Source organism: Gadus macrocephalus, chromosome 4 (assembly GCF_031168955.1).
Source record: "Gadus macrocephalus chromosome 4, ASM3116895v1".
Taxonomy (NCBI): Eukaryota; Metazoa; Chordata; class Actinopteri; order Gadiformes; family Gadidae; genus Gadus; species Gadus macrocephalus.
The window spans coordinates 18,203,020-18,441,465 of record NC_082385.1 but is presented as its reverse complement, the minus strand read 5'-3'; the positions used below and the strand labels follow the sequence as shown (position 1 = coordinate 18,441,465).

Sequence of the window (238,446 nt, the reverse complement as noted above, 5' to 3'; positions counted from 1 at the left end):
GATGCATTTCGCATTCCTGTTTTAAAATATCAGTGTGTAAGCTATAAAACAGGCTATAGGAACATTTTAAAAGTATAACAAAGATGGAGACCTATTCAACATATTTACACACTATTATTTTAAAATGAAAGAGTTTTTTTTTTTTAATATTATTTGTTTATATTGTATAAGTCGCTGATGGAGGAAACCCATCGCAACGGAAACCCCGGTCGGATCCATCTGATCGTGTGTGTGTGTGGGTGTGTGTGTTTCTATTCTATTCTCCCTCGTTCGTAATTATATCAATAGCCTACTCTCCAATAATATAATAATAGGCTATATAGGAAAATTTCGAAACGGCTATCTCATACAATCTTTTTCAAGCCACTGATTGTTTATATGTGGGGTACAGCTGCCTTTCTGTGTGAATACGCATAACGTTTCATTTATATTCATTAAAAATATTAATATAGCCTACTATTTTAAAACTAAAGAAGCTGGTTTTTTGTTTTATATAATTTGTTTATATTGTTCAGTAGTTATATGCCTACATGAGGCCGGAGTACAGTTAACAGACGAGCTGAGCTGAGTCCACTGCTGTTCCAATTGCAGGTGCGTACTCCCGTCCTCGGAAGTGTTTACTTGAAGTCCGGACTTGCCAAGTACGAACTTCCAAGTCCGCGAGTCTGTAGTTCGCGTACTTGGAATTGAGAAACGGCCATGGCGATCTCTCTGCTCCACTTCACCGCTTCTTTCCAAGGGGAGGATAACAGCATCGAAAGAGGTGAAAACCATTATAAGTCAGGGCATGTGGAGAGTTTCAGTTATGCCGATGGGGAGATTGTCGATCTTGCCCACGCCAGTCGCAGGGAGCGTGACGGCACATACGAGACATGTAGTCTTTCCCATTGTGTTTCCTCTACAGCCTTTAACAGAACAATTGCGCAATAAACGGTCAAACTCTTGACATTAAAAATGATCATTTAAATCCACAAACAACATATGTGTAATCCAGGGCACATAAAGTCTGGGACCAGAAAATAATTACTTTCTCTCCATTGAAACCCATTCATATTTTTCGATCTCATAGTTCCTATGGGCTCCACCGGAAAGGGCGGAACTTCGCCGCTCTAACATAACGCACCGGAAGCCTGCACGCGCCCCGAAGCCCCGCCCACACCAGCTACCAACATGGCAGCCCCCACAGACAGCGCTATGGACATTTCTTCTTTCTTCTCCGGACTATTAAATGAAAAGTTGTGCCCTAACCATTTAAATGTCTTAAAATCATTTACATCTATGCTGCGGAGACAGGAATACAGGTTTGATTTGGTTTTACTAGGCCTACTAGGATATGTCTTCTTTTAACGGCCTTTATCATTAGTCATTCTGACTTGTGTCTTGTAATGATATTGGCTGTTGCCATTTTTATGTGGCCAGTTAATTTGACTGTTTCATAGATGGTATTGAATTGTATGGTTTTTATTAAAGTAATTCTTAGATGTAGTTATATTAGTAATTTATTTCAAATTTGTTCTTACCTTAAAAATGCCCTGCGCCTTTTCAGGTTTTCATGAAGGTTCATTATTAGAAGAGAATATCAATTCATGCTAAGATGCACACAATAAAAGCAGAATATTATCAAAGAACTATTATACCCCGTCACTGGTACCGTTACCATTCCGTATTATCCCTGTTATTATTAGGGTCTTATGGTGCGTTCAAATCGCTGGAAATTATGGGGAAAACATTTGGTTAGGGTTAGGGTTAACTGGGGCCTGGTTTTGATAACAGAGTTGCCCAGTTGGTGACATGGTTTACTAGTGACGCGCATGTACATGGCGGAGCGTGGACGTTTGACTCAATATAAAAGTATCAACCATGATATCACATACTTTACTATTGATTGACGTTGTAACCCTCTGTTGGCATCGACTTTGCTCAGTTTAAAACGTTGTGCACTGGTAAACCAGCTCTAGATAAGGGCAAGTGTAGCCTTCCATACAGTGGCAATACAATGAGTTTCTCATGAATAAAAGCAAATGGATAGTTGGTGATTGGCTAAAAGGAAATAAAGGAGTTCGAACTTGGAACTGATCCTAAGTTCTGTTTAGTTCTGACTTTTTTTATCGGACAAAAAAGCCCTGCTGTGAAGAACTTTTAGATTCCCAACGCAGTGCACATGAACGGTAGCTGTCGGGAACACTCGTAAACGTGAGCGTCATTACTGGGGAGCCGTCTCGTTATCACCAGGACCGTGAACTCGCCTTTATGGTGTGTTCCCGATGCCTCGGACACTAGCCTTCCGAGTTGCACTTGTGACGTGATTTCCTGTCCCGTAGCGCTTATAGCTTTCCCGTTTGTCTTTGTGATTGTGTGATGTCATTGGCTAGTCGTTGTTTAATGTTAGCTATATAAGCCTCTTTGGCAAACTAGCTTGAAAACAAACAACACAACTTTACATTGTATTGCACGCACAGCAAGACCGTGCAATGCATAAATTGGTGACCCTGTGTGTCAGAGCCTTTCAAATCAACATTAAAATGACCAACTGGTAGCCTACAAATACAAAGAAAATAAATCGCTTTACTGGCGCAAACATTTTTGTTGAGAGCGTCATCACTGAACTCGGTATACTCTCAGAATTCCGAGGGGAACCAACCGAAAGGGGGTGTTCCTTCGTGAAATGCCGCATGGAAGCCTTGAGATTTCCCCACTTGCAGCTCGGAAGGCTGGTGTCCGAGGCATCTGGAACACGCATGTTCCGTTCATTTTTCTTGGTAATAACGAGATACATCTTCAGTGATGACGCTCAAGCTTAAGGGTTCTTTATGGTTCCGTTGACGCGTTACAAACCCATTACCTCCTTGTGGCCCCTCTTTGCCTCCCCCGTAATGGCCTGATGTGCGCCTCCCAAAAATCCTAACCTTGCGTCGAGGCGACGCAGCCGCAAGAGCTATGATTATGATTGGTCCGCTTACTACATCATTTCCGGCAATACGCTTTTGCTGCTATCCATTTGGATGGTAGGCTGGTACGAACGACCAGCTTCAGCGAGAACGTGACGTACTTCCCTTGCTCCAGCCTTCCCGTTTGCTATTTGTGTCCGACGAGTTTGAGAAGAAAACTATTTTGGAAAAAAGAAATAATCCAGTGTATAATGGTTGCCAGTCTTTTCAGAAACATTAACATTGCAATAATATTTTGCCATTTTCGCCAATTTTAATTGTGCTGTCGTGTTTCTGTCGAGCCACGAGGTGTAGTAGCGGGCTAGTCGTCATTAGCAACATAGCCTCTTTAGCAATCCAGCTTGAAAACACAACTTTACATTGAATTTCACGCAAAGCAAGACCATAAATTGGTGACCGGATTAAAGCAGCAATGAAATCAAGTGTGTAAGAGGATTTAAAATCGAAGAAAATACAGCTCAATCTCCATTGACTACGGGCGCAGCCATCTTCTTTGCTAGTTGTACAGATCTGCTCGCTCTACTTTGAAAGCGACGAGATACTACGACCAAAAGGGGGCGTGCCTCAGTGAAATGCCGCAAGAAAGCTGGGAGATTTGCGACTTTACCACTTCGTACATCCAAATGGATAGCAGCATTAGTATGTAAAAAATCAAAGGCAAAACATGTAACTTTTTGCCTTCATAGCGGTAACCTTTTTCTTTTACTCGCTAGTAAAAAAGCAGTCAGAAGTAAACAGTTTCAAGTTGACAAGCCTTTATTTCCTTGTAAACTATCACCTACTATCCTTTTGCTTTTATATATGAGAAGCACATTGTATATTGCCGCTGTAGGGAACGCTACACTTGTCCTTATCTTAAGCTGGTTTACCAGTACAACGTTTAAAACTGAGCAAAGTCGCTGCCAACAGACGGGTACAACGTCATCTGGCCCCAGTGTCCGAACGGAAGTAGAATCATCTGAGCGTCATCTGAACGATCTATTACTCAAATTGGGATACATCAAGACACATCCATAGACATTTCGTAAACCTCTCGCAGGCCTGGACAATAAAATGGCTTTGCGTGCAATCGAGGTAGCAGCAAAATCTTATTATGCAGTAATTATAGATTTAAAAACTTAGGAAACGCATTGTTTATCTGACTCTAGCTGACTGTGTGACAAACCGCAAACACATTGACTGTTGTCAAGATAAATATTAATCGGCCAAAATGAATAATATAAAAAGCAATTTACGTTTTTCACTGACTAGGAGTTGCCATGTGACAGAGATTATGAGTTATTATCCATTGAAATCAGTAAAATAAATAATTGAAATCATTTTTGCTATAATCTTTAATCATGTTATTTCGTCCATGATTTGTAAATCCAGAGTTAGAATTTTCGAAACAGTTGGCTGCCATTATTCTGGCATTATCGTATGTTTCCGGGCTGAAATCAGTAACAATTACACCCTAAAAGCACAAATTTTGTGTTGCAATATGAACAATGATTATTCAGCTACACTACGGAGACACTTCCGTCGTTGGCACGCAAAGACATTTTATTGTCCAGGCCTGTGAAATGTCTTCAGGAATATCTCCGAAATGTCTGCGGATGTGTCGTAAGACCCGTATTATCATACTCTTGGCAAAATCACCACGGTCAACAATTCGGTAATGTTTTAAGGTGATTATTTTTTATTTTTTTATTGCTTCTTGGGGCCCGCTTTTGAAAATATGCTGAAGATCTGCTTATGTATAAACGTATTTTACTGGGCGTACTGGTTTGTTTATCTGAGCCTGTCCTGCCACTCCCATAAACAAAAGTAGTAGTGCTGAGGTTGCTCATTTTGTGAAGTAATTGTAATTGACTGTTTCACATACTCTGTAGGGACACAACGTGCATTGATTCCATAAGGTAATGTTGCTATATTGCTATTGTTTAATATTTGCGCACACTGTACAAGAAAGTCATTTTGACAAATTATACAGTTTACAGATGTTTCAGCTTAGAGGGGCGGTTACAATTTATTGTTCACCCATACGGTATCCTTTATGGGTCCTTTTCTAAGGCTTATTATAACCGATCAAACTTTTCTTAGTCTCTTTACACATTGTTCCACATCATCTCTGACGTGTTCTCTGATTAGGGAGGAGGTGGAGAAGGATGTATTCTGCTCTCTCTGGAGCCTTCTGTCCCGTCTCAGAGAGGAGCTAGAGGCCTCTGGAGAAGGCGAGGAGGAGGGGGATGAACTGAACCTTCAGTTGATGGCTGAGTGCTTCAGGGCTCAGAGGAACGCATGCGTCCAGAGCCCCCGGAACCAGGCACTGCTCAGGTATTACCCACTGAGCAATTTTGAGGGACGTTTCAAACGGCAAATTATCTTTAGGCGTTACTCAGTAAAAAACATTAAAATCTGCATTCCTCAAAAGAAAGGCGACATTGAAAAAAAAAGTGTTGCATTAGATGTGATAGGTGTTAGTAATATTTCGAGTGGTGATGTATCCACTAGTTCTATAGAGTGTTTATCCAGATGTACGACCTGGTCGGCAACTGGCAGGCTTGAGTTTTATCTGTCTACTATCGTAAAGTTGGGCTGACATTTCCACTTTGGAATCATATCTGGATTGATTTGTAAATGGTTTCAACCTCGACCTGGTGGCAGAAAAGAGGCCTTCAATTAATTGTCGCAGAATTCCACATCATGTCTGTTTTTGTTCAGCGATCTGAGCTTCATCGATGAGTCGCTGAAGGTAATCAGTGTGCTGCAGCGTCTATATCTGCAGTGCGGGGGAGTTGCGCTGGACCGTAAGTCTTTAGTCTGTCCTTTCCTCACTTGCAAGCAAATTTCCGAGGCCAATCCCAAGCTAATTATAAGCTAATAAATATCACTTAGCTAATACTAAGTCAGTGCCAAGCAGATTAATAAGACAATACTACTAACTCATATTTGTATTATTAACAGTCTTCTTATATTGGTATTCTATTGTATCGTATGTTTCTGTGAAAAATGATCTATCATGTATGGTTCAACATGCTGTCATGTATTGTTTAGTAACGTCCTGGTGTGTCTGTCTGCCAGCCCTGCGTTGTGGGCTCCAGTTCCTGGGGAACATTGCCGTTGGGAACCAGCTCTGTAAGGACAGCCTCTGGACGCTCAGCCTCCCACACCTGATGCTGTGAGTCTCAGCGTAGAAACACTTTTGCATGTGATGCGTATTTAATTTCTGCTTTCATTCAGGGATGATTTTGTATTTTCCTAGCTAAGATATTATACTTAACTAAGGGATTTTGAATATATATATATATATATATATATATATATATATATATATATATATATATATATATTAGGGCTGCAACAACGAATCGATAAAAATCGATTACTAAATGCGTTGGCAACGAATTTGGTCGTCGATTCGTTGTGTCGCGCAATTAATAAGTTACTCATAGGCGCAGCACTGTTTACAGCCAGCCGCCGACAGGTTGGTTCATGGTTCATGCACGCCCACAGCGAGCTTTAGTGTGAGCGACCACAGCTTGTATTTTGGTCATATCTTAAAACTGGACTGTAGGCCTACATAAAAGTGTTGTACCTTCACTGTCTTTGGGTTAAAAAAACTCCTTCAACTCAGTATCAGTCTAGTCCAACCGAAAACACGACGCTGAAGTTGGCATCCGATTCGCAGCATCCGATTCGGCAATTGCTGGTCCACCTTAAAACGGTCGTGATTGAAAACCACCTAGAATCTTCAAATCGGTCCTGATTGAAAACCACTACACCTAGACTCTTCAAATCTGGACTACATTATCACAGTGAGGCTATACATTATGTAAAACATAGTTTCCGATTTTTTAAACCTTTACCCTATTTGTGAAAATGCAATGCTGTCTGGACCCCTAAAAAGCATTAAAATGAGCCTGTATTGCATTTTCACAAATAGGGTAAAGGTTTCACAAATCTGAAACTATGTTTTACATAATGTATAGCCTCACTGTGATAATTTAGTCCAGATTTGAAGAGTCTAGGTGTAGTGGTTTTCAATCAGGATCAGTTCTAATGCGGTCTGGACCCCTAAAAAGCATTAAAATGTGCCTTTATTGCATTTTCACAAATAGGGTAAAGGTTTCACAAATCTGAAACTATGTTTTACATAATGTATAGCCTCACTGTGATAATTTAGTCCAGATTTGAAGAATCTAGGTGTAGTGGTTTTCAATCAGGACCGATTTAAGGACCAGCAACTGCCGAATCGGATGCTCCGAATCGGATGCCAACTTCAGCGTCGTACCGAAATCTCTGTCAGCTGTTGCTGCTGCAGACGTTGTGCAGACGGGCTCGGAGTCGGCACCGCGTGCATCAACAGTCATTCAAAGCAGCGGTAGTAATCACACAACCGGACGGTGTAGAAAGTCCCGTCAGTTAAAAATAGCAGGATATAGAGCTAGTTAGCTTAAAAAAAACAACTAACCAATGGCCACAAACAGTGTCAAATGTGATTCGTTCAGGTCGGCTCAGTAATATGATTGATGCGTTCAAAAAAAAAATTACAATCATTGAGATTTTGGTGGAAACTTGTTTTCCCAGTAATATAAAATAGATAGTAAAGATAGAATTATGACCTGTTTAATGTCCTATCTTGAACTATCATCATCTTATCAGCAATTAAAGCAATATTACAAGTTCTATTTCAAGGAGTCTCGAAAATGGTATCAATAGGTTTGACCGGTTAACCATGGACATCCCTTAAATACATATAAAAGTATATCATACATTGTATGTTTTTTTTTGTGTTATCCCAGTTATGTTTTTTTAATTTTTTTATTATTTAATATTACTTTTAATAGTTTCGAGACGTTGGAGCAATAACCTGGTGTTTTTACACTTCAGTCTGCACTGTGAATTTGAAGTAATGTTCAGTTTTTGAATAAAGATGCGGCAATTCCAAATGTTTCTTTTTTTTAATCCGATTCATCGATTAATCGAAAAAATAATCGACAGATTAATCGATTATTAAAATAAACGTTAGTTGCAGCCCTAATATATATAAGGAGTTAAAGTTTCATCCTGTAGATTTATCTCTAAAGCAAGTGCAACAGTTTTGATAAAGGTTTGTTCGAAACTTTACAATGTAATGACAAAACACTGTCTGTAGACCAGGGGTTCTCAAAGTTTTGACCACTGCGGGCCAATTTAGGAACCCAAAATTTGACTGAGGGCCGCCAAAGGAAAAAAAAAACATTGCACCGTGGACCTGAGGTCAAGTGAGCTCTAAATCCCGAAACTGAGGTTCAGCCTTTCAAAGTAATGTACAGTCGGATTAAAGCTAACAAATGTAAAAGGATTTAATTGAAAGCTAGAGAGAGTCGACTTTTCTCTTTATATTTATTTATTTTTGTTTAAATTAATATTGATATGATAAAAAAAATATATATATATATTTTTTTTTTTATAACTTACATAATTATGTATGTCATTGCGGGCCTCCAGGAATGATTCCGCGGGCCGCCATTGGCCCGTGGGCCGCACTTTCAGAACCAATGCTGTAGACCCTTCAAAACCCTTCAATGCTGTAGACCCTACGTAACCCCTAACACTGAACTTTTGTCCACTGACCTTATCTCCAGTCAATGTTATAAGCAATCTCTCGTGATATCGAAGCATCTGTTCTAGAATAAATTGGTTTTAATTAGTTCAGTTTTGGTCTATTTATTGTAATTGGTTCTAATTTGTTCTATGGATGGTCATAACACTGGCTAGTAAGATGTTCCAAATGATTCTTAGAAGTAATTAATGGTTAACTGGTAAAGAGTTTTTCTGGTTATATTTGGTTATACATTGTTTTAATGGGTTCAAGGAGTGTCCAAGTGGTTGTACTTGTTGTACTCTAAGTGGTTCATAATGATACCAAGATGTTCTCCTTTTGTGTGGGAGCAGAGATCTGCTGAGTGGAAAGGATGAGAAGGTGGTGAGCTATGCCTCCATGGTGCTGCACACCTGTCTGGATGAAGAAAAGGTGGAGGAGTTGGCCAAGCCCGACAATATCCCTCTAGCCCTCCGTGTCATGGAGCTCTGCCGAACTCACCCCGACCTCGACTGGACGTACGTGTGTGTGTGTGTGTGTGTGTGTGTGTGTGTGTGTGTGTGTGTGTGTGTGTGTGTGTGTGTGTGTGTGTGTGTGTGTGTGTGTGTGTGTGTGTGTGTGTGTGTGTGTGTGTGTGTGTGTGTGTGTGTGTGTGTGCTGTATTAATGATTGACCAGGTTTGCGTCATTGATTGACCAGGAGTGTGTGTTTGCAGGGTTCTGATCGCCACCCAACACTTCCTCAAGTCCTCAGCTTTGGTGGTCAGCATGTACTCTGGGATTTCTCACCTGGAGAGGTGATTCTACACCTAGTTCACAGTCTGAATTTAACTTGGCTAATTCCTTTTTCTCAAATTACATTACACTGTTATCATAAACATTTACATTAAGTCCTTTTAGATTAGTTTTTTTATCCAAGTTATTGACAATTGAGGCTGAGAACAACCAAAGCGTACAATCACAATTGGAGTAACTACAAAATGTAATTTGTGTTAGTAATATGATGATATGAAAAGCGATATATTGATATGTAATTTTATCCTGGGACACAGGCAACACAAGGTCAAAGGGTCATCTCAATCGGGATAGAAATGTTCAGACTGAAACCACTTCGCTGTCATGGATGATAACAACTACACAGTACTATATTTTTATCCTTCGTTTTTCATACAAATAATGACATTTTAGTGATCATGAGCATCTGAATTACAATGTGTTGTTTCAATCGATGTATGAAAATATGAAACTACGAAAAGTACCAAAGGAAGATTGTTGTCCCCACTCAGATATATCATAGTTGAATCTCTTTTGCTGTTATCTTTGTGCTGCAGCTCATGCGGTCAAGGTAGTCAACTGAAATATTTTTTCTTTTTTTTTTTATGATAGAGTGAGATAGACGGGAAGGTATGGGAGATAGAGGGGAAGACAGGCAGCAAAGGACCACAGTGTTTCCCACAGACCAGGTAGCAATATGTGGTGCCCCCCTGGCGGTGGGGGGGGGGGGGGCTAGGACGTAGAGTCTTGGCGGGGGGGGAATACGCGTTTGCTCATTTGCGTTTGGGCAATCACGCACAATAAAAAATCGCGGTTTGGTAAAGGGACTAGATTTAAACTAATTCAGAGTAGAGTTGGTTGATTAGTGGTCTGTGTGTCCCCAAGGGAATAAGAGAGCTGCAGCAGTCAAGTATATGAGTTCACGCAAAGCTTGGACAAAGATTGAAGTCGCCTCTGCAGGACATAATTTACCCTTTGCGTCAGTCCTGACCATTGCATTGTGCCCGCCGGACCTCGCCCAATTAGAATTTTCTAATGTGATACGTCTGGCGGGCAAAACACATAATTTGATATAAACTGTATATACATTAATGTAATATAGGATGACCCTGTTGGAGTTGCTGGCGGCCCAGCTGGGGGAAGGGGGTGGTGGGGACAGTGGGATCCCAGGGGGCGTGGCGGCCCACCTGGCCTCTTCTTTCCAGACAGGCTGCAGAGCTGTCCTGGCGCTTGCCTCAGGGTCTGCTGACGGAGACGAGGTATGACCACCACCAAACGATGACACTTATTTGGTGCAGAGCTGACTCACATTCACAGTCCACATTAGACCATAAGGTACCCCCTTCCCCCTCGTGTGTGTATGTTTCTGTTATATGTGCTGAAAAAGTGATAGCCTACTTTTAGTTATCTGACAGGGAAACTGACGTCCCCAAAACATGGATGTATTAAAGTATGTGCAACCAATCCCCATCACCGCAAACTGCCGTACTTCGCTACAAACTTTCTAACTTTTGGTGGAAACGCAGCTACAGGCAGCTAGGTCCAATAGGGACATCAAAGTCTGTTGTAGATCCCTGTGTATCCTGTAAGAACATCATAGTGAGGCAAAGATCCCTGTGTGTCCTGTAGGGATATCGGAGGGAGGTATAGATCCCTGTGTGTCTTATAAAGATATCAAAGTGAGTTGTAATTCCCAGTGTGTTGTGTTTAGACATCATAGTGATGTGTAGTTCCCCGTTTGACCTTTAGGAGGCGCTGACAGTCATCAGCTTGCTGGATGTGCTGTGTGAGATGACCTCTGACCTCGAGCAGTTCATGTTTCTGCAAGACCACGCCGGCCTGCTGCAGGCCACTGTTGGTAAGCTCACTGCGACCCAGGGTGCGGTTGCGCTCCTGTTAATGTTAGGATTCTGAAAAATATTGGGGCTTCCGACCTCAGAACATTATTTGAATACCTTTCTGACGAACACCTTACGTCCAGTGTTGGAATCAGCAAGATTGACAGTTGTTCTCATGATCCCAAAGACATCAGCACTATGGGAGCCCCTTAAATGTATTATGTGTAACATTTAAAGATCCCATGGCATGAAAATATCACTTTCTGAGGTTTCTAACATTAATATGAGTTCCCCTAGCCTACCTATGCTCCCCCAGTAGCTAGAAATTTAGTTGGGTGTAAAACGAGCACTAGGCATTCTGCTCCGACTTTGAAAGATCAAAGCTCAGACGCGCCGTTTTGGAATTTTCCCTGTATGTCGTCATAAGGGGAGATGCCACCTCCCCTTTCTCTGCCTTGCCATCCCAGAGAATTTGGCCCGCCAATGAGCTGTCTGTTCGTCCATCTGTGTGTGTGTGTGTGTGTGTGTGTGTGTGTGTGAGATTACACACACTGTAACGCAAGTGTTGTACACTTCTTTGCTTTTGGATAACCGTTCTGCTGTTGGTTATGGCGCATAACACGTCAGACTCTCGTCTCTGGTATTTCCACAACGAGACTCGTAGTGGGGGTTATCTCAACCATGGTTGAGAAGGAATTGGGGGAAAGGAACTTTGGCTTTGACTCCCTGAAGTTCATGAACCACGACATGGAGGAGAAAGGGATTTTTGCCTGCGAATGTCTCCCGCTTGAGCCCCGCTTCCCGCTTCCGAGGGACCATCGCCTCTGCGCTGCCCGCTGCAGGAGGCGGTGGTGCCTCAGCAGTGAGGCTCCGGCGGGAGACAACCGCGGTCAACAATCCCTTTCTCCTCCATGTCGTGTTTCAGCCTACTTCAGATTGATGTGGACGTGGAAGAACCAGAGACGTCGGAGAACCCGACGCAGTCGTTTCTGATCCATAATATCGTCTGGAGGCGCACACAGCTTTTGGCCGTGGAAATATGTATCATATGATATAGATATCTATGTATTATATGATAGAATTTAGGAATAGAGCTCCTGGACTGTAACGCAAGTGTTGTACACTTCTTTGTTATTTGGATAACCGTTCTGCTGTTGGTTTTATGGCGCATAACATGTCAGACTCTCGTCTCTGGTATTTCCACAATGAGACTCGTAGTGGGGGTTATCTCAGCCATGGTTGAGAAGGAATTATGGGAAAGGAACTTTGGCTTTGGCTCCCTGAATTACATGCACCACGACATGGAGGGGAAAGGGATTGTGCCCCGCAAATATAGTATCGGTCTGCGTCCTGCAAGACGGAGGCGTGACTTGTAGTAGCGTAACTTGTAGGAGGCGTGTTTTGTACTTTTCTAAATCGCGGAAGTAGGAGGCGTGACTAGTACTTTTCTAAATTGCGGAAGTGATCTGTATGTAGCAGTGGAGCACGGGAACATAAATGACAGCAACTCGGACCTCAAATATTAGTCCTTATATGAAAAGAATGCACCCGACCCGCTCATTTAAAAATATGCTCTTGATTAGCTTAATCATAGCCTTACTGGCTTACGTGAAACTGACATCCCTGAGTCATATGCATTTAAGAAAAGAAGCCTATTGCAATTTTACAATGACATGTAGCCTAATGCATATAGAAGTTTAACATGGGGAACCTGCTTAAGTTTAGCCTACTTTATCCCTTTATACCTTTGAACGAAAAGACGGCAGATAATTATTCAAAGAATTTTATTGAATACATTTCAGTAAAAACAATCCACAATGGACTTTAATTGTCGTTTTATTTTTTAAGTTTTCCAAAAAAACAATTGCATGTCCTCATAATGCTCAAACATGAATAGAAAAGGATCCATAACTTCATGCTTTTCTTTAGCAATTAAGGTGTCACCATTTTCGATGTAATTCTCTAGGGATTGTACAGCCTCGCTGTCTCCCATGCCAAGGAAGCGCGGCACCTGGAATACACCTTTTGAAGAGGTTCTGTTCCTTCATCTGTTTTAGCCACTTGCTCGCTTCCTGCATGTTTTCAAGATCCTGCATGAGATAGAAAACAATGAATTAAAATAAATATTACTGATGGAAACAAGACAAGAACAATTTCACTAACAGGAGGATAGTTATGAGAAAGCCTTCATATTATAGCGTTCACATTACAAGCCTTCATTTATATATATTTGCCGGTCTTCAATACATTTCAATTTCTCAGCTACGTCATCACTGTTGCACTGTGCAAACTCGGGGCAGAAAGAAGCAAGCAACATCTACTAGCCTTCACAGTATAGAGTATTTTGTGACTGTTCAGTGTGCATCTCAACCGTGGCTGGTCGTAAAGTAATGTAAACATAGCTAGCACCTTAGAAAGCAGCTTTCATCCTAAAGTCAAAATAATTAGATAGACAAAGGCTCAAATATGCAAAAGGTACATTTGGGAATATGTGGAGGGTGTGTCTGCAAGCCTTCCTGGCTACAGATGGGGGATTAGTAATCCACTTATTTTTACTTACCGACATGATCTTAACTTCAGACTTCGACTTCAAGGAAGAGCTTGCATAATGTGTGAACCGTGATTTACAAGACTTTTTTTAAGACAGTTTATAAGAGGAAGATCTCGCGTGTACCGCGATTTAGGAAAGCACAAGACACGCCTCCTACTACAAGTTACGCCTACTACATGTTACGCCTCCGTCTTGCAGGACGCAAACAGACCCTACTCGCTTGAGCCCCGCTTCCCTGCCCGCTTCCCTGCCCGCTGCAGGTGGCAGTGGTGCCTAAGCGCTGACCCCTGCCGAGGCGATGGTTCCTCTGCAGCGAGGCTCCGGCGGGAGACAACCGCGGTCAACTATCCCTTTCTGGTTCAGACTACTTCAGATTGATGTGGTACAACGACGCAGTCGTCTGAGATTCATAATATCATCTGGAGGCTCACACAGCTTTTTGCTGTGATAATATATATTATATGATATAGATATCTGTATAATATGATATTATTTAGATATAGAGCTCCAGGACTTCCATGTGTTCTAGAATATTTACAGAACACGGCCAAAGGCTGTGTGCTCCTCGCCATTGCGATAACTTCCACTGTAAACAGAGCGCATGGTAACGTGGTCGCAAGCTGCTCAGGGCCACACCCCCACCCTCCTCCTTGACCCGCATCTCTCCTCCTCATTTGCATTAAAGCTACAGATACCGAAACGGCGCATTTGGGGAAAGCTCAATGTGCGACTGGCTCGTAGTGGCTGTAATTCTGCACCAACGCTGAATTTCGGGAACGTCTTCAATTACTGTGTTTGGGGCCCACTAATATCTTTATTAAAGCGTCCATAAAGTAGCATGCCATGGGACCTTTTAAGCATTCAAATATTAAAACAAATAAAATATTTTGTTGAATTGTGTAATTTCATCATTCAAATTGTTTCCAATAATATTCAAACTCAGAAATCCATAGTTTTATTCTTGGTAACGGTCAGTCGCATGTCAATGGCATCATATGCACTCTACCGCCTACTGTAACTTCCGGGGAAACACGATATGATATTTCCATATCAATCAAGCTTACTTAAGATGTGCTACTTTGACAAGTGGCTCATTCCAGCCACTAATCTTATGCAGTGTTTCCCACACAAAGACGTGCTGTGACCTCGAGCGAGCAGGTCATGATCATGCAACTTGGGTGGGTAATCTTTTATTCTTATGTTTTTATCCATCCAAGAGAACATCATCATCCAAAGTAGAAACTGATTCACATGCATCAATCTCGTCCGCTTGCTCACCAAACCACGACAATGGACCTTCTGTGAAAGGCCCCCTTCTCTGTGCACTCTCTGAATCAACACCTGATCATGGCCGGGATGAAGGATTGGTGTCGGTTTTTCCCTGCGGAGAAAGCTGCGGGCCGAATTCATGAATCAGAATCATTGAGTTGAAAAAAAATCTGTATTGAGGGACTCCAGAAATCTCTGGAATGCTTGTTTTGTCGTAGTAGGTGGGACACTTTAGGGAGGGTTTTGGTCCTGTCTCCTGGTAGATGTTTATCTCCCTGTGTGCTGATGGTGTCAGGGTCCTGTCCAGACCTGGTGTTGAGGTCACCATCATAGTATAGAGATTTCCTCATTGTAGTGTGTGGATTCTTATTGGTGGGATATATGCGTACACAGTTCTCTCACTCACTCACATACACGTACACACACATGCACTGCAACCATGAACTCATCTAGACAATACCTGGAGGAAATATATACGTTAAAGCGGCATAAGCAGCACACACTATTGCTGTCTGTGTGCATGACATTCATCTCCAGTACCCTGAGGCGCCGGGAATTGTTCGAAGTAACGAATTGCTTTACGGCACAGACCCCCAAACACGGAACCGGCTCGATATAAACACAAGTAACTAAGGGATTGTTACATACATCATAGATCAGCCGACTAAAAAGAGACAGAGAAACCCAATGTCGGATGAACAGAAGAAGAGAAAAGGGAGACTGACCGATAGAGAGGCCAGACACGAGTAAACGTTGAGAAAGTTTTTCAGGAATAGCGTGAACTGAAAGAAAAAGAAGACTGCAAATCAGATGCTGACTTGGCCGTGTTGCTTTTGAAATTGAAAGTACCCTTGGGTCAGTGGTGTAGTGGTCCCTGGAGAAGTGGGTATACTCTAAATGTTTACCCTCTTTTAACGAAGCCCAGAAAAACGCCCTGTTTTAGAAACAGTGACATGTGAGACTACTCTATTTAGTTTACCCAAAAATCCTTCAGTAATATTTTCTCATTGTCACATAATTTCTGCTGCTTGTTCTCAGGGAGGAAGGATTATGAAATTACTAAACCAATACTGGCCCACAGACTAGTGACAGACAACTATGCATTTTGAGTGATCTATTCCTTATTCCTGGAATGACACCTATTCTCTCACTTGGCAAGTCAGTAATTTATTTTGTAAACTCTTTGAACAGCTGATTTGCAACACATAGCGTGGGCCACTATTATAAAATTAACATGACTTGATCAGGAGCAGTTTTTAGGTATTACTGGTCACACAGGCAGCCTGCATGAATGTAAAATGAGGCAAACATGGTGTTTCAGTCATTTTTGGAACATTTATTTAAATAAAATACTTGAATTTGACAATGCATCCTTGTTCATATTGCACCTTAGAAATAAAAAAACGCACATCATTCTCTTCCACATCAATCATCTCGTTAGATATAAATAATATCAATATATATATATAAATATCATATGATGATTAAACATCATCATTCAAATTATTCAACAATCGAATCAGTAAAGGCAGTGAGTATTAGCCAATAAGAGGCAGATTAGCGTGGGTCATGGCGCACAGAGCTTTTGGCCGTGATATTATATATTCAATTATATTATATTATATACTATTATACTGTGTATAGAGCTCCGGGAGTCGCAAACGGCAACGATCACTTTCTCCTCCATGCTGCAGTTCACCCCGGACTGCAATGCACTGAGTTTGACAGTTGAATGCTGATTGGCTGTTACGTTACATATGTCACTCAGTGGCCACGCTGTTGAACGCAGATTGGCTGTCATCACGCGAAATTTGCGTCAAAGATGAAATATTTAAACTCAAGCTATATGATGTAAGAAAAACTTTTCAATACACAAACCCAAAGAAAGCAGCAGGGCTGGATGAATGCAGTGCTTTTCTTTTTTCTTTTTGCCTCAACTGGCCCCATTCTGGGGGGGGGGCAGTTTTCCAGGCATCCATTGACACACACATTGTTCTTTCACTTTGGAAAACTTCCCATATCAATCTGATACCAAAAAACCCATGTCCAAAAGAACATAGTGACTTCAGGCCAATAGCTTTGACCTCAGTAATTATGAAGTCTCTTGAAAGAATTGTACTCTGCCACCTGGTCAACACTATGAAAGAGTTGATCCATACCAATTTGCTTACAAGAACGGCTGTGGAACAGAACATGCCGTCACTACACCTGTCCATCTCATAGCAAAACACCTGGATAAACCTAAGACCTATGCTAGAGCGCTCTTCCTAGACTTCTCATCAGCGTTTAACACAATACAAACATATTTTAGTGAACAAGATGATCCAGCAGAAAATCAGAATCAGAAATACTTTATTGATCCCCGGGGGGTAATTGTTGTTCCATTGTTGTTCCAGGTGCTCCATACAATATAAATATAAATACCCTACAAGCTAACCCTACAAGCATAGAAGATAAGATAAGATTATAAATAAATAAATAAATAAAATAAAAGTAAGAAGTGGACATCTCTTAGTGGGTTATATTTACAATTCAATATTTACATTGCAAATAGCAATGAAAATTAAGAGTGAAAGAAGGAAGAAACCCATTCCTAATCCATTGGTACGCATCATTTCTTACCAACAGAATCCAGATAGTTAAGGTTTACAGATCCCTCTCATCTGCCACCATAACCAATGTACGACCCCCACAGGGCTGTGTGAGCTCAGCAGTGCTTTTTACCATATTATGTTTGGGTCACCACCTGACTCACACAGAACCCCTATTCTAATCCACAATGAAACAATCAAGCAGGTTTCCTCCTACAAATATTTGGGAGTATGGATAGATTACCTGTTATCCTGGAAAGACCATGTAGACTTTGTCTGCAAGAGAACAAAACCAATGATATAGGGACTTTTATGTTTTATGTTTGTGTCTTCTATGTGTTTGTGTTTTTCTGTTTTCTGTTTGTGGTGTGTGATGAAAACTGCAACGTACACTATGGACAATTAATGTTACATGTAGTATGTGTTAAGACACAATGGAGCAAATAAATTTACACAAAACAAATTGCAGACCTGTCTGACAAATAAAGTATACATTATTATTATTATGTTACAATGCAAGTATCCCAATCAGTTCATTCAGTATCAACCAAATCAGAACCCAGAAGAGAATTATATTGTGGATACATCCAAATAAATGTTGTTTATCAACGCAAAAACAGCTTTACATTACACATTATTGATGAGTCAGTACTCTCGTCAGCCATTTACAATGTACTGTAAACAAAACATTAGGATTTCCACAGCGTACTTTCTGCATCATGTCCTGCCTACTGCCAGCTCTAACCAGGTGCCACCCCTTGCCTCACTCTCCCCCTCCTCTGCAGCTCTCCTACAGGAGGTTCATGCTCTGGGTAAGGCCAGTAAGAACGTCTTCAGCTCCTCCCAGAACTTCTCCTCCTCTGGAGGAGGTGACCCTTCCTCCCCTTCCGTCAGCTTCAAGGCCCATCTCATCCGACTCATTGGGAACCTCTGCCATCGTCACCCCTTCAACCAAAACCAGGTCCGTGGGGGGATGTGGATGGGTAGATGGATATAAGATAATAACTCATGTAGAAGTCAATATGTTGTCATCATACGTTGTTGTATATATTTGTGTATTACATTAAAACAAAAGCAGACTCAAAGCAGATGCAAGTCTTCTTCTGCTATCTATCTATGCAGGGTACGAGCCAGTTTACGTAGTATACTATGTTAGGCAATTCTGGTGGTTTGGTCATTTTGTTTGTAGTAGGTTATGATCGGTATATATTAATTAAAGTAAATTAGGCAGTGTTAAGATTTGACAATCGATTTTAAGGTTTTGTGATTACAATCGTTCAAGTACAAAACATCCATGCCAGCATGGCAAGACCGCTGGCCCAAGAATCATTTATTTGGGCAGACAACAACATGGGACTTCAGTAGCTATAGCTGGATGGGTTGACTAAATACATGGATACATGTACCTAACCTGCAGCTTGGTCACATCAGGGTAGTAGGAGGCTGACCGTCCATATCATCAACTCACAGTGGGGCTCCTCCTAGAGGCACTGTGGTGCAGAACACTTGCGGATCAGCGCCCCATACCCTGCACTCGACACCTACTCCGAGGTCAACTTGTGGTCAGAAATCCACCTGTATCTGGTTTCACAACAGATCCTACTAAACCAATTGAATCCATTTTGTAACCCATGATCCCTACACCTTGAAGGTTGTTCCTGAAGAAACGCACACAAGCGATATCAAACAAGGCATAACAAACATATATGTTCCCACCGCTGTCCAGTCTTCAGTAATCCAAAAACTATTTCAATTTTATTTTAGACGAGGTCATTTGTCGTATATGAATGTCAACATAGTAATCAATGCCATTCTATCACGGTTACTGATATAAGTCCCCAATTTAGACATATTTTGGCATTATTCCAAAAACACAGCGTGAACGTTCCAATACAAACGCAGGTTGCGTTCTGTTCGTGTCGTCTGAGTGCCTTTTCCGACTTAGTGCCTTTTCCGAGACCCTCAGATGTTAAGACAGAGGGTGCACCGGCTGCATGGTTTGTGTGGACGTGTGGAGCTCTTGGCAGTGGTTGGCTGCGGCATGTGAGAGAAAGTTTAGCTATACTATAAAGCCACAGTGTGTGTGGATGTTGAAGCTCTGTCTGAGCGGCTATTTATTTAATGTCTTTGTAAGGGTTAGGCTTCCCGGACACGTATAGTAGGTGTGCGGCAAAATTTCTTACAACGGTACTAAATAAGTTTCAAAAAGTTAAAAATATACTGCTAAAATAGAAAATGTATGATAATGTAGGTGTTAGCTTATGAATGGCTTTATAAGCATAAAGAGAAAAAGTCAATTAATAATAGAAAGTACCTTAGCAAACAAGGTGGAATGGCCACAAATAGCTGAATTATTTCTTTATGTGCGCTGGCATTAAAGGATCTGTCCGGTTTGCATATCCCAGGTTAATAGTTATCAATAAATGCCATGACAATGACATTGTAATGACAAGTAAATCAGCCATGATTTTTGTTCAACTTGCCGCCTCACGGTTTGGACACAGTGAATGACATCCATTATAATTGTAACAATTGTTAACAGCTGTATCTTGGTTTGTCCAACAAAAGTGAAGGCATACAAACTGCCCTGGTTAGGTAGCTTTCTCCAATATGCCTACTGAAGAACAAATCCACAAGTTTCTACTGTGTTTATTCGCCACTAGCATCACATACAACGATACTAAATAAGTTTCAAATAGTTGCCGTGGTTTGTAACCATAGGGATAATAAGCCCATCTCTTTCCTAACACTCAAACCAAAACACGTTATTTTCAATCTCCGTCAGCTCGTACTGCTGCGAGTATGCTGCCGCTGACTGCTATTCTTGAAGTTTGATTTCTTCTTCATCCATCTTAAACTATGGCGTCTATAGCGATTAGCGTCTAGCTTTTCTTCAAATCTTTGCAGTAGACTATGTTGACGAATTTTTGCAGTCGACGCACCGTCGCCGGCCATAGATTATCAGATTAGAAAAACAAAGCACACACAGTATTGGCTCATTATTTGTATTTATCCAAAATATGGATATCATTCATAATATCCCAAAAATGCTGTTTAAGTGGTTTGTTTAGCAACGTCACTTCCCCCCATCCCACACACCGCATTGATTTGCTAGCACACAACCAATCAGAGTATCCAATGGCTCCAATCCTCAGATGCCAATGCTCTCAGACTTTGCAAGTTCAATCAGACAAGACACCGCCTGAGCGGTTCCAAAAGCTTCCAACATAGCTGAACACACAAAACAGATTTGTTCCAAAACTCATCCAAGTCTCCCAAAACGTTTCAGAATGTCCCGTAGACTCAACTGTGGGTCTCTGTGAGCAGCACTGGCAGTGCAGTGTCTATGATAACTGAGTACCATAGCGTGCTAGCATGTTAGCAATAGCTTGATGATGGCAAACTGTACAATCAGGATCTTCGTCATGGGGAGGTTGCTCACACCTATTTGGTGAACCTCCCTGGGCCATGAATCTTAAGGTTTGGATATGTTACTGAAGGGGGCTCTTCAAGGCGCTGGCCTTGGCAGAGGTCTGTGCTCTACTGTGCACATGTTCTAGTCTAGGCTGCCTTCCATAGTTTAGGCTACCTTCCACGCTGAAATGGCATCACTGTGATCTTCATTCCTTTTAGGTCAGAGAACTTGACGGCATCCCTCTGATATTGGACAACTGCAGCATAGACAGCAACAACCCCTGTATCCTTTACCTTAGAGTATAAGATATTTCATAGATTCATATAAATATATTATTTACTGCTACTTTTAACTAATAGTAAAGATATTTAACATAGCAAGCTTGTTTCTAAATGTATTATCTCTGGACATTTCAAGTCTTTCATGCACCTTGAAATGTCTGATTTTCCGCTTGTTTTCCTTTACGAAGTGTGCAGTCATTAGCCAATGGGCCATCTTCGCCATCAGGAACATTCTGGAACAAAACCAAGAGAACCAGGCACTGGTGGCCGCCATGGATCGCCGTGGCAATGCTGACTACTCGGCACTCAGTGAGCTGGGCCTTGACGTAGAGAAGAGAGATGGAGCACTGCTGCTCAAAACAACAAAGAAACACTGACAGGGATAGAGGGAGAGGGTGGGAGGAAAGGAGCTAGTGAGAGACATGGAGAGAGACAAACGGGATGAGGGGGAGTAAGATGGAGAAAGAGAGGCAAAGAGAGGAAGAACAGAGATGGAGGTGAATAAATAGAGAGCTAGCCCGAGGTATGGAGAGAGGGAGTGCCAGTCAGTGTGCCATCCAAACATCAATAACATGGTGCCAACATAGCCCCTAGGTGTAGTGGCTATGTTATTTAGGCTATGTGATTTGTTCTGCGGTTCTGAGCTAATGACTCGAGGAGGGTCATGTGCAAAGCTGTCAGAACCCCACAACAGCAGTCTGATCTGGGCCAGGTTGTGTTTGGTAAGCAGCTGACCCATGGGTCGCCCAATGGTCTCGAAGCAGCTTCTACCAGAGGTTAAGCACCCTCTCTACTCTGTGGTGAAGAATATTCTTTCTCTGGAATAAGGGCCTAATCCAGAGACAACACTTCCTTTTGCATTTTCTTAATTGATTATACTTTAACGTTCATTATTACTGTTTTAGGACTCTGACTTGAATAATATAATTCCATACTGTCAGCTATGCAACCAACATACGAACCTGCTCACATTACATTACCTATTTATTATTATTATTGACCTGTATTTTAAGTCTGATCCTGGACCCATTCTCTAAACAGGCTATTCTGAATCATTGCACTTAACTAGGACTAGGATATTTACCTTAACTAGAATGTATTACCAGGTTATAAAGCCTGTATGGCATGCAATGTAGATAAGGAGCAAAAACATTAGACATTTAGAAAGTGTTAATACTAACAATGTCATATTTATTTCTAAAGTCTCATATTTGCTCTCAATAAGCTCCATTCCATACGTACTGAATACTAAACACAACATATTATTCCAGCCTTACCTTTTCTATTATATGGCAGCTCTTCTCATGCTTATTGTGCATTTGGACATGGCCATGCCACCATGTACACTCCTGTCTCCTCACCAGTTGCTGTGGTTTGGGATCGGTATGGAGTGGTGGACAGTCGTTCCTACCTAGGGGAGTGGAGCCATTAAACTGCAGAATAAAATTGTCATCATACCCAACACATCCACACACGCCCCGTACTAACCTGTTTTCACTGGATCCCATCATTAATGACTATACGTGTTAACACTATGGGCCGGCTGTAGGGAGCGTCAGTAGTTCCGGCGGCCAGTATGGCAGACGGCTAACAGAACACCTGCCTGGTTCCCGGCTGTGCTTTTTAGTGAGTGGCATGTTAACCTAACAAGCTCGCTACCACCGTTCACTTTCCCACTGCATTCTTCAGCTGTACGCCAGTGTTAGTTCATCGGCGGGCCTCGGCTTTAATGTATGTGTGCCTTAACCGTTGGAAAGCTACATTTACGTGATGTGTGTATCTGATGCCATTTGAGAACATACTTGGTGCATTCAAATAAATTGTAAACAAGCAATACGTTTCGATTTGTTTGTTGCTTTGTTTTGGTGTGAAATTGAAAAAGATGAGACAAGACGCTCTGAAAGGATGATCACTCTGCCTAGTAGGAGCTCGGATTATGGTAGAGCAGTGGTTCTCAAACATTTTATACTGCGTACCACCTCAGAAAATATTTGTCTCCCAAAGTAACGACCGATATAAAATGTAACAAAATACAGTAGTATAGGCCGGCCCAATTCAGCTCACGTAGGAGGCATATTTATTCTTAAAAATAATATTTATTGTTGTATGTTATCAACTGCACAAAGTGGTAGCACTAGAACTGACACACACACATGTATACAGGCTACAGCAAGTGAGCACATTAAGAACTAGAACATTTGGTGAGTGCTGTAGTACAAAGTTTTTAATAAAGCCACATAGATTAAGTCATAAAGAAACGTTAAATGGCTTCAATCAAGTGAAGGGATTTGAACAGAGTTCAAAAGTGTAAATGGAGTAAACAATGTAAACATGCATACCATTTAAAAAAAAAATGTAATGGTTGACAAATAAATTGACAGCTGAATGAAAAGCGCAAAGCATTGCTAAAAATGCAGAAATGTAAAATGAATTGAACTGAAGTATCTGAAATAGCCGAAATTGTATGTACTCGCCTTATGCTCATTTTCCAGCCTAACGTTATTAAAAGTTGTCCAATTGGGCGAGGAAATCGCCCAATCTGGCAACGCTGCCCGAACGTCGTAAAAGTTGTCAAATTGAGGGAGAAAAACTGCCCAATCTGGCAGCACTGCCTGCACGTCCTCGCGCTCTAACCATGTGCCATTCGTTCTCAGCATCTCATCCAGAATGCAGCAACTCGGCTGGTCTCTTCGACTTACCCAAGTTCTCCATTTTTACACAACTCCTCTGCACCCTGCACTGGCTACTGTTGTTGGCTGCTCGAATCCAATTCAAGTCACTGGTGCTTGCCTACCATGCTTTGAACTGCCCTGGGCCATTCTACATCCAGGCCATTATCAAACCATACGCCCCAGCCAGTCCACTTTGCTCTGTGACTACTACTTGCTCACTATGAGGGGACCCTAGCCGCCGCTCAACAAAATCTTGATTATTTACTTATTTAGCTTCCCACTGACATCAGGAAAGCCTAAACCCTACATACCCTAACAAATATGTTCAAGTACATCATATGCAGTTTAAAAGTAAATGTATGATAATAACAATATTATTAGAAAAAAAAAGTTGTCTTTATATTTGCATGCTTCTTGCAATTTCTTTGCTGTATCTTTATTGCTAAAGGCACTAATTGTAAGCTGCTTTGAACAAAAGTGTCAGCTAAATAAATGAAATAGGATACAGCATATTACATTATATTACTGCTCCATAGTGAACATATTCACTTATTTAAGGGCAAATGTGACAAAGTTAAGTGTGTGTGTGTGTGTGTGTGTGTGTGTGTGTGTCGCATACAGCCAATGGCTCTGCCTTCTTCTCGATCTCTTCACCCAACTGATAGCAGGCAATTAACCCAATTAGCAATCTCATTTCCCTTTGTTTGGACCAGGGATACAAGGGGGGCTGTGATTGGCCCGGGAGGGCGATCCAATCTAGAATAACTTCTTGAAATGACAGACAATAAAACTACATTAAAATATTTAACACACTACATTTAAATATCTGAAATATAACTACTTACTGCATTTATACCTCATTAGGGGTCCAAGCCAACAGGTTGGATCCCTATTGTTTTTGTAAGGATTTTTCTTATTAGGGGTCCAAGCCAACAGGTTGGATCCCTATTGTTTTTGTAAGGATTTTTCTTATTATTATTCCCCCCTAGAAGTGGGCCCACAGCCCAAACCGTAAATGGTGCCGACACGCCAATTGCATGACTAGATCCAGGTCCCTGAGTTCTAGGCAGACGACAAAATCCAGACACGCCGGCCACTAGGTGGCGCTATACCAAGGAAAGACGCGTTTGGGGCTATAACTCCCACACCGAACCTCCCACATTCAAAAACTTGTACCCACATATCCACTGGAGTCTGCTGCATCTTTTGGCATAGGCCACGCCCATTTGCGTCTATGAATATTTTTCGCAAAATCGCGAAAACCGCAAAACTGTTTTTTCGCTACTCCTCCCACATTTCTTGACCAATCAACACCAAACTTTGCACACAACATCTTCAGACGCACACGCAAAGAAATCCTCGGAGACTTTTTTGATCCGACCTTCGACGACGAAACGGTAGCGTTTTGAATATTGGTTTATTAGCTAAATTAGACGTGAAAAATCCAAAATCCAGAAAAAATCCAAAACTACACATCGGATCGAGTCCAAATGTTACACAGATGTTGGTGCTAACCATAAAGACGTTCGATAAAAAATTTGGAAAATTTCGCCATTAGGGGGCGCAATAAACGAGGAAATTGTATATCTTCTAATTGGCCTAAGGAATGTTGTTCAAACTCGAGGGAAACCATCAAGGGGCAATCTCGAGTCTATATAGAAAATATGGCCAAGAATTATTAATGTGGGCGGGAGTTATTTGGCAAAGGAAAATTGTCTTCGGAAATTTCGCCACAAGGCGGCGCCAAAAAACTAAGACATTGTATGTCTCTTAATTTGCCAATGGAATGTTCTGAAAACGCGTTTTGGGCTATAACTCCCACACCGAACCTCCCAGAGTCCAAAAACTTGTACACACAGATGCACTGGAGTCTGCTGCATCTTTTGGCCTAGGCCACGCCCATTTGCGTCTATGAATATTTTTCGCTAAATCGCGAAAACCGCAAAACAGTTTTTTCCCTACTCCTCCCACATTTCTCGCCCAATCAACACCAAACTTTGCACACGACATCTTCAGACACACACGAAAAGGAATCGTATACAGTTTTTTGATCCGACCTTCGACGACGAAACGGTAGCGTTTTGAATATTGGTTTATGAGCTAAATTAGACGTGGAAAATCAAAAATCCAAAGAAATCCAAAATTAGACATCGGAACGAGTCCAAATTGTACACACATGTTGTAGATAACCTTATTGTCGTACGATAAAAAAATCGGAAAATTTCGCCATTAGGGGGCGCAATAAACGAGGAAATTGTATTTCTTCTACAAAATCTCGCCGCGAAAACGCTACACTGACTTCTCGCTACTCCTACCACAGTCAAATCCTTTGTATCCACAGGTTCAGGGTAGCGTTTTCAACACATGCTTCGCGTTGTGCCGGCGAAATGCACATTTCTTGTCGCGTTGTGCCGGCGAAATGCACACTTCTTGGACCCCTGCATAACTGCTTGCAGTTCTAGTTAGGGGTCCAAGCCAACAGGTTGGAACCCTATTGTTTTTGTAGTGTTTATTTTTAGGGGTCCAAGCCAACAGGTTGGAACCCTATTGTTTTTGTAAGGATTTTTATACTTCCTTCGTTTGAAGTGGTACTACAGCCCAAACCGTAAATGGTGCACACAAGCCAATTACATGACTAGATCCAGGTCCGTGAGCTGACGGCAGACGACAAAATCCAGACATGCCGGCCACTAGGTGGCGCTATACCAAGGAATACGCGTTTGGGGCTATAACTCCCACACCGAACCTCCCAGAGTCCAAAAACTTGTACACACAGATGCACTGGAGTCTGCTGCATCTTTTGGCCTAGGCCACGCCCATTTGCGTCTATGAATATTTTTCACAAAATCGCGAAAACCGCAAAACTGTTTTTTCGCTACTCCTCCCACATTTCTTGCCCAATCGACACAAAACTTTGCACACGGTATCTTCAGACGCACACGCAAAGAAATCATAGACAGTTTTTTGATCCGACCTTCGACGACGAAACGGAAGAGTTTTGAATATTTGTTTATTAGCTAAATTAGACGTGGAAAATCAAAAATCCAAAAAAATCAAAAATTAGACATCGGATCGAGTCCAAACTTTACACACATGTTGGTGCTAACCATAATGACGTTAGATAAACATTTTGGAAAATGTCGCCATTAGGGGCCGCAATAAACGACGAAATTGTATATCTTCTAATTGGCCAAAGGAATGTTCTTCAAACTATGAGGGAACCATCAAGGGGCAAACCCGAGTCTATATAAAAATTATGGCCAAGAATTATTAATGTGGGCGGGAGTTATTTGGAAAAGGAAAATTGTCTTTGGAAAATTTCGCCACAAGAGGGCGCAAAAAAACGACGAAATAATACATCTCCTAATTGGCCAATGGAATGTTCTGAAAACGCGTTTTGGGCTATAACTCCCACACCGAACCTCCCACAGTCAAAACCTTTATATCCACATATTCACTGGAGTCAGTTGCATCTTTTGGCATACGCAGTTTCTCAATTTCGAACACATGCTTCGCGTTGTGCCGGCGAAATGCACACTTCTTGTTAGGGGTCCAAGCCAACAGGTTGGAACCCTATTGTTTTTGTAAGGATTATTAGGGGTCCAAGCCAACAGGTTGGATCCCTATTGTTTTTGTAAGGATTATTAGGGGTCCAAGCCAACAGGTTGGATCCCTATTGTTTTTGTACGGATTATTATTAGGGGTCCAAGCCAACAGGTTGGATCCCTATTGTTTTTGTAAGGATTTTTCTTTTTATTATACTTCACGCCTTGAAAGTGGTACCACAGCCCAAACCGTAAATGGTGCCGACACGCCAATTGCATGACTAGATCCAGGTACGGCACCGCTACTCAGATAACCAAATCCAGACACGCCGGTCACTAGGTGGCGCTATACCAAGGAATACGCGTTTGGGGCTATAACTCCCACACCGAACCTCCCACAGTCAAAAACTTGTACCCACATATTCACTGGAGTCTGCTGCATCTTTTGGCCTAGGCCACGCCCATTTGCGTCTATGAATATTTTTCGCAAAATCGCGAAAACCGCAAAACTGTATTTTCGCTACTCCTCCCACATTTCTTGACAAATTGACACAAAACTTTGCACACGGCATCTTCAGACGCACACGCAAAGAAATCATAGACACTTTTTTGATCCGACCTTTTCCGACGAAACGGTAGCGTTTTGAATATTGGTTTATTAGCTAAATTAGACGTGAAAAATAATAATAAATAAAAATCAAAAATTAGACATCGGCACGAGTCCAAATTTTACACACATGTCGGTGCTAACCTTATCGGCGTTTGCTAAAGAATTCGGAAAATTAAGCCCTAAGGGGGCGCAATAAACGAGGAAATTGTATATCTTCTAATTTGCCAGAGGAATGTTCTTCAAACTCAAGGGAAACCATCAAGGGGCAAACCCGAGTCTATATAAAAATTATGGCCAAGAATTATTAATGTGGGCGGGAGTTATTTGGAAAAGGAAAATTGTCTTTGCAAAATTTCGCCACAAGAGGGCGCAAAAAAACGACGAAATAATACATCTCCTAATTGGCCAATGGAATGTTCTGAAAACGCGTTTTGGGCTATAACTCCCACACCGAACCTCCCACAGTCAAAACCTTTATATCCACAGATTCACTGGAGTCAGCTGCATCTTTTGGCATGCGCTGTTTCTCAATTTCGAACACATGCTTCGCGTTGTGCCGGCGAAATGCACACTTCTTGGACCCCTGCATAACTGCTTGCAGTTCTAGTTATTATACTTACCTGCCTTAAAGTGTGCCCACAGCCCAAACCGTAAATGGTGCAGACTTGCCAAATGCATGACTAGATCCAGATCCGTGGCGACTACGCAGACGACAAAATCCAGACATGCCGGCCACTAGGTGGCGCTATACCAAGGAATACGCGTTTGGGGCTATAACTCCCACACCGAACCTCCCACATTCAAAACCTTATACACACATATTCCCTGGAGTCTGCTGCATCTTTTGGCATAGGCCACGCCCATTTGCGTCTATAATTTTTTTTCGCAAAATCGCGAAAAACGCAAAACTGCCTTTTCCCTTCTCCTCCCACATTTCTTGACCAATCGACACCAAACTTTGCACACGGCATCTTCAGACGCACACGCAAAGAAATAATAGACAGTTTTTTGATCCGACCTTCGACGACGAAACGGTAGCGTTTTGAATATTTGTCGCTTAGCTACGTTTTAAGTCGAAAATCTAAAATCCAGAAAAAAAAGATATTAGACTTCGGATCGAGTCCAAATCTTAGACACATGTTAGCGCTACCCTTTATGGCGTTCGATAAAAAATTCGGAATATTTCGCCATTAGGGGGCGCAATAAACGAGGAAATTGTATATCTTCTAATTGGCCTAAGGAATGTTCTTCAAACTCAAGGGAAACCATCAAGGGGCAATCCCGAGTCTATATAGAAAATATGGCCAAGAATTATTAATGTGGGCGGGAGTTATTTGGAAAAGGAAAATTGTCTTCGGAAATTTCGCCACAAGGCGGCGCCAAAAAACTAAGACATTGTATGTCTCTTAATTTGCCAATGGAATGTTCTGAAAACGCGTTTTGGGCTATAACTCCCACACCGAACCTCCCACAGTCAAAACCTTTATATCGACAGATTCACTGGAGTCAGCTGCAACTTTTGGCACACGTCGTGCCCATTTGTTTTGAACACATGCTTCGCGTTGTGCCGGCGAAATGCACACTTCTTGGACCCCTGCATAACTGCTTGCAGTTCTAGTTAGGGGTCCAAGCCAACAGGTTGGAACCCTATTGTTTTTGTAAGGATTATTAGGGGTCCAAGCCAACAGATTGGATCCCTATTGTTTTTGTAAGGATTTTTTTTATTATTATTATACTACCTCCCCCTAGAAGTGGTACCACAGCCCAAACCGTAAATGTTGCCGACACGCCAATTGCATGACTAGATCCAGGTACGGCACCGCTACTCAGATAACCAAATCCAGACACGGCGGTCACTAGGTGGCGCTATACCAGGGAAAACGCGTTTGGGGCTATAACTCCCACACCGAACCTCCCACAGTCAAAAACTTGTACCCACTTATTCACTGGAGTCTGCTGCATCTTTTGGCATAGGCCACGCCCATTTGCGTCCATAATTTTTTTTCGCTAAATCGCGAAAACCGCACAACAGTTTTTTAGCTACTCCTGCCACATTTCTTGACCAATCGACACCAAACTTTGCACACGGCATCTTCAGACGCACACGCAAAGAAACAATAGACAGTTTTTTGATCCGACCTTCGACGACGAAATGGTAGCATTTTGAATATTTGTTTATTAGCTAAATTAGACGTGAAAAATCAAAAATCCAAAAATATCAAAGATTAGACATCGGATCAAGTCCAAATTTTACACACATGTTGGGGCTATCCTTACTGTCGTTCGATAAAAAATTCGGAAAATGTCGCCATTAGGGGGCGCAAGAAACGAGGAAATTGTATATCTTCTAATTGGCCAAAGGAATGTTCTTCAAACTATAAGGGAACCATCAAGGGGAAAACCCGAGTCTATATAAAAAATATGGCCAACAATTATTAATGTGGGCAGGAGTTATTTGGAAAAGGAAAATTGTCTTCGGAAATTTCGCCACAAGGCGGCGCCAAAAAACTAAGACATTGTATGTCTCTTAATTTGCCAATGGAATGTTCTGAAAACGCGTTTTGGGCTATAACTCCCACACCGAACCTCCCACAGTCAAAACCTTTATATCCACAGATTCACTGGAGTCAGCTGCAACTTTTGGCACACGCCGTGCCCATTTGTTTTGAACACATGCTTCGCGTTGTGCCGGCGAAATGCACATTTCTTGTCGCGTTGTGCCGGCGAAATGCACACTTCTTGTTATACTTACCGCCTTGAAAGTGGGTCCACAGCCCAAACCGTAAATGGTGCCGACATGCCAATTGCATGACTAGATCCAGGTACGGCACCGCTACTCAGGTAACCAAATCCAGACACGCCGGTCACTAGGTGGTGCTATACCAAGGAAAGACGCGTTTGGGGCTATAACTCCAAACCGAACCTCCGACAGTCAAAAACGTTATACGCACAGATTTTACTCGTTACATCTTAAATTCCTGCAGCTAAGCTTGAAACATAGCCTACTAGCTGCAGTATGTTACAATAAAGGCTTTTGATTGTTACAATAAAGGCTTTTGATAACATGCCTCTGAAGTTTGACTTTTTGCACCATTCCAATACTTACAGGGAACTAGTCATCATATCTTCCGCTCCATGAAACACATGTTAATGCTCTGTAGTACACACAGTGCTTAATTTGTCAAGTGGGAGCTCCCGGAGCGCTGAGGACGAGTAGAAAAAAAGCGGCGGGGGGGGGGGCGGGGGCTCTGGTGGGCGCTTTCGAAGAACCCACACTTATTTAGTCAACATCGCAAGAAATTAGCCTACTAAAGCCTCGTGAATGGGGATGTACCCAGAAAAAATAGTAAACATATGTTAGGTTGGAGAGACACACAGCCACACGTTATAAAGTTTGAAAATGGATCTCTACATAGTTTAACTGTTTTTAACATGTTCTTGGTAATATCTACACACTTTGAATTGGAAATGTCAAGAAGGTTGGCTGATTAACTTGTTGTGCTCATTTTAACTATTTAAGCTGAACTGAAATAAAAGTTTTCTTTGTCCTTAATTCTCTTCACCACAATACACCAAATGTCCCATTTTTTTTTATGGCTTATGAGTTTGCATGTAGGGGTAAACCTCAATCTTTTCAAATTCTTAATGCTTGTGATTGCAGATGACACACATTGAGGACCATGAGCGGGTTGAACCAGCACCTGAGGTCACTGCGAGCAGTCAGCAGGTATGTAATTACTAGTGGAAAAATTGTATACCAACGGGAAAAGCCACAGCTTAAGAGACCCATTTTTTTTTTATTCTTTTAGAACATTGATAAATATGCCTAAACTATGTGCATTTTCAAATTACTTACTGGGAAACAACATGCTTTTAAAAACACTTATATGAATTGTCATTTCAGCAGAGCCCGCCTGAGGACAATGGCCAGCTTGAAGATCCTCATCTAACACTTGGCAATCAGAAGGTACTTATTTTTAACATGTTATTCCCTGTTCCTTGTGAGTTTTCCTGCCATTTATTAGATCTTGGAAATTAGTTAAAGTAATGTTAATATCATGTACAATTCCGTTTTCCCATTATACACAGCCATGAACTACAGCTGATTGATTCCTAGCCTTTTTATGAATTCCTTGTTAATTTCGATATCAACTATTGGTTACACTCCTTTTTGATTGAACTACTGTTGTGTTTTTAGGCACCCTGTGATTTTGCACCTGCCAGAGCTGCTACATCAAGTCATGTGACTTATGAGAACCCTGGGTGTCTTCAAGGATCGTTTGACCAGAGCAGCCACATATTCGGGGAAAATGCAGGTAAGCAGTGTGCTACAAATGGCATAGCGGCGATTATGACCCACACCACCCATAGCGTTCTCAAATGGAAAAAAAATAACATTCATCATATTCTAAAACAAGGTAATGGCTTGTACACATCTATGCTAGAAAATAAGGAAATCAGTGCAGCCAAAACCAGTGGGCATATTTTCATTTCCGAGTTACCCAGACACTGCAAATTCAACAATAAATTATTTAGTTTGGAATATTTTGATACACTCACTGGAAGTCTTGATCAAAAAGATGATTATGACGCTTCTTTGCAAAACATAGCCATGCCTTTAGAAGAGGCTATTCAGAAGACACTGCTGCAGACAGACACATGCTTGCTCAACATCCAAGGAAGTGTCTGTGCCGTTTTCAAGGTCGAAACTGCTTTTGCAGTTTTCGATCCTCATTCTCGTAGTACTTGGGGTTCAGTTGCACCGGATGGAACCAGCATAGTAGCGCACTATGCTACTGTGTATGAGTTATATGACCATATTAAGAACCTTGTCAATTCCTTATATCAAAATCATCCACATGCTTTTGATATCCCAAACAAGGTGTTTGAAGTCACTGGTGTGAAAGCTGTTGAGGTAAACTCACCATTTACTGCTTTAACTGCACAGCCTGAAGCCAGCACTTTGGCACATGACGGTACTTTGGACACAGACAGTGACTCTGATCTCTGTGTCCTTTTGGTAACAGATAGAAATTCCCTTGCAGTAAACGCGTCTTTTTCCCTTGAAACTGTGCAGCCTGTAGCAAACACTTCTACATGTGACACAACTGTAAACATTGACAGTGATCCTCCAATTCACACAGTGGGTGCATCAGATGTCTGTTTAATTTCTGTAACAGATAGCCCCAATATAATTTTTACTGGATTGACATTAAGGGAAAAAAACAGGATCTGCAACAAACTGAATATCGTACCAAGTTTAGATCAAAATATTGTTGTACAAACCTTCGATATGGCACAGCCTGAACCATGCCAAACAACATCCATTGAAGGTGACGGTAATTGTTTCTTTCGTTCTCTTTCGTCTGTATTGAGTGGTTGCGAGTCACATCACAAGGCCTTTCGAAAGGCTGTAGTGAATCACATCTCAAATAATACACTTCATTACATTACTCGTCTAAGACGGGAATTTGCTTCCGTGGAGCAATATCTCATGGACTCAAAAATGAAATATGTTGGATCTTGGGCAACAGAGTTGGAAATACAAGCTTCTGCAGATTTGCTCTGTGTTGATATTTACACATACAGTCAACAGAAATGGATTACGTTTACGGCGAACATTGAGCCGATTTCAAGAAAAGCTATATATCTGAATCACTGCAATGAATGCCATTATGAACCAATTGCATGTGTCAAAGAAAAAACCTCTCATACATGCTTCTGTTTAACTAGTTTCTGTGAAATGTCTCACAAAAGGTCCAATGCAGAGCTTGTTTCACCACGTAAAAAATGTACTGATAAAGCAAAACATCTGAGAAATAAGAAAACGTATGCTGAAGACGCAGAATATAGGCAAGTTCAAAAGCTAAAAACACAACAAAGATACAATTGTGATGAACAGTATCAAGCTAATCGGAAAACTAGCAGTATTAAAAGATATGCTGATAATGAATCGTTCAAAGAAGAAGTAAAAAACAGCAGTATTGAAAAATATGGTAATAATGAATTGTTCAAAGAAGAAGTAAAAAACCGCAGTATAGAAAAATATGCCAATAATGAACCATTCAAACAACAAGTAAAAAAACGAAGTATTGAAAAGTATGCTAATAATGAACCGTTCAAACAACAAGTGATAAACAGCGGTATCGAAAAATACGCAAACAATCCTGCCTATCGTAACCAGGTAATACAAAGTATTGTAATCAAATACAGAGAAGATCCGGCTTATAAACCCTCTGTAATTGAAAGAAACTGTCAAAAGAGACTTAATCTTACCCTCTTGAAACACAATATTGACTTTGTAATTGAGCTTTTCCAAGAAGAGGTCAAACATGGACCAGAACATGTTTGTTGTGTATGTCACAGATTATTGTTCCGTAAGCAAGTTCGATTATGTGACATAACTTCATATGAATCCAAGGTGTGTGTGTCACGAATTGCAAAACAATGCATTACTACAACATATCTCCATCAATGTGATATTGCATGTTTAACGCCATGCACACTAAAACAGACAGTTGCTGGGAAATTGTGGATATGTTTCAGTTGCAACTCCAAGATACTCAGTGGTAAGGTTCCCCAGGAGAGCGCTATGAACAATATGGCATTGGATCCAATTCCTGACGAATTAGGCACACTGAACTCATTAGAACAACACCTGTGCGCATTGAATATTCCCTTTATGCGACTTGTGGCATTGCCACGAGGTTCTCAGAATTCTGTCCATGGGCCGGTGACTTGCGTTCCATCAAACAGCGATGTAGTCACTTCGGTTCTCCCTAGGCTAGAAAATCAAGATTTAATGATCCGAATAAAACTGAAAAGAAAACTTACTTATAAGGGGCATTATCAGTATCAATATGTGCACACTCAAAAAATCCAAAATGCGATAGCATGTTTAAAGGACATGAATAAATGGTATAAGGACATAGACTTTAACGCAGAATGGGAAAATCCCTTGCCAGAAGATGCATGTTCTGTTTTGAAAGAATGCAACCCAGTTAATGACACTCCATCTGCACCTGAAAGCAGTGACATTACAACTCAATCAGACCAGGTGTCGGATGATGAAGAAGCTGACCACATATATGAAACTCAAACACACGGGTTACTCTTGGACACATGTTTGCAACCTATTGATATCGCACAAGAAATATTTGATCAGCATTTCGAAAGTGTTTTATCAATAGCTCCAGCTGAAGGCAACAGTCCTGTTAGGCTGCTGACAGATAAGGGTAATGAAGCAAAATGTTTCCCAACTCTTTTCCCCAAAGGGACGGGTACATTCCATGATGCACGGCCCCACAGGCTCACTCTCAGTAGATACATCAACACACGCATCCTAAATGCTGATGGGAGGTTTAGCAGCAACTTGGACTACATTTTCTATGCTCAATATTTATCTGAGGTCAATCAGGTTGTTTCCAAGGTGTCCATAGCATTGAGAAAAGGTTACCATGCAGGGGAATCATTGGCTATAACTTCCGCCATGCTTTCAAACAAGGACTATGTACAAAATGTCTTAAAAACCGATCTCGGTTACAAGTTCCTTCAACCGATCCGAGGGACTCCAGTTTTTTGGCAAGGTGTACAGAAAAATCTATTTGCTATGGTTCGTCAGCTTGGTGTCCCTACTTGGTTCTGTTCATTTTCATGTGCTGATTTACGCTGGACTGAACTCATCGATGTTTTCATGAGACTACAGAAAATACAGGGAAATGTCAACGACCTGGACTGGTCACAGAGGTGCAATTTACTCAAAACGAATCCGGTTACTGCGGCAAGAATGTTCCAACACAGGTTTCAGACTTTCCTAAATGACGTCATCAAGTCACCAGCTAACCCCATTGGTAAAGTTATCGAGACATTTTTCAGAGTTGAATTCCAACAACGCGGCTCACCCCATACTCATTGTCTGTTCTGGGTGGAAAATGCACCGAAAATAGGCAAAAACACGGACCAAGAAGTCACACAATTTATTGATAAATACATCAGTTGTGAACTCCCGCCAGCAACCGACGCATTGCATGAAGTTGTTTCCAGCGTTCAAAAACACAGCTCCAAGCATTCAAAGAGTTGTAGGAAAAAAGGCACAGCATGCAGATTTAACTTTCCACGTCCTCCAAGCAACCACACCTTTCTTTGTAGAAGTAAAACAGACGAGAACCAGGATGTAACAGACGCTAATCCGATAGACGTCTCTATATTAGAAATGCGAAAAGAAAAAGAGGTGGCTAAAAGTGTCATGACAAGGGTCAAACATGCTCTTTCAAGTCCAGACCTAACCTTCGACACTGTGGATCAGCTGTTTGCTTCCATTAACATCACCCAGGAAATGTTTGAAGATGCCTACCGATTGACAACCAATAAAAACGCGGTTGTACACAAACGCAACCCATCAGATGTTTACGTTAATCAATACAACAAAGACCTTTTGCGTTGCTGGGATGCCAACATGGACATACAATATGTCTGTGATGCTTTTGCTTGTGTAGTATACATAATATCCTACATCTCAAAAGCAGAACAAGACATGGGCTTATTGTTACAACATACTCAAAATGAAATGAAAAAACATGGAAATTTAGATGCAAAACAAACACTCAATAAGTTGGGAAGTGTCTTTCTCCACAATCGCGAGGTCTCAGCTCAAGAAAGTGTTTATCGAGTCACAAACATGCATCTCAACGAATGCTCAAGACTGGTCACATTTATCCCTACTGGTGAAAATACCGTCAGAATGAGTTATCCTCTCAGTGTCATTCAAAGCAAAGCAGAACAGGGTGACACATCAACAGACTCGATATGGATGACGAGCATAACGGACCGCTACAAAAACCGCCCCCAGGGCGCAATTTTCCGTGATATTTGTATAGCCACATTTGCTTCAAAATACAGAGTTCTGTACGGGAAAGAGCAGCACAGCCAGGGCTCTGTTAAACTGGAAAATAACACTGGCTTTGTTAAGATGAGAACTAGGGGACCTGATGCTGTTGCTAGATACGCTCGTTTCTCACAAACCAAATATCCAGAAAAACACTACCACAGTTTGCTACAATTGTTTTTGCCTCATTATTCAACAGATGAGTTAAAACCTCCACCGTGCAACAGTTATGAGCAGTTTTACAGGACCGGTTCCATCACTAACAGCAGCAATACAACGCAAAGTGTTAAGGAAGTTGTAGATTTCAACAGATCCCTGTTTGAAGTAGATGCAGATGAGCTCGACAGATGCCAAGAGGTTGCAGGGCACCGCGGGGCTCACGACGAGGCATGGGCAGACCTTTGCCCTGAATCTGAGTTGGAGCGATTAGAATGTCAGGAGGAGATGTCTAACAACAACGACACAAATCCAAATGAAAGAGAAGCCATACCGGACTTGCAGTCGGACGCAAAGGCAACGCTGTCTAAAGAATTTCCCACACACTCGATACAAAGAGCTGAAGGTCTGTCCATTATGCGCACGTTAAACGAACAACAGACTCACATTTTTTACAAAATCCGCGCATGGTGCCTTGACAAAATCAATGGCAAAAACCCAGACCCGTTTCGCGTATTCATTTCAGGGGGAGCAGGCACGGGAAAGTCCCACCTGATTAAAGCTGTGTACTACGAGTCATGCAGACTCTTTGCAAGAATGTCCATTAATCCAGACGACACTCATGTTTTGCTAGCTGCTCCTACAGGAGTAGCAGCATATAACATCAACGGAAGCACCATACACAGCACCTTTGCTATTACTACCACTGCCAAACTGCCATATCAACCTCTAGGAGATGAAAGAATCAATTCGTTAAGAGCCACCATGAAAGACTTACAAATACTCATTTTGGACGAGGTGAGTATGGTTGATCATAAAATCCTGACGTATGTCCATGGCAGACTACGACAAATAAAGCAACAAGGAGATTATGCATTGTTTGGGAATGTATCAATCATGGCAGTTGGTGACTTCTTCCAGCTCGGCCCTGTAAAGGGAACACCTCTTTACCACGAGCAATTGGTGACCGATCTGTGGAACAATCATTTCACTCACATTGAGTTGACCAAGATAATGCGACAAAAAAACAAAGAGTTTGCTGAAACCTTGAATCGTCTTAGAAAACACCGAAAAGGAGACAATCTTTACCAGCGAGATGAAGTCTTGCTAAGACAACGCGAGACCGGCGAGGGGGAACTGACACAGGACCTTCACATTTTCGCCACAAACGATGAAGTGGCAGCCCATAACATCGCCATGTTACACAAGACGTGTACGGATTTGGTGCAAATTAAAGCTCAAGATAGTCAGAGAAACCCTACCACAGGACAAGTAACAAGAAAAAATAATCCAAAATTTGATAGTCAGACATGTTTAAGCAGAACGTTAATCGTTGGTCCATCAGCTCGCGTAATGCTCATCAAAAATATAGATCTGTCAGATGGATTGGTCAATGGTGTATTCGGTACCGTTTGCAAAATCACCTTTGAAGGGAACGTTCAGTTTCCCAAAACCATTTTGGTTAAGTTTGACAATGACACAATCGGCAGGAAACTGAGGAGTAGGTCTATATGCTTTGAGCCTCAATTTCAACAAGCAACACCCATAGATGCTGTGGAAGACAAAGTAATGACTGGTGGATCTAGACGCCAATTCCCGTTACGCCTAGCATGGGCCTGTACCATACACAAAGTTCAAGGTTTAACTTTAGAAAGAGCTGTAGTGTCCCTTAAAAGGATATTTGCAGCTGGCCAAGCATATGTAGCATTAAGCCGAGTAACGTGTGAGGAAAACCTTATCATTCAAGACTACGCAGCCAAAGCCTTCTATTCGAAACCAGACATCGACATTTCCCTGCAAAAAATGGAACCATTCATTGCAACTCCACCAGCAGAAAGAACTTCAACCCTCAAAATATGCCTCCACAACATTCAAGGTCTATGTCAACACATGGAAGACCTTAAACATGACCAGAGAATCTTGAGTGCTGACATCATTTGCGTGACAGAAACATGGCTGGAACAAAGCACATCAGTCAGTTCCATTGAAATGCCAGGTTGGACTTTTAATCACAAACTCCGGTCCCAATCCTACCATAACATGACCCAATTCCAAGACTTGGTCAACAAACGGCACGGTGGTGTGGGCTACTATCACAAAGACCACATCACTTGTAACATTATACACATGCCGTGCAGTGACTTGGAAGCCATCATGTTTAATGTTCAGCCTTTGAATTACAATTTCATTGTGCTGTACAAACCGCCATCATATCAACTCGCCTTATTCAAACAAAATCTCGCTTTGGTAATGCAACAATTTAACCAACTTTCAGGAGGAAAGGTAATTATGGGTGACTTCAACGACAATGCCCTTGTTTCTAAATCTGCAGAAAATTTCATGCAACAACAAGGTTACACCCAAATTGTCTCTTCGCCAACAACAGAAAACGACACAACAATTGATCACGTTTACATTCGTGACATTAGTCCCACTGATATCAAAGTGCAAATTCTGTCCACCTACTACTCCGATCATGAGTGCCTCTGTTTAGATTTCCTTCGGTAACTGGTTAGCTCGTTTAGCTCGCAGGTTTTAGCACTACCCAATATTTTAAATGTTTTGTCTGTCTTTTCTATTAATTCAAATAAATAATAAATATTAAATATTATATATATATTTTTTTTTTACATTTTCTATTTTTTCTTATAAATCATGAATTTTCTCCCCATTATTTTTTTATGGATTTGCCCCTCTAATGAAAGCCATAGATATGTTTTTATTTTTTAGCACTACCCAATGATTTAAATGTTTTGTCTTTGTCTTTTCTATTTTTTCTAATCAATAATAAATATTATCAATTTTTACCTTTTTTTTTCAATTTTTTCTAATAAATAATACATATTATCCATTTTTTACTTTTTGGATTTTAACTTTACATTTTCTCCCCATTTTTATTTTTTATTTTTTTTTATTTGCCCCTCTAATAAAAGCCATAGCTATTTTGGCCCTTTTCAGCATTTTTTCCCTATTAATCTATAACTTACAATTTACAATAAGGGTACATAGATAAGCTATTTGTTAATGCTTAGTTAATAACTCATAGCTAACTAACCATTTCTAAATACTTGTGTAATGCTTGATTAGCATTAACTAAGTCAAACTAACTGTTATCCTTAGTTAATGCTAATCTAAGCATCAACCAAGTGAAACTAACTGTAATGCTTAGTTAATACTTATCTTAGCATTAACTAAGCATTACAGTTACTTTTACTTAGTTAATACTTATCTTAGCATTAACTAAGTAAAACTAACTGTTAGGCTTAGTTAATACTATGGTAAGTATAGTTAACTAAGCATACTTAATGCCTAACCAATCATTACTTCACATTAAATAGTGTTAAATACGCATTAACAAACCATTGATAACATTACGTAAGTATTAGTCCACATATATATGATGTACCCTCATTGTAGTATGTTAACCATGGATTTAGGTTTCCTTTTTATTCAATCTTTAAAATACCATTTGAATTTTTTTGATTTTTCCAAATTTATTTGCCTCTCAAAACCCAACCCCTCGTCCACGTCGTGAGAGGCGGAAACAGTGTGTCTGTATTCCAGGTCCATCCAAGACGCTGTCTGGATGGACCTGGAAACATGCTGGCCAACGGGGCTCTGGTAATGCAAACCAATCAAAACGGTAGCGGACAAGGCGTTTGGGGCTACAACTCCCACACCGAACCTCTCACAGTCAAAACCTTTATATCCACAGGTTCACGGTAGCGTTTTGAACACATGCTTCGCGTTGTGCCGGCGAAACGCACATTTCTTGTCGCGTTGTGCCGGCGAAATGCACACTTCTTGGACCCCTGCATAACTGCTTGCAGTTCTAGTTATTATTATGATTCCTACCAAGAAAGTGGTACCACAGCCCAGACCGTAAATGGTGCCGACATGCCAATTGCATGACTAGATCCAGGTCCGTGAAGACTATTCAGACGACAAAATCCAGACACGCCGGCCACTAGGTGGCGCTATACCAAGGAATACGCGTTTGGGGCTATAACTCCCACACCGAACCTCCCACAGTCAAAAACTTGTACCCACATATTCACTGGAGTCTGCTGCATCTTTTGGCCTAGGCCACGCCCATTTGCGTCAATAATTTTTTTTCGCAAAATCGCGAAAACCGCAAAACTGTCTTTTCGCTACTCCTCCCACATTTCTTGACCAATTGACACGGAATTTTGCACACGGCATCTTCAGACGCACACGCAAAGATATGATAGACACTTTTTTGATCCGACCTTCGACGACGAAACGGTAGCGTTTTGAATATTGGTTTATGAGCAAAATTAGACGTGGAAAATCAAAAATCAAAAAAGATCCAAAATTAAACATCGGATCGAGTCCAAATTGTACACGCATGTTGGTGCTACCCTTAATGGCGTTCAATAAAAATATCGGAAAATTACGCCCTAAGGGGGCGCAATAAACGAGGAAATTGTATATCTTCTAATTGGCCAGAGGAATGTTCTTCAAACTATAAGGGAACCATCAAGGGGCAAACCCGAGTCTATATAAAAAATATGGCCAAGAATTATGAATGTGGGCGGGAGTTATTTGGCAAAGGAAAATTGTCTTTGGAAAATTTCGCCACAAGGGGGCGCAAAAAAACGACGAAATAATATATCTCCTAATTGGCCAATGGAATGTTCTGACGGGTTTTGGGCTATAACTCCCACACCGAACCTCCCACAGTCAAAACCTTTATATCCACAGATTCACTGGAGTCAGCTGCATCTTTTGGCACACGCCGTGCCCATTTGTTTTGAACACATGCTTCGCGTTGTGCCGGCGAAATGCACACTTCTTGGACCCCTGCATAACTGCTTGCAGTTCTAGTTAGGGGTCCAAGCCAACAGGTTGGATCCCTATTGTTTTTGTAAGGATTTTTTTTATTAGGGGTCCAAGCCAACAGGTTGGATCCCTATTGTTTTTGTAAGGATTTTTAGGGGTCCAAGCCAACAGGTTGGATCCCTATTGTTTTTGTAAGGATTATTATTTTTATACTTCCTACCAAGAAAGTGGTACCACAGCCCAAACCGTAAATGGTGCCGACACGCGAATTGCATGACTAGATCCAGGTACGTGAAGACTATGCAGACGACAAAATCCAGACCTGCCGGTCACTAGGTGGCGCTATACCAAGAAATACGCGTTTGGGGCTATAACTCCCACACCGAACCTGCCACATTCAAAAACTTGTACCCACATATTCACTGGAGTCTGCTGCATCTTTTGGCATAGGCCACGCCCATTTGCGTCTATAATTTTTTTTCGCAAAATCGCGAAAACCGCAAAACTGTTTTATCCCTACTCCTCCCGCATTTCTTGACCAATTGACACAAAACTTTGCACACGGCATCTTCAGACGCACACGCAGAGAAATCAAGGGACACTTTTTTGATCCGACCTTCGACGACGAAACGGTAGCATTTTCAATATTGGTTTATTAGCTACGTTTTACGTCGAAAATCATAAATCCAAAAAATACAAAAATTAGAGATCGGATCAAGTCCAAATTTTAGACACATGTCGGTGTTACCCTTAATGGCGTTCAATAAAGAATTCGGAATATTTCGCAATTAGGGGGCGCAATAAACGAGGAAATTGTATATCTTCTAATTGGCCAAAAGAATGTTCTTCAAACTATAACGGAACCATCAAGGGGCAAACCCGAGTCTATATAAAAAATATGGCCAAGAATTATTAATGTGGGCGGGAGTTATTTGGCAAAGGAAAATTGTCTTTGGAAAATTTCGCCACAAGGGGGCGCAAATAAACGACGAAATAATATATCTCCTAACTGGCCAATGGAATGTTCTGAAAACACGTTTTGGGCTATAACTCCCACAACGAACCTCCCACAGTCAAAACCTTTATATCCACAGATTCACTGGAGTCAGTTGCATCTTTTGGCATAGGCCAAGCCGATTTGTTTTGAACACATGCTTCGCGTTGTGCCGGCGAAATGCACATTTCTTGGACCCCTGCATAATTTTTTATACTTACCCCCCTAAAAGTGGTACCACAGCCCAAACCGTAAATGGTGCACACACGCCAATTGCATGACTAGATCTAGGTGCGTGTAGACTACGCAGACGACAAAATCCAGACATTTCGGTCACTAGGTGGCGCTATACCTAGGAAAACATGTTTGGGGCTATAACTCCCACACCGAACCTCCCAGAGTCCAAAAACTTGTACACACAGATGCACTGGAGTCTGCTGCATCTTTTGGCCTAGGCCACGCCCATTTGCGTCCATGAATATTTTTCGCTAAATCGCGAAAACCGCAAAACAGTCTTTTCCCTACTCCTCCCACATTTCTTGACCAATCAACACCAAACTTTGCACACGACATCGTCAGACGCACACAAAAAATAAAATTCGAACACTTTTTTGATCCGACTTTCGACGACGAAACGGTAGCGTTTGGAATATTGGTATATTAGCTAAATTAGACGTGGAAAATCAAAAATCCAAAAAAATCCAAAAGTAGACATCGGATCGAGTCCAAATTTTACACACATGTTGGTGCTAACCTTATTGTCGTTCGATAAAAAATTCGGAAAATTTCGCCATTAGGGGGCGCAATAAACGAGGAAATTGTATATCTTCTACAAAATTTCGCCGCGAAAACGCTACACTGACTTCTCGCTACTCCTACCACAGTCAAATCCTTTGTATCCACAGGTTCAGGGTAGCGTTTTAAACACATGCTTCGCGTTGTGCCGGCGAAATGCACATTTCTTGTCGCGTTGTGCCGGCGAAATGCACACTTCTTGGACCCCTGCATAACTGCTTGCAGTTCTAGTTCTTATTCTTACCTCCTTAAAAGTGGTACCACAGCCCAAACCGTAAAAGGTGCACACACGCCAATTGCATGACTACATCCAGGTCTGTTCGGACTACGCAGACGACAAAATCCAGACCTGCCGGCCACTAGGTGGCGCTATACCTAGGAAAACTTGTTTGGGGCTATAACTCCCACACCGAACCTCCCACAGTCAAAAGCGATATACCCACAGATGCACTGGAGTCTGCTGCATCTTTTGGCCCAGGCCACGCCCATTTGCGTCTATGAATATTTTTCGCTAAATCGCGAAAACCGCAAAACTGTCTTTTCCCTACTCCTCCCACATTTCTTGACCAATTGACACAAAACTTTGCCCACGGCATCGTCAGACGCACACAAAAAATAAAATTCGAACACTTTTTTGATCCGACCTTCGACGACGAAACGGTAGCGTTTGGAATATTGGTTTATGAGCTAAATTAGACGTGGAAAATCAAAAATCCAAAGAAATCCAAAATTAGACATCGGAACGAGTCCAAATTGTACACACATGTTGTAGATAACCTTAATGTCGTACGATAAAAAAATCGGAAAATTTCGCCATTAGGGGGCGCAATAAACGAGGAAATTGTATTTCTTCTACAAAATCTCGCCGCGAAAACGCTACACTGACTTCTCGCTACTCCTACCACAGTCAAATCCTTTGTATCCACAGGTTCAGGGTAGCGTTTTCAACACATGCTTCGCGTTGTGCCGGCGAAATGCACATTTCTTGTCGCGTTGTGCCGGCGAAATGCACACTTCTTGTTATTATTATTTCCCCCTAGAAGTGGTACCACAGCCCAAACCGTAAATGGTGCCGACACGCGAATTGCATGACTAGATCCAGGTCCGTGAGTTCTAGGCAGACGACAAAATCCAGACATGCCGGCCACTAGGTGGCGCTATACCAAGGAATACGCGTTTGGGGCTATAACTCCCACACCGAACCTCCCAGAGTCCAATAACTTGTACACACAGATGCACTGGAGTCTGCTGCATCTTTTGGCCTAGGCCACGCCCATTTGCGTCTATGAATATTTTTCGCTAAATCGCGAAAACCGCAAAACTGTATTTTCGCTACTCCTCCCACATTTCTTGACCAATCAACACCAAACTTTGCACACGGCATCTTCAGACGCACACGCAAAGAAATCTTAGACAGTTTTTTGATCCGACCTTTGACGACGAAACGGTACAGTTTTGAATATTTGTTTATTAGCTAAATTAGACGTGAAAAATAATAATAAAAAAAAATCTAAAATTAGACATCGGATCGAGTCCAAATTTTACACACATGTCGGTGCTAACCTTAACAGCGTTTGCTAAAGAAATCGGAAAATTACGCCCTAAGGGGGCGCAATAAACGAGGAAATTGTATATCTTCTAATTTGCCAGAGGAATGTTCTTCAAACTCAAGGGAAACCATCAAGGGGCAATCCCGAGTCTATAGAGAAAATATGGCCAAGAATTATTAATGTGGGCGGGAGTTATTTGGAAAAGGAAAAATGTCTTTGGAAAAATTCGCCACAAGGGGGTGCAAAAAAACGACGAAATAATATATCTCCTAATTGGCCAATGGAATGTTCTGAAAACGCGTTTTGGGCTATAACTCCCACACCGAACCTCCCACAGTCAAAACCTTAATATCCACAGATTCACTGGAGTCAGCTGCATCTTTTGCCATACGCCGTTTCTCAATTTCGAACACATGCTTCGCGTTGTGCCGGCGAAATGCACACTTCTTGGACCCCTGCATAACTGCTTGCAGTTCTAGTTATTATTATTCCCCCCTAGAAGTGGGCCCACAGCCCAAACCGTAAATGGTGCCGACACGCCAATTGCATGACTAGATCCAGGTCCCTGAGTTCTAGGCAGACGACAAAATCCAGACACGCCGGCCACTAGGTGGCGCTATACCAAGGAAAGACGCGTTTGGGGCTATAACTCCCACACCGAACCTCCCACATTCAAAAACTTGTACCCACATATCCACTGGAGTCTGCTGCATCTTTTGGCATAGGCCACGCCCATTTGCGTCTATGAATATTTTTCGCAAAATCGCGAAAACCGCAAAACTGTTTTTTCGCTACTCCTCCCACATTTCTTGACCAATCAACACCAAACTTTGCACACAACATCTTCAGACGCACACGCAAAGAAATCCTCGGAGACTTTTTTGATCCGACCTTCGACGACGAAACGGTAGCGTTTTGAATATTGGTTTATTAGCTAAATTAGACGTGAAAAATCCAAAATCCAGGAAAAATCCAAAACTACACATCGGATCGAGTCCAAATGTTACACAGATGTTGGTGCTAACCATAAAGACGTTCGATAAAAAATTTGGAAAATTTCGCCATTAGGGGGCGCAATAAACGAGGAAATTGTATATCTTCTAATTGGCCTAAGGAATGTTGTTCAAACTCGAGGGAAACCATCAAGGGGCAATCTCGAGTCTATATAGAAAATATGGCCAAGAATTATTAATGTGGGCGGGAGTTATTTGGCAAAGGAAAATTGTCTTCGGAAATTTCGCCACAAGGCGGCGCCAAAAAACTAAGACATTGTATGTCTCTTAATTTGCCAATGGAATGTTCTGAAAACGCGTTTTGGGCTATAACTCCCACACCGAACCTCCCAGAGTCCAAAAACTTGTACACACAGATGCACTGGAGTCTGCTGCATCTTTTGGCCTAGGCCACGCCCATTTGCGTCTATGAATATTTTTCGCTAAATCGCGAAAACCGCAAAACAGTTTTTTCCCTACTCCTCCCACATTTCTCGCCCAATCAACACCAAACTTTGCACACGACATCTTCAGACACACACGAAAAGGAATCGTATACAGTTTTTTGATCCGACCTTCGACGACGAAACGGTAGCGTTTTGAATATTGGTTTATGAGCTAAATTAGACGTGGAAAATCAAAAATCCAAAGAAATCCAAAATTAGACATCGGAACGAGTCCAAATTGTACACACATGTTGTAGATAACCTTATTGTCGTACGATAAAAAAATCGGAAAATTTCGCCATTAGGGGGCGCAATAAACGAGGAAATTGTATTTCTTCTACAAAATCTCGCCGCGAAAACGCTACACTGACTTCTCGCTACTCCTACCACAGTCAAATCCTTTGTATCCACAGGTTCAGGGTAGCGTTTTCAACACATGCTTCGCGTTGTGCCGGCGAAATGCACATTTCTTGTCGCGTTGTGCCGGCGAAATGCACACTTCTTGGACCCCTGCATAACTGCTTGCAGTTCTAGTTATAATTGTTCTTGAATTGTTATGTGAGAGGTTCAGACCATTGAATGAAATGAGGATGATGAAGATTTGTGATATATTAATGATATGCAGTATGTTGTAAGTAAACAAATGAATGATGTTGAAATTTGTATTCTCCAGCATGTTATGAATAATTTAGGATGAGTAAAATTGTGGCTATTATTAAAACCTAATTTCAGTCAACTTTCCTCCTATAGGTTCTTGGGGTCCTTGCACCTTGAAGAGGTGCCCCTCAGGGTGTCTGAGGAGAACAGTCCTTTGGGGTGAGGTAGTAGGTTGTAAAGTTTGAGGGTCACTTCCCAGATATTGGATGACTATACTACTTACGTCTTTCCTAAAGTGACTGCCCTATCATCTGGCAGGAGAGATTACCTTTTCTGTTTGGTGTTACATGAGTAAGTTTGCCCCAGGGTTAAGATTTAAATGTGTTTTTTCCGTAAAAAAAAAGAAGATCTCTAAATTGTATTTACCTTAAGCTCATTGCTTTAAATATTTTACCACCAGGTGTGATTGTGATTACAAGCCATCTTAAAATCGACCCTTTAAGGACCTCAAAAGGTAGGGGTGATAGGTTGAGAAGGGTCCAGTTGCAGGCTTGGGCGTTTCGGTTATGACACAAGAACGCCCATTAGGCGTTCCTGGTAGCGTTTCATCAACCAATCATCAAGTGTCTCGAAAAGCATACTGGGTTTCGCAAGGCATACTGCGAAGCATAGTCGCAAGGCATACTATGCTTCCTTCCTTAATGGCAATTTTACCTCATTGGGGGTCAAGCAGCGAAGCTGCGAGACAACCTATTGTTTTCGTACATTTTCTTATTATTTTCCTGCCATGGGAGTCTATGGCAGTCCCATTAGCCCATGAAGCAAATTTGAGGTCGCTAGCTCATCAGCTCTAGCGCCACCATCAGGTCAAAGTTGGACATGCATTCATGTTCATAACTTTCGACCCATTCGTCCAATATTCACAAACAAGGGATCATTGGAAGCCTTGGTCCAAGCCGAGTTCAAAGCACCCTATGACGTCATTTTGTGCCATGATGGATTTTCCGCCATCTTGGTTTATGTCAAAAACCTTCAAAATGCATCTCCTATCACAAATGTTCTCCAATCATCTCGAAACTTGGCACACATGATATTCAGGCCATGCTTGATAAAAAAACATTGAATAGATTTTTTCAAATTCAAAACCATTTGCCCGCTACAGCCAATCAAATTTGACCGCCAAGTCGCCAAACAGGAAGTAAGCCGATATCTCAGCAGCCCTTTGACATATCATAACCAACCTTGGTACATAGACCCATGACATCATCATGGGGACACCCAATGAATCTGGTGACCTTTGGCCTCTGACCTTCCTCTCTCTTCACATATATTTCAAACTTATTTTCAATGTCTGGTGATACTATCAGACCTCCCCATATAGCTAGTATATTATTTCTTGCAGAAATATCCGTGACAGCCAATCATATTCGACCGCAAAGCTGGCAAATAGGAAGTAAGCCAATTTCTCAGCAACCCTTTGACATGTCATAACCAAACTTGATACATAGACCCATAACGTCATCATGGGGACACTCAATGAATTTGGTGACCATTGACCTCTAGGGGGTGCTATAATTAATGAAGACGTGTTTTAACTCCTCTCTCTTCACATGAGTACATTTCAAACTTATTTTCAATGTCTGATGATACTGTCAGACCTCCCCATATAGCTTATAAATTATTTCTCATGGCAACATCAGAACTTGGCCGCCATGTTGAAAGTTGTCAAAATCAGTTGTACATTTCCACAGGCCACAAATTATGTCCAATCTTCATAAACTTGGCATATATGATATTCAGACCAAGCTGAACAAATGTGTCAAACAGCTTTCTCAAATTCAAAAAACCGCCGTGACAGCCAATCTAACTTGACGGCAAAGCAGCCAAACAGGAAGTAAGCCTTTTCTCAGCACTTCTTTAACATATCATAGCCAAACTTGGTACATAGACTCATGACATCATTCTGGGGACATCCAAACTATTTGGTGACCTTTGACCTCAGGGGCACATCAAACAGGAAGTGAGCTCATATCTCTGCAAGGCCTTCATGCATCCAAACCAAACTTGGATCATAGACTTATGACCCTATCCCGATGATGCCCAAATAATTTGGTGTGATTTGACTTTTAGGGGTGCGTTGTTAGCAGAAAGTCTATTCCAGCCCTTTGGAAGCAACTTCAATGTATTTTCATTGCGATAAACATTTGCCAATAACTTTCATTGTCAGTAAAATCTAATCATATGTATTTTTTCATGGTCATATCATATACTGTGTTATATATGATACATAACCTTGGTTATGTATCATATCATGTACCCAAGGAAACCCATGACCTTGGGTGTCTTGAAAGGCGCCTCTAAATGAAATGTATTATTATTATTATTATAAAACTGATAACATATCAATCATATTCAATCATCATGTAAATCTGACATACAGCATACAATCAGAACACTACTTCATTTATATCAATGTCAGTTGCGCTGAACAGAGCTCAAGCGGTGCACAAGCGGTACTTAATGTATAATGCAACAATGACTATATTTACCATTCCGCCCACTTACAATATAAACTGCAATTCCCACTGGATTAGATGCTTCACGAACCACCTCCAGAATGGATGCTTGTTTACATTGTGTCTCTTTTAGGGATATTGTTCCGAATACCCCTATGTATTTGTGACATTTGTTGTCAGGCAGACTGTATTGCGCCCTTACCTCTAGGTGGGGTCATTTTCCCATTTGGTAAACATTGACGCATACTCGAATAATGCTCATCCCACCGGCTGTCGGTATTACGATTACCGAGACGGTCGTCATGTAGCCACCTAGCCGATTACGTCCGTCCAGCAAAATTAATTTATCAAGTCCCAATATGCTTGACCCCCATATTGCCGCTCGCAGCTATATTTTGATTTAGAAACATGGAGCCTCCCTTGGCTAACGTTAGTTCTATGCTACCCGTACTTACTACTAGATGTTGTTTTGTAACTTCTGTTTGAGAAAATCTAATTAGCGAATGTTCCGGATGTTGACAGCCGTGCGAAGAAGAGGGCCGGTGTTGATGGTGAAAGTTAGGCCGGTTTACAGTCCTCCGTAGAGTTCTGTAGACAATGAGAGCCCTCTCCATAGCCGGAGAGCCTGTCGGAGACGCTCTCCGTCGACGCAACGGAGATGGCAAGCGCTGTGATTGGTCCTCCGGTTTGACTTTGCACCTTATTTACTTTGTACATTGTTTACTTTCCACATTAAAGACCAATAAACACCAAATAAGATTTGAAAAGCTTTGGAAGTTTATTTACAACACTTTTTACATGGTTTGCAGTCAACATATAAGGGCGGCGAATTGCATTGCTTATCCGACATCCCGACGGAGAACTTTTAATGGTCGGAGTCGGAGATGAAGAAAATCAAGCAGTGGCGTGCACAGACTTTTTGAAGGGCAGGGGCGGAAAGAGAAAAAAAGGGCACAGATAGCGCGTTCTCACCACTGAAGAGGGCAGTTTAGCACGCATTTTGGCTCCTGAGAGGGCACTTGAGAGCACTCTAGCAAGCGTTTTGGCTTCAAAGGGGGCAGTTTAGCACACGTTTTGGTTCCCGAAAGGATACTTGAGGGCAGTTTAGCACGCGTTTTTTTAGCACGCGTTTTTTTAGCACGCGAGCCCCCCCCCTGTGCACGCCACTGAAATCAAGTCAATCAGAGTCGGATTAAGGAGTCGGAGTAGTATACTTTGACATTTTAATACATTTCAGCAAGAAAGGCGATGAAGAAGAAGAAGAAGGGGGCGTACCAGCCTGCATAAAAGAGAACCCCCCTCCCCCACCACATGAGAATGCCCATTTGTGTCTGCAGTGGGATGATATTGGACAGGTTGGGTGACAAAGTATCCTGCTTTATAATAATAATAATAATTGATCTGTTTTTTATAGCACTTTTCTAAATACTCAAATACGCTTTACAAATAAGAAAGGAATACAGACAGTACAGACACTCAAACAAAAGGGAAAAAATAAACAACACCACAACAATAGGCAACACATTAAGAGAGCGGGAGAGAGTGGAAGATGGCGGAGGATGATTTGTCAAATGTTGTAGGTGGTCCTGAAGAGATAGGTTTTAAGGTGACTTTTGAATGAACAGAGTGTATCAGTGTTTCGTATGGCCAGAGGGAGGGAGTTCCAGCGGGTAGGGGCGGCGATGGCGAAGGCTCTGTCCCCCAGGGTGCGATACTTGGTCTTGGTGATGGAGGTGAGAAGGTTGGCATCAGCGGAGCGTAGGTGGCGAGTGGGGGAGTGGCGATGGAGGAGATCTGTTATGTACGAGGGTGCAAAGTTGTTTAGTGCTTTGTAGGTTTTGAGGAGGATCTTGAAATTGATGCGTTGTTTTATTGGAAGCCAATGAAGTTGACGGAGGATGGGAGTAATTTGTTCTCTGGAGGGGGAGTTAGTAAGCAGTCGGGCAGCAGAGTTTTGTACATATTGCAACTTTTGAAGAATAGTGAAGGGGAGGCCATACAGAAAGGTCTTGCAATAGTCGAGTCTGCAAGTAATGAAGGCGTGGATTATTGTTTCAGAGGATGAAAGAGTGGGTCGAAGGTGTGCAATGTTGCGGAGGTGGAAGAAGGATGTTTTTCTGACTCTGTTCATGTGTGACTTGAAGGAGAACGTGGGGTCCATGATGATGCCGAGGTTTCAGGTGGTCAGAGATGGAGCGGTTGGTGCTGGAGACATTGTAGATGTGGAGGCCAGTGGATCAAACCAGGTCTAGGATGTGCCCATGGTTGTGGGTGGGAAAGCTGATGTGTTGGGTGAAGCTAAAGCAGTTGAGTAGGTCCAGGAAGTCCGTAGCGTTTTTACATTCCGTGGAGTCAATGTAGAGGTTGAAATCGCAGAGGAATAAAACAGATGGCGACATTGAAGATTGTGCAGTGATGAATTCAGAGAGATCTGGTAGGAATGATGGGTTGAGTTTTGGGGGGCGATAGATGATTGAAATGATGAGAGGTTTGGGGCCGGGCAGTTTGGAAATGAGGTGTTCAAATGATGGGGCAGCAGGGATGGAGAGTGGTTGGGGTTGGAGGTCTTGATGGTAAACAGCAGCAATACCCCCTCCTCTGCCCGCAGAGCGTGGGTTGTCCAGGTAAGAATATCCAACAGGGGTAGTTTGGTTGAGTTCAAAGTAGTCCTGGGGTTTTTGCCAAGTTTCATTTAGACAGAGGAGGTGAAGTTGCTTGTCAGTGATAAATTCATTGAGAATGAGGCTTTTATGTTGAGGGATCGTGTGGGCAAGTGGGCAAGTTTTAGGTACTTTCGTTTTGAAATTGATTGAGCGGAAGTAGGGATTGGGCGGAGGTTGAAAGTGTTAACACTGGAGTCATTCTGATGACTTGTGTTGTTGTGATGATGCGATGAGGAAGTGCGGGAGCCGGTTTGTGAACTGCGATCAGACCACAGCGATGGAATACTGTTTATGGCAGTGGAACTGTACATACATTTACGACGAGAACCTCGGAGAAGAAGCCGAGAATTCTTCAGTGTGGTGATGAGTTCAGTGGAAGGAGGCATTTGGGGAAAAAGCTGGCAGAGCTGCATGGTTGAGTAGCGAAGTGCCATGGCCGAGGTTGTGAGGAAGCAAACGTTGCTGGAGGTGGATGGTGGCCTCAACTGAGCGGTGATGAAAGACGTCCGCCAGATGGGAGCTGGGTTGGCTCGAAAGGAAGGCAGCGGTCCGGCCAGAGCGAGGGCCAACGCAACCGTACTTGTACAGGTGGAGGCCCGCCTGGGTTTACCTTCGACCAGATTAGGGCGATGGATCCTGAAGCAGAAGTCAAAGTGTCCAAGACGGCTGGTTGAAAAAGGAGGCAGCTAGCTTGTTAAAAATAGTAAAGCAGCACCAAAGAACTTAAAAATAATGTTCAAAATAATGTTCAGAATGAACACGCTTGGCTGGCAGCCAAGCGTGCCAGCGTTTGGTGAGCAGTGGTGGCCAAAACGCACCAGCGTCCACCACCTGTCAAGCAACTGTACGACTCCACGCATTAAACACGTAAAAAATAACTAGTAAACTAGTAAACCTACTATAGACAAAAAAAAATCAACAAAATGTTCAAAACTACTTCTAAAAATATTTTTTTCTCAATGTGACAGAGAGTAACAAAACATTAAGTTAAGAGATATATACGGTATACTAATTTAAGGCTACCTCTGAGCATTGATAACCTGTCCCACATTGTCAGACATAAACATATTCTTTGTCCCACATTTGTTTTTTGGGGATCTGGTCATACCAACGTGGTGTATGATGGATGGATCAGTCCCTTGGTAAAATCCACTGGGTGGGATGGTAGCAGGGGCGGACTGGCCATCGGGAGGTTCGGGAGATTTCCCGAACGGCCGGACGATTTCAGGCCGAGCCGGCCGGCCGTAATTCTTTTAGATTTATTTTTTATTTTTTATTATTATTATATATTTATATATTTTTGTAAAAGATGTAAAAAAAAAAAGAAAAAGTTAAGTAAGCCGTGATTTGGGGTGGCCTGCTGCCGGATATTTACTTACAGCGCGAAACAGAGCTCTTGCCTGACGGTGAAACAGGGCCGATGTATTACTGTCAATTTAGAGGGGGGAGCACCCCCACAGTGTATGGGGGCAAAGCGAGCGGCCAAAGCGAGCGGCCGAACGGCCCCTCCCAACTTGGACTGCTCCGCGGTCTGTCATTTCTGATTGGCTCAGCCTGACACACGGCCGGGTCACTTACCTCTCGTTGATCTCACTGAAGTTACACAGAAATACGAAAATGTCAAAAAGGAAAAAAGGTGGTGGAGAGGAAAAAGAATTGGGTGGCGCTCAGAAGTTGAGGTTGAAAAGGAAAAAAATGTTAGAGCAAGACGCAGCCAAATGTGCTAAATTAATCAACCTTTTCCGTGGAAAAGCCAAGGTTGACGGCAGGCGCGTCGTTAGCAATTGAAAACATCCGGGGCTTTAGCCCGGGGCGGAGCACCGTCCTGACTCCTGCGTGCTACGGTATCTTAATTAATTAATTAATTAAGGGCGCCCCCAACACATAGGTCGCCTATGCCGAGTGCATAGGCGAGGCGCTATTAGAATAGCCTATATAGCCTGCGTGCACCTACCCGATGTCAGGAAGCCATCGCTGCTCCTTTCTCACCTTTCTCCCCCAGCCAGGCAACGGCAAGTAAGTAGTGGTCTGCTTTTATGTTTCATTTTTAAGTTATTACTTGTTGTCAGTGTAGGTTTAATGTTACGGATAAAAACATGCTTTATATTTAGTCAGTATTGCAGAGTTCTAATGTTTTCCCGGAATATGCATTCCTAAACTGTTCACGTCATGTTCTCTTTAAGATCGCATGAGATGATATGTGCTATCGCGCGACCTGTGACCAGGAAGTAAACACTCGCTTGCATGAAATGATATGCGCTATCGCGCGACCTGTAACCAGGACGTAGAATTAAATAATGAAAAAATTATCTTCCCAGACTGTTTCTGTTACTTGCTTATGCTGTATGCAAGTTGTGTAAGAAGCTTATCTCCATATAAATCTGAGCTGTACATGAATCTGTTAATGAAGTCTCATTTCGACTCCTTCCTCCACTTCACTATTCATGTTCTGTTGCTTGCAGTTAACTACAGCCGCCCTTCCTGGGTAACGCCACCACCAATCCCTGGTCATCCATTGAAGCCATCTCTCTCACTCTGTACAGTCACACTGTTGCCGCTTCATTCTCATTGTCTCATAATCTCATTATTAAGACTGCTGTGGATGCTTAAAAAAAAAAAAAAAATTCTCTTAGGTAAAATCAAACCAGTGGGATGTTAGATTGAAAACCTCCAAAGCAATGTATTAAAAATTGAAAGAACAGTCCTATGCGTAGTTTCTTTTTTGGGGATTTTCAAAATGAGGTACCAAGCTAGAATGGATTGTCAACCTACTGTTTCTCAACCCTCTCCGATTATTACTATGAGTAGTAGTATTGCATGCATACAGTACTCACATCAGCGCCACAGTAAGCCTATAGAGGCTGCAACCATTTGCTTCTCAAAAGATTGTAGTGTTTTAGAACGAACGACCACTAGAGAGACAAGACAGGCGCCGCTACTATGCTAGCTACTAGGTAGTAACACCAGACCAGCATTAATCAATCAAAATTAAGCTATCGACTGGCTGCTTTTCACAAACCAGAGCTGATCGAAGTGTTCTCATCAGGGGTTGGTGGAGATGATGCCACACTCTCCACCGCTTGTTCTTGCTCTGCCCTTTTCTTCCTAAGAATTTTCTTATATCCATCTCTTATCAACGATATTTTATAACTGTACTTGACCTGAGAAGACCTCTGAGAAGTGGCGGGCGCCAGGGTGTTGCCATGGCAACACCAGAATTTGTTTAGCGACACCATGTTGGCTAGATTTATATATGTATTTTTATTATTTTTTTATTTATAAGAATGAAAGAAATTGTGTAATGAAAGAATAAAACAATGATTGATGCATTTTTGTTTGAATAACTGGCCGCTCCCGCAGTGCCAGCGCCGGCATTGCAAGGGGAGGGATATTATGTAAATTCGCAGGAGGCGGGATAAGTGCGGCCGCTGTCACTCAGGTTTGTTTTGGTTTGACGCAGACAGCATGGAGGCAGAACAGACCGCAGAAGTCAACGCGATCGTCTTCAATGTTGCTGCAACGATGCAGCATATATTCAGAAGAGCAGCCAGTACTTACGTGTATGAAAGCAGCTATTATTATATATATATATATACACGTTTCTTTTTTTCACGGCAGAGATCCGGGGCTGATCCCAAAAGATCCGGGGCTATAGCCCCGAATGCCCAGGTCTAACAACGCGCCTGGTTGACGGCGACGCCCCTGTCAGCGAGACCAATGGTTAGGCGGGAACAGGACACAACAGCATAGCTATGATGGTGCACTAGCGAGCATGTTTGGCAATATAATAATGACTTAAACTAATTATGGAAGTACCAGAGACGTCGGAGAACAATTCATAATCTTGTAATGCCCACGGGAGAGGCAGTGAATGAAGTATTGATTAGAGAGCGATTTATTAGATACCACCGCTAATAATCCATTGGAACACTTCAACACCGGTAACCACAGCAACGCACAACAAACCCCGGCCCGCCCCCATCTCCCAAACCCTGTGTATGTGTATGACCAATTTTTTCCACTAAAATAATTGTATCTTGCACTATTTAGATAATTTTCAGCCTTGATTTACCTTTCTAGGCACATGCAATTTCTAATATTTTGTACATGGACAAGATTGCTTATAAAATATTTCCCAGTGATCTTCACAATATTCTAAACACATGCACATCCCAACATTGACATGCCGTTGCAATGCACATATCCACGGATAAGGACTAGTTTTTATTATTTTACACCGTGGCAAAATTCTACGCGCGCTATTCCCGCGGTCTCATTAAAAGGCCCCTCCATCCCAAAGTCCCGGGCCAAATTTTTGGGCCAGTCCATCCCTGGATGGTAGACTGATCGATGAACCCTACTTCTGGTTTCAAACTCATTGTAATGATGGTTGTTTTTGTCATTTCTAATCAACATCGCATCTGGTGGGATAACAGGGACCCTTTCATTGAGTAACTGAGGGAGTGTCGCTAACAGAGACAATGGCATTTGATGCGGGCTGAGAAGATTGTGATTTGACCCTATTATGAGATAACTATACAACCTACTGCCTTCCCTGATGAATTGCAGCAACCATCCAAGCTAAAAACATTTTGCAAATTGCAACTTTAATTTGTATTTGCATAGATATTAAGGCCCTTTCTCATTGGATAAAACCCCCAATAACATCCCCTAACATCTGGCTCTTGGCTTTAGTTGGAAAGGTCAAAATCAGCATTCACTAAACACATTTAATATCCATGTAAATCGTTTTGAAAGTAAAAGATGAACCGTGTCGTTAAATTCACCACATTTTTCAAATAAGAATTAATTGATTGACTTGATTTTCTTCATTTCAATTCCAAATAAGGTATTTTGATGGTGAAAAATGTAGTATATAAAATGCTATGCAGAATCATGCAGGTAAAATATCAAATAATATAAAGGGTATTTAAATGATTCTCTCACACACACACACGCACACGCACACGCACACAACTCGGCAGCCGCGCGCCGTGGATACTGATGGTAATACGCCAATGAGATCCCAGTAGTGCCAGGCATGTCTTGGGTAAGTATAATAATATAACAAGAGTTAAGTTGTCAGACCCCGTGTCGCGGGGCTCCTCTGTTTCTTTGCCTCAATGCACCACTGAAATCGAATCAAACGTATGGGCCGCCGCTGTTGTCTGTATTACTTGTGAGTATAACATGTGTCCTAAAACACGTCACTTCCGATCAACAGCCACACTGGAAAAGTTAGGCATTAGCGCAACAAGTCGCAGGACATGACCGACAACCTACTGGCTAAATAACGACACACCGTGAACGCTGTTCTCATTTTGGGATTCGAACATGTAGCCTTCTCGACACCGACCCGAGGTAGGCCTCTTGAATCACTTCGAATTACCAATGTGGGGATTTATTGTTGATTTTCTGACTAAATCTGGGATGTAATATAAGGTCCACACCGTTTACCTACGTTTCATATCCCAATAGATATTAATCGTAATATAAGGCTATATAGTTAAACACGATCAGCTCTAGAGTGTATCAAGTATTTTGAAATGATTGTAGAGAATCAAATTTATGATTTAAAAAACGGTTTGTTGAAGTCCGCCCACTGCGTGACATCAGAGTCCTCGGACACCGACTCAATCTGCAACAGCAATGTAAGCTAGATGTTATGAATGTCATTAACATTTCATAACTTGTGGAATCGAGGAGTGAAATCATGTCCCATGCACATGTTACTTCTCTTCTTCGCTTAAAACGTCACTTGCGGAATATCATGATCGAGAGAGGGCTTTTTTCTCATTCTCGGGCAAGTCCAAATGAACTGACATATGCTTCACTGGATGGCGTAATGTGACCCCCCCTCCATAATATGACCCCTCTCCATAGTTGACCCCCCTCCGTAATTGACCCCCCCTCCATAATGTGACCAACCCCCCCCTCCATAATGTGACCACCCCCCCCTCCATAATGTGACCACCCCCCCCCCTCCATAATGTGACCACCCCCCCCCTCCATAATGTGACCGCCCCCTCCATAATGTCCCCCCCCCCCCCGCCTCCATAATGTGCCCCCCTCCATAATATGACCCCCCTCCATAATATGACGCCCCTCCGGAGGTCATGAGCCCAACCAGTGGAGACGGTATTGGTGTATCATTGTATGTCTAGTTTGATGTATTTGTTGTGGTTCGACATCAACCAAATGATGGATTGTTAATTATAGCCTACGTTAACTACATCACACTGTTATTATTTATCGGCGCCAATAATTAATCAATAAGTCCAGCTAATCCTCCGTCTAAACACGTTTCCTGCTAGTCTTAGAGGTGGGGATGAAAAATAGTTATTATGATTTAGATAATAGCCTCATGCCATTTCTCCACTGCTGTATATTTCAGGGTAAAAACAACTGATGGAAATAATATTATTTATATCTTATACATCATATATTTAGAGATCTTGCATAAGTCAGTTTTGTGAATGGCACTTTCATCCTCAAAGGCACACAGACAATTTCCTCACTTACTTCTTCATTCTTCATATCCTAGACCTTGGGGTGAACCGCTAAATGTTTTGAGTGAGTCTGGACTCAGGACTTGCTAGTAGAGGAGGATATAGAAACAAAAAAAAACAATTGTCATTTGTTTAAAACGTCTACAGTTTCAACAAATGCAAAAGTACCTTGAGAATTTTTTCTTTTCTGTAAATTGGTCAAATTAACTTTTTCCAGCAGCTGTTTGAGTTCAGACATGCATGACGTGCCTCAATCCTAGGGATTAAATCAATGAGTGATCTCAGATTGCACTAACACTGGTTTGTTTAATTGGAAATACTCCAATGCACAACCACATTTGACTAGCAACAAAGTTAAAAAAAGATTTGCGTTGCAACCACATACTTTGAAATCCAACATTTTGTATGCTTGTCGTTTTTGCACGTTTTTCTCATTAGCTTCATTGTACTTGCTTGTTATGACATGTTGAATCTGGGTATTTAAATCACATATTCCCTGGAATTTCGGGCTTCTGCAAAAACAGCTAGAGGTTTAACACAAGTTAACATTCTCCCTACTTCGTTATTCAGCTTGATAAAACACAAATCTCAGTATTTTAGAAGAAGTCCTTACTGTCATCCTAGATGACAGTGCTAGAACTTGCATATTTTGTCATAAATTTACTGCTGTCCACAAAAGCTTCTTTGTGAGCTTTTCACATATCTGATGTCACAAATGTAGGAGCTGTTGTATTGCTATCTCAACCTGTCAATATTTTGACAAAATGATGAGCATAACGTCATTGCCGGTGTGCAACACCGAGTAATCGGTGTTGGCCTCAACACCAGTAATACCGTATACCGCAGCAACCCTAGTTCACACCCATCCTTTGTATATGAACATGTTTACAATAAAGAAAGTAAGGGGGAAAATATCTAGGGATGCACGATATATCGGCAGTGATATCGTTATCGGCCGATGTTAGTAATTTTTTAACATATCGGCATCGGCCCGATAAGTAAAACTGGTCCGATATTAACAGCCGATATTTATTTCCGTAAAAGAACGAAAAGAGACGAAAAGAGAGCTGAGCCGCAAGGCAAAGCTCTCGATCTACCGGTCGATCTTCGTTCCTATCCTCACCTATGGTCATGAGGGCTGGGTGATGACCGAAAGGACGAGATCGCGGGTACAAGCGGCCGAGATGAGTTTTCTCAGAAGGGTGGCTGGCGTCTCCCTTAGGGATAGGGTGAGAAGCTCAGCCATCCGTGAGGAACTCGGATTAGAGCCGCTGCTCCTTTACTTAGAAAGGAGTCAGCTGAGGTGGTTCGGGCATCTGGTAAGGATGCCCACTGGGCGCCTTCCTTGGGAGGTGTTTCAGGCACGTCCAGTGGGGAGGAGACCTCGGGGAAGACCCAGGACTAGGTGGAGAGATTATATCTCAACACTGGCCTGGGAACGCCTCGGGATCCCCCCGTCAGAGCTGGTCAATGTGGCCCGGGAAAGGGAAGTCTGGGGCCCCCTGCTTGAGCTGCTCCCCCCGCGACCCGACCCCGGATAAGCGGATGAGGATGAGGATGAGGATTTATTTCCGTCTAGTTGCCGTTGTGTGTTTTTTGCCCATGCGCAGCTTGTTTGGTCATGTGACATTGTCAGTGACGCAGCCAGAGACGCACGGAGAGGCAGTACAGGAGTGTTTTGTCACCTTAACTGAAAAGAATCAATGTCGGCGGTTTGGATGTTTTTTTGGATGTCTCAAATGAAGGTACTCGAATTGCAATATGCAGTTCTTGCAAAGCCGAAGTAATGTGCGGAGGATGCCGTGTCAAATCATTATATACATAATCGTAGCGAAATACAGTTTCTGTTGTGTTTTATTTGGCGTTTCGTAATCCCATTAAAACGGGAACCGGAACCGGATATGTTTATATTTGGTTGTAGTCTTTTCGCTCGGTTGTCCGGATCAACAATAGGGCTAGAACCGAGTGAAAAGACTACAACCAACCTCCCTTGATATATTTGATTTAGCCTATTTCACAGATTTGAGTTGAAATTGACTTAAACTTGAAACACTTTTTGTAATTCATTAGACAAGTGTCTGGTTACCTAGCCTGGTTCTACCAGACTCTCGTACTTCACTTCATTTAATTTCATTTGTACAGAGAGTCTGGACCTAATCAATTGACAAACGTTAACTCACTTGAAGGCGGGTGTCTGTTGAAGTTTAAAATGATTGGATCTGCCCAGTGCCACTCTGGATCTGCCATAACCAATCGCTAACGTTTGGTTGTGATGTATGTCATGCGCCGGGAATCGCGTGCAGGTTGTACACAAACCAAACACCTTGCGCGTCTGCACGAAAATGTCCGTCAACGACAGCTGCAGGTGTTGTTCGTCGAATTTAATTTATCAGGGAAAAATTGCACATTGTAAATCAACTACCGACCTACAACAACAACTCAAACTGGCGCACGACTTTATCGTCATTGTTCTCAGACACGCCCTCTGTTCGCTGATTGGGCGCCGCTGTGGCGGCGCCAAAAAACCAAATTACATACAGCAGGTCCAGACCTAGTACTGAAGGGAAATTCAAATTGAGCGGAAGTACTTAGGCGGGCGGAGCCAGGCTACTGGTTACCATGAATATTGGCAAATTTGATTTAAGTTATAAAACCTTGTCAAGATATTTTGATTTGTGATCGTTATTGTGATTTATGATCCAAACTTTTTCATAGATGCAAGTTGTAAAAGTAGCCTAAAACTAACACTGTTAGTAACTTGTGTTTGTTATGGATGCCCTGTAACTTGTTGAAGAAACAATGTATTTCGAAGTTTTGGTAAATAAAGAAAGAAATAACTTTTTCATATTCACAGTGTTTACATGTTCTTCAGTATACAAAATCATCATAGAAACTTGTTTTTATACCAATATCGATGTCGGTAAATATCGGTTATCGGCCGTAACAGCAATTTTAATATCGGATATCGGTATCGGTCAAAATTTTCACATCGGTGCATCCCTAAAAATATGGTCTTGTACCCATGTTTGCTGGCAAACATCGCATAAAATAGTGCTGAATGCATCTAGTTGAGAAAAATGGATCCATCATTTATTTTACAGACTCAGGATGGAATACATGTCAGGGGTTGACTTTAAGGTTTCAAAAGCACTTGCCCATCGGGCAAGTACAGGTCAGGTTCAACTTGCCCGAATGTGATGTTCACTTGCCCAAATTATAATCAGAATCGTGAACAGGCCTCTTTTTGCCAGGCACGCGGCCTGGTTTTGGGGGGGCTCAGAAAAATCATCCTAGCTCAGACTGAAGCTAAATGTTGGCTTCCACACATGTTGTGTTTAAAAAATAACAAACTTCTCTTTGTTTACTTATTTATCGAGCGGTCAAATTGTGCCATGAAGTGATTTCAGTCCACCGTTGCAACCTATTAAATAGTGGTGGGGGAAAAAATCGATTCACTTCAGTATCGCGATATTTTGCGTTCGCAATTATATCGATACAGTAGCGCAAAGTATTGCGATATTTAATTATATAATTATGTGTTTTACTTTCGGGTTTTCTCTGACTTTACTCTGATAATATTACATTTCCATATTACAACCACAAGGTGGCGCTTGTTGCGGTGCTTTGATGACGTGCATTAAACAACAAATTAGGTGGTGCTTTGTTACCTTGCATTCAACAAATTTAAATGAAAATGGCTTCACCATCTCAACCGATTGTACACGAAGCTCCGTCTTCTTTTAAGTCGAAAGTGTGGCTACATTTCGGTTTTTATCGAAAATGTAATACTAGTAAAGACCTTGACATGCAGTTTGCCATCTGCAAAGAGTGCCGGATAAAAATTAAGTATTGTGGTTAATACGACGAATTTGAGAGTGCATCTCACAAGGTACCATTTAGAGTTAGCGATAGCGACCCCTGAGGAACGACCCAAAGTTGTCCTACCCGCAAATCAACGCACCTTGGACCAAACTAAAGTGATAAAGTTACCTCAAAACTCCGAAAGGGCAAAGAAAATCACTGAGGCAATAGCCTACTTCATCCCCAAAGACTTACAGCCTTACAGTGTGGTGGAGAATGAAGGTTTCCAGAATCTGCTAGGCATACTGGAGCCCAGGTATGTGATCCCCTCACGTAAATATTTTACCGACACTGCCATCCCCAAACTCTACAGCGAAGTCAAAGAGGAGGTAAATGGAACTTTAAGTTTAGCCGAAGGAGTTGCTATAACTTGTGACGGTTGGTCATCAAGAGCTACTGAATCCTACATGACCATAATGGCGCATCACATCACGGATGAATGGCAGCTTTTAGCTCATGTTCTTCAAACCAGGGCGATGCATGAGAGTCATACCGGGGCTAATGTGGCTGAGGTGCTGAAAACGGCAACCGAAGAGTGGGGCATCTCTAACAGGCCGATTGTTTTGGTAACGGACAATGCGTCCAACATGGTAGTGGCAGCGCAGGTCGGGGGCTACCTTCACGTGAAATGTTTTGCCCATACCCTCAACCTTGCCTCACAGCGCACACTTAAGCTGCCTGCTGTCGCTAGTTTACTGGGAAGAGTCCGGAGAATAACCACTTTTTCGCAGTACAATCGCCAACTCCATGTTGGAACAAAAACAAAAGCTCCTGGACCTCCCCACTCACAAGCTTAAGACCGATGTTGTGACCCGTTGGAACAGTGGCTACGAAATGCTTCAGCGTTTCTTGGAACAACAACCAGCGATCTGTGCTGCTCTGTTGTCCTCTGACGTCAGGCGGTCAGGAAGTGATATTTGCACCCTCAACGAAAATGACATTACAGACGCTGAGGACATAATGCAGGCACTTCGACCGATGTTTGTAGCCACGAAAATAGTTTAATTAATAACATTTTGGTTCATGACCTTGCAGCCAACTAGACTGGACTCTAGCAGTTCACATTTTTGTTTATTTTTCTCAAGTTGATTGAAGCACTGAGTTACTCTTATTTATAAGGTTTATGTTACTCTATTAAGTCTGCTTTGTGTTACTCTATTGTATTTAAATAATTTAAATTTATGTGCTGGGAGCTCAGCGTTCATGTGAGAGGTCACCTATTCCGAAATAATTACAACGGTCCTGTGTCCTGAATGTTCAAGGACAAAGTTTTGCACTACCCTCGTTTTTGCACTGTTGTTCACATAATTAAATGTGCCATTTGAAGTGAGTTGAGCAGTCTTTTTTTCCTCTTTTTTTGTAATGTCTTTGAATAATATGGGGAACATGAATCGCAATATATCGCAGAATGGAATCGCAATACTTGCTGTATCGCAATATATTGAGAATCGCAATAATATTGAATCGTGGCCCAAATATCGCAATAATATCGAATCGTCAAATTTTTGCCAATTCCCACCCCTAGTCACCATTTGTGGGTGTTCCCGTGGACCTCGGCGCACTTATCGTACAGGCGTCTCTCCGGAGACGGAGGGTTTTTCGGGACAGAACCAATCCCTTGGCATTGTCTGACGATATTCTTTATGAGAGATACAGATTCTCCTCAGAGGGTATTCGTTATTTGATCGTCCTTGTTGGACCGTATGTAGGCAATGCTACACAAAAAAGCCGTGCACTTGCTGTTGCGCAGTGTGTCTGTGTTTCAAGTTCAAAGGTAGCCCCACGTTCAACGTACATTAACCTTGGATAGTCAAGTGCTGTGTCCATTATCCCTTACATAACCGCTATGTCAGTGACACAATTAGGCCTAGGCATTTTTTATTCTACAAATTCAAATAGCTGTGAGAATTGTTAAGAAAAATCACCTCCATAGTTGCCCTGGAGCCTAGGCCATTGCAAATCATAGGCTAGATTCACCTGAAATTATTCAAATGGATGATTGCAACTTATCACATTGAATAATATTTTTATATTTATTATTGACTTGGCCCCATGTTCGTAGGAGCGTGCCGGCACCACATCTATGGGGGTAAAAGGCATGATGATACATGATATTTTTTAGACAATATGCAGAATCTTTTCACTTACGAATTAACACGGTCGGCTATTTTTTGCCAGCACGCCACCCTAGCCATATTATGGGCAACCGTGTTCCCCTTGGCTGTGATTTGGACTTTGAATTCCTCATAGGAATTCATAATAATACACTGCTCGTCTTGGGTGAAATAAACCGCTCTCGCTCGATTCATTTTGCATAAGGGTGAGTCAAATGACGCGATAAACGCCCCTTTTATATTGTAAACCCGCATTGAACCTAAAGCGGAAAACCTGGTTTGACTAATTGAATCTAAAGTTAGCGTCGTGGTACCATTTAACTGATTGCGAGTTGCGTCTCTGTCAAACCCAAGGTTTTCCCAAGAAAGCCAGGGTATGTTCAGCGAGGTTCGTGGTATACCCCCCTGTTCTGCTCTCGTTTCTACCGTGCCTCCAACCCCATCTCCGAAATCATCAACTGGGACAGCAGCAACAAATCTCCGGACAATGTTAGGTTGCACGCCAACGATGAAAGCAGAGTTACTGTGGTGTCTGAACACCGTGACAAGACGCCAATCATACAAGTCAAATAAGGGAATTGGAGACTTATTCCGTGCGATGTTCCCAGACTCTGATAGTGCCCACTCCTTTGCATGCGGTTCCGACAAGTTTTAATGTTAATGCTTTCTTGCATTTAATCTCCTTACAGTGTTCAGATGATATAGGATATAGCAATCAGATGATAGGTCTTACTGTTGAGTTTTATCGGTTTTATCTTCCCTGTACTCTACTGCACAATGTGCGCAAGAGGGCATTTTTGTTTCTGTCCAAAAAGCCTACTGATAGTGGAATATGTTCAAATATTTTTTTCCATTAGTGTTGATTATGTCGTTGGTCTTAAATTTCCTTTCAAGTGGCATTAAAAAAGTCTTAAATTTAACTTTCATTAAGCTGTAGGAACCATGTTACCGGCGTTGCTATGGTTACCGGTCTTGCGTGTTCCAACGCTTTATTAGGTTGCCTATCTATTAGGGTTGTATATATATATTTTTTAATGAAAAAAACACATCAAAAATAAAATGGTGCAAAGACAAACTGCCGAAGTTTTAACCTTTTTGACCTAATACCGAATACCGCAGCAACCCTAAATGGTACTAATAATTGTCATAATAATTTCTTTCGGTGTTTCGGTTTTCTGTTTTCGGCCTTGGTTTCCTCATTTTCGGTTTCGGCCAAGAATTTTCATTTCGGTGCATCCCTAATATTTTTAATTGTGTTTCTGTAGATGTTCAGTGTGGATGACGCGTGTGTTGGGGGGGATGTCAGGTTTTGGATGGTATTGGATGGAAAATTATAAATACAATTGTATCCAAACAGGACTTTTTTTAAAGAAAGAAAACAGGCATTTTATTAATATGCAGACATTTTATATCTCACCTTGCTATCATCATTGGAACGTTAACTTAAAGTGAAAAATACCAAACTGGTTTATTCCTTTTGTTGCAAGGTAAAACTTTCACAACAGAGTCCAGGTATGGGGATGATGACATGTTTGCACAATGACAATAAAGTCTGAAATCTGATGAGAGCTTATGTGATATGATTTTTACATATATTGCCTCCCTTGAAATTGCAATACTTGCAACAACGGATACACGCTACCTGACAGGGACACCCATTCTTGTGTGCCCACTTGCCACATGAGCAGGTATCTGGCAAACCTTCAGGTTTTGAGATTACAATCTCAGGGACTAATGAACTGCCTTTTTCTTACAAAACCATAAGCATCTGCTATTAAGATCGAGGTGGCGTCTGTAAATTGTGCTTGGACCCAAAGCTGCTGTTGATAATAGGCTCTTTGTATATGTTTTCTTGCATTAGTTGAGATGCAAGCGGTCCTCTCAAAGTCTTAAGGGCATTACTATTGAACGCAGCAATGCACAGGTCATCAAATATCTCCATGTCCGTTGTTGGTTTGAGACATTTGACCATGATTGTTTCCGACATTTGTATTGCACTCTCTGTTCACTTGAGATTAAGAATCAGAGAAGAATTGTCTGGTTTTCGGACAGTGTTCAGAGCTGCAAGTTTGGCTGATATTTTGCTGGTTGTATTGTACCCAGTCAGCGCATGTATTGCTGGGAGACAGTGTGACCTCATCATACAGCGCTATGCAGATATCATGAAGGGGTAATATTGATATTTTTACTCCTGAATTGATTGTTAGGTGGTATAATAGGCACACAAAGACATCTGTGTCACCTGATGACAGTGTCAGTGATGTAGATCCTGTACGTTGACCGGTGAAATGCCCTGCACATGGAACATCCTCATGCGTCATCAGCTTGTGTGTACAGTTGAGCCGTGGGAATGGAGTAGCCCCCGCAGCTGACACAATCCATGCCTGTGGTGATATACCAAAGTATAGTAGCTTGGTGCCTTTGTAATTGGTGGTCAGCCACTCAACATAAAATGTCAGAAAAGCAGTTTTGCTAATGGAAGATGACAAAAAGTTCTCTAATACTACTGGAAATCTTTGGTTTGGTGATATCACATCAAGGACAACCATGTTTTTTAATTTTCCTCTTCTCTCCCTCTCTCCATGTTTGATGCCGTTAAAGTGTCAAACGATGCGGATCTCATCACAGTTGCTTCCAGCTTTGGTGACAATAAATGTCAAAACAATAGTAAAGTCGTGGAATGTCTTGACGGATGGATCAAGTTTCTTTAAGGAGACCTTTCTCACCAATGCCATGAAGTCGATAATGATGGTGTTTTTTTGCGGGGGTTATCTGGACCTTTTTTATCTATTTTTTTATATCTATTTGTGGATACAACTTCAGCAGCTCATTCCCAAGTTGTGATTTGGCACTCTTCCTCAAGTAACCGTCTTTGTCAACCAAGAAGAATGCAGAGTTGGCGATCTCATGCTGGAGTAGCTCCTCAACTCTGAACCCCAGGTGATACCCATACTCAATAATCATGAGAGCTTTGATTATCTCATCTTTGATATCTACTTTGGAAGCCAAATTCAAGGTGGACTTTGGCAAAGTAAACTTTCCTAATATTCGAGTGTATCGATATTGACTCATTATTTCTGGAAATGTAAGCTTTAAAAGTTTAGGTTCATAAATAACTGGCAAATCCTGTATGTTGCTGTATGTTAACTGTTTTTTAGCCATTTTCTTTACATCTAATCAGATTGCTTAGACTCTTCTATGACCTTATAATCATGGTCATTGTAAACATTGTGTTCACATCGGAAAATCTGTAGTTTCAAGGGTTTATATGTATCTGAATGAGATATTGCCTCATCTGCATATTGTATTTTATTTTTTTAGAAAAATATAATTTCTCTTAATATGAAAATTAATCGGGTAGAACATTATGAGGATATATATAAAGGGATGAAAAAGTCCCATTCACCTGTAGTTTGATAATAGTGTCACCTGTTTCAGGACTTTGTCCCGGTAGAGACACATCCAACGTTGTTCAATGGGGTCATATTAGTCTATAATAGTTGAGTTATTCTCCGCTAAATGAAGTGCATACAAATCTTACCCAGGACCTAGACTAAGTATGTATACTCTATCTGTCCAAAAACAAATATTTGGAAACAGAAGGCAACCTATATGATGACCTTATTGATGGATACAAGTAATATTAAGGGCCCTAATGGTCTGAAACGCAAGCGAGAAGTGAGAAGCGCAAAGCGCAAGTAGCTTTGAGGGCGGTTCTATGGCGATGTCGCTTGTTTATCGGCGCGAAAAATTACTCTTGCGCCCAGTGCAAATCTAAAAAGGGTTGGTCTGAAGTTGCCTAATTACCCGTAGGTGTGGTTTGGGCGTAACGTGCAATAAACCAATGAGAGTGCCAGCTCCCATCCTCTTTAAGAGCCATGAGCGCATTTGAATCTGACAAGTTGATATTTTGACAGCGCGTCTGCAGTCTCCGATGAGACAGATGCACATGAATTTCAAACTTCAAATGGCTGTTAATGGACAAATAATATGGCCTAATTCACACATGGAATAAGGTTTACTTCCACAACTTCAAATACTGAGTCCTATTTAATTTGGTTCTATTTAATGATATTTAATGATGTACGCAATACATTATAAACATCGTTTCTTATCAGTATTGTATGCATTATCGTTCGACTTGTGTTCCTATATATGCATGTGTCCCCCCGTTAATACACATTGCCATGGACTGTATTATGCGTCACGTGTTTAGTTTGCGTGTGTTTAAACAGAATATTTGAATACTCGTTCCAGAAAAACACACCATCAAAAACAACATTAATAACCCCTATATACTCTCTGGAACCGATTTTGACAGTATCTGCATATTTTGTTGAAGATTTAATAGCTTTTGAACGTTAATTAGTAGTGCTACTCCTAAGTAGGTTGAAGTTCCTTAGTTTTTCCCTGTGGTAGCGAACAGCTGTTGTTCCGTACCGAATCAGCTGTCCTCTGCCATCTCAGCCCTTGCGGGAGCTTTTCAATTCATCCTGGAACGTGCATCTTTTCAGGGAATTTGTACAATAAATCCATAACAAATACCGAATATTGATTGTCTTATGTGTCCATATTATATCCATTATATTGACCGGGTATATAACGTTAGGAGTATGCAAATTATTTGTATACTTTGTGCCTACATACTTTCAGTGCGTAGTCCCAAGGTCTCTTGAGTAGTCCCGCCTGCTCCAATGAACCAAGAAAGCCGGCTCCTCTACGAAGGGGGAATATACCCCCTCGGTTTTACACAGGCAAGACAGTGAAATTGTAACCTCTGCTAAGCAGCGACCGTACCTGCTTTAAAAATGCCTACTGTGAAACATTTATTAAAGAGAAGCTTTTAAAAAAGCAGGAATTGCTTGGACTGGCTAAGCTGAATATGCTTTTTAAAGACACTGTACAAGAGAGTTAGGAAGTTAGTGTTGAAACATACATGGCTCACTCACTAAAGTCTTTCTGTTTTAGACATTTTAATAACATTAATGCATACCGTCCGTCACACGCCAAGTGGTGCTTCATGTTATTTTTACAGTTTTGTCTAGGGATGCAACGATGCCACTTTATTTCAAAACAAGTACAAGTACTAAATTGTGGGTACTTGCCGATACCGAGTACCAATTGGATTGGAGAAAAGTGATCTTTATACCTAAGACAGATTTTTTATTTTATTTAACTGGTTGTTGACAAGCTTGTCTGAAATGTCAGTGTCAGTATTTTACTTCCAACTCACTTAAAGTAAATAGTATGTAAAATGTAATTGTTAAACGTTTTGTATTGTTCTTAATGACAAGTAATACCTCACATGCTCAGCACAGACAGACGGACCACAGGCAGATGGACATACACACACACACAGACAAACAGACACACTCCCACAATAAAAACACATAGACACACAGAGACACACTCCCTCAATTAAAACACACACACACACACACACACACACACACACACACACACACACACACACACACACACACACACACACACACACACACACACACACAGCTGAGTTCTTCCAAGAAAGGGTTCCAATTCAGGATAGCTTTTAAGACACTTTATTTGTAAAGTATTTCGGTATGGTAAACTACGGAGCAAAAGGAGGTGGAAGCGTGTCTAGCACGTGCTGAGCGTCTTCCAGCTGATCAAAAACATTAACCCCTTGTCTGCTCGCTGCCGGGAGATTCTGAAGAGCTTTGGCTCGATGTTGACTGTTATGGTAGGATCCGCATGGCCTGGAAGGAGTGGGCGGAGCCAGTGTGACGTATTACCCTCGGCTTCCTCACTTGTCTGTGGTGCTGCCTTCTGTGGATAGAGCAGCTATTGCAGCCTTCAGTAAGGCCCTGCTCCCCTTGTGGCTATGTATAGTATTTACTGCTTATATGTTTGGTCCTGCTTCCTAGGGGCTATGTGTGGGTAGCTCAGGTTCTTAAAATACATAACAATCCCTCCTTGGTCATCTCAGATGACCATACAATAATATTTTAATATTTTAATAATATTTTAAATCATAAATACCATTTACCACACCGAAAACATAGTCAAAGTAGGATAAATCATCAACACCACCAACCGAGTGTAAAAACTCCATATTAGAGATAAACCACCACGGATTACCACAATACTGAAACGGCATTTGCCTTGATGGGTCTCATAGGTAATACAAGTCATATTAACAATACAACAATGAACATATATCCTGGTTATCATACAATCATATGGTCAAACAGCACACAAACAAAAGTATCCATAGAAATCCTAAGCTAATACTTATTGGTTATGTGTAACAAGGTCATACAATTTTCAACATGTGCAAAAGTAAAGTACAAAATTAGTAGTCATAACATTTTTAAAAATTCAAGATTATTGATAGGCTAGCATGGATTTGGGTGGTTCAGGTGATCTTCGTGTATTGGTGCGCTGTTGCATGTGGGTGGTTTTGGACATTGTTATAATGGCAGACATTGTTTCTTCTGTCGCCGTCGGGCCCGGTAATTCATGAACCCAAGACTCGTCCCTCCTTGTCAAGGGCTCAGCTCACAGAGAGGTTACTTTTACATCATGGGAGCCTCCAAACAGGTTCTCCGTCGTCGTCGTGTCAGCAACAGGTGGCCTGTAAACAACCGTCTCAAAGAAGATCAACAGTACCATTATCAATGCAGCGATTCAGAAATAACGGTTTGCACTCGCAACCAAGCAACACTACACAATAACAAACATAGTCTGGTATGGTTGTTTTAAAATTTGTTATTCAAGTAAATCCGGGATATTGATTATCTTATATACAGGCGATTCTACTAGAATAGTATAGGTGTTGACTATTCTACATATTACAGCTGGATAGGGTCGGGCCCCTCAGGTGATGTATCGTTCACTTTCATCGGATCATATCTGATCCCCATGTAAGCCTGAATGGCACTTGGCGCTTCTGTAGCACCCACTGCTGTGGTGATCAGCAGATGCAGTAGCCCTCGTGCACAGGGAATACAACGGCAGCCGGTGACAATTAACACGGTCTCTGCATTTATTCCCGCGACGGGCACTTACTGGATCATGCCTTTCCACCTCCCAAACATATTCTCCATCCATCCTGTGAAAGGGTCATTAATGCCGGAGTTCTCTGCTAATTCGAACCTGAGGGATTGTAATCATGCCAGCGCCCTGGCCACCAACCCAACCGGAGCTGTGTTATTGGGAATAAAAGTACAACATGTTCATGTTGTGCCTTATCATCGCATACATCCCTCCTTGCTCTGTCAATAACATATCCATACCTTATATATTCCTTTAACCTTATTCGTGGAAAACTGTACGAACTGTTGCTGATTATGATATGTTATTTATACAAACAATATTTTTCTAATGGTGGACAACCAAAACAGAACCGATTCAAATCCTGCTGTTATTTGATCTCCTCATGTGACTGTTAGTCCTTGCTCGGCGGTGGTAGTTTGTATGCTCCGGGTGTGTCTGCATCTGGTTCTGGAACTTTTGTTTCTATTGCAGAAATACAAACTCATGTACAGCAGTTAGTTGTTCAAAAACATATTTCCATTAGTTCTAATTTTAATTGTTTTACAGTATCTACTTTGATTTAATTTCACACTACATCCCTCCTTGCGCATTGCTTCAGCCATGCGCATTGAATGACAACCAAACCTAGCAACGCCGTAGTGCAACCAAGTTGCTATAACCAAAAAGATGTAAAAGGGAAATAACAATGTTAAAATTTGCATTTTCAATATCACTTCTGTGTTAACCGTATCTCATAAGGCCTAAAAAAAAAAAAAAGTTTGGTTCCTGTTGGTTGTCAGTTGAGGTCATGGGTAGGTAGGGAATTTTTTTTATTTTATTTTTTTATTTTTTCCAGCGGCAGCGAATGATAGGTAGGTTGTTTTCATTTAAAAACGAGAAAATTCGCTCATCCTTGTACAGAATGAAGAGGTGCTGTACCAAAACGTGATTATAGTTTGCATCAAAAAAATTTTTTTTTTTTTTTTTTATAAAGCTCATAAAATAATTTGGGTCGCACATAAATTGACAGGGTCGGTCGGAAACCGGAACCAAACAAATTTTTTTTTTAGGCCTAATAACAGTTACCTTCATCATACTACCCGATTGTCCTACACTAACTATGTATATTGGATGACCTAATCTTCATTTATTCTACCTATTGCTCGCATTTGATGTTGTCCACACTTTGATTCACTCCTATGTACATTGCATACCACATCAAACGTGCATACGCCTTATTCTCTGCACAACATCCTATTGCGCCACCTTTTGCATACCACATCAAACGTGCATATGTCTTAGCAAAGTGAAGTAAAGTAAAACCCAGTTTTATCTTTACTTATTTTATAGCTATACATGTCCCGGACACGTTCATTACTATTTCCAAAACAGTTTTTTTAGCTACGCAGGTCCCAGACCTAACTATACCATTACATGAACAGTATTTATTATTATAATTATCTAGTTTTTTGTTGGTCAACATCAAATCGATACATTAATTCAACCTTCTGACCTACTGACTTACTTGATTTCTCCCCGTGTGAGCCCGTGATTGACAACTCTCCCGGGGCCTCCCCATGAGCCCCACCGCCACCACTCCCCGTGTGAGCCTGCGATTGTTAACTCTCCCGGAGCCTCCCATCGAGCTCCACCGTTACCACCTCAGAACACTGCAGGAACGATTAGTCGATTAACGCGTGGCTCGGAGGCTCCCAAGGAGGGCCACAATCCTACGTCTTGACACCTGGTGCAGTCGACGTGTGGCTCGGGGGCTCCCAGGAAGTGCCACAATCCTACATCTGACACCTGGTGAATTTTGAGCTAGGTCAATCAAAACCGTCCAAAGGGAGGTAGAATAAAGAGTCATCCAAACTTACAACAATTATGCACATCTTGGTATTAAATATATGGTGATATTCTATAAACAAAACAAAAACTGAACCTAAAAGAAAATTTCAGAAGTTATTGTTATTGTAATTGAACTACAGCAGTTGAGCTAACTCCCGCCTTGTGCACCGGTTAAAACCATGAATGCCGGGCATCCATCACTGCTTGGGTTGCAAAGGCCTGAAGAGGAAGAACAAATTTAGTACAAATGTGAACATTTACAGATCGTTTAAACTATTAATGTTGGTGAATCAAAAAACATTGATTACAACCTACACAAATATTTGCGTGTTTTGCCGATATCAACTAGGGACTGGCTCCCTGTATTTCAGCACCCAGACACACAGACCCTCAAATATACAAACACTTAACTAAATTTACATTCTGGTTCCAACTGCACATGTCTAGGTGGGAGGGAGCAAGGGGAAGAAAGAACAATAAGAAAAGAACTTCAATTTAACTAATTATAGGGAGGCGAGTGGCCTTCTTTAAGCAATATGAATAAGGGTAGAGGAAGAGAGTGTTTGAAAGTAAATTCACGAAGGGGGTGCGGGGGAGGGGAGTGGGGTGTTGGACGGGATCTTTAGAGGGGCATGAAAAGGTTTCAAGGGGAGGGAGGCGTTAGAATGGTGGGGTGGGGGGGGTACTCGTGTGTAGGGGGCCTGCAGGGGGGGCGGTGGGGACTTTTACGAGTGTAGGGGGTCAGGGGGTCTTTTACCTTAATAATTCATCGTCTTTAATAACAAAATACCAACAGACTTGAATGTAAAATGTAAGCATGCCGTTTAGGGTAACATTTAGCGGATCGGCAGATAAGATAGTATACACTCCGAACGTCCGCTATGGTGCTACTGCTTAGGAACACAGACCGTGCCGGCCTCAGCGGAGAAGTGAAAGATAACTCGTTAATATACTATTTTGGCCCGATCTATACAGAGACGGATAGTGGAGGTTTACCTCTCAACCAGTACCAAGAACGATTGTTAACGACGAGCACTCAAAACAACTCAAGCGTAAAGAAGGGGGGAGGGAGGGCCTTCAGTGTTCCTTGCAACCGTTGATCTACACGTGTTGTTATGCTGTTTAAGTCGAGGTCTAGGCCTCTGGAGCAGCACGACCGGACGGTGGCTAAAACAAACTTACACCTAAATGTTCTTATAACCAATCCTATTTCAGATTTGAGTTCTACTTACCTCAGACGTGTGTGACCTGTTGAAGTTGTTTTAGCGTCGCGCCCGCCGGGATTCTCTGGACTTTCTTCCAAACGTCGTGGGTCACCAAATATGTTGCATATTCTTGAAGAAAGTTGTCCAATCCCGGGTTGCTTTTAACTCACTTTATTCGTTATAAAGTCTGCATGTTTCGGTATGGTAACTGAAGCTTAAGGGAGGGAATTGTATCTAACGCGTGTGAGAGGAAAATACCGTGATCTACTTCAAGCCCCCGGGCTTAGGCCCGGGGGCTCTCTGCGCCGTCTACCTATTGATCTCTCCTCTGGAGTTCGAAATCACCCGCTAGAGAGGACGTCAAGTGGGCGTGGCCGGGGTGACGTAATGGCTTCGGCTTCTTCACCTAACTAAAGGTGATGCCTTCTGTGGTGGAGCAGCCTTCAATAAGGTCTTGCTCCCCTTGTGGCAATGTGAGGGTAATGCATCTTCTTAAAATACTTAACAGTACTCATCTTGCTTCTGGAAACATTGGACCTGAAAATTGTATGCGTTATAAATGTGTTTGTATTATAATTGATAATGCCTCATTTGCATTCCTTCATCTAACCCAGTGGTTTTCAAACTGTGGGGCGCGCCCCCCCTGGGGGGCGCCAGAGTTCTTCAGGGGGGGCGCGACGTGAGAAAAAAATAAACCCGAAGAAAAACCTGAAAGTCGATGATTCAAATCATCAATCGTACTTCAACTGTAGAAGTAACCTAACTAAATCGATTTTCAACCGTTTATCTTCGTGCAAACCATTTAACAAATCTACACACTTGTATCTTCAATAATATCTAAACAGAATTTCGATATCATTTAAAATTTCTTCAGAATCACAGTTTTTGTTTCATACCGCTTCGTTTTCAGCTGTTTTCATTGAAGACGTCAGCCCATTCTGATACACCTACTTCTAGACATCATAACTCATTCATTTTTCGACCGTTTACCATAGTTCAAACCATTGAACAAATCTACACACTTGTATCTTCAATACTATCGAAACGGAATTTTGATAGCATTTATACTTTTTTCAGAATCAGTTTTAGTTTCAAACCGGCATCGTTTTCAGTTGCTTATAATAATTTAGGTCACCATAGCAACGCCGGTAAACAAACCCCGCCGAATAGTCGAATCTCTGGACTGAAAAAGCAGATCTGATTCGACTCTGAAAATTCAGAGTCGGGGACCCTGAATGAATCTGTGTAAACTGGCAGTTTACACAGATTAAGATGTTCAAATGTATTTAAAAAAGGTTAAGCTAAAACATGCTTAGATAAAGTTCATAAATTGTGTTAAGAAATGTGTTTAAAAACGCACAAAGATGTTTCAAATGTTTAAAAAATATGTTTCAAATGTTTTAAAATTATGATCAGAGATGTTTAAAATGTGTAAAATAATTAGGATAGCTTTCAAAACACAGGTCTTTAGAAAAAAAAAAATTGGGGGGGGGGCTCAGCTGAATTTTTTTCTCTGAGGGGGGGCTCACTCTCTCACACTTTGAAAACCCCTGATCTAACCAATTCTATTTAGTGCTTGTACAGATTTAAAATTTTTGTTTTGAGTGTCCCATTCCTTATTCTGAGCTGATTTCAACCTTGGCATGACAGTTCTATTTTAAAAATTTTGATTTACGGTATCCACCTTGATTTAATATTCACACTACATCCCTCCTTGCGCATGCTTCAGCCATGCACATTAAATGACAACCAATCCTAACAACGGTGTAGTGCAATTAAGCTGAAGTTCCTTTCCTTAATCATCTGTACATAAACCAATCTATTGTGAAGAGAAATGAAGACCAGTACATACAAAACCAAAGGTCGATAGTAGTGGGTCTATGCAGCCGTCTTGAGACCACGCTGTTGTCAAATGCAGTAAACCGTAAATGTTTCATGAGTCAGTATACCTGTGTGCCGTAACTTATCAGAGTAAAAAAATATCAGACTATGAAACGCTGACGTTGTATCAAAGCGTTACAGCAGTAGCAGTGGCATTTGAAAGGTGAACCCACTACTTTTGAATCTAAATTGAGAACCATAGCCTAGGGCTGGGCAATAAAACGATACCGATATGTATCGCGATAGATACGTAATCAATATCAATAGAAAATGTGTTCGATAGAACGTTTCGATATTATTTTTTATTATTTTTATTCCTCGTAAGAAACCGGAGCAAAAAGTCTACTTCTAGCTCCGCTTTGAACCAGAGGTTGCGAAGCAACGTTGGTTGAACTATTCAAGATGGCTGCGCCCAGTGTGACTTGAAGCATGAACTGTTTTCATAGTGCTTGGACCGCTTTGGTGGTTTAAATGGCCATTTCAATCACTCGTATTACTGCAATACCTTACTGCGTCCGTATCTCTGCCTATGGCCTATAGCCTACCTATTTTGGAGCGCCTGGTACTCTGCCAATGCTACCGTGACAACAGCTTCGACCGAGCGAAATAATAAGCTTGAAGTGTGGGCATGGCGTCAGATCCGAGATCCGAGTCGGTTCGCAACGCACCAGCAACGTATCTGACATGCTAATAGCCAATCATGTAACAGTATCAAGTTTGGTTGCGCCATCTCATTGTCTCGTGTTCACAGAAACAGCGTGCTGTGGGATGTGAAAGATGAGTACCGCAACGAGCGAGGAAATAGTCGATAAAAATGGAAATGTCAGCTCGCCAGTATGGCAGTTCTTTTGGATTTTACAAGTCAGACCGTAGTCAGACTAATGTCTGTAAATTATGCAAGACCATAGTCCCCGGCAAGGCTGGGAGTACAACAAAAGTATTTTACCACCGTAGCCGCTCTCACCCTTTGGAGCACAGCCGTATAAAAAAAACGGCCAACAACATCTGCAAATACAACGCCGCAAAAGCAGCAGCAGACCACCATGGAGAGGTTATGCTGCCCTCGTAATGTGTTCCAGTTAAAACTAGACAGCTAGTTAACAGTATTTACAAAGAAGTGGAATCCGGTACACAAGGCTTGCTTTTCTTGTTTCTTTATCGGATGTTAGTTTCTTCATAACTTTGTTTTTGTAGAACTGTAACAAATACAGAAATAAAAACATATATACGTTTAGATGTCTTGCATCATTACTAACACACGGGAATCCGAGAGCTAGTATTGCTAACAGATACAGATTACATTTTACACTTTAACTCGATCAGAATCTTAACATAAAATCTGAACACAAACTCGTATGAAGTGATCTGATTTTAACTTACAGACAAATCATTTATATAGTTCAAACGTATTTGATAGTTTGCGGGATTGATAGTACGGCGTGGTCTTTCTTTGTCGAGTGAATCAAGAAGAGAACCGGAAGTAGGTTCGCGGTTGTTTATAGCGTCGTCAATATCACAATTTGACCACAGGGTGGCAGTATTTAACAAACTAAGGAAAGAATACATTTCTTACGGAAGGCAGAACAGAGGTACTCGGCATCAGTGCCTTATGACAAAACATCCAAAGGCTACAAAGACATAACCCAGGCAGTGGCATATCACATAGATATGGATAAGGATATGCTTCCGCTCTACCGGTGAGAAGCCCGGTGTTTCAGTTCAACTCGTGACCGTGTTAACTGGTGACCAGCCGAATGCGTCGCTTGTTGTCGTGGCTACGCCAGCTGTTGGAAAACGGGACCAGACACGTAGCTGTCCTTGCGAATGCCTCTTTGATTTGTTTTTCAATAAAATGAATAGTTTAGATGTTACAGATGTAAAGGTTAAGTCTACCTCAGTTTTACTTGAATTTCTTCTATGTTTACTAAACACTGCATATATTTAAAAAAATAAATGTTATTCACCAGAGGGTGAACTTTTTTGCACTGAACTTGCAGTAAAAAATATATAGTCGATAGTTATTCTCGGGTCTAGGGTTTCTATATGTTTACATTTTACACTTTGCACATGTTTTTGTAACACTTAATTTTTGTTAAGCACTTTATTATTGATAATTGTTAAGTTTTCATCGGGATGGTATTTATTTGAGTGTTTTCCATGGCTGTGTTGTTGACATTCATTTCCATTGTCTGCCTACAACCAAAAAACGATGTAGATTTTCGGGAAACTCTTCCTCTCATCTGGGCGCTTTCAGCATTCTCTGTCAACGCTCGGTTTCGTCCTTCGCCCCCTCGCCCCCCTCCTGCCAAACCAACTCCGTTGTGATTGGTTACCTTCCTTGAAGCGCGCGCCCAGGCAGATTTGGCATATGGGGGCGCGGCAGGAGTGCCTCTACGTAGATGATTTCCCGGAAATGTGAAGAAGTGAAACGCAAACGTTGTCCCGAGTGTTTAGCGCTCTGCACAGCCACCCCAGACTGTCAGCAGGGAATACGTCGAAATGCATGTACGTCATTATTTGAAACTTTGGTATGGTTAAACATGACTATCAATCATTATAACAACGTTTATAGGTCATAAAAGTCGAAAAAGCATAATAGTAAAAAAAAAAAAGGATATTTATCTCCTGGTCCTTATTTTAAATAGGTCATACAAATTATCGATAATTATCGATATCGACCGATATGAAACACTCATATCGTGATACAGTTTTCAGCCATATCGCCCAGCACTACCATAGCCTATATTGTCCCTTCCCAGCAGATGTATCACTAATCCATTTCTTATCTATAACCCAAAAAGATGTAAAAGGGAAATAACAATGTTAAAATTTGCATGTTCAATATGACTTCTGTGTTAACCGCATCTGGTTCTAACAGTTACCTTCATTATACTACCCGATTGTCCTACACTAACTGTATATTGGATGACCTAATCTTCATTTATTCTACGTATTGCTCGCATTTGATGTTGTCCACACTTTGATTCACTCCTATGTACATCGCATACCACATCAAACGTGCATACGCCTTATTCTCTGCACAACATCCTATTGCGCTACCTTTTGCATACCACATCAAACGTGCATATGCCTTAGCAAAGTGAAGTAAAGTAAAACCCAGTTTTATCTTTACTTATTTATAGCTATACATGTCCCGGACACGTCCATTACTATTTCCAAAACAGTTTTTTTAGCTACGCAGGTCCCAGACCTAACTATACCATGACATGAACAGTATTTATTATTATAATTATCAAGTTTTTTGTTGGTCAACATCAAATCGATATATTAATTCAACTTTCTGATCCTGACTTACTCGATTCTTCACGTGTGAGCCCGTGATTGCCAACTCTCCCGGAGCCTCCCCATTAGCTCCACCGTCACCACTCCAGAACCCGCAGGAACGATTAGTCAGTTGACGCGTGGCTCGGGGGCTCCCAAGGAGTTCCACAATCCTACGTCTGTGACACCTGGTGAATCTTGAGCTCGGTCAATCAAAACTGTCTAAACTAGGTAGAATAAGAGTCATCCGAACTCACAACAATTATGCACATCTGGGTATTAAATATAGGGTGATATTCTATAAACAAAGCAAAAACTGAACCTAAAAGAAAAATTCAGAAGTTATCGGTTGAAACAAATGTTATTGTAAGTTAATTATAATGAACCATTTTCTAATTATCTTATCATTTTATCTGTGGTATGCTTTCAATATCCCCTCGTGTATGTAACAGTCGAGTAACCTCCATTATCTTGGTGGCTCTGACACACACGAGAGGACATTCAGCCATGGTATATGTATCCACCATTTGTTTTCATTTTATATTTTGATAAATATATTGCCAATTATTAACCATAGATGACGTGAAGTTTTACTGAAATGTTGTTATTTTCATAATTTGTAAGGAAATATATATTTTATTCTTTCTTATTTTTGTACACGGACCTCGTCAGGTCTGTTGAACTATGCATTTCTACCGCTTGTCCTCAGGATCCTCTATTGGGGGGGACTCTTCCACTCTAGGGAGGTTATCCCAGAACTCTTCTAATAAGAATCCCCAGGCCCGGATAATCCACAGACTTCTGTGGACGAGCGGTATGCATGCTATGGACAACTTTAAAGGCTAACCGTTCATGATGTGGAGTTTAGATTATTATCCCTATCTTAAGATCACCGTGTAACTCTTGTACAGGGATCTGCTTTGATGTAAGACCCCTGGGTCGGTTTCTTTTGGTAGGTCCTCTTTTGGTTCTGGAATTCGGCTTCCCTAATTATTGAAAACAAGATAATGCGTGCATATTGGTGGTACGATATTATATCTATTGCAATCGCTCCAATGGAAGCAATAGTTGACCTTTGAACATCTCACGCAGTGTTATACAGTTTATTCGTATGTAGTAGCTGATTAGTGCAGAATTTTACCCATTTAGATTTAATATTTGCAAAAAATGTATTGTAATTGTTGCTACAGCAGTTGAGCTAACTCCCTCCTTGTGCACCGTTTAAAACCATGTGCACCATTTATTAATTAGACATATTATTTTAGCAGTTGAACCCTGTGTCTATTTGAACCATCCTGGTTCTCTAATGACACAACCAGTGACTATTTTACTCCTGTCTTGCCACACAAAACGCATGAAAATAGACAGAAGGGCTCAGCAACCTGGATAAACATCTTGACTGTGAGTGTTAGGCATTCGTTCCTGCTTATACTGCCATTTCCTGAAGAGAGAGAGAATTAAGATCAATGCACAGAAGTAAAATGATGTGTGTTGGGCAACCTGTAATGAGAGAATATTTGTAGTGATGTAAACAATTAAAATGATGAATGCTGGGCATCCATCACTGCTCGTGTTGGAAAGGCCTGAAGAGAAAGAACAAATTTAGTACAAATGTAAACATTTACAGTTTGTTTAAACTATTAATGTTGGTGAATCAAAAAACAGTGATTACAACCTACACAAATACTTGCGTGTTCTGCCGATATTAACAAGGGACTGGCTCCCCGTATTTCAGCACCCAGACACACACACAGACAAATACACTAAATGTACTTTTTGGTCCCAACACATGGCCAAGTGTTTGGAGGAAGGGGGCAAGGGGGAGAAAGAACAATAAGAAAATACTTCAATTTAACTGACAATAGGAAGGGGTTTAGCCTCCTTCTTTCAGCAATATGAATAAGGGAGTCTGTGGAAGAGAGCGTTTGAAGGTACAGACTAGGTTCCTCTTTAAGTTGCAGGTCTGTGTGATCTGCAGGGAAATCAACAGGTCTTTGTCTATCAAGTTGATGTGGCATAGGGGGTGTATAGAAATGTATGAGATCCCTCTGTTCCTGTATGAATGTTAAAGTCCAGAGGGGTTTTGAACGGCTGTTCAATGGGTTACCCTATTGTTGCAAGGCAAACTTGGTCTCGCCTGGTGGGGGCAGACAATTAAGGGGATTCTTGAGCTGGATGGGTGGAAAACAGTAGTAGTCGGCTTCTTGGAAAGCAGGGGGTCGTCCAGTTGGGACTTATAATAGTTATATTCTTGTGGTACAGTTGGAGATGCTGAGATGGAATTGGGAATACTCTCGTGTTAACGAGTAGGGGGCACTACCAAGAACTACAAATATGGTGGCGGGGCAAACTACACACGTATCAGCCGATAAAATAAACTTCTCTGAGTTCTATCTGTCCGGCTGAAATCTGTGGTACCTTATGGCATAAGGCTACCACTTAACCGCAATTTGCGCTCTCAGTACACTCTTTCTCCGCGCTGTGTGTACATTTATATATACACAGATAGTCCTATGAGATCCTCGGATGAAAAGGGGAACTACAAACAGAAGTTATCGTTGGTAAAAACAGCCACAGAGAGAGAGAGAGAGGTGTCGTGGGGGGGGGTGTTTACGAGGAGGGTTTGGCGGGAGGAAGAGTGGTGGTCGGGGGTTCACTAAGATGGATGTAGAGGAGACGAGGAAGAGATCCACGAAGGGGGTTCGGAGGGAGGGGAGAGGGGGGCGTTGGATTCACTACCAAGAACTACAAATATGGCGGCGGGGCAAACTACATACGTATCAGCCGACAACAGAAACTTCTCTGAGTTCTATCTGTCCGGCTGAAATCTGTGGTATCTTATGGCATAAGGCTACCACTTAACCGCAATTTGTGTTCTCAGTACACTGTCTCTGCACTGTGTGTACATTTATATGTACACAGATAGCCCTATGAGATCCTTGGATGATAAAGGGAACTACAAATAGAAGTTATCGTTGGTAAAAATAGCGACAGAGAGAGAGATGTGTCGTGGGAAGGGTGGGGTTTACTAGGATAGATGAAGAGGAGAGGAGGAGGAGATCCACGAAGGGGGATCGGAGGGAGGGGAGAGGGGTGTTAGACTGGGCCTGGAGGGGGGTGGTGGGTACTTTACGAGCGTAAGGGGTTAGGAGGGACTCGTACATTAATAATTCATCGTCTTTAATAACAAAATACCAACAGACTTGAATGTAAAATGTAAGCATGCAGTCTAGGGATCAGCAGATAAGATGGTTTATTTACTCTGAACGTCCGCTATGGAGCTACTGCTTAGGAACACAGACCGCCTCAGGAAAGTTCAGAAGGATGGGAGAAGTGAAAAGATAGTAAGGATTGGAACTCTCGTTGATGTTCTGTTGTGGCCCGATCTACAGAGACCGATAGTGGAGGACTTCACCTCATCCAGTACCAAGAACCATCGTTAACAACGAGTAAACCACTCAGGAGTGGGGCATGAAATACAAAGCCACTCTGTGTGGGGTGGGGGGGGGGGCTACCTTCAGACAGGCAGGCAGGCAGACAGACAGAGAGAGAGAAAGAGAGAGGAAGAGGAAGAGAGGAAGTAAGAGGAAGAGAGTTACTAGATTGTATAACGTTAATTACTTTTCAATATTAATATTTCATCTTGAAATTGTGGCACAACATTCTCGTATGATGCCCAAAAGTAATATGTCTGTTCATACACAAAGTGGATTTACAGATATTTCCACATGTATACATAAATATTATTCTCCCAAAGATGTTGAATGCTTTATTTGTAAAAATATAGCCAAAACATTATGTGCTCAGAAACTAGTGTCATTACCGATGGTTTCCAACTTATTTCTATGGATTTAATGAGACGTAGAGGATGAGGGCACTCAATGCGCGTGCAGAAACTGTAGTTATGATCTAAATATTGATATTTAATCAAAGTCAAACTAAATACCTCAAATATTGGAATGAAATATACAATATAATACCTCCAAATATTGGAATGAAATATACAATATACCTCCAGCTATTGACTAGTGAAATGTGACAATTATACTTGCGCCATTGGCTGAATAAGTAGCTGCCATCACATCATTATCATTTGAATCTTTAAGGGAAGAGAGAGAGAGAGAGAGAGAGAGAGAGAGAGAGAGAGAGAGAGAGAGAGAGAGAGAGAAGAGAGAGAGAGAGAGAGAGAGAGAGAGAGAGAGAGAGAGAGAAGAGGAGAGAGAGAGAGAGAGAGAGAGAGAGAGAGAGAGAGAGAGAGAGAGAGAGAGGAGAGAGAGAGAGAGAGAGAGAGAGAGAGAGAGAGAGAGAGAGAGAGAGAGAGAGAGAGAGAGGCGAGCGAGCACACCCCGGGGGTCCCGCTGTGCAGGCGACCACTGCCTTACCGAACAGTCAGGAGCACCCAGGCCACAAGACGGCACTAGATGCCTTCCAAAAAGTGTGTGCGTGGAGAGAGAGAGCGAGAGAGAGAGCTACTGTCCAGTTCAGAGACCATGCAGTCTTAACAAAAGACAAGATGGCCTCTACCGATTTGCAGAATAGAATTATAGGAAATCAAAACCACAAGATGGAACGGTGGTATGAACAAAAGGGAATAACTAAATGCGTCAATCACCTTTTCAGAGAAAGAGAAAGAGAGAGAGAGAGAGAGAGAGAGAGAGAGAGAGAGAGAGAGAAAGAGAGGTAGAGAGAGAGAGAGGGAGAGAGAATGTAACACTTTAGCTGGGCCCCCCCGCTGCTCTTGTTCCATGCCAGACCAAGCGGTCCTACACAAAGCAAGATGGCGTTATTGTCTTAACAAAAAGGCCTGACTACAAAGATGGCGCAGGCGTTTTGTAACAAAAGAAAACCCACGTCATCAAGACCAAAGCTGCAAACTTGTCGCTTTTCGGCGACAATCGCCGTTTTCTTGGTCAATTTGGTCATTCCACGTGAATCGTGTAGAACCGGAGAGTTTTGTTTTGGGGAGGGGGGGGGGGGGGTCCAGAATTGCGAAAAATTATTGGATCATTCTTATAATTGACATTTCTCTGGGCAATCGGAATCTCAGCACTTGCTCTCAGAATCTTTCTTATAGTTGTCATTTCTCTGGGCCATTCGGATCTTGAAGCACACAGCGCCCAACTGAGCTCGCCATTGGATGAGACGGTCGCCTGGCTACCGCGCATGCGCATCCGCATGCGCATGCATGCGGCCAAACAACGCAAGAGAGCTTGCGAAACACTCGTCCCAGAGGGGTGTTCCACGAACGGAGGTTTAACAAACACTGAGTTAACGCTGACTCTAGGGTTGATTTACCCTGTGCCGACTAACCCAGAGTTTTCGGTTCCACAGCAGCGGTTATGCATTAGTTCAATCAACTCGGGGTTGGTTAACACAGGGTTGTGCGCGTCCACGCCAAACCTAAAAAGACGTGATGTATGGATCATGGAAACCCTGATCGAAATGGCGAAACGGGCCGCTTATTTCAATGAAATGGAACTTCAGGTTCCCCTGGAGAGCTATGACGAGGAGAAGGACATTATCACAAGAAAAGGGAACGCTAAAGCCTCTGCAACCCGGAGAACGAAAGCCTGGCAGCGGATCGCAGGCCGCGTAAATGCGTTAGTTACACGTCAAAAGCATGATCCTTAATATTTCAGCCATGAATATATAAATATCCCAGTTAAGCATTCTTAAAGATCCTTCCACATAACCCCTTTATTCTAAAAAAATATGTACTCCGATGGCTTCCAAGCGGTCATCGGATCAAGTATAAAAATGAAGTATACAAAACATACAAACTGGTAAGCTTTTCCCACCATCGTATTGGTATAAATTTAAATAAGCCATTTTTTTAAGCCAATCGTGAAAAGGCCGACAGTCGGCAGACTGGATCTGGCCCTCAAATTGTCTTGACCCCGGTGGAGGAGCTGTTAATAAACATAAATTCGGGGCGCCCTGGCATGGAGGGGGTACCTGGAGGTATACCTCCTCAGAGAGTCAGGGGCCATACCCCACTGGTTGAATGTAGGTTTTTGTGTTTTCTTGTATTTTCTATATTTTTTGCCTTCGAAGTAACACATGCAAACCATGTGCTTGCCACAGCGCATACTATTCCAAATGTTTATTTTTTTGGTAACTGGGTAGAAAACCTAAAAGTGACAATTCATCAACTTCACAGATCAAGATGGATTAGTGCGTGTAACGATCAAACATTCTCCAGTGGATGCAAGTCCACTGGAGACTATAGTATCAAAGAGAGACTATAGTATAAAATAGTCCTCCACTGAGGACTATTTTATACTTTGTGTTGTAAGTGCCTCTCGGCATAGTACTCGACAATATTGCTCTTTGTATGATAGGAGGCCGATACAAATCTTGGATGGGTCATCTGAAAGGACTGAGATGTGCTCAGCTTCTCCAACATTATAGCCTAGATAAAACTACCTTTTGCAAAAAACGGAGGGCTACGCAAATAGTCTGGAGTGAACTGAGGCCAGGTCCTCGATTGGTAGTGTTGGCTATGTAAGGCTATTTAAATATATTAAAGATTTGCGCGAGAATCTATAGGCCTATCTCTCCACTCCAGCAAAAAGTCCTTTGATATGCCAAGATGTCGAGCCGTGGTCTTATCAATCGCTCCCGGTGGATTGCACGTATAATTTGCGCTCCGATATCAGCAGTTCTCTCATCAAAAGGGCATGCCATTGAGAACACATGAAATCTGCGGTGAACGCGGGTTTAAATACCCAAAACCGGGTTATGTTTCAAACTTAACCTGCGCAAAACCTGCTCCGACCAGGTTTGATTCAGAGCATATGTTTCTATAGCAACTAACATACCGTGATCCTTTTGGAACGGAAAACCTAGGGTTACAGCAAATCCGGGGTTAACTTACCCGGTTATGTGATAAAACCGGCTTTGTGGAACACCCCACAGGCTAAGAGACAAAAAAAAGAATTGTGACAGTTGTAAATAAAATATTTTTTATAAGCCTCAAGGATGTTTAGACATTGATTTTTGATAAAGTATGCCGAGTTTTGTTAAGTCACGCTCAGACTAGTGTCATTTGCATATTACAATAAACCCCCCCCCCCCCCCCCCCCCCCCCCCCCTGACACTGTCACCTTTTTTCCTCTGAGGAGTTTGCAGGTCTGCAAGACGTGCCGTCTCTTTAAGCCCTGACACCACGTGTCACACTCAATATTCGCAGAACAAGCAAAGTGCGTCGCAATTTGACCCAGATAGTATTGGTCAAACGCACTGTATTGGATCTCTGTAAGAAGTATGAGATTCCGGCAAGTTTGTTTCCACGGCGGGTTAGCGAAGCATGCAAAGCAGTTGGGTTAAAACTGCGCAAGTTTGCCTCTACGGATGGGTCATTACTCTAAACAAAATTGCACAATGTGATTATCACATGAACCTTGCCGGGAGGAACCAATCCCATTCGAACTCCAGGGCAAACAAAGCCCAAGCCACTGGTAGAATATGCAACTAAGCTAGAGTAAAGTCTATACCTGACCTGTCCTCACCGCTCCGTGACTGTTTTAAACGTTTGTGGTCAGTTATAAATAATACCTATGGCGAGTACCGGCTTAACTTCAGTACATTCTCCATTTAACAATTAAACCGCATGTAATACGTCTCTAACACGGTACAAACATTAGATCTAGACGGGAGTGGATACTTCTATCTACAGTCCCATAAAAACACACTCCTGGCCCTTTGCTCCTTGAATATAATTATTTAATTTAATCTGTTAGCGTATCCGCGGCCGTCCAACTAACCGGCTGTTATGAATTTCAACCCGAGGGCCGAGACCACGGAGCTCCGCAACCAGACGGAGGCACCACAAGCAATTCACCTAAATGTTTCTATTCTAACTATTACAGAGTTTAGTCATCGACAACAGGTTCTGTTTACCTTTCAGTGGCGCCTGCAAATAGCTTGTATTGCGTCCCGATGGCTGCGTGCTTCGAGTCTCGGTCCTGGTGCTTTCCAAGAACGGCAGGGTCACCAATTTTGCTGAGTTCTTCCAAGAAAGGGTTCCAATTCAGGATAGCTTTTAAGACACTTTATTTGTAAAGTATTTCGGTATGGTAAACTACGGAGCAAAAGGAGGTGGAAGCGTGTCTAGCACGTGCTGAGCGTCTCCCAGCTGATCAAAAACATTAACCCCTTGTCTGCTCGCTGCCAGGAGATTCTGAAGAGCTTTGGCTCGATGTTGACTGTTATGGTAGGATCCGCATGGCCTGGAAGGAGTGGGCGGAGCCGGTGTGACGTATTACCCTCGGCTTCCTCACTTGTCTGTGGTGCTGCCTTCTGTGGATAGAGCAGCTATTGCAGCCTTCAGTAAGGCCCTGCTCCCCTTGTGGCTATGTATAGTATTTACGGCTTATATGTTTGGTCCTGCTTCCTAGGGGCTATGTGTGGGTAGCTCAGGTTCTTAAAATACGTAACAGCACGCACACACGCACACACACACTCCCACAATTAAAACACACAGCCACACAAAAAAGAGTAAGAAATACACTTTTCCTTTGATCCAGTACAGTTGCAATGCAGAGGAGTGTTTTTCTTTTTTTCTTTTTTTTAATCCGTGAAGCGTCTTTTGACGACTGCAGCTAACGTTCCCTTCATCGTCTTCATGCCATTGTCTTCGTCCTTTTCATTAGTCAGTCAAAGTCACAACAGGAATCAAATCTAATGCCAATGCATTAGAGAAACAACATTTTTGGGTCAATTCAGGACAGTCTTTTCCAGAGGTGCCCACTGGTAAGTGAGATTGTCGGGGAGCTTGTATTCAGACCCTAATATTCCTAGGGCCCTTTTCTGCCCGATGAGAGACTGTAGTACGTGCTATTCCAACGAGTCTGCACGTTGGAGTCTTATTGGCCGATTGAGCTGTAATTGTATATCCTCCAGACGGGAGTACGCTAGGGCGAAATGTTTAAAATGACAACTGTTCTATGTGCCACTGTCACCGCATCCGCAACACTTTGGCTCAACAATCTGAGCCAAAAGCCCCTCGTTAACATCCAGCTGGAGGGTGTGGCGACCAACGGAAGGTTCGGGAGTCCAGCATCACTCATAACTTTGAAGACAAAACCTTTTCTCCTCTCTGCCGTGTGTGTGAGCACTGTGCATGCACAGCTTTCACTGCTGATTGGCTGTTACCCGTCGTGGCTCTGCGTGTAACCAGAGCGTGTAACCAATCAGATGGTGCTGTGGGTGGGACAATGCTGGAGACAGCGTAGTGACAGCAGACAGAGAGGCGCAGTTGCATCAGAGCCAAAATAACCCAGTTTTAAATTGATCTCTTATCAGCCGTCGGATCAAGAAAAAAGGCTGATGCCGATATGCGTCAAAATGCCGAAGGGCCGATAATCGGTCGATCCCTACTCTGAATGTCCTAGAGTGGCCCAACCAGAGCCAAGACTTGAATCCCATTGAACATCTCTGGAGAGATCTGAAAATGGCTGTGCACCGACGCTCCCCATCCAACCTGATGGAGCTCGAGAGGTTTTGTGAAGAGGAATGGGAGAAACTGGCAAAAGAAAGATAGTGCCAAGCTTGTGGCTTCATATTCCAAAAGACTTGAGGCGGTAATTGCTGCCAAAGGTGCCACATAAAATTATTAAGTAAAGGCTGTGAATACTTATGTACAAATTATATTTTAGGCCTTTATTTGTAAAAAAAAAGTTATGTTGTCATCATGGGGAATTGTGTGTAGAATTTAAAAAGAAAATAATTGAATCCAGCCTTATTCCAGGCTGTAAAATTACGGAATAGGGAAAAAGTGAAGCGCTGTGAATACCCTATTCTGTATGCACTGTATGTTCTCAGACAGAATTACGATACCTATCTCAGTACAGTGAAGCCATTCTCTCATCTCATCGTCCCGCTCTTCACTACAGCGTGCCAGCCACCAATTTTATGGACATTTTTCTACTGTAACACTGTTCATTACCCCTGGTAGGTAGCGGGCCAGAGCTAATCAATGGATGCAGACACAGGGGTGATTCGATTTGACTCTTATTAAACCAATAAAAGGTAAATGTTTCCATGATCTGCTTGTATTTAAGATCGGAAGAACCATTCATACATGATTCGGCGCATTATTCCATAATTTGCATTGCTATTCAATTGTTTATATGGCGCGGCCGTATGCCCGCTGCACCCATTGTTGTAGTATCCTACTATTATTCCTACGTAGGTGAGCTACCATGAGTGTGTCAAGGTGCATTCACCAGAGACGCAATTGCCATCCGTGTTTGTCGCTGGGTCGAACACAAAAGTTTAAACATGTTCAAAACATGTTTGCTTATTGCAATGTGTAGGAAAACAATTGAGTGGGTTGTGCACCGCATTAGAACCCGTCTCAGGGGAGGATGCCTTCAACCATAGTCACTACAAAAACAAACTTTATTAAATGCTAACTGTTATGTTCCCTGTATCTTTTACGTGACTATCCTTCACAGCCCATACAGAGATCAACACGGAAACATTGTATCTTGTTCTGCAACTTCAGCCAGGCTGGTTTATTGTGCACGGGAATTTATACAAGTCAGAGGTGCCACCTAGTGGTCACCATGAACGAAGCACCTTCAGCTTCATACATAACATTTCCTCCCCGCTAAGATATGTTGTCAATCAACACAAAGGATATTTACTTTAACATAACAGAAAAGATTATAGCTTTCTTTTTTTTTACATCAAATAATAATGAGGGGATGTCTTCTTATCCTGCAAACAATAGATCTCAGAACGTTATATTACATAAAACAATGCGGTCACTCCGCACCGTAACGTACGGGCGGTTTAGTAATCCTCACAGGATAGTGTCTCATTGTCTCTGTTACCGGAGTACCGGTTAGCACAGTCTGTGGTGGGTCAGTGGACTGGTGTGGAGATTGTGTGTGCTGAGAAATGTGACAGTCAGGCTCCTGTGTGTGAGGTGTATTAGAGTGGAGTGTGGTGCAGATATCACCCGGGGGTAAGTCCTCTGGTATTGGAAGGTTCACTGCAATCTGCTGCAGCTCTGGATCGGGGCGTGTCAGCATCTGATCCACATGGCGTTTCCATACCCCTGGTACTCCCGCATTTATCCTGTACGACACTGGACCTGTCTTTTCCACAACAATACCTTGTGTCCACTTCTCCTCCCCCTTCCGATAGTCACGCACAAGGACTGGCGCCCCAACATCAAACTGCCTGTCCTTTGAGTGTTGGTGGCGGCGTTGTTGTTGGGCATCCTGTGATCTGTGCACTGTTCCAGCAATATTGGGTTTCAGGAAATCCAGACGAGAACGCAGCCTGCGTCCAAGGAACAACATGGCTGGCGTTTCCGTTGTTGTGGTGTGGGGGATGTTGCAGTATGCCAGCAGGAACGTATCAAGGCGTTGTTGCACCATCCCGGTGCCTTTGGATGATTTTAAGGCCTGTTTGAATGTGCGCACAAAACGCTCTGCCAAGCCATTGGTAGCAGGATGGTACGGCGCTGAGCGGGTGTGTTTGACTCCATTGGACTTCAGGAAGGCACTGAATTCTTCAGAACTGAACTGAGGTCCGTTGTCGCTCACAAGGATGTGCGGAATTCCATGGCGACTGAAAAGTCCCCTGAGCACTTGTATGGTCTTGCTGGCTGTGGTGCTGTCCATGATATGCACCTCAGGCCACTTGGAATGGGCGTCCACAGTGATCAGGTACATATGTCCTTCGAATGGACCAGCAAAGTCCACATGTATCCTTTCCCAAGGACTGGATGGCCACATCCAAGGGTGTAGAGGAGCTAACCCAGGTGCCTTTTGTATGCTCTGACACGGGGGGCAGGATTTGGCGTGAAGCTCAATTTGAGAGTCGATGCCGGGCCACCACACATAACTGCGTGCCAAGCTCTTCATCCTCACTACTCCTGGATGTGCTGAGTGGAGCTCTTTCAGAACCCGGGGGCGCAGTTTAGGAGGCACAATCACTCTCATACCCCACATGAGGCATCCCTGCTGTATGGTGAGATCATGCCGGCGCAACAGATAGGGCGACAGCTCTTCGTCTGCATCCTTTGCAGCTGGACAACGACCAGTGGAGACAATTTCCTGGACACGAGATAAAGTGGAGTCAGACAGGGTCTCACGTTTGATCTCGGTGTTACTGACTGGTAGTGTGTCCAACTGAGATGTGTAGAACACCTCTACTGCGCCTAGCTTCTCTTTATGAGTGTGGGAGAGTGGTAAGCGTGAAAGTCCATCTGCATTTGCATGTAGTGCACCCTTTCGGTATTCGATGGTATACTCATGCGCTGATAGGAGGAGTGCCCAGCGCTGCATTCGGGCTGCAGCCATTGATGGTGTACTTTTCACTGGACTCAGGATGGAGGTCAGCGGGCGATGGTCAGTGAGTAGGGTAAACTTGTTACCATAGAGGTACTGATGGAACTTGCAAACTCCAAAGACTATCGCTAGCGCCTCCCTCTCTATCTGGGCATAGTTTTGTTCTGCCTTACTGAGTGTTCGTGAAGCATAAGCTATAGGTCGTTCCTCTCCATCAGGCATAGCGTGCGAGAGCACAGCTCCGACCCCATATGGTGAAGCATCGCACGCAAGGCGAAGGGACAGCTCAGGATTGTAGTGTGTTAATACTTCCTGTGATACTAGGAGTGCTTTTGCTTTCTGGAAAGCTGATTCACAGTCTACTGTCCACTGCCATTGCTTCCCTTTGTTTAGCAGTTCATTTAGTGGCTTAAGGACAGTGGCTAGATCAGGAATGAAGCGTCCATAATAGTTCAGCATTCCTAGGAACGAACGTAGCTGGCTGACATCACGTGGTGCTGGTGCTTCCACAATAGCACGTACTTTCTCTGGTGATTTGTGGAGCCCGGCTGCGTCAATGATGTGGCCCAAGTATTCCACAGACTCCTGGAAAAACTGGCACTTCTCTTGTTTGAGATGCAGGCCATACTCCTCTAGCCTGCCTAGGACTGAATCCAGCGCTTTGAGGTGAGTCTGTTCATCAGGACCACTGATGAGGATGTCGTCCAGGTAACAGTGTGTATAAGGTAGTCCGAGCAGTACTTGATCCATAGCCTTTTGGAACAAGCCAGGTGATGACGCTACTCCAAAGGGCAAGCGATTAAAGCGGAATAGCCCTTTCTGTGTGGAGATTGTTAGCAGCTTCCTACACTTCTCTTCTACCTCCATCTGCAGATATGCATTAGACAAGTCTAACTTACAGAAGCGTTGCCCTCCTGCTAGAGAGGCAAAAATGTCTTCAATGCGTGGTAATGGGTATCTATCCACGCAGAGAGCTTGGTTGAGGGTGACCTTGAAATCGCCACACAGTCTAACTGTGCCATCCTTCTTGACAACTGGCACCACAGGTGTGGCCCACTCACTATTCTCCAATGGTGAGATCACCCCAAGCTCAGTTAGGCGCTTCAGCTCGGCTTCAACTCGAGGTCGAAGTGCATAGGGCACATTACGTGGGGGGCAGAATTTAGGTATACTGTTAGGTCTAACAGTCAGTGTGGATTTAATCTGCTTCAGTGTGCCTAACTCCGTAGAGAACACAGCTGAGTGTCTCTTTAACACCATCTTCAAGCTGTCTTTCTCTCTTTGCTCAAAGGCATGCACTGTCTTCAAGTCTTTCCAATTCAATTTGATAACTCTCAGCCACTCTCTGCCAAACAGTGGAGGTGCATCAACTTTCACTATGTACAAAGGCAAAACAGCACACTGCTTATTTAACTTAACTTGTACTTTGATCACCCCTTCCGGTGCCAATGGCTCTCCAGTGTAAGTTTTAAGCATTATCTCAGTGGGTTGCAGAGGTAATTTACTTAACTTGCTTTTATACAGTTCCCAAGAAATTAAAGACACAGCAGCCCCAGTATCCAATTCCATTTCCATTTTCTTTCCATTAACTCTAGGCAGCACAGAGATTCTAGAATATTTCCCTTTTTCAGACAGGGCATAAAGTCCCAACTCAGAGTCAGTGTCAGATTTAGTCTCATCACTTTCACTAACATTCCTAGCATCAACATGATGAATTCTCTTCTTTCTGTCTTTCACACTGCGCTTCATTGTATTACCTTTCTGTCTCCATTCTCTGGCTTGGCTGCTTCTGGCTCTACTCTTACACATTTGTTTGGTATGGCCTTTCCTCCCACACTGGTAGCAGTCGCGATCTTTGTACCAGCAGTCTTCATCTGCATGGTTCCTTTTCCCGCACCTGCGGCATTGATCACCTTTGTTGGCACTTATTGCATGCACTTTAAGTGAACTGCTTAATTGCTGCACGTCGCGTGTGGCTGTCTCTGCCGACACCGCATAATCCACTGCTTTCTGAAAAGTGAGATCCTTCTCGGTTAAAAGGCGCTTCTGAACTGTTTCAGTCTTTAGTCCACAGACAAATCTGTCCCGTAGTGCGTCTTCAAGATAAGCACCGAACTCACAATGTTCCGAAAGTCTTTTCAGTACAGCAACGTACTGTGCCACGGTTTCCTCTTCCCCCTGATTTCGCTTGTGGAACCGGAATCTTTCCGCTATAACAAGCGGTCTTGGAGCGAAATGGTTTTGCAATACTTCCACAACACGTCCATAATCCATCTCCCCAGGCTTGTCAGGAGCCACCAAACTGCGAAGTAATCCATAAGTTCTTGGTCCCATCACACTAAACAACACCGGCACTTTCTTAGCTGTTCTGATCTCATTAGTCAGAATGTAATGTTCAAAACGCTCAATATACGTTGCCCATTGTTCACCGGTATCATCAAAGGGATCCATATTTCCAATTATTCCCGCCATGATGCGTCCGCTCTCAGTTGCTTTCTCTTCAATAACGGAGTCTTCGTTAGAGGATTGGCTCATCACCGCTTAACAGATACACTCTAGCTCAATAGCTAGCTTCCAACGTGGTTCTTCTTTTGTTCTGATGACCAGTCAAACGTCTTCAGAACTACGCACCTCATCGCCAATTTATGTTATGTTCCCTGTATCTTTTACGTGACTATCCTTCACAGCCCATACAGAGATCAACACGGAAACATTGTATCTTGTTCTGCAACTTCAGCCAGGCTGGTTTATTGTGCACGGGAATTTATACAAGTCAGAGGTGCCACCTAGTGGTCACCATGAACGAAGCACCTTCAGCTTCATACATAACACTAACTACTGCTCTACATGTGGGCGAACAGCTGCTCGCTGTCATCAATGATAATTTTACTTAAATTGCAACGTATTGGGTGCCATGGAAACAAGCAATGGACTAGTTATCTCTTTCTGGTTCACACAGTCAGCACAAACAAGCTCACAATACAGCAAACGGCTAACATAATTCAACTTAAAATCGTATTGAACTCCTCAAAAGATATTTTACCCAAATATTGACAATAGGCAACGTAATTAGTAATTAGTGATCGAAGGAATTCCTCGAGGATCAATCGAGTACTCGTTTAATCGAATCTATTTTTAGAATGCAACGCATCTGCAGCAGGAATAGGCCTGATGATTAATGGCAATATTACCAACCAAACATGTAATGCTTATTCTACATCAAAACAGTCAGAGTTAATAGAGTATTCGTTATTTATTAACGTTCAAAACACATTTTCCTTACAAAAATAAATATGCGTCTCACAATTTAAATCACGTCGAACCAAGGCCTGTAACAGTTTAAAAAAAACAAAAACGAAACAAGTAGCCTAACCATTGCAAATAATTTAAAGCTGCAAATAAAACGGCAGCAAATGGACTATGGAAATACTCAGCGTTGTGATCTTCTCTACACGGCCGGTATTACAGCTGCATCTTGCGGCGGTGAAAATAGCCGACACACTTGGTTGCTGCGGGTCTGCTTTCCCGAACTCACCGTTGTGTTTCATGAGCATATGTTGCCGCATAGTACTTGTAGTACTCTGGTAGCTCGATTTCACTTGGCATATTTTACATTTCACCCTATGATCTGCTATTTCTTTAAAGTATTTCAATTCTTCGCTGCGCTTTGCCTTAACCGCCATCTCTTAACTTTTTGAATTCTGGCGTGCCTGCACACGGCACGGAACGCGCCACACAGAAATTTGATACATTTCATTTTCTTTGTGCCCACGGCATGCGTTAGTGGCGCCGCACAGAAAATGTATACATTTGCTTCAGAAAACTTTGTTTGTGTGTGTATATGCAAACTCGGGTTTGCCTGTCCACCAACCGAGTTCATTTGTAACGAGGAGTACTCGAGTAATCGATTCATCACGCCCATCCCTAGTTGTTATTAATTCATTTTGCACAGACAAATTGTGCACAAGACGCGCTATCATTATGTTCAGTGATTCTTTTCATTGATTTATGTTCAAAATAATGGTGCCTCTTAACAGTATAACCCAAGAATTACGTAGCCAACCATTGCAGCCATAGTACATAAATGAACGGAAAGCAAAACGTCTTTCTTGGAAGCTAGACTATATAACGTGTTGTCCGCTGTAGCTGGACATCCTGGCCGAGCTTGTGAGGGAAGACTTGAAACTGTATCCTTACAAAATGTACAGAACATTTTCATGTTCTTAGCATCATAAACTAGCCACCCGAAATCCTTCAACCAGTCGGGGGTTGAATTTGTAGACTTTATCGACTACAGTAACAGCATTAACTTTCTCCACGCAGTCTATTCATAATATTGTAATGACCACGGAAGAGGCAGTGAATGAAGTATTGATTAGACAGCGATTTAGATACCTAATAAACCGTGGAACACACAAGACTGGTAACCATAGCAACGTAGGTAAACAAACCCCGCTAAACCCTCCCGTAGCGCCTCTGTCACGTTAAAATTGTACCGGGGGCGAAAATTGTACCGGCCTACGTCATCAGTTGTCCGTTGCCAGGCAACGGACAACAGATTACGTAAGGGGTTGTCCGTTGCCAGGCAGGTTTCAATCGCGCTCATGTTGCCGAAGACGAAATAATATAATACAGATAACGGATCGCTAGATAACACTTGTTTTTACTTTATATTTGTATTGCATTTAATTGTTTAATCGAATTTAGCTAGTCAACTGAGTGTTTAATGCGTATCATAGTCCAGCTAGCTTGTGTTAATTTAATTTCCTTAATTACATTTATAGAATAGATTATAGGTAATAGATAGATAGATAGATAATAGATAGATAGATGGGTAGATAGGTGAGCAGGCATTTACTAACTGGTAAACAGGGCTTGAAAACGAAATTATTTTTCAATCGTTCCGCTCCGAACGGAACCGGTATATTTAACGTTCTCGTTCTTGCGTTCCGCCACCAACATATCGTTCCTGAACCGGTTCGGAACGTGAAATAACGTTCGTTCTTAACATTCCGGCAGTGTAATTGGGCCTAGTCTATTTTTGTGGTCGATAAAAGGGTGACCAGATGTGTCGCTTTGTGCGGACACATCCCGCACAAATCGACACACAAGCACTTTATTATTTATTTCATGTTTTTATTTGAAGCGCTAAAAACAGTGCAATGTTTTGATGTTTTAATAAATGTAGTCTTCTGATTAAATTGTAAGAATTGTATTCGTTCGCACTTATTTGACACTTGTTCTGATGATTTAAATAGCTTAAAGTGTAAAAACGGAATTCATGAAAATTAAAATGGAAAAAATTGAATTTGAAAAAAAAAAAAATCGGAACTTGAAAAAAAGAAATTTGGATTTCATAGGGCCCTACTAATGACCTCCTCCATCTCTCCGCTGCCAACCCCTCTTCAGTCACTGAATCTGTGGATCTCTACAATTCATCACTCAGCTCCCTCCTGGACCGCCATGCCCAGTCAAGCCCAGAACCGTCACCTTCACATGGTCAGCCCCCTGGTACACCAGTGAGCTACAACTACTGAAGAGAACGGGGTGTGTTTTTGAACGGTGTTTCATGGACTCAGGACCGGGAACATCAGAAGGCCTACAGCAAGTCCCTCACTGACACACGGTCCCGGTTCTACTCCCACATAATCAACAATAGCCGTGGTAACTCAAAGCAGCTTTTCTCAACCATAAATCATCTCCTCAAACCTCAGACCCCCCTACACTCAGACAACACATAGGAAGGGTGCAACAGCTTCATCTCCTTCAAATCGAAAGTAGACAACACCCGCTCCCTTCTCTCCGCCCCTCCGCCCTGCCCTCTCTCTAGCCCCCCAGCCTCCCCACCCTCCCCTCTCTCCAGCCTGCCTGCTCTCTCTTCTCCCCAGCCCCATTTCCCCTCCTGCATCTCCATTCACATCCGCCAACCCTCCGTCCGGGACTACTCTGCACCTCTGCTGTTTCACCAACATCACTCAGCATGAGATTGAAGACATCCTAAGGATGATGAAGCCCTCCACCTGTGACCTGGACCCATTTCCCTCAACCCTGATAAAAAGTCACTCCTCTGCAATTAGTCACCAAAATCATCAATCAGTCTCTCCGGTTCAGCCATGTCCCCACGTCTCTGAAAACTGCTGTCATCAAGCCATTACTCAAAAAGCCCAGCCTTGACCCCGAAGCACCTGCCAACTACCGCCCCATCTCCAACCTCCCTTTCCTATCAAAGGTGTTGGAAAAGGTAGTTTCTGCTAGGGCTGGGCGATATGGCCTAAAATAAAAATCCCCGATTTTTTCATAAAAAATCCGATTTCCGATTTAAATCGATTTACATAAAAAAGCATTATGGCAGGCCCTGCCATTGTAAACAGTGTAACCTAACATAAAATGTAAAATATATAAAATATAAAATAAAATATTTCTGTAAACATAAAATATTTCTAATGATAAGAGGACTTCTGATAAAGTGCCAACATAACATTCAAACTTTCAACACTGGTCATAAATATACAGTGTTTTGCAAACGGTAATAATTACCTTAAGAAAGGGAATAGTAACGGGAGAAGAATGAGGAAAAACACACACGCACGCAGCTCTTTCCTTCACTCGTCTGTATTGAATGAGGAAGAGGAGTGCGATCCCCCTACTGGAGCCCCGAGGCATTACCAAAAGATCGACGAATTACCAACAGATCGACGAATTATTAAACCACACAGATATATTTCAAATGAATTATGTTTACCTCAAAATAGATTATACATATATGAATAAATTGTGGTATACAACTTGTCAAACTCGCTGCCATGTTTGTGTATCACTTTGGTAAATGCGTGCTCTGTGCGGGGGGAGGGCTGAGCTCATTCCAAACTACGGGAGCTGAGAGGGAAGCGTTTGCGGATGTTGAAGAGAAAACCGATTTTCATTTGAACAAGTCGACGTGAGCTACACACTCGAATTAATCGATAAAATCGGTTTATCGCCCAGCCCTAGTTTCTGCCCAACTCCACAACACCCTCATAACAAAGTTCCAGTCTGGTTTCCGCTCTGGCCACAGTACGGAAACAGCCCTGGTCAGGTTCACCAATGACCTGCTGATGACTGCTGGCTCTCCATCACTTCTCATCCTTCCCGACCTCTCTGCAGCATTTGACACCGTCGACCCCCATATCCTTCTACACCGCCTTCACCACTCCATCGGACTCTCTAACACTACCCTGGCATGGTTCACTTCATATCTCTCGGACAGAACAGAATATGTATCCCTGGGTGGTGCTATTTCGTACACGCACTCTCACTTGTGGTGTCCCTCAAGGATCAGTCCTTGGCCCCACCCTCTTCACGCTAAACATGCTCCCCCTTGGTCGTGTCATCAGCCGGCATGGAATATCTTTCCACTGCTACGCTGATGACACTGAACTCTACGTAAAAACGAACCCAACCCCTCTCCAGCCCTATCCACACTTTCCACCTGCCTGGAGGTGATAAAGTTGTGGATGGCGGCTAACATCCTGCAGCACAATAGCTCAAAAACGGAAGCCATTCTTGTTGGCACTCCACACGAGACCCGGTCATCCACTATCACCAGCATCAGCTTCTCCGGCCACGACATCCACCACTCATCCTTAGTCACTAACTTCAGTGTCAGAATGGACCGTCACCTGACCTTTGAGACCCACATTCAACATCTTTGCAAAACCTCCTCCTTCCACCTCAGGAACATTGCAAAACTCCGCCCCATACTCACTCTCCCCGATTCTGAAAAACTTGTCCACGCCTTTGTCTCCTCCAGACTGGACTACTGCAACACACTCCTCATCAGGATCCCCAGCAAGAACATCCAGCGGCTGCAGTACATCCAGAATTGTGCTGCCAGGATCCTGATGGGGGTGCGGAAGTACCGCCACATCACACCCATCCTCAACCCCTCCACTGGCTTCCTGTCCAGTACAGGATTGAATTCAAGATTTTCCTTCTGTCCCACCAGTGCCTCCATGGCACTGCTCCCCTATACCTCAAAGAACTCATCACCCCCCATTCCTCCTCACGCCATCTCCGCTCTGGACAGGCCAACATCCTCCAGCTTCCGAGGACAACGCTCCGAATTATGGGCGATCGCGCCTTCTGCTCAGCTGCACCCACTGTGCGACTGTGGATTCTTTTAAAAAAAATCTGATTTTCTTTTTGATCAAATTAGTCTTTTATGTTGTTTTTACCTTTTAACATGTGCATTGTAGCACTTTGAGGTCATTCAGTTGATGCGTTATAAATGAAATGTATTATTATTATATAATATATCACGGCCAAATGCTGTGTGCGCCTCCAGATGTTATTATGAATCTTAAAACACTGCGTTGGGTTCTCCGATGTCTCTGGTACTGTCTCTGGTCTCTGGAGCTCCGGCGGGAACTCCTGCCGGAGCTCCAACCAGATCTCGCGCCAGAGATCTACCGCAGGAAGTTTCAAGACTCCGCTCCGGCGGAAGTCCGGGAGCTCAGCTCCAGGAGACCGGCGGGAGTCCGCGAGTCCGCAAGCAAAAAAGATACCTTACCCATGTCGCTGTTCAATCTGGACTTTGGGGAGTCAAAGCCAAAGTTCCTTTCCCCCAATTCCTTCTCAACCATGGCCGAGATAACCACCACTACGAGTCTTTACTTGTTGTGGAAGCACCGGAGACGTCGGAGAACCATATCTAAAAGCTATCTATTCCTTTTTTTGCAAAACCGACAATGCCACAATTCTTAAGCGAGAATTTAACCGTGGATGGCGGATTGAACGGTTACATTTTATATTGAGTATTGCAACATCCGTAGTCAACACCCATGCACACATTATCGGTCAAATCGATGTAATTGTCGTCTATGTAAAAAATCGATGACAATAAAAGGTATCGACAGATACTGTGTGAATACCTATTACAATAGACTAAGTATGCCTATAGGTATCCTTGATAAACCCCCCACCTCCTCTATAATGACGAGAGTGCTAAATGATGACGTGACCAACAGTCCATGACTGGCAGTGATGACTTAGTGGGAAGGGACTGCTTGGCTCGTAGCTTGCTGGGTGATGACTCCACCACCGCCACACCCCTACACTGCAGATATCAATCATACAGTACACATACCTTTATCAGAGAGGTTGTTAACAGAGGTTGCATACATATTTGATTGCTTATAACAAGTTATTACATAATATTGCCAAACTCCGGCCTACACTCACCCTGGCAGATTCAGAGAAGCTCGTCCATGCCTTTGTCTCCTCCAGGTTGGATTTCTGCAATGCACTCCTCAACGGGATCTCTAGCAAGAGCATCCAGAAGCTCCAGTACATACAAAACAGTGCTGCCAGGATCCTGATGAGCGTGCACAAATATTCACATCACCCCAATCCTCAAATCCCTTCACTGGCTCCCTGTCACATTCAGAATTAAATACAATGTCTCCCTCCTCACCCACCAGTGCATCCACGGACATGATCCCCCTACCTCCAGGAGCTCCTCAACCCCCAGACCACCTCATGCACCCTTCGCTCTACATCAACACACACCCTCAGACTGACTAAGACCAAGCTCCGCACTGTGGGCGATCGGGCTTTCTCCGCTGCTGCCCCAAGACTATGGAACGCCCTCCCTGACCACCTGAAGGCCCCACAGACTACAGCTTTTTTTAAACTAAACCTTAAGACTTATATTTTTAAAAAAGCGTTTTGCTAATTTCTCTTTTGCTGTACATGCATTATATGTTTTAACAACCTTTTATATTATTTTTTGTCTTTGAAACTCTGCAGCACATTGATATTTTCAAATGTAATGCTCAAATGTAAATGCTCTACAAATAAAATGTATTTATTATTAATATTACTACATCTGTATATCCCATATTTTAGATGGGCAGGCTAATGATAACATGACGCTGACATTAGTTGACCTTGGATTTTCTAAATTCTAAATTTAAATTCTGAAAAGGTTCCATTGGTAAGAACACGTTTCTTTTTTAAAATGCTTAAATAGGCAAAACTACAATATCACAAGTAAGTGCTGTGTCCTATTCGGTTACGGGAGAGCTTCAATGTAATGCTGGTCGCAGAGCATACGAGCCACAGAGCACTTAGTAGAAAGACGACATGTGTCAGAAGATTCCAGTTCAGGTCTTGTTCTGTGTGATGCATGGCGCCTTCCTTTAACCTAAAACTGAGACAGCCTAACCAGGCAGCATAACCTAACTACACAAAACATTTTGGAATTAAGTATATTGTCTATGGGTAGCTAGCTGGATGCAATAACTAAGTGAAAGAAACAGCAGTGTTTGAATAACCGCCTTCTTTGTTTATTGTGATAACGAAGCAGACAACTTATGTTGGTCCTTGTTCTAAGCATGCTTCCTCTGAATGTTTCCAAACTAATACGTAATTAGTGTGTTTCCTATACTTGCAGTTGTAATGAAGCATTGGCCATACACTGCCATGTTGCCTATGTTTGCCACCTATTAAGGAAATTATTGAACTTGAAACAAAGCCATGATTTGTAACCTTCATCTGCTATCTAATACTATTTATTTGAAATAACTTGTGCGCATTAGATAAGTGTCTGGTTATTGACTGAATGGTTAAAATTCTAATGAAAATTGGCCAATTAAGATAACTGAAATGTTTTTTCCTGTCGCACTTGCCTGCAATGGAAGTTGACCCAATCTTATTATAGGAAGCAATTCTCAAGCATTGCAAATGGCTTACTGTGTGTCCATCAACAGGTATGCCGATGCATCCAGTTAGCTGACGTGTGTGCAGGCACCCCCAGGGTCCTTGTGCCCCCCTCTATGATGGTGGACATCCCAGGGGAGGCGCACAGCCCGGCTGCCCGCCTCAGGTTCTCCATGCTGGGCAGCCCTCTTTACGGAGACCTGCTGGATGACCTAGAGGACATATCACGCTCCATCAGCAATGATACACTGGGTTCACTGGACCTCCCAGACCTTCAGAGCACTGGGCCAGGCTCGGAGAGAACCGTCATACTGGGTGAGGCGACACAACCTTTCTCCTATGCCTTGGAAAATGGTCTAAAGATCTAAACGTGTCTGTAGGGTAATCAACACGTCAGGACTCCAATCAGTTCATCAAATCTACTTTTATTTTGAACAATTGCCATGTGCATTCAACTTTCATGTGATCAACGATTTGCCTAGAAGTTTTGTTTTAGCCATTTAGCAGACCAGGGTAATGGTTTTTTTCTAGTTTGCATGACAATCCGCGAGGTGCTTCAACCAGGATGCACACATTTAAAAATAATTAAATGGTTGGACACATGAAGTGAAGAGTTAAACAAATAGCTAAATGGTTAAAGTTTGATTAAATTTAATAATAATAATAATAATAATATCTTTATTTTATATTGCGCTTTTCAGATACCCAAAGTCGCAAATTACAAAGTCATAGAGGGGGGGGGGGGGTATTACAGACAGGGGGACAGTACAAGCAGGACACATTTACATTTACAGGCAAAGAAGGGGGGGGGGGGTATTACAGACAGGGGGGACAACACAAGCATACACAGCACAGGCAGAAAAAACAGAGTTATTGAGATGTAACAGGGGGTAGAAGTGTAGGCAGTTGGGTAATGGTGGCTAGGGATAGGGAAGATCATAGGCTTGGGTGAAGAGGTATGTTTTGAGGTGGGACTTGAATGTTGTGAGTGAGGGAGAGTGGCGAACAGATTGGGGGAGGGAATTCCAGAGTCTGGGTGCTGTGAGTGAGAATGCTCTGTCGCCAAAAGTTTTTAATCGGGATGTTGGTGTAGTCAGGGTGAGAGTGGAGGAGGAACGGGTGGCTCGGGAGGGGCGGTGGGGGAGGAGGAGGTCAGACAGGTAGGGGGGGGCTAGGTGGTGAAGAGCTTTGAAGGTGAGGAGGAGTATTTTGAAGTTGATGCGCTGCTTGATGGGGAGCCAGTGGAGAGAGTGGAGAACGGGAGTGATGTGTTCACGGGACCGGGTGTGGGTGAGGAGGCGGGCAGCAGAGTTTTGGACCATTTGGAGTCTATGGAGGGAATGGGAGGAGATGCCAGTAAGGAGGGAGTTGCAGTAGTCGAGGCGAGAGGAGATGAAGGCATGGATGAGGGATTCAGCAGCAGGGGGGGGGAGGCAGTGTCTGATTTTGGCGAGGCGGGTTTTTTTGAGGAGTCGTTCCAGTTGGCGGCCCGTCTGCTTCATGGTGCGGAGTTCAGGGGTGTACCAGGGGGCAGGGTTGGTGTATGAGACAGAGGAAGTTTTCCAGGGGGCAAGAGAATCGAGGGAGTCGGAGAGGGTGGTGTTTAGCATGGCAGCATAGTCATCGGGGGAAGAGGGGGCGGAGTCAGGGGGGAAAGCAGAGGATATGAGCTGGGAGAGCGTGAGGGGGTTGACTGACTTGATGTTGCGGTAGGTAATGGTGCGTTTTATGGGGTTGTGGGGCGAGGGTAGGGGGGCGGAGAAAAGGATGCAGAGATGATCAGAGAGTGAGAAGGGGAGGGGGTGGGGGTTGGATATGGGTAGGAGAGAGGAACAAACTAAGTCCAGAGTGTGGCCTTTGGTATGGGTGGGGAAGTCGATGTATTGGGTGAGGTGGAAGCAGTCCAGGAGAGAGAGGAAGTCAGACGTCAGTGGGGCGTTAGGGCAGTCAATGTGGATGTTGAAGTCACCAGTGAGTAGGAGGCGGGAAGAGAGAGAGGATGCGATGGTGAGGAGGTCAGACATGTCAGTGAGAAAAGAGGGGTGGGGCTTTGGGGGACGATAGATTAGAATGGCGGTGATAGAATTGGGGAGGGAGAGAGCGAGGTATTCAAATGATGAGATGGATGGAAGGTTGAGGTTCAGTTCAGTGATGGATGTAGATTTTTTGTGTATGACAGCAAGACCTCCCCCACGCCCGGAGAGGCGGGGTTTGGCAGTGTAACTGTAGTTGGATGGAGTGGCTTGGTTGAGAGCGTAGAAGTCCAGGGGCTGTTGCCATGTTTCACAGAGGAAAAGCAGGTCGATGTTGTTGTCGAGTAGCAGTTCAAGTATAATAGGTGATTTGTTGGAGAGGGAACGGCAGTTCAGCAGTGCAAGGGAGATGGATGGGGGCGCAGGGGTGGGGTGGCGGAGGTTGCTGAGGTTGGCAGTGCGGCTGGTGGGGGCGAAGACTAGTCCAGAGTGAGGGGGTAGGTGAGCCATCTTTGGAGTGTTGGTTGTGAGAAAGCCCAGAGCGCCGGTGGATGTAACGGGGCCAGCGAAGGATCCCAGCTGAGCTAGCTGCAGAGGCAGCAGCAGCTGGGAGACGGTAGTTGTGGTTGAGGAGGTGAAGGTCAGCAGCAGTGTAGGTGAGTGGACGAGAAGTTGGTGGCGTAGTGGTAGTCTGTCCAAGGAGGAGATGTAACGTAGCAGCAAATGAGAATAATCCGTTTAGTAAACTGGCGGTGGCTAGAAGCTGGTTAGCTAGAAGCTGGTGGGCATGGAGTTGAGGGAAAGCGGCAGTGGACCGGGTGTTGAAGTTGGTGTAGTGGGTGGCGTTGGTTGCCCCAGACCGTGTCTGCACGGCAGGTAGGACCCGCAATGCCATGGCGGGCCTCAGCAGGCTGTAGCAGAGTGGAGGCTCCCTCCAAGAACGCCAGCAAGATAGCCAGACAACCGAGCCCAGATCACGCAGTCCACACACTCGAAGCCGGGAGAAAACAGATGAGTCCAGTGATGAGGTGAGTCCGGAGATGGAGAAAGTTAATCCAGCTGCTAGCTAGCTGGCTAACGCAGTAGATGGTCCAGGAGTGAGGGAGGAGAAGAGTGAAAACGGGTGCAGCAAAGACCGATGAAGTTGAAGGAATACGGATATGTAGACGGATATGTAGACGGGAACAAAACAAAACACTAGAAACGACTAACGACTAACAAAACACGAACGATTGGGACAGAAGCGGCAGTCAACAAACTAGACGCCAGCGTTGCTCTAGCCCAATGGAATCACAACACAACGTCCGTTCATTCATTCTTGTCAACACTTGCAGCAGGTGAACCTACACGGTTTGATGTTGGTGAAGCGGTTCTTGGATCTGTTCCATGGTAGGTCTGCGTCTGAGGTGCCTAGATCCTGCAGCAGCTTGGGTAGCTCCGTGTTGGCCTCAGTGGCGAGGAACATTTTTAAGGTAGCTCCCAAAGGGTGATGCTTCCACCACAAGAGGGGGGGGTTCAAATTTATTATCTTAAATTTAAGATATAGAATAGATGAGCTATTACAGCTGATAGTATGAAATGGTTGAATCAAGTGTGTGCGCTTCTGCAATGCATGCGTGTGTGTCATCACTTGTAGTAACCAGGAAGCGTTATTGACGTTATTCTTTCACATCTAGTTACTCCAGATAAGCTCACAAAACGATAAGGCTTGTACGGTTGGACTCCTTGGAGTCTCTTTCATATGGCGTTTCGTTTGTGTAGATATTATGACGTGAAAAAGATTGTTTACGTATGCATTTAGCTTCTACCGGGAGTACATCGGATATGTAAGAAGCAGCTAGCCTCTAGCTATATAAATGGGTCTCCCAACAAACAAACGCCCGATTTGTAATAATCATATTTCCCATTGATTAATCATTTTTAATTGATTGGACGTCCGAAATGGTTGGCTTTTGTGATTGCCAAGCTAGTTGCTATCACAACAGCTGTGATCCGCTCTAGCCGAGATTGGTGCGTCTGATGTGACGGCGCACCTCCTCGGCAATAGCCGAGGAGAGCCATGCAACAGCCAGGTCCAGGCTGTTGCACTTTTTTCTTCAAGGTTGAAATACAGCCACACTGCTGAAATGGTTTTTCAACCGGTAGCTCTCTTGCGGTAGCTCTCATGCGCCTAATTGACGACTAACTGTTGTTATCACGTGACACGCTGCGCAGATCGGATCATATTTCTTTCTCCCCTCCGATATCTGATCCAGCGTAATGGGCCAATATCGGAACGATACCGATGCCGTGGATCGGCCATTATCCTAGACGGTTGTCAATTACAGGTGACCGCTGTATTTTGTTGTGGCCTGTTCCGAATGTTTGTCCACCTTTTTGTCATCCACATGCATACAATGACACAAATGATATTGATGTGCAAGTACAGTGAATTGCTTGCTGTATACATAAGAAGCCACGCTTCTACAATGTTCACTTCACAGCCGTTCATTATTTTATATCGCACTTGGAATGGTGAATGCTTTGAAAGGGTTCTTGCACAAGCTTTGACGTGAACACGAATGCAAACAGAGCAAAACAAATCCTTGATATAACTACTTTGAATCCTACTTTCTCCTGCAACTTTAGGTAGAATTTAGGTAGAACAATCAATCATATGACACGTTGTGTAGAATCATAGTTGATTCAAACCACAACTTTCAGATTGCAGGAAAATCTGCCAATGCATCTTTAAATAAATAGCTTAGCAAGTTGGATTTCAAAATCTACCTTAGACGATCTAAGACTTTATAACGATCTAAGACTTTATGACGATCTAAGAATCTAAGACTTTATGACTATCTAAGACTTGCCTAACAAAACACTGTCACCTTTAAGCTGGGGTCATGACCTTAAAGGGGACATATTATAACACCAGGTTTGAGTGTGATTAGCCTTACAAGCCGTTTCGAAAATCTGCCCCTTATGACATCACAAGTGGGCGTGTCCACCTAGATGTGTGCTGGATAGATCAGTCTAGCAGCCTACCCAGTGGACTGAAGTAAACGTGGCTCATCTATCCAGCACAGATCTAGGTGTACACGCCCACTAATGATGTCAGAAGGGGCAGATTTTCATGTGTAATATGTCCCCTTTAACCGTTGACCTGGGCAGTGGCCTGCATTGTGCCAGTGCTATGTATATTTGTGGCATCATTGGTAATACCCCTTTCTCTCTCTCTCTTCTTCCTCTTCTTGGGTGGTGCAGACAGCCTGACCCCTGCCTCCAGTCCGTCCTCTGTATCCAACAGTGTGAATCCCGGTGGCGAGGAAATGCCCTGCCCCCTGACTCCTCCCCCTGTCCTCCAGTGCAGAGTGTGCTCTGACAAGGCGTCGGGCTTCCACTATGGGGTGCACGCCTGCGAGGGCTGCAAGGTGAGACCCAGACCCAGACAGATCTAGAGATTTTAGTGCTCCGTGCTCCGTGCTCCAGCCGAGCAGTATCTGGAATTGAACCTCCTCATTTTTTAAGTTACATTGTCATTTCAATCGGGTGATCGAATAGCTCTGTGTTTGCATTTTGGCTAAAAGTGCATTTGGCCTTTCAGTTTTCTTTATCTGCTATAACCATTATCTTATTAAGCATGTTTGTGTCAATTTGTTCCTTCCCCTCGGGCAAATGATGGGGGAAGCCAGGCAATGTAATGTCAATGTCAAATTGCTTTGTGTCATATATTTAGGGGTAGGCTAGGCGTTTTTATTCATATTAGTTCAAATTAATAATCAAACATAATTTTATGATTAATTATTAGTTACAAAAATAAAGACATTCAATATTGTATGATATTATGTATTGTGTGACCCAACACATACATACAACTGCATATACATGTACATCACTTTCATGTGGGTGCTTCAAATGTAGTGGTTGGGAGGGTAGAAGGTGTGTGTTTGTCTGTTAGGGTTTCTCCAGGTCGCACACTAGACGAGCCAGGGGGTCCCACATCGGGCATAGTTTCGTCGTGGGAACACACCTAAAACGCACACACAAACACACCTCAGAAGATATGATTTTAGGTCTGGTGTTTGATATGAGTGGTAATGGATTAGCTTTGAGCAATGCTGGAGGCTGTATGGCCGCGTTGTGAGTGGTCTCTGAGCTTCTTGGAAACACAACCTGTACCAACTAAAGGGATAAGCAGAGAAATCTCTGAATTGGTGTTTGTGTCTGTGGTTTCTGGTTTATGTAAGGTGCCTTAGAAACCAGCCAGACTGACTAGCCCCTCGAGCTGGGTGAGGCTGCACACATGCACTATATTGGGCCATTGATTGAACAGACTCAAGGACAGAGCGCTGACATGTTAGAATTCACCACCTGCTCTGTGTTTAACATCTCGCCAACTCTCAAAGAAACAGTTACAGCCACATCTATCTGTGTGTTGGTGCCGGAGGAGCCCAGTTAAGCCATCCAGGTGGCATGTAGGAAGAGCATCTGCTAGAGTCTTTCTTTAGGTGATTCAGATGAGTTGTGCATTGTCATGGAAATTCCTTTGAGATATTGATTCTAGGACAGATGATACTTCTACTGCAAAGTTGAGCTTTGTATTAGAAGTATAGCTTTTAAAATAGTTTGAGAAAATGTACTTGGTTTAATATATGCATACACCAGTGTGAGCCCGGAATACAGTTTCTTGCCTTCTTTTATTTTCTTTGAGAGTTTCACCCCCTCCACGCAATTCTATAACCTATACATCATGGGTGAAATGTTAACATAAAGGAGTTTTTCTCGTATAGATACTGCTTCCTTGTGACCGGTTCACCATGTGCAAAAGTTGAACAACAAAGGGGAACTTAATCAAACTAGTTAACAGAAAAATGTTAATGTTAAAACTAAGTTATGGATTTTACATCACAGCATCCAGAAGGGTAGTTCACTGGGTTATATATAGATATAGATGGATATTATAAATATATTTGAGAGGGAGAGAGAGTAATTGAGAGTATATGCTGTAGTTCAGGTGAGGTAGGGGTCAAGCTAGTGGCTCTCCTGCGTAACCTTTCCCCTAGTTGGCCTTCAGCCAAGAGGAGCCAGCAGGAGGACATTGGTTTGTTCTACAAACACTACACTACACAGTCAATGGTTCTGCTTAAAGGATTAATACAGGATAGAAAACTTTTGGATTGTTACAAAATGTCTGACATCGATGTACAATACATTTGAAGTCTTTTTTTTTGGAAGTGTAATTGCTTTGTTTGCTGTTGGTATCAGGTTTTATACAAATGTATCTGGTGTGCCATTTTACCAACTTAACAAACGTCTGTACACATCAAATCAGTACCGAAATCGGTGGAACTGATTTTGAAGATGTGTACAGACGTTTGAAAAGTTGTGTGGTAAATAGTGGCTTCATTAGGAAAGAGATTTGGGAATGGAAATATGCAAACAATATTATGTGCAAAACCAAATCAAAGTTCTACTCCATCAATACAGAGTGCAAATAGTGCAAACACAGTCCGACCAAGTATGTCACTGACAACTTGGTATTGTCCGTGTCTTATCAGTCACTCTACTGCCATTCATCATTTCCGCCAGGTACCCAAAATGCTGCCAAACAAATCATTTAAAAGTGGCGCGGGCATCTTCCACGGTAATACGGGTATTTTCCGACGTCATTCTGGCTGCCTATGGCTGCTTCCCCTGCTTCCCCTCCTTCTCCTCCTCCTTCTCCTTCGTTAGGTTCTGGCAGGCTTGACGTAGCAAAGGCGCATTACTGCCCCTACAGGCCACAAATAGAAGTTTGGATAGCTCACAAATCTCGCGAGACCGATTTTTAACGCGAGGGGTAATATCGTCGAGTTTAATCTCGCGAGGTCTCGTGGCACGAGATCTCGTCACACCCCTAGTCCATATTATATCCATTATATTGTCCGGGTATTCCCAAGGCGCTCACGCTCTGCAGCAAGCCAGTCACAGTTGATTGGCGCGGCGCTGTACAGCGAACGTAAACAAACACCTAAGCTAAGGTTAGCATTTCGTGGGAGCGTGTCTATGTTCCCCGGGTCCTATGTTCCCCGGGTCCTATGTTCCCCTCTTTGTATGAGACTGGGGAACATAGGTAGGACCCTTTTTTTAAAAAAGGGTCCTATGTTCCCCGCTTTTCCCAAAAAGGGTCCTATGTTCCCCGATATGTATGTGACCAGGGAACATGGGACCCTTTTTAAAAAAAAAGGGTTCTATGTTCCCCGGTCTGTTACTTTTTCCACCATTACTGCCAAATTCCGGCCGAGATAACTACCATTGCATGTCTCTACCTTTTGTGGAAGAGGGAGAGACGTCGGAGCACCTGACGCAGTCTATTCATACGCCGGTAAACAAACCCTGAGAAGCCCAATCCCTACGAGAGCTCCCCGCGCTACGGCCATCTGGAGCCGCACAGATCTTTTGGCCGTGATATTATTATACAATTATATTATATTATATTATATAGGCCTACTATTGTATAAAGAGCTCCGGGAGTCGCAAACGGCAACAATCACTTTCTCCTCCATGCTGGAGTTCACCCCGGACTGCACTGCACTGAGTTGGCCGGTTGAACGCTGATTGGCTGTTACGTTACACATGTCACTCAGTGGCCACGCTGTTGAACGCCGATTGGCTGTCATCACGCGAATGTCGCGTCAAAGTTTAAATATTTTTAAACATTGATAGATTGCGGGGACATAGGACCCTTTTCCCAGAAAAGGGTCCTATGTTCCCCGCTTTTCCCCAAAAGGGTCCTATGCTCCCCGGTATGTATGGCTACAGGGGAACATAGGACCCTTTTTGGGAAAAACAGGGAACATAGGACCCGTGGAACATAGGGATGAGCCCCATTTGGGAAAGTATTACTTTTCCTCCCGAGATCCCGCTAATGTTGTGTTATAAAGTAAAGGGAAACCAGATATCTATTCTTCCTCCACTTCTCTCGCTTCTCTGCTTGGTGTCGCTGACGCTTATAGTTTGCCTCCCTCGCTCTGGTAACGTCACGTACGTGGAAAAAAAACAACGAAGCTCTGAATACTAATTTAAGCTTCGAATACTAATTTTCCGAGTGGCCGTTAGCTTTAAAAATCCATAGATTAGCCGCACCGTTATATAAGCCGCAGGATCGAAAAATGGGGAAAAAGGCGCGGCTTATAGTCCGAAAATTACGGTAGTTTAATCTGTATGTATATAATAGTACAAATGGTAAATATGACAATAGTTTCCATAGACCCATCCCTCATTCACCCTTCTTAATATCTTCAATAATTATTCACAGGATGAAGCTATTCATGGACACGGTTATGTTTTGCTCCTCCTTTTTGAACAATATACAACACGGATCATATCCTTTGTGTAAACGATATAGCCTACAACAGATCATATTTCAAACTGGCCATACTCACCCACTCTGATGGCTGTGGATGCACACAAACCAGACACAACACACACACACACACATACCCGTTTGTCGGGCTATAGGGAAAATTTAAAAAATTTTGCTCAAATCAGACTCGGCATAGGTTTACGAGGACACCGGGTTCCGGTGGTGCTAGAGCTACAAAAAACATATGAAAAATCATGAAAAAAATCTGCGAACCTATGCAGAACTTAAAATTAAAAGATTTTCTTTGCACAACTGAGATATAAGAAATGGCTGTTTTTCAGACTTTCTGGTGGTTTGTAAGGACTTCTCTGTAACGCGGTCTATAAGGACATTGTGGTATACAAGGTCAGTGATGTCATCATAGACACACACCAAGTATAACCTGTTCAATCAAACTCTGTCAAGTTACAAAAGTTTACAGATAACACCACGGCTCTTATCTGATGGGGTCTACCTACCTGTGGGCCAAGTGTCATTAAATCAACTAGGAGCATAACACAAAAACAGTGCTTGCATCCACTAGGACGAACTCAACCCCACCAGCACATATTGCATCCTTGCTCCCTAGTATTATGTCCTGAACCAACTGCTAACCTGCAATCATGTTTCTCTCACTTTCTGATCAAACGCGATAACATTTTACTGGCCCATAGCCCCTAAAATCTACCTTTAGAAGTGACCTGGACTTTTAACATCAACATGACTAAAGGAATCTCATTTCTCCAAATATAACTAACTACACTTGCTCCTTACCAACCCACTCTTCAAAAACATGTTTATCTACTTTGGGATATTATCACTGATTACAAAGTGAGGGTATACACTCACCTAAAGCATTATTAGGTACACCATACTAATATTAACTTAACTCATCTACATTTAAGCCAACATTTTTGAAAATAATTATTTATTATATAATAATTATATGTTTGTCATTATTAACACACAACACAACATTTGTTTAATCACTGACCTATATTTGATTTGGTCACCTCAAGAATCTCTTCCTTAACAAAGGACAGCATTGTAAAAATGAATAAAGTAAAATAAAAGTGAATCCTGACATTAAAAGGCCCAGGCTAACCACAAAGCAAAACAAACAAACAAAAAACTGCCTGTGAGCAAAATAAATGAAGTGACACAACCCATTTCTGAACACAGGACACCAGCTTGTAAAACATGCCTGGAAAGGCTCAAGCTATCCAAAAGTGCATTTAGCGTTTAGCATTTGAATGCCTTTTAAAGGCCAAGCCTCTGTTGCGTACAAAATCTCGAATGTTTTGAATGGATCTTGTCTCCAAGATAGGGTGTTCCTTTTCCTTGCACTGCAGGCACTGCCCACTGGTGGCAGTGACACCGTTTTCCACAAAAGGCCTCAGATGTTTCATCACGGCTCGTATCTCCTCACCAGACCATGGTCTCTTCGTACACCGCCTTGATGAAACACGGAAACCTGAACAATTAAAAAAAAGATTAGAAGATAAAAAAAGATGTACTTGCAAGGATGTACTTGCAGGTAGGGATGTTGCTGTTCAAAATTGCAAAACAAACTGGAACTTGTGTAGACAAAATATGTGTGGTAATAAATTGACTAGATCTGCTAAAAATGAAGTTGGATTGTTTTCATTAACATGACATTTCATTACACTGCTTGTTAAAAACTAAATACACCCAGCTTCTTTATATGATTTATGTGTGTTGACTGTACATTAGCAAGTGTGCCTAGTGTGCCTAGTGACCGCATTTAAATAATACCTTGAGTAACTGAGTCAGGGAGATGAGGTGAACCAGAAGTTACACAGGCAGAGTTCCCCTGGTCATCTAAAAAAACCATTGCACAGTATAAAGGTATGGGCTTAAATAGCCTGTCTGCCTACCAATCAATGGGGAATATGAGCCCCTTCAGGACGAAGCTAGACCCCTCCGCTTCGTGTCGGGGTCCAGTTCGCCCTGTCTGGGCTCATATTCCCCATAATGACTAGCGTTCTATACATTATCCCTTACATATGTCTAACCAAACATAATGTAAGTGTTGACTGCACATTGGCAAGTGTGCCTAGTGACCGCATTTAATTAATACCTTGAGTAACTGAGTCAGCGAGATGAGGTGAACCAGAAGTTACACAGGCAGAGTTCCCCTGGTCATCTAAAAAAACATTGCACAGTATAAATGTATGGGCTTAAAGAGCCTGTCTGCCTACCAATCAAACACCATGGGTATAGAGGGGATGCATGTAAAACTGTAATATATTCTACTACCATGCACATGACAAGCAGACAGCCATTTCTATATTATAATAACTATGCTCATGGCAAAGTTGTTGCCAGAAGTTAACAACATTTACTCAAAACTGTAACTGACCACTGGCAAGGTCTGCTGAGAACACAGAGGATGACACCTCCTGGTGCTGGACACCAACTTGTTCAATCCCCTCTTTCGCAGAAGAAGTGCCACTTTGACCTCTGACACAGTGCACCTAAAAAATAATGAACAGCAATATGCAAAGATGAACAGGCATCAACTGGTACAGATGGGAATACTCCATACAGTATGTGCAAAGACAGAATATTTAACAAGATTTAGCAATCATTTTGGATAAGGGAGGCATGTCACTGCATAACAAATTTCAGCATCAAGCTGCAGGAAACAGCTGACAATGCACCATATAGGTGAACATTGATGCCACAAGTAAGAATGTGTATTAAAGAGAAAAAAACGATATTCCTTAACTAGCCACTTTACAAGCAAGTGCTGTAGTTTCTACATCTGTATGTGAGACAGGGGAATATTCATGTTATGTGAGGACAGTTTGTAACACAGACAACCTCATGGTATGCAAGGACACTGTCCTTTGGACTTTTAATGACATCCTTGATCAAACTCTAAGTCTTGCATTATTGAACTCCCAGTGTATGGCAAACTCGGGGAAAAAAAACTGTGTTGAGAGGACACCATGGTTAGTAAAACCCTCCATATGGATAAGGGAGACATGTCACTACATAACAAATTTTAGCATCAAGCCGCAGGAAACAGCTGACAATGCACCATATAGGTACACATTGATGCCACAAGTAAGAATGTGTATTAAAGAGAAAAAAAAGATATTCCTTAACTAGCCACTTTACAAGCAAGTGCTGTAGTTTCTACATCTGTATGTGAGACAGGGGAATATTCATGTTATGTGAGGACAGTTTGTAACACAGACAACCTAATGGTATGCAAGGACTCTGTCCTTTGGACTTTTAATGACATCCTTGATCAAACTCTAAGTCTTGCATTATTGAACTCCCAATGTATGGCACACTCAGAAAAAAAACGGTGTTGAGAGGACACCATGGTTAGTAAAACCATCCATACTGAATAGAAGATATTTCCATTATTGAACTCCCAGTGTATGGCGCACTCATTTCCATTTCCACTGTAGCTGCAAGATGTTTACTAAAACACTGAAAATTGTGTTCCATGGAACATCACAGTACTTCTAACCATTGGTCAATTTCAAAACACAGGTAAATTCAAACTCACCTCACAAGCAGAGTCATTTGGCGCAGCTCTGGATGATTGACACCCTGATATTGATTCGGTCTCTGTACAAGAGAACACAGGGAGATTCAGTGCTCGACTTTCCTCAAGTCATAAAACCACATATAGGCATAACATACTCAACTCGCATCCCTGGCAGATGATTTTCTACTCAAAATGTCCATCAAGACATAGAAAAATGGCCTGATATCGCCACATTTTCCATGCTGCAACCCCTTGGCAGGCATGACATGCATTGCCAGAAATTAACAACATTTGCTCAAAACTGTAACTGACCACTGCCAAGGTCTGCTGAGAACACAGCAAGGTGCTGGGCACCAACTTCTCCAATCCCCTCTTTCGCAGAAGAAGTGCCACTTTGACCTCTGACACAGTGCACCTAAAAAACGAACAGCAATATGCAAAGAAGAACAGGCATCAACTGTCCATTTCACTCAAACCCTTAAGTGTATGACACTCAAAATGATGTAGACAGGGGAACAAAGTGTTAAGTGATGACTATCTGTACCGACAAAGATTTTCATGGCCATATGTGGCATAAATGTTTCTCAATCATCTATAGCACACCATTGACAACTAGATAAAACATTTAGTCAAACATTTAGTCAAACATTTAGTCAATACAGACTGTGGATGGCATGATTTGGGCTTGGAAACGGTCTTTGATAGACTCTTGGGCAGCAGTGCTTGTAACAGTAGGGGGAATCTACAAAACATTCAGATAAGCTTGCTGTCATCATCTGGGAGAGAGACACGATTGACTAAATACCAGATTGAAGACCACCAAGATGTGACTTCTGTTTTTTGGTTATGATTGTTGGCACTTACAAGCGATAGGTATTGTGTAATCTCTGTGGCATCATGAAACTGACACAGCTTAACACAAAAAGATGATTTCATTTTTATCAAGATGTCAAACTATAGGCTATATTTTTTAAACCTTGACACCAATTCATAGGGGAAAACAATCTAAATGACCTCCCTCTTTACGCCAGGGCCATTCTTTCCAATTTGGTGCCTTGTGCTCATCGTTTACCAGTCGTCCAAATGACCCATCTACAAGTGCTCCATCAATGCTGCAAATGTACAAACATCATGCACTAATCAGACGTTTATAATGACACTTTTTAATTGTACTTTAATTTGTAAGCAACTACAGTACACCAATGCCAACATCCAATGCTAGTATAGATGTTCGATGCACAGTTGATGCAAGTTAAAGTGCAACATGAGATCTTTACTTCAGAACTCCTGACTTCTCACTATAGTAATCTAAACATACAGTATTAGTCATTCTGAACCTATCACCATGTCTTCTGCTTCCATGTGAAGTCAAACATGAAGATCGAACATGCATTGTGGTACAGTTTACGTCTATGTTCAGCTTCGGCTGCATCAATGAGCTCCCCTCTATACTCAACCACAAAGTCTCCTTGATTGAAAACAGCTAAAGTGAAGATACCACGACCTGCAGACACAACCTTATTAGAGTAACAGGGGTAGCAGACTATCCATTGGATACAACTCAGCACTGCAAATAATCACATAAAACTGAATTATTCCTATAAATTGCTACAATGCAACGTTGTGCTATTTTTCTCAATTCCTCATGTACAATAATGAATACATGTCCAAGTTTAGAATACAGCAACAGACAGGCCCACTATTAACTAAGATATTATTTAAATACTATTAACAACTTTAATTTATATTGATGTTTGTACAATTAAGTCATAGACTGAAAACCACTGGTCACAATATCAATTCAAGAACCAGTGACGTGTAACCCTGTACAGTGTAGCAAAGTCACTCACCTTTAACTGGATTAATATATTTGATTTCTAACATTGAATTCTTATCTCTTCCTGCAAGGATGTGATTAGTGGCATCCTGAAGGGGAGTTCTCCGTGGCATGATGGAAGTTACTAAGGAAATTAAGAACAAAAATGTAAACTACAACACAACTTCACTACTTTTCATCTCACTAATACCATGGATATTCAAACAGTATGCTCAGATACTAAATGACAATGTGTCTGCGTTGGCCGATGTCGTGGCAATTTCTCTATCAGAGTTTGCGTCTAAGACAGATGAGATATTTAGATGCAAAAAGCACACAATACTGTTGACAATAAGTGGTCATATATATTTGTAATAAAAGTACGAACAAAGATACATCACAACATGCATCAACAAACAATATAACATTACAATAATCTGAGGCCTCAGATGGGAGCTTCTCTTTGCGTGTTACTTCATACGCTCGGGAGAAGTCCACTGAGTGTTCGAATCAATGAGTTCTTATTCACTTCAGGTTGGGTACTGGAGGGGGTGTGTCCCCCAATAAACCAAAAGCCTTTGTTTACCAGATGGTTATCTTTACAATTGAAGCTCCCCTGGATGTCATTTGGAGGGGTCGGCGGCCGTGCCATGTAACCCTTTTGCTTCGTTGACGCTAGCCAGGAACTCGAGGAACAGGCCTATACATCAAAGGATTGCATGGCAGATGATTTACAACACACGAAAACATAGGAAACAGGCAGTCAATAAAAATCCATCACACGACCCTTGAAGGTTCACACTTTAGATGACCCATAAGGAGAATAGAAGGCAGGCAATATATGCATCATACAAAATAGTTACAAAACTTAAGTTCATAGATAGACCAAAAACGTAACAACATGTAGATTTTCCATCACACCGACTAACTTTTTTTAGTTAGGATATTGATGCTGCGCGCCTCCTATTTGCAACGGAATTTGTTTAAGATATAAAAACATTTAATTTAACACACAAGCACTTAAACAGATATTTTCGTTTTAAAATAAATATTTGGAAACGAAAAATGTTAGCCGAACATGTTTTCCGCAGTGTGCCTCTCTGGCATTGAGCGGGTCTACAGGATCGCACTCTGCACAACCCAGTCAGTAAAAACGTGAACGGTCTCGGTCCCATAGGCATACGCCTCCGTAGTCAACGCTGTCCAAGCATCGGTGGTGATGGCAACTTTCTCCGTTAAGGACAGGATCTCACGGAGCGAGGCTGCTGCTTCGCTGTACATCTTCTCCAGCCGCACGTCGCTGGCATAGGCTACCGTATTTAAAATAGCATGCATATGCATTAGTTATATTCTTAATTTAATTTACAGAGCAATCGCTGCAACGTTTTTAGCTTAACTATAGAAGAGACTAGGAGGATGAGTGTGTGTCTGATGGCGGGGGGGGGCATCACGATGGAGGCTCGCCATCGTGATGCCGGTCAGCCATCACGATGGACGATGACATCCTCCATCGACACATCTCTAGCGCTGGACACAACTCCAAGCCATAACCTCTGGCTATACTTTCCTCACGTGGGAGTTAATGTTGGGCTACTTAATATTTAGTCCATTAGTTTTCTAGATGGGCGCGTCCCTCTACCTCTTCAAAGAAACTGGAACAATTCAGACTTCAAATAAAGTTGAACAACATTGATAGTCACCATTGTAACCCCTCTCCCCCTCCCTCAATACCACTGTGCCGTTTGTGGTTTAGGCTAAGCGTTCTACCAAGCTAATGCTAAGCATAAATAGCAACGTTTTAATGTAGTTTGCTAGCGGAATTGACGTTAGTAAAAGTCTGACGCCTCTGATGAAAAGCAAACAAAAACAAAATACCTTTTCAGCTAGCTGCTAGCAATCTAGCAATGCTCTAAATACAATAGTCTTAATCTTACCAAACCATTTCCATTTACCATTTCTTACCTGCTCTCCACAACGTGCATTTCCAGAACTCCCAGCAAATGAATCTGGTGATCACAGACGTAGTAGCTCTCTTCTATCCAGCCAATCAAAATGAGCATGCGCAGTGTTGAGTTAGCATCTAATTTTGCGCGTTGTGTATAATCTCCCGCGTTTGTGTATAATTTCCCGCGCTTGTGTGTCAGGTTTTTGGTACATAAGGACTTTTGAGAAAACCACTTTTTGGGTATTAAAACATGCTGAGAAAAGGTTTAAGAAGGTTTATTTTTATGAGGACAGCAAACTGTCCTCATATGCCGGAGGGTCCTCGTAACTCTTTAAAATGTCTTGAAATCTGTCCTTATATGCCCCAAAACAAACACACACACACACACACACACACACACACACACACACACACTAGCTTTTCTTTCCCCACAATTTATTTTCTTTGAATGGTGTGCATGTTTACATTGTTAACTCCATTTGACCTCTGTTCAAATCCCTTCACTTGATTTCAGCCATTTAACATTTCTTTAAGTCTTAAACTATGTGGCTTTACTAAAACATGTTTCAACCTCACTTTGCACTGCAGCACTCACCGCGTTTTCTGCAGGAAATGCATTTTCCAGTTAGTATTCTGCTAAAAACACCTACACAGCCAAAAACACTCGCTTTTTTTTACTTTGCGAAAATTACACTGTTTGACCGAATGGTGGCACTATAGAAAGCATATCTCTGGCCCACTTTGACTTAGTCATTCAACTTGATCAACATATGTGTCTCCTCATGCTGAACAACTTTGCCTCAAGAACCTATAACTTCCGTCTGAATAGATTTTCTGACATTTTGAATTTTGTGAAAAACTGAAAGAAAACCAAGGATCAAAGTTTTATCCTTGCAGACAATATCTATGCAAAAGCGTTTGGTTTAAAACTTATACTAGATTGCTCATATATCAACATGGAGACTCCTATGATCTCCTATGACAGGGGTTTTCAAAGTGTGAGCGAGTGAGCCCCCCCTCAGAGAAAAAATTTCAGCTGAGCCCCCCCCCCCAAATGTTCTAAGTACCTGTGTTTTGAAAGCTATCTTAATTATTTTACACATTTTAAACATCTCTGATCATAATTTTAAAACATTTGAAACATATCTTTGAAACGTATTTTTTAAACATATTTTTTAAACATTACAACATCTTTGTGCGTTTTTAAACACATTTCTTAACACAATTTAACAACTTTATCTAAGCATGTTTTAGCTTAACCTTTTTTAAATACATTTGAACATCTTAATCTTTGTAAACTGCCAGTTTACACAGATTAAGATTAATCTGTGAGAGCTCTTTTAAGATTCATTCAGGGTCCCCGACTCTGAATTTTCTGAGTCGAATCAGATCTGCCTTTTCAGTCCAGAGATTCGACTATTCGGCGGGGTTTGTTTACTGGCGTTGCTATGGTGACCTAAATTATTATAAGCAGCTGAAAACGATGCCGGTTTGAAACTAAAACTGTGATTCTGAAAAAAGTATAAATGCTATCAAAATTCCGTTTAGATAGTATTGAAGATACAAGTGTGTAGATTTGTTTAATGGTTTGAACGATCGTAAACGGTTGAAAAATGAATGAGTTACGATCAGTGGTCGGCTGGTGCTAAAAAAATCTGGGGGGGGCGCACTGGCGGGCGGGGATTACAACACAACAATAAACTACTTGAACATAAATTTTGCTCTCCTCTCCTTCAGGCCAGCAAATTTTTCAATGACTTTCTGATTGAAATCTGTCATTTCACAAACAAGTCTCTTTTCCATGGAGAGCATGGCCAGTGCATTCAGCCTCTCCTGGGTCATGGTGTTTCTGAGGAAGGTTTTCACTCTTTTCAAGGTTGAGAAGCACCTCTCTGCTTCAGCTGTGGTCATGGGTGTGGTGATGAGGATCTTTAAGAGAGTGACAGTTTCTGAAAAGACATCTTCAAGATTGTTTTCCATGAACAGCTGGAACAGGTCCACTGCACCACAACAGGCTCTGAACTCTACTTTGCTGTAGATGAGACTGAGCTCTGTCTTCAGTTTGCTTCCATTCAGCATTCTGTAGGCCTTCAGCGTGCTTTGTAGTGTCTCTTCAGGAAATGCCCCCTGATGGTCCTCAAACCTGTCCCCCTGCAGCAAGGTTGCACAGACAAGATGGTCGGTGAAGGAGAAGCGCTCCCTGGTGTGTCCCAGAATGGTGTTGCAGATCTACAGAGAGAAGAATACAAAAATATAGAGAAAAAACAATTTTCTTTAACAATTCTTTTTTTTTTGCATTTGCTCCTCAGACAGTACACTGTTGGCTATATTTTGTGTACATATAGTTATGGCTCCCCTGGACCTATTTATTGCATATTTCAGCTTTTTTTTATTGCTATTACTTATGTATTGGTGATAGTACTACTTTAAACAAATAGTTTAATTGTGATTAGGTGATAGGCTACATCTCTGCAACATGAGGCTACATCTCTGCAACATGACAATGACATATTTTAAATTGTATTTCAAAACACATTTCTCCTCTAACAAACATTACAACCTCAAATGAAACATGGACTATGACAGATTTCTACAACATAAACTCACCTCTTCTGCAACATTTTGACGATCCTCTGAACTGAGTACCCGACGCCTCTTTGCTGTCAGAGAACCACTGCTTTGCTCACCCATGGAATGGCGAGAATTTCTGTGTGAGAAGTCATAATAATAATCAAAAAGGGGAAAAGAGATAATGTTGAAAAATGTGATGATCATATTACTGATAGGAATACTTATTACCTGATGATTTGTATGTCCTGTTCAAACTGCTGGATGCTCCCTTTGATGTGGACTGCATCTATGTTCTTCTTCTGGAGCTTGGCATAGAGGAGGTCCACATGTGGCATGATGTGGTGAAAAAGTTCCAGAAAGAACTTAAAATCCTGATGTTCCAGCAGCATGGCCATGCCTCCTGCCTCTCTCATGGTTTTGGGGTCAAAGTCACCCGAGTCGCGTATGTTCTCAAAACACTGAATGAGATCCTGTCTGTGCTCAAACACAGTGTTGACGGCTCGGCTGTGAAAGTTCCATCTGACATTGCTGGATGTTGGCAGTCTATGGGCCACCATTTTAGCAAGAACAGCTGTACGCTTGGGTGATCTGGAAAAAAAGCTGGCAAATCCACCCAGGTCCGAAAAAAAAATTCTCACCTTGGAAATGTGAGAGGTGGCCTGTTGCATGATCAGGTTGAGTTGGTGTGCATAGCAGTGGATATAGTGGGCATTTGGGTACTCATCTTTGATTTTCCTCTGAACACCTGCATTGGCACCCCTCATCACACTGGCTCCATCATATGCCTGGCAGATTAGCTTGCTTTTCTGATCCTCTGGAATGATGGCAGCAAGACGCTCTTTTAATGCAGTAGCAATGGACTCAGAAGTAGATGACTGCAGAGGAATGAACTCAAAAAATCTTTCCTGCACACTGTGTTTGTCATCAATGTAGCGTAGTACAAGCACAAGTTGGGTCTGTGTTGAAATATCTGTTGTCTCATCTGCCTGGATTGATACAAAAACACTCTTTTGAGCTTCTTTAATTATTTGCTCCCTTGCAACAGACAACATACAATCCAGGAGCTCATTTTGGACAGTTTTTGAAGTACCCTTAAAAACAGTGGCAGTCTCAAGGTGCTCTTTCAAAGCTCCACCCAGAGAGGCAACAAAATCCACCAGCCCACGAAATATCCCGGGGTTGACAGAGCTCTCACTCTCATCATGGCCACGTAAAGCCAATTCAAAGGCCCCACAAAATTTCACACAGTCTATTATCCTGGACAGTATGTGACGATTTTTTGTCACCTCTTCATTGTGCCTTCTAATGCCAACTCTGTAGCCCTCATCTAATTGTTCAGCAATGCTAACTCGGCCAAAAAACTGTAGCTTCATGCTGTTGTCAAGGTGGCTACGGCTACTTTCATGCCGTTTGCATTTTTCAGAGAGATGTTTCAGGTCTCTGACCCCAGTTGTTGTCCACAGAGCTTCAGTGCCACTGCCAACACTTTGAAAAAGCAAGCATGGAAAGCAATAGAGAGCATTGCTAACTCCACATCCAGCTAGCCAACTGTGTTTGGTGTAACACAAACGAGAGAAGCCTCTAGTGTAACTCCTTCCCCTGTCACTTGCCTGCTGCTGGATTTGTATATCAGGCTGCTCCGGTCCAAGCTCCTTTATTCTTTTTTTTTCCTCCACCGAACGCCTCGAGAAAGGATTACTGCGTAATGAAACAACCGAATTTTCGTTTGCTGTCGCCATGTCTCCTCTTGTCTTCTCGTTGTTGTTTTTTTCTGTCTGCTCCGTGTGCGCGTGGGCGTGTCTGTCGCTCTTTGAGTGACAGGCACGACAGGTATCATGAATCAATCAGACTGGATGAAAAATGAGCCCAAGCACGCTGATTGGCCAGGGGCGCAGAGAGCTGCGCCCGGAGAAGAATCTTGAAGTGACCAATTAGAGACCAGCATGAAGTCACATGGAAGCCAAAAGTTTAAGAGGCCACATACACACTCATTTGGCCGGCGCCCCTCGCTATTGAAATGCATGAAACAACCCAGAATAAACCCAATATTGAATGGAAAGGCATACAAATTTAAAAGTAAAACCCATTGTATGAGTGAACACTGAACAGACGTGGTAATTACTTTTTATTATGTAATTTATGTTTACTGTGTCTATACTTTTTTCCCGAAATTTTGATGGGGGCGGCGCCCTAGCGCCCCCTATTGACCGGCCGCCACTGGTTACGATGTCTAGAAGTAGGTGTATCAGAATGGGCTGACGTCTTCAATGAAAACAGCTGTAAACGAAGCGGTATGAAACTAAAACTGTGATTCTGAAGGAGTTTTAAATTATATCGAAATTCTGTTTAGATATTATTGAAGATACAAGTGTGTAGATTTGTTAAATGGTTTGCACGAAGATAAACGGTTGAAAATTGATTTAGTTATGTTACTTCTACAGTTGAAGTACGACTGATGATTTGAATCATCGACTTTCAGTGTTTTTTTCGGGTTTATTTTTTTCTCACTTCGCGCCCCCCCTGAAGAACTCTGGCGCCCCCCACAGTTTGAAAACCACTGTCCTATGACACAAAAAATGTTCAGGGTAAATTCTGAACAAGGTGACATCCACACGTTTTCTATCAGGGCGTGGCCTCAAAATGTTCATTGCCTGGGACTAAAATGACCACAGATCCGAGACGAATTGTCCGATTTGAGCAGGAGAGTTATAACTGCTCAATGTGATGTCGATTGATAGAACGCCATGGCCGCCAGAGCCCACATTGATCCAAGTAAATTGAAGGAACCAAATCAATCAATCATCATCATATAACTTTGTGTAGGTAAAGGCATATGGGTCAAGATAAATTGCTCCAAAGATTACCCAGATTGGGGGTTAGGGGGCGCTATAGCAATCAACTGAAAATGCGGACTTTGACCCCTTCTTCTGATCCCGTTTCAGTCATGAAACTTTTCCCATATGTGCTTCTTCATGGTGAACAAATCTCCCACAATAACCTATGACTTCCGTCTGATAGATTTCCCGCCATTTTACATTTTGTGACATTAAAAACCACAAGGATCCTATTTATTTTTTTAACTAGATAAAAATCCTTTAGTACCATATGCACCTTCTATCTGACTAGAAGTGAAGTCTGTACAATTAAAAACATAGCCATCAGGAGCAAATAACTACGCAAAAGGGTGTGGTTGAAATTGTGTGTATACCGAAATGCTTATATCGATATTCAAGATGTACTCCTTTGGGCTCCTTTTGTAACTTTGGGCAACCACTGAACTTTGTGTTCTTGAAGAAATATAAGTCAAGGTTAACTAGGCTGCGTTCATCCAAATAGGACGTTAGCAGGGGTGGACTGGCCATTGGGTGTACAATGCCCGGTGGGCTGACACACAATTTTGGGCTGGGGCTGTCATCATTGAATCAAAAAAAGTATATACTAAAGATTTTTTTTCTACGTGACAGTATTTGAGACACGAAACGCGGCCCATTGGTCGATTTCCTTGAAGGATATTGGGCTAGTCCAATGAAATCTCTCAGCCCAACCCTCCCCTCCCAATTGACCAAGGTTATTAAATTTTGACATTTGAGCTGACTGGAGTTGGGGAGAAGTGAGTGTCCGTCTGAGGCTGTCTGGGGATGATAATAAACCACAAAAGCGCAAGGGGGGCGCAGAGAAGCTGAGAGAAAAAAGGCTCAAAACCCGACAACTGGACACAGTGACCACCTACTCCTCCCACCTACTGATTCCACATATCGTTACAGGTACACAGACGTAGGTTACACATGCACCCAGTCAGAAAGACACTGGAATGACACAGAAATTATGATTTCTGTGTCATTCTGTGAAATTAACGATGAAAATGTTTTGGGATGTATGTACATCTTCACAAAATACTATCTGGGGAAATTGAAGGCTGAAAGTGTGCAAATACTCAACATAGGAAATTGTTACAGGGCTTATTTTATTCATTCAGACTTAAAACATGCATAATAATAGAAGCCTAGTTTTGTGCACAGCCTCGACCTTGCTGGTTTTGAGGTGTGTGTGTGTGTGTGTGTGTGTGTGTGTGTGTGTGTGTGTGTGTGTGTGTGTGTGTGTGTGTGTGTGTGTGTGTGTGTGTGTGTGTGTGTGTGTGTGTGTGTGTGTGTGTGTGTGTGTGTGTGTTGCCTTTTATAGCCTTTGTTTTCAAATAATGCAGACTTGGTGTCCAACTTAATTGTTATTTTAGCTGGCTTTAAATAGTATAGTATTGTTTGCAGGTGTTACAGCTTACAGTTATCATGTAATATCAGTGAAACGTTGCTTTGCCAAAAATGGATGATTAATCATTGGTAGGTAACCAGGTAACTTTCATCATGAAAGTTCCGTACCGTATACATTTTTTAACATGGTTACTTTCTTCCATGCAGGCAACTCCGCTTTATTTTAATTTTTGCACAATGTGCACATATATACTCTGGTATGTCATGTTCCTCCGCATATCGTATGAATAATCATGGTGGGCCGCCATGGCCAAAAATGCCAGGGCCATTCTTTTGTCCCAGTCCAGCCCTGGACCTTAGCGGACGATACAGCAATCTATTGAAAATTTTGAAGACGCATGACTGAAAACTAAAATATAAAATAACCATAGGTTGTGAAGCATATTTAAAAATGTGTGTTTGAGTAGATATATTTTAAAAATACTATTTTCTTTGGGGTCTGGGAGTGTTCCTTAGCCGTAAATGCAGCAGTACGGCAGTAGCAGTACTGCTTCAGGAGGTACAGACAGATAGGATGGGCCAGTGGCATGGATGGACTGGCAGTGGAGGTTAAATAATACTGACTGATGTGTCCACGGATGGCTGAGTCTGTCAACCAGGTCCCTAACTGACTAAAGCTGTGAATTCATGTATCGGTGTGCAACGTTGAACATTATTATGGACACTACACTTTGCTTGTCCTGCCAGATTGCAGGACAAGCAAATAAGATCTGATAAACAATAGAGGTGATCAAACTGGAGGACAGAGAAGCCAGTTCCGTGCCTGAGGGCATTCAACCAGTGCCCTTCACTATGTACACACGCACGCTGTGAGTAGGGCAAGTGCCGGAGGGGGCACCAAAACATTCTATTGATTAGCCTATTGATTATTTAAATGTAAGATTAAGCCCAACTCCAAAATTATGCTTTTAAATGTGGGGACAAAGAGCAACACATACTTCTTAAATGCAAACTCCGGAAGGCAGTTAATACAGCTAAAGCCAACTACAGAGTCAAACTTGAAAACAAACTCCAAGATCACAACAATAATGTTGTCTGGCAAGGCCTACAGGTGATCACTGACTACAAGACAAAACATCACGTTCTTGACTGTGACTTCTCCCTGCCAGAGTGACTTAATGACTTTTTCTGCCGTTTTGAGAACAATGGTGCCCAGACAAGTGCTCTCCCGCACCCGCTGTGGGATGGGCACTTTCCCTTTTCCATCCCAGAGCATGATGTCCGTAGACTGCTATGGCATCAGAACATCAACAAAGCAGCAGGGCCTGATGGTGTGACACCGGCTACACTAAAGAGTTGTGCAGACCAGCTTGCTTCCATACTCACTTACATCTTCAACTGGTCTCTTAACACGGCACACAGCAACGGTACCTGCATGTTTTAAATCAGCTATGATCAATCCAGTGCTCAAGAAAAGTAACATAACTTGTCTTAATGATTATAGGCCTGTTGCATTTACTTCTTTTGTTATGTAGGTCCTTGAGCGCCTAGTTTGTAGGTACTTGACGCACATCACGCTAGACCCTCACACACAATTTGCCTACAGGCTAATAGGGGAGTGGACGAGTCAGTTTCACTTTGCACACATTTCATTCTGCAACATCTGAACACTCAGTCCACATATGCCAGTGTACTGTTCATTGATTTTAGCTCGGCTTTAATACCATCATCTGAAACTTCCTGTCCTGTAGAAAATAGTGTGTTAAAATCCAGAATAATGTGTCATTACCAAGGGTTCTGAACACTGGCGCCCCACAAGGGTGTGTCTTGTCAACTATTTTCTCTTTACCCTAACAATTGTACATCAAATTCTGCATCTGTTAAAATTCTAAAGTTTGCAGATGACACCACAGTCATAGGCCTCATATCTGATGGGGAGGAATCTACCTAAAGGAGTGAGCTGGTGCAGTGGTGTGAAGACAATAACCTAATCCTCAATACAACCAAAACCAAAGAACTCATAGTTGACTATAGGAAAAAGGCAGGCCAGCACCTTCCCATCTCCATTAAGGGCCAAGTTGTGGAATGGGTCTCCTCCTTCCGTTTCATAGGCGTCCACCAGTCCATATCATGGAACCTGAACATCAGTCTCATCATTTCCAAAGCCCATCAGAGATTATACTTCCTCCGTCAGCTGAGGAAATTTGGGGTTAGTCAGGCAGGCATGACCCAGTTTTATCATGCAGCCATCGAAAGCGTGCTCACCTTCTCCATCCTGGTCTGGTATGGTAGTGCTACCAGCCAGGACAAACAACAGCTTGAGAGGGTAGTGGGGCCTCTAAAATCATTGGCTGTAGTCTGCCTACCATAGACTCGCACTATGGCACCAGAATTTCCAGGAAAGCTAGAAAGATCATCTCTGACCCCTCTCATCCAGCACACCACTTACTCACACTCTTACCATCAGGGAAGAGGTACAGAAGCATCACAAGTAAAACATCACGCTTTAGGGATAGTACCTATCTACAAGCTATACGCCACCTGAACATGCACTAAGCACTTTACGGTCTTATGGTCTACCTCACTTTGCACTTTTTGCACTACTGTACTGTACTTTAACCGCTGCAACTCTCTGCGAACCATGCATTCTGTGTTTTTTTATTCCTGTTGTACTCCTTGTTATTTATGTGCCGTTTTAGGCTTTTTGTCTTGTGTTGTTATTGTTGCTGTGTGATACATGTGAGCATACCAAAACACATTCTTATCAACTGTATTTTCTATATTGTTGAAATGGCTATAACAAACTTGATACTTGAAAAGGCACCCTCAGACTATGAAAGGTAATACAAGATGTACAGATACATCCATAATGAATAGTTTTTTTAATTAAAAAATAATAAACAGTATTGTACGCATTGATAACAAGTTATTGCTTGTTTATTACAGAAAATAAAAACGGTACATGTGAAACTATCAATACTGTTCGTGACCAGCAAAACCTAAATACTCGCCTTCCTGTTTTTTGTTTGTGTTTACTATTCTAGAACAATATAACCGGAACAATAAAATAACAAAAAAAGGAAAAACTTTGTATGTAGATAATCTAGCACCTCTTTAGAGTTGCTGTGATTTTAAATAAGCCATTAAACAAACACATTAACCCATTAAACAAAAAAACATAGCACATTGCTTTCCTTGCCCAAGACTAGAATAGACAATAATAAGAATAACAATAAATAAAAAGGGCAACAATCCATCACATTGTGGGGTTCGATTTGGGAGCTTTTTTTCATCAGATCTTTAATTTGTCTGTCTTTTTTCATGAATTAAGTCCAATTTGACCATACCTTAGTGAATTCATCCATTTTTTAATTAAGTGAGGTTATTTTTCCCATTAAATATGTCATTAATTGTGTCTGACCATTCTTCCACTGTGGGAGGGTCGGAATGCAACCAATGTCTAATGTCTAAGCTACCTAGAATAAATGTTTCAAAGTGCTAAGGAATTTTGGTGTGGAATATTTTTTCCATTCTTTAATGTACCTCTGACCAAAAAGGTTTTAACCATGGACATTCCCAAAATATTTTCCAATGGTCTGCATTCCGATTTCAACAGCCTCTCCAGCATTTAGGTTCTCCTTCAGTGTAATGGGCTTTTAGTTTTGGAGTTTATTTATTTATTTAGCTAATGCAAATTTCTCATGCCAAGCAGTGGCCTCCTGATCTAAATTGTGGAGGAAGATAGACCTCCTTTCAGTCTTTGGAGAGGGCAGGCTTCAATAATGTGCTCCATAGTTTGCTCCTCTCCGCAGGCACACAGTGGTCTCGGGCTGCTTCACAACCTGTGAAGCAACCCAATCTGATGTCCAGCTGTTTGGTAGCATCTGCTTTTTGAAGATGGAAGACACTGGAAACTGTTTTTGCTAGACTTGGTTGCAGAACTGAGCTTTTTGGAAGCCCATTTTTCTGTGTTTTCCATGAGCTGGCTTTCTGTCCTAAGTGTACTCTGAACCTCCTGTTACGCAGAGTTTGGATGGTGGCTGTAGCCCAGGCAGCGAGCATTTTTTCCTGAGTTACAGCAGGAGGCCTTTATGCCAGGCCACATCGTAGGCTGCTGTGAGATCAAGGAACACAGTCCCTGTTTTAATCTTGCTCTCCAGGCCTTTTTCAATGTAGGTGGTTAAGGCCAGTCCTTGTTCCCCTGTACTGCCTCCTTGCGGAAACCGGCCTGATCTACATTAAGTTTTGACTCTACTTCTGTCGATGTACTCTGTAGTATTTGGCTTTCCAAGATTTCCGAGGGGACACAGAGCATTGGGATATTGGGCAGTAACTTGCTGGCAGTTTATGGTCTTTGCCAGGTTTGGGTTAGCAATTACTTTTGCTGTCCGCCGTTTCTTAGGGATTGAGTTTGTATGTACAATCCAGTTGTAGAATTTGTTTGATGTCGTCATAGCCTGCTACCTTACCACAATTCAGTCCCTGCAGGGCTTTCTCCAGTTCGTCGACCATGAAGGGTTCTTGGCCACTGAAAACATCAAAATATCATCTGTGTATAGTGCCACTTTGTGTTCATCATTATTTATGCAAATTCCTTTGATACTATTTCTTTGTCTGATCAACTGAGCCAGTGCCAATATATAATGCAAAAAGAAGTGGAGACAATCCAGAGCCCAGCCTTGTGCTTCTTTCTAATTTTATAGATTTTGATAGATTTTAATTTGGGCGGATTGATTATTATATAGAGTGCTGATAATTAAAATAAAAACCAAATTTCTCAAGGACCCTATTGAAAAACAAAGGCATTTTCCGTGTCTAGACTAACCAATAGGCCTGCAAATGTTGTTCCTGAATATGGCTGGATCTACTTAGCGAACGTCTCATACTTTCATGCGTTTGTCTCTGTGAAACAAATCCAGTCTGATCCGTGTGAATGAGCATGGGCAGGACTGCTTCGACTCTCCCTGCTAGAATTTATGCATGCTAGAGTTTTTTTACTCTAGTATGGATTTAATTACTCTTGTTGTTATTAAATCCATAGCATTAATGTGGAAACCCCAGTCGATAATTTAACAAATTTCTGAAAATAATAATCATCATTGACATTAAAGGTTGGGTATGGGATTTGCGAAACGCCAGCAGATTTTGAAAATACACAACTCAAATGGTCCTACCCCATCTCCTTCAACGCTGACTCTGACTCCACCCATTCCAAGTACATGGACGCGCAATCATGCACGAGCGAACACAGATGCGCGAGAGCGAGCCATTAGCTAGTTAGCTAGCTCCAGTAGCTACTGCAGGACAACAACAAACAGAAGCTTGCTCTGGGTCACGAGCTTTGAGTACGTGCACAAAGGGGTCGCGCGGGAGGGGGAGTGCAGTACGACCGTTTGATTGACGTACTTACTGTCCAATGCCACTCGGTGGGTCTGGAAATCATTGGCTGGAGTTTTTCGAGCCCTGCCCGTTCCACAGATGATTGACTTGTTAAATGTTCATGTCAGTACGGCTAACTCAGTGGCTGTAAGTGGGTTATGATAAGGATTTCAAGTAATTTTGCAAAAATTGACAAAAAAGAGAATTCCATACCCAACCTTTAAACATCTATTCCAGTGTCCTGACCAAGACAGGCAGCAGTAGACTACAGTCACACATAGCATACACAAAACAAAAAAAAATCAACTAAAACAGTCCGCAGGGGGGAAGGGGGGATATCAATATTGCAAGACATTTCGGGAGGCTCAAGGAGGGGTGTAATATTACATTTGAGCAACAAAGTGTAGTCTTGTGGTGGACTTTATAGACATAATTCACCATACTGTCTTATTGACATGTTTTCGTTGTGTTATAGGGACACTGTCTCTTTAAGATCACGTGACTTGTGTGTTGATATGCCGGTCGGCGCGATGTTTGAATTTAACGGTTTTTATATGACAAAATGAACGACCTGGCGTTGGTTGTCGAGGTGAGAAATTGTCTCTTCCCTTCCTTTATCGCAATTTCTATAGACAGAACGTCTTACCTGGGCATGTGTCACTGCGGTGTGTGCGTGTGTGTTTTTATCCTTGCGCGTGTGTCAATGGCGGAGCCGTTATGTTTAAAAACATAACGTCTTACCTGGGCAAGGGTCGCTGCGGTGTGTCCCTGTGTGTGTCTTCTAACCTGCGGGTGTGTCAATGGCGGAGCCGTTATGTTTAAGGGCGAGGGTCGCTGCGGTGTGTGCGCGTGTGTGTATGTGTTCTTACCTGCGTGTATGTCGATGGCAGAGCCGTTATGTTTAAAAACATAACGTCTTACATCGGGCGGGTGTGTCGCTGCCTTTGTCTTGATATGGGGTGTGTACGCGGGCGCGTGTGTGTTCGCTTCCGTGTATGTGTCGCTGCCTTTGTCTTGACGTGCGCACACGACACGCGTGTGTGTGCGTTTCCGTGTATTTTCGTGCGCATGTGGGTGCGGTGTGTGTGTATGCGGATGTGGTCTGACAAATCAATATTTCAATGTTCAGCCTGATCTACTCTAATAAAAACTAAAAATATATATAAATTCTTGAGTACACATCATGAAGATGACAGTAATGGGTGTAATCACGCCCAGTCGGGTGGATTTCACCACCAGTTTTGACATAAGAATTTAATTATTTTGTAAATTAAAGTTTGAGTAGTCTAATCTTGCATTGATACGTATATTCCAATAACCCCCGCAATGCCTGTTGCTTCTGACATTAATTCAAATATTTTCCTATAAACGGAAATTTGGCTGCCTGGTGGAATATAAACATTTAGTATTGTCACTACAGTACATTCTACAGTATCTTCCCTGAAACCAACGAATATCTTCCTTCTTTATCTTTTATCTCTGAGGTCACAGGTGCAGCCGAAACTGCACCTGTGAACTGCAGCTTCAGCTTCAAACTTATCCAGTGGGGGGCCCTCCACTGACAGGAACATCAGTCTCTGCAGCTGAAGAGAGGAAAGACTTGACCTTCATTGTCGAAAAGCCCCGCTCACACACTGCCGTGTTTACTGGCAGGATCAGGTACGCCTCCATGAGGGGGGCCAAGCTCTTGAAACGTTCTCGCCTTTCCTCTGAAACACAGAAATTAGAATTTCATATAAATTAAAAAAATGTAACCATAAAAAATGCTGTCATTTGTCACACACAAATGTGTATGACATTTGTCACACACCTAACTCCCAGTTGTTTTTTTAAATAATATTTAAAGATGACCAGTGTTGAACTGCTCGATATGAAAAGTCTCCTAAAATAACTTATATGATTTGGCACTTTGCTAATCTGTCACACATTCTACACTCTATATTCACACCTGACTGCAAGACACTCATGAAGAGCTCCCTCATCGGCACTGCTGCTCGTCCCTTGGCAAAGATCTTGTAGTGGTTGTACTCTGCTAAAACCTCATCGACTTCAATGCCAGCTTGTCTCAATAGCTCCTGAAAGAACGTTGCCATCTCCCTCATCTCTTCGACACTACACTGCCTGAACCTCTCACTTTCAACTGGGTCAGCACGGTTGCATGCTGGCCAGGACGATGGGTCAAAGGCCCTAAACTTTGCAACCATGCCCCCTTGCTGCAGATCCTTCAGCCTCTCTTCCAAATGACTGATGATCAAATCTGTTAACAGGAAATGTTAAAGTGAATCATTACTTATTTACTGTAAAGGTTAATCAATCAATCCAAATCACACACACATAATTTTTTCTTACGAATCACCTCGATCCTCTCTGCTTCAAGCGTGTTGTGGGTTGGATTCTGGAACCTCACTCCTTTATACACGCCAGTCTCCTTTATGGCCTGGTTGTCCTTGGCCATTTGGGGACCAATGTCTACCCTCAAGGAAGTGAGTTCCCTGAAACGGGCCTCCTGGCTCTCAACTGCTTGACGCACAGTCAGGTCATCTTTTTGGAACATTTTGCTCAAGGTGGCAAGGTGGTTAAAAACATCACACTTGAAGTGGAGGAAGAGCAAATTATCGCATCTTTTCCGGAAGGAAAGGACCCGTTTGGCCCTGCCGAGAACTGCAGCTGAAGGCTTAGGGAACCTCTCCACAGGCGCCATCTCTTCAAAATGTGCAATCAGTACAGGATAGCTGTCACACCCAATCTGTAAAAGATACCGTATTTTCCGGACTATACGTCGCTCCCGAGTATAAGTCGCATCAGTCAAAAAATGCTCCATGACGAGGAAAAAAACATATATACGTCGCATCGGTGTATAAGTCGCATTTATTTTTAAACATTTAAACAAGACCGTTTAGTCTGGAGAGACTGAATGAAATTGCAATAGCAATATAGGTGTGTCGGTCCCTCGTAGTTCTGAAAGTATACCGAATTCAGTGACACCGGGATTCCACCGGACGCGTATGCGCCGCGGTCAGATGCCTTCACAAGTCCAGCGGAGGGCTCCAGTTTTCGCCGGCCAAGTCATGCGCTGTGATATGTGTGACAGCTATGTTGCACAAAATTGCAGCTAAGGCTGGGGTAGCTTTGGTTGAACCGGAGGACATTGAGGACGAGAATATAATTTATTCGGTGGTGCAGTAGGCTTGCAGCGTTCAGTTGTAGGCCTAATGAATGACGGTGCCCTCTTGCGGCCGAGGATTATGTACGCACAATTTTGGCATATAAGTCGCTTCGAAATATAAGTCGCAGGGCAAGCCAAACTACAAAAAAAACGCGACTTATAGTCCGGAAAATACGGTACTATCATTACTGTATTGCACCATTTTCTATTGGTCAAATTATAAACAAGAGGATTAACTCAACAGGTTGTGTTTAATAATTTACTAAAGTTCTGACCTTGATTGCACGAGGCACATAGGGAAGCCAGCGGGCGCCGTGTGGATTTGATGGCTTCAACAACTTTTCTTCAAGTGCCTCTGCAATCATTCTGAGCTCTCTGACAGCCTTGGGGGAGTAGTGGTACTGATCGTACAGGTTTTTAAGCATTGTCTGCATTTGCTCCATCTTTTTGTGGGTTTTAATTGCCTTTACGATGCCAAGCTCTAATCTGTGGGCAACACAGTGGATTGAGATGAGGGGGTGGTTGAGTTCCTTCTGCAGAAGCGCTGCAACGCCATTTCTGCAGCCCACATTCACAGCTGCCCCATCGCTGCCAAACTCAACCAATTTCTCCTTCCAATCAATAATGCCAGCTCCCTCAAAAGCTGAACAAAAAAAGAAAAATGTCAATCATTAGATAAACATTATGCTAGGCAATTTTATTTTACTAGCATATTTCATATACAAAGGTATTTTACATGAAATAGATAGCTTAAAAGGAGAAATATCGATTTATCAGCAGTATTTCATTGCATCCCTATAGTACCTGCATGGATGGCATCCAGGATGCCATTTGCATTGCCATGTTTAACGTCTTGGATAGACAAGTAGGTATTGACTGGCCCATCAGTTGCTAGAAAGCTAACATAAATGAGTTCATTCTCTATTGTAGTGCTGTCTGTTGCCCCATCAATGAGAATTGAAAAGTATACGGCTTTTTTAATTTTATACAGCAACTTTTCCCGTGTATTTTATTTTACATTGGATGACATTCTTTGTTTAGTAAATAAATGTTAAGCCAAGAAGGGTTGGAAACGTTGGTAAAAAAGTGCTGTTACATACCTAGCACAGGCTTTGTCAGACTGGTAACAGCCTGGAAGTCTTCCTCCAGTCCTGTTGATCAGGCCATTAAGGGTTGAAAAGTTGGTAAAGGGCACTTCTTGTTTTGCTACATAATATGCAGCATGCATAATGTTCGTCATTTTTAGACACAGAGCATCACCCATCTTCTGCAGTCCTTCGATGACAGCAGGCATGGGTGCTTCTGTTCCATTGCCGGCAATGGCACAGTGCTCGTGCCTTTTGCTCTTGCCATGAGCCTCTAAAATATTGTGCCGGAAGGACTTTGTGCCAATATATAGAGAGGATGTACTGCAATAAGAACATCAACATGGTTCATAATTAAGCCTTGACAAAAAATAAGCTTCAACTAAATCGTTTCCGTTTTACACTGATGCCTGTGACCCATCAGAATGTATGACAGTAGATGGGCAGTTGTTATTTATGTATAGAATATAATTCCTTTAGTTTAATTGTAACAACCCAGTCACACAGTGAAGTATAAAATGTGTAATAACTAAATTGGTACTCAGTATCGCCTAGTTCGCCTATGCCTAGCGCCGGCCCTGCATTATCCCTTAATTATATGCTATAGTATAGACCCTATAGTATCTGTGGTATGAAGGCTGGGACGAATTTCGAAGTATAAATATGTACACTTTATGTTGAAAGTATAGATCGTCACGATTCCCATTGAAACGAATTGCGCTGTGATTCGGTCTTCAAAACGAGAGCTGATAAATTGTGAAAAATGAATTAAACTTTTAATCAGACAACGCGTTTATGTGCTAGAGACCCTAGAGAATCTGTGGTATAAAGGCTGGGACGAATTTCAAATTATAAATATGTACAATGCATAACATTAGCTCTCTGGCTCATAGCTGAGTGGACTAGAATACCTCCCGTTGCCAAGTCGTACCTAAGGTGCATCCTATTTACTGGAGGAGTGAACAATGTTTCCGTTGCATAAGAACCTTACGGGAGGGTAATGGTTGTTCCAGGTATTAGTCAAACCCTCCGGCGTTACCAGGGAAATTGTGGCTTGTGAAAAACTTTATATTTGGATTGTAAAACGCATGAAAATATAAATGAATTAATTCATTTATTTTCTTTGGCAAGTGACCGTGGTATAAACGGGATTACTTATTCGCACTCATTTCTCTTTCATCACACTTGAACAGTGGGCAGGCTGACAGACACTAATGAGACGTTATTCCCGATAAAACTTGCCCTAATAAAATAGGATATTGTTAAAATAGGAAGGGGATAGTGAATTTTGTTTCTACTTACATGTCTGCTTTTGTCGGAAACTCCCGGCAGGTGAAGCAAAACATCTCATCCTTTTCTTTGTCATGATGGACCCACGGAATATTCTCAATCCAATTTATTAAAAGGTTCCTTTGCCTTTTAGTTTCGTATCCCGACGGCGTCTCGTTTTCAGGTGTCTTTCTTTTGCGTTATATTTACCTGGCACTTGGCCAGTTTTCTGAGGCTAAAGGAACATATGTCTATATGCCAGAGGTGACAGGGGAAATGATTGTTACGATTCTTCTTATTCTGTTTGGCCGAAAACCGGCGCACAGCGCTGTAGAAAGCTCAGCTTCCGCGATATAGGAGGACGTTTATTTTATCAATTTAGTGTATTTTCAAAGAAAAAAAATCACTTGCCTGAACGGGCAACTACCGTACATGTCACATTTTAGTTGCCCGATCACAGAGTTCACCTGCCCCGGGCAAGCGGGCAACCGTTAATGTTGAGGACTGCTTTTGGATCTCATCTGTCAAATGAGAATGGAGGGTTCTAAGAGCGAGACAGTTGGGGTGGAATCAGTCCTGGTTTCTTTCTTGGAAAAACTGACCGATTCGCTGGCCGAAGGATGTACTGCCGAACTAGGCTCTGGCCAGTTGGTGGACGGGTCAAGGACATCCGTTGAGTCCAAAGAGTCCAAAGAGTCTGTTGGCTAGCGTGGACATGAGATGGAAATTGCTTCTGGTAGATTATTTTCGATTGGGGCTGCTTCTTGTGTATGTGAGTTCATAGAGGATGCACAGAGGTGATTGCATCTATATCAACCGTAAGGATAACCTTCTCAGATTTCAGTTTTTTTTGGAGGTAGGTATCCAGCGATCTGTAGAAGGAAGACTGTGATCGCATCCAACCATGAACTGAAGGAGAGGAAGGGAGACAAAATGCCCCCATTTTTTTGATCCATCCACTAACATTATAAGCCCCAGCCAGGATAGGCTACACCCCCCCCCCCCCCCCCATATGGTGGTCTACTCTATAGAAGCCCAGATTCACTATCTCTAGGGATCTTCAGAAGTATCCCCCAGGTACAGTAGGAGATGGTTGGACCTGACACTGCTCCTCCCCTAGGGTTTCTTCAGGAGAACGATTCGCCTGAAGCTGGAGTACGAGAAGTGTGAGCTCAGATGCAGGATCCACAAGAAGAACCGCAACAAGTGCCAGTATTGCCGCTTCCACAAGTGTCTCAGCGAGGGCATGTCACACAACGGTGAGCATACAACCAGCTCTGAATCTGGTTCTGAAATCAGTTCTGATCTGATTCTTACTAATTTCAAATAATGAGATGTGATTATGTGAATATATGGCCTTGGTTACACTTGTCAATTCAATGTGACTTTTGTCATCCTATCACGCTATGATGGATTAACTCTCAGGTCTGGACAGTCCCAGATCAGATCGTGCTCAGGTTGCTTAGGTGTGTGGATGGTAATCTGGGCAAACAGTAGGAAGACTAGTGGCTACGTCATTAAAACATCCCCCCATGCCTACATGGAGCTAGGATTCTCCGCAGTCCGCTTAGCAGTAATAAAATACAAGAAACATTAGGAATCATACCGCTGATCTCGTCTTTAATTTCCCGCGTTTAGTTACCCTAACTTAAAAAAAAGATGCGCACAGCATGACCAGCTAAGATTTGGGATTTTATTTAAATACACAACCAAACAGCCCTATGCTGCTATACATTTTACTTCCGATTTTAAGTCAGCACGTTGGTGGCAGAGTTTCATTATTGTAAAACTACATGGGAAATTCTTACCTTGGCCAGGCACTAAACGTTGGCAAACAGACCTATTTTATACAGCCTCTTATCAACAATGCATGTCGAGGCATGGGAAGGCTTTGACTGTTTGAGACCATTTTAAACAACAAGAACAACACAAAGGTTTCTCTTACACACTATTTTAACAGACTTATTTTACCAGGAAGTATTTTCTCAGGAAAGTGAATCTGAATGTTCAATCTGGCGCATCTTCCACAATTCCCATTTGAAGAAAAAGAAAAGAGTAACCAAGACCTATCACTGTGAAGTATATGGAATGTATGTGTATGTGTAGACACTGAACATGCTCTTGTTCTTGTATTTTCAGGGGGGTGGGACATAAATATATGACATTAATTACCTCCACATTCAAAAGCGGATTTAGAAGCTTGGCTTTGGTGTTTACATGGCAGTTGGTAAACCGGGCTATGACGGTAATCTGAACACAAAGAATGAATGATGCAAGTGATGAAATAAGCCCTCCTCCATATCCACCCCGCTCTCCTCCTCCAGCGATCCGCTTCGGGCGTATTCCCCAGTCGGAGAAACAGAGGTTGAAGGTGGAATTTGGGATGGGGGTGAGGAGCGAGGCGGAGCAAACCCTAACGCCCCCCGACCACAAGGTCCTGGTGCAGCAGATCCACCAGGCCTACATGAGGAACTTCAGCATGAACAAGGACAGGGCCAGACTGATACTGACCGGCAAGACCAGCCGACCGGTAAGAGGGTTGGGAGGGGAGAGCAGATAAGGACATGGATAAAATAAAGGGCATTTCATTTTGAGATATCATTTCTCTGATATCCTTGTTTTTTTCCTCTTTACATGTTTTTCCCCTCCTCCACTATCCTATTTTCTCATCTCCTCTGCCTTTCTCTTTCCTTGTGCCTCTTCTTTTTCACTCTTTTTTTCACCTCTTCCTCTCCACTTTACCCTGCAACCTCTTTCACCTCTCCTTCTCCCTCCTTTCATCTCCCTTCCCTCTCCAGCCATTTGTTATCCACGACATGGAGACCTTCCAGGCGGCGGAGCAAACCCTGGAGGTGAGAGGTGCAGCAGGGCCTAGCCCCGGCCCAGTCCGAGGCCTCACAGCTGGGAAGGAGCTCCTGGTGGAGGGGCCCGGCGAGGCAGAGGCCCGGCTGTTCCTCTGCTGCCAGAGCGCCTCAGTGGAGGCGGTCACAGAGCTGACGGAGTTTGCCAAGAACATCCCTGGCTTTCTCCACCTCGACCTCAACGACCAGGTGAACTAAACAATATATTTACACTTAATCCGCCAGATACACTTTATTCAATGGTGTGTTCTTTTGACAAAATAGAGTCAACGTGTTAGTGTCCACATTAACACCATAACACTTAATCGACAGGTTAAAATGGCTTTAAATGGTCACAAATTAAACACTACATTTTTAGGTGTCAGCTCAGTTATATCCTGCTGCTATAGCCTGCTAGCCGAGCTGCGCACACTGACAAAGGAGCATGCAGAAGCCTTTAAAGATTCTAAAAACTCCTTAACATGAGTAGTATCTGCACTGTCCGAAGTAGTTGAAGGACGACAAAATTAGAACTAAGGGTGACCGAATACAAATAGAGGCTGAGTGACACAGTACATAAAACGAAAAGAAACAAGCAAGCCCTTCACTACTTGCTGCAAAGAGATTCCAGCCTGTCAGCAAAATGTGAAGACCTAGAGTCCAGAGTGAGACGGAATAACGTTTTTATATATGGGTTGAAAGAAGATGAGGAATCTAACAAGGACACACTGAGTCTCATCCGAACCTCACTGACACTGCCAGAAGAGTTTTACCTAAACATAGGGAGAGCACATCGTTCACTGACTATGAAACCGAAAGATCCAGCGAGACCCCCGAGGTCCATCGTCAGATTTCTGGACTACAGAATCAAGAAGAAACCGTAATCCAGCAAGCATGGAAGCACCGGAATGACAATAGCGGAGGAGTGCCATTAGGGTTGGGCAATCGTCTACAAGCTTCCATCGTCCGATAGCGCCCCCTAGAGATCGCCGATAGTCAATACTATCGGGGGGGGGGGCAACTTTATAATAATTTTATAATAATCATTTATAATAATTTATCACTTTGAAAAGAATCACGGTTTTATTTTTCTAATTTTTTCTTAAAAACGATAACCATGGTCTTCCCCTTGGAGCCTCCGCTGATTTAAGTTTCGATACGTCGGTGCCGGCGGCGCTGTCATGATGACACACGCTGATGACACACAGCTCATAGCTGTGTTCGAAATCGTTCCCTATCACGGATAAAGTGCACTATATAGGGTGCTCGCCATTTTGTAGTGTTGTTCGAATTCTCACTGGTTAATTTCATGCACTATATAGTGCACTTAAAATACCCAAAATTTGAGTTTACATATGATGTTCCGTACGTGTTAAGGCCCATTCACACCCTACGGTAAATACGGATACGGACCGTTTCGTCCGGTCCCGGAGGTGTTTCATCCGTAAATGGGTCCGTCGCCTCTGAGCTTACGAATCCGGAGTGCTCCGGGAGAACCGGAAATCGAGGCGGCAGTATGGAGTCAAAAGTCAGACCATTCGCGAAAATAGATAGAGTAGTATAATATCTGAGATATCTATATATATATATATATATATATTGTATTTGACGTTTTGTACTTATATTATACTATATACCTGACATTTTTATTTTATTGTTTATTGTTATTGTTCCCCTGCTTTGGCAATGAGTTGTAACTGGTCATTTAACAACATTTTGAGGAGATAATCTGCGGGTTGGTGAGGGGTGTCACATGCCACCGCACACTTTTTGCACTTTTTTTTGCCGATTTCGGATGACACAAAGCAAAATCATCTCTACAGATGTCATGTTTGTGATTGTCGATGCCACGTTTGGGGCGACCGGAGGTATGGATCGGCCTATACTCCCGTATGCGGTCTTGTTTTACCGGAGGAGTAGAAGAAGCTGAATAACCGCGAAAACGAATACATTTAATGATGGAGTCTCCGGCTTTCGTTTAGAAATGTCAACAATTTATTTGGGATTTAACATAGAAAATGTAACATTCAAAATTAATAAGAAAAACCTTGTTCAAGGAAATGTAACATTCAACATCAATACAACCTCCAGCTTTCCTCGAGAGTGCCCGATTTGTTTATATGATGTGGGCGCATCTGTCTGTGTCACACAAATACCCGGCGCATTTACTGACGCAAATGACGTTTAGAAATGTTCAGCGTAGTGTCCGAATTCTCGTTTGTTCGTTCCCTATGTAGTGCACTATATCATGAACACTATAGGGAATAGTGAGGGAGTGAATAGGCAACTATTTCGGACACAGCTCATGTACCACAGCTGTGACCCGGAAATGGTGCAGCGGGGTGTGATGTCATTTCGCCGTGCGAGCAGACCGGTAGGTTTCGAGCCCCTCCCCTCTCCTCTTGCAGCAGTGAGTGAATACGGCAGGTCAGCGCTACATAGTATGTTTTCCACCTGTGCCAGTTAACTTCAATTACAATTTGCGGGGCTTTTTAAGTTGTAAAAATAGCTACCACAGCGCTGTTTTTCAAAAAGATAAATAATAATAATAATTAAAAATTGATTATTAAAAAGAAATTATCGCCTTTTTATCGGCAACTTCGACGATGGAATCCATCTATCGTCGATAGTCGATAGAATCGACTATCGGCCCATCCCCGAGTGCCATGTAACGGGCAGAAGATATTCTTTGACCAGGACTACACGTCAGATATCCAGAGGAAACGCAAGCAAGTAAGAGACGTGATGAAACTAGTTAAAGAGAAGAACATCAAAGCTCAATCGCCATTCCCTGCCAAGCTGAAAATTCACCTGGGTTCCGGAACGATTACATTCACGACCCTCGCAGACGCGGCCACAACACTCTGAAAGATGGGTATCCATGTTCAACTGGACAAACGGGACACGCTCCAGGCGGGACTTTTGTGGAATAACTGGACTGAGGCTTCAACATCAAACAGAGCAAACTTAATGATCAACCCAGATCTGAAGAGCATTCTCCATGGTGATCAAGGTCATTGAGGAACAAACGACACATGGAACTGTAAGTAGCGATTAGAAAAAATAATACATGATATGATTTACTTTATAAGAACATTGTGTTTTGGCTACTTTTACCATTTAAAGTTAAAGACCTGGTTACCACCAGGTGTGAGTGTGATTAGCCTTACAATCCGTTTCGAAAATCTGCCCCATATGATATGATATACTAGTAGGGATGGGCATGATTAATCGACGATCGACTACCGTAATTTTTGGACTATAAGCCGCGCCTTTTTTCCCATTTTGCGATTCTGAACAGAAACAGTCTAAAATATATTAATCCCCCATAAATATATGTATGATTATTTTATTTTAAAGCATTTTAAGTCTTATATTTTCATGTTATAAATAAATATTGCACTCAAAATGCAATGGTTTACCTAAATAAATGATTGCCTAAAATGACAATTCCATGTCTTTGTCATTTACACTTAAAACATCCCTGTGTCATGTTAAGGTCCCGAACCCCCTCACATAATCATGACGAATTGCACAACATCCAAGCACCCATTTCAATAACATGGGGTTATCATGAAGACATTATTAGTGTCCATAAGAAAGTTTATTCAATCCATTGTTTATGGCCTGACGGGTGATGCCATGCATGAGTTGATAGACAATTAAGCTTGCAGCAACATATTGAAAACATTAAAAAAATAACTATAAACTAGTTAATTTTTGGAACTGAGAACTTAGTTCAAAACTTAACGTTGAACTGAACTAGTTCATTTTAAAATTTGTGAACTGAACTTTGAACTAGTTCACGTAGAAAATGAAGTTTCCCAACACTGGTGCTAACAACATAAGAAGAACCCTTAACATCATTACTTGTGCTAAAAGAAACAAGAAAACATCTATGTTTATACGATATGTTGCACAGAAAGTGTTTGACACAGTAAATTGGGACTTTTTGTACAAAACGCAATCTGTAATGGGATTTCCCTCAAAATGTGTGAATTGGGTCAGCGTAATCTACAAAAATCCCAAATCACGTGTAAGAGTAAACAGATGCTGTTCGGAATTATTTGACCTACAGAGGGGGCTGAGACAAGGGGATTGTCTTAGCCCCTTGCTATTTGCTATAAATACTGAATCCCTGGCTGCTTCTGTAAGACAAGATGAGGAAATAAAAGAAATTAGAAATAAGCATCACAAGACATCTCTTTATACAGATGATATCTTGACCTTTACAAGTGACCCAGTCCTTTCTATCCCTGCAATTTATAGACACCCTAAAGGAATATGGAGAACTCTCTGGTTATCAAATCAACCAATCAAAATCAGAGGCAATGATTTTATTTGGACACTGGCCAATTAAATTGTCAAGAAGGCTTGATTTCCACTGGTCTCCAGGATTTAGATGCTTGGATTATTATTACGACAGACCTCAAACTCAAAATTGCTTAAGCCAACTATGGGAAATTGATAGGCCACATAAAAGCTGACCTTACAAGATGGGAAATCCTGCCACTCTCTCTGATAATGAAGAAAATAAACTATACAAATGAAAAATGTTCCAAGGTTGATCTTTCTCTTCCATCACTACCTATCTATGTTGCTGTTCCCACATTTACTATATTGGATAAATGGCTTTCCAAATGTATATGGTAAAGCAAGCGACCCAGACTTAAATTTAAAAGACTACTCTGCCCAAAAGAAAGTGGAGCAATGGACTTGCCCAGCCCGACAAACTATTATTGGGTAGCCAAACTCAGATGAATGGTTGCTTAGATATCCCAAAACACTGACTGGTTGGAATGGAGCAGAGTGAATGCCCAAATTTGCCATTGGATTCAATCCCATTCTTAAATCAAGACATATGGGGGATGAAGATTGCTAATGTGTTGAGTAAAAACTAGGGCTGGGCAGCAATTAAAAGTTTTAATCGCGATTAATCGCATAGTTTTGGTGAGTTAACTCACGATTAATCACACTTTTAAAATTATATTTTAAATCCACTCCAATTGAAGTTAACTGAGATTATCAATGGAATGACACATTATCATTCATACATACCAAATGTACTTAAGAAGCAAAAACTAGACTAAGTGATATTGAGAGTTTTATTGACTCACTCAGTGTGGATTGAATATGAAATTCACGGACCACCACCGATTTGGGAATTGTAAACAGTTACTACAAGTGTAGTTAATTTAGTTAAATAAGTGGCGCCACAGATTTGGGAATTGTAAACAGGCTGTCACTTACGGCAATTGTAATCAGGCAGTGACTTACTGCAAGTGTAATTGAATGTAAAGTAAGTGGAACTAAAAACCAAAAATATTTCTGATATGAATGTTGACATTCTGTGGGCAAAACCTTTCAAAATCAAAGTGGAAAAAGATAATGTGCGTCAATTTGTATTTATCGCGTTCAAATAAGTTTGCGTTAACGAATAATTAACGCATTAACTTGTCCAGCCCTAGTAAAAACACCTTCAAAATATTGTCAATTATGATGGAAAAAACCTAAACTTCCAATGACCAATTCCAGAGCTATAAGGATAGCAAACAACTGAGTTCTCCCCAGCTAGGCTGGAAAAGGAAGGAAGGAAATGGAAGGAAAGGGGTTTAGTGGTTTTGGACCAGCTGTTTGACGGAGCAGTCCTAAATTAATTTGAACAGCTCAAAGAGAAATATGATATATCCAACCAAGTTCATAGGTACTCACAAATTAGACACTATTTACAAAGTCATCAAGAATTGGAAAAGCTCTGGGTTTCCCGAAACCTTCTTAAAGCCTTCTTAACGCTACGTCATTCATAACATCTACTTCAAGTTCTTCCTTAACATCTCACGAGTTTCCCGAAACGTTCTTAGCTACGAATCTCTTTCGTACGTCGTTCGTTGGTAAGGTTGGTCTGAAGCGCTCGTAGAACCTTCTTAGCTCTACCATAGTGATGTTTCAGCTCCTGACGCTAGTCGACGCCACTGTACAGTAACCTTTAGAAATCCCCGTTGCTCATGGAACTGCCACATTGGCAGTGTTGTGTTTCCCCAATAGTAGAGTATGGCTACATATACGGCACAGCAGGCGAGGTCAGCTCGACTCGCTTCCAACAATTACAAAAACTCAAATGAACAAAACTGTCTTCTGAATTAAGGAAATGATACTGGGAAACGAATAAACCATTAGTTGACTTAATACGATTTTTTTCAACCACCGCCTCTTTCCCTTGACGGTGCGCAAAGCACGCACACAGACATCTAGCAAAAAGAAAGCAGTCTCAGCATGAACAGTATTATATAATAAGCTAAATAAACTATTCCAAATGTAGCTTTCATTTCAATGTCTATTTTCATAAATCAACAAGTCAGACACCTTTTTTGAACAGAAAATCAATAGCCCCATTTGAACGGTTGCGACAGATGTAATTAACGATGTGATTGATTTCATTAAGGATGTGATTGGATGTAATTATGGATGTGATATATCTTTATCTCAGGAATACCACATAAATACATACTACAATTGGTAAATAATGAAGTAATTTTTACATTTCAGATGACCATTGCCCTAAAATAAATAAAATAATAATAGTACTAATAATAAAAGGAATATATAAAAGAAAACCAAAGTAAATTAAACTAAACAAACGTGCACACAAATGTGCATGCGCAAACCCACACAAGAAAATAAAATAAAAAAATAAGAAACAAATAAATTCTGCATATACTTCATATAAATTGAAAATGTCGGGCAATGGATGACCATTTATTTAGGAATACTTCTGCTGTCAGTTGAAATAATGTTGTTGTACATCGCATGTTGTAAACCTCTTGGATTCTTACCCTCCATTGTGTAATTGTTCGGGGTTGTGGCCTGGAGGCTGTGATTGCCTTATTCGCTATTAAAAGAAGGACTCTGAGCAAATATGTTTGGCTGTTCTCTTCAAGATCAGTTGGCAGTTGGCAAGTGTGATGGTTGAAGAGGTAAATCTATACAGAGAATTTTTTTATGTTTTTGTACAAATTGCCAGTATTCTTCTATCTTTGGACAATCCCAAAATATGTGTGTGGCCTCTCACCAAACCACACACCCTCCAGCAATGATCTGAGGTGTTGCTCCATTTTATATAATAAATGGAGTTCTAAAGTATCATTTAAAGTTTAAATGAAAGGAATTCCTTGTTTCTTATTTCTAATGTATTTTATGCTTTTTATCCCCTAAATTTAAATTCCTTTTTTCCAGTTTGGACTACTGGTTATCATTCTTTTTTTTCTTTCTTTGACCTTGGGGGACTTGAAAGGCGGCAAAAATAAAATGTACTATCATTATTGTTATTCGTTATCCGTCTTATTAGGGGTCCAAGCCAACAGGTTGGATCCCTATTGTTTTTGTAGCGATTTATCTTATTATTATTATACTTCCTACCGTGAAAGTGGGACCACAGCCCAAACCGTAAATGGTGAGACACGCCAATTGCATGACTACATCCAGGTCCGTGAGGACTACGCAGACGACAAAATCCAGACCTGCCGGTCACTAGGTGGCGCTATACCAAGGAAAATTTCGCCAGAAGGGGGCGCCATGAACGAGGAAATTGTATATCTCCTAAAAACGCGTTTGGGGATATAACTCCCACACCGAACCTCTCAGTCAAAACCTTTATATCCACAGGTTCACACAGTAGCGTTTTGAATACATGCTTCGCGTTGTGCCGGCGAAATGCACATCACTTGGACCCCTGGATAACTGCTTGCAGTTCTAGTTATTATTATTATTATTATTATTATTATTATTATCCTGTGTACTTCACTTCATGAAGTCTCCCACTCATCTTGGATTATTGTGTTAATTTCTAGTTCGCATTTTTCTTTAATATCAAAGTTATTTTCTTTTAACTTCCTGCAATATCTTATAAAAATGTGATATGAACTTTGTCTTCACTATTCCTTTGGTTGTTGATATTAAGTATTGTTCTGTTTTTGTTGGTAAGGAGCAGGGCCCGGTTTCCCGATAACGTCCACTCTTGGCGCGCTACCAAGACTCCTACGTTTAGTCTTATCAAAGTTGTTTACCTCTATAGGCGTGGTTCCCGAACGTTCTCTTAGGAGTCTAATTAGGAAACACTCCTTATGTCGTTCATAAATGGTGCTGTCCAGAAAGAACGTGCTGAAATCGATTGCTCACAATAATCGTTTGAAGTTGCGAGTTTTTGAAATTATTGGAAGCGGGTCGAGCTGACCTCGCCTGCTGTACCCATGGCCAAAAATAGAGACAAAAAAAAATACAGCCGAGACTACATCCTTAATTCAAATATGCCGTTTCATTTGACCTCAATTGGCTACGGATGCAAACTTGGAATTTACAATTAAACAACTTGGCCTATCCTGCTCTCCTGCATGTCAATCCTGCTACACAACATATCACTCCCTTCCATTCACTTCTAAAATACCTGAACTAAAACCATTGGTGAAACACAACACTGCCAATTTGGCAGTTCCATGCGCAACAGGGATTTCTAAAGGTTACTGTACAGTTCTACGAGCGCTTCAAACCAACCTTACCAACAAACAAAGTACGAAAGAGATTCGTAGCAAAGAAAGTTTCGGGAAACACGCGAGATTTGAAGGTAGAACTTAAAGTGGAGGTTACGAATGACGTAGGGTTTAGAAGGCTTTAAGAAGGTTTCGGGAACCGGGCCCTTGTCATTATGTTGACAAACTGCTCTCTCTGGCAGAAGCCTTTGAGTCAACTGTTATTTTCAATGAAACCATATAACAGGGTCAGGTAAATTAAATTATTGCTTCAAGGCAAGGGTCTACTACATTATTGATATAAAATGCATACAAATATTTATTTGTAATATTTATTTTTGTTATAAAATAAATATCAAAATACACAGACAAAATATAATTTAAAATTAATTGTAGAAATGTGTCTTATCCATGCTCGATTCTGTTCCCTAGGTGACCCTGTTGAAGTACGGTGTGTACGAGGCCCTCTTCACCCTCCTTGCCTCCTGCATGAATAAAGACGGCCTCCTGGTGGCGCGCGGCGGGGGCTTCATCACCCGTGAGTTCCTGAAAAGTCTGCGGCGGCCCTTCAGTGACATGATGGAGCCCAAGTTCCAGTTTGCCACGCGCTTCAACGCTCTGCAGCTGGATGACAGCGACCTGGCGCTGTTCGTCTCTGCAATCATCTGCTGCGGAGGTGCGGTGAACCAGCCCGCACACCAGCGGGTCGTTTCCTGTTTATATTTTAATGACCCTTCTAGTGAAAGGTTGAAAAAGCCTAGATCTTCTCCATAGGAATGTTTTGCTATTTTTACTTTTTTTATTATTTATTACTATTTTCTGTAGGATAGAAATAGAACTGTGATGAATTTGGAAATATGTGATGGAAAGAACGTTATTAATTAATCATAACCCCATACATATTTTGAGAGGGTATGAGGGATTTAGAAATGTCCATATTCCTCAACTTTTGAGATGCTGCATAGCAATTTTCAGAAATTTAGTTTAGTTGACGTAATTTATTCAGGGCTGTCATATTCATCTAGAGGGAGTCCTGAACAAATCCATTTGTTTCCGTTTCTCATTGTCGTTTCATTCCCTCCATAATTTTTCTTCTTATCCTCTCTCTTCTCCTCGTTGCCCGGTCTCGTCAGATCGTCCAGGGTTAGTGAACGCCTCCCTGGTGGAGCGACTCCAGGAGAGTGTTGTGCAGGCTCTGCAGCTTCATCTGGTGGCCAACCACCGTGACAATGCCTTCCTCTTCCCTAAGCTGCTGCAGAAGTTGGCCGACCTGCGAGAGCTGGTCACCGAGCATGCTCAGTTGGTGCAGGACATTGAGACGACGGAGGACACGTCTCTCCATCCGCTCCTGCAAGAGATTTACAGGGACATGTACTGAGTAAAATAAAGGCATGTTCCATTTTACAGGGACATGGACTGATTAAAAAAGATGCATGTTCTGATTTACAAGGACATGTACTCAATGAGAGAGAGACAATACGTGAGGAAAAGCACTGCAGCCTCTAGTTGCTGCTTGTGGGAGTTTACAATATTGTAGATGGAAGTGCTTAAAACCAGGAAATGAAAATCAACAAGGGTCAACCAAGGGTCACTGAATGTTGCTTGTTTGCTGAACGTATACTGCCAGAAACACTAATGAGCTTAAAGTTAAAGGATAAGTTAACTATCGTGGAAAACATGGCGTATTCACAGGTGCTCTTGTATAGGCCATGATCCTAGCGTTTAAACACCATACTATCCACAGATTGTCCAACTTGATTCTAGTGTGTAGCAACCATTATATCCCCAATCTGTGTTTTTTTCTTCTTCATATTGTGATGTAGCTGAGCTAGAATGGTAGGCAAGCATGCAAATGTTTGAGAAGATGAAAAATTTAGCATTTATTCAATAGTTGAATTTGAAGTGAAACTACTACAGACACAATCAAACTCATTATTTATGCAATTTGTAAAATAATAGAAACATGAAAAAAACTTTTCAGATCATGCTAGAATCATTCAATCTGTGAATAGGCACAGAATTATCCTTTTAACCAAAGTTCAACTGTCCCTTCTGACCAACCATGACCCCAGCTGTTCCATGATCTGTTCTAATGGGGTGCAATACTGCATTTGTCTGGTTGGGCTGTAACGGGGATGTGTGGTTATTCACCTTAAATATCGACCCATTTTTTGATGCTTCTTTGGAGCAGGTGTATCTCTCGATTTCCAATTACAATGCAAATCTAATCTGAACATATGTATTCTCAATCAGAGCCGAATATGAACATTTCCTTTATCGTGTGTCCATCTGATGTCAATATCGGGACAGTGTGATATAGGCATTAATGAAACCACGCCTTTGAAGATTGATAGCTTTGTCTTCTGGGCCCCTCACACCCCAAGAGGTAGGAGATCTATATGAACCTCTACAGAGGTGTGTATGGATACTACAGATTTGAGCATGGCCGTGCAATGTTGGTGGAAACATGAGGATCTATGATAGAATGATCAATTGCGACACAATATATATGTGTATATATATATGTATGCAAGGTATGAATGAGTATAGCCATGACAGTCTGGCTTCAGTAACAGCCGCCATCATTATTTACCTGCAAGCAAGGTGTGATCACAGCCAACTCTTGCCCTTGAGTTGGCTGTTGAATCGACGGCAATAAGGAACACATACACTTTACCTCAGTGTGTCCATGGAACTCATACACACAGCAGCTGGGAACCATGATCAGATTTAATTATACGTCTGCGTCAAACAGCTGCATGCCGAGCTACAACAGGTCTATGCCACCGGCGTAGCCCTCAGAATCCATCACAGTAGGTAACGCACACCTCTCCAGAAATGTAAAATGGAACCGGGATAGGTGAAGGCCCGAGTCCTCCTGGTGTGTCTTTCAGTTAATTTATAATGGAGCAGATCCGTATGTTTGCCAACATCTAAATGTGTACCTCACATGACATTGCAAGGTCTTGGACTTCTAGCAGTCTCGAAAGGTATTCACAGCCTCAACCCCAGCAACCACTCTTTTTCCAGCAATTTGCGGGACTTTGCCACTCTGGGCCGATGAGATAAGTCACCTAAGGCTACTTGGAGTGAATTCAAGTCATGGTTTCACAGTAAATGCTGTTAACATGTGATTTTGCGCCCCTTTGCGGGCAAAGTGGTGCCTTTTTGTTATTGACCCTGTGACATCATTGATTGAGCTATCTTCACAACACTTTATACACTTTTTAATGGTCCTCTGTCCTCCGTGCATGGCACTTTAATCTGACATGTCCATAGAGCATTTGTCGCAAATTGTGTAATTTGCTCCCTTGGATAAGAACATTCTTTACATTTTCACCAGACTTTTACGAATATATACAGAGAAATTAATCCAGATGATTAACATTATGGCTGAAAGAGGAAATCATTAACAGCATGTAAAATGGACTACTTAAGGTTGGCATATATGTTAACAAACACACATCCATTAAAGATTAGCAGACATCACTTATGTCAACATTTTCTTGCGGACTATGCTCAGTGGGGTGTTCAACAAAGCCGGTTTTATCACATAACCAGGTAAATTAACCCAGGGTTTGTTGTAACCCTAGGTTTTCCGTTCCAAAAGGATCACGGTATGTTAGTTTTATAGAAACATGCTCTGAATCAAACCTGGTCGGAGCAGGTTTTGCGCAGGTTAAATTTGAAACATAACCCGGTTTTGGGTATTTAATCTGCGTTCACCGCAGATTTCATGTGTTCACAATGGCATGCCCTTTTGATGAGAGAACTGCTGATATCGGAGCGCAAATTATACGTGCAATCCACCGGGAGCGATTGATAAGACCACGGCTCGACATCTTGGCATATCAAATGACTTTTTGCTGGAGTGGAGAGATAGGCCTATAGTTCTCGCGCAAATCTTTAATATAAATAGCCTTACATAGCCAACACTACCAATCGAGGACCTGGCCTCAGTTCACTCCAGACTATTTGCGTAGCCCTCTGTTTTTTGCAAATGGTAGTTTTATCTAGGCTATAATGTTGGAGATGCTGAGCACATCTCAGTCCTTTCAGATGACCCATCCAAGATTTGTATCGGCCTCCTATCATACAAAGAGCAATATTGTCTGAGTAGGCCTACTATGCCGAGAGGCACTTACAACACAAAGTATAAAATAGTCCTAACGGACTTGCATCCACTGGAGAATGTTTGATCGTTACACGCACTAATCCATCTTGATCTGTGAAGTTGATGAATTGTCACTTTTAGGTTTTCTACCCAGTTACCAAAAAAAGAAACATTTGGAATAGTATGCGCTGTGGCAAGCACATGGTTTGCATGCGTTACTTCGAAGGCAAAAAAAATCTAAAATACAAGAAACCACAAAAACCTACATTCAACCAGTGGGGTATGGCCCCTGACTCTCTGAGGAGGTAGGTAGCCTACCTCCAGGTACCCCCTCCATGCCAGGGCGCCCTGAATTTATGTTTATTAACAGCTCCTCCACAGGGGTCAAGTCAATTTGAGGGCCAGATCCAGTCTGCCGACTGTCGGCCTTTTCACGATTGGCTTAAAAAAATGGCTTATTTAAATTTATACCAATACCATGGTGGGAAAAGCTTACCAGTTTCATTTTTATAGTACTTGATCCGCTGACCGCTTGGAAGCCATCGGAGTACATATTTTTTTAGAAGAAAGGGGTTATGTGGTAGGATCTTTAAGAATGCTTAACTGGGATAATTTTATATTAATGGCTCAAATATTAAGGATCATGCTTTTGACGTGTAACTAACGCATTTACGCGGTCAGCGATCCGCTGCCAGGCTTTGGTTCTCCGGGTTGCAGAGGCTTTAGCGTTCCCTTTTCTTGTGATAATGTCCTTCTCCTCGTCATAGCTCTCCAGGAGAACCTGAAGTTCCATTTCATTGAAATAAGCGGCCGGTTTCGCCATTTCGATCAGGGTTTCCATGATCCATACATCACGTATTTTAGGTTTGGCGTGGACGCGCACAACCCTGTGTTAACCAACCCCGAGTTTATTGAACTAATGCATAACCGCAGCTGTGGAACAGAAAACTCTGGGTTAGACGGCACAGGGTAAATCAACCTATAGTTCAGCGTTAACTCAGTGTTTGTTAAACCTCCGTTCGTGGAACACCCCTCAGATCACTAGTGACAAGAACCGTTGTTGCTAATCAACGCAGAATTGAAGTTCAAACACAACTTTAGTATATTGTAGTGTTTCTATATGAAATGCAAACAATCATATCCATACCCTGACTAACATGGCTCACTATACATCTCTTTTTACAAAGTTTTCTCCTTCCAAAGGCCAATGTTTATTCTTTATTATTTTGACAGCCATGTCCAGCAATCTGGCAGTTAATTGTCTGGTTTGTAAATACATAAAGAATGTTCTGAATGAAAGGGACAGCTGTGTTCTGGGAAGGGGGGTTTCAGTAGTATCAATAGTTTATTACTAAATCAATAACAAGCTGCATCAGTATATGGTTTCTGATTTAACTACGTAAATAAAAATTATTCACTATGTAAATAAAAAAAATGCTAATTATTATGAAACGTGTTGTATGTTTTATTTTTATTTTAACTTTGTATGTTCATCTTGTGGTAGAAATGCCTTCAATGCTTTTCAATAAAAAACCTCATAGTACTACTATGGAACAGTACTTTCACCTTTTCTCTTCACCATCTACACCTCAAACTTCACCTTAAACTCTGGAACGCGCCACCTACAGAAGTTCTTGGATGACTCCTCCATCGTGGGCTGCATCAGTGAGGACAGGGAAGACGAGTACAGAGGTGTGGTGGAGGGCTTCGTCAGATGGTCCGAGGAGAACCACCTCACCTCCAGCTTAACATCGGCAAGACCAAGGAGCTGGTGGTGGACTTCCAACGGAGCAGGAAGCCCCCAACACCCCCATTACCATCCAGGGGGTTGAAATAGAGACCGTGGACACATACAAGTTCCTTGGAGTGCGCATAAACAATAAGCTGGACTGGACAGACAACACAGAGGCCCTGTATAGGAAGAGTCAGAGCAGCCTCTTCTTCCTCAGAAGGCTCAGGTCATTTGACATGTGTGGCAGGCTTCTAAAGATGTTCAATCATTCTGGGGTGGCCAGCACAATGTTCTTTTCTGGATATATGTATGTGTATATATGTGTTTGTTTATGTATATGTATTTGTGTATATATATATGTGTGTGTATGTATGTACGTGCCGATGGGTGTGTGTGCGTGTATATATGTATATATATACACTTGATCACACATTTTCTCTTTGTTTACCTTGCATTTCTTGAACAAATGGGGCCGATTGCTCTGTCGCTAGCTTAGCCACTTTTTAGAGTTTAACACTCGTCGGTGACCAACACAGTCTCACTCCGAGAACGTCAAATACCGACTGTTGGCAAAGGCCCTTTAGCGTCGGTGACTGACGGGAAAGGTACCCTTTTTATTCGCTCGGTGACGGTAAAGGTACCCTTCGGCGTCTTCTGCATACGGAATTGGGGGTGCTGTCACGTTAAAATTGTACCGGGGGCGAAAATTGTACCGGCCTACGTCATCGTTTGTTTACATCCTGACAACCTGCCCGGCAACAGACTACGCGATGCAGAAAACATGTTTCCAAACGACGAAATAACATAATACAGATAGCGGATCGCTATCTGTATTATGATAGATAGCGATAACACTTGTTTTTACTTTATATTTGTATTGTATTTAATTGTTTAATCGAATTTAGCTAGTAAATAAAGTAAAAACAAGTGTTATCTAGCGATCCGTTATCTGTATTATGTTTCAAGAACCTTCCTACGTCATTTGACGCGTTCGCCCGTTTCGCGGGCAAAACATTTGTCATTTGACGCGTTCGGCCGTTTCGCGGGCAAATTTTTTTATTGTTTCGATTAAACAATTAAATACAATACAAATATAAAGTAAAAACAATTGTTATCGCTATCTATCATAATACAGATAGCGATCCGCTATCTGTATTATGTTATTTCGTCGTTTGGAAACATGTTTTCTGCATCGCGTAGTCTGTTGCCGGGCAGGTTGTCAGGATGTAAACAAACGATGACGTAGGCCGGTACAATTTTCGCCCCCGGTACAATTTTAACGTGACAGTGCCTCACTACGTCTCTAATAGACGCTGTGAGCATCTTTCCTATTGGATAGTTTTTAGGATATTCTTCTGTGAAAATGGCGGACATACTTTTTATCCTGGGTGGAAAATATGATATTTTAGCATAGTTAAACCATTAAAAGTGTTTATGTAAACATTTTTAGCGAGAAATGTGCATTTTACTTTCATAATCGTCGTTCGGCGAATGTGAAGGATGTTTGGTTTGATAGATATGACGAAGAATATTTCATCGGGCGATAATGGCCGGCGTACATCCCGGGCTCACGAAAATAGGTGACACTGTCACGTTATTTAATCTATTGAAACGTGATCAGGTACACGTATTTCTAAATGTTCGTGTCAAAAAGCACAATTTTCAAACTCATGCATATCAATTGGAAGTATTTGTCGTGATTTGTCACTAAGCACGACTTCCATCTAAGGTTCTGTCCGGGAGCTTTCTCCCTATTGTCCCTTAAGGAGCTCCGTACAGAACATTTATTGTTAAAAATTGTCTGTGATAACTAAGAATATGACAGCTTTTCCAGTCTCACCAATATGCGCACAGATCGCACGGTTTGACACTTTCAAGATGCGTGCAGTAGCCTACATACGCCCAATGACCATTTCGTGTGCATACGATACGCAAAACCCAGCATTAACTACTGTGGAGGGCGGATACGTCCATTTCGCGTGCATATGTGCATATGATACGAAAAACCCAGCATTAACTGAATGGGAGATGCAATATTTTAGGACATATTCACCATTTAACGTGTTTCTAATGACATTTCTAGCGAGAAATGTACTTTTCCCTTGAATAATCCTCAGTCAGTGAATGTGTATGATCTTTATTAATCTTTATTATCTGAATGGGAAATGCAGCTCACGTGTTTCCTGCTTTTGTGTTATTAAACCGTTACTTTATGTAACTTTTAATGATATCATCTTGTTAGAAACACGTACGTTTTCGTGAACACTGGATTACGTCGCATTTCAACATAAAATAGCGTGTTATACACACACACACACACACACACACACACACACACACACACACACACACACACACACACTGCATTTCGCTGCCAAATAAATAAATACTAAGGCAGAATAAAGAATAAATTAATTCATTATCATTCAACTTCAACATGCGTTATTACAGTATAGTGGTGGAGGGATGACGTGTGTTGGCCAACCCGGAAGTGAGCGTCGCCCTGGGTTCCCTTGACAAAAAGCCAACGGGTTTTTCCATTTGATTTTGGATTATTGCAGAAAAATTAGCATCTTTGAAGCACCTCCTCAAAAACTGAAAATAAATAAAAATAACTGTGCTCCAAAGAAAGAAATGTAAACCAATGCATTCCGAATGGGAGTGTTTCTCCGATTTTTCCATGCTACACAGAACGAAATGTACACCCATGCAAATAAAGACTTCATGGTCATAATCATTTAAATATCATTAATCTCCTGAGGGTGGTATTCTATTTTTTTCAACGGGGCTGAATCCAGTCACTTGACCGTCATGGTTGCTATGGTGGTTGCTATCCACCAGCCCCTCTAATCCTTACATGGCTCTAAAAACCACGCGGCAAATGAGCTGCCGTAAATTGTGTTGTTTTTGTCGTAAACTAGTTAAAAAATAGACGGATATTCCAAGGTATCCTTAAAAGGCAGCTTGGATGTTTTTATTTTCTGCAGTTTAGACTTCTTCTATAACCTATTTTTTGAAAGCAAAACACCAAGCTCATTGATTTAACGAGGCAGGGTTATTTGAAACAATTTATTAAATAAATATTTATGAGAGGTCATTCCTTCTCCTGAGTTTTCTTCCTATTTATATCTAGTGTACAACCCTACTGTCCACAAGCATCACCCCCCCCCCCCCCTCCCCATATGGATTTGGAGAATTGTTGCCACGTCCCAGTGGTGGAGGTATCATATATATGAAAGAGGGCATTCAATTATGCTGCAATGATCAATTAGGATGCCGAAGCCCTAAAGGAAGTGATGCAATAGGTGACTGGGTCGACGACATTTAAGTAAGCTTTACTTTGAGGTCTCTTATATATCAAAGGGGGTCTCAAAGGACGCATACGCTTCAACCTGTGGCTCCAGCCCTACAGGAAATGACTCGGCAAGTGCTCCATCTCGTTGCACCTGCACCCAGCGGCTCGCTTGCAAGATTTTGGCCTGAAGTTATTCCCAGACCTACACCGTAGCCATCCAACCTGCATATCTGAGAATCAGGCCTCTCTTTAATAATGACAAAATGTATGAGAGAAATACACATTAACTTTTGACTCATAAGCGGCGTGGTGCCGGCTCCTTTTGACCTTTTGACCCCAGACTTCTGGGGGAATAGCTGAATCAATTCATTAGTCAATCAAAAGCATTTAAATATCTTCCCGGTGGCGTAAGAGGGAGAACAAGGTGTCCGTCAACATCTACGCTTCCAGGCGATTGCAACGGTGCCACACATGAGCATATTCGAACATGTTTAATGATAGTAATTAGCTGTCGAAATTGGAGGCCTTAATCAATAATGAGCAGCTATTGATTTGCTTCCCGATAGAAATTTGTGACAAATGACATGTTATTTAGCCTCTACACGTTGAGTTGAGTCCAATGACACCAAGCATGACACTCTAGAAAATGGTAACATGTATTTTACATGGTACACCTAGGTCTTGGACATGATCTCGGTGTAGCAAGTGGGCGAGCTTGATCTCATTGGACTCAGCTTAACGTGTAGATGCTAAATAACATGTAATTTGTCAAAAATCTCCATCGGGAAGCAAATCTATAGCTGGTCATTATTGATAAAGGCCTCCAAAATCGACAGCTAATTACTACCCCGAAACATATTCAAATATGATCATGTGTGGCACTGTTGCAATCGCCTCGAAACGTAGATGTCAAAGGACACCTTGTTTGCCCCGTTACGTAACCGGGAAGATATTTTCTAATGAATTGATTCATATTTTAAGGTTCTCGGAGTGAGACTTTAAGCGGCTGCAGCAGAAGTGTTGAGACGAAAGATGATATCAAGACATTTATAGAATATTCCCATTCACATTATGATTCTTCGTCATAACATCCGACCAAACATCCTTTACAGTCACCAAGCGAGGATTATGAAAGTCCAGGCACCCCCTTCCGGCACTCGGGGTCCGACTGGGCCAAGTTTAGGGCAGGAAGGGCCCCCCATTCCGGCCCTCGGGGTCCGACCGGGCCAAGTTTCGGTGCGGGGGTCCAAGTTAGGCCCTAGAATAAGGTATTAAATTTTCAGGGCGGTAGGACCTTCCTATCTCAAAAACTGTTTTTCCACCACATTCTGAACCATTAGGTCTTGCAGGCTACACTTCTGAGGGGCTTTGTCCAAATGACACTCCATTTGGGAAAACTTTTTTTCTCTAAGGGCTAGAACTCCAAATCTCGGATATGTCATTCACGGGGCCCCGGGAAATGTGTGTAAACATTTTAGCATCCCTAGCTATCTTGAAAAGGTCGGCAAAGGGGCGTGACCTCCAACAGTACAGTAAATGTACATAAGACAGAGGTTAGTTTCTAGTCCCCATTTTTTGTGGGATGGAGGTGTACATTTGTGGCTAAAGGTGTGTAGACACAGCTGGCCTGTGGCCACGTTTTTGAAGTCGGGGGTCAAAAGGTCAAAAGGAGCCGGCACCACGCAGCTTATGAGATAACAAAAAGTTAATGTGTGTTTCTCTCATAACTTTTTGTCATTATTAAAGAGAGGGCTGATTCTCAGATATGCATGTTGGATGGCTAGGGTGTAGGTCTGGGAAGAACTTCAGGCCAAAATCTTGCAAGCGAGCCGCTGGGTGAGTTGCAACGAGATGGAGCACTTGCTGAGTCATTTCCTGTAGTGCTGGAGCCACAGGTTGAAGCGTATGCGTCCTTTGAGACCCCCTTTGATATATAAGAGACCCTATACAGCTTACTTAAATGTTGTCGACTCAGTCACCTATTGCATCACTTCCTTTAGGGCTTCGGCCTCCTAATTGATCATTGTAGTAGGCTATAATTGAATGCCCTCTTTCATATATATATGATACCTCCACCACTGGGACGTGGCAACAATTCTCCAAATCCATATGGGGAGGGGGGGATGCTTGTGGACAGTAGGGGTTTACCCTAGACATAAATAGGAAGTAAAATCAGGAGAAGGAATGACCTCTCACAAATATTTATTTAATAAATTGTTTCAAATAACCCTCCCTCATTAAATCAATGAGCTTGGTGTTTTGCTTACAAAAATTAGTCATAGAAGAAGTCTAAACTGCAGAAAATAAATACATCCAAGCTGCCTTTTAAGGATACCTTGGAATATCTGTCTATTTTTCAACCATCGGACCCTAGTTTACGACAAAAACAACCCAATTGACGGCAGCTCCTTTGCCGCGTGGTTTTTAGCATAGCCACGAGCATTAGAGGGGGCGGTCGATAGCAACCACCATAGCAACCATGACGGTCAAGTGACTGGATTCAGCCCCGTTGAAAAAAATAGAATACCTCCCTACACACTCAGTAGTAGCTTAATGATATTTAAATTATTATGACCATGAAGTCTTTATTTGCATGGGTTTACATTTCGTTCTGTGTAGCATGGAAAAATCGGAGAAACACTCCCATTCAGAATGCATTGGTTTACATTTCGTTCTTTGGAGCAGTTATTTTTTATTTATTTATTTATTTTCAGTTTTTGTGGAGGTGCTTCAAAGATGCAAATTTTTCTGCAATAATCCAAAATCCAATGGAAAAACCCGTTGGCTTTTTGTCAAGGGAAACCCAGGTCGACGCTCACTTCCGGGTTGGCCAACATGCGTCATCCCTCCACCACTATATACTGTAAAAACACATGTTCAAGTTGAATGATAATGCATGAATCTATTCGTGCTATTCATGACAATTATTTTGGCCATGGTGGATCCAGATCTGCTCCGGAGCATTTCTGCACCTCGGGCAACAGCGCAGGGTTGCCAGGTCCTGCCTGCAAAAAACGTCCTGCCCACATACCGTTCAAAATCCACCCAAAATGTCCGAGAAGCAGCCCAAGTTGTTGTTTTAGCAGCGAAATGCATTGTGTGTGTGTGTGTGTGTGTGTGTGTGTGTGTGTGTGTGTGTGTGTGTGTGTGTGTGTGTGTGTGTGTGTGTGTGTGTGTGTGTGTGTGTGTGTGTGCTTAGCACGCTATTTTATGTTGAAATGCGACGTAATCCAGTGTTCACGAAAACGTACACTGTCAACGTATGCTTTTGGCTACTGGGTTGGCCCTCAGATAAACGGGTTTCTAACAAGATGATATTTTAGCGTCACAGGGTTTGGGAGGAAGGGGCGGGCCTTCTGAGAGGGGGTTCCGGGGGTTTCCTTCCGGGCGGGAGTTTTGGTTGTTGTAGTTTTCCGGTGGAGCTGTGCCTGCCTGTCCGATTGTGGAATCCAATAAACCTGCTATCAAGCTTACTTCGCTCAATACCTCGCCTGTGGTTATTACAATATCATTAAAAGTTACATAAAGTAACGGTTTAATAACACAAATGCAGGAAACACGTGAGCTGCTAGTTTAGCGAAAGCAGCATCCCTAGCAACCTGACGTCGTTGAAACATGCGAGCGAGACGATTAAATCTTCCTAATAACTATAAAACTAAAGATCAGACACAATCACTGACTGAAGATTATGTCAGGGTGTGTGTGTTTCCCTGTGTTTCCCTCCTGTGTTGATTACTGTTCCCTCCCCTAATGTGTCTCAGCTGTTCCTCGTTGTGTTTGTTATTTAAGCCCTCGTCTTTCCTTTGTTCCTTGTGCTGTCATTGTGGTTGCTTGTGTTTTGCTGTGGTTAGTTGTGGTTGTTAGTCCTGCGTGTTCGTCCTGCGTGTTCCGTGTTCCCTGTCGTCTCCCGAGTTCCTTGTTCCCTCTCGAGTTCCCTGTTGTCTCCCGAGTTCCCTGATTCCTGTGCCTTAGCCTTTAGGCGTGAATAAAGTGCCATTTCCTGAAATACCGTCTGCGTTTGGGTCCTACCTGCCTGCCTGCACCCTCAACCCTAACAGATTATGCAAGTAAAAAGTATATTTGTCGCTAGAAATGTTATTAGAAACACGTTTAATGGTGTATCTGTCCTAAAATATTGCATTTCCCATTCAGATAATAACGATTAATATGGCTACGCGCGTGACGAGCAACCACGAGCGTCCACGAGCGGCCCCGAGACTTCAGAATGTCGTTATTTGCATGACCGCTAGAGGCGCTACATTTTGATACGCTCCAGTGGGTCGTAATTTGGGGCGGTACAAACAACCTATGCGGTCGTATTTTCTAGGGGGACAGGCTGCTCTCCTTACATGGTTCTAAAAACCACGCGGCAAAGGAGCTGCCATAAATTGTGTTTTTTTTGTCGTAAACTAGGGTCCGATGGTTAAAAAATAGACAGATACTCCAAGGTATCCTTAAAAGGCAGCTTGGATGTTTTTATTTTCTGCAGTTTAGACTTCTTCTATAACCTATTTTTGAAAGCAAAACTCCAAGCTCATTGATTTAACGAGGCAGGGTTATTTGAAACAATTTATTGAATAAATATTTATGAGAGGTCATTCCTTCTCCTGAGTTTGCTTCCTATTTATGTCTAGTGTACAACCCTACTGTCCACAAGCATCACCCCCCCTCCCCATATGGATTTGGAGAATTGTTGCCACGTCCCAGTGGTGGAGGTATCATATGAAAGAGGGCATTCAATTATACTACAATGATCAATTAGGAGGCCGAAGCCCTAAAGGAAGTGATGCAATAGGTGACTGAGTCGACAACATTTAAGTAAGCTGGGGTCTCTTATATATCAAAGGGGGTCTCAAAGGACGCATACGCTTCAACCTGTGGCTCCAGCTCTACAGGAAATGACTCAGCAAGTGCTGAGTCATTTCTTCCCAGACCTACACCCTAGTTCTTCCCAGACCTACACAGCCATCCAACATACATATCTGAGAATCAGGGCTCTCTTTAATAATGCCAAAAAGTTATGAGAGAAATACACATTAACTTTTTTTGTCTCATAAGCGGCGTGGTGCCGGCTCCTTTTGACCTTTTGACCCCAGACTTCTGGGGGAATAGCTGAATCAATTCATTAGTCAATCAGAAGCATGCAAATATCTTCCCGGTGGCGTAAGAGGGAGAACAAGGTGTCCTTCAACATCTACGCTTCCAGGCGATTGCAACGGTGCCGCACATGAGCATATTCGAACATGTTTAATGGTAGTAATTACCTGTCGAAATTGGAGGCCTTAATCAATAATGAGCAGCTATTGATTTGCTTCCCGATAGAAATTTGTCACAAATGACATGTTATTTAACATCTACATGTTGAGCTGAGTCCAATGACACCAAGCATGACACTCAGCAAATGGTAACATGTATTTTACATGGTACACCTATGGCCTAGGACATGATCTCGGTGTGGCAGGAGGGCGAGCTTGAACTCATTGGGCAGCTTAAAGTGTAGATGCTAAATAACATGTAATTTGTTAAACATCTCCATCGGGAAGCAAATCTATAGCTGGTCATTATTGATAAAGGCCTCCAAAATCTACAGCTAAGTACTACCCCAAAACATAACGTGTGGCACTGTTGTAATCGCCTCGAAACGTAGATGTCAAAGGACACTTTCTTTGCCCTGTTACGCCACCGGGAAGATATTTTCATACTTCTAATGGATTGATTCATATTTTAAGGTTCTCAGAGTGAGACTTTAAGCGGCTGCAGCAGAAGGGTTGAGACGAAAGATGATATCAAGACATTTATAGAATATTCCCATTCACATTATGATTCTTCATCATAACTATCTGACCAAACATCCTTCACATTCACCGAGCAAAGATTATGAAAGTCCAGGCCCCCCCTTCCTGCACTCGGGGTCCGACTGGGCCAAGTTTCGGGCAGGAAGGGCCCTCCCTTCCCGCCCTCGGGGTCCGACCGGGCCAAGTTTCGGTGCGGGGGTCCCAGTTAGGCCCTAGAATAAGGTATTCTAATTTCAGAAGTCTTTATTTGCATGGGTTTACATTTCGTTGGAATATCTGTCTATTTTTCAACCATCGGACCCTAGTTTACAACAAAAACAACCCAATTGACGGCAGCTCCTTTGCCGCGTGGTTTTTAGCATAGCCACGAGCATTAGAGGGGGCGGTCGATAGCAACCACCATAGCAACCATGACGGTCAAGTGACTGGATTCAGCCCCGTTGAAAAAAATAGAATACCTCCCTACACACTCAGTAGTAGCTTAATGATATTTAAATTATTATGACCATGAAGTCTTTATTTGCATGGGTTTACATTTCGTTCTGTGTAGCATGGAAAAATCGGAGAAACACTCCCATTCAGAATGCATTCGTTTACATTTCGTTCTTTGGAGCACAGATATTTTTATTTATTTATTTATTTTCAGTTTTTGAGGAGGTGCTTCAAAGATGCTAATTTTTCTGCAATAATCCAAAATCCAATGGAAAAACCCGTTGGCTTTTTGTCAAGGGAAACCAGGGCGACGCTCACTTCCGGGTTGGCCAACATACGTCATCCCTCCACCACGCTATACTGTAAAAACACATGTTCAAGTTGAATGATAATGCATGAATTTATTCTGCCATAGTATTTATTTAAGGGGGGTCATACAAGTATTTTGGCCATAGTGGATCCAGATCTGTTCCGGAGCATTTCAGCACCTCGGGCCACAGCGCAGGGTTGCCAGGTCCTGCAAAAAAACGTCCTGCCCACATACCGTTCAAATCCACCCAAAATGTCCTAGAAGCAGCCCAAATAAAAAAGATATTCCACTTTGGCCAACGTTTTGAAAGTAAGAATAATTGAGGGAATATCTTTTGCTGTTGTTTTAGCAGCGAAATGCATTGTGTGTGTGTGTGTGTGTGTGTGTGTGTGTGTGTGTGTGTGTGTGTGTGTGTGTGTGTGTGTGTGTGTGTGTGTGTGTGTGTGTGTGTGTATAACACGCTATTTTATGTTGAAATGCGACGTAATCCAGTGTTCACAAAAACGTACACTGTCAACGTATGCTTTTGGCGACTGGGTTGGCTCTCAGATATACGTGTTTCTAACAAGATGATATCATTGTTAGAAACAGTAACGGTTTAATAACACAAACGCAGGAACCACGTGAGCTGCTTTAGCGAAAGCAGCGTCCCTAGCAACCTGACGTCGTTGAAACATGCGAGCGAGCCGATCAAATCTTCCTAATAACTATAAAAATAAGGTCAGACGTAATCACTGACTAAAGATTATGCAAGTAAAAAGTATATTTCTCGCTAGAAATGTTATTAGAAACAAGTTTAACGGTGATTCGGTCCTAAAATAGGCCTATAGCATTTCCCATTCAATTAATAAAGAAAATCAAACCCGAGCCCGTGCACGTTCTGTCCGAGCCCGGCCCGCCCCGACAGATTAACTGTAATTATGAGCCCAAGCCCGATTTCAACCCAACATTTTTTTTAATTCTCCTCAGATTAGGCCAATAAACCAATGATAAAATAAAAATAAAAACGCTCGATCAAAGGCCCGGCCCGAGGATAGTGGTGGGAAATATCGGCCCGACCTGGCCCGCGGGCCGGGTCGGGCTCGGGCAGAGAATCTAAACACTGACTGGAACTACTTAGCAGGTGTCTGTAGGCCTATATCAGGAGTTAATACACACCCTGCAGCCAATCAGAATACGAGTATTCCCCCAGACTGTGGTATAAACAATATTATTCACGAGTTATAATCAACCCCTACACATCAATATTAATTAAATAGGGTATGATTTCTAGATGTCATGGCAACGTCCGCTCGCGACACTGGACTTGCGAGGCATCGACGCGGACTTCCATTCACATAGCCAAAAACAAGACAATAGATCTATGGCTAGATCAAAACATCAAGACATACAATTCTAAAACGAACAGATGAAGCAGCTACCCTTTTTTCCTTTGCGGTTTGCCTACAGAGCAGCGCACCTGCATTTAATATATCCGTGAATTGTCACAATTTTTCAGAATCAAAGGTGAAAGTAGAAACGGGTGGCCTAAAGCTGTCATATTGTTCACAGACAAGTTTAAGTAGAAACGGGTGGCCAAAAGCTGTCATATTGTTAGTTATCACAGACAATTATTAACAATAAATGTTCTGTACGGAGCTCCTTAAGGGACATTAGGGAGAACGCTCCCGGACAGAACCTTAGTTTGGAGGTCGTGCTTAGTGACACGACAAATACTTCCAATTGAATTACATGGGTTTGAAATTTGTGCTTTTTGACACGAAAAATTTGAAAAAACGTGTCCCTGATCACGTTTCAATAGATTAAATAACGTGACAGTGTCCCGTTTTTTCGTGAGACCGGGTTGTGACATGACATGTTAAGGTTTCAAGTAAAATTTGTGTGCAGTGGATTTGCTTACTACTACTATTCCTTGGTTGATTTTACCGGCGCACTGCTTTGATATCGGTAAAGCTGCCACCTAGGCTATGTCACTCGCCTGTCAAACTGAAGATTTCCTTTCCACTTTTACCTCAGGGACACCACAGGAGACCAGACGGCTCATTAATTTCAGGGCGACCAGGGACAATGAGTTCCTAAAATCGAAAATGATCGCCAGAAAACAGTGGGAGTGAGTCTTACGTTGTTCAATCTTTTCATTCTTGCGTCTGTTTTCTACTTTAGTATTTCTGTGTTGAGCTCAATAGCCCACTGAATGTGTCGTTATACTGTACGTTGGCTGTGATGTAGACTTTTTCTGGAAGAAATGGGGGTGGAGGGGAAAGTGACCAGGCAACAGGCTTCTAAGTGGGAGAACCTTAAAAAGAAGTACAAGGTATGTGTCTAGTTTGAAATAAACAATTACCAATTGCCTAATGAATGTATCAACCAAACGAGACCATTGTTTATGTTGTAATTGAGTATTTGCTGTGTGTGTGTGTGTGTGTGTGTGTGTGTGTGTGTGTGTGTGTGTGTGTGTGTGTGTGTGTGTGTGTAGCCGAGCTAAATTTAATTTGATTTTGTTTTATTTTTTTATCATTGTTCATACCTTTTTTTATTGTGAACTTCACCAAATATTGGTTCCTAAGTCAGTTGGTTTCGTTGTTCCCTATGTCATGCCTTTTGTTTCCCTGGGAGTGGTTTGGCGTTGCACCTGTGTGTCTAGCGTCAGTGAGCGCTGATGCACAGAGCTGGTGAATTGCGTTTGTGTCTCTCTCTCTCCGTTAGATTTTTATGTTAACCCCTTGTTTGTTGCCCTTGAACGGTTTTGGTGGTTCACACTGCTTTGCAACGTGCTTTTAGGCAAGCGGGAGAAACTCTCTGGTGCGTAGACAATTTCATTGAACTGTTGGAAGGGTGGACTTTTTAACTCGTAAACTAGCTTGAGCCGGTGGTAGCTTAGTTTTTTCCCGCCATGATAGTTCAAATGCAGTTGTGTGATCCGGTATGTGTGGTCAATTGTTTGCTTCCTTTGTTTTGTAGAGTGGAGAGTGATATCCCGGATTGTGTGTGACGCCCGTGTTGTTTTGTCTCCTTTTGAAAGAATAAACCTCCATTACTCAACTCCTGTCTTCATCATCCCGAAGGCCCGCTCTATCACAGAACGCGCCTTGGATTGGCGGTAATTAAGGCCCAATCTCAATACTTCCCCTTACCCCTTATCTTCCCCCTTACCCTTGAAGTTGCGCGTTCATGTGAGAGCTAGTGGTGTCTCAATACCCAATTTGATCAAGATTAAGGGATAAGATTGAGTGCTATGTACCCCTTATTTTTAAGATGATTTGAGAGCTCACTTGCTCCTCCAAGGGCTATCCCAGAGCACATAGCGAAACCGGGAATTTTCAAAAAAACATGGCTGCTTGATGCGAGGAATATTTTACAGCTATCTACACAACTTTTTATATGTTTATAATGACTCGGTTTGATCTGAAATGTGCTACACGAACGATGCATAGTATTGTAGGTCTTAACTGAAGCTTTCAAACGGTAGTTTTAGGATACAATTAGCGCGTATACCACCACTCCATTGGCTTATATGGTAGCTTGCCAGCTAGATGCTAGGCCTGCTGCAGCGGATTCGAATTGTATCCGAATCCGTTCGGTTCGTTTACCACAGTTCGGAGCATTCTGGAGATCCGCGGATTTCGGTTTCATGAAGGCATTTCCTTATGTAGCGTATTTTGCCTACTGTAGCCTACGTCTGATACAAAAGGGTGTTTAGGACCCAGCGGAATGCATTCTCTCCAGTGCTGCCCGAGCCAATGAGACGTTTCCCGCCCCTCCCTTCAGCCTGTCAGCGTTCAAAACAAACTGGGCTTTAAACTTCGTTGCGCTCGTCGCCAGAGTTCTAAGCCTCGTCGGCCGTTATCCCTTACATGTTACACTCAGTGCACCATGTTTTCAAATGCATTTAGGGGAACATTTATTGCACAAAAAAGCCTTGCAAGTTGTCTGATTGCAGTCAATTAACACATTGCAAATAGCCTGTGGGTCTCATTCATTTTTGTGTTTCTCCCCCAAACCCTCCGTCAAAAAAAAGTCCGCCTTTTTACTATCACGGACATGATCCGAACCGTATCCGAAACCGAGGCCCAAAACGGTTATCTGAACCGAACCGTGGACACACTGATCCGTTTCACCACTATGCTACACACACCCTCAACTCTTCAACGATGGCGGCAGCATCTAAGATATATATATATATATCGCTCTTCTTCTCTGGCTTTTATTGGCGTTTCGGCGCTCTGGTGACGGGGCAGCCAGCTGGCGACGATGAATGATGACGTACCCGAAACCGAGTGGCGTCTCATTTCATAGGGGAAAGATCTCAGCCCTTGGCCCTTACACTTGCAAGTGCTAGGGTTAAGACAAAGACAAAGACAAAGCAAAAGGGGCAAGGGGAAGAATCGAGATTCGGCCTAAAGCGCTGCTGCACCCGCCCAATCACCGGCTCTTTATAGGGAGTCAACAGACATACAGGCGTCTGGAGGCAGGGGTACCCACCATCACCTAAAAGCATGTAACCCGGCGGTGGATACCTGGCAGTCAAATAAAAAGAACTGTTTTTCATTACCCTTGTCCTTTATGTTTCTTGGACGGAATGTAACTGATAATTTCGTTGCTCTGTAACATGTGCAATGACAACAAATAAAATCCTATCCTATCCTATCCTATGGTAATGTTTTCATATGTTGAGGGGAGTGTCTTATGTCTGCATTTATTTGAAAGAGCATATGCACAGAAAAGCAGACGGACGGAGTTACAATGGAGATCCTGCGAGTTTTTAAAGCCATGTGACGCGTCACATCACAGGGAAGTTAACGCCAGCATTTCTGACATTTTTATCCACTAATTCATTATGTTATGTGAGGCAACGCAACGTATGCTTGATCTGAAACATGCCTACTCGTGGCCTCTGTTGACATAGCAGTCAGCTGTCTGCAGTCAGCGACGATGAAGCCACGTAATGGAGGGGCGTCCCATTTCTTAGGGGAACGTTTTACCCCTCTGTATTGAGGGGCAAGGGGAAGGGGTAAGGGGAAGGGGGAAGGGCTAGAAATGGGATTGGGCCTTAGGGTCTCCGTGAGCCTCTAATGGGTCGTCGTCTCTTGGGCTTCCTAGCTCTCCATGGTTCCCGGACCCTTCTGTCTGTCCTCGTGGCCCTTTTAACATGGCTCCTGCTCCATCCAACAGGTGTCCCCCAATCACGCTGATTGGGGAGAGAGAAGTGGTGCTCTCTGTCGCCAGTCGGTGGGTGGCGGCGGTATATGCCGTCTACCACCTCACCTCGGACCCGCCCGGGCCGAGGTTTATGGGGCGGGATGCCACACTCCTCCACCGCTTGCTCAGGCCTCTGGTCGCCGGGGAACCCGCCCAGGCAGTTGTCCCGTCGTGAAAGGGCGTCGACGTTGGCGTGTTCCCTGCCCGGTCTGTGGTCCACCCTAAAACGGAAGTCCTGGAGGGCCAGGAACCACCGCGTCACCCGGGCGTTGGTGTCCTTGGCACCGGCCATCCAGGTGAGGGGCGCGTGTTCGGTGACCAAGGTGAACTCCCTACCTAGGAGATAATATCGCAGCTTATCGAGGGTCCACTTTATGGCCAGGGCCTCTTTTTCCACTGTTGAATAGTTTTTCTCGTTAGGCAGAAGCTTCTGGCTGACGTATGTGATGGGGTGCTCGTCTCCTGCCCGGACCTGGGAGAGGACGCCCCCCAGCCCCACCTCCGAAGCGTCTGTATGCACAATAAGGGGGGAAGCAAAATCTGGGGTTATGAGCACCGGCTCGGAGCATAGGGCCTCCCGGAGCGTCACGAATAGGGTTGAGCACCGAAACTCGGTTCCAGTAGGGAACCGGTTCCGACATAAACAGTTGTAACGAGATCGAATAAGAACGCACATTTCGGTTCCTCATAACTGTGCCTGACGTTTTTTAACGCCCCCTGCCCCGCCCCCATGGTGTTGCGGCGTCAACTTGCGTTAGTGCTGGGCGCTATACCGGTTCTCACTGAATAACGGTGTGTATTTTCGTTAGGATATGATTTTTTTATATACCGCCATACCGGTGTATTTGATTACACAACACAGCGCTGCGCGACTCTATTTCAGAAGGGACCCTTCTCAATGTTGCGCTAAACACGCATGGTACGACTACGACTTTCTTTATAGGTCCATGACTGCGAGGCGTGGTATTTCAGGCCAACTGGTAAAATAGTGTGTCACGGCTTTCAAACATATATAAACCATATAGCCTATGGGCGCCTCGAGACTGATGTTGTTTTGATTGAAGATCGGCAGGTTGTAGTGGGTGAATGTGAATGAACGTGTGTGTGTGTGTGTGTGTGTGTGTGTGTGTTGCGAGCGAATGTAATTTTAAAGTAACAAACAAACAAACAAACTCAAAGCCGATGCATGCATCCAAAACTTTCTGTTCAAAAACCAAATAAACAAATCAAAAACAGAGTCGTTATTCGCTTCAAATACTTTTTCTTTTCGAAACTTGGGAATTAATACAGAGCGGTACCGAGCGGTTGAAAACAATGTTGGCGTCTCCTGTGGCTGCCTTGCGCATATGAGTTATATTACTTAATATGACTTTGGCAGTAATGTTGTGCCATGATGCGTGCCTGCCTGCTTTCAGTGAGTAATTAAAATTATTTGTAACTTTAAAAAGATATTTATCAGTCACAGCACTCACAGCAGCCTCTTCGGGTAAGTCAAGTAATTTAATGCCAACCGTAAATCTTGCATATCAAGTAGGCTAGCAAACACCGTTGCCATTCAACTCAGTGTCCGCTGACTTTCTGTGTGTGCCGTTTCGTTTTTTTAAGTAGGCCTGCCGGTTTGAGAACCGTTTTAGCACCGGAACCGTTTGAAAAGTACAGAGTAGGCACCGGTATCGGATAAAACCCAAACGATACCCAACCCTAGTCACGAAGGCCTGGTCGGCTGCCTCGGACCAGGCAATCCGATCGGGCAGGGCCTTCCGGGTCAGGTCATTCAGCGGGCTTGCCAGCGTGGCAAAACCCTGGATAAACCGCTGGTAATAGCCGACCAAACCCAGAAACGACTTCACCTGCTTCTTGGTGCGAGGTTGGGGCTAGTCCCGGATGGCGGCCACCTTGCTCTCCTGCGGCCGGACAGTTCCCCGTCCCACCTGGTACCCCAGGTACGCCGTCTCCTCCTTCCCGAGGCGGCACTTGGCCGGGTTGGCCGTGAGGCCCGCCTTCCTCAGCTCCCCCAGCACCACCCTCAGCTGGCGGAGGTGGACATCCCAGCTGGGGCTGAAGATGATGATGTCGTCGATATATGCCACGGCGTAGGCCTGGTGGGGCCTCAGGAGCTGGTCCATCATGCGCTGGAAAGTAGCCGGTGCACCATGGACTCCAAAGGGGAGGACGGTGTACTGGTACAACCCCCCTGGAGTTGAGAACGCAGTTTTCTCCCGGGCAGCCCGGGTCAGCGGTACCTGCCAATACCCCTTGGTCAGGTCCAAGGTCGTGAGGTAGCGGGCCGGTCCCAGGCGTTCAATGAGCTCGTCGACTCGGGGCATCGGGTAAGCGTCAAACTCTGACACGTCGTTCAGCTTCCTAAAGTCATTGCAAAACCGAAAAGACCCGTCCGACATCGGCACGAGGACCACCGGGCTGGACCAGGCACTGCGCGACTCCTCGATGACCCGGAGCTGTAACATCCTGGCCTCCCTCCGGGCCTCCGGGATTCTGTAGGGGTGTACTCTCACCTTCACTCCCGGCACCGTCCGGATATCGTGGTGCGCGATCGTGGTCCTCCCGGCCACCTCAGAGAATACATCCTGGTGCTGCATGATGATGGTGGCGAGATCCTGCTTCTGGGCCGGACTGAGGTCCTCTCCAACCGGAACCACTGGGATCTTGCGACGGGCGACAACGCCAGGGGAGCCAGGTTCAGGGGTTCTCCTCCTCCTCTCCACTGTTTCACGATGTTAACATGGTACTACTGGGTCGGCTTCCGCCTCCCGGATTGTCGAACCCGGTAATTGACCTCACCCACCCGTTCTACCACCTCGTAGGGCCCCTGCCACTTAGCGAGGAATTTACACTCCGCCGTGGGCACCAGGACCAGGTCGCCGGGTTGAAAGGTCCGCAGCTGGGCTCCCCGGTTGTAAACCCTCGCCTGGGCCTGCTGGGCTTGTCGGAGGTGTTCCCGGACGATAGGCCAAACCCGGGCCATGCGGTCCCTCACCTGTTCGACGTGGTCCAGGGTAGTGCGATGGGGGGACGGCTGGCTCTCCCATGCCTCCTTGGCCAGGTCTAGGAGGCCGCAGGGCCTTCGTCCGTACAGCAGCTCGAACGGCGAGAACCCTGTGGACGCCTGTGGCACCTCCCGGACGGCACACAGGACATGAGGCAACAGCTGGTCCCAATTTTTCCCGTCTGCGTCCATGGCCTTCTTTAACATTTGTTTGAGCGTTTTGTTAAAACACTCAACCAGGCCATCCGTCTGGGGGTGGTAGACTGAGGTCCGGAGCTGCTTCACCTGGAGGAGTCTGAGCAGTTCCGTCATTACACGGGACATGAAGCACGAGCCCTGATCAGTCAGTACCTCTTTCGCGATCCCAACCCGGCTAAACAGCAACATGAGCTCCCTGGCGACCGCCTTCGCGGTGGCTGCGCAAAGGGGTAAAGCCTCGGGGTACCGGGTGGCGTAGTCCACCAGGACCAGGATATATCGTGACCCCGGCTGGTCTTGGGTAGGGGACCCACAATGTCCAAAGCTATCTGGTCAAACGGGGTCTCGATGATCGGCATGGGGATAAGGGGGTTGAGGACGGAAGCTCTCGGCGCTACCCTCTGGCACTCGGGACATCCCTGACAGTACCGCTCTGAATCTTTCTTTACCCCTGGCCAATACAACCTCGCGAGGACCCGATCTCGGGTCTTGTCCCTGCCCAGATGGGCTCCCAGGAGGTGGGTGTGGGCCATAAACAGAATCTTACTCACGTATGCTCTAGGTACTACAAGCTGTTCCGTGACTCCCCCCTCTCCTTCCACTACCCTGTATAGTAGCCCCCCCTTAGTGCTAAAATGTGGGTGCGGTAGGTGACTCACGAGTCCCGAGTCTGTCCGTCGTGGGCCAACAGATGGCTCCAGGCGTGTTTCAGGGCCTCGTCTTGGAGCTGGGCGCTGGCTAACTGGCCTGGTCGGTCCGAGCTCCCCCCCCTCCCCGGGAAGAAGTCCGAGAGCTCTCCGGCTCCCTCGGTGGGCCATGTGGCTCAGACGCGGTGAGGGTGTCCGGGGTGTCGTGGTGGGGGTCCGTTGAGCCGGTCCTGGCGGTCCCTCCTCTCCCTGAGGAGATCGGGGATCCCGGTGGTGAGGGACCGTTCCCGTCAGATCCCTGGTCCTCGGCCGTTGACTCCCTGGGAGACGCTCGGCCCCGCAGGCTTGCCGAGCTTCCCTCCCCCCTCGGCCGGGAGGCTCTCTCCTTCCCCAGCCTTCCCGCGCCGGGTCCCACAGCCGGTGGAATATTGGGCAATCCCTGCCAATCAGGAGCGGTACCGGGAGGTGTGGTACGATCCCCGCCCGCGCCGTGAACACGCCATGCGGTGTCCGGACGACCACATGGCAGGTCTTGTAGACCCGTGTGTCCCCGTGCACGCAGGCCACCTCCAGGGGCACCCCCTCCTTTCCACCTGCCAGGTCGGGGCGGAGAAGGGTGACTACGCTGCCGGTGTCCAGTAGGGCCTGTGTGTCCGTATTCAGGACCCGCGCGGGAATGGTAGGGCTCCCGGTCGTCCCCCGCGCCCAACAGGTCGCCAGCAGGCAGGGCCGGTTCGTCCCCTCGCCTGCGTAAGCCGACGGCATCGACACATCCCGGTCTCCTGGGCAATAGCGGGCTATGTGGCCGGCCTGGTCACACTCATAACACCGCCTCCCCTCGCGGCTCCCCTGAGCCCGTATCGGCGAGACGGGTGGTGGAGCCGGGGCCCCGGTCGGTCTCGGCGGGTCTCGGCTGGCCGCGGGCTGGTCCCGGTGCCGGCGCGTAGCTGCTGGGCCACCTGCCAGTTCTCCAGCTGCTTCACGAGGTCATCCACTGTGTCGGGATGTTTGTGGGCCAGTACTCTCCGGGCGCCCAGCGGTAGCTGCCGGATGGTGTTGTCGATCAGGACCCGGTCGATAGGACTGGGCCCCTCTCCTGTCGCCAGCCACCTTTTTGCCAGGCGTGCGTGCTGGGCGATCTGTGTTCAGACTGCCCCCCGGACGTCAAATCGCCAGTCTTGGAAGCGCTGGGCGCGGGCCGCGAGGTTGTGGCCGTAGTAGGCCAGGATCGCCTGCTTGAGGGCGGGGTACTGTCAGGCCGTCTCGGCTGGTAGGTCTTGGCTCGCCTGTTGTGCGGGTCCGGTGAGGAACGGTGCCACGATGTGGGCCCACTGATCCTCCGGCCAGCTTTCCCTCTGGGCGGTCCGCTCAAACACCTCCAGCTACGCCTCCACGTCGTCGTCAGGGCCGAGCTTGGTGAGCCGGCTGGTCGGGGCGACGGTTGGAGCTTCACGGATGGCGTGCTGAGTGAGCCGTAGTACGGCCTCACGGAGCAGGGCGAGGCTCTCCGTGGTCTCCCGCTGCAGGGAAGCGGCTTGCACCAGCGCCTGCTGTTGTCGCAGGGAGGCGGCGGCCGTGGTTCCGTCCGGTGTCTGCATGCTGGTTTGATGGGTCGTCTACCGTGGGGTTGTAGTCGGTTCTTTGCTTGCCTGCATTCTCCACCATATGTGGTAACCCGGTACCCGTTGGTGCGGGTTCCAGGTATGAATGAGTCGAATAGTCAGGGATCAAGCCATACTTGGCATTTATTCACAGGAAACCGGGGTATAGAGGGTCCATAAACAAGAAAGACTTGGGCTCTCCGTGAGCCTCTAATGGGTCGTCGTCTCTTGGGCTTCCTAGCTCTCCATGGTTCCTGGTCCCTTCTGTCTGTCCTCGTGGCCCTTTTAACATTGCTCCTGCTCCATCCAACAGGTGTCCCCCAATCACGCTGATTGGGGAGAGAGAAGTGGTGCTCTCTGTCGCCAGTCGGTGGGTGGCGGCGGTATATGCCGTCTACCACCTCACCTCGGACCCGCCCGGGCCGAGGTTTATGGGGCGGGATGCCACAACGGGCACTTCATTTTTCCAGTTTCAAAAGGTATTGAATCATACCTTAGAGAGTACTCGCCACTCACCATCATATTTCTCTAAATTTGTACTAAAATATTGTTGCTATCAGTACATTGTCTCAGCCCTTGTTGTTCAAAGATGAATGAATGAAAGAATTAATCATGCCTAGTGTTGTTAATGTCTTTGATCTATTGTTATCCAAATGGGATATACCACATTCAGAAGGCATGCACAGACTTATTTGGAGCCAGCAGTGATCCACAAATGGCATCAGTTTCAGGAAGAAGAATTGCAGTTTCTGAGCCAGAGAAAGGTTAAAATTGGTGGAGATATGAGGGCAGACTCACCAGGTAAACTTCCTCAATTAATTTCAATACATTCGGTATTACTACTATGAAGTTCCACACAAAATAGCACGCTCATAAACATGTTCAAAAGCAGTGTGCTCATGACATAATTTCGATATTTGCAGGTCATTGCGCAAAGTATGGCAGCTATTCCTTGATGAACCTGGAGAACAACAACATTATTGACGTACAACTTGTCCAGGTGAGTAGTTCCACATATGTCAATTGAACTGTTATTCATGCCACACAACACATAGCACTCATTGCTCTCTTTACTTAGACACACACACGCACTCTTTTTTCGGCAATGCTCTCTCACTTACTGAAACACTCACTAGCTCTTTGTATCTCTCTCGTTGACTTCCCCTCTCTCCCTCTCTCACACACACACGCACAAACACACACACACACAAACACACCCTACTCTTTTATCAGACGCTGAACGTTTGAAAATGAATTTTGTTGACCAACCATATTGTCTCACTAAATGGATTTCTAGTTTACAAATGAATCTATCTTGTGTCATTATTTTACATCCATGTACACATGGATGTAAAATAAACTATGTCATTGTGTGGTTTCATCACATAAGTCTCTTTTTGTTCCATGACAAGAGCAATGAGGTTGGAGGTAGTCACAATATGGAGAAGGAGGGTCTGAAAAGAAGCCTTGAACTTCTGGAGTCGAAGGGTGTGGCAGTGGACTACATCGTCACTGACCGCCATCCCCAGATACAAAGGTTTCTTCGGGATCGCAATCTGAAGCACATGACGTCTTGCAAAGGGTAATACTTGTCTTTGGATTTGATTCAAGATATAATTATGCAGGCTAATGTAAAATTAGTATGCATCAAAAAAGTAGGCCAATTATAGGACAGAACAAGTAAAGGTGACAGACATTTAGCAGACGCCTTTATCCAATGTCACATGGGCTTGCAGCGTGGTGATTGAATCCTTTTCTCCCGGAGGTCCGTTGGGTATGCTAACCATTGCTCCAACATGCCCACGTATGGAGTTATATAACTTCTTCATCCGATTGATTTTGACAGATTTTTTGTTTTTGTTTGTTCATTAGGTCTGTCTGAGAAATTGGACAAGGTGTCGAAAGAGAAGGACTGTGACATTGTTAAGAGGTGGCGGCGTGGCATCAGCAACCATGTCTACTGGGCAGCAACATCATCATCCACCTTGGCTGAAAAGGTGGCTAAATGGACCTCATTAATTAACCACATTCAGAACATACACAGCCACGACAACCCAGCTTTCCCCAAATGCCTCCACCCTGTTCGCCGAACAAGAGATCGTAAAAAGTGGTTTCAGCCAGGTGTGTAAACCTCCATTGTATGTAATGTTGTTTGACTATCTTGCTTGTGTTTCTCTAAAAATAATAATATATCTTTCTTTAGGCACCAAAGCCCTCTATAAAGTGGAAAAAATCCTTACAAACAAGAGGGTCCTGACTGACGTGGAAAAGCTGAGCTCAAAGTACCAGACCTCAACACTGGAAGCCTTCCACAGTGTTATTTTGTGTTTTACACCGAAAAATGTGGTTTTCCCTTTTATTGGGATGTTGTGCAGGTATGTTCCCATTTACTGACCAGCAACATATATTTTTCTTACACTGCAACAATACAGACCTAAAGATATGTGTAGATATCTTTGCTGTGGTGACTACGTAGTTGTTTGATAATGCAACCAGTGTTCTCCTATGACAGTTTTATTACCACACCCTATTTTCTCCTTCAGACTGTACCTGGCAGCCATGCATTTTAATGAGAATGCTGGCCGTTCCCAAGCGAAGACAAACTCAGGAAGACTGAGGTACAAACTCAGTTTCCCAAAAGCAAAAAAAGGAGCGGCTACGGTGAAAGCAGTAAAAACACAACCAACATACTGTAAGTTGTAAGAAAATATTTATTGATGCATAAAACACTTTGTACATTGTTACATGTGGAGTTTACCTACATTGTATTTCTTTTAGGCTATACCCTCAGCCTGATGCATCTCCTCTTTGAAGAGGTAGTCCCTAACCCTACTTGGAGGAAAGTCAGAAGATTCCTGTGCCCAGTTCCCTATCGTCCCAACACGAACATCCACCCTTAGAAGACGCTATTGCGGCCTATGTATCTCGCTTTAGAGTGGAGGAGGTTTAAATCAAACATATTGGCCTTCCGCTTCAGGGAACTCCCTGCGTATGTGTTGGACCACACAAGAGGGGATGACGACACGCATCTTCCTGCCAAGATATCCCCAGCACCAGCTGACAAATGACCTGTAGGCCAAGTACCTGCAACAGCTGTCAAAAAGCGGAGGACATTGTTGTTTATGTATATATGGCCAAGGCTGAACTGTATATAGTGTGTGAGTTATGTTTTGTCACGTGTAAATAGAATAAAAAATGATCATTATTTGTATTGTTATTATATGTAGGTACAGCTCCATCACTTTGACTTTCACTATACAAAATAGTGTATGAGCTTGGTAGACATGTTTGAATATGCCGATTGTGCCGTAGTGTAGACATTTTTTCATCTCACTTACTCATTGCCTCTAACTTGCGGGTTCCCATAATCACGTTGATAAATGTTCAGGGCATTTTGCTGGGAATATCTATTGAGACAAACTGGATCTAGTCCTGGGTGGAAGGTCATGCATAATACTGGTGGATCCTCGTCTTCCATTATTCTTACAACCTGTGCAATCAGATATGTTTGATTAATATAATCTGATTTTACTGACAGTGTATAACCAAAATGAAATCCGTATCACCCATCGTTGCACCGTCTTACCGTTGATGTCTCCCTACAGCTTACATTCTCCACCTCTATCTGCATTGTAGAGCAATTCCCACAGGTACACCTGAAGCAAAAGGTAGGCAATATGTTTGGCAGCCATCAATAATGAAACACAAATTAAGTTATAGGCCTACCTATTATAAAAAAAAATCAGTCTGATTATATGAAAATGAAGATGCTGTAGGTCTTTGCAAATGACTAAATCGGCCTACAACACATCTTTGAATGCCAACATAAAAAAGAATGACGACTATCCTAAGCCTAGGCCTATTTGAATAACCTGGTTGCTCTGTTAGAATGTATCAATAAAGCAATCACTAACAAGCTATTTGATGGAAAGGGCTATATGCAGGTGAGTAGGCCTAGTGGTTTAATAAAGAGCACAAATTTGGTTATCACAGCATGTCGTGGTCCACCGATGTCGAACACTTTTGGTATGTATTTTCTCATCACATCGTGAAGACGTGATGATTAGAAAAGACAGACCAAAAGTGTTAGAACAACCTGATTCCAGGAAAGTTGAGTACATTGGCCTATTGTAGGCCTACTATATTAGACGTAGCCTAAATGTGGATAATACCCTGTGATTTTGGAATATTACAAAGTGCATTGGGTTCATAAACGATTTGGAGGTGCATAAACTATTTCGGAAATAATAGAGGTGGGAATAGGCCTACGCTCCGTTTATTGGCGTATAGCAACACAACTAAGCCCTATATGTCAAGTTAAGTTAGCTCACATTACCATTCTGAAACGTCTATCATTGTACGCGTTTGTGGTTGTTCTTGGTCTTCTCCTTCAGTCTCATCTTCCGACTCTGGATCAAACACGTAGGGCAAAATTCCTGCCATGGTTTTAGGCTTGCTGTGCCTCGGTAAGCATATGGACAGCTGCTTTCTCTCCCGATCAGAGCAAAGGGGAATTTAAATATTTAATATTGATGAAAACAGCGGTCCAATCAGAGCAACGCTCATTAATAGATGGATATTCATGAGAAGAGCATTCGTCTTTTCTACCAGGCTTTTCAGACATGCTAGAATAGTTAGTAATAAGCTATCCAAGGCATTTCCAACACAAACAAGGTTACAAACTCGATCAAAGGACATCAAGGATTATAAAAAAATTAATGAAATGGGTGTGGCATGGGATCTTTAAATAAAACGCATCCAATACACGGAATGTCCGCTGGTAACGCCACTGAGGCTACAGTAGGATAACGATGCTCTTAGCACCCTACGAGTACCCCTGGAGTCCTCGTAAGCTATAGCGTTTTCACAACGCTCGTCACCAACAATGCTTTCGGGAAACGGTGTGGAAACTGTACGATGCTCGTACGACACACTTCACGAACCACTTAGGCTAACGATGCTTTCGGGAAACGGGGCCCAGGTCTGCTGTGCTTCCTTTGGATACAGGCTTTTCTTTTTATTTACTAACCCTATCCATGTTAAAAAGAAGAAGGAATAATGCCTCACATTGTACTACATTTTGTTTTAAAATATTTTAGGATTGTATTCATACATTGGACGGACATCTTGATTTAAGTTTTTATTTTATGTGGACACAAGCTATTTCTATTTTATTTACTATCCATGTTTAAAAGAAGGAATAATGCCTAATTTTGCACTTTATACTGTTAATTATTTTTTTTACAATTTATACATTGGAAGGAGATCTTGAGTAAAGTTTTTATTTTTATGTGGACAAGCAATTTTTTTAATTTTTACCATGCTTAAAGTGCGTATTGGAAGTTAGATACTGCAGTGAAGAATCATATAGGAAAAAAATTCGAATACACGATTATTTCGTTTTTATTAATAAATCTACACTACAAGTGGCATCTTGAGCCGTTTTTGTGATACAATTTTACTTCCGCATCTCAAACGCTCGTTTTCGAGCGTGACATAGGAATTGGTAGACGGACGTTCTAATCATCATAGACTACATAGGCAACATAACAACAATGGATAACAGTTTCGGACCACTTCCGTACAATTTTGAGCCAGCTAGCCGTGAGGGAGAACAGCAACCACCTAAAAAGGGGAGACACCATGGCAATAGGAGGGAGGTAGAGTGAAGAGGAAGAGCTCATGACCCTGCCCGGGGTCAACCGCCCCGTGGCGCGGAGCATCGTGGAGTACCGGGACTGCATCGGGGGCTTCAAGAAGGTGGAGGACCTAGCGCTGGTGAGTGGGATAGGCGCCACCAAACTGGAGATTATTAAAGTGGAGATCTGCGTGTCGAGTAGGACCAGTTCGTCGCAGCACTCCCCGTCCTCCCTGCGGAGAGACCCGGAGCATATGTCCTCCTGCAGCGGCATGAACATCAACACCGCCACCCCGCCGCAGCTCATGAGCATCCGCGGCATCACGGAGAAAATCGCCCGGAACATTGTCGCCTATCGGACCCAACACGGTCCGTTCAAGAGCATCGAGGACCTGGTTCGGGTCGATCACATAAACTGCTCCCTACTGGACAAGATCCGTTTCCAGGTGTTTGTGGAGCGCTCAAGAACTCCGTCCACCAATACCAACGGCGGGCTGACCCACACGGGTCGGTCCCATCCGAGCCCAACCTCGTTCAGCCTCCGGAGCGACGACCTCGACCTCCCGCCGGGAGGACGGCCGGGCCGCGATGCGCCTGGCCACCTGGGACCTTCAGCGCTGCTCCAGTGAAAAGGCCAACAACCCTGGTGTCAAAGAGGTCGTGTGTATGCCCCTACTGGAGAACGAGTGAGTACAACTAACGTGAGGGTTTGCAGGCTCGAAAGCCTGCTCCATCCTTTCTCCGATCGGGGAAACTGTGAAATCGGAGATGGTCGGACAGGAGGTCGGAGTTGGAACAACCCCCACAGATACAAAACCTCATCTCGTCGATTAGAAAAACCCAAAAACCACAGGGGGGGGGAAATACAAGACCCCTCACCGCTGTAACTACTCACAACTACGCATAGAGCTGAGGCAGCAACAGCGACCGCGTCTACCAATTCCTACGTAATATGACGCGTTTGACGTATCACATAAAAAAACAACGGTTTTTGAAGCCTTGCTCAAAATAGTCACTTTAAAACTGGATTTTTTGCCGATATACTTTTTTAAACTGATAAAATCCAGCATTTTAATTTCAAAGAGCAATTTTCAGAGAATGTTATGTATAAATATTTTTAAAAACATTAACTTCCAATACGCACTTTAAAGGAAGCAGGATTATTACCCAATTTTTCACTTTATTTTGTTTTCACACATTTGAAGATTTTAATTAAAGTCTTTTCTTATTATCTTTTTGTTGTTGTTGATCCAAAAATGATCGGACCCGTGACTCAAAAACTATGACATGATCCGAACCGTGAGTTTTGTGATCCGTTGCACCCATAATAGACGGTCTTCTTAACGGACTGAATGTTGATGTTTATATTTTTGAGATTTAGCCAAGTCTGAAAGCAGTTCAAAGCCCATGTTGTTTGCCTTACAGTGTTGGTTTCATTTTGTGCTCTTCTCTAATATGTCGAAGTTGGCCGATGTCATATAAGCACACCTGGAGGTTTGTGCTGAAGTATCCAGGCTTATTTCCTTCCCTTCGTCCTTTTCTGATGACCATTCGTAATATTGTGGAATATACTATAATGTGGAATATAATTAATATAATTCTGGAAATATGTTCATCTTTGCGGTTCAAAGCTTGTTGCAATCTAAATTACATAAAATACGTTAATAATATTAACGGTTAGTAAAGCACCTGTAAAGCGGAGTGATGCATGAATAGTTAAAAGTTCCAGTGCTGTTATACTCTATATCAGCACTCATGGAATGCCTCTTGTCCAATCAAATTACAGTTTCTCAGTCGCTTTGGTACATTTCTTGAGTCATCCTCAACATTTGCATAACAGTAAATGCATTTCTCAAAACAATTCGTGCAAATAGCTAAACACCATGGATTACCTGCAAAAGCCAGTCTCTTGCTCAAAATCCTTGGTTCATCTCACAAAAGTAAATATCTGTGCCATCAGAATGACAAGTCCTTGTGTCATTGTGTATGGATAAAACAGTCAAATTTCTTAGTCATGTTGTCAATATACTCTGGAGGGATGTTCTGATGTAAACTATGGCTAAAGTTTTGAAGACAATTATTGTAAATTGTAAGTTACACCTTAGTGTATGTCAGAGATTGATTGCAAGAGACTGGACAAGATTCACATTATGATTTGACTTTGTACTGTAATTTGTTGACAGACCATGTCATTGCTAGAAACGTGAACATAATCTCTTTAGGGTAAACTGACATGCATTGCTGTAGGAATTACAGTGCATTCTTCCTACACCTCCTGACGTTCCTGTCTGTTGGGCCACAAATTCTCATTCTCACGCAGCCTCACTCCTCTTCCTCTTCTTCTTCTCTCTTTCTGTCGACCCCGTCCAATTCCCTGTCCTTCCATTGTCAGACAATTGTGTTGTGCTCCAGCTATATATAGACTTGCCAGTTTATGGTTCATGAGATGCACCCTTGAGCTATTTCAGTAAACTGGTTGATTGTTTGTTGATCTAACACCTCACACATTTCACTTCAGTAGAGAAAGTGAAGATTCACCTGGTAGCAATTTACCAATTCAGGACAGATTTTCTAAGTGACATGTATAGAAATATGCTTGACATATTATGACAACTTGTTCAACCATTTTGCATGTAAAGACTTATGCAATTAACTAATGTCGTGGGGGTGAGACTATTCAATAGAGACCCATTACAATACATTTCGATCAACAGGACATAAGCAATTGATAATGTAGGAAAGAGCAGAGAATGTACATAATAATTTGCATGAATGTACCAAAGCAGTTGTTAGAACTAACAGTTGTATAATGATTTGAATGGTTTGATCCAAAGAGCCCTTCTCCGGGTGGTACAAGGTTGACAGCGTGCGAGCACCGTGTGTGTGTGTGTGTGTGTGTGTGTGTGTGTGTGTGTGTGTGTGCATAACACGCCTCCCATTTGGTGAAAAGACTAGACTTCGTCTGGTTCTCCGACGTCTCTGGTTCTTCTACAACGAGACTCGTAGTGGGGGTTATCTTGGCCATGGTTGAGAAGGCATTGGGGGAAAGGAACTTTGGCTTTGCAGTACTTCAAAGCCAATGTTCCTTTCCCCCAAATCCTTCTCAACCATGGCCGAGATAACCCCCACTACGAGTCTCGTTGTGGAAGTACCGGGAGTCTGCAAATGGCAACAATCCCTTTCTCCTTCTCCATGTCACAGCTCAGTCTGTACTTCAGAATCAGATTGACGTGGAAGTGGAAGAACCAGAGACGTCGGAGAAGCCGACAGTCGTTTGAGATTCATAATATCATCCGGAGGCACAGCTTTTCGCCATGCTAATATACAGTATATTATATAAAATAGATATCTATATATTATATTATATTATTTAGATATAGAGCTCCAGGACTCCCACCGGAGCATTCTAGAATAATTACCGAAAATGGCCAAAAGTGTGCGCTGTGTGCGCGGCTAGTCATTCTACGCCCCTATTCTTGGTGTGTTCTTTTCTTTCTGATGACCTCTGAAATACCCATTTTAAGTATTCTTGGTTGGGCTAGAGAGTCACTAGATTGACCATATCATCATATAAATAAGACCCCAGGTCTCTAGCTTACTCCAAATTCATTCTAGGTCCCTATCATGGTTTACTCTTGTAAGGGGCGTGGCTAGGGGCGCTTTTGACCTTTGGATCCAAACTTGAGAACATGGTCCCCAAACTACCGTATTGGTCAGAATATAAGACGACCCTGATTATAAGACGACCCCCCGTTTTCAACACAAACATTTAGAAAAAAAGATTTGCAGACCAAAGAACTTAATTTCATTTTAAAATAACAATATTAAAAACAGTGAATTAAACACTTGTTATATTAATGACAATAATAATAATGCCAGTAAAGGCCACGGCACTTTCAAGGCAAAATATGTACAGTATGATTCAAAATTAATATCAAGCAATAATCAAGCAACATTGTGAACATTTTTAAAAAACAGCGAAAATACAGGCCACATATTTAACTAAACTTAACTAAAATTCGCCAAACTTCTCCGATGTCTCTATCGCTCACACACGTCCTCTGCCCCGCTGTGTTTGCTCTCACTGTCATCGCTCCCCAGCTGCTCCGCTTCCAAAGCGCGTTTTCTCTGACGTATTCAAAAACTCTCTGGTCAACCTCACTGAAACGGCCACTTTGAGGACCACGGTAGGATTTGCGCTGACTGTTGGCATCTTTGAGACGTTGTTTAGGTGCTCGCCATCTTCTTACGTTACACTCCGTGACCCCGAACTTCTTGGCAGCTTGGCAGTTGTTACTTGACTCTGCCTTATTGACGACCATTATTTTAAAATTGGCATCATAGCTCCTCCGCTGTTGTTGATTGACCTGACCCACTTTTGAGCTACTTGTCTCTAAATGGTCAGCCTGTCTTTAAACACCGGTAACGGTCTGGTTGTTAAGGACGCTGGAATACTTCTTCCCGGAACCAATTTCTGGCGCAACCTGCGGCCGCGAATGTGTATTGACATTTAAAGGGAGAGGCGAAGAAGAGAAACTGCGCTCTGAATACTAGACCCCGAATATAAGACGACCCGACTTTTTCAGACCTATTTCGAGGGGAAAAAAGGCTGTCTTATATTCAGACCAATACGGTACATGCGTTAACAAACACCTAAAAGAACACATTTCTATCTCCATCTCAAGCAGAAATGGGGCACCTGAAACTTCCTACCATTATACTCCCATTGACTCTCATGTTGCAGGTCACAACCCTTTTCGTGACCTCTCGAGATGCAAAAATATTTACACACATCCCCCTTGGTTCCAGGAATGACATATTCAGGCTTTGAAACCTCATAGAAAAAAAAGTTTGTTGTCAGAGCTCATCAGAAGTGTAACCCGAGAGACCTTATCGCTCAGAATGTGGTTGCAAAAGGCAAAATTGGAGACTTGACACGCTTATCACAGGACCCAACTGGGACACACTGAAAGTTGGCCCTCTGTGACCTGGGGGGCTGATCCTTTTCCCTTAATCAAGTGGTGTCCTTTCAATCCAACAGCAATGGGAGGCGTTTAGATACATTTATAGAAAGAACATTAATCTTCAATGCGTTTCAATGGAGCATTTGATGGTGCCTTTTGAGTCACTTCCGGTCGGGATACAGCCACCAGATTGATCATCTTATATGTCGTGGAGGCCCTCTTTTATCTAAAAGAGACCCCGAATAGGGCGGTGTGGCCACTTCGATCGGAATGTCCGACTGTGGGTCGATGGGGACCTCTGTTTAGACCTCGACATTTTCCCTCGACAGAGACCCCGCGCTCGTCAACGCCCGATGACCATCAGGCGATGATCACTGGTTTTGGTGCAGGAAGCTAGCGGCAGAAGGCGAAAATCTAAATGGTGAAATGCACACTAATCAAGAAAGCAGCAGGGGAAGCAGGGGCAACAGTTTTGTTGGATACTTTAATGAAAAAGTCCATATGCGGTTAAATTGTAATTGTTTAAGCTTTGTTTTCTATTCCTTGTATTATCAAGGAGGCGTGTTCTGGCGCAAACGATATTTTGCCGTTTCTGAATACAACTGCGCCACAGACCAGGAAATACCTGGTTTAAAGTCAGTGGCGCGTTGTTCACATGCTATTTTAAGTGCGCATGCATACATGCGCATGCGATGCATACGGATTGCTTGTGCACCTCGCGCATACACTTTGCTTCTCTCATCTACACGGACAGCAGTTCCCATTTTTGCAAACCATACATAATCACAAGGAAAATAAAATATTACCACACAAGGAAAATCATTGTGGTGTCCATAAAGATAAAATAAATAGGCATAAATCTAGCGTACACATTTACCCAAATTATTCACGCGAATTGTAGCAGGCGTAATGACGGATCAAATTAACCTGGTTGACCAATAGTGGCAAGAGACATATGTAGGCTATATAAGGACACCTGTCAAAGTGGGTTGTCCGTCAAGAATCAGGAACCAGAATTCTGAAGACTGCGAAATTAATTCTTAAAACCTTACTCTGCAACTTACCAGTTAAGTTGAGGTTGCTCATAATTTTTCTATTGCACAGTGGAAGGGAATACGTCTTGGGGCCGAGGATCAGACGCCGGGGGGAGAGGGTCTACCGGCCCAGACACACCTATCTCTCCCTGAGTGAGGAGGAATGCAGGCGTAAGCTACGCCTGACCCGTCAGGCTGTCACAGATATCTGCCATCTCCTGGCAGATGAGCTGGGGACTCTGGGGGCTCCCTATGCCCTCCCCATTGCAGTGAAAGTTACAGCGGCACTGCATTTCTATGCATCTGGGTCGTTCCAGCATCCCCTTCTATTGGACGCATTTCACAATCGGCAATAAGTTCGGCTATACATGCAGTTACGTCAGGTCTAGTCCGACATGCTGGGGAATACATAAAATTCCCTGTTACACCCGACAGCCAGGAAAGAACAAAGCAGGAGTTTTGGACCAAGTATGGGTTCCCTGGCGTCCTTATTGGTGCTATAGACTGCACCCATGTGCAGCTACGTGCCCCATCAGTAAACGCACTCATATACATAAACCGGTAGGTAACTCATTCGATTAATATCCAAGTCATTGCCGATGCTAATTGTAGAATAAATCATTTCTTTGCTAATTACCCTGGCTCAAGCCATGACTCTTTCATATTGGCAAACTCGACCATTCCTGCCATATTCGAGGGGAATCCTCCCTTGGATGGGTGGCTGTTAGGGGACAACGGCTATCCGTTGAAGACATGGCTCATGACCCCATTTCTTATGCCAGCAACAGTGCGCGAAATTGTATTCAACAGGAAACACACACAAACACGCAGTGTAATTGAACGTAGGCATTCGGAATACTGAAAATGCGCTTCAGGTGTTTGGATAGGTCAGGTGGTACTTTACAGTATGGTCCTCAAAAAGTCGCAGCATTCTTTGTGGCATGTTGTGTTTTACACAACATTGCCATGAATCATGGATGTGTCGATGACATTAATGAGGATAGATTAGAGGACTTAAGGAGACGTGATGCTGAACTGCAAGTGCCGATGCCATTACGTCCAAATGTCCCAGCAGCAGCACGCGGGAGAGGAGAGCTCATCTGTCAGAGGAGCTGCATCGTATATAGTGAGGGGCGCAAACTAATGACATCTCCGCTCTATTGTTTAGCTACATTGTACAATTATTACCATGCATTCATAACCTTGTGATTCAGAGAAAGTGAGCCCAAAACATCGGAATGTCCTTGAGACATTTTTTATTCGACTTGTCCAAATGTTCATAGGCGTAAATGAAAAAAAAAAATACAAAACGAAAAATGAAAAGTTGCAAAGATTTGAAGGAGATTTAGCCGAAAAATAAACTATTTTCTCACTCCTCTGAACCTTTCTTGGCGTGCGCCTGGCAAATCCACCATTATAATAGCAATCCGCCATGGAACAAGCGCCGATCGCTCTTAAAGGGGATGCGAGAAAACGCTCTGATTGGTTCATTGCACGTTACGCCCAAACCACACCTACGGGTAATTAGGCTGCTTCATACCAACCCTTTTGACCCTTGCGCCGCAAGTGTCATTTATCCGCCTGTATAATAGCGATAGTGCCGTAGAACCGCCCACAAAGCTACTTGCGCTTTGCGCTTCCAACTTGCGTTTCAGACCATTAAAATAGGGCCCTAAGTGTACTACGATCCACAAAGATTTTGTACTTGAGCTTTGTAAAAGAACATCCACACGGATATGACACAATGCACAAATACAATACTTTTTTTGTCTTGTGTTTTGTATATTTCTATCCACACTATCTTTCAGTATAGCATTTTACACACAAACTTGTCCGTACACATTTGTGGATCTTGTTGAGTTTTGTCTAATGCAGGGATGGGCAACTGGCGGCCCGCGGGCCGCATCCTCACTCAGTGCAGCCCGCATCCTCACTCAGTCAGGCCCGCACATAATAAAAATAATAATAATAAAAAAAATAATAATAAATCGAGTTACAGAAAACCCGGTCAAGAAAGATGAGAAGAATTCATAGAATTCGAAGGCAAACCCATGTGTCTAGTTTGCTTAGAAGCGATATCGGTCATTAAAGATATCCACTTAAGTCGCCACTACAACTACTACAACTGCTTGTTGGGTTTGAGTTCATTGAGTTGTTGCACTTAATGTTGGGCCACTGTTTTTCAGTTTTTTGACTTCATTGAATGATGATGTATGTGAGCCCTTTGCACTGATAAAAATACTGACCATTCATGTGGCTGTTTGAGCATGGAAAACATGAAATGAATGTATGTTGGTTCAATTAACATACCGTACATAGGTTATGATTCTGGATGATTTTTTTAGGTAGTGGCCAACCCCAAAATGCACCAGAATACAGGAAATCATATCTACCAAATTCAAAATTGTGTAGCTTCTCTCAGCTCACGTTTAGTTGAAGTGTGCAGTCATGTGGCCCTCCGATGGTTATGATGAAAAATGTGGCCCTCTTTATCATGAAAGTTGCCCATCCCTGGTCTAATGTGTACCGCATATGATCTGAAAATTTGGCTGCGTACTTGGCATCGACCTATAGCGGGCGATATGCGGATTTGAGTGCTGCTCTCTTGTCTTGGTAATTAAAGAGTTTAAATAAATCTAGCCGATGTAAAGGATTAACATTTTGTAAACAAGCTTACGAATCCGGAGTGCTCCGGGAGAAACGGAGTAATACCAACGGAAATCGAGGCGGCAGTATAGAGTCAGAAGTCCAACCATTCGCAGAAATAGAGAGAGCAGTATAATATCTGATATGTATATATATATTATTGTATTTAATGTTTTATACTTATATTATACCATATACCTGCCCTTTTTATTTTATTGTTCACCTGCTTTGGCAATGAGTTGTAACTGGTCATTTAAAAATGGCGCAAGATTTTGAAGAGAGAATCTGCGGTTTGGTGAGGGGTGTCACAGGCCGCCACCGTAACATCCATAACAACGCTGAAACCGGACGGAGGTATGAAGGGTATTCCTGGAGACAACATTTGGTACGGACGGAAGAGTTTCGTCCGGATCCAGAGGTATGAATCGGCCTTAACAAGGATGGGCCAGAATGAACCGTAGGGGGCACTATAACAAGCCTTTGAAGTGCAACATACTCAACAGGCTGCCATTTCCACTAGGAAAGTGCAATATATATGACTATACATGCACCCATATGGTCAAATCATTAGGCTTAACGCAATGGCTACAGCTTAAAGAAACACCCACACACTAACCGCGTTGGTGCCGAAAGTGGTAAAAGCTGCAAACTCTGCACACATGTGCTAGGTGACTGTGGGACTATATGAAGTAAAATTCATAGCAATATGGTTAAAACGGCAGAGATATACATTTTAAATTGATATACATGCATATCTCCGATGTTTAAACACCTAACAATGTGTCAAAACATGCCGAATACGTCTACAAAGGGTAAATTCCATAGTATACCCATGCCAAATTTCAAAACAATATCAGAAAAAATAAATTGGATGCATTTGTTAGAACCGCGCCATCTCTCCTATGCAGGCCGGGCCTTAAAGGGGTACATGCGTGATTTCGCAAACATCTGTTTGAAAGTGGATTTTGACACAGTATGATTTAGAAACATTGTTGGTGATTCTTTTGATACGTTACTTCCTGTAAACCATTTTTTAAGGCATACCAATGCCATACTACCATACTGACCAAGCTCACCATACCTCCATCTAAGGAAGACTTCTATTTCTCAAAACATACTCCTACTGTCGGTCATAAGGTCATACTGTCGGTTATATTGTCGGTCACTGGACTTTCTGTGAAACAGTATAATCGGCTGCATGCGATCGTCAAAGTGCACTTAAATGAGCAACCCCAATGACCTATACAAGGTCAGGTCATTGAGGAAGACCCGCTCGATCATGGCTGACAACCCAACCCCTGTACTTTGAATTTCTCTTGCTGCCATCAGGGTGCAGATACAAGCTGCCACTTTGCCTTACAAACCGGTTAAAAAATATCTATGCCTCCTACCATCAGTCTGGTCAATGAGCACATGTAACGAGTGTGATCCGTTTTGTGTTATTTGTTGTCTTATCCGTTATGTGTTTGGTGTTTCTTTTTCACTGCTGGCTGTGCATCAAATTTCCCCTCGGGGATAATAAAGATACCTTGTACTTGTACCTTGTCGGTCATACTGTCGGTCATAGGCTACGGTCATACTGTCAGTCATATGGTCATACTGTCGGTCATACTGTTGGTCATACGGAGAGTGTGTATTTGTGTGGCGCATGCTCGTTGCGGCGACATGGTCAAGTGCGTTTGTCTTGTCTTGCTTTGTTTGTTTGCCGTTTAAAGTTTTTAAAGTCCAGTAGCAGCGCTAGAAACAATGTCTATACAATGAGGACAGGCTTAGCTGCTTTACTTTTTATCACCTGTCTGGTCGATATATAGTCGGAAAATGGGATCTCAGCTTGGCTACCACAACCCCAGATTATATACACGCAAGCGGCATTGCTCAATCTCAAACTAACTTCACTACGCATACCAAAGGAACTTTTATCATCATTCGCTGTCTGCCGAGAACAGGGCACTACTAAAACAAGGAAACACAGCAGGAGAGGTGGTGTGCAGATGCGTCTTAGGAGAAAGCCCTTTCGACAGCCACTAGCATCCATCATGCTTGGCAATGTGCAGAGTATACGGATGTGCAAGATCTGTTGAATTATCAGTCTTGTCTGGCGGAAACCTGGCTCAACGAAACAGACCCCGAATCTGCCATTGACTTGGAGGGGTTCTCTGTGGTTCGGGCGGACCGCAAAGAGCTCCGGTAAAAGCAATGCATGTTTATAAATAACAAGTACTGCAACCCACCACAGGTGACCGTCAGAAATAGACTGTGCCAAGAACATTGAACTTTTACAAGTGAACCTTAGACCATACTACCTTCCCCGTGAGATAAACCAGGTCTGTATTTTTATTGTCTACATTACACCCTCTGCTGACACAGAGGAGTCGGGCAAAATCATACATGATCTGGTGGCACAGACCCCCCACAAAATCCCCTGATGCAGCAAAATTTATCCTGGGAGACTTCAACCTCTGCAGTCTAACTGAACTGTTACCAACCCACCATCAGTATGTGTCATGTCCCACTTGGGACGAGGCTTGCCTTGATTTGTGCTATTGTAACATAGAAAAAGCATACTATGCCAAAGCCCTGCCAGGGTTAGGAAAGTCAGTATGGTATGCTGGTATGATCCGGCTCATACCAGCAACCCAGCCCCTGATAGGCCGGGAAAAAAGGTCCAGACAAGGGAAATTAAATGCAGCTCTGCATGGATGCCTGAACAGCACCGACTGGGATGTAATCATGGACACCTCGCAAGATATTAATGATGCTGCGTCTGCGGTAACAGGATACATACAGTTCTGTGGGGATTTATTTATTCCAAAAAAGACAATACAATCAAACTCTATCCATACAATAAGCCATGGGTTACCCCAGAACTGAAAGAACTGTTGAATAAAAAAACAGAGACAAGGAGGTCAATCAAAAGTCAGTCAAAGTCAAATACAAAGTGCATTCATTTTTTTGTCATGATTGACAAATCATGACTGGGTATAAACCTAAAATGCATACTATAAATGTGGCAGATTACTATGGATTTAAACACATTTTATTGCCAATTTGATTAGGTTGATTATTCTGAACAGCAGACAAGAGCAATGGATAGAATAAAAGATTTAAGTGACAGGGACATTACTATCTCCATTGATGATGTTGGGAAACAATTTTCTCAGCTCCATAACAGGAAATCTGAATGGGAGCAGCTGCAAGGTCTTGAAGGCATGCACTAACTCACAGGCACCACATTTTTGAGGCTGCATTCAGTGGACACGGGACTGATACCAGAACAATGGAATCTATCCCTAATTATACCAGTACCTAAACACAATAGGCCTAAAGAAATGAATGACATGAGACCAGTTACATTAACTTCAGTTCCTATGAAGTGTCTTGAAAATATATTGTTAAACCACCTGCTAACTGTAGTTTCATCATGTCTTCACCCACACCAGTTTGCTTGCCAACCAAGAAGAGGGGTGGATGATGCACTGCTAACAATGACCAACAGTATATTGGAACTTCTAGAATGGCCTATGTTAAGAATGGCCTTTGTTACCTTTGTTAAGATTGCCTTCATTGATTTCAGCAATGCATTTTACACCACACAGCCCAACCTGTTGGTGGATAAACTGGCAGGGCTAGGGGTTAACCAAAAGCTCATAAACAATTTAACAAACAGGACATAACAGGTTAGGTTTAATTCAGTCACCTCCAGGCCCATTAATACAGGAGCCCCTCAGGGGTCCGTTTTGTCCCCTCTACTCTACACACTATACTAATGAGTGCCGATATAGCACATCCACACACACTTTCTTCAAATATACGGATGATACTGCCATTGTGGGGCATTTGAAACCAGATAGCTCAGCCCTAACCAGCTTTGAGGAAGAGGCTGTCAATGCAAAGAAAACAAAATAAATGGTGATCAATTTTCGACGTCATAAAAGTGAGATCCCTACCAGCATTGCAAATGACAAACCATTGAGAGGGTTAGTAGCTACAAATACCTAGGCATTGAAATTGATGACCAACTCAAATTTGAGATATGCACTACGGTAAGAAAGTCAATGGGAGTAAAATGGTAGGAAGTTTCAGGTTCCCCATTTCTGCTTGGGATGGAGATAGAAATGTGTTCTTTTAGGCGTTTGTTAACACATGTAGTTTGGGGACCATGTTCTCAAGTTTGGATCCCAAGGTCAAAAGCGCCCCTAGCAACGCCCCTTACAAGAATAAACCATGATAGGGACCTAGAATGAGACTACTCATTAACAACTAAAACAGTCCACAGGGGGGAGTGGACATTTCGGGAGGCTCAAGGAGGAGAGAGTAATATTACATTTGAGCAACAAAGTGTAGTCTTGTGGTGGACTCTATAGACATAATTCACCATACTGGGTTATTGACATGTTTTCGTTCTGTGTTATAGGGACACGGTCTCTTTAAGAATCACGTGACTTGTGTCGATTTGCCGGTCGGTGCGATGTTTGAATTTAATGGTTTTTATATGACATGCAGTTGCTTGTCGAGGTGAGAAATTGTCTCTTCCCTTATTTTATCGCAATTTCTACAGTCAGAAAAGTTTTAGACAGAACGTGTTACCTGGCAGTTTGTCGACATGTTTAAAAACATAACGTCTTACCTGGGTGCCGATGGCGGAGCCGTTAAACGTCTTTACCTGTGCGTGCGTGCGTGCGTGCGTGCGTGCTGTGGGCGCCTGGTCTATGAGGTACAACAGTGGGTTCACCAATTAGAATAGAAACAGGCAGAAGCGGGGTTTGCGTTGAAATCAACTTATGTCATTTATAAAAAAGGTGCAGGGGGTAAAGGGAGGGGGCAAAAGGCAACTCAAATCTTCACCGGGTTGGCGGCTGTCGTCAGGGTGCCCTTTCTGGCTCTTCCTGGGGTGGGGCCAGAGAGAGAGAGAGAGAGAGCGAGAGATAGGCCAAGGTTAGTGGGGTCTGTGGTCCCTGCCACGGACCTCTTCGCCCTAGCTCGGCTTGGGTTTCCTCTTGGAGTCTTTGGGGTTCATCTTCAGCTGCAGGCCTTCTCAGCACGACACAATTCACAGTCCACTGTGACGTAACTTCGGTCCACTTGGACGTAACTTCATTAATGCGGTTTGGATTGATCAAGAGGGTTGGCCACAGGCCTCTTACCATGAGACTGGCCTAACGTGTCTCTGGTCTCCAAACGCCCCTCCAGCCAGTCTGTCTTCAGCCTGTTCTGGTGGAGTTAAAATGCCCCCTGATTGCAGGGCTAACTCAGCACATCTGTGAATGGTAAGCTGAGACACCTGAGTGGGGCGGGGTCTCTATGACACAGCTTTTAGGGAAGTACCTCCCATCCAGCACCACACCCCTTGGCTGCCTTTGCCTGCCTTTGTGGCCACCACGTGGCCATGTGGGGCACTGCTCAGCGGCTGGGCCACCACAGTGCGCTTCCGTGTATGTGTCGCTGCCTTTGTGTTGACGTGCGGTGTGTGCCCGTGCTTGTCTGTGTGTGCGCATGTGTGTGCGTTTCCGTGTACATTTGTGCGTGCTTGTGCCGATGGCGGAGCTGTTAAACGTCTTACCTGTGCGTGTGTGTGTGTGTGTGCGCTTCTGTGTGTGTGCGCTTACGTGTATGTGTCACTGCCTTTGTGTTGAAGTGCGGTGTGTGTGCGTGCTTGTATGTGTGTGGGTCTCCGTGTATGTTTGTGTATGCTTGCGTGTGTGTTCTTACCTGCGTGTGTGCCGATGGTGGAGCTGTTAAACGTCTTACCTGTGTGTTGGCAGGTAGGCTTATTTCTTCTGCCTACCTTTCACAGCGGAATAATAATTCTAAACTCTCTGTTAGTGAACTCGGTCCTGTTATCTGATCTAATGCTTCACAGTGCCACTAGGCGCTGCATCTGCCAGATACTTCTCAGTGGCCTGAACTGCATCACTTTTTGCTTTCAGGAACTAAACAAACACTGCCCCGTACACACATCTGTGAAAGACTGTGAAAGACTATGGACTCATTTTTTACTGGATCCGTTGGATCTGGGTTCACCAGCTCAAGTGGTGTCTTTACCTTATCATAGCTGACATGACAAACATCTACATCACGGCTACATCGGTTTGCAAGTAGTACACCCCCTTACATACATAAATATCAAACCTTTTGCCATCCGGCGCCACTATGACATCTTTACCTTCGTCGAAGAACACTTTGGCACCGTGGGCGGTTGCAGACTTCACTGAGTGCCGTAATGATCTGCTCGGCTCGGATAACGTGTTCTGCTACAGTCTCGTTGTCAGCTTTCTACAGCGCAGTCATTGTTATGTACAGGGAGAAAATCTGGGGCCTGCCTTTTCCGATGTAGTGTTCTCTTAACACTTTGAGACTCTCTCGCCCCTTGTTCTTCGTGTCTCTGAATATCAGTCCCAAGCCCGTATTGTCAAGTAGCAGCTCCAATGCGCAATAGACGTCCGCATTCAGCTTGTCATCTTTAGCCTTTTCTTCCCCTGTAAGTGGTCCAGCGGGCTCTTTGAGGATTGTCTGCTTCAGCCCCCACTCAGCACATCATCCTTTCTTCCCAGAGCTCATACTCTTCTGCTCTTCTATCAAACGTTGGCCATTTACTCTTGCTTCTGTTCGCCATGGCTTTTATGTGTTTGTTGCTCAGTTTTGCTCCTTTTCAGCCTAGCTTTAGCTTCCCGGTACTCCCGATGCTAAACTAGCTCTTTCGACGCACGTGACGGTCAAACTTTAGAATCACTCTCGGTTGCTGGGCCCATAACCTGTTGGCAGGTAGGCGTATTTCTTCTGCCTACCTTTCACAACGGAATAATAATTCTAAGGAATGAAACGAATGTTCAGACGTTTATTGGAAAAACTGTGCACAACATGCTACTCTCCGTGAGAGTCAGGTACCAAGGGAAGAGAAAGGGAACATCTCACTTCTAAAAGATGTCAGTCACACGTGACTCCATGCCCTATTTGGCGCAACAGCGCCTCCTCCTGGACAAATACAGCTACATGCATTCATACATTTATCCACTCTGTGTGTGTGTGTGTGTGTGTGTGTGTGTGTGTGTGTGTGTGTGTGTGTGTGTGTGTGTGTGTGTGTGTGTGTGTGCGAGTAACTGGTGCGACAGGCCTGCTATTATAGTAGTAACATTGTAGCAGGCTTGTGGTTGTGGGGTTTCCACGCTAACAAGTTGAATTCAGAGAGCACATCATAGTCAATGGTCATTTATTAGGAGGTATTTACATCCGTGTCAAATGCAATCAATGCAATATTCTCTCTCTCTCTCTCTCTCTCTCTCTCTCTCTCTCTCTCTCTCTCTCTCTCTCTCTCTCTCTCTCTCTCTCTCTCTCAGACACATATTATTATAACACATAGGTGGCGCTATAACAAAGCCTGGAAGCCTGCCTTTCAACAGGCTGCAATTACCGCTAGAAAGGTGAAATATGCATGAAGCTGGTTATACATGCACCATTCATCATGATGAACAACATTCAGAGTCTGACCCAAATGGTCAGATCATTAAGACTGAATGCATGGCCACATCTTGACAAAACACCCACACTCACAACAGATTTGGTGCCGGAAATTGTAAAAGCTGCAAACCTGGCATACATGTACCAGGTGACTGTGGGACTATATGCTGGGAAATCCATAGCAATAAGGCCAAAGACGGCAGAGATATATTTTAAAGTGAAATATATGAATATCTCCGATGTTTAAACAGCTCTAACATTGCGTCAGAAACACGTAGGCTCAGCTGTCAAATATTGCTACTAAGAGGACATTCTTAGTAGTAGATTCAAAATAAAAGTGTAATGCATTTGGTTAAAGTTACCTTTCTGAACCACGGCCTCTCTCCAAGGCAGTCTAGGCCTTAAAGTGGCACACACGTAATTTCGCAAACATTCGTTTTGACCATGGGTTTTGACACAGTAAGCTTTAGAAACATTGTTGGTGATTGTTCTAATATGTTAACTTCCGGTAAACCGTTTTTTTAAGGCATACCAATGCCATATTACCATACCGACCAAGCTCACTATACCTCCACACACGGAATACTTATATCTCTCAAAAAATGGTGTGATCTGCCCATGGCAGTTTACACATCAATGTTGTGCAGTGGTATTTTTTTTCTTTATTTACCCAGGAAAAGATCCCATTGAGTTACAATAACTCCTGGCCAAGACAGGCGGCAAAAAGTTTCAGAATACACAAAGGACAAGACAACGCCACACACTACTTCACAAATGACACTACACACACTAGAATGCTAGATATTACACTTAAAGTGTAATTCTGGCGCAAATTGAACCCAGAATCTTTATTTTGAAAACCCATCAAATAAGCCTTCCAGATACCTTTTTAATTGAAAATCGAGTATTATAGTTTGCCGGGTGCAATGTTTGGCATCCATGTTGTTGGCTTGGGGCATTGAGTTTCGCTCCTAAATTGGCATTTTTTAACCACTAATATTGTTAAAAATAGCACCAAACCACTGCAGTGGCATGACTAGGGTCCCTACACATAAGACGAAGCACAAGCAACTTAGTTTGCAAACCCCGAATTTAAAAAAAGATAGTGAAACAAGCATTACCGGTAGGTCCGTGTTTACAGGAAGTCCACACAAGTCGATTGCCGAATGCGCCGGAGTTCAGTTCAAGGAGGATAGTAGAGGATAGAATTTGGAATTTATGTAATTTATATTTATAAATAATATATAGCAAGTGTTGACACGTAAATGAAAGGAATTGCATATGTATATGCAGTTACAAAATAATTGTTTGCTACAATTCAAGCATGGCACGTTGTTGACGGAAGACGCACTGCACACGTGATTGACGCATAGAGTGAAGGACAGCTCAAGCACCAGAGAAGACGACCCATCTGCAGCTTGAAGTCAAGAGAGAGATGGTTCGTGTTGAAAAGTGAAAATGAAAAGTTACACTCCAGAAACTTTCCATAGACTGCCATTGCGGTACAATGACCAATCTCTGGTAGACCAGTGGCTTATTGTTCTGAATATGGACATTGAGACGCCAATCAAGACGCTAATGCAGAAGGATCACCGTATCTGCAGCGCTCATTTTGATAAGGACGATTTCATCATTCCCAAAAGAGCTGCTGACTCAAAGAACCTAAAAAGAGTTTCATTGAAGAGGAATGCAATCCCTCGAGTGTGGCAAGTGGCTACGGATAGACTGATAGAAGTACGGATAGAAGTAAAGTTGTTTGCTTATTTTTCGTTAGATATGATTGTTCACAATTGGTGTGGGGGAGGATGCGTCACGAAACAAAGTTATAAGTCCTATAAGCCCTAACTTCATTCGAGGAAGTGAAAGATGATCTTGTGAGTTGTCCAGGTAGGCTAACCTCGATTTATTGTGTATAAGGATTTGTGGTGGGAATTTCCGGACCACGTCAATGATTTTCTGTGTCAACCGGGTAGAATAAAGTCATCAGAACGTTTAACAATTGCGGTCATATATTTGTGTAAAAACGGTACAAGACCATACAACAAACAATAAAACAAACGTTGCAAGGAGAAGTCCATCATCAGCTTCAACTGATAGATTACCATTTTATTAACCAAATGGTAAGGTAGTATTGGGGGGCAATGCTGCCCTGGCAATATGAATTCCTGGCTTTAGCCAATGAAATGGACTTCTCCTTGCAACGTTTGTAAAGTGCAATATGCATGAAACTTAGACATGCACCATTCGTCATGGTGAACAACTTTCCAATCGCAACCCATATGGTCAGACCATTTGGATATGATGCAAAGACCACAACTTGACCAAACACCAACACTCAAACTGATTCGGAGTTGGTAAAAGCTTCAAACTTGGCATAAATTTACCAGGTGACTCTGGGACTATTTGGTCTTACATTCATAAAAATAAAGCCAAAGGCAGCGGAAATGCAAACAGCATTGCAACATGTTTAAACAGCAGGCTCAGCTGTCAAATATGGCTATTAAGAGGAGATTCCACAATATACTCACGTCAAATTTCAAAAAAAGAAATATATATATATTAAAAAAGTCTGACCTCGACCAATGACATTAAGTAATGATTACTATCATTTATTCAATATGCAACCATACTCGTCGTATTGTAGTACCCTGTCATGATTGCATAGAACTATATTTTATCTTGGTGGTTAATGCAGAATATTCACGTATGGTTTACGTCTATATACGCCAGACGTCTCGTTTATTTATTTATTTCGTTTTTAAGTCTTTCGAGTCCAGAACAGAATTAGAAAACCAAAAAAATAGGGTTCTAGGACAGCGGCAACCTACGGTAGTGCAGGACCAAACTATTTGAGTTTCTTTATGTAATATATTGCTCCAGTCCAATGGGGGGCGATAGGGCATCGTGAAGCGCTTTTTAAACAGGCAATAAAATACGAGCAAACCGGAAGCACAACAGACCTACAAGCCGTCCCAGATGCGGCTGTTGGACTTGCCTCAATCTCCGGTTCAAAGATGGAACAGATGAGCCGTGGTCTGCTGCAAAACACATTCACGTGTGAATTATGTGGTTTGTCTACCCCTTTCACATACTTTGGCCAGAAACCGCCCAATACCAGAGCCATTGTGTAAGTTAAAACCGTCTTACTCAGTAGGAAGTTAACTCCAGATCTGTTAATTATAGGATATTGGATCGATACTTTACTACTCCATTCAAAGCGTTTACAAGTTGTAATAAATCTTTCCTATGCGCAATAGGCTGTTAGAGGAGTGTTTTGTGACCAAGGACCCTTTCAGTCCGGACAAGGAGAGGTTTCTGGTTCTGGGTTCTAATTGCAGCCTCTGCGGCAGCTCTGCTTGCGTCGGTTCGGTAAGAAGCGTCTCGTTAAAGATCATCTTCAAATTGGGGATTCGGGATTTCCTTGAAATAGTTTAAAGGGGACATATTATGAAAACAACACTTTTCCTGGGATTTGGGGTATTGTTTTGGGTCTCTGGTGCTCCCACACGCATACAAACTTTGAAAAATGTCTGTACAATGAATTTTTGAGTGAGATATGCATTTCTGATTCTGTACCCCGCCTACAGTTACCAAACGAGCGAGTCAGTCTCAGCGCCCCCTCCTAGGTAGGCAGGGGGCAAATTTGAATATTACCTCCAACTTCCCCACCCCCCTCCAATCAGATCGTAGCTAAGATTTTGTGGACCAGTGGATGTGCGCTGAGCGGAGATGTTCAAGCATTTCAGAAGCAGGGATATTCAATACAAAAATAGATTGCTTAATTTGTCAGTTTACCATGTGACTGCCTGGCAGGGAGTCCGGCGGAGCTGCCGCACTGCAGCCGAAGCTCTGGGGGCAGTCCGGCAGCTCACAGCCGAAGCTCTGGGGGCAGTCCGGCAGCTCAGCTCCGGGAGTACAATCCCTTTCTCCGCAGGAGCTGCCGGACTGCCACCGAAGCTCCCCCGCCGGACTGCCGCCAGAGCTTCGGCGGCAGTCCAGCAGCTCCGGCAGGGGAAACTCGGCGGCAGCTCCGGCGGGCGGCAGCTCCGGCGGGCGGCAGCTCCGGCGGGCGGCAGCTCCGGCGGGCGGCAGCTCCGGCGGGCGGCAGCTCCGGCGGGCGGCAGCTCCGGCGGGCGGCAGCTCCGGCGGGCGGCAGCTCCGGCGGGCGGCAGCTCCGGCGGGCGGCAGCTCCGGCGGGCGGCAGCTCCGGCGGGCGGCAGCTCCGGCGGGCGGCAGCTCGGCGGCAGTCCGGCAGCTCAGCTCCGGGAGTACGATCCCTTTCTCCTCCATGTCGCGGTTCAATATGGACTTCAGAGTGTCAAGGCCAAAGTTCATTTTCCCCCAATTCTTCTCAATCATGACCGAGATAACCCCCACTACGAGTCTTTACTTGTTGTGGAAGTACTAGACGTCAGACAGACGGCAGTCTTTATGATTCATACTATCATCCGAGGCGCACATAGCTTATGGCCGTGATATATTATATAAATACCTATATAATATTATTATTATATAGAGCTCTGGGAGTCCTCAAACGGTAACAATCACTTCTCCTCCATGCTGTGGTTCAGTCTGACAGCTCATTGGTCAATGGGCAGCAGCTCATTTGCATTAAAGCTACAGACACCAGAAACAGTGCATTCTGAAGGGACTGAAACAGGGGAATAGCGGTAGGCAAGATTTTCTTTCCTAGAAACTATTTCCAGCAAACCGCTTCAAAAACATGTTTTTTTTTGTGGAACTCGTATACTATGTTTACTTGATGGGGAAAACACCATAATATGTCTCCTTTTAAACGATCTGGTTCTGGGAATGTAATGGAGGCTGAAATTGCAATGGTTATTTTTTTAACTAAAACTATTCTTATGTCGTCCAGAACTGCAGTCTCTTCTACACCGCGCGTTTCTGTATGCGTTGTGTCAACAAAAACCTCCACCAGTTTCCCGGTCCAATCCAGAAAGAACTAGGCAAGAAGAACCCGACCTCCTTGCCAGCGGTCCCCTGACAACCCTTCCTGGCCAGCGGTCACCTGGGGACCCTTCTAGGCCAGCGGTCCCCTGACGACCCCCCCTGACATACAAACAACCCCTACGGACATACAGACGCTGTTTGGCTGTTAGTACTGCTCTAGTGTAAGGCTGGATTCAATGAGGCTGTTCATATTGGCAGTAATCATGAGATGAGGAGGTCTTCGTTGTAAAAAAATACGATTTATTAGTTGTTTCATTTGTTGTGTAAAACAAGATTATTAATTAAAATTGAAGGGAGAAAATGTCAATGAATTGAGATTTCAGGAATGCAGAAGCCAACATGCTGCTGTGCCTGGGTGTAAAGTTAAACAATGCATGCTTATTGGTGTGAGATAGTGTTTAGTTGGAGGTACATCTGGCTATACTGTATACCTATACCGTGAGCGTGGAGATGAGAGAACCAGATTCCTGTTTGTTGAAGCTGAATTAAAAAAAAACGTCTGAAATATCTTTTGGTGATAATATAGAATATATACATTTATACTGTTGCTCTGTCTCTCGCTGCCACTCAATGTTGGCCCAAAAAAGTGAAGACATTTCAGTGAGTTATTCAATTACATTTATTCACTTGGAAAGGCCCACACAATGTCACTTGGAAAGGCCCAGATAATGTAAATGCATTATCGAATTTGAAGTTTGGAAGATAAAGAACCAAGAACCATCTAGCTTTGGGCTATTTCAGTTTTTCTTTGGATCATTCATTGATGGTATGAACCTGAATATTCCTACTATGCACAGTTTTTTGTACCTATCAACCTTGTTGATCTTCGAATTGGGATATTTTCAATCGTGATTTAAACAATCAAACTAGTTGCATGGCAGTCATTAGATGCCGAGTCTCATGCAGTTCAAACTATTCATAGCAGGTTACGCTGGCAGAGGGCTGGGAGGAGGCTGAACAAGGGGCGGGAACATGTCTGAACACCAGTGATATTGCTTCTCTGTTTAAATAGTTCCGACGCCCTCCTCTCCACTTGTAGTTGTGTTTGTGTTTCAATCGCCATGTTGGCTCGGATAACCTAACGTGTTGTTTTTCTGCCCTCTTTACTACCTGACAGCGGCGGCGTTTCTAAAAGCGGACGGAGACGCGCTTTCTTCTCAGCGCGGACAGGACTCCCACATAATGATCCTCAATTCGGATTGCATTTGAAGATATAATTTTTTTTTTGGGATCCTGCGTAACGAATACTGAAGGACTGTTTTTTTTCTGTTTTTGTTGCATTTGTGCAACATAATGTCCGATGTTCGCCTGTCGAATGCCAGTCCGACCTTGGAGAGGGGGGTCGGGGACGCGCGTCCAGCCGAGCCAGCGAAGCCCTCCGTCTGCCGTAACCTGTTCGGTCGCTCGGAGCGGGAGGGCTTCGAAAAGGACTGCAGGGCGACTATGCACACTGCGCAGCGGGCTTTCGCGGAGAGGTGGGATTACGACACGGTCGAAGATCAGCCTATTTCCACGAGAAGTCTTGAGTGGGAGCCCGTCGAGTCTCCCCCGGAGTTCTACGTAAGACCGGCGCACAAGCGACCTTGTCCCCGTGGGATGTTCGACCCACCTGGAAGCGACTCCCGGCCAGAACCCGGGCAGGACGGGATACTGCTGAACCGTGAGCCGGTGAAGGGTTCGAGGAAAAGGCGAGCCACACCGTTAGGTAGGCTTATATTCTCCAGGTTGTTCACATATTTGATAGTGTTAGGCTGATTTTCCAAGCCGCAGCACACACATTCTAAATTAGATTTAATTTAGATAATGTGTTACTTTGCTGTGGGCTTTTTGGTTTGGGGTTTTAGGGCAGTTGGCAGAACCGCAGTTAACCAGTTTAAATGTAAATGGACTACTTAGTTTGCAGTGCTTGTGTGACGCGTTTCCTGAACCCCGTTTGTGGATGTTTCTTGCTCTCAATATTAAACCAGAGCTTTAATCCTCTCTCTGTGAGATGGTTGTTTGTCTGGGTGCCAAACTAAACATTACCTGTCGGACGAGGATGAGGACCGCGACCAGCCTGACCCCCTCGGATTCCCGACCCTAACGCTCGCCGAACAGACCCCGAGAAAGCCTGAGAGCCAAACCAACTCCAAATGGTACGACTTCACATCCTTTTGACCAGGAACCCTCGTATATACAGAAACCTTAAGGTTCCTTTGGTAATGGAGTCACCGTGAGGGATGGTTTTTAGCAATTGCTTATCCCTAGGGCTTTTGTAATGGTGTAATACAAATGTATCCAATCTCACAGTGTGTGTGTGTGTGTTACATACCCCTACATGTCTTTCAACAAGCAGTGTGTCTCCTCTATCCGGCAGAACTGTGGTGGATACTGGAGGAGGAGAGAGAGGGAGAGGAGTCTCGGCAGCCTCTCTGCGAAAGGAGGAGGAGGAGGGTCAAGCACTGAATATATACAACTGTTCAACTTTCGGCACTTGTCATCAAAATTGCCTCAAAAGCAGACCATGTAGCAGCGTGCAAATGGATTGTTTTTCCTTTTTGCGCAGATATTTCCTACCTTTGTTTCAGATGTAGCACATCATTTTGTAACTGGCTTTTCATAAAAGTTCTGTTATTTGACTATGGTGAGACTGTAAATTGTAAGTGCTGCGGGGAAATTGCAGTGCAAATTGAATTATGATTTAGCAGAGCAATAGACTTGGAATGTCAGGGTAGACAGAAGTAAAATGTATTTTTTTTGCATAGCTTTATTTGTCCAAGGGGATATGGTCGGTTTTTGGTCCCAATTTAGTAGTTTTATAGGCTCTGACTTGGGAAACACTGGGGCATACTGCTGGGACCAGCAATGGAAAAATAATGTTTACAGACAAATCATGTCTCCTTTCGTCATATTGAATGACGTTTTTATGCGTGCCAATCATATCATTCTCTTTCTAATTTGCTAACGTTTTGCGTGTTTTGTGTTGGCATGGCCGGACTGCAGAGAGATCTAGAAGAATCATCTCTTGTTTTCCAAAACGACTCATCAATATGACCAATATTACTCCCCTTCTAGGAACCCCTCATACCAGCAAAGTTACACAGTATGACTGGTAAAAAAAAAATTTTGGTGGAATTCATGTAGAACATGAGATTGCACTATGTGTGTGTGTGACACTGAGAAAATTATACTAACTTATTTATCTTGAGCTTTTGTCGGTGTACAAGATGGCTTGCCAAAGTGACTTGAATGTGCTTTTTCATAAATTGTTTTCCTTATTTGTTTATGAAGGTAAATAAATGGTTGCAAAACTGAGCAATATTCGATTTACACATTTATGAAATATCAGTCTTTCTAAAACCATAATACTCTAGCTCTAACTTAATGCACAATGTCTTGAAATTTGTGGGAGTGCTTGTGAGAAATGATAACCATTTTACAATCACAGCAAGATTCTATGCTTGAGTTTTTTCTTCAAATTAAATCGAATCAACAAATAACGCAATCCACAATGCATATCAAATTACGCTTTAATAAACTTGGCTGAACATTTTGAGGACAGACGTCCGTGTGGACATGCATACAGACATTCTCTGGTGGAATGAGCCCCACTGTTCGAGTGGAAAACAAGGGCGGGGCTAGAACACAAAAAAAACACGGACAAGGATAGCCACTGAGCAGAGAGGACTCCCTATCCTCTCACCCATTCTCCTCTCATTTCACTTTACTCTCCTTTTTGCTGTGAAAGACGATTACATACTGTTCTCTTTTCAGAAAGGGACCCTAACCCTCTTTTAAGAGGGAAGCGTGGGATCACCACGACCGTTCAGAGGTCAAGTGGTTGTGGGACAATTTCATCTTCATTGTTCAAGCATAGACCTCGGTCATTTGTGGCTGCCCCCTGCAGGTTTTAAACCTTGAGTCATTCTGGGGCAGTGCCACAATATAGGTGTAGGTGTAGTATAAAATTCCAGTTTACCAGTTAATACGTGGGGGTGCCTAAGTTTGAGCATTACGTCATCAACCTGACTAACTAGATAAGTTAACCCACCTAGTGTAAAACACAACCACAGTCTAGATCAGGGGTGGGCAATAATTGTTAATCGGGGGCCACATAAGAAATTCTGAAGGCCTTTGAGGGCCAAGGAAATTCTGCCATGTCTTAACCATTATAAAAATATATCTCATATACTCTTATTTATAATTTATAAGTCACTACGAATGAATGTCAATGCAATTATGTTATTTTATTCACAATGTGCATAATAAAACTGCATATTGTAGTTTGGTTTACAAACAACTATCTATCCTTTCTAAAACTATATCTGTACCAAGTGCACTGAACTTTAACAGATGTATTGAAGTGCATCCACATTTGATAATGTAGCCATAACAACCAACAAATATAAAAAAGCAGGAGGAACTAAGTCTCTGATGGGCTTGAACAAGTGCATATGCTCTGCCTTCACCTCAAAGTTCCTTTCATTATACTCTTTAATGCCACGAGGAAGGTAAACGGCAGCGAGGTGAGTATGGATGTGTGGAGGTCTGTCTGGAGGTGCGGAGGTCTGTCTGGAGGTGTCTGGATGTGCAGAGGTCTGTCTTGAGGTTTTGTGGAGGTCTGTCTGGAGGTGTGTATGGATGTGTGGAGGTCTGTCTGGGGGTGTAGAGGTCTATCTGGAGGTGTGGAGGTCTGTCTGGAGGTGTGGATGTCTGTCTGGAGATGTGGAGGTCTGTGTGGAGTCGTGTGTTTTATAAATAACATCAAGCAAAAACACTATGCCCTTAACCATAAAACCTGGAGCATGGTACCCACTAGTCATAATCAAAATAGTTGTTATTTTGCAACAAAAATAAATAAATAACCACAATTAAATCTGGAAACCCATAACAGTTGTGGTTCAACATGTGGTTCAAGTTCAACTCCTCAAACATAACAATAAACCAACTTTCAAACAGCTTGTCAATCCGCATTTGTGGATCAGATCTAATACCCCACATTGTTAGACACATTGCTTACATTGAAATTATCTGGCTCACCATAACTGATAAAGTTGATAAAGAAATTGACTGGCTGTCTCACAGCCCTTCCCGAACGGGATACAATCTGTTGTGGCACCTCCGTTCCTGTAACCTGGGCAGTCCCTGTGCCAACAGCTACGAGGGGCTCCTCCACTGTCCAGTCCCCATAGGAGGGTCCCTCGTCCTGTTGCGATTGGGCATGAAGAGGGGAAGTAGGAGGGCAACTTGATGAGCCCGAGATCAGTTGCAGCGTATAACGTTTCAGTCTGTTGTAATGGAGTACTTGTGTCCGTCCGTCAGAGTCCAAAGGACAGGCAATACGATAGGTGAGCCCAAGTTCTCCTTGAGAGAAGCGGCGGAGACCCTGTATGGTCCCTTCCAGCGGGGAGCAAGTTTCATACGGTCCTCTGTGGGATGATGAAGTCACACCAGATTTCCTTCTGCATATGGTGTGTGACGGACGGCTCCATCATAGGACAGCTTTTGTTTCTCGTGTGCTTGAACACCGCTCTGTCTGGCACCAACCAACGTTGTCTCCAGCTTCCCTGCCATATAGGCAACAAAGTCTGCATGAGAAGAAGATAAGTCGGATGATACCTGTTGTATTGGCTTAACCTGTAGCTTACTACTTCGAGGGGTAATGGATAGACGTTAGTTTGACGTGTGCGTAATTGATTCAATGTCCAGAGAGCTCCTGTATCGTTGGCTATGCCAATCCTTTTATGGGCTTCAATAACAGTTCAAAAGATAATTGTTCTCATTCATATCAACACAAAAAAACGAATTCAAGAACACTAACGCGAACACGGTCACGAACACGGTCGAAAACTGTGTGGCCTTCCCCATTACACACCTGCCTCTCATCACCGGTTGCCAGGTATTTATAATATCCACCCCTGCAGTCACCAAGGCCACACCTCTGTAGCATTAATTAAATAGACAAAACAAACATAAATAGCAATTTGGCTCCAACACACCGGCCCCTAATTGAGAGTGGCAGGGGGGCATGAACAATTCAATGTAAAAATCTAAAAATGGAGCCAATAAATACACAAATTCATACAAACCCCCCAAAAAACAGAAATTCTCTGAATTAGTCTTTCAATTTGCAGCTTCTTGAAGCAGGCGTCTATCCAGTGCTGGTTTTAGTCTTTACTCTTGCGGAACGCACCCGTCCTTTCCTGTCAGGAAAGGTCACCCTCTTCCAAGCAACCAGGAAACACGTGGAGTTGTCGTGTCTGCGATAAGTACAATGTCTCCAGGGACAAGAGTCTCTCCTTACTTCACTTCTGCCGCTCCTGTAGTAAAGGCAAGTATTCTCTCAGCCAGCATTTCCAGAACAGGTCTGAGATGTATTGAACTTGTCTCCGTCTGTTTTTGATGTAGAGGTCCACTATGGCGACACATTAGTGCCATAATTCACTAATGTGATAAAAGATGCATTCGGGCGTATTATATTATTCCACACGCGTAGATATTAACTGCGAGCGCGCAAATTATCTCTGCGCGCGCAAAACAGCCTCTCGCGCGCGCAAATTACCTCAGCGCGCGCAAAACCTCTCGCGAAAGATGTTTTTACGCTCTTGCTCGAATTTAATTTTGGCACTATGGGGGAGGGAACCAAGGCAGGGCGGGCTTTCCTATGATTGGCCGTTTCTGAAGCGCGATATTTGATTGACAGCCCTCCTCAGCCCTCCTCTCATTCAATTCTGAATCGTACAGTAAATGGCTGAAACGATAGTTACGTATTGTAACTCCAGATTCTATGAGTAGGCCCTATAGGCGCAGCCTTTTAAGTGTCGGCCTCATTGTCCTTTAAATAGCTGAAGACAAGCTGTTTATTGGGAGCAGAACGTCCGCCGGCGCCCGACTATATCTGCGAAATGCGGACGTCGTTGAGGCACGCCGCACGCGGACGTAATTGAGGCCCACGCTGTTGGTGGTCGGGGATTACAAATTTTTCAGTGCTACGGCTCACGCCTAGGCAGTGCCTAGGCGTGAGCCGTGAGCTATTTTGGGGCCCTAAGCATAACTCCTTTACGGGCCCCCCCCCCCCCCCCCCCCCCCCGAATTCCCCCTACCAGCCCCCTGTGCTGAATTGTTGACCGGGGGGGGGGGGGGGGAGTAGCAAACAATTGTTGATGGGGGGGGGTGGGGGTTTGTATACTTAAAACCAGAAGTATACAAGTAAGAATTTAATTTAATTTTTAATTGTTAATTTTTTTTTGGGGGCCCCCTCAGGACTTGAGGCCCTACGCGCAGCGCGTAGTGCGCGTTATGGGAGCGGCGGCACTGCGCCTAGGGATAACCCAATAGCGATGGCCTTAAAAGGCTGCGCCTATACTCATAGAATCTAGAGTTACAATAAGTAACTATCGTTTCAGCCATTTATTGTACAATTCAGAATTGAATGTGAGGAGGGCTGTCAATCAAATATCGCGCTTCAGAAACGGCCAATCATAGGAAAGCCCGCCCTGCCTTGTTTCCCTCCCCCATAGTGCCAAAATTAAATTGAGCGAGAGCGTATAAACATCTTTCCCGAGAGGTTTTGCGCACGCTGAGGTAATTTGCGCGCGCGAGAGGCCCTCATTGAATTTCAATTCAATGAGGGCCTACTTTGCTACAAACACACAAAAAAACGTTGTTACATTACATCATTCTTAATGTTAAATAAAAAAAAATACAAAATTGCAAGAGATTCACAATTCATTTTGTAAACGACTGAAATGTCTTATATTTGCCCATGTGAAGGTGTTTCAGCTGGTAATAGACACTGGATGGGATATAATCTATGTAATTTGTTACTCATGAATGTTCTCAACTAATTTTAAGGCATATAAAACATTTCAGTACCAAGATCCGGCTTCAGATCATTTTCTGGCCGGAGGGAAACGACTGAAATGTCTTATATTTACCCATGTCAATGTGTTTCAGCTGGTAATAGACACTGGATAGGATATCATCTATGTAATTTGATACTCATGAATGTTCTAAACTCATTTTAAGGCATATAAAACATTTCAGTACCAAGATTCGGATTCAGATCATTTTCTGGCAGGAGGGAAACGACTGAAATGTCTTATATTTGCCCATGTGAAGGTGTTTCAGCTGGTAATAGACACTGGATGGGATATAATCTATGTAATTTGATACTCATGAATGTTCTCAACTCATTTTAAGGCATATAAAACATTTCAGTACCAAGATTCGGCTTCAGATCATTTTCTGGCAGGAGGCAAACGACCGAAATGCCTTATATTTACCCATGTCAATGTGTTTCAGCTGGTTATAGACACTGGATGGGATATAATCTATGTCATTTGATACTCATGAATGTTCTCAACTCATTTTAAGGCATATAAAACATTTCAGTACCAAAATTGTACCGGCCTACGTCATCCATAGTAATCCATTCCAAACCTACCTGGCAACAGACGATCGCGTCGGGCGATCGCGTCGAATGACGTTGGAAGGTTCTTGAACATTCGCAAACTCGTTCATTGAGCGCAACAAGACAGATAACACTTATTTTACAAATTACATTTATTAGCGTTCCTAACTTTATTTGTATTGTATTGCATTGTATTTATCATTTCCCTACACAGTAATAGCTAAATGTTACGGGATAACGTGAATAATAATAATAAAAAAGATTTACCAGTTATTAAATGCCTGCTCACCTATCTACCCATCTATCTATCTATTATCTATCTATCTGTCTATTAGCCTACCTATAATCTATTCTCTAAATTAAATTAAGGAAATTCAATTAACACAAGCTAGTGTAACCGGTCTGGCTCTGCGTTGTGTGTTGTGAAATGGAGTAGGACACAGGGACTTGGTGTGTCACTTTAGCCGAACTGTAGCGATAGTGGCGTATTTATTTCTGAATGAAATAAATGCACAAATAATGCAGCAGCATTAGTACACAGGACACTGCAGCACGTCAATCTCCTCACAGCATTAAAACAACAAGTCAGCCTGGCCAGAAGTGCCTTACAATACATATATTAAAATATATGAAGTCACAAAAGTTCACAATACAGACACACAAATTCAAATCCACCTGAAAACTATACACCACCAGCTAATTAATATTTTATATTAAAATAAAGTACAACATGGGAGCAACATTAACATACCTGAATGAAATAAATGCACAAATAATGCAGAAGCATTAGTAGGCCTACACAGGACACTGCAGCACGTCAATCTGAAATGGCGGGAAACGAACAATGAACAGGCTGCCGTCACTGTGTGTGTATCCTCAAGTGCTGCTAAACAGTGCGCTAGCTAAATAGTTCGCTAAAACACTCAAAACTCTTGCTAAACAAATACACAGGAACACATGAACAACACCAACAAGCACAGAATCACACCATAACTCTATCTCACCGTTTACACTGGTTATTTTCTCATTAGCAATTTTAGAACAGAAAGCTGCACAGAGCAGAGGAAAAACACTCACCTCCTCACAGCATTAAAACAACAAGTGAGGAATGGCGAGCGCAACGGAAGAAAATGACGTCACGATCGAAACTTCAAAATAAAATAACAAAAGCTCCCGAACGATCTATTTACAGAATATATCACGAAATACAAGTAATAAATAAAACATGAGGGAATTTTGGTGGAATGCATACATACATCTTATGTACCTGCTACACTAGCTAGACTGATACACATTAAACACTCAGTTTACTAGCTAAATTCGATTAAACAATTAAATGCGATACAAATATAAAGTAAAAACAAGTGTTATCTAGCGATCCGTTATCTGTATTTTATTATTTCATCTTCGGCAACATGAGCGCGATTGAAACCTGCCCGGCAACGGACAACCCCTACGTAATCAATTGTCCGTTGCCGGTACAATTTTCGCCCCCGGTACAATTTTAACGTGACAGCGGCAGACTTTATTATGGTCCATGCAGTGGACTCTTGGTGATGACGTGTTACTTACGACGTGATGACGTATGTACAAGAGCCCAGAGTTATGGACTCGAGTCAGACTCGAGTCATGAATTTGATGACTTTAGACTCGACTTGACTAAATCTAAAAAGACTTGCACCTCGACTTGGACTTTAACATCAGTGACTTGTGACTTCACTTGGACTTGACCCTTTTGACTTGAAAAGACTTACTACTTTCCTCGAACCTAAAGATTAAAATGTATGTTTACACAACACTGACCGCTCTATCTCCCTTTGCACGTGACCTGTGTGCGGCACGACATCCAATCAAATTAGATCCACGTTGTTTCTATATGATACATACATGACACACACACCCGCGCGCCAGTAGGCAAAAAGTGGAAAAGTGGATTTATTGCCTGATTCACGTCTTTGTTATCACTCCGTAAAAGTAGTCCGGTAAGCGTGTCCGGTTGCTTAGCGACGGGACATGGGTGTTTATTAATGACGTGTCCGCGCGCCTCCGAAATAACTGTAAATGAGTATGCTACTACTAGTACTTTTGCAGGCTGAACGTTAAAATACTTCTTAACTTAGAGAGATGGCATCTGCAGTAGTGCGCAATTGGACCTTCGAGGATTCCTGGTCACTAAATTCCCGTAAGACCACTCTCTCCCTCCAGTCTTGGCTGCGGACTCGCATCCAAATTCCTCTTGTTTGCGGCGGAGCTTAGGGTAAATATAAAGATCTGACGAGAAATTGACGTTGCTGCGCTGTCCTGCAACTTCTTAATTGAAGGAGCAGGCAGAGACAAGCTCTCTCCTGCTGTGCTTTCATTAAAATCCAATTTAAAATCCCCGATAGTGATAAGACATCCATTATGTCGCCGCCGCGGCCGGTCCAGAGATGTGTCAGGTGTGCGCGAGAGACATAACGGACACTTTTGTTACTGCCATGTATACAGTACATTCGGAACACATTTTAGGAACAGATCTATGCCGCAACATAGAAATCTATGTGGATCAGATGTGCCATGTAAACGCGGCTACTGTAGATTTGCAAAGCGCTGCTTACGTGGAACTCATCTCCACGACATTCCATTGTTTAGGTTCCATTGCTTAGGTTCCTTTGCTTATGTTCCATTGCTTAGGTTCCATTGTGTTCAACGCAGCTTAGCAAGCCACCAGCACCAGCAAGCCACCAGCAACAGAAAGTCCTTTCAACGTCACTGCACACGCTACTATTACATGTAGATTATTTTATTTTATTTAATTTTTGAGAGTGAGGATATCTTTTAAAAAGTGGTGACATGCTTGAAAAGGTTAAGCTTACACTTTTGAAATGAGTGTTTGAACAATGTTCTTCCAAAAAAAGGCTTAATAAATACAAATCTTAAATATTATTTCTCTGTTGTTGAAAGGACTCGAAAGGACTCGAAACTCAAACGGTAGGACTTGTGACTTGCCTGTCTTGACTCGGGACTTGACTCGGGACTTGACGGCAAAGACTTGAGACTAACTTGTGACTTGCAAAACAATGACTTGGTCCCACCTCTGCAAGAGCCTACCGTGGCCAGGCCACAGTTGCGACCATAGATATATATATATAGAACACTAGATACGTCAGGGACTCTCTAAATCGACGCCACTTCGACCTGGGCGGAACTTTACATCCTACGTCACTCGCTATGGGTGTGCATGTGTGCGCATAGCCGTCACTCGCGATGGGTGTGCATGTGAGAAAGGTTTTGGCTTTAGTGTCTATGGGTTGGTAATAACGGTTCTGATGATTTTTCTGATGGAAAAGTGGTCTTTTATTTCCATAATCTTTGTTCAGTGAACGCATGAACCCGTTTGTTAGTTAGCAGTTAAACAAAATGCGATCTCTTTGTTTACAGTTACCAACGACCAACTGATGATTGGGGGTTCGATTCCCTAGTGATGCAAGGTCTTTTCTTTCATTTTGGACTGCACACACATCGCGAGTGACGGATACTCGCACAATGTACACACATCACTGTCTTTACAATTTCTAGGCAACCGAAGTTTAAAGATTGTCAAGTGGTTAACTCTTGAAGCGTCTTAAGCGTCTTAGAGTACCATATTAAGCGCTATATACATTTTATTTATTATTATTATTATTATTATTGAATCGCATGTACTAAGACCTGATGGGTTAGTGGTCAGAGAACAACTCATTAATGCGGGGATAAGGGGTTTGATTCCTTAATGAAGCTAGCTTTTTTCTTTCATATTGGACTGGATGTTTGTATGCCATTTTTCGTAACTTGTAGTTTATGATGAAGAAATGTTACTGGGGTTAAGGTTAGTTTAACGCTAAGGGTAAGACACAAAGGGTTTTTGCAACACAATATTTCTTACAATAACAAAGTCCAAAGTTTTGATGACTCCAGTAGGAAACTTAAGATACCTAGAGAAATGCGTGAGTGCTCACAAAACATCAACAAGTCAGCAGTGTGGTCATTTCTGATATACAGTATCTGCGTCTGCGGATGCAGACGCAGACGTGGGAAGCAATAAGACGCACCAACACACAGTTGCCTGTTGCAAAATGGTTCAGAGTTTAATAGAAATAGTTAGGGTTAGCTGGTATGGCGTTATCTGGTATGGCTATAGTCTAATGTTAGCTTAGTTTGTGTTGTTTCGTCATGTTAATCGCTAGTAATATTAAGTCATTTGTAGAAATATAGCCTATCATCACAGACTGTAGGAATGTCACCCACCCTCCATCGCGTACGACACTGACGCTCGTAATCTGTAGTGCAAGGGAATTCGTGCACACATCCCTGAGACAAACGACTACGCGCACACATGCAAACCCATAGCGAGTGACATAGGACGTAAAGTCCCGCCCAGGTCGAAGTGGCGTCGATTTAGAGAGTCCCAGATACGTCACGGCAATGTTGAGCTCCGGTCGGCTGACGGCCACCGCGGCGGCCATCTTGAATGGGTCAGTCAATAGCACTAGGCCGCTGCCTAGTGTATTACACCATATGGAAAATTCATACAAACATGTAGCAGATTTGAGCGGTGATTGCTCAGTTGATGGAAAAACATCATAGTTTATATTCCATGTTTGATTTTAAGTGGTAGGAAGATTTTTTCCCTCTATGTTATACAAAAAACACACTTTTTAACACATGACATTTAACTTGCCACTGATTATATCTACTATCAGAAATGTTTCTGCTGGACTCCGATGAACATTTTATTTCTCAAAAGTAAATATCTTATCCATTTAGCTTATAACTCTCAAACCACTCTAACACTGCATCATACTGGATTAGAACCAGCAACCCTCCAGACTGAGATACAACTGGAACTATTGATTGAATTTATTTCAGACATACAAATTATATATGAAACTATTCATACAAATTAAATATGTGAAAAATACAAAACAAAAAGAAAAGCACAAAAAAAGACAGAGACAACCAGCGACAGGAGGAGGGACAGGTGATTGTCGATGCCAAACTGGCTTTCTTGGACATGGCTCCCCAGTGCAAAGACGTCCTCTGTCCCGATTTCCTCTCTGACAAAGTGGGCTACAACAACCTCATCAGGGGCTTTCCCTGGAGAGTGTTGACGTATTGCCCTCTACGCAGCTCTCACCACCTTCAAAAAGAGAATTAAAAAATGTTAAATCTGTGACTGTATGAGAGGATGGGTTGGGCTGTTGGGCATTGTTGGGCAGCATGCTAGCTGTGTATATAGAGGAGCTGATGGATGTTTTTACTGACCTTTACAGTTCCTTTTGAACGAATCATCAGCCCACCGTTATTACGAAGTTCCAGCAGATGGTAGCTCAGGTCAAATGGGACCACTACAGCATCTGTCACCAGGCTGGCACGGCACACATCACAGGACAGGCTGCGAAAAATACACACACATCGTGTTTTCCTTATATGAATAGAGGAGACATGAGTGGTAGAGTAGGAAGGATATCAAACCCAACACAGGGCTACTTAACATTGAGGCAATTAACTTATTCCATAGTTATAGTAGACCACACACAAAAACGCCACAAAGGGATATGACCAATTGTCTTGCTCCCTTTTATTTTTTCAATATTTAGATTTTATTTTTTTACCAACTCAATTGCACTTACCATTCTCTGTAAACCCTACAGATGGTTGTGAGTGAAAATCCCAGTAGATCAGCAGTTTCTGAAATACTTAGACCAGCCCATCTGGCACCATGAACCATGCCATTTAAACTCAAGCTAGGGTTAAGGGGGAGCAAATCATTAGGGGTCCAAGCCAACAGGTTGGAACCCTATTGTTTTTGTAAGGATTTTTATTTTTATACTTCCTACCAAGAAAGTGGTACCACAGCCCAGACCGTAAATGGTGCCGACATGCCAATTGCATGACTAGATCCAGGTCCGTGAAGACTATTCAGACGACAAAATCCAGACACGCCGGTCCCTAGGTGGCGCTATACCAAGGAATACGCGTTTGGGGCTATAACTCCCACACCGAACCTCCCACAGTCCAAAAACTTGTACGCACATATTCACTGGAGTCTGCTGCATCTTTTGGCATAGGCCACGCCCATTTGCGTCTATGAATATTTTTCGCTAAATCGCGAAAACCGCAAAACCGTTTTTTCCCTACTCCTCCCACATTTCTTGACCAATCAACACCAGACTTTGCTCACGGCATCTTCAGACGCACACGCAAAGAATGCATGGAACACTTTTTTGATCCGACTTTCGACGACGAAACGGTAGCGTTTGGAATATTGGTATATTAGCTAAATTAGACGTGGAAAATCAAAAATCCAAAAAAATCCAAAAGTAGACATCGGATCGAGTCCAAATTTTACACACATGTTGGTGCTAACCTTATTGTCGTTCGAAAAAAAATTCGGAAAATTTCGCCATAATTTCGCCATTAGGGGGCGCAATAAACGAGGAAATTGTATATCTTCTACAAAATTTCGCCGCGAAAACGCTACACTGACTTCTCGCTACTCCTACCACAGTCAAATCCTTTGTATCCACAGGTTCAGGGTAGCGTTTTAAACACATGCTTCGCGTTGTGCCGGCGAAATGCACATTTCTTGTCGCGTTGTGCCGGCGAAATGCACACTTCTTGGACCCCTGCATAACTGCTTGCAGTTCTAGTTTCACATTGTAATGACCTCCTTGGCAAAAATAGTTTCAGATGGGGTCAGCCCTTTGTTTCCACATTTCTAGAACATTTTCAAAATTTGGTCTGGTGTTAGGGTAAGGGATGGGGGGCAACGTGACCATTAATTGAGTTTGATAACAATATTTAGGCTATTCATTTCTATTTAACTGCTCCCCCTTCAGTATCACTTTGTTTCCCTCTTGTTTCCGAAAGTTTTGTCTCTGTGACAGCGGGAGTCAGTCTAAAGTCAGATGATCACTTTGAAGTCAAACAGTAATATTATAAAATAAAGATCTCTCTGACTAACTCTGTCAATCAGTCTGTCAGTCTGTCAGATGGAAAAAAAAAAACATTGCCCCCGCCATACGAAACGGTTAAACGTGTAGGCCTACATGAAAACATTGCAGTCGTGTAACCGTTAGACATGTTTGCATACGTTCACACCCCTAAACCATACATAGTTAAATAGGAAAAAAAGGTTACCAAACTTAAGTTACAGGGGAAATTGAATTGTGTAAATATTAAACTAAGCTGACGTTTAACCAGCGTGTTACTAGCGCGAACGATTCACTTTCACCGTAGTTCTCCACAATGTAAGCTAGCTAATGATGACTAAAACATTTACTTACAATTTTTTATCTCACCTGTGGAAAGTGATTCCCTCTCGTCTGGTGTGTACTGAACGACGGTGTACACACCCGAAAGCAGCACAATGAACTGGCATTGTTGTTGTTTTTTGGGAAATGAGAGATGTGAACACATATATCTATGGCTGTCTGACAGTCCAAGACCCACACAAGATGGCGGCTCTGTGTGCCGCGGCTGAGAGGGGCGTGGCGTATCTAGATTTACTGTCAGGAGTGCGGTCAGAATATGGCCGGTAATAGTGCATTTGTTAGCGGGTCAACTACGTTTCGTATCGAAACATTAAAAAAGCTGTCTAAATAACCCAACATGACGTGACAAGTGTGTAGAGAAAGTGGCCCCTCTCCCAGTTACATTTCAGCGACAGGCAGTGACAATAAGGTTCTCTAAGGAATCGGAAATTATCTAATTTAATGTCGCATCCAAAATTGCCAAAGAGGAGTTGCCATTCACTAAATTTAAATCCGAAATCATTCTCATGAAGAAAAATGGATTAACCGTCAACCCGACGTATAGCAATGAGATAGGCGACACCTTAAGTAATAGGCGACACCTTAAAGCAAAAGACAGCTGCGGACGTCGGAAACGCCACATAGGCCTACATGTCCTTCATGATTGACGGCGACACAGACGTCTCTACCAAAGAGTGTGTGATCGTCTACAGCCGCATTTTGCGCAAAGGGAGACCGGTCAACATTTTAATTCTGTAATACTTTAAGCACAAAAAAAAGTTTTGGTTTAGTTTGAAATGTTCAATTTCAGCTCAGTGAAGCACTTTAAACACCTTTTTCTTTTTTATTTATAATTGTGCTTCAAATAAAGACACGCCTTTCTCTACACCTTATTCTTGATTAAAAATCCTTCACATTATATGAAAGTTATGAACAGAGATATAAAGGTGACCTCATGGCGTCTGAAGCCCTGTGAAGCCCTGTTATATCTATGGTTGCGACAGCCAACGGCCACGGCCAGATGGCCTATGTGAGTGCAGGCCAGAGAAAAATGGGGCCATTTGAGCACGGTTAGGTGTGAAAACGGCCAACGGCCACTGCCAGATGGCCTAGTGTGAGTGCACCCTTATATTTACCCATGTCAATGTGTTTGAGCTGGTAATAGACACTGGATGGGATATAATCTATGTAATTTGATGCTCATGAATGTTCTCAACTCATTTTAAGGCAAATAATACACTTTCAGTCAGTTGGACCAATGAATGTTTTCAATTAATTTTGAGAAGAAAAACAATTCTTCTAAAATCTATAATCTGGGAAAACAATGCATAGTAAGAAAATACATGTTTTATTGTATAAAATAGACACACAGAAATAATTTCGATTACACTGGTTTAAAAACATAAAGAAGGATAATTGACTCACGGACAATAGTCCTGTAGTGCTATTGACTAGCCTATGACTGATCAGACGTCGATCCCCGTACAACGTCAATGTCTTGTCACCTTAAAATACATATCTGTGTTAATACAGCGGACAATAGTCCTGTAGTGCTATTGACTAGTATGACTGATCTGACTTTACTGCCGCACACACGTTTCGAGGCGATATAGCCCAATATCATCCGACTGCAGACACAAATGGGGGCGTTCCCGTGTCGTGGGCGTTCTTGTTCACGCAGACTAAAACGCCCCCGGCGTTCTAAAACGCCCCCCCGGCGTTCTCGTGTGGTGGGCGTTCTCGTTTACGCAGGCTGGAACGCCCCGTTCTTCTTCGTCGATCTAGTAGTATGGGCAGCATAGAACTGACGTTAGCGCCCCCTTCTTCTTTGATCTCGTAATACGGGTACGTTAGCCAGCTAGGCCTACAGAATGTTAGCTTACATTTATGTGTCAGATCTCGGCCCAAACTTTGCATCAAACTTGATGCAACACGATCATTACAGGGAGGCTCCATGATTGCTAAATCTAATGAGAATGTTTGGGTTGTGCAGTATGCCCTCATGTTCATTATCTTCTGGGTTAGTATATGTAGGGTATTTGGTATAAGTGAGATGTTTGATATACAGTTGTTTAAGAATATGCCCAAATTAAATAATGAATAGATTAAAATAACACTTGGGAAGTGTTATTTTAATCCAAGTGTTCACTTACTTTTCCCACTGAATGTTTTCAATAAAGACAAAATACAGTAATTGATCTGTAACAATTAACCTTACAACATACATCGTAGGCACAAATGTATGTTATACATCGTATAGAATTTGTCACAAAAACAAAGAAAGGAGTAATAAAATACCAGCATTTCTGGGCAGATACATTTACTACAGAATATGAACATTTACAAATGAAAGGGATTACAAAACAAGACATCCCAAATAAAACGAAAAAGGAGTAATAAAAACATTATGCTAGGTAGACATCTTGTATGACATACCTGCCATGTGCAACGTGCCTCAGCACCAGGCGTGCCCTTGGCCACCAATTCTTATTTTTCGAGAAGCCTTTGAGGCGTAGCGCAAGGCCACTGCCACAGCCTGCATTGTTGCAAAGCTTTCTAACAGTTATGTGTATGAGATCGTCTTTCTTAAGCTTGAGGTCCCGTGCCAAACTTTCATTTATATGTATTGAAGGGTGGAGAGGCTTGATTAGTTCTCGCAACGTTTTTGAGACCCTGTTGAACACGGGAAGCATCGCCATGTCCAGTCTCAGCGTCTCTTTTACAATTTTCTGAAGGACTTCGGGTGGCAAGAACGGCCTGTCCTGTGTTGTGCCAGATCCGAGCGTGTGGCTGAGATGGGGAGATGGAGAGCCAGCTAGTCCTGCAGGGCTATAGAGAGCGAGAGAGCAGAAAAAGAGTGAAGGAGGGAGAGAAACAGGGATTATAATCAACATTCAATTGAATCCCACAAGCCCAGACCAACACTAACCACACCATTAAACAAAAAGGCAATCACTGATCGATCAAAAGTCTGAGAAAGAGCAAGAGAGAATATACGTAAATAGAAAAGTACGGACATAGTATGTAATACCTTTCACTGCTTGGGGATTGGATGGTGTGAATGAGATGGGGAGATGGAGAGGGTGAGAAGGAGCCAGCTAGTTCTGCAGGGCTAGAGACAGAGAGACAAGTGTATTGGCTACGATCTTCATGAGCACCAAAAATAAGTAAATAGCAACATGGACACAGTATATAAACCTTTCAAGCATAAAGGTCTCCAAGAGCTGTCCACACCACCACCTCCTGATAGAGAGCATGTCCCCCTGAAAAGTAAAGTTATGCTTTAAATGACTTCATAGCCTGATACAAATCCATGTTACAGTACTGTTTGGCAGTGTAAATTTTTGTGAAGATGTAGCCATCTCCTCCCGTAAGTGCAGTACCTGAAGACAAAGTAAGGTGTATGACCTATGATGCATGTTAATTGTAGCCTCCTAATGACTAAATTATTAAAAGCCTTATATTTCATGCTACACATCTGATTGAGATTTGAAAGAACTCACCTCACTGAAATCATATTTCTTTTGGAGGGTAGAATACATTGCGTACTGAAATTAACATACAAATGAGTTAGTTGTCTTGCAAACTAGTCATCAGTCATCATTTCTGAAAATAATGCATCTCACCATCAGCATAAACACCCCACAGCTGTTGCTCTGGTGCTGGTGAGGTGCGTCCTGTGGTGGTAAAAGGGGAATGTGATTTGTCAATGATTCTTATTAGTATATAATGCCTGTAAACTATAAATTGATATCCACTCTCATTTTGTAGCTACATACAAAGAGTGCACAATGCACTTTCAACAAGCATTTAGCAGCAACCAGGGCCCATCAGCGTCACATAGGAACACTTCATTAAATCATAATAAACAATCTAGAGGCCTGCCTGTCTACCAGTGAATTTTACTCTACTAGATGCCATGAATCGTGCCCAAGCCACAAGTTTTACCTCGTCAGCCAAGTACAGTCCCTTCCATGGTCCATTGGACAAAGCATGTGCCAGGGTACTGAAAAGGTTTGGAAGACGTGTAAGTTGCAATTCATATCTTTAAAATGTAACAAAGAACCCTGTTTAGGAATTGCTGCCATGACTACACATACCCACCTTGAGCCCTAAGAGCATAGTTTAAAAAGAGGGCTGAACTACACCAACCCGTGCTATAAAGTGACCTGGGAGTAGCAGCAATTCCTAGTAGGGACTTATAGAACGTATGGAACATATGAACAAGAGGAACAATAAATGCTGAACAAAAAAAAAAAAGTGTAGTTCAGAACAGAACCACCATACTTCCAGAAAACCCAAAACATGAACTTGGGTCTTTGGGTTCTCAAAGCAGTATTTGAACGTAAAGATGCCGATTTTTAGCCAACCAATAAAGAACTTAATTTGAATCAAAACTACCCTGAGGGTGTTAACATGGAAATTACTGAGTCAAAAAATAGACTGTTCCTGCTGTAAGACCCAAACTTAGATATGAACATAGGGAACTGGTAATAAACTTTCTATGAAAAACCTGAAGATTTCTAGGTAGCGGCCATCTCCAAAGCCACTAGGGTGGCTTGAATCAAAACATTGCAGAATCCTCAGTCTTGGTTTGAGAACCTGTTACATTTTATTTCATGGAATGACAAGATAAGGGGTCGTTAAAAATTACAGTTATAGTGAATAGTGCAGGGGGCAAGGAAAGGTTGGATTTGATCAAGAAAAGGTTGGGTTAGATTGTTAGACGTTGTAATGCATGAAATGTACCAACAAAGCATGGATGAGGGTTCAATAACAGCACAGTATTTCAGATAAAAAACGTGGGTTTACTCACACACAATGTCCAGTGCCCTGGCTGCCAGGCAGGGAGAAGCACCACGTCTTTGGATGCAAAGTCGCACTGAGGAACACAAAAATAGTTTAAAGAGGAACATGAACATGAGGTTAAAGCTGAGGTACAAGTTCTGTTACATTACTACTCACAATCATTTCAGCCGTGGGAGAAGCCTCATATGGAGGAAGCCAGGTTACCACCACATATGCATCCACAGCCAGGGTTGCAATGCCCTTTATTTGAAAACAGATGCATAACACACTTTGTGTAGGCAACATCAAAAGTATATACAGTCAGGAAACATGATTCCACAGATCATGTAAATCACAATAAATGTAACTTACATTTGCATTTGCTGTCTTGGCAATAATGTTGAAACAACAATTTGCAATCTAAAATAAAACAATGATTAGAAAATAAGCCCATACCATGAGGACATAGTTAGATAAAAAAGAAACAATTGGTTGGGATACCGTTGCTTCAACGTCTCGTTCTAGACCCAGAGTCCAAAAGTCAGACCTTCTGACTATCCAGTTGGGAGTTTGGATTATTTCCTCCTTAGGGTCACCCTTAACGTCCAATACATAGTCCAGCTATGGGGAATGTACAAAACATTATGAATGCATGCATATTTCAAACTTCCAATTCAGAAGAAAATAATCACAAACTTACTAATTCACTCAGTCTTGCGTTTGGTTGTTGCTTCCAATCCGCGACTGTGATGTTGGAGTTGGTACGGGGGTCAACAGCTGAGGAGATCAACTGTAACTTTGAGCCTAATTCAAAATGAAGAGATGAGAAAAAAAAAGTAGGAAATGTGTTGTGAGATACATAAACACAATCACTAATAAAATGCATATACACAATCACTTATACAATTTCTTACGTTTTGAGGGTGGTGACAGATCTGGGTCCGAGCTATACTCCATTTCTGCTGGCTTAGAGGAGGCAACAACTGAGTCGGGGCTAAGCTCTGTTGGCTGGGAGGCACAGAATTCTGCCAGCCCATGCACATTGAAACACAGCTGCATTTCAGGAGTTACCAGTTTCTTCAGTTCCAACATGATTTTTTGGGTTTTGCGCTGATTGTAATTGTGTATTACATTGCGCATCAGGAAGACATGAGCCGATGGTGAGAGCATGTTCATATAATAATTGCTTTTCTTCATTGTGGAAAACAGTTGCTCTGCAACCTGGCTGTTGATCTTCCCTGCCAGTTCAGGAACCATTTTGATCCTCCGGAGAACATCCTTCGGATCTTTGGTGTTCCCCTCATGAAAAGTGTCATACAGACAATAGTGCTCTGCTGACCCAGTCAGGGGATGGCCACCCAGGTCCGGTACAGTCTTCTTTGTGTTGAGCCATGGTAGATGAACCGTCCCACCATTGGCTGCCCACTGTATGTTTCCAGGGCTGGGGTCCAATAGCCTACCCTCATGAGGGCTGAAAGGGATCTTCTCAGGTTCTCTGAGGTTGGCATGCACTGCCAGTCCTCTCGCGAAGTCATATATAGAAACATTTGGCATGTGCTTCCATGACAGCAATAAATCTGCATAATCTCTTGGACTTTCTGCCCGAATGTTGCACTTTAAAGATACTACCTGTCCACAGGGACACATAACAACAGCCCAGCCACCTGAGGGGGAAAAGATTGTTTAAGGAAATACAAATAATCTAATGAGAAGAGATCCACATTTATGGGATTTTTTTTTTTTTTTTTTTTTTACTTACCAGATGCTCCCCAAACCTTTTGAAATATTTTATCATATTTGCTTCGGGTTTTCATCTCTTCCCGAAGCCTTAGAATCAAATCCATTTTGGAACCTTTTGAATCGATTCTGCACTCCCTGCACAGCTTTCGGATGGCATGGACCTGTAATAGATTGCCAAAATAAAGGTGTACACTGTAAACACATTTATACTGGCTATATTGATTCAATAGAATAATCAACAACAAAAAAACACCACATACAGCCGTTTACCTTCAAATTTGATATTTCATCTAGTAGCCTGTCCTCTGTAATGTCAATCTCTGTCTGTTCGTTTGGGTGCCTGGTGTTGTGGACCTTTTCATGCTCGGTATTGAGCACCTTGCTGGATTTGCGGGTGTGAGGTCCAATCCACGGGGCCCATTGGTGGTACGTAGGTTTAACAGCAAAGGGATTTTGCCGATCACCTGAAAGAAAAATTGTCTGCATTAATTGCTTGAAACTAACTATGTAATTCTTACAAGTAGAGTGAGAAAGACAGGGCGAAAAGGTAATAAAATGAATTATATTTCTCCGGGCAACATGATAAACAAACATAATTAAAACTTACTTGGAACAAACCCACGTGCAATCCTCTCTACACTAAGAGAGTCCCAGAACTCTTCTATGTCCACCTCCCCTCCAAAGCCATCTGGTGGATCCTCTAGTTCACTGACTAAAATAAATATCAATATACTTTGGTTAGACAATACACCTGGAGGGATGGAGGGGTTCACCATGCAAATACAACCTGTATCGTACCCGCCAAGCTGAAGACACAGCTCTTGTGCAGATCCATTACCACCACAGGAGGGTGATGTCCACAGCGGACACAGGAAAAATTGTAGTCATGGTCCGTCAGTGCTTCAAAATGTAGGTATCCGTGAATAATGCTATTTCTGTTTGGGTACTGCTGTCCCGACGTCAGCTCCCATGTCTCGATTGCACGACCCAGAGCTGTGTGAGTCTGGAATAAAACATCAATAATACATTTGAAAATGTAATTCCATGCAAGTGTACAATTGGGAAAGTTCCAATTATATATGTTGTGGCCTAATGTCATGACTGTCTAACGTATTTAACATGCCTAACGTATTTAACATGCAGTAAGTTCACATTTTTAAACAATTTCACGTATTGAATTCTTGGACTTTGACCTGGAGGCAGTTCCGCAGATACAAGCAAAAATGGAGGGTTAGAATGACTTTGTCGTTGAAATTATGCAAGCCATCCTCCCACTCCTGGTACCGCACCACCATTCCACATCTACTGCATTTTTTCCCATAAGTTGTCACACCTGAAACGCATAAGTACATCATTGGGTCATGTAGTGGTTAATACAACTTGGTATGGAAGAATAACTGTCAATTCTAGTTTAAACGTGACACCTACCCTCAATGATGCCCTTGACTGCAATAATTTTTGCTGAACTACTGATGATAAAGGGTTCACCAAGGGGAAGATCAGCAGGACATTCTGGACAAACACACTCTTTGGGTATCAGATGTTTGACCACTTCCGTCTCACTTGTCAACCCATACACCTTTGCAGGCAAGTCTGCAGGAATCCTTTTCTTGTGTTGGGTGTACCGAACAATTCTCTCCAAGTCCTCACCTCGAGGGGGATACTGCAAATGTTTTGAGGTAACTGTTTCCACCTGGTCTTCAGAGTCCTGACTCTCTTGACTAACCTCGCTCTCATCTCCCGTGAAGAGCTCCTTCCTTGTCTGGAAAAAGTGCCATTTTGCAATGGCTTTGTGGACACAGGACTGTTTGGCCTTGACACAATGGCAATGCCACGTGTTATTAGCTGCGTCAAACATGACCATTACTCTGCCGAACTTGTTATAGTAAGACACATTTGCATCATAAATGGAAACATATCTTCTTGAGGAAGAGCTTCCCACCTCAACCTCAACACTGAGGGGGATCCCTTCAGCGTTTGCCGCTGTCTTTTTTGAAAGACATGCCCTTTTCCTATCCTCGCTGAACCACCTGCTACTGACAATGTCCCTCAGCACATCCTCCCTTAATTCAAGCAGAGGGCTGAGGGGTGGTGGGCAATATTGCAGCGACTGCAGATGGACACAATCAAAGGATATTAAGCCACTCCTGTGCATGACTTCAGTGTTGCGCACACAGGCATCCAGCTCACAACGGATTTGATGGTTGGCCCCTGACGTCCTCTTCTGTACATGAATGGGTGCACTATTGCTGTTGAAGGACTTTACAACAGCAAATATTCCCCTTTCAATCTCAATTGGTTGGCAGGCCAGATGACGGTTGGCTGTAATGTCCTTGATGGTTGAGTGTCGTCGTGCCATATGCTGCTTTAAATTTCTTTTATTCAGCACTAACTTACACTTTGTGCACTTAACCTTTATTACCCTTGAACGTGGCCCAACTGCTTTTTTTGGTGGCTGAAGCTCTACCCCAGCCTCCACAGGGTGCTGGACTTCTACCGTGGCATCCACAGAGTGCAGTGGGCCTTCTGCTGGCTGGGAGTTTGGTTGGCCTTCTGCTGGCTGGGAGTGTGGATGGCCTTCTGCTGGCTGGGAGTGTGGTTGGCCTTCTGCTGGCTGGGAGTGTGGTTGGCCTTCTGATGGCTGGGAGTGTGGTTGGCCTTCTGCTGGCTGGCCTTCTGATGGCTGGGAGTGTGGTTGGCCTTCTGATGGCTGGGAGTGTGTTTGGCCTTGTGATGGCTGGGAGTGTGGTTGGCCTTGTGATGGCTGGGAGTGTGGTTGGCCTTCTGATGGCTGGGAGTGTGGTTGGCCTTCTGATGGCTGGGAGTGTGGTTGGCCTTCTGATGGCTGGGAGTGTGGTTGGCCTTCTGCTGGCTGGCCTTCTGATGGCTGGGAGTGTGGTTGGCCTTCTGATGGCTGGGAGTGTGTTTGGCCTTGTGATGGCTGGGAGTGTGTTTGGCCTTGTGATGGCTGGGAGTGTGTTTGGCCTTGTGATGGCTGGGAGTGTGTTTGGCCTTGTGATGGCTGGGAGTGTGGTTGGCCTTCTGATGGCTGGCCTTCTGATGGCTGGCCTTCTGATGGCTGGCCTTCTGATGGCTGGCCTTCTGATGGCTGGCCTTCTGATGGCTGGGAGTGTGGTTGGCCTTCTGATGGCTGGGAGTGTGGTTGGCCTTCTGATGGCTGGGAGTGTGGTTGGCCTTCTGCTGGCTGGCCTTCTGATGGCTGGGAGTGTGGTTGGCCTTCTGATGGCTGGGAGTGTGTTTGGCCTTGTGATGACTGGGAGTGTGGTTGGCCTTCTGATGGCTGGGAGTGTGGTTGGCCTTCTGATGGCTGGCCTTCTGATGGCTGGGAGTGTGGTTGGCCTTCTGATGGCTGGGAGTGTGGTTGGCCTTCTGATGGCTGGGAGTGTGGTTGGCCTTCTGATGGCTGGGAGTGAGGTTGGCCTTCAGATGGCTTAGGGTGGCAGGTAATGAGGTGTTTAAGAAGTTGTTTTTTTCTTGAAAAGAGTAGACTACACTCACAGCAGTGGTAATGGGAGTCATTTCTGCATCCCAAATTGCAGGTATACATTACATACTCTGAAAGGAAGTTAAAAAAAACACACCAGGCTTTAATAACTAAAGTCAGCACAAAGGTTATTAATCATCACCAATGAATCAGCGAGCAGTAAACATACCTCCATGCAGTACCACCGTCTTTAGATGAGACTGCAAGTGTGTCTCCACTTTTGAGTAAACACCCTTATAAAGCGGGCAAAAGGGGCAGTGGAGGAGTACGCATCCTTGCTTTGAACATTTTGTGGCCTGGGGCTTGTGGCCGCTGGGCAAAATTGACAAGTGTAGCTATAGAGAGACATATGGAGAACATTAACCAACATTAACCAAGCTCCATTTTCCTCACCCTCCTAGCCCCTACCTACTGCGTCACCATAACGAAGCAGCGTGGCTCCTGTCAGGTCTCTTACATGCAGTGCGTATACATGCAGAGTCATACTCGGGTAAATAATAAGACCTCAACAGGCCTGGAAAAATGCATTTAAACACCTTTAACCGATCTACTTCGCATAAAAACCGGTACATAAACAGACAAGCGAAATCGGATAATAACACCTAGATAACTTGTTCATAGTCGACTTTCTACCTGCATATACCAGCATCATATCGGAGTAGCCTACACACATGAGCCGGAAGTAGAAGGACTGTAGTCGTGTTGTTGTCGCCATAGACTGTAAATAATTCTTATTTCTTCATAAATATTTATCTTTATAATTTCTTTATATGTTTTATGGTTGTCGCCGTCGGAAAACGAGAAACGGCGATTTATTTAAAAAGGTGGCGCAGAAGATGGAGCCGGTGTCGTGCCAATGTAGTTACCCCCCATAAGAAGTGCATCATCATCAACACGCATTCAGTACACACTACGCTTCGATTTCACCCAAGGGTGAATTAAAAGTACATGTTTTCCTAAACGTTGGTAATCAAACGTTGCTGATTTCTGGCTAGCATATGCTACGTTTATGGACGAGATAGCATAGCATTTGCTAGTACCGAACCATGCTTGTCACGAGTATTTATATCGGATTCGAATTCGGATACAACGATACCACAGCTAAATTAGTGATTTAAATTAGAATACTTCAGCCAATGTTGTCAAATAAACAATATCATACTTACTGACATAATCGCTCATCATAAGCTTTTAGTTTTCCTGGAAAGATACTACGACGAGGTAAAGGGTAAAACCGCCAAAAAAGGAAGGGTAGCATACCCAGCATGCCTTGCGAAACTCACCACTTCGTGATTGATGGATGAAACGCTACAGACACGCCTGATGGGCGTTTTTGTGTCATGACGGGAACGCCCGATGGGCGTTTTTGTGTCATGACGGGAACGCCCAAGCCTGCAGCTGGACCCTTCTCATATAGCCTGGCTTTAACAGGCTGTGCGCGCTCCCGCGGCTGAAATCACTTTCTGGCAGCTGATCACTTTTCGGCACAACACCGGCGTTACACCGAATTCTGCGACCCACCGAAAAGTGTGACCCCAGGGGGCACTGTTGCATATTTTCTGCAATATTCTCGAGTTTGAAGCGTAGACAGGCAAAAAAATAAAAATAATGCGTAAGATCTCCCCCCCACAACCGTTTACCTTTTTATTAAAGGAGCATTTCACCGGTGGAGGCATGAATATGTATTGAAATTGGGTCCTATATGTAGTCGAATAATAAAATAAAATTCTAATTTGGTGCAGTCTTGACCGAGAAAAGGCAGAAAGTGACTTTTTGGCGCTTGTGGATTGAAGACAACAACTCCCACCATGCACAGCTTCGCTGGCGGCCACTCCTGCTGATCATCTCCGCCTATCGGACACCTCCTTGTTCCATCTACTAATGGAACAAATCAGCGTGGAGCTTGAACCAACGTCACTAGAGTAGTGACGCTTGCACAGAAGCATACGGCCGACATCTTTCTTTATTCTGGGTGGAAATAGTAACATAGTTACGCAATTAAATGCGTTTATGTAAACATTTTTAGCGAGAAATGTGCATTTTAATTTCATAATGTTCGCTCGTTGAATGTGAAGGATGTTTGGTTTGATAGTTATGACGAAGAGGGAACGCTCCATTCACTTGCATGGACAGCGTCTCTGGTTGCTAAGCAACCTCAACGTCTTGGCGGACTATCTGCTGATCAACACTACGAATGCTGGAAACACACCAGACACACCATGTGAAGTTATTTAACCCGATTATTGCGTTTGGGTTTCCTACCTCGGACTCCTAAATCCAGCGCAGCCACAGGCGCGTTGGCGCGTTGAACCATTTTTGTGACAGACAATGATCAAGCTTGAAGTTAGGCACGTTACACGCGTTTGGTGTGGCCGTCGCCCGTGTCCACCAAAAGCGTTTTTTTTATGCGGTTTCACCCAAAAAATCGGCTTTGTGTGGAAGGGGCCAAGAAGGCGAACACACGTCACCAAGACGGGGAGACAGCGCCAGGCGACTTACGCCACTATCTGCCAATGGATCGTGGATGCCTGGGCTGATATAACAGTCTCAACTGTGGTCTAAGCTTTCACGAAGGCAGGAATAATCACTGAACTGCCAGGCAACAGCAGCGACACTGACTCGGATAATGACGAGAGGGATCCGGGCATGTTGGATGCCGTACTCGCCCAACTGTTCAATTCGGACACACAAGAATTCGAGGGATTCGTAGACGGGGAATGAACTGAAAAAGTGAGCTTATTGTTAAGAGATATTGATATTGATGAGATATTGTTAATATGCACATTAACGTTTGAACATCGTTACCATGGGAGTGACCGGAGTTGTCAGAACGCTTAATAAAGTTTGACTTTATCTGACTGTTTTGTTGACATTCCCTTTAGCACAGCTCGGTCTAGTCGATGCATAACGCAACCCCAGTCAAACGTTTGACTGCAGTATCTTCTATTCTATGCGCCTTATAATCCGGTGCGCCCTATACATGAAAACAATTATAAAATAGGCCATTCATTGAAGGTGCACTTGATAATCCGGTGTGCCGTATAGTGCGGAAAATACGGTAGCCCTCGTTTGTATTTCTTTCGAAATGGTGAACTTTTGCATGGAGCCATCTTCTATGTCAGATCCAGTACCCTCCGCCAATGTACTTCAGTTTTATCAACAGCCTCTGTTATCTTAGCTTCAGACGCTGTGGATGTTAGTTTCTGCTGGTGAAGTCCCACCCACTGGCACTGCTCTAATAGGTCTGTAGCGTCAGTGGGTCCCACCCCCTAGAGGGGGGTGGGACTAGTGGTTGTAGTCGTACGAGAATCATCCCCTCTTACACTTCCTATTTTCTTGTATGCAAAAATCGTCATATTGCGTCATAAAAAACAGGAAGTGTTGGAGATCGATACGGATCTCTCCAGTCTCCAGAAAATAAGGAAATGATGCTAGACCATTCAAAAATATGCGGGGGGTTCTAAAAATACAAAGCTTATGTGAAATGGGTGAAGTTGCCCTTTAATAGATACATTTGATTGATTTGATTAGCATTTTACAGACCCATACAATGGATAGGGCGTTTAGTACGGTCCTTCACCGTTGCTTCTTTACCCATAAAAAGCTACAGTCAGTGTTAAATTACGCTGATTTACCTTTGAGCATTTCCTATTATAGGCTACTGTGTAAAATGCTGTTTAGAATTAATGTTAGTATCAAGAAAAGAAAGACCCACAGGAGATCTTATGTTTTTGTTATAATGCACACGTACATGTTGCAGAAAATGTGCAACAGCGCCCCCTGGGGTCACACTTTTCGGTGGGTCGCAGAATTCGGTGTAACCGTGGTAATGAAAGGTTCTGAAAGACGGCCTACCGATGTAGCTAATTAAGGAATAAATTGTATACAAAATCTGTCTGGTACGTTTTATGAAGAATACGTTTCCAAAAAGCATCGGACATATGACCCACTATGTTCTGCTCCATGCATCCAATGTTGACAACCTGAAATATGGCTAAGCTAACAACATAAACAAGAGGAGCTAGGAAAAGGAATTTAATGGCGTGTTTAAGTTCAGAAGGGAGAAACGTGTGGCTACACACAGCACTACAAAAGTCGTCAAGATTGAAAAAGAAAAAAATATTTGTTGCACAGCTAAACGCTGTATTACATCATGAGCTGGCTGTTCTCAATTCACAACACTCATTACATCAAAACTAGCCTACATCAGGCATTCTGACCAAAACTCATGCACTCCCCCCCACAATTATTCCAGAATTCAAGCAAAGCAAGAATAACCAAAAGTCACTTTGTGTCAACAAGAGACTTACTCCACCGACTATCAATTGCAAGTTAAAACAGCCGACCACTTGAATACAAAAAAACACAAAAGTCCTTGCGACAGCACCAGCAAATCTTAATCAATAAATATCGCGTCTGACCTTCATTTATGTGGCAGCGGTCTGCAGATGCATCCCGTGGTGTAGCCTACCACATCCATTTAGTTCAACAGGTTATCATTCTGATACTGTCCATGGTACTAGCAACCTGCTCTGGTGCTTTTTACCTATGTATTCAGGCAAAAATGACTTGATTGTCTGAAGCCTCATCATCCCAGCCAAAGAGTATTGGTATTATTAGTAATGGCTACTTGCCAAATCAAAAAAAAAACTTAACGAAGTGCGTCTTTTTCCAATGTATTTGTTATCATTCGTAGCGTTCATCAGCAGAGACATAGTTCAGCTCTAAAATCAACACCATTCACCAACAACTGGCCTCATCTCGCACCCCCTCTGATGACCCACCCTGGATGATCACCTCTGGCCAACCTCTCATCAGCCTCTCTGACTTCACCCTAGTAACAGAACAGACCGTTTCAGAACTCATCCGCAAAGCCAAAACCACCACCTGTCAGCTCGATCCTCTTCCCACCTCCCTTGTCAAAGCATGTCTTCCGTCCATCTCCCCCATGATCACCAACATAATTAACTCCTCCCTCACTACTGGTACTGTACCCCCCACTCTCAAGCTGGCTGCCATCACTCCCATCCTGAAAAAACCTGGTGCTGACCCAACTGACCTTAACCATTACCGGCCCATCTCCAGTCTACGAATCTCAATCCAAAACACTTGAAAGGGTGGTTGCCGCACAACTACAGTCCCACCTCGACATTAACAATCTCCATGAACCGTTCCAATCTGGCTTCCGTCCAAAACACAGCACTGAAACAGCCCTAGTCAAAATCACCAACGACCTCCTCCTTGCAGCCGACTCTGGATTACTCACCATTCTCATCCTCCTCGATCTCAGCGCAGCATTCGACACCATCTCCCACCCTCTGCTCCTTGACCGCCTAGCTGGTATTGGGATCACTGGTGCTGCACTCTCCTGGTTTACATCCTACCTCACCGGCCGTCAACAATTTGTTCAACTAAGCAACCACAAGTCTGGGTGTTCAGGTGTCTCACTGGGTGTCCCCCAGGGGTCAGTCTTGGGTCCACTCCTCTTCACCACTTACCTCCTCCCGCTGGGCACACTCCTCCGTCACCATGGGGTCCATTTTCACTGCTACGCTGACGACACACAGGTCTACATCTCCACCAAACCCACCGCTGCCATCCCCCCCACCTCCCTCATCACGTGCCTGGAAGAGATCCGGAGCTGGTTGAGCAGGAACTTCCTGAAACTCAATGGAAACAAGACCGAGGCCCTGCTCATCGGATCCAAATCCACCCTCACTAAATCACAACACACCCCAGCTCCACTCATAATTATCGATGGATTCCCAGTACCCTTCTCCTCCAAAGTCAAGAGCCTCGGCGTCATCCTGGACAACACCCTCTCATTCGCACCCCATATTCACAACATCACCCGGACTGCATTCTTCCACCTCCGCAACATCGCCAGACTCCGCCCATCACTGACCCAATCCAGCACTGAAATCCTAGTTCACTCATTTGTCACATCACGCATAGACTACTGCAACGCCCTCCTCACCGGACTCCCCACCAAACTCATCAACAGACTGCAGATCATTCAGAACTCAGCCGCCCGGATCATCACCCGCACCAAATCATCTGACCACATCACCCCTGTCCTCATTCAACTTCACTGGCTCCCAGTACACTACCGTATCCAATACAAAACCCTACTCCTCACCTACAAAGCTCTCCACAACCTAGCCCCCAGTTATCTCTGCGACCTCCTCCAAGAATACACTCCCTCCCGCTCCCTCCGCTCAACCTCTGCTGGACTACTATGTATCCCCACATCACGACTCACTACAATGGGTGCCCGGTCATTCAGCTGTTCAGCACCCAGGCTCTGGAACTCCCTCCCCCCACACATAAAACAGTCAGACACCATTACAACCTTCAAGTCACAACTCAAAACTCACCTGTTCAAACTCGCACACAACGTCTAACTGATCACTGTTTTGATTGTTTTGTTTTTTTGTTTTGTTTTGTTTTGTCTTGTTTTTGTTTTATTTATTTCTTATTGCTTATGTTTATTTATTTATTTATTTATTTTTTTTTTCCACAATGTCTTGTTTTTTAAAAAATGTATGATGACTATATGCTCTGTAAGGTGACCTTGGGTGTCTTGAAAGGCGCCTCTAAATGAAATGTATTATTATTATTATTATTATTATTATTATTATTATAGTTCGCCAAAGTCTTCGATGTCGCTTAGCAACCGAATACGCTGGGGTTGATAAGTTACCGGACTGCAGAGTGATACAGATGACGTCAATCAGAGGCAAAAAAAAACACTGTAATTGACAGCGGTCAATATGGTGGACGTGAGCATTCCACTGCATTGAGAAGAGCCATGTAATAAACAAAAATAATTGACAGCTGAACGTTAGGAAGGCCCATGCAAGTGAATGGAGCAGTCTACAGCATTAAGAAGAGCCGTGTAATAAGTAAGGGATAATGTATAGAATGCCGGTCATTATCGGGAAAATAAGCCCAGACAGGGCGAACAGGATTCCGACGCGCAACGAAGGTGTCTTGCTTCCCACTGAAGGGGCTTAATTTCGATAATGACCGGCGACGTTCTATACATTATCCTGCTTATTACACGGCTACGTGCCAAAGCGAAAAAATGTTGTCTTTTTAGAATTTACTTGTTACCAGCATTCGTAGCGTTGATCAGCAGAGAAAATAGTCCACCGAAGACGTTGACGTTGCTTAGCAACCGAAGACGCTGGGGTTGAAAGGTTACCAGACTACTTGAGGAGTGATACCAAAGACATCATAGGCAACAAGTCCTTCGTTTTCCATGACAGCGGTCAATCATACTTAGCAACGGTGCCGGAAGTTGTGAAGAGCCCATGCAAGTGAACGGAGCGTTCCACGGCATTGAGAAGACCCGTGTAATAATCGATCATTTGTTTTAAAAAAAAGGGTAATTTTTACAAGTGGTGGGTACAAAATGAATGACAAAAATCTGGTGGGGACGCGTCCCCGGCGTAATCGACGCCTATGGTCGAATCATCCTTATGATGTGCTCCCATGCACCTCCATGATGAGAGGCTGTAGGTGTGTTGAAACTCCATTGGATTCCTTCCTACAGAAATGCAGTTTGTATTTTGCTGTGATTTAAAGAAGCAAGAGCTTTCCTCAATTCTCTTTCGGCACCAACAAAGTAAGTTACATTGTCCGAGCGTAAGTGAGAGAAAGGTTCTCTTCTACAAACGAACCTGCGCAGAGCGTTTATACAGGAATCCGTATGAATAAGCAACTTCATAATGGAATGCTCTAGATGCCTTACACCTAAAAATGACTCCATAGCGCTTTTCAAAGGCACATCCCCTTTGAAAAGAGTGCCTTATTATAAGGGTCATAATTTTGACCCTTATGATCTCGATCGGGCCAAAATAGTCAACTCCAACGTTGGAAAATGGAGGAAGATCAGGGACGATTCGCTCTAGTCTAGAGGCAAGTCAGACAGCTTCTGCCCACCCAACTTCCCTTGATGGTGCCTACAGAAGACACAGTTGGACAGGATCTATCTTGTTGCTGCATTGGCACTAGTGATCCAATATTTTCTCCGCAATCTGGAGAGAACATGGTTTCTCCCACCCTGGCCCAGCTGTTGGTGGTTGTCTTTTAGGGCCCTATTTTAACAGTCTGAAACGCAAGTGAGAAGCGCCAAACGCAAGTAGATTTGTGGGCAGTTCTATGGCGATGTTGCTATTATACCGGCGGAAAAATAACTCTTGCGCCCGACGCAAATCTAAAATAGCCATGAGCGCATTTGAACCTGACAAATTAATATTTTGACAGGCCGTTTACAATCTCTGATGAGACAGATGCATGACCACATGAATTTCAAACTTCAAATGCCTCAGTCTATGGCCAAACAATATGGCCTGATTCACACATGGAATAGCATTTTCTTCGGCAACTTCAGAAATAATGAGTCGTCATGTAAATTTCCGCAAAGAAAACTTCACACACATGTGTTGTGCGGTCCTGTGGTCTATTCAATGATATGCGGCAATACATTAACAAACATTGTTTATTACCAGTATTGTATACATTATCGACTTGTGTTCCTAATATGCATGTATCCCCCCGTAAATATATCCATTGCCAAGGACAGTATTATGCTTCACGTGTTTAGTTTGCGTGCGCTTAAACAGATGGAGGCACACGTGCACCCTGGCATTCATTCATTCTTTTTAACACACATTCTTTTTAAAACGATGTTTTCTCACGTTGAAATACTCATCAATCCTAAAAGTTATGGGCTTGTACGCGATGTCTGTGTCAAGAAAATATGTGTTTGCTGTATGGTATTTGCAGAAACATTGATTTAAATACAACTTATTACTGCTGTATCAGATGTTCTTTCCCAATAATTTAACCAACGTTATCATTTACCCTAAAACAAGATTTTGTTTTGGAAGGCTGAGATATAGCCTACTTCATTATTATTATTATTTATTATTAGACCCTATTGTTTTGGACCCCGCTCGGACCCTGTTGTACGTTGTAATGTACTTTTCCCCTCAAATTCTGTAAAAGTCATACTGCAGCCTATACCGTAAGTCGAAATCTCTTGAAATGTTCAGGTATGGTTACCAATAACCCCCACATAAACCCAAATTTGCACCCAAAGGTGGCGCTATTGTAAAAAATCATGAATTAGGCTTATTTCTCCTCACCAGATTGACCTGGACTCAAAATTCTTTCAGAATATTAATCTCTAGAATCAGACGCATTTATAAAATCCATACTTTTCCCACAATTTCATATGAAAGCTAAACATGATAAAAAGATTCACAGGCTACAAAAATGATCTACAATTCACCAAAATCGCCATATAAAATCTTTAGACCAAGCCTCACAAAAATCATCGAACAGAATTTGTTTTGCTTAGTTCCATTTGAGAAATATTGGCCAATAAAGTTGGAGCAGTTGGCCCGTTTTTCTTATATGACCAATTTGTTATTGTATAAAAAAACATACGACTATTATTATGCCGCTTTTCCACTGCATGGTACCAACTCGACACGACTCGACACGACTCGACTCAGCTCGCATTTTTTGCGTTTCCACCGCGGTACCATGGTATCTGGTACCTGAAGTGGCGGCTTTTTCTAGTACCTACTCGCTCTAGGTTCCAAGCGAGCTGAGCCGATGCTAAAAGGTGACGTCGGCAGACGGCCGGCGACTGATTGGCCAGAGAGTGTGACGAAGTCACGAGAGCGACATGGCAACCATGCTGGTAACATCCATAGCAGCGCCGCAGCCAACATGTTCCACTTCTCCAACTTCTTCAACATGCCAGCTAATAATAGTAATGCGATCGATGTCCTCCATTGTTGTTATGTGGGTTCTGTCCATGTGTGGGTTGCGTATGTGTTGTTTGCGTCGCGTACACAAATACGTCACGGCCCTTTCGCGCAGCCGACCCCGCCCACGTCCAGGAGGTACTATTTGCGGTGGAAAAGCACCCGTGCTGCTACCGTGTCGAGTCGTGTCGTGTCGAGTCGTGTCGAGTCGAGCTACATGTGCGGTGGAAAAGCGGCATTAGGTGTATACCAATACCCCCCACTACTAATGAACCCAAATTGTGTTACTGCACCCAAAGGGGGGCGCTATTAAAAAAATTATGAACTAGCCTTATTTCTCCTTACGAGATTGACCTGGACTCAAAATTATTTTATCATATTAATCTCTAAAATCAGATGCATCTTTTTCACCCTGGTCTTCTGCTCTAAAAATGTTTACTTTTTCCACAATTTCATAGAAAAGCCAAACCTCTAGTCTCAAACCATTTTGCCTATATGTCCATTTTGTTATTGTATAACTACCATACGGCTATCATCAGGTGGATACCATTAACAGTGCAGAATTTTCAGTCAAAATTTTTCAGATCTGTACTCTTTTAAGAAAGCCCTTAATTCTCTTGGGAAATGTGTGCTTATGCCGCTTTTCCACCGCACATGTAGCTCGACTCGACTCGACTCGACACGACTCGACACGGTAGCAGCACGGGTCGTTTTCCATCGCAAATAGTACCTCCTGGACGTGGGCGGGGTTGGCTGCGCGAAAGGGCTGTGACGTATTTTTGTACGCGACGCAAACAACACCTACGCAACCCACACATGGGCTGTGTCCCAATTCATAGGACGCATCCTTCGTAGACCACGTCCTTCGAAGGATGCGGCCTTCGTAGACTGCGAAGGACACTCCGAAGGCCGAAGAAATGGGACGGTCTAGCCTACGGAGCATTTCTGGTTTACGTAACAAACCGTTACCGCCCTTTCACTTGCGTGACCACGCGCTGCTCCTGTCACCTAGCAACCCTGACAGCTGAACTGACCTGTTAGTAAACAGAAGTTAAACCGGACAGCGCGAAAAAAAGAAAC

At 43.1% G+C, this 238,446-nt stretch overlaps 9 protein-coding genes and 3 long non-coding RNA genes across 17 annotated transcripts; 7 read left to right on the top strand and 5 right to left on the bottom strand.

Moving 5' to 3' along the window:
* Positions 1-548: 548 nt before the first annotated feature.
* Positions 549-23,062, top strand: atxn10 (ataxin 10). 3 transcript variants are annotated; one of them, XM_060048825.1, is made up of 12 exons: positions 551-763; positions 1,070-1,301; positions 5,079-5,264; positions 5,652-5,737; positions 6,012-6,108; positions 8,868-9,032; positions 9,230-9,310; positions 10,390-10,546; positions 11,037-11,145; positions 18,322-18,497; positions 21,170-21,233; positions 21,428-23,062. In XM_060048825.1, exons 2-12 carry the CDS (start codon positions 1,171-1,173, stop codon positions 21,607-21,609), a joined length of 1,434 nt encoding a protein of 477 aa, XP_059904808.1. In that variant the 5' UTR covers positions 551-763; positions 1,070-1,170; the 3' UTR covers positions 21,610-23,062. The 3 variants fall into 3 exon arrangements, with proteins under 3 accessions (XP_059904809.1, XP_059904808.1, XP_059904810.1); XM_060048826.1 differs by lacking the exons at positions 8,868-9,032; positions 9,230-9,310 and having other exon boundaries at positions 549-763; XM_060048827.1 differs by lacking the exons at positions 551-763; positions 1,070-1,301 and having other exon boundaries at positions 5,085-5,264; positions 5,623-5,737.
* Positions 23,063-24,753: 1,691 nt separating this feature from the next.
* On the top strand, positions 24,754-44,023 carry LOC132455131 (uncharacterized). Its single transcript, XR_009525088.1, has 3 exons — positions 24,754-24,895; positions 26,491-27,370; positions 43,813-44,023. It is a non-coding gene; the product is annotated as an uncharacterized LOC132455131 (long non-coding RNA).
* Positions 44,024-57,657: 13,634 nt separating this feature from the next.
* Positions 57,658-152,333, top strand: pparaa (peroxisome proliferator-activated receptor alpha a). The gene is made up of 8 exons (XM_060050634.1): positions 57,658-57,816; positions 103,229-103,493; positions 108,398-108,564; positions 138,603-138,741; positions 139,807-140,012; positions 140,281-140,532; positions 149,277-149,520; positions 149,978-152,333. The coding sequence occupies exons 2-8, from the start codon at positions 103,295-103,297 to the stop codon at positions 150,220-150,222; spliced, it is 1,452 nt and encodes a 483-aa protein (XP_059906617.1). The 5' UTR covers positions 57,658-57,816; positions 103,229-103,294; the 3' UTR covers positions 150,223-152,333.
* LOC132454881 (uncharacterized protein K02A2.6-like) lies at positions 90,945-94,244 on the bottom strand. Its single transcript, XM_060048428.1, has one exon. It carries the CDS (start codon positions 94,227-94,229, stop codon positions 90,945-90,947), a length of 3,285 nt encoding a protein of 1,094 aa, XP_059904411.1. The 5' UTR covers positions 94,230-94,244.
* LOC132456285 (zinc finger MYM-type protein 1-like) lies at positions 121,450-124,135 on the bottom strand. Its single transcript, XM_060050633.1, has 3 exons — positions 122,607-124,135; positions 122,415-122,514; positions 121,450-122,036 (listed from the first exon to the last, which is right to left on the bottom strand). Exons 1-3 carry the CDS (start codon positions 124,115-124,117, stop codon positions 121,509-121,511), a joined length of 2,139 nt encoding a protein of 712 aa, XP_059906616.1. The 5' UTR covers positions 124,118-124,135; the 3' UTR covers positions 121,450-121,508.
* On the bottom strand, positions 133,475-136,124 carry LOC132456288 (uncharacterized). The gene is made up of 4 exons (XR_009525409.1): positions 135,933-136,124; positions 135,404-135,771; positions 133,911-134,708; positions 133,475-133,671 (listed from the first exon to the last, which is right to left on the bottom strand). It is a non-coding gene; the product is annotated as an uncharacterized LOC132456288 (long non-coding RNA).
* A 14,800-nt stretch (positions 152,334-167,133) lies between the features above and the next one.
* On the top strand, positions 167,134-167,562 carry LOC132455138 (uncharacterized). The gene is made up of 2 exons (XR_009525095.1): positions 167,134-167,194; positions 167,484-167,562. It is a non-coding gene; the product is annotated as an uncharacterized LOC132455138 (long non-coding RNA).
* An 8,270-nt stretch (positions 167,563-175,832) lies between these two features.
* LOC132454880 (uncharacterized) lies at positions 175,833-178,379 on the top strand. Its single transcript, XM_060048427.1, has 7 exons — positions 175,833-175,975; positions 176,098-176,174; positions 176,587-176,756; positions 177,021-177,295; positions 177,378-177,549; positions 177,718-177,866; positions 177,953-178,379. The coding sequence occupies exons 1-7, from the start codon at positions 175,957-175,959 to the stop codon at positions 178,072-178,074; spliced, it is 984 nt and encodes a 327-aa protein (XP_059904410.1). The 5' UTR covers positions 175,833-175,956; the 3' UTR covers positions 178,075-178,379.
* Positions 178,380-199,851: 21,472 nt separating this feature from the next.
* On the top strand, positions 199,852-202,389 carry cdpf1 (cysteine rich DPF motif domain containing 1). The gene is made up of 3 exons (XM_060050632.1): positions 199,852-200,038; positions 200,169-200,280; positions 201,788-202,389. The coding sequence occupies exons 1-3, from the start codon at positions 199,926-199,928 to the stop codon at positions 201,914-201,916; spliced, it is 354 nt and encodes a 117-aa protein (XP_059906615.1). The 5' UTR covers positions 199,852-199,925; the 3' UTR covers positions 201,917-202,389.
* Positions 202,390-203,170: 781 nt separating this feature from the next.
* On the top strand, positions 203,171-205,176 carry LOC132456283 (cyclin-dependent kinase inhibitor 1B-like). 4 transcript variants are annotated; one of them, XM_060050630.1, is made up of 3 exons: positions 203,171-203,587; positions 203,873-204,017; positions 204,239-205,176. In XM_060050630.1, coding segments are annotated over exons 1-3 (558 nt in total). In that variant the 5' UTR covers positions 203,171-203,175; the 3' UTR covers positions 204,240-205,176. The 4 variants fall into 4 exon arrangements, with proteins under 4 accessions (XP_059906613.1, XP_059906611.1, XP_059906612.1 ...); XM_060050628.1 differs by having other exon boundaries at positions 204,218-205,176; XM_060050629.1 differs by having other exon boundaries at positions 203,873-204,080; positions 204,218-204,339.
* A 16,309-nt stretch (positions 205,177-221,485) lies between these two features.
* On the bottom strand, positions 221,486-224,048 carry LOC132456282 (uncharacterized). The gene has a single exon (XM_060050627.1). It carries the CDS (start codon positions 223,981-223,983, stop codon positions 223,231-223,233), a length of 753 nt encoding a protein of 250 aa, XP_059906610.1. The 5' UTR covers positions 223,984-224,048; the 3' UTR covers positions 221,486-223,230.
* A 2,521-nt stretch (positions 224,049-226,569) lies between these two features.
* LOC132454879 (histidine-rich glycoprotein-like) lies at positions 226,570-227,616 on the bottom strand. Its single transcript, XM_060048426.1, has one exon. It carries the CDS (start codon positions 227,614-227,616, stop codon positions 226,570-226,572), a length of 1,047 nt encoding a protein of 348 aa, XP_059904409.1.
* Between the last annotated feature and the right edge of the window lie 10,830 nt (positions 227,617-238,446).

What these genes read in the sequence shown, in the direction of transcription:
- atxn10 (XM_060048825.1), top strand. Translation starts at nt 1,171, where the DNA reads ATGGCAGCCCCCACAGACAGCGCTATGGACATTTCTTCTTTCTTCTCC. An exon ending in CTGCGGAGACAGGAATACAG is followed by an intron (nt 1,302 to 5,078) that starts GTTTGATTTGGT and finishes TTCTCTGATTAG; the next exon opens with GGAGGAGGTGGAGAAGGATG. An exon ending in ACCCCTTCAACCAAAACCAG is followed by an intron (nt 18,498 to 21,169) that starts GTCCGTGGGGGG and finishes CATTCCTTTTAG; the next exon opens with GTCAGAGAACTTGACGGCAT.
- LOC132454881 (XM_060048428.1), bottom strand. Translation starts at nt 94,229, where the DNA reads ATGAAGCGCAGTGTGAAAGACAGAAAGAAGAGAATTCATCATGTTGAT.
- pparaa (XM_060050634.1), top strand. Translation starts at nt 103,295, where the DNA reads ATGATGGTGGACATCCCAGGGGAGGCGCACAGCCCGGCTGCCCGCCTC. An exon ending in GGAGAGAACCGTCATACTGG is followed by an intron (nt 103,494 to 108,397) that starts GTGAGGCGACAC and finishes TGGGTGGTGCAG; the next exon opens with ACAGCCTGACCCCTGCCTCC. An exon ending in TGCAATCATCTGCTGCGGAG is followed by an intron (nt 149,521 to 149,977) that starts GTGCGGTGAACC and finishes CGGTCTCGTCAG; the next exon opens with ATCGTCCAGGGTTAGTGAAC.
- LOC132456285 (XM_060050633.1), bottom strand. Translation starts at nt 124,117, where the DNA reads ATGGCGACAGCAAACGAAAATTCGGTTGTTTCATTACGCAGTAATCCT. An exon ending in CAGGACATACAAATCATCAG is followed by an intron (nt 122,515 to 122,606) that starts GTAATAAGTATT and finishes CTTCTCACACAG; the next exon opens with AAATTCTCGCCATTCCATGG. An exon ending in GTCAAAATGTTGCAGAAGAG is followed by an intron (nt 122,037 to 122,414) that starts GTGAGTTTATGT and finishes TTCTCTCTGTAG; the next exon opens with ATCTGCAACACCATTCTGGG.
- LOC132454880 (XM_060048427.1), top strand. An exon ending in TTGACGTACAACTTGTCCAG is followed by an intron (nt 176,175 to 176,586) that starts GTGAGTAGTTCC and finishes TTCCATGACAAG; the next exon opens with AGCAATGAGGTTGGAGGTAG. An exon ending in TAAAAAGTGGTTTCAGCCAG is followed by an intron (nt 177,296 to 177,377) that starts GTGTGTAAACCT and finishes ATCTTTCTTTAG; the next exon opens with GCACCAAAGCCCTCTATAAA.
- cdpf1 (XM_060050632.1), top strand. Translation starts at nt 199,926, where the DNA reads ATGGAACAGATGAGCCGTGGTCTGCTGCAAAACACATTCACGTGTGAA. An exon ending in CCCAATACCAGAGCCATTGT is followed by an intron (nt 200,039 to 200,168) that starts GTAAGTTAAAAC and finishes TATGCGCAATAG; the next exon opens with GCTGTTAGAGGAGTGTTTTG. An exon ending in GCTCTGCTTGCGTCGGTTCG is followed by an intron (nt 200,281 to 201,787) that starts GTAAGAAGCGTC and finishes TATGTCGTCCAG; the next exon opens with AACTGCAGTCTCTTCTACAC.
- LOC132456283 (XM_060050628.1), top strand. Translation starts at nt 203,176, where the DNA reads ATGTCCGATGTTCGCCTGTCGAATGCCAGTCCGACCTTGGAGAGGGGG. An exon ending in AAGGCGAGCCACACCGTTAG is followed by an intron (nt 203,588 to 203,872) that starts GTAGGCTTATAT and finishes TCTCTCTGTGAG; the next exon opens with ATGGTTGTTTGTCTGGGTGC. An exon ending in AGCCAAACCAACTCCAAATG is followed by an intron (nt 204,018 to 204,217) that starts GTACGACTTCAC and finishes TTCAACAAGCAG; the next exon opens with TGTGTCTCCTCTATCCGGCA.
- LOC132456282 (XM_060050627.1), bottom strand. Translation starts at nt 223,983, where the DNA reads ATGTGTCCCTGTGGACAGGTAGTATCTTTAAAGTGCAACATTCGGGCA.
- LOC132454879 (XM_060048426.1), bottom strand. Translation starts at nt 227,616, where the DNA reads ATGACTCCCATTACCACTGCTGTGAGTGTAGTCTACTCTTTTCAAGAA.